At 50.5% G+C, this 244,275-nt stretch overlaps 4 protein-coding genes, 1 long non-coding RNA gene and 3 other non-coding genes across 10 annotated transcripts; 5 read left to right on the top strand and 3 right to left on the bottom strand.

Annotated features, from left to right (window-relative positions):
* The first annotated feature begins 11,228 nt into the window (after positions 1-11,228).
* Positions 11,229-29,137, top strand: Ddx27 (DEAD-box helicase 27). Its single transcript, XM_041670424.1, has 21 exons — positions 11,229-11,393; positions 12,574-12,720; positions 14,550-14,609; positions 14,822-14,981; positions 15,469-15,509; positions 15,617-15,703; positions 16,635-16,740; positions 18,948-19,121; positions 20,307-20,457; positions 21,687-21,786; positions 21,885-22,026; positions 22,263-22,416; positions 23,486-23,567; positions 23,658-23,835; positions 25,878-25,984; positions 26,091-26,193; positions 27,640-27,734; positions 27,811-27,934; positions 28,116-28,203; positions 28,823-28,894; positions 29,004-29,137. Exons 1-21 carry the CDS (start codon positions 11,301-11,303, stop codon positions 29,020-29,022), a joined length of 2,283 nt encoding a protein of 760 aa, XP_041526358.1. The 5' UTR covers positions 11,229-11,300; the 3' UTR covers positions 29,023-29,137.
* Positions 29,138-30,327: 1,190 nt separating this feature from the next.
* On the bottom strand, positions 30,328-62,634 carry Znfx1 (zinc finger NFX1-type containing 1). Its single transcript, XM_041670218.1, has 14 exons — positions 62,278-62,634; positions 59,801-59,906; positions 54,556-56,361; positions 46,532-46,663; positions 44,437-44,585; positions 43,063-43,212; positions 40,761-40,875; positions 39,123-39,370; positions 37,750-37,889; positions 37,061-37,215; positions 36,558-36,703; positions 35,112-35,222; positions 34,741-34,836; positions 30,328-33,689 (listed from the first exon to the last, which is right to left on the bottom strand). The coding sequence occupies exons 2-14, from the start codon at positions 59,859-59,861 to the stop codon at positions 31,248-31,250; spliced, it is 5,751 nt and encodes a 1,916-aa protein (XP_041526152.1). The 5' UTR covers positions 59,862-59,906; positions 62,278-62,634; the 3' UTR covers positions 30,328-31,247.
* On the top strand, positions 61,235-65,341 carry LOC121460078. Of its 2 annotated transcripts, none has more exons than XR_005976034.1 (5): positions 61,235-61,378; positions 63,316-63,428; positions 64,482-64,540; positions 64,786-64,848; positions 65,150-65,341. It is a non-coding gene; the product is annotated as an uncharacterized LOC121460078 (long non-coding RNA). The 2 variants fall into 2 exon arrangements; XR_005976033.1 differs by lacking the exon at positions 61,235-61,378 and adding an exon at positions 62,574-62,980.
* LOC121460593 lies at positions 63,158-63,249 on the top strand. Its single transcript, XR_005976083.1, has one exon. It is a non-coding gene; the product is annotated as a small nucleolar SNORD12/SNORD106 (small nucleolar RNA).
* LOC121460594 lies at positions 64,322-64,409 on the top strand. The gene has a single exon (XR_005976084.1). It is a non-coding gene; the product is annotated as a small nucleolar SNORD12/SNORD106 (small nucleolar RNA).
* LOC121460592 lies at positions 64,622-64,710 on the top strand. Its single transcript, XR_005976082.1, has one exon. It is a non-coding gene; the product is annotated as a small nucleolar SNORD12/SNORD106 (small nucleolar RNA).
* Positions 65,342-87,953: 22,612 nt separating the features above from the next.
* Kcnb1 (potassium voltage-gated channel subfamily B member 1) lies at positions 87,954-176,187 on the bottom strand. Of its 2 annotated transcripts, none has more exons than XM_041670929.1 (3): positions 176,123-176,187; positions 174,360-175,088; positions 87,954-98,233 (listed from the first exon to the last, which is right to left on the bottom strand). In XM_041670929.1, exons 2-3 carry the CDS (start codon positions 174,924-174,926, stop codon positions 96,227-96,229), a joined length of 2,574 nt encoding a protein of 857 aa, XP_041526863.1. In that variant the 5' UTR covers positions 174,927-175,088; positions 176,123-176,187; the 3' UTR covers positions 87,954-96,226. The 2 variants fall into 2 exon arrangements, with proteins under 2 accessions (XP_041526863.1, XP_041526864.1); XM_041670930.1 differs by lacking the exon at positions 176,123-176,187 and adding an exon at positions 175,619-175,635.
* Positions 176,188-187,297: 11,110 nt separating this feature from the next.
* On the bottom strand, positions 187,298-222,542 carry Ptgis (prostaglandin I2 synthase). Its single transcript, XM_041670539.1, has 10 exons — positions 222,393-222,542; positions 211,045-211,168; positions 209,328-209,506; positions 207,880-208,023; positions 205,386-205,537; positions 199,621-199,802; positions 194,668-194,836; positions 193,536-193,717; positions 193,119-193,270; positions 187,298-190,442 (listed from the first exon to the last, which is right to left on the bottom strand). The coding sequence occupies exons 1-10, from the start codon at positions 222,467-222,469 to the stop codon at positions 190,298-190,300; spliced, it is 1,506 nt and encodes a 501-aa protein (XP_041526473.1). The 5' UTR covers positions 222,470-222,542; the 3' UTR covers positions 187,298-190,297.
* Positions 222,543-244,275: the final 21,733 nt, after the last annotated feature.

The raw sequence follows: 244,275 nt of genomic DNA, 5'->3' as shown, positions 1-244,275 counted from the left end.
GCCCTCTTCTGACCTTCAGGCAGACCTGCAGGCAGAACACTGTATACATAATAAATAGATAAAGCTTAAAAAAAAAAAAGCTGGGTGGTAGAGACAGGCAGATCTCTGAGTTCGAGGCCAGCCTGGTCTACAGAGTGAATTCCAGGGCAGGTGCCAAAGCTACAGAGAAACACTGTTAAAAAAAAACAAAACAATAGCCGGGCAATGGTGGCGCACGCCTTTAATCCCAGCACTCGGGAGGCAGAGGCAGGCGGATCTCTGTGAGTTCGAGACCAGCCTGGTCTACAGAGCTAGTTCCAGGACAGGCTCCAAAGCCACAGAGAAACCCTGTCTCGAAAAACCAAAACAAACAAACAAACAAAAAAAACAATAACAACAACAACAATTTAAATAAATTAATTTTTAAAAATTGCCAATATTCAATGATTTCTACCTACAGCAAGAGATTTCAATGGTTCATCTTAATGCATGGGAGTGGATTTTAAATTACTGGATTAAGCAGGGCAGTGGTGACACATGCCTTTAAGCCCAGCACTTGGGAAACAGAGGCAGGCAGATCTCTATGAGTTTGAGGCCAGCTTGGTCTACAAAGGGAGTTCTAGAACAGCCAAGGCTAGAGAAATCCTGTCTTAAAAAACAAAATAAAAATAAAATTGCTGGACTGAGACTGCCTGGGACAGTCCAGTAATCAAGAGAATGTGTTTTATTTTGTTTTTCAAGACAGGAATTCTCTGTATAGTCCTTGATGTCCTGAAACTCACTATAGACCAGGCTGGCCCCAAATTCACAGACATCCTCCTGCCTCACACTCTCAAGTGCTGGAATGAAAGGCATGTGCCACTGCAAATGCCCTGATTATCACGTGACAAAACTTTTCCTGGGGCAACACAACACACATGTCCACTCGCCCCAGATAAGGAATCTGCCACAGAGCTAAGTTAAGATACCACCAAAGCCAACTTGGTGAACCAATGAATTTTATTGGGGTCACTTACAGGAGCAGAGATGACTTGAACGCAGCTCCACAGCATGGGCGACAACTCACAAAAGCTGGGAACCTGGCACACACTGCATAGGTTGGAGAGTCTTCTTTCCAGGTGCCTCCGTTGGTCTAAACCTCTCCCAGCAACTGGACTGGTTTTTGCTTCTTTCCGGCAGCTGTTCTGTCAGGTTTCAGTCTTTGTAGCTTTTACTGATTATTTTGGCAAGGTGGGGCCTAGTAGATCTTCTCAGGTTCAGGGGCTTCCTGAACCTATTTTGAGTTCCTTACCTTCCTGCCTAAGGAGCTCCCTGCAGGATAGAATGTTTCAACCTCAAAAGAAACTGTTGCACAATACTGAACAAGAGAATATAATACCTGGGGCTGGAGAGATGACTCAGCAGTTAAGAGCATTGCCTGCTCTTCCAAAGGCCCTGAGTTCAAGTCCCAGCAACCACATGGTGGCTCACAACCATCTGTAATGAGGTCTGGTGCCCTCTTCTGGCCTGCAAGCATACATGTAGACAGAATATTGTATACATAATAAATAAATACTTTTTTAAAAAGAATATAATACCTGTAATGACTGAAAATGCCCTGTTGTGTCCCCAACTTCCTTCAAGGGCCTGGGAAAAGAGTGTCTTCATAAAGACATAGCAAACTACTGCTGTGGGATATTTGTACACTGGGTGAAGATGCATTGCTGTGATTGGTGTGATAAAGAGCTGAATAGCCATTAGATAGGAAGGAGGTATAGGTGGAACTTCCAGCGACAGAGAGGACTCTGGGAAGAAGAAAGGGGGAGATGCCAGGAGACAGAACAAGAATGTGCAGGAAGAGAGGTCACAGCCACCAGCCATGTGGCAGGATGTAGATTAATATAAATGGGTTAATTTAAATTGTAAGTGATGTGGGATGCCCTTCTGTATGCTGCGAATATGTGTTGCTTTTATTGGTTGATGAATAAGGCTGCTTTGGCCTATGACAAGGTAGAATAGAGCTAGGTCAGAAAGGCAAACTGAATAAAGGGAGAAAGAAGGCAGAATCTGGGAGACACCAGCAGCTACAGGAGAAGTAAGATGTGAAGTAACAAACCACAAATCTCGTGGTAAAATATAGAATAATAGAAATGTATTCATTTAAGTTATGAGAGCTAGTTGATAAGATTGAGCTAATAGGCCAGTTTGTAATTAATATTAGGCCTCTGAATGCTTATTTGGAAACCGGTGGGTGGAAGAGAGACTTCCAGTTACATTTAGGAGCTAGTGGGACAAGCCTAAGCTATAGGCCAAGCTTTCATAGTAAGTCTCATGTCATTATTTTGGAGCAGGCAGGATAGAGAAAGACTTGTTACAAAGTGCCAAGAATAAAGAATAAACTTTGTATCTAAGAATAAACTCCTCTTCGGCCCACTGCATTGATGTGGATTCCCCTCTGTATGCTGGGAATATCTTTGGTTAATAAAGAAGCTGTTTGGGGCCTATTGCAGTGCAGAATAGGGCAAGGCAGGAATTCCAGGCAGATAGATGTAAAGAGAGAGCAGGTGGAGTAAAAAAAGAAGTCACATAGCCGCCACAGGAGACCGACTGCAGGACGTTGGAAAGAAGCATACTGGTAGGCCACAACCACATGGTGATTCACAGATTAATAGAAATGGGTTAATTTGGTCCAAATCAGGAGCGGAAGGAGAGGGAGCACGAGCAAGGTACTCAGGACCGCGAGGGGTGCACCCACACACTGAGACAATGGGGATGTTCTATCGGGAACTCACCAAGGCCAGCTGGCCTGGGTCTGAAAAAGCCTGGGATAAAACCGGACTCACTGAACATAGTAGATAATGAGGACTACTGAGAACTCAAGAACAATGGCAATGGGTTTTTGATCCTACTGCACCTACTGGCTTTGGGGGAGCCTAGGCAGTTTGGATGCTCACCTTACTAGACCTGGATGGAGGTGGGCGGTCCTTGGACTTCCCACAGGTCAGGAAACCCTGATTGCTCTTCGAGTTGATGAGGGAGGGGGACTTGAGTGGGGGAGGGGGGAGGGGAATGGGAGGCGGTGGTGGGGAGGAGGCAGAAATCCTTAATAAATAAATAAATTAAAAAAAAAGAAATGGGTTAATTTAAGATGTAAGAACTAGCCAATAAGAAACGAGAGCTAATGGGCCAAGCAGTGTTATAATAATAAAGTTTTTGTTTGAATGTTTTGGGTCTGGGTGGGCAGGGAATGAGCACTCTCCACTTACACTGCTTGGGGCCCATCTGTTCATCAAGTTGGCTACACTTAGTTGCCCAATGTGTTTGTCCTAACTCCCACTATGAAATCCCAGAATAAAATGGGAAACTCGCTTAAAAGATTAAAAACAAGTAACCTGTAAAGATGTTTTCTGTTGTTATTGTTGATGATGGTAATGACAATGTTGTAAAACTCTTTCTTTCTTTCTTTCTTTCTTTCTAGACAAAGTTTCTCTTTAGCTTTGGTGCCTGTCCTAGAAATAGCTCTTGTAGACCAGGCTGGCCTCAAATTCACAGAGATCAGCCTGCCTCTGCCTCTTTTTAAAAAAATATTTATTTGGGGGCTGGAGAGATGGCTCAGTGGTTAAGAGCACTGCCTGCTCTTCCAAAGGTCCTGAGTTCGATTCCTGGGAACCACATGGTGGCTCACAACCATCTGTAATGAGGTCTGGTGCCCTCTTCTGACCTGCAGACACACACACAGACAGAATATTGTATGTCTCTGCCTCTTGAATACTGGAATTAAATGTGTGTGCACACACTGACCAGCATAAAATTCTATTTCTTTGTTGTTTGTTGTTGTTGTTTGTTTGTTTGGGTTTTTGTTTTGTCCTTTTGAGACCAGAGTCCAGGCTGAACACAGAAACAAAACTGTTTCTAGTATCAGCAGGCCAAATAAGCAGGTCACACATGGGCAATCCTGTTGCAAAAACCTGGGGGATGTAGAAATGCTGACTCCGCTCCAAGCAGCAGATTATAGGCTGTGGGCCACAATCTGAACCCTTGGTTGATATTCAGAGCAGGGGAGGAAGGGGTACCACTGACATTATTAGTGGGTAGAAAATGCTCCAAGCACCTCACAAGAGACAGGCTCCCACCAGCCACAAATGTCAAAGGTGCTAAGATGGAGAAAAATCTTCGTTGTAATTATTTTTGGTTATTTTATGGGTATGAATGTTTTGCCCGCAGGTGCATATGTGCACCATGCACATGCTTTGTGTCCTCGGAGTTCAGAAGAGGGTGTCAGATCCCCTCGAGCTGACATTACAGATGATTGTGATCCAGGTCTGGGTACTGGGAACCAAACCCAGTCCTTTGCAAGAGCAGATAGTGCTTACAGCTGCTAAGCCTTGTCACCAAATCCTACTCTGTATGTATGTATTTATTTACTCTTGGTTTTTGGAGACAGTGTTTTTAAACAGGGCTGTGCAGCCCTGGCTGTCCTGAAACTAGCTCCATAGACCAGGCTGGCCTTCAACTCATAGAGACCTGTCTGCCTCTGCCTCTTGGGTGATGGGATTAAAGGCGTGCGCTACCATGACCTGGCATATTATTTATTTTTGTTGTGGGGTGTGTGTGTGTATGTGTGTGTGTTTCTTTAAGTATATCTTTGGGTGTTCACCCATGCACGGGTGTGTGAAGAAAAGACTCTTATTCCATTGCTCTCCACCTATTTTTTGCAGCATGAACTCTCACAGCGTTTACTGACTGACTAGACCAGATGGATGGCCAGTGAGCTCCACTCATCCACCTTTCTCTGCCTGGCTTCCCTCCTCCCGGCATGTGGTTACAGCCACATACCCCCACTCCATCTCTAGCCTGTCCTTTCTGTGGAGGCTGCCTCATAGCCCACATATAACATTAGTATACAAGTACTCGGAGGACAGCACCCCAAGGAGGCATCATGGGAACAGAGCCTTTGCCATGAAAAGGAGCCAGCCCTGTATTAAACATGGGAAACAGTATTTTAGACAGAGGGAACAGACCATGCAAAGGCTTTGGGAATAATAAGACTGGTTTGTGTGAGGGTAGGGGGCACACATGAGAGACAGAACTTAAAGCTGGAGGGGCGGGTGGGTAAAGCCTGCTGCCTGAATTGGGATTATGTTCTATGTGTAGTGTGTTTAAGCAGGGGCCATGGCAGTAGTCAGTGTTTTTCTTTCATTTATTTGGTTAATTGTATGCATGTGTAGCGTGTGTGTGTGTGTGTGTGTATACATGTGCATTTGTTTATGCACATTAACATGGATGTGGGCGTGTCTTAGGATTTCTACAGCAACTATTTTTTTTTTTTTTGGTTTTTCGAGACAGGGTTTCTCTGTGGCTTTGGAGCCTGTCCTGGAACTCACTCTGTAGACCAGGCTGGCCTCGAACTCACAGAGATCCACCTGCCTCTGCTTCCTAAGTGCTGGGATTAAAGGCATGCGCCACCACCGCCCTGCTCATCAACTCCTATAAAGGAAAACATTTCAAGCCGGGAGGTGGTGGCGCACGCCTTTAATCCCAGCACTCGGGAGGCAGAGGCAGGCGGATCTCTGTGAGTTTGAGACCAGCCTGGTCTACAAGAGCTAGTTCCAGGACAGGCTCCAAAACCACAGAGAAACCCTGTCTCGACAAAGCCAAAAAAAAAAAAAAAAGGAAAACATTTCATTGTGGTGGCCCGCTGACAATTCAGGGGTTTAGTCCATTATCATCACAGTGAGACATGGCAACATGCAAGCAGATAAGGTGCTGGAGCTGAGATTCCTGCATTTTGAATGACAGGCAACAGGAAATTAACTAAAACAGTGGGTGTGGCTTGAGCATATATGAGACCTCAAAGCCCACCTCCACAGTGACACACTTCCTCCAACAAAGCCACACCTTCTAATAGTGCTACTCCCTAGGAGCTTATCGGGACCAATTAAATTCAAACTACCACATCACTGTTCTGTTGCTGTGAAGAGACATTAGGAACAGGGCAGCTCTTATAAAAGAAAGCCTTTAGCTGGGCGGTGGTGGCACACGCCTTTATTCCCACCCAGCACTTGTGGGGCAGAGGGATCTCTGTGAGTTCACCTGGTCTACAGAGCAAGTTCCAGGACAGGTTCCAAAGCTTACAGCTTCAGAGGTTTAGTCCATTGTCATAGTGTGAAGCAAGGCAGCATGCACGAAGTCATGGTGCTAGAGAAGGAACTGAGAATTCTACATCTTGATCCATTGGCAGCAGAAGGAGATGGATTTTGTGGTTGGCTTGAGTCCTTTAAACCTCAAAGCCCACCCCCAGTGACGTACTTCCTCCAATAGGCCACACCTCCTAAACCTTTAAAATTGGGCCAACTCTTGGTGATCAGGCATTCAAGGCTATGAGCCTATGAGAGCCAATTCTATTCAAACCGCCATAGGGGTCCACGTGTGTAAAGGACACAGGTTGACACTGGGTGTCACCTTGTATATTGAGGCAGTCTCACACAAAACCTAGACCTCTCTGACTCTGGCTAGTTTAGTTGACTAGCTTGGACTCAGGATCATGTGTTTCTGTCTCTCAAGTGTTGAGACTACAGGTGACAGGTTTTTTTGTGGTTTTTCAAGTCAGAGTTTCTCTGTGTGTGCTTCTGGCTGTCCTGGAACTCACTCTGTAGAGCAGGCTGGCTTCAAACTCAGACATCTGTCTGCCTCTGCCTCCTGAGTGTTGGAATGAAAGGTGTGTGCCACCACTGCCCAACTACAGGTGACTTTTATGCCTGCTCAAATTCTACATGGATTCTGTCCTTCATTCTTGAGGGAGGAATGAAAAACCAGGACTTTCCCTACTGAACCATCCCCTGAGCCCAGGTCATGCTGTTGTTTAGCTATGGTCCCCTAAAGCCCATTCTGGCTTTGAATTCCAAAGGATAGCCTTGAACTTCCTATCCTCTCGTCTTGTTGCCTTACCTCTTAAATGTTGGAATTGCAGGTGTGCACTAATGTAATCGGAGGTTTCTCTCCCACCCAGCAGTTCCCAAATATCCACTCAGAGGCCTAATATTGTTATAATTTTAAAAAGTGGCGGGAAGAGAAGTCATGTCATATAACAGGACTCACACGGGAGGGTTACTGGAAGAGGAGAGATAAGGGGAATAGAGGGGAGCAGATATCGGTCTGGGGACAAGAGTGGCTGAAGAGAGAGGGGGAGGTGAGCAAGGCCTGCCTTTTATAAGGGAACGTAGCAAATGTGCACAGGGAGTGCTCTTAGTGGCTGCAGCTGAGGATGTATCATGTCAGGACCCCAAGGGCAGACCTGTGTAGATGCCTGAATACTAACAATCCTCCCATTTGCTTATCATAAAAAGGTGAGGAGTTAGAAAGGGGTAGCAGGTGAGGCAGGGATGAGAATGCTGTGTTCTCAAGACTGCTTCCTGCTGTCCTGGGGGCAGTGACTATCTTTGGGGGAGCTTGAGAAAGCTGAGGTGCTGGCCATGTCATGAGGTAGCTGGTTGTTTCAATTTGCTGTCCATGCTATGTGGGGCCGTTCGGTGCCTCTTGGACCTGTTTGAGGTGGATCCAATTGACTCCCCGGAGCTCACAGGAACTTAAAGCATCTCTCCCATTCCCATTACTACAGCATCACCTGGACTCTTTCTCTCCGATTCACCAGGAGACGCAGGTGGTTGCTTACTGAGGACATTCAATAGTAAAAAGTGAAACAGAACAAATTTGTATCACACTGGTAAGGCTGTCTCCTGAGAAGACAAGGAAAAGCAATGGGAAAGATCACCAGGGTCAAATGGAAACAGGAATTGAGTTAAAAAAAGGGGGGTCCGGGCGGTGGTGGCGCACACCTTTAATCCCAGCACTCGGGAGGCCGAGGCAGGTGGATCTCTGTGAGTTCGAGGCCAGCCTGGTCTACAGAGCTAGTTCCAGGACAGGCTCCAAAGCCACAGAGAAACCCTGTCTCGAAAAACCAAAAAAAAAAAAAAAAAAGGGGGGGGGTGGTGGTGGAGGGAGAACCAGTGTGTGCTGAGCAACAGGAAGCTGGCTTATCCATCTGACCCACACATTGCAGCAAACAGACAGGATTTAGAGAAAGAGAGCAGACAGACACAAGCAGGTTTGGAACAATGAAAAAGAAAGAAAATTGAGAATTCTTTCTTGGTCCCATGACTGTTTGGTCCAAGGAATACTGAGATCAGATTTAATTTGAAATGAGTGGTCAGTGTTCTCCAAAAGACACTCCAATGGGAACGAGGAGATATAGGCGATGACACAGTACCCATGAGTGAGGCAGAAAAGTGAGACCCAAGGGTCTGCAATCTTTAGCATCCTGGGAATTCAGAGAGGATCAGATTAAGTAGGCACAGGCTGTCCCGTGCATCATCATACAAGACTGGGGGCGGAGGGCTCTGAGCCCAAGAGAGATGTAGAAGCCTGGTACCAGGACTTCAAGAAAAGCCAGAAGGTGAGGAGAGGACTGTGCTCAAGAAATGAAGCCTCACATTCAGGGGACTGGTCAGAGGTGGGTAGCCCAGCAAGAGACCCAATTACCAGTACTGAATGGAAGGCAGAGCTGCCAGTGAACAAGAAAGCAGATTTGTTGCAGGTAGAAGAGAGCAGATCTTTTGAGGGTGGAGCAGGTGGGTAGGGTCCTGGCGCAGTGATTGTCTTTCAGTGGGTTGTGCCACTAAGCAAACATACAGCACACAACAGAGTTAGTATAAGAGGTTTATTGGGGGAGGGGGAAGCAGAAGAGTGAAAGGGCGATACCTCCTTCCATCTTTCAGATCATTGGGAGAATGTTGCAAAGTCCCGTAAAATATCAGGATATAGGGTGCCGAGAAGTAGCCATTTTGATTGACATCTAAGGAGTATTAAGACCATGTCTGACTACAAAGGTGGTTGCAGTTCCCATACGTGAGGCAGAAAAGTGAGACCCAAGAGTCTGCAATTCCTAGTGTCCCAGGAATTCAGGGAGAATCGGATTAAGTAGACACAGGCTATCCTGATTGTCGTCATGTAAAGAACAGGGGCCAAGGGCTCTGAGCCCAAGAGAGCCTGGTACCAGTACTTGATGAAGCCAAAAGGCGAGAAACCATGCTCGAGAGACGAGCCTTCACTCGTGGGAAATGGCCAGAGGTGGAGAAGGGGGGACTTACCAATCATGCTGATGTTGGATGGAGGGACCATGATCCTTTAGTTGGAGAAGTAAGGCTGTCATATGTAGACCTAGTTCCAGGGTCCTGGCATGCCTCTGGCAGGCAAGAGGAAGCACCAGGAGGGCCTCCAGAGTCTTCTGGCACCAATGCTACAATTTATTTAAAAACTGGTAGAAATAGAGGGGGGTGTCTGACCTGGCTTAGCGCTGTAGTCAAATTGATGACTATCTTTTTGGGGGAGGGGGCTGAGAAAGGTTTCTCTGTAGTTTTTGGTGCCTGTCCTGGAACCAGCTCTTGTATACCAGGCTGGCCTCGAACTCACAAAGATCTGGCTTTGATGACTATCTTAAATGTCACCATAGATCCTTCATCCAGCAACTGATGGAAGCAGAAGCAGAGATCCACAGAGGAGCCACCATCTGGCTAAGATTTTTAAAAAGAATGAACTAAAGGTATCAGGGTTTGTTGATGCATGCCTTTAATCCCAGTACTCAGGAGGCAGAGGTGAATTTCTGTGAGTTCTTGGCCAGCCTGATCCAGGATAGCCTAGTTTATGTAGAGAAACCAAACAAACAAAAAACCAAACCAAACCAAAAACCCAAAAACCAACCAACCAAACAACAACAAAAACCCAAAACGACAACAATGACAAAAAAACCCAAAACAAAAAGTAAATGGTACCTGGCTGGGCTTGGTGGTATATAGGCCTTTAATCAAATTAAAAGTAGAGGAAGGAGGATCTCTGTGAGTTCCAGGGTAGCCTGGTCTATGTAGCAAGCTACAGGCTACATAGTGTAACCCTGTCTCAAAACAACAACAACAACAAAATTCATAAAGTATTTTGTTTTTATTTCCAGCACTCTGGAGGTAGAGACAGATGCATCTCTGTGAGTTAGTTCGAGGCCAGCTTGGTCTACATAGCCAATTTCAAGGCTACACAGAGAAATCTTGTCTCATAAAACAAAACAAAAACAAACAAAAAGTATGTGATTGAAAACAATCACAAAAAACCCAATGCGTTTATTGTTGTGGGAAAATAAACTAAGAACTTAAGAAAATAAAAATTCCTTACAATTCAACCACTCCAAGACAATTATTTGTTCCTGTGTTTTCTGTGGCAATTATTTTAAAAATTTAAAATACAGCAGGGTGGTGGTGGTGCAGGTTTTTAATTTAACACTTAGGAGGCAGAAGCCGACAATCTCTGGGAGTTCGAGGCCAGCCTGGTCTACAGAGTGTATTCCAGTATAACCAGAGCTACACAGAGAAACCCTGTCTCAAATACCAAAAAAAAGTTTTTAAAAAGATATTATCTATTATTTACATTTTTATGTGTACAGGTATTTTTGTCTGCATGTCTATGTACCACGTGCATTTAGCGTCCACAGAGGCCTGAAGAGGACATTAGATTTGGGATTACAGATGGCTGTGAGTCCCCATGTGAGTGCTGGCAATCGAACCTTTGCAAGAGTAGCCAGGAAGCCGGGCGGTGGTGGCGCACGCCTTTAATCCCAGCACTCGGGAGGCAGAGGCAGGCGGATCTCTGTGAGTTCGAGACCAGCCTGGTCTACAGAGCTAGTTCCAGGACAGGCTCCAAAGCCACAGAGAAACCCTGTCTCGAAAAAACCAAAAAAAAAAAAAAAAAAAAAAAAAGAGTAGCCAGGATTCTTAACTTCCGAACCAGCCCTCTATGTCTCTAGCTCCCTGTTTATTACTATTATTGTGCGTGTAGAGGGGCGTGTTCTCTTGGACAGGATGCATAGTTCTGAGGACAACTCTGTGGACTCGCTCTTCTTCCACATTGTAGGTATCGGAGATTGAACTCGGGTCCTCAGCATAACGTGGCAAATGCCTTTACCATTCCGAGGCATCGGGAGGCCTTTGCCACCATTTCTTGTGGTTATTGTTTTGGTCCCAAACGTACGCATACTTCTAATTTTTCCCTCAGCCTTGCACACGCTCTCAGGCTTCATTTTTTTCCCGAAATTTGACTGTGTAGTATTCTAATTTAAAAGAGACCCATCCATTTATATTTACCATCTGAAACCACGCCCCCAAGCGGCGACGGCGTTCTGGGAAGGCTTCCTTAGAACGGAAGTGACGTAAAGTGCATGCGCGTGACGGTAAGGCGAGCGCCGAAAAGGCCGGTGCGGCCGGAGGACTGCACTCGCTTCCGGAAGTGGCTGCTTCCTCAGCATGCTGGCCGAGCTCGGATTCATCGGGACCATTGGCGAAGATGACGAGGTGCCGGTGGAGCCCGAATCGGACTCCGGGGACGACGAGGAGGAGGTTGGAGCCGGCGGACGGATTCGCGGGGGAGGGAGCCGTGAGCGGGAGCGGCCGGGAAGGAGCTGTGGGCGCCAGGCCGTCCTCAGCGTGCTAAGGTGTCCCCAGGCAGGCTGTTTGACCCAGGCTGTGCAGAGGCGACCTCCGCCCCTGAAGTCAGTCTTGCTTCCTGCCCATTCGGTGATGTTGTGTTCCCATCTGTCCATCCAGCCTCCCAGGCGGCTGTCGTGGCTTTGGGCGGTGGGGATGTAGTCTTGAGCGAGTGGCGAGAAAAGAAAACAAAACGACGTGCCTCACGCTGTCATCTGCCTGCCTGACATGGCCCTTCGGATGGCCCACGACCTCTGCGGTCGACTTCCGAGAAAGCAACAAATACTCTAAGGCTCCGCTCTTTGCCCCTCACGATGGAGCGGTGCGGTCGTTTTTGACCGTTTGCCCTCCGACCATCCGCACTATTCTCTGTGCCGAGTCACACCTGGCTACCTGCAGCCCTCTCTTCGTTTGCAGTTTGGTCAATGGTCCCCTTCTAGTCCTCTCCTCACCTGGCAGCAGAGTGGGCTTCCCATGACGCGGTCCCGTTGGACCTGCCCCTTCCTCCCAACCCAGCAGCTGCTTCCTCCCGTGGCTTTCAGAGTAGGTCAGGCTCTGTCCTTTCTGCCATTGCACGCACAAGCCCTCTTCACGACAGTCCATTCTGCATGCCCCCCTCCCGGTGTGTGTGTGTGTGTGTGTGTGTGTCCGTGCTTGAAGGTATATATGCACCTGCAGGTGCAGTGTGTGTTTGTGGGGGTGGGGTGGGTACGGACACTGTTGGCAGGCCAAGGGTTAATGCACACCGAGTGTCATTCCTCAGGAGCTGTCCACCTCGTTTCTACAGACGCTTCTCCCCCTGGAACCTAGAGCACCAGTTAGGCTAGGCTAGACTACACCGACAGGTGTGTTAAAAACCTCCCAGGACAGTTGTAAGCTGGACACTTCCTTATCATCTGCCCGTGTTTGCCTTACGTTGCTTTTTTATCCTGCCTGTTGATTTGAACCAGGGCTTCATACACGCTAGGCAGGCTCTCCCCGCTGATCTGGGCTCCCAGCTGTGGGTTTCTCCTGGTAGGCCTCCTCCCTTCCTTCCCTCTTCCTGTTCTGTTCCTCTGTCTCAGCCTGTTACTTTTCCCTCTCCTCTTTTCAGGGGCCCATTGTGCTGGGCCGCAAGCAGAAAGCCCTTCAGAAGAGCCGTAGTGCTGATTTCAACCCTGACTTCATTTTCACTGAGAAGGAGGGCATGTATGACGGCAGCTGGGCCCTGGCTGATGTCATGAGCCAGCTCAAGAAGAAGGTGAGACTGACGGAGATGTGTTTTGGGTGATGGACAGTAAGTGGGTATGAGGACAGACCCTTATCTCACAGCCTTTTACCTTTATTTTATCTTCAGCAGCTTTTGGAACCCTTTGAAAATGGGTTGTGTATGTTTGATGGGGTAGGGAGAGGAGGCTCCAAGTACCCCACAGTTCTCATGAATTGCCAATAGTGGAGAGCACTGTAAAGTAAGTGGTCTTATTGTAGTTAATCATCAGAAATATATTAGTTTGTCTCCAGGTGGCATTTAGAATATCAGAGATAGCTTACTCTGTTTGATGACGGGGTGAGGGTACTTGTAACCTGCTGACCTAACTCTGATCCCTGGAACCCACGTGGTGGAAGGGGAGAACTGAGTTCCGCTGGTTGTTTGTTGACCTTCACATGCTCTATGGCTATTGTTTGCCACACCTGCTTCAATAAATAACTGAGCTTATTTTTCCTGTATTTATTAAATGCCCATACCTGCACATGGTGGCACATGCTGTAATCTTAGCACAACAGGTTGAAGTTTGTATGTAAGCGCACTCCATGCATGCAGTGCCCATCGAGTCTAGAAAGGGTGTCAGATCCCCTAGAACGGAAGATATATATTTGTGAGCTGCTGGGTGCTGGGAATAGAACCCCGGTCCTCCAGAAGGGCAGCAGTATTCTTTACTGAGCTGAACTATCTCTAACACTAGGATTGATTTTATTTTTGTGTGTATATGGGTTCCCACGGAGGCTAGAACAGGGAGCTGGATCCCTTGGAGCTGGAGTGGGCTGCCCAATATGGTTGTTGGAAATGGAATTCAAGCCCTATAATTTGAGTAGCAAGTGATCTTAACTGCTGACCTATCTCTCCAGCCTCTAAAATAGTCTTTAAAAAATATGTTTGTATTGGTTCTTAGTAATCTGGCTTTTTTTCCTTATTAAGCAATTATTTATTTATTTATTTATTTTGGTTCTTCAAGGCAAGGATTCTCTGTGTAGCCTTGGTTGTTATGGACCTCACTTTGTAGGCCAGGCTGGTCTTAAACTCATGGAGATCCTCCTGCCTCTGCCTCCGGAGTGCTGGAATGAAAGGCATATGCCTTTTCATTTTTCTTTTTTTTTTCTTTTTTTTGTTTTTTCGAGACAGGGTTTCTCTGTGGTTTTGGAGCCTGTCCTGGAACTAGCTCTTGTAGACCAGGCTGGTCTCGAACTCACAGAGATCCACCTGCCTCTGCTTCCCGATTAAAGGGATTAAAGGCGTGCGCCACCACCGCCCGGCTTTCATTTTTCAATAAAATATCTGATACCTTTTTTAAATTTAATGTTCATGTGCACATGTACTGTGTTTGGATTAAACCTCCTCTTTTAGTTATCAATAGTGTGCATATTGATTAAATTTTCCAAAATTAGATAAGCCTTAGGAATGTCTAGTAGGGTGACACTCTATAGGCCAGATTGGCCTGAAACTCACTATGTAGCCAAGGCTGGCTTTGACTTCATGACCTCTTGCTTTGGTATCCAAAGTGATAGATTACAGATGTGAGCCACCATGCATACCTACGTTGGACAATCAGACAACCCTTTTTAGTTTTTCGAGACAAGGTTTCTCTGTGTAGCCCTGACTGTCTTGGTACTCGCCCTGTAGACCAGGCTGGCCTCAAACTCACAGAGATCCACCTGCCTCTGCTTTCTAAGTGTTGGGATTAAAGGCGTGCGCCACCACCGCCTGGCCAGACAAGCCTTTTCTATCCTAACATTTGAGGCCTGGCCCTGTGACATCCTCGTCGGTGTCCTTCTACATATGTTTTCTTTTTCCTGTCTTGATTTTATCTGCAGAGGGCAGCCACCACCCTAGACGAGAAGATTGAGAAAGTACGGAAGAAAAGGAAAGCAGAGGTGAGAGTGAAACCCGGCTGGTGGTGGTTGTTGATGAACTCTGGGCTGTGTCTTTGGCCTCACTGAGAGTGGTGGATGGCAGGGACAGTCTGGGTGTTTATTACTCTTCATTGCCCAGCCACACAGCCTGTCCTGGCTATTGAACTCAGTATGGCTTCTCTTAGGTTCTGAATTTCCTGTAAAGTAGTCACCCCTACTTTATTTTTCCCCAGGAAAAGGAAGCCAAGTCTGGGAAGGTGGAGGAGAAAGAAGGCAGGGCGAGCAGTGACCCGAAGGGGCAGGAGGATCTGGGAGGGAATGAGGCAGACTCCAAGGATGAAGACTCTGAGACCGACTACTCCTCTGGGGATGAGGAGGTCCTCACCAAAGCAGGTAGGCTGATGTCGAGCATGCCCCATGGCTCTGTGGGAGCTGTACTGTCTCCCCACAGTGCCGGATGCCCCACCATTGGTTCTCTCTTCACTTGACACTGTCCGGTGCTTATCCTTTGCAGGCAGCTGCTCCTTTCCTTACCCTCAGCTCTGTGCAGTGCCGGTTCTCCTACAACTCACCCGCTTGGGGTGACTCAGGTGCACTGGGTCCAGCCATGTATTGGGGGTCAGTGAGCATTTTGGTAGAACTCACTAACGTGTCAGCCTTGTGTTGAGAGCCCACTGCTGTCTGTACTGTACTGGCCAGGCTAGGGTCTTGTCTGTTACAATGGAGTGGTTTTGCTACGTGACCACATGGTGTCCTTATCTGTGAAAGAAGGATGGGAGATCAGCCTCCCCAGATGTCTGTGGACAACACTGAAGCCATGGGAAGAAGAGGCAGGTGCAGGGTACCAAGGGCCATGCTCACTGCTGTGTTTTTCCCGCAGACACACTCAAAGTGAAGGAGAAGAAGAAGAAGAAGGGCCAGGTGAGCCTGGGTGTGAGGTCGTTGGGCAGTTCTCTTTCCCAGCCTGAAAGGACAGGCAGGCTCGGGTGGCTTTGCTAAGTCCTCTTCTGCTGTCTGATCTGGTGCAGGAAGCAGGAGGATTCTTTGAAGATGCATCTGAGTATGACAAAAGCCTCACCTTCCAGGACATGAATCTGTCCCGGCCCCTCCTGAAGGTAGTAGCTTTGGCAATGGGGGTTGATTCTTTTTTGATTGATTTAATTCTCTCTGTGTGCATGATGTGCTCATGTGAACTATCTGCATGTGTGTGTGCTGGTGCCTGTGGAAGTAAAGAGGTTCATTGGAATCCCTGAAGCTGGAGTTAACAAGTGATTGTGAGCTGCCGTAGGTGCTGGCAACCAACTTCAGATCTTCTCAAGAGCAGCAAGTGCTCTTAACTGCTGAGCATACATTTTAGATGCCCATTCATTTTGGACAGGGTTTCATAGTCCAGGCTTGCTATGAACTTACTGTGTAGCCAGGGTGGGCTTTGAACTCCTGATCCTCCTGCCTTCATCTCCCAAGGACTGGGATGCACAACCAGCTGATAATTATGGGTTGATTCTTGCAGTAGTCCCCATGTATGGTTCTCGTGTTCCTCTTTGACTTGGCTCCGCTGCAGAGAGCCCTCTGACGCAAATCCCACCAGCTCTTAGGGCCTTTCACTTGGGATCAAAGCCCAGGTGCTCATGCTGACGTACAGACTTGTTTCTCTTCTGATCCTTTTTGAGGACAGTTGTAGCACTCTTCTTTTTTGTACTTCCTGTTCCCTCTGTTTGGAAGATTCTTCCTCCAGAAGTCTTTTGGGGTATTCAGTCACCCCATTGGGGTCAGTGAATCATCCCTGTTGTGACTTGCACTTTTTCCTGCTTGTCTCCAGCTCCTATGTGACTGCTTTTATTAGTCTCTATAGAATGGGTGTTTGATTTTGGTCTGTTTCTTTTTGCTGGTTCCCAAAGCAAGGCTTTTCTTTCTGTCTCCTGCTGTCCTGGGTGCAGCTGGTGCCTTAGGCTCTGGAGGGAAGGTACCCAGGAAGTTGTGTCCCTTGCTGTTTGCTATGACTCCCTCCCTTTCCACCTACCCTGTCTGACTAACTTTTCTCCTCAGGCAATTACAGCCATGGGCTTCAAGCAGCCGACCCCAATCCAGAAGGCGTGCATCCCTGTGGGTCTGCTGGGAAAAGACATCTGTGCCTGTGCGGCCACCGGGACAGGTGACAGGGTAGGCGGGGCAGGAGGCCAGAACACACTTGGCTTTTTAAAGATTTATTTTATTTTAAACATGAGTGTTTTGCTTTCATGTATGCATATGTACTTTATGTGGAGGCCAGGAGAGGGTGTTGTATGCCCTGTAACTGGAGTAGTAGACTGTAAACCGTCATGTGGATGCTGGGAACCCAACCCAAGAGTACCAAGTCCTAACCACTGAGCCATCTCCCTCTGCTTGCCTTTTTGAACTATAGAAAAAGTTTATAAAGCCAAATATGGTGGTGGGCTATATAGAAAGACTATCTTAAGAAGAAAAAAATCGGGGCTGGAGAGGTGGCTCAGTGGTTAAGAGCATTGCCTGCTCTTCCAAAGGTCCTGAGTTCAATTCCCAGCAACCACATGGTGGCTCACAACCATCTGTAAAGAGGTCTGGCGCCCTCTTCTGGCCTTCAGGCATACACACAGAATATTGTATACATAATAAATAAATAAATATTTAAAAAAAAAAAAAAAAAAAAGAAGAAAAAAATCTGGCTGGTGTGGTGGTGGTGCACCTCTTCAGTCCCCATCACTCGGGAGGCAGAGGTAGGAGGATCTCTGAGTTTGAGGGCAGCTACACAGGGAAAGCCTGTTCCGAAAAACAAAAACAAACAAACAAACAAAAAAACAGAAAAAAGTCCGTAGAAATCTGTACTCAATTGGTGATTTGGTGGGGTGTTTTTTGTCAGGGGGATGACACAGGATTTTTCTGTGTAACAGTTCTGGCCGTCCTAGAACTCTGTAGACCGCCCTCACTGCCCACCTGGCTGTACCACCATTGCTTGGTGATTTTTTTTTTTTTATTGGGGGGGTTTCAAGACAGGGTTTCTCTGTGTAACAGCCCTAGCTGTCCTGGAACTAGCTCTTGTAGACCAGGCTGGCTTTGAACTTACAAAGATTCACCTGCTTCTGCCTCCCAAGTGCTGGGATTAAAGGCGTGCGCCACCACTGCCTGGCTTCTAGCTGGAGACTTTTGTTGTTAAAATTATTTTATTTTTAGCTGGTGTGGTGGAGCACATCTTTAATTCCAACCTTTGGAAGGCAGAGGCAGGTGGATCTCTGATTTGGAGCCCAGCCTGGTCCACAAAGCAAATTCCAGGACAGCTAGAGCTGTTACACAGAGATACCCTGTCTCCAAAAAAAAAAAAGAAAAAAAAGGAAAAATTTATTTTATTTTAAATTATGTGTATGTCTGTAGGTATGTGTTCATGTGGGTGCAGGTGCCCACAGCGTCCAGAAGAGAATGACAGGTCCCCTGAAGCCAGACTTAGCAGCAGTTGGGAGCTGCTGGCTTGGGTTCTGGGAACTGCGCTCCTCCTCTAGAACAGCAACATTCACTTTTAACTATGAGGCCAGCCCTTCAACTGGAGACCTTAGCAGCTTTTATAGCTATGGGATGCCAGTTTGTCTTCCTATGCTCATGCTGTAGAATGTTGAATTTTGGGACTGGAGAGGTGGCTCAGAATTGAAGAGCACTGGCTACTTTTGCAGACAACCAAAGTTTGGTTCCCAATACCCATTTGGCAGCTTAACAACCACCTATGACTACAGTGCCAGGGAATCAGACACCTGATCTCTACTGGTCTCCATGGTACCAGGCACATACATACAGGCAAAATTCTCATACATATATAAAATGTATAAACAAGTAAGTGTTGGGGTTGGTGAGAGAACTTAGTGGTTAAGAACAGGGGCTATTCTTCTAGGGGACCAGGTTCAATTCTCAACCCCCACATGGTAGTTTATAGCTGTCTCTAATTCCAGTTCCAGAGGATTCCATGCCCCTGTTTGGTCTCTGTGGGCACACATGTGGCATGCATTCACAGGCATATACATACATGTAGATAAACAGATCTCTAAAATAATAAATATCTCAAGTCTCTCAGAACGTTGAGCCTTGTTTCTGGCATCCACTGGTGTTGGGATGGGGGCAGGATGACAGTGGGTCCTTTGGAGAGCAACTAGCCTGGTAACAGCTGAGCCAGCTCTCCAGCCCAGTTACTCTTCATGTCCTTCTCTTTAAGTTTACATTGATACTGTTTGGCATCAGGAAAACACTTGCATGCATAAGGCATGTTCCCATAGGCAGAGATGTGGGTTCCTGTATTCAGGTGGAACCAAAGCATGGAAGGTGCTGAACCTGCTCTCTGCTCTCCTGTTGTCCTCCCTCTAGGCAAAACTGCAGCCTTTGCATTGCCTGTCTTGGAGCGTCTGATCTACAAGCCCCGCCAGGCTGCGGTCACTCGAGTGCTGGTGCTAGTCCCTACCAGAGAGCTGGGCATCCAGGTACACTCCGTCACCAAGCAGCTGGCCCAGTTCTGCAGCATCACTACCTGCCTGGCTGTGGGTAAGTGAGGGCCACTGTGAGACACAATGCGATGCATGGAGAATGAGGTGTGTTTTACCCCACCCCCAGTGTCAGGAAAAGACCCTTTTGTGGATTGGATCCACCTAAAAGTCAGTTGACATATTTTCATAGTGGATAGAGGCAGGGGAAGACATTTCATTAAGATTTAACTCTTTGTTTTGTTTTGTTTTGTTTTATATTTTTGAGGTAAGGTTTCATTCTGTAGCTCAGGTTGGCTTAAAACTGTGTAGCTCAGGTTGGCCTCAAACATAGCAGCCCTCCTGCCTAACCTTCCTGCTACTAGTGAGAGTCCAGGTATGAGCCACCACATTCAGCAGGACTTAGACTCTATAGTTTGTGGAGCTGGGGACAGAATCTAGGGCCTTTCGCATGATACTGCGTCACTGAACTGTTGAGTTGGTCTGGTGGTTCAGAACACTGAGTTTCAGTTCCCTGCCTCCACGTGGTAACTCACAGCTGTCTGTAACTTAAATTCCAAGGGATCTGACATTTTCTTCTGACCTCTGAGGGCATCAGCACCAGGCATGTATATGGTACACATAACACATACAGGCAAAAGACTCATACGTATAATACAGTGAAACAGACCTTTGAAAAAGCCTGGTGTGTGGTGCCCACCTTTAATCCCAGTACTCGGGAGGGAAAGGCAGGTAGATCTCTGTGAGTTGGAGGCCAGCCTGGTCTACAGAGGGAATTCCCCAGACAGCTGCACAGTAAGATCGTGTCCACAAATCCAAAGAAGACTTAACCTTGATAAATAGAATTCAGCATTGGGGATAGAGGTCCTCGGTAGAGGGCTTGTGTAGTTTCTACCAGTCTCTGGGATCCATTCCTAACACACGAACAGTATTATTTTCCATAAAATATGGTAATTCTCGTACTTGGGATGATGAGGTAGAGTCATTGCCAGCCTGGGCTACAGGGTGAGACTGTCTCAAACCAGGAAAAAAAAAAAAAAGAATGACGAGGCTTTAGACTTTTTCTTGTTACTTAACCTTATTGTGAATAATAGTGATTTGGGAGGACGTTCCCTGGTGAGGTCCCAGTGTTATCTAGTCTCAGACTGTCTTACTCCCTGTGTGTGCTGTACATTTGGCCTGAGCCCCAGCAGGTGACACTGATGACTGACTGACCAGGCCGTCCACTGGGGTCTGCTCTCTGCAGGTGGCCTGGATGTGAAGTCTCAGGAAGCTGCTCTCCGGGCAGCACCAGACATCCTCATTGCCACACCTGGCCGGCTCATCGACCACCTTCACAACTGCCCTTCCTTTCACCTGAGCAGCATTGAGGTGCTCATCCTGGATGAGGCTGACAGGTGGGCCTGAGGTGCAGGGCCTGGGGGTCCTGCACTGTCACCCTGTGGTACTCTAAGGCTCTTGGTCACCGGCATGTAACACCATTTAACTGTCCACACTGGATCTCTGTCCTCTTTAGGTCAGGTTTCCATGCGTATGCATGTGTGCTATCTCCCCACCCCTTCCTCCTTTCCCCCTCTCTGGAGTGAGCTGCTTAAGAGGTAAGAGAGGTCTTTCAGGAATAGTGCTGCATGCCTTTAATCCCAGCACTTCGGATGCTGAGGCAGGAAGTTTGAGCTAAGCTCAGGATATACAGTAAGTTCCAGACCAGCCTGGACACAGAGTGAGACCTTGTCTCAAAAAAAGGTTAAATAATGTGAGCTCTACCATTTCCCAATGTTGGAGAATGGGACTGAGATTCTTGGAACAAATCTTTTTCTTGTCTGTGCCTGGGAATAAGAATGGCATCCATGCAGGACACTACAGGGAGCAATGCAAGCAAGCCAGTATACCTTCCACAGGCCATCGCCAGGGCTGCTCCCTCCATGTGTTCGCCCCTCCACACCTCCAGCTTCTCTCTTGCTCCTTTGCTGGCTGACTCCTTCATGTCCCAATTGAACCAGTGATGGAGGTCAGTTGGGCAGATGGTTCACCCTCACTGTGAATCCTGGAAGAACTGAGCCGCGCCTTACATGTGCCTCTCCTCAGCTCAGCTGAAGGCAGTCCAGTCCTCCCAGCTGTTCAATTCTGTGTGTTTCACATCTGTGTTACACCCATTGGGAAATCCTTAGCACCCACCGTGGGGCTCTTCACAAAGCACTATCTCCTTAACCTGCTTCAAGCTCCTCTAAGTTCTTACCCAGCAGTCTTGTCCCGAGGATGGCTTATCAGTCGAGTCACTGGGACACAACCAGACAAATGCAGAGAGCAAGGCTGAGGGGATATTCTGGTTGGAGACCAAAGATGTGTGATCACCAACTGCAACACAGAAGTATTTGGGGAACAGTGAAGGAGATTCCGTCTTACCCAAACACTCAAATGTTTGACACTTTGGTTATATAGGAGCAGGTTAATCAGTAGTATATGCTGGGACATTTGGAATAAGTGATCATGATCTCAGTAACTTGCAGAATAGGAGGGTGGAGTAGCAGCGATGACAGGGTAAACATGAGTCGTTGGCCTATGTGATGCCGTGACCCTCATTCTTGACGGAAGAGCTGCTCTTCAGCCCATCTGTCCCCTCTTCCAGAATGCTGGATGAATATTTTGAGGAGCAGATGAAGGAGATCATTCGAATGTGTTCCCACCACCGCCAGACCATGCTCTTCTCAGCCACCATGACAGATGAGGTGGGTGTGCCTAGTGGCATGCAGAGGATCCCAGCTGGGCAAGCCCTCTTGTTCTCCCACCTTTCCAAGCTATGCAGCTCTGACCCTGTACTTGGCAGGTGAAAGATCTGGCTTCGGTCTCCTTAAAGAACCCTGTGCGGATATTTGTGAACAGCAACACAGATGTAGCTCCCTTTCTTCGGCAAGAGTTCATACGGATCCGGCCTAACAGGGAAGGGGACCGGGAAGCCATTGTGGCAGGTAAAGGCCCAGGGTAGGACTGAACAGGGTGGCCATCTGCACTCATGCTCTTCTCTTTGTCCTTCAGCCACCTCCATCCATTCTCCTGAGCTCAGACAGCAGCATTGCCTCTCACCCAGCCTGCTGCCTCCCATTTCCCCCACTCCATGATGTTGACCACATTTGAGAGTTGGCGTCTCTGTCTTTGTCTTGGCTTGTGCAGTCTGCCCAGTGCTGGCTCACTCTTCTCCCTTCAGCTCTACTGATGAGAACGTTCACCGACCATGTGATGCTCTTCACCCAGACTAAGAAGCAGGCCCACCGCATGCACATTCTTCTGGGGCTGCTGGGGCTGCAGGTGGGCGAGCTCCACGGCAACTTGTCACAGACACAGCGACTGGAGGCCCTCCGGTAATACTCAGGGTGCTGCTCTCTTGGGAAGGCCTGGGGAGCTCGTTATCAAGGGAATTGGACCCTGGGGATTGTGACAGGGAGCACAAACAGCACAGTGCCCCCACTTTAACAGGTGACTAGTGTCCGCCACCACACCTGTGGTCCCAGCTTCTTGGGAGACTGAGGTGGGAATCAATGTCTCAGTCCGCACACTCTAAGGTTGCATGTAATCAGAACTCTTCTGGCCTTTGAGCAGGGCACCCTCTGTGCTCTCCTGGGCACCTATAGCAGGAAACACATCCTCTGTGTGGCTTCCCCAGAGAGCTCACCTGTCAGTCGATTCCGACTCACACTCGGGCAACAGTCACTTCATGAGCTTCAGTGCTCCAGCAGTTTCCAGTTTGTCGCTGAGTCCTCAGCAGAGGGGAGCTCCAGGAAAGGGGCCCTTCAGAATGCCCCTCATTCCTAACTGTGTACGTGAAGCGAGGAAGCTCCACCCACTGAGGCCTTAGCGTCTGCTCTGTGCTGTAGTCCACATAGACTGTTTCCAGTCTTGAGTGTGATGGGAATTGCTGCCATTTAACTGTGTGCCCACAGGCTGGGGTGTGGCTCTGTTAGAAGGCTTGCTCAAGTCCCAGTGTTACATTCCCAGCTTTTTTTCCTTGTTCCATCCACACCATAAATTAAAATATATGATGAGCCACACACTGCTGCTTGGACTCTATGAGGATTTAATGGTAATTTTATTTTACTTTTTTTTTTTTTTTTTGGCTTTTCAAAACAGTGTTTCTTTGTGTAGCTCTGACTGTCCTAGAACTTGCTATGTAGACCAGGCTGGCCTCAAACCTGGAGCTCCACCTGCCTCTCCCTCCCGAGTGCTGGGATTAAAGGCGTGTACCACCACCGCAGAGCTCCAACTTTATTTTTTTTATTGTATTTTTATTTATTTGTGCTTGGGTGTGTGCCATGGTGTCAGGATTACTCGCAGGAGTCAGTCCTTAGGCTTAGAAGCAGGTACCTTACCTGCTGAGCCGTCTCATGGTGTTGGGCTCAGGCAGCTTACTGAATATCTCTGTGCTCTTTCTAGGCGCTTTAAGGATGAACAGATTGATATCCTGGTGGCCACAGATGTTGCTGCCCGTGGGCTTGACATCGAAGGTGTGAAAACAGTGAGTGCTATTTCTGCTGCTTACCTTTGGTAGGAGTCTTGCTGGCCTGCCCACCACCCACACCTCACTGATGTTTGCTCTGATCTGCAGGTGATCAACTTCACCATGCCCAACACTGTCAAACACTATGTGCACCGGGTGGGGCGAACTGCACGTGCTGGCAGGGCTGGACGCTCTGTCTCTCTTGTGGGAGAAGAGGAACGGAAGATGCTGAAGGAGATTGTGAAGGCTGCCAAGGCTCCAGTGAAGGCACGGCTCATCCCCCAAGGTGAGGAGCACAGGGTGCTGGGCTCAGGCAAAGGATGATGCCAAGAGCTCTGCAGTCGACACCTCCTGAGTCTCCTGGACAGGCTTCCTCCACACCTTGGGTGTCAGTATGTGTGCCAGGGAATGATAGATGGTAAATGTAGGGTCCAACTCGTCAGAACTTCCTTAGAAGTTAAGAGAGGCCTCTGTGTCATCAACGCCCCTTTCCTGTTGGTTGGTAGGCGGGAAGGTGAGGTTGGTACTCACTCCTTTTTGTTTTGGTTTTTGAGGTAGGATTTCTCTGTATAACAGCTCTGGCTGTCCTGGAAATCACTTTGTAGACCATGCTGACCTCAAACTCACAGAGATCCACCTGCCTCCGTCTCCTGGGTGCTAGGATTAGTGATGTATGCCACCATGCCTGACTTTGGCTTACCTGTAGTGATGCTGCAAACTTAAGTCCGCTTGTTGGAATCAGTGAGAATAATGAAATCTGTAATCCAGGAGCTCATCCCTGTCTGTATTGGGGCAGGGCCTTCAGTGTCTCCTCTATCTATGGATGCCTTTTTTTTCTAGTTTCTTTTTAATTTGCTTTGAGATTTTGTTTTTATTTTATGTGTATGGGTTTTTTGCTTTCATGTATGTCTAGGTAACACATGTATATGATGTTCTAGGAGGCCAGAGAGAACTACAGTTAGAGATGATTGTGAGCCACTTGTGGGTTTGGAAACCAGTTCAGGTCCTTGAAGATCAGCCAGTGCTCCTCCAGCCCCCTTTTTTCCCATTTCATTTTAGGTTGTCAGTCAGGAAATAGCTAACTGTGTGCTCAGTTTTAGTGCTGCTGTCCCAGTAGCCAGGAATTGAGCAGGGAACGGAACAGCTGGTGTGAGAGTCAGTGAGTTGATAATCAGTGTGGCTGAGGGTGACGGGAGGAGAGGGGCCTGTTTAGAAACGCTACTCAGAGCAGGGTGTGGAGTGATGCCCATACTCCCAGTGCTTGGGAGCTGTAGGCAGAAGATGAGTTCAAAGCTATTCTCAGCCACATAGCAATTAAGAGGCCAGTCTCAACTACATGATGCTCTCTTAAAAAACGACTGCTTAGCAAAGGCCTCTGAGCAGCTGGCTCTGAGCTAAGTCCAGGCTGACAAAGTAAGGTGGCCATGAGCCAGCCCTCTGAGGACTGGCTCCCTGACTGAGCAAGGGCAGCAGCTCTGGGCAGGAATAAACTTGGTGTGTGCGTGAAGGAAGGGAAGTCAGGGAACCAGGACACAGTGAGCTCAGGTAGATGAGGCCATTCTGAAACATTGGCAATTCATTCGAAGAGGAACAGGAAGCCATGGGGGTGGTTACAGGGTGGCTTTTGTTGTGGTTTTAATCTTTGTGTTTGTGGGTGGATGATATGTGTGTGTCGTGCATTCCTAGAGTCAGTGGACAACCTCAGGTCTTGGCTTCACTTTCTACCTATCTAAGACAGGTCTCCTGTACATGCCAAACTAGTTGGCCTTTAGCATCTGGCGACTCTGATTTTAGTTCCCATCTGGCTATAGGAGCAATTGGGATCACAGATGTGTGCTTTTGTACTTCACTTTATATGGGTTTGGAGATCTGAACTCGTGTCTTCATCCTCGTGTGGCGTCTCCCCAGCCCTTGTTAACTTTTGAGATGAGTTCTGGTTCTGTTGGGCTCGGCTGGCCCAGACTCCTGGGCCTAAGTAGGTCTCTCTGCTTCCTGAGTAACCAGGGATATAGGCCAGCATCACATGGCCTCGTTCTTAGTGGGAGGTATTCAGGAAGGAAGTTCTGTGTCAGTAGGTAGGCATCTGCATTATACTCACAAGCTGCCAAGTAATCACCCTCAGTTTTATTCTTTTTTGTTTTTCTTTTGGTTTTCTCAAGACAAGGTTTCTCTGTAGCTTTGGTGCCTGTCCTGGAACTAGCTATGTAGACAAGGCTGGCCTTGCACCCACAGAGATCCGCGTGCTTCTGACTCCCGAGTGCTGGGGTTAAAGACGTGTGCCACCATATCCCAGCTTCTCAGTTTTATTCTTTATTCGATTCTTGTAAGATGTTATCCTCAAATTCCGGGACAAGATTGAGAAAATGGAGAAGGATGTATATGCGGTGCTGCAGCTGGAGGCAGAGGAGAAAGAGATGCAGCATTCAGAGGCCCAGGTGAGGCCGGGTGGCCGTCTCCCTACCTGCTGCTCAGTGGCAGCTGCACCGCTAACCGGGCAGTGGCTGCTGCAGCTCTGCTAGTGTCCTCATGCCCACCCCACAGATAGACACAGCAAAGCGGCTCTTGGAGAAGGGGAAGGAGACAGCAGACCACGAGCCCGAGAGGAGCTGGTTCCAGACCAAAGAAGAGAGGAAGAAGGAGAAGAGTGAGTGCTGAACGTTAGTGGGGGAATTGCTCGCCATGCAAAAACCTAAGGACCTGAGGTTGAGTCTCTAGAACCTGCCTCACAGCTTTTAAAATTAAAATGGCAGCATGCTTCTTTATCATCTGAGTAGATTATGACGGGACTTTTCCCTGCTAAAGAATAGTGAAAGTTCTTCCAGTTTTTGCCATGAGGATGTCATGAGAAACTTTGAACATGTGCCCTCTAGTTCAGCAAGCTATTTGCTTTGTAGGATAAACTACTGCAGGTGAAGAAGAACTATGCATATTTCTAATTCTATGACAATTTCAAAACTATCTCCCATATAACTGTGCCAGCAGTTTCAGAAATCCTGCCCCTTTCTGATGGGCCAGGCAGGAAGGGTGAGTGTGTTAGCCTTCTATGGTGGAACTAGGGCTCTGTTAATTGGTGGAAGGTGCTGAGTACTGGGTAAAACCTGTCTTTGTCCTTTGTAGCAGGAGTTGAGACAGTGAGCACCTTCAGTGTAATGAGGCTCCTGGGGCTTAGTGAACTGGAGGTAACCAGCAGAGGAGTGTATGTGGAGGAGAGAGCAAACCTCGGCTGTCATTCTCCCAGTGTCATGTGTCAGGGCCTCTCATTGGCCTAGAAACTGAGCAGATAGGCTAGTCTGACTGGTCAGTGAGTCCTAGTCTCTGCTAACTAGTAGGATTACCAGCCCCCCCCCCCGCCCCCCTAGGGTTTCTCTGTTGCTTTGGGGCCTGTCCTGGAACTAGGTCTTGTAGACCAGGCTGGCCTCAAACTCACAGAGATCCGCCTGCCTCTGCCTCCCAAGTGCTGGGATTAAAGGTGTGCGCCACCACTGCCCAGCCCTTTTTTTTTTTCTTTGAGACAGGGTTTCTCTGGCTTTGGAGCCCTTTTTTTTTTTTTTTTTTTTTTTTAATGGGTTCTAGGTGCCTGGGTTTACCTTTAATCTACTTGTGGATGGATCTCTGTGAGTTTGAGTTTACACAGTGAGTTCCAGGAGGCTAGGGCTACATAGACCCTTTGTCAAAAAGCCAGTTTAAAAAAAAAAAAAAAGTTGGTTTTAGGTATTAAATTCAGGTCTATATTCTTTTAAATTCGTATTTATTCTGTCACATTTCATTGTATATATTTGGATCATACCCTCCTCTACTGTTCCCTTCTGCTTTGAGGTCTGCTTTTTGTGGCTGCTGCATTTAATTAGGTCATTGATTAGAGCATGGGTGGGGGCTATTCCCTTGGAACTGGGGCAGCTTGCCAGTGGCTGGCTGCACCACTGAGGAATCGGACTCCCCCTCTCAGCAACCATCAACTCACCAGCCCCTCTTCCTGTGCCATTCTTCTTACATGGTAGACACTTTTCTACATGGGTGTCAGGCTCCCTAGTTAGCTTTCATCTTAAGCTTTAAGGACATAATGAAACCCCACACTCTGTTCTCACTGCAGTTGCCAAGGCTCTGCAGGAGTTTGACTTGGCCTTAAGAGGAAAGAAGAAAAGAAAGAAGTTTATGAAGGATGCCAAGAAAAAGGGGGAGATGACGGTGAGTGGCCTCCCTCTGGAGTTAGGTACCATGCAGCACTGGTCTGTTCTGTGCTCATCCCTCACTCTGCCCCCAGCCAGAGGAGAGGTCCCAGTTTGAAATCCTCAAGGCACAGATGTTTGCAGAGCGGCTAGCCAAGAGGAACCGCAGAACCAAGCGAGCACGGGCAATGCCTGAGGAAGAGCCTGCAGCAGGTCCTGGTAAGAGATTCATTCTACCTGACATCCTCATCATGGCAGGAGGAGTCGGTGGGGATATGGTGATGGCCAAGCTTTGGAGAAAGTGGGATCTATTGGTGTATGTGGCCTTTCTCTGGCTTTGGAACCCTCACCTAGAGCTTCAGGGACTTAACAGCCTCCACACTCATTTTCCTCTGTGCAGCCAAGAAGCAAAAGCAGCAGAAGAAGTCTGTGTTTGATGAAGAACTCACCAACACGAGCAAGAAAGCCCTGAAACAGTATCGAGCTGGGTAGGGTTTTAAGTGTTCCTTAGCCCTTGGTATGCAACAAACTGAGGTGTCTGCATCCTTGCCCACTTCCAGCTCTCCTAGCTAGAGCTTTATAATGCCGTGAGTAGGGTGCTTCTCTGCCCCCAGGGCCTGATGTGCAGGAGCAGGAGAGGTATTCCTTGTGAGTTCCCTGATCTGGATGATCTCAGTCTAGGCTGGGTAGGGAAGGCCTCTTCCTGCTGATTTTTTTTTTTTCGTTTTTTTTTTTTTAATTAATTTATTATCTATAGAATATTCTGTCTGTGTATATGTCTGCAGGCCAGAAGAGGGCACCAGACATCATTACAGATGGTTGTGAGCCACCATGTGGCTGCCGGGAATCGAACTCAAGACCTTTGGAAGAGCAGGCAATGCTCTTAACCTCTGAGCCATCTCTCCAGCCCCTTCCTGCTGATCTTAAACTGGTGGCTGGCTTCCAGAAATGTGTATTGTTTTGTAGAAGACCATGGGACCTGACTCCGAGGCACTGAAACTCACATGGCTGCACCCATCCCACCTATGCTGCCCTTTCTGTGAAGCTGAGATAGGTGACGTCACTCACACGCTCCAGTCTGCTCATCTCACATTTCCTCTCTTACAGCCCTTCTTTTGAAGAGAGGAAACAGTTAGGTCTGTCTCGCCAGAGAAGAGGGAACTTCAAATCTAAGTCCAGGTAATGTTGCATTGTGGAGGGCAGAGGTCGTACCCATGGGGCTGGAGAAGCAAGCAAACGCAGAACTATTCCTCCCTTCTGGCTTTAATTTTGTTGTTTTTCTTTATAGGTATAAGAGAAAGAAGTAACCTAGTGGCATGAAGAAGTTGGTGGGACAATTTTATATCCCTTCCCTGTGGGAAGTCGTCTTGGTCTGTTTTTTTCCATTTGTAAAACAATAACAACAAAATCTCTTGAACAAGCTATTTGTGTATTTGGTGTTTTAAAGATGTTGGCTGAATTTCTATCTATCTATCTAGGAGCTATTTCCTAGTGTTTCATCCATGTCTCCTTTTTTAAATTTTGAGAGTGTCTCAACTGTGTATAGCCCAGGCTAGCTTGAAACCTACTATTCAGGCCTCATACACTGCCATGCCTGGCTGTGGATCCCTTTCTGATTAACTTTCCTGACATTTCAAATGCAAGATGTAATTTTGAGCTCACACTCCTTCCCTCAGTTTGGAAATGACCAGTTCTCCGGCTGCACATACCCTGAGCCCATGCATACTTGCCAATGTAGGGTTCTGTTTAGAAAATCAAGGCTTACACTGGGTGGTGGTGGCGGCGCATACCTTTAATCCCAGTACTCGAGAGGCAGAGGCAGGCGGATCTCTGAGTTCGAGGCAAGCCTGGTTTACAGAGTGAGTTCTACGACAGGCTCCAAAGCTACACAGAGAAATCCTGTCTTGAAAAACAAAACACACACACACACACACAAAAATCAAGGCTCACCTGGTCTGGTGCTGGGCTGTGGTTCAACCAGACTATGCCTTTGGCAGAAAGAGCTCCATGTTAAAATCTAGGTGCAGGGGCTGGGCAGTGGTGGCGCACGCCTTTAATCCCAGCACTCGGGAGGCAGAGGCAGGCGGATCTCTGGGAGTTCGAGGCCAGCCTGGTCTACAAGAGCTAGTTCCGGGACGGGCACCAAAGCTATAGAGAAACCCTGTCTCGAAAAACAGGTGAGAAGGCTTAGCCAGTAAAGGCAAGACTGATGACCTGATCTCCATCCTGGGGACCCACAATAGAAAAAAACCATCTCCTTCCAACATGCAGACCACCCAACCATAAACAATAAATGTGTTCTAAAGAGCAAAGTGCAGAACTCTATTAGGAATATCTACTAGTGTGTAGACTGAGTGAACTCATGAGACATCTGCTATATGCTGAAGAATGTCTTACCACCAGCTAAATGACCCCCACTACAGGAAGTGATACATGCTTCACCATAGACAGTATCCTACCCACAATTCTACGGCCACCCAAGTTGTTACTGAAAGTTAGGAAGATAGACAAGCCACTGGGGTGGTGGTGAAACACAGCTGAAGCCCTAGGTTCATCAGTTACCAGTACAGTAAAAACCAATCACAGATAGAGTCCACTGATTTTTTTTTCAATCATTGTTTTTATTAATTGGCATTATAGGATAAAGTGCATAGTAAAGACAAAAAAGGAAACACATACTTACGAAAGGGGCTTTTGTGATCAATATTAGAAAGGACCTGAGATGGCTAAATTTGTTCTAAGGAACACTGGACAGAGGTGCAGATGCAGGCCTGGGGCCGGAGCCTGCAGAAGCTGCTGGCATGCTAACCCTGCCCAGGCAAAGGCTGCAAGGGAGGATGCTGGGACAAAGACTCACAGGAGGTGCTGCTGACACTGAGTGTGCAGACAGCACCACCACCAAACCTCTCCTACAGAGGCCAAGGACACACATACCACCCTCGCTATTTGCCAGTTTCAGGAGGGTGCAGGGGCCACTCAGCCTATGCCTACTGTAGAAGCCCCACCCCCAAGGACCCCACCAGGGATGGAAACTATGTAACTGGGTCAAGGGGAGTTGAGTAGGTCACAGGCCTCCATCTCCAGAAGGGCAGGAGCCCAAGGAGTAGGGTGCCAGAATTCTTGTGCTCCTTGGATAAGTCGTTCCTAAAGCTCTGGGCTGCTGTTATAACAATGGAAATTAGTCTGCAAGTTAAGGCTTGGCCATGAGAAGCAGTGCACCCTGGGAGCACGCAGAAGGGCTGACCATGCCAAGACCCAGTTACCCTAACAGCCCCAGGTGGAGGCCAGATGTTCCCAGGAGTCCTGCTTGCTGCAGCAGAGGAGGTGAGAACTGTGGGCTCTGCTTAGAGCTGGAGGTAAAGTGCTTATTCTAGCGCAGGGGTTCATCTAGAATCACGTGTGGGCAAGCCCTAAAAGTGGATCCTTAAACAAGTGCGAAGACTAAAGGATACTAACAAACTGGTTCCTCCGCAGGGGAGCCAACCCGCCTGGCTCTGAGGTTGCAGGGCAAAAGGCATTGGGGTGCCATCTTCTACATCATCCTGCGGATCTCCTCAAAGTTCATCAGGTTGTTGGCTGTGTCTGACCAGGCAGGGTACTGGGCTCCATCCATCTCAGGAGCCAGCTGGTTGCTCCTCACCAGAGTATGATTTTCACCACCAATCACCTCCTGGCACTCAGGACAGGTGCCCCTCTGCATGGCTCCCCCACACTCAGTGATCACATAGATGTGGCCGTTGGGGCACTTGAACCAGTGGCCACGAGAAACACCCAAGGCAGTGACAATCTGCACCCGCTCTTCCTCTGAGATGCCCAGGCAAGAGCAGGGAAGTGTGCTTTTCAGAGCATCCATCTTTTTCTGCACAAGCTGTTCGTCTTCCTGGGTGAACTTACATGTTTTTTCCAAAATATTCCGGATGCTGGAGACCTCTTCTGCTATGCTGCCTTTCACCTTCTCCTCTGCCATCTTACAGCGTATCAGGAGGGTCACAAGATAAGTGAGCCTCTGGATTTCACTCTGGAGGTCGCTCAATTCCTGGCTGCTGAAGCTCAAGCGCTTCCTGGCCAGCCACTCATAGACCTGTTCGAGTCGAGTCCTCACTTTGTGACGTTCTGTGTAATGCACCTTTTCCAGGGACCCCTCCAGATTGGCCAAGTGGTCATAGAAGCTGATGGAATTTTCCACAAGGCCCAGGTCCTTCACTGACAGGTTTTTCTGGGCCAGCTTCTCTTGGAGCATCAGGAAATTTTCAGGATGCAGCTGGAGGAACAGAGTCTTGCTCTCCAGCAGGGCCTTAAGTTGTTCCTGGCTGGCTGCAATCTCCCCTGCAGAGCCCTGGATCTTTTCCTTGACAATTTCTATCTCTTCCAGACGCTGTTTGATGCTTTTTCCATACCTCAGATTTTTGCGGATGGGTACCTGGCAGATGGGGCAGACCTTCAGCCTGATGGCGACTTCATCATCCTGTTCATTCATGTAGCGGTCCAGGGCTTGCACCTCGAAGATGTGGCTGCAGTCTTCCAGTTGCACAAAGCGGGCATCGGGCTCATCCTCAGAGCCAAAAAAGATTTGGGTGACCTCATCCGGTTGGCAGACACGGCACTTCTTGGGACAAGGCTCCCCACAGAGACCAATGCAAGGGTGGCCGCAAGCCAGCATCTTTGAACAAGGCACGTAGCACGGGGGCCGGTCGCAGGGCTCTGAGCAGAGTCTGGTGCACTGGTAGTGCTGACAGCGCCAGACACAGGGCTCCACACAGGGGCTGCACAGCTCCCCACACTTCTTCTTGCACTGGCTATGGACACAGCGGTTCTGACATGTCCGCTGGCAGGGTGGGCACTCTCTAGTGCAGGGCTCCTGGCACTTGTGTGAGCAGATGAGCAGACGCTTGCAGGGCTGCTGACAGCGCTCATGGAAGCGCCCTTCAAAGCAACTGTTACAGGAGCCTGGGCAGGGATGGCCACAGTCTAGGACGGTGTCACACTTGGTGGTGCACTTGACTGGCAGACCGTATTTTATACATTCCACATCGCCACACTTCACCTGTTGGCTGTGCCCACACTTCAGTTTCACAGTGACCTTTTCTGGACATAGTCGCACACAATCCTCACCACACAGGTGACCACATCTGTGACCACATCTTAGGATCTTGGGGCAAGGCTCCTGGCAGCAATAATCTGACTCTGGCATTGAACAAGGGACCATCTGTTCGTGACCACACCGAACAATGATTTTGGGCACTTTTACCTGACAAGACTTGTGACACTTCTGGAAGCAAACAAGTGGGCACCGGTGCCCATCTGGGCAGATGACTTTCTGGCATGGCTTCATGCACTGGAACTCCTTGTGGGAGGAGTCATATGGGTGGCAGGCACGTGTGCACACATGCCCACAGGCCAACCGGAACTCACAGGGCAGGCTACAGCCTCCTTCTGGCACTTTTTGGAAATCAGAAGCTTTGGATACAAGGGTGTGGGTGTCAGGGTGATTCTGGCAACAGAGGCGGAGGGATGGGCCTATTTGGTTGTTCTCTCGAAGGGTATGGATGATCTTGCTCCACAAGGGCACCTTGGCAAGCATCTGCATGTTCCCAATGCAGTACATCCCCTTCTTGGCCCGGGACAAGGCTACACAGATGCGGTTTGGGATCTGGAGGAAGCCCACCTTCCCCTCTTGGTTGCTCCGCACTAATGAGAGGAGGATGATGTCATTCTCTTCCCCTTGGTACTTGTCCACCACATGAACCTTGATGCCAGCAAATGTCTTGGCAGGCATGAGTTTGCGCAAGCAGAAGAGCTGCCCAGTGTAGGTGGTGAGGATGGTGATCTGGGAGGGGCGATACTCCTGGCACAGGAAGTACCGGCACAGCTCCACCACAAAGTGTGCCTCGTGTTGGTTCTGATGGCTTTTGCCTTCTTGGATCTCCTGCTCAGGAAAGCAGTGCTCCACAAAGTAAAGGTTGGAGGAGACCCCCTGAGAAGCAAGGCGACAGACATGTCAGAGCGTCCTTGTGGTGCCTCCCCTTCCGTTCAGCACTGGGACTAAACTCAGGGCCTCACACATGTTGTACTCTGAGCTACACCCCAGCTCTTGGCACACGTCTCAAGGACACTGACCACTGGCCCTCAGAAGAGACTGCTTTCTGTGCCCTCTACCTCACAACCTTTACTTCTGACGTCAGTCACCAAGGCACGGAGCTGGAGAAGGAAAAAGCCTGTCTTAGTTTTCCAAGTATCTGATCACTTGCCATGGTGAAGGCAACAGGCAGCAGCGGTGATGAGGAAGGAGCTGATGCTCTGAGTGCTCATGTGCCGACTGTTGCACAGGCCCTTCCTCAGCACTGCTGGGGACAGGCAGGAGCCACTGTTCTTACCACAGAGAACACCTGCAGAGCGCGCTCTCACTCTCTCTCTCTCTGTTTTTTGAGACAGGGTTTCTCTGTGTAACAGCTCTGGCTGTCTTAAAACTAGCTCTGTAGACTAGGCTGGTCTTGAACTCAGAGATCTGCCTGAGTGCTGGAATTAAAAATGTGCACCACTATCGCCCAACTCAGATTCTATTTTTCCTTTTATTTGTGTGTGGGTATGAAGGGGTGGGTGCATGTGTACGTCCATATGTGGGTATGTACACTGATTGTGGATGCCCATGAAGACCAGAGGATGCAGAGAGGCCAAGAGATGATCAGTGTTGGATACCTGGGACTGGTATTGTGAGGTCCCCAGTGTGGGTGCTGGGAACTGAACTTGGGTCCTCTGGAAAAGCAGCACAGACTTTTTTAGACAGAGTCTCCTATTATGTAGCTCTTGCTGTCCTGGAACGTAGACCAGGCTGACCTCCAAGTCACAGATCCACCTGCCTCTGCCTCCCAAGTGCTAGGATTAAAGGCGTGCGCCACCACGCTCGCTTCAGGTCACACTCTTAAGCACCTGAGCCATCTCCAGCCCCTCTACTACTTTCCTTTCCAAGGAAAGGAAACTTCTAGGCTGCTGACACCATCAGAGATGACCAGGTAGGACAGACTGACCTTAATCTGCTCATACTTGAGAACAGAGGGATGGTTCTCCAGATCCTGGTAAATGTGGGGGGTCAAAAGGCGGGCGATTTCAGGACGCATGCGGTGCTGAAACGACAGATGTTGAGATCAGCAACAAGAGCAAGACAAAGGGCCGCATCTCTGGAGCTGCAGCACCAGCAGGAAACCTGCAGAGGGAACACTGAGGCGCACTGGGAGAAAGCATGATACAAGCGGCCGGGTCCTGCAAAGCAGGGGACCTTGTAGTGGCTGAAACCATCTTTCTGATGGGCAATTTCAGGTAAGCCAGCTCTAATTGCTGGCACGTGGCACAAATCAGAAACCTTCTAGACATCTGTAGCAACACAAACCCAGCCGCTCACCTGGTGATTCAGACGGACGAAGGGGATGTTCACTTTTACCAGCCGCTCAAACAGCGACACCTCAAGGTTGAAGTTCTTGGCCAGATCATACACGTTAGCACTGGGACGTAGCTGGGGAGAGAAACAGATGAGAATTCTCTGCTGGAACACACTGATCACCCGCAGCATGTGTCTGAAGCATAGTCTGTTGAAAGGTGGACACGAGTCTCCGTGCTGACAGGTCAAGGATTAATAGTGACGATGACTGGAAAACTCAGGTGATATAATGAAGAGCCAAGGGTGGAAATTCTTTAGCTTGGCCTCTCAACAGTGACATCTGAGTTGACAACAGCATGGAGGAAGCTGCCAGTCATTTATCCATTTGAAAAGCAAACCATGAAAAGGGACAGGAAGGACAGTGAATGGGAGCCCTGAGCAAACGAGGTGAGCCAGAGACACAGGACAACACCCACTCTTGATTTTGAGAAGGTCTTGCTAGGTTCAGCTTCTAGACCCAGGTGTGGTTGTGCATGATGCTGCAATCCCACACTTGAGAGTTGGGGGCAAGGGTCAGGAGTATAAAGCCATCCTCAGCTACAAATTGAATTCAAGGCTACCACGGGCTACATAAGACCATCTCAAAATCAAAGAAGCTTGATTTTTGACATCAAGAGCAGTGAAAAGCCCCTGGGGGGTGTAGGTAGAGAGTGACATGCTCTCATTTACAGGAATTGTGAGGTTTGGGCTCGTCTGAGGCAGGCGTATCAGTATGTAGCACAAGCTTGTGGCCAAGCCTGGCTAATTTACTTTTTGTTGTTTTTTTATATTTAATTCACTTTGGCTCCTTTTCAGGGGACAGACCAGCAGGTAGCAAAAATGGAAGTAAAAGACTAAAGAACTCTCTATGCAATTGTCCATGCAAAGGGCTGGAGAGATGGCTCTGTGGCTGGTTAGAGTACGGGCTATTCTTGCAGAGGATCCAAATTCAATTCCCAGCACCCAGGCAGCAGTCACAACTGACTGTAACTCCAGTCTATGGGAACCTGTCACCCTCTTCTGGCTCCACAGGCACTGCAGTATGTGCATGGTGACATACACGCAGGCAAGACACAAACATCCACCATACACATTAAAGAAAAAGGACACTGTTTAAATCTTTTTTTTTTTTAAATCTTTTTTAAAGGCATGATGAATTTGAACTAAGCAAGGTAGTACAGTTCTACAATCCCAGAAGCCTGAGGCAGGAGGATTACAAATTTGAGGCCAACCTAATCTGTATGGCTGGGGAGGGGCCCTGGGCACAATCTCTAGCAGTGGCGGTGTGCAGGAAAAGAACGTGGGATTCAAGGAAGAGCAGGCACAGGAAGTCACCAACAAGCTGGAGGACTGTTACACAGAGACGCCAGCGCCCCGTCCTATTTCCAGAGGACACCCCAACACCCCACCTTCTAAGAATCCTTGCTTTACCTGCTGGTGGTCCCCAATCAGAATGAGGTGCTGGCAAGCTTTGCTCAGCGTGGCAATGGTGTGGGCCTCAAGAACCTCGGCAGCCTCTTCTACAATGACGATCCGAGGCTCTACTTGCTGAAGGATCTGGCGGTACTTGGCAGCACCTCAAATCAGGAAAGATGAGAGAGGCTCCTTTGAGCTGGGGCACAGAACCCAGAGGGCTACTTCTTCTGTATCTTTCCTGGGCTGACAGATAACTAAGCCCTCTTTCTCATCTGGGGCTGAAGTGGCCACTAAGCAAGAGGATGGGCACTGAGTGAGAGGGTGGGCACTGTGTGGTCCTGAGCTTTATGCTTCTTGATTATTGTTTTGAGTTTTAAGCTCTGCAGCAACAAGTAGGAGACCATCACCAAGAGTTCCCAGGAAAGGATGGCTTCACCCCTCTGCAGTTTTCTTCATTTGATGGGATCTGAACACCACGGTGAACTCGGCTTCAACAGGTAAAGCCCCCATCTTCCTACCTGTGGTTGTCATGCCCACAACCTGGGCATCTTTAAGGATGTGCAGGTCTTCCTGGAGTCTCAGTTCAGCCATTCTGTCTGCTGATGTGCGGTACTGGCGTTCATAGCTGAGGATCCTCCGGCGAGTGTCAGCTTGGTACATCTGTAGCCACAGCCTGGAGAATGAAACCAGGGAAAGGAAGCCTTTCTTCTCTAAGTGTTTTTTGAGGAAATGATATACCAGTTTCTGAAGTGAATCCTAAAGCCCTACAGAGCTGACAGGCCAGGCAGGGAGAATGAGACTCAGAGTCATAGAAAACAAGAGTAAAATGGCCGGGTGGTGGTGGTGCACTCCTGTAATCCCATTATTTGGGAGGCAGAGGCAGGCGGATCTCTGTGAGTTCCAGGGCAGCCAGGGCTACATAGTGAAATTCTGTCTCAAAAAAAAAAAAAAACAGAAAAAGAAAAAAAAAAAAAAAAAGAAAGAGTCTAAAATGCCACATAAAAGATGTTCAGAGTCCTTGGGATAAGGAAGAAGCGCAGGCACAGGGTACAGACAGCTCTGCCGTCAAAGCTTCCCAGTGGCTTTCTACTTTTCACCTCAACTGTATGAGGTCCTGCCCAATCTGACACATTCCCCATTCTAGAACAGAAAAGGAATTCTGTGGGAAATGACACAGACTGACTAGGCTTGGGCACCATACCCGTACCTATAAAGCTGCCAGCGGGTGTTCAGGTCCAGTTGCCAGATGTCCTGGATGGCATTGGCCTCAGCCTCAGTCATGGTGTTCAATTTGCGAAGCTCAGCCTTCACTTTTCTCTTCATTTTCTTTTTCTGGGTACGCTGGGTCTGTAGATGTCAATACCAGGCCAGAGATTGAGCAGAGGCCCCAGCACAATAGTGAAGGAGTTACCACCCCAGCAGACATTGTCTCATTCTCTCAACAGCTACTCCAACATGAGAAGCTGATCAGAGGCTCTAGACCCTGCCTGGTTCCCAAGCCTATTTTGTCTTTTATCAGGCAGTGTGACCTAGGTGCTGGCTGTCGACTTGGCAACATGAAGAACCCTGGGAAGGACTTCCACTGGTCAGCAATGGCTGTCATTGGCTATCTTTACTTATGTTTGACCTTCTAATATCACACACAAAGTCTTCTATAGCGTCACAACATTTTCTAACAGGTGGGTTTGTGCCATACCTCCATCCTTCCCTTTCCCTGCTTCTCCTGCCTGATCTCGCCTGGACTATCACCTGTTTCTCTTTCTGAAGTGAAGTGGGTGTGTGTCATCAAAGCAGAGGGGATTGGGCTCTCGGTGGATGCTGCCTAAGAGCAGGTGTTTAGTTCTTGGCCTGCCACAGGCCGACTACAATGGCCCAATGCACTCACAATATCTTAGGAGAAAGCATTCCCTTCTGGATCTGTCACTGAATGAGGTTACAAGATTTTAGGAAGATTGGTGTGTGAAGCAGATGTCACTAAAGTCCCCACCCCCAAGTGACACAACAGAGAAAAGCACAATACACAGTTCTGAGAACTGGGCTCATATCTCTGCCCCACGCAATGCTGTTGACCCAAACCAGTAAGGTACAGAGAGAGCATCAGGTGAAAACTACTGCATCCAAATTGTCCTTCAGAGACCTTCATTCTTAGTAAGGGGTTCAAATTGGTATTTGGAGTAGCCAGTCTCCTGCTGTCACAGTAGCACAGAGTAAATGCTGCTAAGGGCCAGGTCCTAGACTTATTGAGGACGAAGCCTGCACTCCTGTCTTGCTTCCATCCTCTATGTCTACATTGGCTGCTCATGAACAAGAGAATGAGGCACTGTCAGTATGTACCACGTTCTCCTGAAAACGGCAGGGGAGCACCCTGGCACCTGTTTCTTGTCTAAGTTGCTAGTTCTTGCGGGTCCCCTCTGACTGACTGTAGCTTTTCTGTCCCCAGCTGTGAGGATGACCTGAATCCGCAGTCACAGGAGTGGTCCAGCCCTACAGTGTCTGCTTCAGTAGAACCTAACTCAAGCCTGCTTGGTAAACCTGAATCCTCTTCCCCATTCTAGGCCTTAGGGGAAGAAGTGAGTTTACCTCCCACTCTTCTGCAACTTGCTCCTGTCCAGCCGTAGTTCCACGCCCATACTGGTCTAGCCTCATGGCCAAAAGGATTTTAGCCAACTCCTGGTCCGCCCCATTCTCTTCCTTTTTTCTTCGCCGGGGTCTCACCACCTCTTCTTCTTCAATCACTCGGTCTGCTTCAATCAGGTCGGCTTCCTCAGCGATGTCAATCAGGGAAGCCTCCTCTTCCCCTTCCTCCTCCTTTTCCCCTTCTGCCTGGGCTAAGAGAGGAAGCAGGAGGAACAAGGACACCGATAAGAGCTCACACAGTTTCACGGCAACAAGCAGGGGAAGGGAAGTGAGAGGAATGTTAGGGACAGATACCTAACATTTTTTGTATGTTTGTGTTGTTACACTTTGTGATGGTTTAATAATCAGATAAAAAAAAATGCTTTTTTTTTTCCTTTGTTGAGACAGAGTCTCATTGTGTAATCCTGCTGTGTAATCCTGCTATGCTCTATGACGACCAGGCTGGCCTTGAGCTGTAAGAGATCTGCCTGCCTCTGGCCTCAAACTCACAGAGATTCATCTGCCTCTGCCTCCTGAATGCTGGGACTAAAGGCAAGTGCCACCACTGCCCAGCCAAAACTGTTTTTTTGTTTCTTTGTGAATTTTTGATTCAGGGTTTCTCCGTAGCTTTTGCTTCCTGTCCTGGAACTAGCTCTTGTAGACCAGGCTGGCCTCAAACTCACAGAGATCCTCCTGCCTCTGCCTCCCGAGTGCTGGGATTAAAGGCGTGCACCACCACCGCCTGGCTCCAAAACTGTTTTTTAAGAAAGGTTTTACTCTATCAAATATACAAATGAGGATAAGGAAAAATAAAATGTAAATGTGAAAATTACTTACTTTTAATGTGTATGAGTTTTTGCCTGCATGTATGTCTGTGCACCGCAAGTGTGCCTGATGTCGGTGTTGGATGCTCACAGGCTAGACGTTTGTGAGCTGCCATGTAGGTGCTGGGAACTAAACCCATGATCTTAACTGCTAAGCCCTCTCTCTAGCCTCTCACTCTGTACAGTTTCTGTTTCTTCTCTGAGTCAGTCTTGCCATATAGCCGAGGCTGGCCCCTGACTTCTGGATTGTAATTGTTCACAACCATATGTTAAGTTCTCTGGTTTTTTTTACACTGACTTTTATTATTGTCAATATGTGCATATGTGTGTTGAGAAAAATTCTCACATAGATCAAGCTGGCCTTGAAGTTGTTATACAGTTGGGTTTTTTGAGACAGGGTTTCTCAACAGTCCTGCCTGTCCTAGAACTCACTATGTAGTCAATATGATTTTGAACTCACAAAGATCTCCCTCTGCCTACCTAGAGTTGGGATTAAAGGCATATGTCACCATGCCCAGTTTCAGGGGTACAGAGGATGTGCATGAAGGCCAGCAATGTGCCGAGCTCTAACTCCCCAGGTCTAACAAGCACTTCCATGTCGTACTCAACAAGAGCACTCTGTCATTTCCACTGTGCCTGCTCGGTGTGCGCCTCGCTTCCCTGCAGTCTTCTGCTGACTGACTCAGACTTGTTAAGCACGGGCACCGCATTGAGTCATGTGGTTCTGGCTTTCACCACACTCCAGCTGAAGGTACGGTGGGTCACATGAACTTCTTACCTGTGCTCTCAGGTCCTGCTGGAGGAGCACTATGAGTGAAAGAACCCACACCAAGTCCCAGCCATTCAAGCATCATGGAATGCTTCGAGGGCTGGACACAGACCCAGTCAGCATCCTGTGAAGGAAGAATTGTCGGTCGTGAGACTTCTATGACAACCAGTTTGAAGACAGTGTCTTCTCAGGGAAGTTAAAATTCTTTCCTCTGGGCAGAAGTGGCATGCACACCTTTAATCTCAGCCAGGTCTAAGGAGTGAATTCCAGGACAGCCAGGGCTATACAGAGAGACCCCCTCTCAGGAAAAAAAAACAAAACACACACAACCAAAAAACAAAAAAACAAACAAAAAATTTCCTGAGGGCAAATCTCAAGAGCAGGTTCTTTCTTAATCTGTATGAAGTTCTGGATTCTAACCCAAGCACAGAAAATCTAAACCAAACCTTAAGGTTCAGAGGCTATTAGGTTGCTGATACATATCTGTGATCTTAACACTCAGGAGATGATGTAAAGGGGTCAGAGGTCTAAAGGCCAGCCTCAACTATATAGTGAGTTAGAGACCAGTATGGGCCACCTGTGCCCTCACCTTAAAATAAATAAATAAATAAAATAATAAATGAAATGGGGAGACTACAAAACTGGAACATTTAATACTATTTACACAAAATGTTAAAATCCAAATATCTAGTCTGTCCTGACAAAGTCAAGAGAACCCTAGCAACAAGAATCCTTTGTACCAAATGGCAGTGGGAAGCTGGAGCTGAGCTGTACCTTTCAGATGGCCACAGGCTTCTCTGTCCCACCGTTTCCCACCAGCCCAGTCAGACAAGGCCAGCTACCTTACAGAGTCGGTCTTCGTAACTCCTAGCAGGGCCCTCTGAAGGCTGGCAGTGTAATTGCTTACTTGGGATCACACTGGCACAAACGCCACAGTATATGCTCTACACCTGTCAACTCCCAAGTCCTTGAAATGAAAGGTTATGACTTCCATATGGTACTTATAACCGGGCACAATGTCATAAGCCTATAATTTCAGCATCTAGGAGATGAGGGCAGGAGGATCAGGAGTTCCAGGTCATCTTGGCTGTGGATTACATAATGAATGCAAAGACAACCGGAGATATAGGAGACTGTCTCAAAAACAGGCTAGAGAGACAGCTCAGCAGTGAAGAGCACTGGTAGACTTTCCAGGGGCCTGAGTTCAATTTCCAGCCAGCATCTACATGGTGTTCACAACTGTTTCTAACTTCAGATACAGGGCATAGTGCTTTCTTCTGGTCTGTGTGGGCACCAAGCATAAAAGTGGTGGACACACATACATGCAGGCAAAATACCCACCCATGCACATAAAAATAAAATTAAACAAAAGCAAAGCACACCTTTAATTACAGAACTTGAGAGGCAGAGGCAGGTGGATCTCTTAAGAGTTTGAGATCAGCCTGGTCTAGACAGTGAGACCCTATCTCAAACAAACAAACAAACAAACAAACAAACAAAAAAAACAGTTGGGCAATGGTGGCACACGCCTTTAATCTCACCACTAGGGAGGCAGAGACAGGCGGATCTCAGTGAGTTCTAGGCCAGCCTGGTCTACAAAGTGAGTTCCAGGACAGCCACACTGTTACACAGAGAAACCCTGTCTCAAAAAAACAAAAACAAAACCAATAAAATAAAATAATAAAAAAAACGAGTTCCAAAGAGAAACTCCAGAAACACTTGAGTTCTGAGGGTTACAGATATTAACTTGTTTGTCTATACAGTAATCCTCTAACAATGAAGTTGATCAGTAAAACATTTCCATTTTTGCTGGTTTTGGAGACAGCATTTCAAGGTGCATCCTTAGAACTCACTATGTTACTCCAGGCTGGTCTGGAGCCTGCAGCGATCTTCTTGTCTCTGCTGCCAGGAGCTAGGCATGTGCCACTGTATCTACTGAAATTGCCACATTTCTCTAAGCCAAATTTACAAGTGCTAGCAGCTTCACAGTGCTCAACTTAATGCTACTGTTTTTAGTGTGTGTGTGTGTGTGCACACACACTTGCAGGATCCTGCTCTCCAAACTCCAACATAACGTTAGCCTCATCTTGTAGCAGAATAATTTGGCATATAAAATCAAGTAGCTTGTCAAAAGCAAAGCCTATCCCAGCAGGTGTACTACAGAGCCTGGGTCCTGACAGGGCCCTCGACGGCCTCATCTCAAGAGGACACTCTTCACCAGCAGCATCAGACCTGCAGACAGATAAAGCTCTGGTCTGTGGCTTCTGCTGGAGTTGCCTCCATGTGCTGAGCATCCTCCGGGCAGCCCTACCTGCACAGGTCCATTCATGAGGCTGTCCCAGTGCTGGGGAGAGATGTACTTCTCCAGGTACTGCTCCCGAACGACACCATGCATAGTGCATTCCAGGGTCTTGGCCCCTTCAAGAAGTTCTTGCTCTGATTCTTTCATCCCTGTCACAATCTGCCAAGAACAGAAAGAAATACGATGAAGAAACATTCTCTCCCAATGCTAGCCTCTGCCCTGAGAAAAAATAAAGAGAAGAAAGAAAATGCAAGAATGAATAAGAAGCCGGGCGGTGGTGGCACACACATTTAAGCCCAGCACTGGGGAGGCAGAGGCAGGAGGATCTCTGTGAGTTTGAGGCCAGCTTGATTTACAGAGCAAATTACAGGACAGGCTCCAAAGCTACAAAGAAACCCTGTCTCGTAAAACCAAAAAGAAAGAAAGAAAGAAAGAAAGAAAGAAAGAAAGAAAGACAGACAGACTAATAAACACACCAGTGAGTCAACGACAGTTTCTCAAGTACATCATGCGGTCTTGAAACCCACGGACGAGGGTTCAATGGCTGCCCAGACAGTAAGCAGGGAAAGCAAAGGAGGGCCCAGTAGAAACAGGCCCCAAGGTGCTCTAGATCAGACTTCAAGCCTCACAGCCTCTTTTCCTCCTTGATAATAAGACCTGTTTTTTTTTTTCTCCACTTGTTTAAGAGACAGGTTCTTGCTACATTGCCCAGGCTGGTCACAAACTTCTGGTTTAACCAATACCTCCTGCCTCAATTATTTCCCTAATAGCTGGGAATAAAGGTTGATGTCACTGTACCCAATTTTTAAAAAATATTTATTTATTTACTATGTATACAATATTCTGTCAGTGTATATGCCTGCAGGCCAGAAGAGGGCACCAGACCCCATTACAGATGGTTGTGAGCCACCATGTGGTTGCTGGGAATTGAACTCAGGACCTTTGGAAGAGCAGGCATCTCTGAGCCATCTCTCCAGCCCCTCAGTTATGATTTTGATTGGGCACCCTGGTCAGATAAAAGACACATGCACCTTTAATCCCTGCATTTGAGAGGCAGAGGCAGGCAGATCTCTGCGTTTTGTGGCCAGCCTGGTCTACAGAATGAATTCTAGGATATCCAGGACTACACAGAGAAAACCTGTCTTGAAAAACAAAGACACTTCACAGTAGGCTGTATTGTAGATAATTGGGGGTAGCAGACGGAAGGTCCTGGTAGGGGCAAGAAAGGAACTTTTTCACCCTTTGACTTGAGCACCAAAAGATTAGCAGAATGAAATGCTAGAAGGAAGCTGGTCCTTCAGAGGGCTGAGAAGTTTGCCAGAAAGCAGCTGCTTTGTTAGGTGGGTCGCTTAGCCCCTCAGCTATTCCAGTGTCGGGACTTACGCTCATGTAGGCCCTTCGCAGGTGCATGGGGAGATTGCGGCGGAATTCCCGCTTGTTCCTCAGCTCCCTCAGGGTGAACTGCTTCAGGACTTCACTGTTGCTCCTTCCACCCACTCGCACAATGCTGGTCTTCTGACACCTATAAATGCCTGTGAAGAAATATGCAGTATTCCAGGGCTGAAAAGAGCAAGATACTGACCTGACCTGGTCCAGATGAGAGTTGTGTGTTCTAGGATCTTATCTCAATTGGTCCCTTAGGGAGCAAACCTGTGCTTACAGAATGTTCACTCCACTTGTGTGAGGAGGCTACAAATAAAGTGTGGGCTGCCAAGCAGAAAAGTGTAGCACTTAAGAGCATGATGACAGCCTGTCGGGAAGGAGTCAGATCTGTGTGATTATTTCGGGGGGGGGTTAAGCTAGCTGGGCAGCTGGAACAACAAGCAGCCAGCGCCTCCTGTTACAGAATGGCGCCCAACATGGGCTCCAGGCAGCCAGGGCTACACAAAGAAACTCTTTCTCAAACAAACAACAACAAAAGGTGTAAGGCCATGGACCTAAGACAAATGGAGAGAGCGCTCCGGCTTTAAGACTTAAGGCTGCAGAGCACAAGTGGATGGTCAGGCACTGAACTGGTGGCTGCTCTGTGTAAGACCAGAGACAGCAACAATGTCCCTGTGTGGCTACAGTCTGAGTAAGTAAGAGCCCATCTCTGCAGCTCTAGCACAGCAGCAGAAGCAAATGGCCAAGACCTGGGGCCCATTCCACACATGGAATGGCTGCTTATATGGAGACTCAGCTTTTGATCTGCTTTCCACTGCTCATTAAACCACTGATCCTAACACCCACAGCTCTACTGCTAAAGGACCTGCTGCTGGAAACGCCAGAGGATCTGAGCTGGCTGCTAGGCAGAGTCCACCAGGGCTTACATTGGTGGAAAAAGCACAGAGAAATACAGAGCAAGGTATTTCAAAAGGAAGGATACATACTTACTTATTCATTGGAGCAAATAGCACTAAAAAGATTTATTTTATCTTTATTTTGTCCCCTGGAGTTGTTACCACAGGTAGATTGGAAGGTGTTCAATGTGGGTGCTGGGAACTGAAGTCACGTCCTCTGGAAGAGCACGCAGCCATCTCTCTAGCTCCTAATGAGTACTGTCTTGAGTGACTAACATGTTGTGTAAGTACAGGAAGAATATTTATAGCCCTTAATGTTTAGAGTCCATAGCACAGACCAAAAGGGGAAAAAAAAAAAAAAAAAAGAACAAACTGGGTTGCTCTTCTAGAGGACCTGGGTTTGATTTCTAGCACCAACACAGCAGCTCACCACAACCGCTGTAACTCCAGTTTCAGGGCCCTGGATTCCCCTTTAGTGTCTGACAGCACTAGGCATTCACGTGCTATCACAGACATACATGCAGGCAAGCGCCCAAACACATGAAATAAAAATAAATTTTCTTCAAAAAATCAAAATTAAGGGCTGGAGATATGGCTCAGTGGTTAAGAGCACTGGCTGCTCTTCAAGAGGTCCTGAGTTCAATTCCATCTCACAGCCATCTTAATGCGACCTGATGCACTCTTCTGGCCTGCAGTTATACATGCGGGGCACTCATATATAAAATATAAACAAACAGATTTTTTAAAAATAAAAATAAAAAAATACAAAAAGAACAGAGAAAAGGGACATAACCTGGGGCAATGGGGCAAGTGTACTTGAGACCCGAGTTGGTACAACCTGGGTTGAATGCACTCAAGCTGAGTGGGGAAGGAAAAGGGGATAGCTAAAGGAGAAGAATCCTTGAGGACTGAAGGTGACTGAGGCCCCTGGGCTTGGGAAGCAGAAAAAAAAAAGACAGAGAGCTCACGGCCCAGTACAGGGAAGATCAGTCAGCCATGGGTCTCAGGGGAACTACTAGACAAAGACTAGAAAGCCACTAAGGTTGCTGACATGTCGAGTGTGCATGTGCCTTCCTATCTGTGCACGTGTGGTGCTAAGGATGGAGCCCAGGGTCTTGCGATGCACCAGGAAGTGCTCCTCCACCGGGCTGTATCTCCAGCCCCAGTAGAAAACAACTTTGCATGGAGACATTTATTACCTTCTAGAAACTGGTCCAAAGCATGATTAGTATAACATACAACCAAGATGGGGAACTTCTGGGCACTAATTTGCCAAACAGACTCGTTGAGCAAAAGGGCCTGAACAATTTTTAGACCCACGTAAGTTTTGCCTAGAAAAGAAAAAAAAAAGACAAGTTACAAAATGGACATTTTTTTCAGTTTAATATTTTTATTAACTTAAAAGGTGAACAACTATTTCAAATCTTGTTAAACATATTCATCTGAAATTTGCTTACATGGAGAAAAGACAGACAGAATTTCAAATACCAGTCCACTATCTGCTTCAAAACATTCTCATTACCCAGATATGTTGGCACAGACATGTAATCCCAACTCTTGAAACATAAGAGGCAGGAGGATTGCTGTGAACTCAAGGTCAACCTGGACTTCATAGTGAGACTCTTATAAAACAAAGAATTATTCCTCCTTTTTCCATGAGAATGCATTGGAAGGCAAAAGATTTTATAATGCTAGATGAGCCGGGCGGTGGTGGTGCACACTTTTAATTCCAACACTCAGGAGGCAGAGGCAAGTGGATCTCTGGGAGTTCAAGGCCAGCCTGGTCTGTAGAGCGAGTTCCAGGGCAGGCTCCAAAGCTACAGAGAAACCCTGTCTTGAAAAACAAAACAAAATAATCAGCTATAAAAACAAAAAACAAACCAACTTTCTCTTTCTTTGTTTCTTAAGACAGGATTTCTCTGTGGAATGGCCATGGCTGTCCTGGATCTGCCTGCCTCTGCCTTTCTTTTCCTTCCTTTCTTCCTTCCTCCCTCCCTCCTTCCTTTTTGAGACAGGCTTCTTGTAGTGTAACCTGAAATTTACCATATAGCAGAAGATGACCTTCTGCCCCTACTTTTCTAGAGCTAGGATTATAGATGTGAACCACTGCTTGATTATTTGGTGCTGGCTTCGTGCATGCCAGCCATACATGCAACCTGTCTAAATTACATGCCCAGCCTATATGAAAAATTCTGGTATCTTTCACTTTTAATTCTAATAATGAAGATAGAAGGCACAAGTGGTCATAATACAGTTAAATAACAATACTCCAGGAAGCCTTGATTTGTTTCCATAGTTACTCCAGACCATGCCTTCCCCTTTCCACATCCCTCTCCTTACAGGAGTCTTGGGCTGCTGACTCCTGTCTGTGTGCACACTTCACTGACTTACAAGATGGGGACTCTACAAATAACAACTGCCATCTTATCGTCCTGCCTTAGCCTCCCTGTCATCACAGGATGCCAGTCTCACAATTTAGACCCTGTAAAAGGACTAACAGATTACTTAGAATAAATTATTTATTTATGTCGGGACAGTGTCTATGCTGCCCAGGCTGATCCTCACCTCTGGAGCCCAGGTGATCCTCCTATCTTCCAAGTAGCTACTACAGCTGGTATATGCTCACTTATAAAATATATTTAAAAATCCATTTGTTGTTGTTTTGAGGCACCATGTGGCCTTGAACTCTTGTTCCTCCTTAGGCCACCTTCCAAATGGTAGATTCACAGATGGGTCACGACAATGGCTCAATTTTTTCCTCCCTCTCAAGACAGGGTTTCTCTGTATAGCCCTAGCTGTCCTGGAACTTTACTCTGTAGACCAAGCTGGCCTCACACTCAGAAATCTGCATACCTCTGCCTCATAAGTGCTGGGAGTTTAAAAAAAAAAAAAATCTCAGGGCTGGAAAAATGGCTCTGTGGTTAAGAGCACTGGCTGCTCTTCCAGAGGACCTGAGTTCAATTCCCAGCAACCACACGGAAGCTCACAACTGTCTGTAACTCCAGTTCCAGATCTGCCATCATCACACAGACACGCAGGCAAAACACCAATTCGTATAGAATAAAGACAGTTTAAAAAAAACTTAAAAAAATACATTGAGATGGTTTGAAATGTAAGTAGCACAGATGAGTCTGCTGGAGAGTCTTGGAGCCACATGGTCTTACTGGAGTAATCCACGTTAGGATCCCTGTGTCCCCAAGCCCATATACAGGGACAGGGAGCCTCCTTCCTTCCTTCCTTCCTCCCTCCCTCCCTCCCTCCTTCCTTCCTTTCCTCCTCTTTCTTCCAAGATTTATTTATATATGTATACGAGTACTCTGTCTTTCTGTACATCTGCACAACAGAAGAGGGCATCAGATCCATTACAGATGGTTCTGAGCCACCATGTGGGTACTGGGAATTAAGCTCAGGACCTCTGGACCTGTGCTCTTAACCATTGAGCCATCTCTCCAGTCCCTCTTTTATTTATTTATTTTTTTTTAAAAAAACATACAAATAGCTGGGCAATGGTGGCGCACGCCTTTAATCCCAGCACTCGGGAGGCAGAGGCAGGTGGACCTCTGTGAGTTCGAGACCAGCCTGGTCTACAAGAGCTAGTTCCAGGACAGGAACCAAAAGCTACAGAGAAACCTTGTCTCGAAAAAACAAAAAAACAAAAACAAAAACAAAAAACCCCATACAAATAACAGCAAACTCTTTTCAGTGTTTATTTGCTTTTTCCATCAATAAATGTTGAAGATAGTTTCCTGTTGGTACACAGAGACACATTCCACCTGCCTTTGAACAATTTTCAGTCAGCTCCCCCTTTTCTTTCTTTCTTTTTTCTTTTTTTCTTGGTTTTTTTTTTTTTTAAATGTTTATTTATTTATTATGTATACAATATTGTGTCTGTGTGTGTGTGTGTGCAGGCCAGAAGAGGGCACCAGACCTCATTACAGATGGTTGTGAGCCACCATGTGGTTGCCGGGAATTGAACTCAGGACCTTTGGAAGAGCAGGCAATGCTCTTAACCACTGAGCCATCTCTCCAGCCCTCTTGGTTTTTTTTGAGTTATGATTTCTCTATAGCTTTGGGGCCTGTCCTGGGACTAGCTCTTGTAGATCAGGCTGGCCCTGAACTCACAGAGATCTGCCAGCTACTGCCTCCCGAGTGCTGGGATTAAAGAAGTGCTCCACCACCGCCCAGCTTCTTTTCTCTTTTTAAAGACAAGGTCTCATGTAGCCTTGGCTAATCTCAAGTTTATTACATGGCTGAGTCTGGCTCTGAACTCCTGATTTTCCTGTCACTGGGCGCTGAGTACAGAGATGAGAGGAGTGTGCTGTCAACCCAAGCACCCATTGCCTGACGACATTCACATTGTTCCCTATCTTATCTGAAAGGATCTCACCAATATATCCCTGGCTGGCTTGGAACTCACTATGTAGAACAGGCTGACCTCATACTTAGAGATCCATCTGCTCCTGTCCCTCCTGGGATAACAGATTTATGTCACTATGCTTGGCTCTTATGTGGCAAATTCTTTTTTTTTTATTTTCTTATTTTATTGTGCATTGATGTTTTGCCTGTATATATGTCTGTGTGAGGGTGTCAGATCCCCTGGGAACTGAGTTACAGACAGGTGTGAGATGCCATGTGGGTGCTGGGAATCAAACCAGGCTCCTCTGAAAGAGCAGTCAGTGCTCTTAAACAGTACGCCATCTTTTCAGCTCCTATGGAAAACACCTTACATATGCTTTTTGTAGACTATGGTATACTTGAGTCTGTGATGAGGGAAAAATGCAAATACTTCATTATTAGACTCAATAAAGTCATTAGCAATTGGCCATAAATTAAGTCCAAACTTCTACACTGTGTCAGGCTAAAGTAGACAATGTCCTTAAAAGCTTCAAGCTGACTGAGGGAACAACAGGAAAATCATTTCAACATGGCACAGGGAGCAACTGATTCTTCCTTTTGTTTTCTTCAAATAGTACATACAGAGTCCTTTAGCAGACATCAGACCCATGAGATGCAACGTCAAGGGAAAGAAACAGGACTCCTACCTTCCTGGGCTGTCCACACTTATGGAGCAAAGATAACAGTCACACAAACCACTGTAAAATCTTGAGTGTGGCAAAGGAGAAATTTGAAACCAGAAAAACATGTTAGCTTCTGAACTCACTGAGGCTGGGTAGCCTTCTCCAGAAAGACAGGTAAAGAAACAGGGTGCCTGTACGGGCAGGCTGCCCCGTCTTATCAGTGAATGAAGGCCAAGGTCTTCTTCCAGCAGGACAGCTTAGATAAGTGGACAGCAGAGACATGTGGCAGAAAATGATTGAAAGTAGGTAAGGGCATTGCTGGGGGAGGAAGACAAGGTTAAGTCCTGGCTGCCTCTGTAGGCCTGTGACGGACAGGGAGACTCGGGAGGAGGGAGAATGTTGGAAATTCAGCATGCTTCATGCTTCCTCCCTCTTACAGGAGACACATGCTGGAATTTTTCACTGTGTCTGTGGCTAGTGTGTAAATTCTCTGGGTCTGAAACGATTACTAAAGTGCACTCATTCAAGTGACGGTGGGAGAAAACACTGCTTGCAGCACGTGGGTTCACAGTGCCCAAGTCACCGGGGAAGAGCACCAGAGATGGCAGAGAAGGAACATGAGGAGTCCCATACGTGCAGATGCGTACAGCTAGGAAATTAAAGACGGGGTATTTGGTAATTTTTGTTTTGTTGTTTTTGAAACAGGGTTTCTCTGTACAACAGCCCTGGTTGTCCTGGCACTCGCTCCCTCGACAGGCGGGCTCTTCTTTCTAAGACAGTGTCCTGCTCATGGTCTAAGCTGGATGAGAATTGACCACATAGCCAGGCTCACACCTCAAGCTCTAGGCAACGCTCACCTCAGCCTTCTCAGTGCAGAGGTTTACAGTTCTTGACATGCATCTTTTTTTTTTATATTTATTTATTTATTGTGTATACAATATTCTGTCTGTGTGTGTGTCTGCAAGCCAGAAGAGGGCACCAGACCTCATTACAGATGGTTGTGAGCCACCATGTGGTTGCCGGGAATTGAACTCAGGACCTTTGGAAGAGCAGGCAATGCTCTTAACCACTGAGCCATCTCTCCAGCCCGAGGTTTACAGTTCTTAGTCACTACTAATGTCATGGCTTTAATCATTTCTCTTCCCCCACACCCTTTTTTTTTAATTAATTAATTAATTTATTTATTTATTATGTATACAATATTCTGTCTGTGTGTATGCCTGCAGGCCAGAAGAGGGCACCAGATCCCATTACAGATGGTTGTGAGTCACCATGTGGTTGCTGGGAATTGAACTCAGGACCTCTAGGAAGAGAAGCAATGCTCTTAACCTCTGAGCCATCTCTCCAGCCCCCCCCCACCCCTTTTTAAGACAGGGTTTCAGGCCAAGCAGTGGTGGCACACACCTTTAATCCCAGCACTCAGGAGGCAGAGGCAGGCAGAGCTCTGATTTTGGGGACAGCCTGCTCTACAGAGCGAGTTTCAGGAAGGCTCCAAAGCTATAGAGAAACCCTGTCTCAAAAGACAAAACAAAACAAAAAACAAACAGACAGGGTCTCATGGTATACAGCCCTGACTGGCCTTAAACTCACAGAGTCACCTGCCTTTGCTTTCCAAGTGCTAGGATTAAAGGCATGTGCCACCTTGCCTAGCTTTTCTTAATTTTTTAAAATTCATTATTAAAGATTTATTTATGTGTGTCTGTGTAGAGACATTATATGAATGTACAGTCGATCTCAGAGGCCAAAAGAAGTAAGTCATTGGATCTTCTGGAACTGGAGTTATAGGCCAGCCTGGTCTATACTGTGAGATCTAAGACAATCAAGGCAATATAGTGAGTTCCTATCTTAAACAACAAAAACCAAAGCTGCCGGGCGGTGGTGGCACACGCCTTTAATCCTAGCACTCGGGAGGCAGAGGCAGACGGATCTCTGTGAGTTCGAGGCCAGCCTGGTTTACAAGAGCTAGTTCCAGCACAGGAACCAAAAGCTACGGAGAAACCCTGTCTCGAAAATCCAAAAAAAAAAAAAACCAAAGCAACAACAACAAAATTAAATTACAAATGTCTATTTTTCTTGATATAGCAACGGCTGTCTCTTCTGCACACACAGAGTGGAACCGTGTCACACAACTCATGATAAGCTGATACAACAGTCTATGAGTACTGTGCTGGAGTCTCCATGAACACAGCTCATACAGTAACAGGAAACATCTCCGTGACAACACGAACAGAGCTGACTACAGGAGAGTGTTACGGCAGGAAAACTGAACCCAAGTGTATGTCTGTGTGAAGACTCATAGGATAGTCCCTGGAAGGATACACAGGAAAATTGTTTATATCATTTGCTTAAGGAAGGGACTGGGGTGGCGGGAGCCAGGGACTTTTAAAAATATGAGCTGCTATTTCTTGAAAGGTAACACTAAAAATTAATAAGCCAGAAAACTTAACATCTCAAACGAACAAAAACCTGATACCATGTAGCTTGGCCTGAAAAGACTGACACCACCCAGAATCCACACTGGAAAGGAAGGACATCACAAATGAGCACCAACACTCCCCTTCCTACATCTGCACATGTTATTCCTTTAGAAAGAGACAGCTCTCTGCTGGGCAGTTACTCCCAGCACTAAGGAGGCAGAGGCAGGCGGATCTCTGTGCTTGAGGCCAATCTGGTCTACAGAGTGAGTTCCACAACAGCCAGGGCTGCACAGAGAAATGCTATCTTTAAAAGCCAAAAAAACAAAGAGAGAGAAAGCTTTCTATTCTGCTTCATGAATTTTTTGTTTTGGGGACGGGATGGAGTTCCAGCTGGCCTGGAACCTTATAGTGACAGGAAAGCCATAAAGTCCTAATCGCCTGTGGAGGCCCACAGAAGTGGATCCGCATCCGTTTCCACCTTGAACTAAAGGTCAGACAGTTCAGACCGTCTGACCTAAGGTGTAGCTACAGGATGTCTTACATAGATACAGTGTGGTTACTTAATGTTTAGGGTATTGAAGAGGTAATTACATTTATTTGTTCTTTGTATCATGGTAAAGGAGCCCTTTACCTCCCTCCCCTTTCAAATTTGGGTAGATAAGGACAGATTATTCACTGGATGCCCTCCCTATTCTATCTCTTGTCTATTTCTTTCTTCAATCCACACTCCCCTGCTCTGGAATGTGTACAGACCCGTGGGGCTGGACCCAACAGACGTCACCTCAACATGGGACAGACCCAACAGTCCTCTCGCTTCTACCTCAAGTAGAATGCTGGGATTGCCAGGCCCACTTCATGAGTTGTTTTTTAAGCAGTCCTGGCTGTCCGGGAACTCACTATGCAGACTAGGTTAACAGAGACTGAACTCACAGAGAGCAACCTGTTTCTGCCTCCTGAGTACTAGGATTAAAGTTGTGAGCTACCACACTTGGCCTCATTTTTTTTTTTTTTTTTTAAATCATGAACTGCCTTTTCTTGATTACTACGTTAAATACCTGCCTCTGCTTCCTTGGCTAGTTCTGAACATGTTTTTGGGAAGTTAATTTAGCAGTCTTTGCATATCCATTAGCATAAATATGCTCAAACAATATTACATACAAGTCAGTGTATACAAGCACAGTCTTATGTTTGTTAAATAAAAAATGTATACACGAACTCAGAAGTACAGATACAGGTCAAACGCATGGCTAAGCATAGCTACTACCCCAGAGCAGGATAGGAGTGTATGTGGGGGTCCTGTGTGAGTGCAGCAGAGAGGAGCCAGGACTCTCCATGTAAGCTACCCAAGTTCAAGTTCCAGTCTCAGGTCTGCTCACCTGTGTGATCTTCAAAACACCTCACAGCTCTTAAGAGGTAGTTTAACCGTTCTTTTACTTAGTTTTTCCACTGCAAGCTGATTTTATTTACCCAGTAGGACCGTTATGACGATGAACTAACATACGTCAAATGGTGCCTGGCACATCATGGTATAATAATCTATTCACTACTACTTAATTTAAAGCAGCATAAAGCCAACAAACTCTCTCTGACCCCAGCAGTCTTCCTGCGATATTGAGATTCTGGTCCATCACTACGCTTGCCTATGGTCTCCACTGGGAGTTACTACGAGTGGCCATGTCATGAACAATATTCATTGCATTTCAGGGGAAATATTTCTAAATGAGGCATTCTAGAAACCTAGAGCGACATTTCCCTTGCCTGATGTTCCAGGCTCTGCGAGCCTCTTACCTGTTCCAGGGGGTCCTTGAATGATAGCCAGCTCCCTTGTGAGAGCAAACTGTAAGGCTTCCATCTGGGAGTCATCCAGCTTCAGTGATTCTTTTGAGGGCCATTGGCCAAAGTCTAAGACATTAACTCTAGAATATCGCAAGACCTCAGCACCCCTCTGACGCTCCCCAATGGCTGAGGGGTTCTCCATTAGTTGGGTGAAATCATATCTGCCACCCATTAGCAAGTATCTTGGCTCCTTTACTTGGGAGTCACACTCCACAATGTTCCTCTGGAAGGGGACATCTTCCTCCTGTATCTCCTGTAGTCCTTCTAGGACATGTCTGTAAGCCTCAAAGTAGGCCGTTGTCTCTACCATGAGGAAGGAGTCTGAGGGATGGACGTCTGCGAGCAGTTGCTGGCTCTGCTCGTTGAAACACAGCTGGACAATCCCTCGGCAGAGATCTTCCTGCTCCCGGTTTGAAACAGTGGCAAAAAGAAACGTCTCAAAGTTGTCCTTGGACATGCACACTAATGACCCATATAGGAGTCGCTTGGAATTCTGCCACCGAACAAACTTCAATGGTTTTGTGTCAAACTGCACTTTGTACACAATGCCTGATGCTGAGCACATAGGGGTGATAATCCTAGCATCAAAGTAGATTCGGATGTCATCGAACTTCCTCTTCCTCAGACACTGGTCCTCAAAGCTTTGTAGAAGCTCCAAAATGCCTTCTCGAAGGGGTCTAACAAAATCCTCTCGCAGGAGGCGGAAGTGAGTGTCTAGGTAGACAGCGGTGCTCTCATATTTCCCAGAAATGATGTTGGGGCGAAGGAAGGGCCTCTCATCCAAGTGCACTTCGTTGTAGGTGGGGTAGATGGGCATGGCCCGGTAGCTCTCAACCTGGCCTTCTGCCTCAGACTGCACTAGAGTATAGGTGTCCACTTTCAAAGTGCCCTCTCGTCTCTTTTCCTGCAGATGTTCAATGATGATCTGCACCTTCTCTAGATTCTTCTCGGTCTCCTCTTCTATGTCAACCCCAGAGGCTCTCAAAGCATTAAGAGAAGCTGGCAGGAGAGAAATGAGCATAGAAGTTTCTTGCACGGAGCTGGCGGGAAAGACACTGACGAGGTCCTGGAGGAGGGAGATGATGTTGCTTAGGTGTTCTGGATACTGGTTTCGAACATCAGGGATGGGCTCAGTGATCATTCCCACCACATAAGCCGGCAGGCAGACTCTGAGGAACTTGGAGTTGTTCAAGATGCCCAGCACATGCAGGATGCTCTGACGGTCTATCTTGGAGCTGCAAGCCTTTCGGAGAACTTGGCAGATCAGCTGAAGGAAGCTGGGTTTCATGGAAGAATAAGAAAGCAGCTCCTTGAGTCCTACACTTGTGGCAAGTGTGATGGCCACTTCAGAGGGCTCTTTCTGCAGGAGACTCTCCAGAAACTTGTAGCCAAGTCTCTTCGTCTGCTGTGGCTGCTCTGCGGGCTTCTGCTGTGGGGTCCGCCACTGCTGGAAGTTGTCGCTGGACCATGGTGGTCTGTGGTTCCTACCCTCCTGGTTGTCATTTCTCCTCCTGGTATCATTCTGGCCTTGTCTCTGGTCTCTAGTTTCATCACTGGTGTGCCCCTCTTGGTTCCTTCTTCCCTGATGTGGGTTCCTGCCCATAGCCCTAAATCTCTCTTCCCTCAGTCTAAAAGGAACAGGAGGGTTGCTGGACCTGGGATGCCTTCCAGCATGGTTGGTTCCGCCTCGGAGTGCACTGGCTGCTGGGTTACTGGTTTGATTTCTAGCTCTTGGTGGTAATTCTCCATCTATAGGGCCTAAACACAATGGGGATGTTGGGTTAAGCACCAAGTCAAGAAGTGAGGAAGTCCAGTAAAACAACAAAGAACATACTTCCATCCTCCAGAACAAACAAGCAGCTCAGATTTTGCTCGGAGAGATTTAGAAAATTTCTTGGCAAGGACTGAGAAATGGGTGGCACAGCAGTTAACAGCACACACTGCTCTTCCCAAGTTCAGTTCCCAGCACCCACACCAGGTGGTACAAAACTACTGTAACTCCAGCTCCATGGGGATTCAATGCCTATGGCTTCTGCAAGCCCCTGCACACAGGTAGTATACATAGTCCAGATAGACAGACAGACTCTGTGTATGCTGAGCTAAAAAATAGTTAAGTCTTTGCTGTTGTTTTCTGAGACAGGGTCTCATTATTTAGCCCTGGCTGTCCTGGAACTCCCTTTGTAGACCAGGCTGGCCTCGAACTCCCAGAGATCCACCTGCCTCTGCCTCCCAAGTGCTGGGATTAAAGCTGTGTGCCACTCCACCCAGCTAAGTCTTCTTCTTTAAAAGTTTCTTGTCAAATTGCATAATAAATAAAAAACTATAGAGCCAAGTGTTATTCCCAGAGACTAAGGCGGAAGGATCAGGAGTTCAAGGCCAACTTGGACAACCCAGTTTCTTAGAAGCTAGCTTAAGCTACGTGGCAAGACTCTGGTAGGGGGGCTGGGGCTGTGGTGTATCGGCAGTGGTAGTACACTTGCCTTGAAGCCCTGAGTTCTATCCCAATTGCTACAAGAAAAGATGATTACTTTTGCAGTGTAGATTATGAAAACACTGTTTTCCTCAAAGAAACAAGAGAGAAACTGAATGAGCACCTGCTGAGTGCTTGCTACATGTTAGAGAGTAAATGAAATATTTTACTTGGTGTCTCATGCTGAGGCCTAACTTTCCGAGGGTTCTAGTCTTTGGCCAGCAAAAAACAAGTCAGCACACAACAGTCAAAGAGCAGCTTAGCTTGACCACTTCCTCATTGTGGAACCTTGTATAATTTCTAGGTTTCTCAGCATCTGACTGCTTTGGATAAAATGTTTATAAAATGTCAGATAAGGCTGGGCAGTGGTGGCTCACACCTTTAATCCCAGTCCTTGGCAGACACAGGCAGATCTCTGTGAGTTCGAGGCCAGTTTGGTCTACAAAGTAAGCCAGGGTTGTTACACCGAGAAACCATGTCTCAAAAAGCCAAAAAGAAAAAAAAAAATCAGGTAAGTACTGGAGTACTGGCTCAGTAATTAAGAGAACTGGCTGCTCTTCCTAAGGATTTGGGTTTGATTCCCAGTACCTACATGGCCGCTAACAACTGTCTATAACTCTAGTTCCAGGAGATCTGACACCCTCACAATGTATATCAATGCACATAAAATAAATAAATCTTAAAAATAATAAATAAAAGTAATTTAAAAATGTAAAGTAAATATTGCCAATGTATACCTCAATATTTCATGTAGACATAAACATGGGAAATTTATTTGAACACATATTTATAATATATGAACACATATATTATAAAATACTTGGAGCTGTTCTTAGGACTGTCCTATAGCTCCTGTGGCTACTCTACAAGGACAAGTGGAAACAGTGATGGAAACACTACCCGACCTTTGCCAGCACAGGAAATGCAACTTGAATTAAAAAGAGGAAGACAGCACTCCCTCTTCCAAGATGTTTTTTATTTTAATGCCTAACCAACAGACTGTAGAGAAAATGAAGTACGCACATCCAGTTTCCTTATAGGAAAATGAAACTTAAACTTTGATTCAGGAAACTGAAAAGCGAAACTCAGAACTCCGGTTGTGTGTTATCAGCCACTCTTCCCCTCCCCCATCTATTGCTGTTCTCACAAAGGAAGCCAGAGAGGGAGGGTGGTGTCCCACAGTGCCTGGGGCCTGGGAGCCAGCACCCTATGCAGGGGGCTACCTTTGCTAGACAAACTCACAATCCCTCTTTGCTCTAAGGCTGGTTCCAGAGATACTTACTTTAGCAGAGTGGTATGGAATTTACAAAACACTGGCTGTGCAAAATTTCACAGCTAGTTAGGAAAGCTACAAATACATGCAATACTTAAGATGATGGACCATCTCACTATATCAGATGCAGAACACACTTAGCTATTTTTTTGTGGTTTTTTTTTTTTTGTGGTTTTGTTTTTTGATACAGGGTCTCACTGTGTAATCCTGATTAGTCTGGAATTCACTACATAGAATAGACTGGCTTAAAATGCATACATAGAATTTGGTGCCTCTAACTCCCTACTGCTGAGATTAAAGAGATATACCACCATGCCTGGCTAGGTACTTTTTTTTTTCTGAAACAGGGTCTAACCCAAGCTGGCCTTTAAATTTTTTAAAATATATAATTTATATATATATGAATGTTTTGTCCCACATATGTCTATATGTGCATTAATTCTCATAAAATATTAATATTTAGGATATGATTAAAATAAGAAATAAGAGCATTATATTTATTAAGTTGGCATTAAATTAAAAAAAAGTCAAGGTCAGTGAGACATCTTTTTTTTTTTTTTTTTTTTTGTGGTTTTTCGAGACAGGGTTTCTCTGTGGTTTTGGAGCCTGTCTTGGAACTAGCTCTTGTAGACCAGGCTGGTCTCGAACTCACAGAGATCCGCCTGCCTCTGCTGGGATTAAAGGCGTGCGCCACCACCGCTCGGCTCAGTGAGACATCTTAATAGATAAGGGCACTCGCTACCAAGCCTGAAGATCTGAGTTTAGTTCTGAAGACCCACACGGCAGAAGGAAAAACTCTGACTTCCACAGAACGGGCACATATACACATAAACAAACAAATGTCGTAAGTTACTGACTGGTTTGCTTTTAAATTTCCTAATGATGCTATTAGAGATTACAAAGTAGTTTTTAGTGACCCCAAGTTTCTACTGGACAGCCCTGTTGCAAACCAGGGATCATGCTGTTTCCACATGCCATCACTTGTCTCTTCTCACACTCACAGTGCCAGGGACCACCCCCTGTGTGGCAGGGGGTGAGGCAAGCACTCCACCGCAGAGCTGAACCTCTCGACCCGGGTTTTTAAGACAAGGCTTCATTATGGAACTCTGGATGGCCTTGATCTCACTGTTCAGCTGGCCTCAATCCCTCAATGCTTCCATCTGATGGCATGGCAGGCCTCCCATCAGTACCCATTCACGGCTCTCAGAGGTAGGAAGTTTTATAGGTCATTTGTGCTGTAGCTAAGGTCTTGTTTGTTTGTCTGTTTGGTTTGAAGACAGGGTTTCTCTGTAGCCCTGGCTGTCCTGATACTCTGTTGACCAGGCTAGCCTTGAACTCAGAGATTAGCCTATCTCGGTCTCCCATGCCACCTCTGCCTGGTAAGATCCTTATTTGAAAAACACAGGCCATCCCCAGGTGGGCTTTTCCTTTCCACTGGGTAGAACCCTGCTTACCTCTGTGGTTAGCAGGGGGATTCCTGGGCCTGGCTTCCAGATGTGGTCTTCTGTCTTCCATGTCTGAGCCACCAGATCCTTCTACATTCACCTGACTTGAAGTTATCTGTAACAGCACAGGCTGAGAGTTACCAGTGCCCTTCAAACACAGCAAACGCCTAAACACCGTGAAGCCAGCCTTTCTGCCTGTGCATGTTAATGATTTATTAACTAAGAGTAAGTTAGTAAATGCAGATTTTAATCATAGGCACAAACACTCATCCTTGTGGATTCCCAACCATGATATAAACTAAGTTCACAATTTAGGCGATTCCAAGAGATCCAACAGTGCATTCCTGGGCTCTCCCTGTACCTGCTTATGGACAGAGTGTCATCAACTCCCAAACTACTGTTTGGTTTGCCTTCAGCAAAGTTACTTAATCCATTGCTTAGGTTTCGTTTCCTTTCTTACAAAATGATTGCTGGGCAAAAGGAGCCGTGTTTGTCAATTCCAGAGAGTGCACGCCCACCCTTTCATCTCAGCTCCTGGGAGGATCAGAAATTCAAAACCAGCCTCCACTGAATCTGAGTCCCACGTGGACTAGGAGACCCTGCTTCAACAAAGTACTAAAGTACCCACCACCCTACCTGGCATTCTTACGACACAGCAGTCTATAAATTCTTGCTCCCTACAGCTTGGAAACAAGGAAACATTGGTGCTATTTCCTGGGGACCAGTCAGAAGTCAGCAGTTCTCACCCTTCTTCCATCTCGATAATTTCTGACGCTGGGGGAAGAGGAAGCCCCTTCAGGGAACTTCTCAATATAACTCATGCATATCATGTGGGTGCAAGGGGGGGTGGGGTGGCGGTGACTCAGTTCCCAGCAAAAGGATTTTTCAGACTGTCCTCACAGTTTTAAAATATTCATAGTTGGAAACTGTGAATAGATTTGGCATTGTATGAGAGGTAGCTTTTATTCTTATCTGAAAAAGAGTCTCTTTTCTTCCCGCTGGGAATATTTTTGTGGTGTCTTTTCTTCTCAGCTTACCAAACCCTGTTCTCTCACTGCAGGCTCAATGGTTAGTGTCTGTTTTTAATTTTTCTGGGAAGAAAAATTTCTTCTTCTTCATTTTGAAAAACACTAAAATAGAATGCTAGCAGTTTGGGAGTGTAGAAGAAAAGTGCTAGAAAGGGAGGGGCACACAGAAGAGGGGACTGCTTTGTTTAGGGTTTTGAGGGGATCAAGGCAGGGAGGGCAGGAAGAAGATCCGCAATGGTTAAGCTGTTGCCAGGATAGAAATTAGGGAGCGGTAATTATGGGGTAAGATGAGAGAGGTGGAGCCAGAGGTGGCAGCTGGATTGTTTCAAGTCAGAGAAGTCACCACACCACTCATCCCTTAGCGCAAGCTGGAGAGATCTGGGGGCTTCTAGAAGTGGGCAGAGCTTAGGGCCTTCTGCAGATGCTAATGAATGCAAAAGGAATGAAGCCAGAGGCAGCGGATGGCTGTGGCAGAAGTGGGGACAGATAGGGATGAGAAACGGAGGTGGTGAGATCACCAGGATGGGGACTGTGGGGATGCGGTGGAGAGCTACTGCTGGTGAGTTCACGGGATGCTCAAGAAGTCTCCTAGGGGTGCCTGGGTGCTGAGATGAAGGGGCACTGGGGGGAGCAGGGTGGTGACCGGTGAGCTGAAGGGGGGGAGGGTGGCAATGGCAGTGGCTGGGACTCAGCAGGTGATGATGGGTGCTGGGGGAGGAGATAGAAACTCTTACAGAGCAGGGATTTAGGAGTAATGGGGCTGCTGATAACTGGTAACAATACTGAGGATTGAGGGGGATGGTGAAGCTAAGGAGGGGGAGCAGGACTCTTGGGGTGGTGAAGACAGTGGGAAAAAATTCTAGATGCTGAGGGTGCAATGAGAAAAAAGGACAGGTAATCCAGGGATGACGGAGAATTTAGGGAGCAGTCAGGGACTCCCGGGCTATAGGAGAACTGAGGGGGCAGTCTGGGACTCCCGGGCTATAGGAGAACTGAGGGGCAGTGAGGGACTCCGGGCTATTAGGAGAACTCAGGAAACAAACAGGACTCCGGGGGTTGTAGAGGAACTGAGGAAGCAGACAGGGACTTCAGGAGCTATAGGGGAACTGAGGGAGCAGACAAGGACTCCGGGGGTGATTGGGCGCTGAAGGAAGGGGACAGGGACTCTGGGGACTTAGAGGAACTTAGGGAAGGCGGCAGAGACTCCAGGGGCTATAGGGGAAGCGAGGCCAGCAGGGACCCTGGCGGGACTGTAGGGAGAATAGGGGGAAGGGGACAGGGACTCTCTGAGCTAAAAGGAAACTGAGGGAAGGGGACAAAAATTCCGGGGGTAATGGGGACGCTGAGCAGGGCAGTCAGGGACTTCAGGGCTAACCTGACACCGGCCCGAGGCAGAGTCGGGCACTGGTGATCGCGGCGCCGCAGGAGCAGGTGCGGGATGGGGCGGAGGCCACTCACCGGCTCTGGCGCGTCCTCCACCGGGGTAGCACTCAGCTCCGGGCCCTGGCAGGTCGCGGCCCCGCCCGATGCCGCGCACTTTCGGTTTCCAGTCCCCGCAGCCCCTGGGCGGGGCGAGGAGCTGGGTGGGCGGCCCGGAGGAGGAGGTGGAGGCCGCGCAGGACGAGGAGGCGGTGCCGCCGGCGCCAGCGAGAGGCCGGGCCGAGCTCGGCGGTGCCCCCGCCCTTGGGGCGGGCGGAAGGGCGGTGTCGCCTCAGCCCCCGCGGCGGCGGCTGGACTGGCGGCTGCCGTGGGCGCCGCAGACGGGAGGGCGCGGCGGGAGGCGGGCTGACTGCGCCCCGGGCGGCCGCAGGTCTCGGCTGGCCCCGGAGCAAGGGGGACGCGGCGGGCGGCTCGTGCGTGCCAAGCACGACATGTCGGGGAGGCTGAGCAGCCCCGGAGGCCCAGTGAGCATGGGGAGGGGCTAGACGAGGGAGGAACAACCATTAGCGAGCTGGGGGCCGGGCAGCTCGGGACTCTATTTCCCAGAGGGCGTAGCGGCCGCGACCGGAAGCGGCGCGCCTGAGGCCCAGTGCGCAGGCGCATGCTTTGCTTTGGTCTATATAAGGAAGGTCGGCTCTCATGCTCGTTCTTTCGTCCCTGAGATACTTCTTTCGCAGTGTTGTGCGTCATGTCTCGTCCTTGTTGGAGTAATGTTCAGATGGTGAGTTGAGGCCCCACGGTACAATTTTCTGTTAATCTTTTGCCAAGTTTATGCTGTGGTTGCTGTAATTGGTCATAATCTCACGGTGTGACCTGTCTAGCGCCAGCCCCAGCTTGACCTTTGGGGAAGTGATTTAGATGGAAAAGACGCCTTCTGGTTGGGCCTGAAAAGCACTTGGCTGGTGTAAATGATGACTTCACTTTTTTCCCCGTCATATCGACAATGCTGATTTCTTAAACATTTTTGCCAGTTAATCCTGATACGCCAGCCCCAAAGGCCTTAGTCGGCTTTGTTCAGACCGAGGCAAAATGGCGATTGACGCCTTTGTTTTGCAGGTTGGCATGGTTAAGCGGTGCAGAACAGGGGTTGGAGGGAGAGGAGACGTCACCTTTGGGCCTCCAGGGAGATGAGACTCCGTCTATGATCTTCGACTTCATAATTTCTTAAGGTGCGATTTGTCTTATGGTTTAATGTATGAAACACGTGCTTTTAAGAGCCTTTTTTTGGGCTGTGATACGGAATTCAAACGCAAGATTCAATGCTGGGAGTAATAGGTTTGGCCAGAGGGGATGGGCACGTGTCTTGCCTCTGAACTTTTCCTACTGGTAAATCCTAATGAATGGATAGATTTAAGAGAAACTTGTAGAATGCCTGTTTTCAATTTACATTCCTTCTATACCTCCATTTCTAGGGGATGTAACCTGTGCGTGCAGATCCCTGCCCTAGTTGGTTTATCTTTTGGTGGCTTGAGTCAAATGAGAGATGCCTAAGGAAAGGGAATCTCGGTTGAGAGAGAATGATCCCGTGAAATTGGTCTGTAGGCAGGCCTGTGGCACATTTTCTTTGTATTGAGATTTTCTAAGAATGTTATAGCTTGAGTTCACGTGCCTGTAATTTCAATGGAGCATTTTTCAAAGTGGTGTGATCGTAATTCTCACCCAATCTGTTTAGGTCGAATTTGTGCTCTGGGACAAGTGTCCTAGCATATGCTAAGTCACGGCACTGAGGAGGGAAGTAGGTCCAGGCCGATGACCAGCTTGAGGCCACTGCTGTCTGCCTTAGTGGGACAACACAGTGAACAGTGTACGGGTCGAGTCAGTTGTGCACTTAGGGTTAGTTAGGGTTATTGCTGCACTCGATGGCCCTTGAGCGTGTTACCCACCGGTACTGGGGAACAGCCAGCTTTCCTGAGGGACGTTCTCGTGTAGGTGAAAGATTCCTGGACAATGGAATGGAGAAGGACATTTCAGAAATTACAAACGTTGCATTTGCAACTGTCACTTGTAAGCGGGATCCTGTCCTACTGACTACCCACACGTGCAGGACTAGGCTCAGGGGTTTCCAGGCATGTGTGATGACAGAACTTTTTTCCCCATCAGATCGACCATGTTGATCACATCTTCTAAGCCAGTTTGCCTGACATGCCTGTATGAGCAGTGCCTGCTGCTGCTGCATCTCGTGGTCCAGGCAGCTGATGTGTTTTACCTGCATTTTGTCTCAGGTTTGCTGGTGGCTGGTAGGCATTGGATGGAGGATGAATTCTGGAGTGGGAAAGGACTGGTAAGTGGTTTACCCCTCCCCTGGGCATAGAAGCTCTAAGTCGTCTTTCAGTTCAGAGTTGTTTCTGTTGACATAAATTTGGCTGATGCAGCTGATGACATAACTTTTTTCCCCGTCAGATCGACCCTGTTGATCTCAAACTAATAGCCAGTTTTGTCTGATGCATTGGCCCTGGAAATAATTTCTTGTTTTGGCCTTGAGCTGTTTCGTTTATGATAATGGCTTCATCTATATACTTTATACAGGCCTGAGGTTGCCATGGATGCCAGTGTGTTCTGATCTTCCTTAATTTCAATGTCCTGAAACAGGTGAGATATCGCTTTTAATGGTTTTGAACCAATTCTGGAGATTTTAATAGGTGTGTGAACTCTTTTTGGACATCTTGATGTTCTGGATGCTGTTGAGGTTCCCAGTGGAGTTTTTCTTTGGCCTTTTGAGCTCGCATTAAGGGTGCATTCCATTCATTTGAACACCATGTTTGAAGGGGGGGTGTTTCAACAGAAATTTTGCCCCTGGTGTCTGATCTTAAATCAAAAAATGCGGGCTTCAAGCAGATGCAGTTCATATCAGGCAAGACTATCAACCTTTTGTTTTCTGTTTTCTTTTTAGGTACTTCTAGAAAACAGATCAGCAGTTTCCGGCTGGCCCAGTCCCATAAGGATTTTATACATTTGGTCCCAAGGGCTGTGTGTGACCCGAAAAGGACTTAATTTTTTAGGCTGGGATGTGGCGTGGTATGCACTGCTATTGAAAATACTGAATTGTACAGACCTATCTGTAGAAATAAAATCTGACCGGGTATCTGTTTGCATTTATTTGCTTCTGGGTGGGACCAGCAGCTGCTTCCTGTGAATATAACTTCAGTGTCAACCAAGTGGGACAGTACCCTGGAGTTAGGCCTATTAGTGGCCACCCTAATGCCAACTTTATTGGCGGTCAGCCTGGTTGTGGGTAACCTTTCGCAATGGCCTGGAGTGGGCTGAGTCCACTCCTAGTCATTGGTGATTTCACCTTGATTTGCCAGGGTGGCTTTTCATGTCAGCCCCATGCTTATTTCCAGGGTTCACTTTCATAGTGTCTTGCCCTCTTGTGCCCTAAGTGGGTTCTGCTTTCGGAGCTCTGCCGCATCCCCTTTTCTGCGTAGAATCCAACATTTCTCAGTTTGCTGTCCCTTTAATGTATCCGAGCATCTCAAGTTGCTTTCCAGGGTCATTCTGTGGTGCTTAGTAAAGAAAACCATGATTCCCTTTACAGCCATCAAACAGCTTTTGGGATCTCAGGACACTTCAGTTCACAGTGCTAAATCTAGACACCCTATGCTCCCAGTCCCAGGAAAGCTTCCTGTGAGCCAGGCTGATCTCTGAATTTCAGAAGACAGCCCTAGTTGATACTGAAATCTGTTTTGTGGAGTCCAAGGATCACACTTTGGCCGTTGTGTACATGTTTTGCCTGTGTGTGTGTGCCACTTAGCATAGTACTGCTAAGTACTGGGGCTAAGGTGCTGCCCCGGGGACTAATTTTTAACTGGTATCTTTTAAAATTAGAAGTGAGTATATTTTAGACAAATGGTGTTTCTGAAAATAAACCTGAGAGCAACTTTGGAGCTGAGTGGGCCATAGGCTTTTACAGGTGCAGCTGCCCTGTGAATTGGTTAGTGCAGCCCAGTTTTTCCCGATTTACATAATGACCACCATGCTGCTTTTTTAAAAAAGTTATCCGCCAGGCTCCATACCAGTGACTTGGTGACCTGGCAGAGTCCAGCTCCAGCTGGGGTTCTTGTGTCCAGGATAAAGAATGAAGAGTCTGGCCACCAGCTGGTCAGTCTTTCAAGGTGACCTCGTGCCATCTTCATGCCAGTTCTAGTGCATCCAAATGTGGGCAGTCATTTCTTAGTCGTTTTCCAAGAATCATTAACATTCATCTTAGTTTCTCTTGCCCACTTCCTCCGCATCATTGGCCTTTACTCCATATCAGGATTCAAGCTAAACGTTTATGTCTGGCTAGATATAGCTGGTTGCAAGCTTGTAGTTAAAAAGTAAGAGTTAAGCTCTGATTAGTTCTCACTGTGAAATCAGTATATTGTGCCTAGGATAATGCTTTTGTAAGTAGATTACAGTTATTTTTTACAGGTTCTGAAAATAGTAATGGTTAATACCTTTGACTGTTAACTAAATTTCTATACCTGGCAGTTTCTGCGTGAGCTTTCAAGGGAAGTGGGAGTTAATTCCTTTATTGATATATTGGGGGGATTAAGTGTTCTTCATGTTCTGGTGCCAGATATGTCTGACCTTTTATGGTCATATCTTTTCCTTACTTGTTTATGAGTTTTTGATGGCATCTTTTAAGATACTTCCCAAGTTCTTTGGGAGTATCACTTTTTGGAACTGGAATAAGCAATAATGAGAAACCAGTTTCAGTAACAGACCAGAGGAATTTTTAATTTTTCCGTAAAGACTTGTAAGCTCAGTAAGTAAGCTCAGGTATAATCATGACTAACCAGCAAAACTAAGAATTACCATAAGAATAACACAGAAGGGGGCTGGAGAGATGGCTCAGTGGTTAAGAGCATTGCCTGCTCTTCCAAAGGTCCTGAGTTCAATTTCCAGCAACCACATGGTGGCTCACAACCATCTGTAATGAGGTCTGGTGCCCTCTTCTGGCCTGCAGGCATACACACAGACTATTGTATACATAACATAAATAAATATTTAAAAATAACACTGAAGCCTGAAGCTCCATGAGTTCTCTAGCACATGAGTTTGCAGTGTTGCTTCCATTAGTCCCTGCCAAATGGATGGGTTTCTCCAGAGGGCCTTGCCCTCTAAAGAGCTCCATTTGCAAAACATTTATACACCGTTCCCAGGGGTGACAGCATGACTTCTGCTAATGACCCACCTTAGCTTTATGGATGAGGGAAGAGTTCTGTGTCTGGGGCAGGACACCTCTCCCCTCCCTCTCAGGAACATAACAAGGACAACTCACCCTGTGCCTTTTTGGGTTCCTAACTAGAGCTTCAGAGGGAGTGAGAGGGGTCAACCCTAGGCTCTGCCTGCCTCAAGCTACTCTACCTGCCCCCCTGGGAATAAAGGCAGAAGCCACAACACCTGGTTTTTCTTTTTTTAGGATTTTGTGGAGGCTGCAGAGATGGCTCAGATTAAGAGCACTTAATAAGAGCCTTTCCTGAGGTCATGAGTTCAATTCCCAGCAACAATGTGGTGGCTCACAATCATGAGATCTGGTGCCCTCTTTGGCGTGCAGGCATACATGTAGCCAGAACACTACAATAACATCTTAAAAAGATTTTCTTTTTCTTTTGGGGTGTGTGGGGAGCTTGTTTCAAGACAGGGTTTCTCTACGCCAGGCTGTCCTGGAACTCTGAAGAGATTGCCTGCCTCTGGAGTGCTGGTATTAAAGGCGTGCACTACCAACCTCGCCTGATGTTTTTTGTTTTTGTTTTTTTATAAATTGTATGTATATATGTAGGTATGCTCACATGAGTGCAGCTGCCCACAGTTGCTGTTGGAGCCCCTAGAACTGGAGTAACGGGTGGTTGTGAACTGTCTAATGTGGATGCTGGGAATAGACTCAGGTCTGCCAGAGGAGTGCACACTCTTAACCACTGGGCTACTTTCATGGCCCCTATGATTCTCCTGTGGGACTCTGGTCATTTCCCATGTGGCCCCTGCAGATACAGGGGTCCCTTGCTGTTTCCAGTTGCAAGCTTTGTACTGGCCCCGTGTCTTTCTGGAATTCTCTTCCGTGGGGCCATTCACTGTTTATAAACCTTAGAGGTAGGCAGGCATAAGATTAAAAACCCAGACTCAAATAGCTTCTGCCTGCTGCTTCCTGAGGCAACTTGCTGGTTGCTCCTGCCTGTTCTCTATCTCCATCCTGATTTTTAATGCTTCCCCACAATGCAGGGAGTGTTGCCTGGAACTAGTTCTGTAGGTGTAGATCAGGCTGGCTTCAAACTCACAGAGATCCACCTGCCTCCTGAGTACCAGGGTTGAATGCATGCACCACCCAGGCCCAAGACTTTTTTTTTGGTTTTTCAAGACAGGGTTTCTCTGGTTTTGGAGCCTGTCCTGGAACTAGCTCTTGTAGACCAGGCTGGTCTCGAACTCACAGATATCCGCCTGCCTCTGCCTCCCGAGTGCTGGGATTAAAGGCATGCGCCACCATTGCCCAGCCGGCCCAAGACATTTTTAAAAAATAATTTTTTTATTTCATGTGCATTCATGTTTTGCCTGCCTGTGCATGTGTGTGCAGGTGTTAGATCTGAAACTGGAGTTACAGGCATATGAGCTACCATGTAGGCGCTGGGAATGGAGCTGGGGTCCTCTAGGAAGAGCAGCCTTAACCACTAAGCCTTCTCTCCAGTCCCAAGCCCAAGGCATTTTTGACAGATACCCAGTATGTTTCATTTGCTGGAGAACTTTTCTCAGGCCTATCTTCCAGGGTGCTGACCCGCCCCACTTTCGTGCTCTGCCTAGGAGGAGTGCTGAGCTGGAATGTCAGCGTCACAGAGAAAGGGAAGCATCAGGCTTTACCCTGAACTGCACCATTCACAGGCGGAGCCAGGCCAACACGTGGCAGGAACAGCCGGCGTTGCATCCTGGGTTGCACAGTGCAGCCAAACAGTTGAGGAAAGGTCCCTTGTGCCTGACACTCCTCTTTTTTTTCTTTGAGTACACTTGGTTACACAGAAAGTCAGGATACTTTATTGTCCTCTGAGTTAAAAAAAAAAAAAAAACCAATAGCTTGTTTGTCTTTTTTTGTTTCGTTTTTGAGATATGGTCTCCCATAGCCCAGGCTGACCCCCAGCTCACTAGGTTGTACTAAGGATGACCTTGACCTTCTGAGTCTTCTGCTTCTACTTTCCAAGTGCTGGGATTGCAGGCCTCTGTCCCCACACCTGACTTCTGTGGTGCTGGAGAACCCGGCACTTCCTGTCTACTAAGCAAGCACCAACTGAACCTGATTCCTCACCTTGCTGCTGCATTCCTAACATCCTGGGGTGGGGTGGGTGTCACGCTGTCTGCACAACAAGGGTCAAACTAGGTTACCCTTGAGGTTTGTGTGGGCTGGTGGGAGGCCATTCCCTTAAAAGGCTCTTGGTGCTATTAGTGAGGGCAGAGAGAGCAGTTACTGACTGAAGTAGGTTCCTCCCTCAGCCGCCAGGGAGCTAAGATTTAGGACAAGGGTAGGAGAAACCAAAGAGCACAGGTGGCCCACACTCCAACAGAAGCTCCATCTGTCCTCAGCTCCACGACACACTGGAGAGGACTGTTTACCTGAGCCTTGGACCTCAGCTTGTTCTGAAGTCATCCGGGAGCCACGTCTCAGAGCAGTCAGGCATGCATCCAGAGATGTCCACTCCTCTGCCCACGGACGTGGATAGAGACAGACCCAGCAGGTTAATTACCCAGATGGAAGCTGACAGGGGATGCCCTGCTGGGCAGAGATCAACAGCTCTATTCCTTTCTCGGCAAGCATCCAGGTTGGCCTGGAGTACAGAGCCAAGGTAGCTATCGGGAAGCCCTTGTTCTGAGGGTGCACATTTGCCATGATCTCAAGATGAAAAATCACTTCTGGAGACCACTGGCTCCAGTCCAGGAGGGGATTTTGTTTGGCAGGATGACCTGGTCAGGTTGCCGATGTGGCAGGCTTCCTGAGCATTGGACTGAAGCCTGGGGACAGAAACTGTATACACACTTAAGTGGAACGTGCTTGTTGGGCCTGTGAGGCCATTCAGTGGTTAAGAGCTGCAGCTGGCCAAGCCTGCAAACCTGAATTCAATCCTCAGGGCCCACGTGGTGGAAGGATGCCTCAATCTCCCATGAGTTATCGGCATGTTTGCTGTGCATCACCTCAGATACATAATGCAGTGTGCTGGGCGGTGGTGGCGCACGCTTTTAATCCCAGCACTCGGGAGGCAGAGGCCAGCCTGATCTACCAGAGCTAGTTCCAGGACAGGCTCCAAAGCTACAGAGAAACCCTGTCTCGAAAAACCAAAACAAACAAACAATCAACAACAAAAATAAATAATGCAATTTAACAATGGAAGAAAAGGTTGTTGTAGACCTCATCCACCCCATAATGCATTTAAATCATATTCACCCTCCCTACCTGTATCCCCACTTGCCCCTCCCACTAACCCCTTTCCCCGTCTAAATGGCTCCATCATCTACTTTTGCGTCTTTTATGTGTGACCCATTGCGCCACTAGTCTGTTTACAGGAAGGAACATGGGTACCTTGAGAATACTACACCATTGAAGGGATTACTGGCTGTGATGGTTAAATATTGGCAAGCTGACAGGATCTAGGTTCTCCTAGCAGGCAAGCCCCCAGGCATGCCTGTGAGAATTTGTCTAGATCAAGTTGACCTAACCGAAAGACCCATCCCACGGGCAGGGGTCACAGACTGAGTGAAAAAGACAAAGGGAGCAGAACATGTTTTTTTGCTTCCTGACTTCAGAGGCGATGCGACCGGCGCATTCCGCCCCTTGTTGCGAAGATTCTCTGGCCACGGTGGGCTGTACCCTCGAACCGTGGTCCAAAAGTTATTTCTGTCACAACAAAGATACATGTAACTAACACATTGCCGTGATAGATGTTTGGGGATAAGACCCCTACCAAGCTGATGGGAGATGCCCCTCTCTGCTCTCCGTATCTCTTTTCAGGCCTTATCCTAAGCAGCTGTCCCTGTAGTAGCCAGAAAGGCTATAATGGGGACGTCTCAGGGATACACACACACACACCACAAAGGCTATAATGGGGACGTCTCAGGGATACACACACACACACACCACAAAGGCTATAATGGGGACGTCTCAGGGATACACACACACACACACACACACGCTACAAAGGCTATAATGGGGACGTCTCAGGGATACACACACACACGCCACAAAGGCTATAATGGGGACGTCTCAGGGATATACACACACACACACACACACACACACACGCCACAAATCCTTTTCTCCAGTCCCAGAGAATCATTTTCAGGGAGACCCTTAATTGGCGCGCACACACACACACACACACGCCACAAATCCTTTTCTCCAGTCCCAGAGAATCATTTTCAGGGAGACCCTTAATTGGCGCAGGTTCATCCCTGAGCCAATCACCGAGGCCAGGAAGATAGGGAGCCCTGATTGGTCCGCTCTGGCGTCGGGCGTGGCTACTGGATCAGGCACCTTTGGAGGTCCGCCTTTGGGGCTTCATGCAAGAACCAGGAGTCCCCTACCAGTTAACTCTAATAGACAGAGCCCTCAAGAAGTCAACTCTTCCCAGCAACGCGGGCTGTTAGAAGGCACAGAGGGGCAGAATAGGTGGGGCCAGGCAGCTTTGAGCCATGTCTGGAAGAAGCCTATCTGTGCCTTCATGCTGCCCATCGGTACGGCCACCAGGGGGCAGCATCCCCTCGTGGTCACCACTCTCCTCAAGCAAGAGGCTCTTTCCAGCAGGGGGCGCTGCTTATCTCCTTGTTCTCTGGGATAGAGGCGGCCGGACAGGGTCGGGGGCGGGAAGGCAAGAGGTGAGGGGCAGATCCGTCTTACTTCAGATACCTTGGAATGAGGAACTTTGAAATTTCCTTTTTGAGACAGGGTCTCACCTAGCCAAGGTTAGTTTCAACTCACTAGCTGGGCAAGCCTGACTTTGAACTTTGATCCTCCTGCCTTTACTTTATGCATGCTGGGTAAGCACTGGGAGAGTCGTCTTTAACGACTATTGTGGCACTTTTCTATAAATTAGTATCCTTTGCAAAATACAACGGCGAACTTTCAAACCTCCCTTTTCCATTTGACTCTACAGGATGCCCCCCCCCCCTTTTTTTTTTTTTTTTTTTTTTTTTGGTTTTTCGAGACAGGGTTTCTCTGTGGCTTTGGAGCCTGTCCTGGAACTAGCTCTGTAGACCAGGCTGGTCTCGAACTCACAGAGATCCGCCTGCCTCTGCCTCCCGAGTGAGGATGCCCCATTTTTATTTTTATCAGCTGTGTGACTTTCGCTTCTTGGTTTCTTGTAGTCTGGGGTGACACCTGCCTTGCAGGCTTTCCCCACCCCATCCGATGAGGTGATTTGTTCAGCAAATCTTATGGAGTTGGGTGCTGTCTGAGGATTGAACACAGAGGCTAAGAAACGGAGGCTGGGGGATGGCTGTGTTGGTCAAGGGCTTGCTCTGCAAGCAGGGGCAGTTGAGTTTGGGACAAGCAGAAAAGACTTGTGTGTGTGCTGGTGCCTGGTAAGCATGTCACAGGTCTCCCCATTCAGGCCTTTTGAGACCAGGGCTGCTCATTTTGGTTTTATTATTTGAGATTGTGACCTGTGTAACCCAGGCTGGCCTCTAGCTGACTGTTACCAAGTGTGACCTTGAACTCTTGACTTGATCCTTCTGTAACCAGCTCCTGAGTCCTGGGATCACAGGCGTGTGCCACTGTGCTCATATTTAAATATTTATTTTTTTTCTCTCTCTCTCTCTATATATATGTATGTATGTATGTATGTATGCGTGTGTGTGGGTGTATGTATGGTGTTTTACTTGCTTGTATGTCTTTGTACCATGTGTGTGCCTGATGCCCTTGGAGACTAGAAGAGGATGTTGGCTCTCCTGGAGCTGGGTTACAGATTGTTGAACAATCTGTAGGTGTAGGTGCTGGGAATTTAACCCAGTTCATCTGCAAGAGCAGCGAATGCTCTCAACCACTGAGCAATCTCTCCAGTCCACCCCCCTCCCCTAGAACTCAGTATATAGACCAGGCTATGCAGATCTCTGCTTCCCAAGTGCTGGGATTAAAGGCTTGTGCCACCATGCCCAGACAGGCATCTGGTTTTTCTTTTTCTTTCTTTTTTTTTTTTTTGTAGCTTTGGAGCCTGTTCTGGAACTAACTCTTGTTTGTTTGTTTGTTTTTTTTTTAGTTTTTCGAGACAGGGTTTCTCTGTAGCTTTGGAGCCTGTCCTGGAACTAGCTCTTGTAGACCAGGCTAGCCTCGAACTCACAGAGATCCGCCTGCCTCTGCCTCCCGAGTGCTGGGATTAAAGGCATGCGCCACCACCGCCCGGCTGGAACTAACTCTTGTAGACCATGCTGGCCTTGAACTCACAGAGATCACAGAGATCCACCTTCCTCTGCCTCCCAAGTGCTGGGATTAAAGGCATTTGCGCCACCACTGCCCAGCTGAGACAGTTTTACTATGTAGCCCAGGCTAGTCGGATTCTTGATCCTTCTGACTCCATCTTCCCAGTTCTGGGATTCCATGCCCATCTTACCTTTGAAGATGTGGGTGATGTTTACAGGATGTTAGCTAAAACATAAATGAACAAGTGTTTGGGAAGGAGACACACCCCATCCAGACCAAAGCCTGGCCAGCCCTTAGTGGTCTTGCTGTCTCTCCCACCTCTGCACAGAGAAGGCCAGTCTGCCTTCCTAAATCCACGGCTCAGGCTCCTTCACCAATTCCTAAACATTGGGCACAGCGTCATTTGATATAACTGAGATAAAGCAGACCGTGTCCTTGGGCATACTGTTCCTCCTTTTGCTTACATGGAGTTGGCCAGGCGGATCTCTGTGGGGTGTGTGTGTGTGTGTATATGTGCATGTGTGTTAGCTAGCATCTACGTGTGCATGCTTCTGCATGTTCTTGTGAACATGTTGCATGCACAGGTGTGCACACCTGGAGGTCAGAAGACAAATTTCAGGAGTCAGTTTGCTTCTTCCTCTCTGGCTTCTGGGGATCAAACCCAGACCATCAGACATGAGCTGCAAGTCCTTTACTTGCCGAATTACCTTGTCAACCCCAAATAAATTTATTTTAAAAGGAAACTTACATTGCAGGATGAACTGTATACTTTGACTGCAGAACCTAGAAAGGCTGTTGCTATGGTTTGCCTAACATACCATGATTATTGGCTTTTTGTTTTGTTTTTGTTTTTTGAGACATGGTTTCTCAGTTGCTTTGGAGACTGTCCTGAAATTCTCTCTGTAGACCAGGCTGGCCTCAAACTCACAGAGACCCTCCTGCCTCTGTCTCAAAAAACCAACCCCCTCCCCCCCAAAAAAACCCAAGACATTTTCCTGTTCTAAATATCTGAAGTCTTGTGCCTACCAAGTTACATCCCTAGCTCAACAAAATGATCATCTTTAAGAAATTGTCAGATGTATTTTTTTTTCGAGACAGGGTTTCTCTGTAACTTTGGAGCCTGTCCTGGAACTAGCTCTTGTAGACCAGGCTGGCCTCAAATTCACAGAGATCCGCCTGCCTCTGCCTCCAGAGTGCTGGGATTAAAGGTGTGTGCCACCACTGCCCGGTATCAAGATAGCTTTTCACAGGCATGCCCAGAGGCCCACCTCCCACGTGACTGTAGGTGTCACCAAGCTGACAATTGAGATTATCACAAAGGTTGTGCTCAGCAAGTTTGAGGTCAGTTTGGGCTACCTAAGACCCTGCCTCAAAACCAAACAAGGATACCGTTACAAGTACAGCCAGACATTTGGCTTCTCAAGATGCTGAGTATGAAGCCTCCTCTTTGTCCAGCAGAAAGGCAGTGAGTATTGGATTAGATGACCAGGATCTACCAGACGCTGGGGAGGCTTTGGCTCCAGAGGACCACAAAGCCATGAGAGGCTGCAGACAGCAAGAGAGCTCTCTGTTCTTGGGAGTCAGTGGCGTGGTGTCAGCCTCACTGAGGTCTCACGCAGGCACGTACCACACTGCCCACCCAGGAACTAGCACCACCTAGCCCTCCCTGCATACCAACCAACTCTGTAACCACCACTAGAACTACATTAGTCACTGTTGCTGTGAAGAGACACAAGGCAATTTATAAAAGAAAGCATTTGATGGGGGATGGCTTACAGTTTCAGAGGGCGAGTCCACGACCATCATGGCAGGGAGGAGGGCAACACTGGAGCAATAATTGAGAGCTTACATATTATCTGCAGGCAGCAGAGAGGAGAGAAAGAGAGAGAGAGACAGAGACAGGGCCCAGCAGGGGCTTTTGAAATCTCAAAGCCAACTCTGGTTGCAGTGCGCCACGCCCATCGCGCTCTATGCGCTGCCAAACAGTTCATGAACCGGGCAAGGGGCTGGAGATTGAAACACACAGAGACACACAGACAGAGACACGAATCATCCTTGAAACAGGAATGCCCCAAGAATGCCCCCTTTATGGTGTACCAGAGCCGCTTATATAGAGATTCTTAACTGATAGCCACGCCCCAGACACGCACCAGAAACCACTCTCCTGCCATCAGGAACTCCTGAGGATCTCGTGCTCAGAGCAGCTGCAGGCTGTCTCAGAGCAGAGGAAAACAAGTTGTTTACAAGAAATTCAGGATCTGGGGGTTCATAGCTCCCAACATCTAGTGACGTACCTTCCCCAACAAGGTCACACTTCCTAATCCTTCCTAAACATTTTCACCAAACCATCAAATATATGAGTCTTTAGGGGGCTTTTTTTTTTTTTCAAGGCAGTTTCTTCATGTAGCTCCGGCTGTCCTGGAACTCGCTCTGTAGACTAGGCTGGCCTGGAACTCACAGAGATCCGCCTGCTTCCACCTCCAAGTGCTGGGATTAAAGGCGTGTGTCACCACAGCCTGGCTCTTTGGGGGATGTTCTTATTCAAACCACAAGAACACCATTGTGAAACAGCTTCGCTCCCAAAAGAAACCCTGTCCCTGTTGGAATCACCCTCCCTCAGATCTCTGACCTTGTCATTCTTAAATGATAAATCTGCCAATTCCAGCCATTTTGTAAAAGTGGAACCATATGTTGCGCGGTGGCGCACGACTTTAATCCCAGCACTTGGGAAGCAGAGTCAGGCGGAACTCTGTGAGTTCAAGACCAGCCTGGTCTACAGAGTGAGTTCCAGGACAGCCTGGGCTACACAGAAAATCCTGTTTCAAGAAACAAAGAAACCAAACAAATAAACGGAACCATGACATTTGGCCTTTTCTGACTGGCTTCTCTGACTTAGTGAGATGTTTGTGGGGTTCACTCTGGGGCTCACTTACTGCATACTCTGCCCTGGACCTCTGTTGAGCCCCCTCACATCACAGCCCCAGTTCAGGGCCTCTGGTGGGAGTGGGGGGGGGTCAAGGTTCTGTCGGGTCGCCTGAGATGATAGCAAGGGGGCACGTCCAGCTGTCCTTGGCTGGTCAGGAAGGGCTTTGAGTTGCTGCTACTTGATCCTGCCTGAGTCAGGACCCACGGCTGTTCCTGCTCTGGCAGTGAGTCACCACATGGGCATCTCCTCTGCACCTGTGTGCCAGTCTGGGGTCAGGGGCTGGGGCTGGAGGGACAGGACAATGCACCACCAGGGGCCAGCAGTGATGCTAGTCGCATCCTGGTGGTGGCAGAGGTGGCTACCAGCAGCCCTAGGTCTCGTTCCTTCCAGTGGAAAGCGCAGGATGAGGGCAAAAGTGAAAGCCCCAGCGTTATTGCTTCAGCTTTCTGAACCAGTGGGGTAGGGGAAGGAATGTGCTGCTCTGATTGGTTAGGACTGAGCCAGGTGTGTGCCCTTGACACGCAGGAGGGGACAGTTTTGCTTGAACTACACAACCTGAGAGTGGGGAAAGCTGGACTGTGAGTAGGAACTCAGGGTCCTGAAACCAGAGGCGGAGGTGGATGGACAGACAGGTTCCAGGCAATGGAGTCTTTATGGACAGCAGAAGGGCTGCCACCCAATCCGCCCATCACGTGTGTGCACATGATCCGGAGTGCTTCCTTTCCCTGAGCCTCAGTTTCCCCATCAGAACAGAGACAGTTCAGAGCTCTCCTAGCTCTAAACTGGGAAGGTCAAATTACCATGAAAATCCAGCAGCCTGGCAGCCCAGGGTGGCATATCTGAGCTGGGGGCTGGGACTGTGTGGCTTTCAGGGGACACTGGGGATGAGCCTGGGGCCTACAGCTGGCCTCCAGTCTCTGCCCAGCCCACAGGGAACAGCCTGTGATGAGGAAGGAGGTTTCTGAGGAGGGCTTCGCACATCCCTAGCATTCTTTAGCTATAATCGCCTCCAAATGGTATGATCTCATCCCTGAGCAGGAAAGGCTGGGGGGGGGGGTGGACGAGCTGGCTGCCAGCAGCTGACACAGTTTGTGACTAAAACCGCTTCCCTCTGGGAGGCAGGGAGAGATGGCCACGTTCTCGAAGACAATGTAAAGTTTGGGGGGGGGGGGGGAATGTTGACATAAAGAACAGTGGAGGTTCCTCCTTTTCCAGCTTTGGGGAGGCCCATGGTGTCTCCCCAGGGGGTCCAAGCCAGGTGTGTCCTGACCAATGCTTACAGTGAACTCAACCCGGCGTAGGCCACGGACACCCCCCAAATGTTGAGGTGGAAGCCTGGCAGCCCCTCAAGTGGCCCGTCCCTTCTGGATTCCTGGGCTCATTTAAATGCCCATACATTCATTTGGAAAGATAGACTTGCGGGAAGCCTGTCACGGCACCATCTGCTAGGCGTTTGTCACGGCCGCGTTACATAATAGGAAAGACATTTTTTCAGGAATCAGCGCTGCCGCATTTAGTAATTGGATCGCCGGAGAGCAGCCAGGCCCGGGCATTTGGCACCGCAATTCAAAGATGCCACAGGCTTCTCTCCGGGGCGTGGCCTCCCCAGATTCCAGGCCGTCTTGGCAGACACCTGAGTGCAGCCCGGGGCTGGGAAGCAGACCCGGCCTCAGCTCTCCTAGGTTTTCCCACTCTCCCTTTCTTCCCTGGTTACGTCCCTGGTTGCTCTCGCCAGTATCGGCAAGAACCAACTGACTTCTCTACAGCCCCAATTTCCATGACCCAGGCCACCAGCCTAGATGCTCTCTATCTGAGCAAGGGACAATGGAGCCCTGGTTCCTTCATCTAACAGTAAGGGTCATTCAGTTCCTGGGGCACAAGGTTTCTCATAATACTGCGTGAGGGTGATGGGTGAGAGTCAGGGGCTTGGCTCCCGGGCCTGTGGGGAGTGAGGGACAAGAGCTAGCTGTTTTGTAAAGCCTGTCTGATCCCAAACAGGTACCAGGCTTGTGTTCTTTTTCCTCTCCCTTCTATTAGACTCAGCAAGTAGAGAGGAAGTGGCCTTGACAACCGGTCAGCCCACAGCTTCCTGCGTCACCAAGGACGCAGGTTTGCTGCAAGACTGGGACGTGAGGAACTGGGAGGGGTGCTGGCAGAAGGGGGGGGCAAGCACCCATTGTGATGCAGGATATTCTCATTTTTCAGTTTTCCTAGAGCTGGAAGAGCCTGGTGTTACCACATGGTGTGTGCGTGTGTGTGTGTGTGTGTGTGTGTGTGTGTGTGCGTGTGCATGCATGCGTGTTGGGGGCAGGTCTGTGTGGAGCCAGGGTACCTCGATGTCAGCTTGACTACTCCTTGAGCAGGTGACTTAACCTCTCTGTCCCTTAGTCCCCTCACACATAAGACACGGATGGCTCATGTGGGGACACCATGGCACTGGAATGCGGTTTGCATTGTGTCTCCTGTGTTTGTTTGTTTATTTATTTATTTTGTTTTTCGAGACAGGGTTTCTCTGTGGTTTTGGAGCCTGTCCTGGAACTAGCTCTTGTAGACCAGGCTGGTCTCGAACTCACAGAGATCCATCTGCCTCTGCCTCCCGAGTGCTGGGATTAAAGGCGTGCGCCACCACCGCCCGGCTCCTGTGTTTATTTTATTTTTATTTTTGGAGGCAGAATTTCACTAAGCAACTCAGGCTGACCTTAAACTCTCCATCCTCTAGCCTTGACCTCTGGAGTACTTGATGTTCCAGGTCTGTATTGCCATGCCTCACCCTATTCTTCAGTTCTTTATGTAGGGGTGGGCAGACGTGTGTGTGTGTGTGTAATTAGGTTTATCTATTTTATGTTTATGAATGTTTTTGCCTACATGTATGTGTGCACCGCATGCTTGGTACCCACAGAGGCCAGAAGCAGGCATCATCCCCTGGAACCGGAGTTGCAGATGGTGGTGAGCCACCATGTGGGTGCTGGGAGTCAAACCCAGGTCATCTGCAAGAGTAGCCGGTGCTCCTAACCACAGAGCCGCTGCCCTCAGCCTCCACCTTCATTTGTGAGGCGGAGCCTCTCACTGGGCTCACTGATTGGCGTTCAAGCTTCCTTGGGATCTTCTTGTCTGCTTCCCTAGCATTGGACTTACACAAGGCTTTCTTATGTGGATGCTGGAGATTCAAACTCGGGTCCTCACACTTGTACAGCAGGTACTCTCTAGCTGAGATGCCTCCTCTGGCCTTGTTCTTTACTTCTTGAGATGGACTTGCATTTGTTTTGAAGCTATCTTCCTACTAGGGTCGTGGGGTGCTCTCACCCCAATTTCTCTTATTCCTTCAACAACTATCAACTGAATACCTACTGTGTGCCTGGCACAGTCTCAGAGGCTGGCATGCAATGGGTAAAGTCAGCCAAAAGCCCTGTCCAGGTAGGTAGACATTAAAAGTGACCGAAGGGAGAGTCCGTATCATACCGTGTCAGACCGCATTCAGATGAGGAATGGGGCTGGGGTGACAGCTATGCTTAGGAGTGCTGATGAGTGCAGAGATTTTAGACAATGCTAGGGATGCCAGTGTGTGAAGGGAGACTCCCCTGAGCAAGTAGGAGTTGTACCAAATTTGCAGGAGGTGAAGGAGAAAGTTATTAGTTATTTGGGGCAAGAAATTCCCACCTCCTTCCAGGCAGAGGGAACAGAAAGTGTGAAGGGCTGGAGGCAGGAACATGAACTTAAAACTGCATTGTTTTTCCCTTAAAGATGAAGATTTTTGGCCAGGCAGTGGTGGCGCATGCCTTTAATCCCAGCACTCGGGAGGCAGAGGCAGGCAGATCTCTGTGAGTTGGAGGCCAGCCTGGTCTACAAGAGCTAGTTCCAAGACAGGCTCCAAAGCTACAGAGAAACCCTGTCTCGAAAAAACAAAAACAAACAAACAAACAAAAAAAAGAATATTTTTCTTTTTTTTTTCCTTTTTCTTTTACTTTTTTTTTTTTTTTTTTTTTTTTTTTGAGGCAGAGTCTCTCTATGTAGCTCTGACTGTCCTGGAACTCGCTCTGTAGATCAAGCTGGCCTTGAACTCACAGAGATCTACCTGCCTCTACTTCCCAAGTGCTGGGATTAAAGGCAGACACTACCACACGCAGTTTAAAGAAGATTTCTTTTATTTTTAATTGTATGTTAGTGTGTCTGTGTGTGGGTTTGTGCACGTGAGTGCAGTGCCCACAGGCACCAGAAGAGGGCACCAGATCCCTGGGAACTGTAATTACAGGTGATTGTGACTCATTCAATAATGTGGCTCCTCTACAAAAGAATGTACTGTTAACTGTGGAGCCATCTCTCAGCCGTTCTATTTCTGTGTCTGCGTGTGTGACATCATATGGCACATGGTGGCTATGGGTTGACACATGGGTAGTAAAATACATATGTCTATACTTGTGACTCAGGGGTGTCACGCAGCTTGCAATGCAGGGGGACTTCCTGAATCCAGACAACACAGTGCCCTGAGTGCATCTGCAAGTGAGCAGCCAGACACGCCTGCGACCCCCCCCCCCACCTGTGTGTATTTGGGATCTTTTGGATATTGCTGGCATGCAAATGCACATATATGGATATTTAAGCTGTTGGGCATGGAGGAGCATGTCTAATCCTAGCACTTGGGTGGCAGAGACAGGGGGACTAGGAACTCAAGGTTTGAAGCCAGCGTCGGCAACTTGAGACACTGTCACAAACCAACAAATAAAACACAAAAAACAGAACTGGGGAAATTAAGAGCACTGGCTGTTCTTCCAGAAGACCCAGGTTCAATTCCCAGCACTCATCTGTAACTCCAGTTCCAGGGGATCTGATGCCCTTCTCTGACTTCCACAGGCATACTTGGGGTGCACAGATATTTATGCAGGCAAGCCACCATGCACCTAAAAATACATAAAATTAAAAAAACAATATAAAATGATTTTAATGTTAATGAACTCATTTATTGCAGGCTGGGCAGGTTTCAAATGGTGGCATTTCTATTGGTCCTTCAGCTCCTACAGTCTTCTGATGGCCGACTTCACCGTGACAGCAGAAGTGGTGTTGTAGGTCCAGGCCCTGCCAGGCAGTGTTTTCATGCAAGAACCATCATGCCAATGCTCATCTCCATTATCGGTTTTTATATATGTGTGTGTGTGTGTGTGTGTGTGTGCTTGTGTGAGTTCATGTGCCCCACATGTGTGCAGGCACCTTCTCAACAGAGAACACCAGCTGCCCTAGAACTGGAGTTAGAAGCAGGTGTGAGCCACTTGATGTGGGTGCTGAGAATCAAACCCTGAATCTCTAGAAGAGCGCTCAGTGTTTCTAACTACTGATCCATCTCTCCAGCTCCTGAAGACAGGGTCTTCTGAAGCTCCGGCTGGCCTTGAACTTTCTATGTAGTTGAGGGTGACCCTGAACATCTGATTGTCTTGTTTCCATCCTCCCAATGCTGGGATTCCAGACACGCAGGGGATACAAGCCAGAGCTTCATGCATGCTAAATGTTCCTCTCTCGGCTGGTGTTGATGCTTCATTCTCCAAAGATTTTCGTGCTGGCACTGATGATTCTGAAAGTGGCATTGACATCAGTGATCTGGATTCGCTGGGTCTTCGCTGCATTTGCTCATGGATCAGAGGCAGACACGCCACTCTTGTTGCATTGGCCGAGTACTGGGAGGGAAGCATGGCTGCTTCCAGTGCCTGAGCACATCAGCATGCGACCACAATCCACGTGTCTGAGTGTATTCTGTTCCCTTAGATAAGATTTAGCCCAGCTCAGGGAACCCTGATTGCTCTTGGGGCTGATGAGGGAGGGGGACTTGACTGGGGGAGGGGGAAGGAAATGGGAGGCGGTGGCGGGGAGGAGGCAGAAATCTTTAATAAATAAATAAATTAATTAAAAAAAAAGATTTAGCCCAGCTGTGGTGGCGCACGCCTTTAATCACAGCATTCAGGAGGCAGAGGCAGGCGGATCTCTGTGAGTTCGAGGCCAGCCGGGTCTACAAAACTAGTTCTAGTATATAGCCAGGGATACACAGAGAAACCCTGTCTCAAAACAAACAAACAACCTTAAAAAGACCAAATGTAGTGATATCTCATTTGTAGCTTAATAAATAAAGCAGTCACACTAGTCAGCCATACAGGTGAGGCAGTGGTGGCACACACCTTTAACCCTAGCAGCCACAGTTAGCCATAGAGTCCGGGCTGTGGTGGTGCACGCCTTCAATCCCAGCACTAGAGAGGAATATAAGGCAGGATGAGACAGCAACTTTCTTCAAAGAGGTAAGAGCTCTCTAGAAGCTCGGCTGCTTTACTTTTTCCGATTTTCAGATTGAACCTGAGTATGTATCTTTGGATTTTTATTACTCATGCTACAACCAAAACCAAACCAGAACAAACAACAGGCAAGACTTTGAGGAAGGTGTTGTAGCTCCTGCCTGGAATCATCACCCTTGGAAGCAGAGGCAGGAAGATCAAGAGTTCAAGCTATATGATGAGTTTGAGGTCTGCCTTGGCTACATGGGACCCTGTTTCAAAACAAAACCAGAAATAGGAACCCAAACTAAACCAAACCAAACCCCTAAACCAAACCAAAACAACCCAGGGACTGGGATGTGGCTCAGGGGCAGAGCATTGCCAACACACACGAGGCCCTGGGTTCTGTCTCCAGCACCATGAGCGATAAAGAAACAGACAAGGGGCAGGCTGACTGCATGCCAGGACTCTGCCTGCCTCTCTGATTTCATGTTTTCCTTAAAGCCGTTCCAACGGGAGATATCTGCTGTTTCAAACAATGACGTGTGTGTGTGTGTGTGTGTGTGTGTGTGTGTGTCTCCATGGTCTTGCTGTGTGACCTCAGCAGGCGCTCCTCCAATACAAGCCTCAGTTTCCCCACCTGCAAATGATGGCATGGTGTTGCCTGCCCACAGGGTGAAATGAGGTAGTGGGTAGAAATGGGGTTCTCAGAACGGGCCTGGTAAGGGGTGATGAATGGGAGCTGTTATCATGGCTCTGTTTCTGAGGGAAGGAGGGGGTCGGGGCTCCCAGCAGCCCTTGGCGACACCTTCATCCGTCTTCTGCCAGACGCCAGGCCTTGGTGCTCCTATCCAGGCAGCACTTAAGGAGTCGCTCCCAAGTTTCTCTTTTAATTTTCATTATGTAAATTCCACATTTCCTGGAATAGGGATCTTGACTGTCTGCACTCATTCGGAAATTGAGTCAGCAAAGGCCCTCATTTATATTAATGGGGCCTAGAGTCTGCTTCGAGGGGAGCCCAGTCAAGGATGGATGGTGGCGGCTGCCCTCCCAGCCACCCAGGCGGGACTCGCGCTGGCAGGGGAGCAGCTGCCTCTGGCTGGAGGCTGCAGTCAGGATGAAGGGACTCCTCGCCTGGCCTCGTTCCAGCCGTTGCTGCTCACTGTGAGGACAGAGCGGTAGGCAGTTCACCTTGTCAAGAGGTGGCATCACCCGTTCCCCGGCCCCTCCTATCTTCTACCCCCACCCTCTCCTTCACCCATCTCTCCAGTTATCTTGAATCACAGGGTTGAACTGAGGCTGGGAATCTTTCCATAGCCCACCGCTCCCATTCAACAGCCTCTGGCTGCCCGGCACAGGGGTCATTGCCCGAGAGTCAGACAACGGGATTTGTTCCTTTACCTCACCAGTCTTGGGAGCCTTTTGCCATTCCGGGGTTCCTCTCCCAGCCTGTCAGCAGCTGGATCTGAATGAGAGAACGGCATGCAGGTGTGCACAGAAAGCATAGGCAAGCCTGCCAGGCCCTGCTTCCTCTGGTGTTCCGTGGCGGCAGGGGCGCGGGGACAGGAGGACAATTTTAATCAGCCCCAGGCAACTCCAGGCTCAGCAAGCTGACTCTGCACAAATGCTCTGCACATAGCTGCTGGAGGCCAGCAGCTGACAGGAGAACCCTGTCTCTAAACTGGCCCTGAGCTCATGCCGTGGGCATGGGCGTTCCCACTCCTGGACTGAGTAGGGAGGCTAGGCAGTCATGACAATGGGACCTTTATTATGGAGGACTTAAGTGTGTTCTTGGGAAAATGCAGGAGGAGGGACAGGGGTCAGACCCTGGTGGGGTCTCAGAGAGGGACAAGCTGCTTCCAGATATCTGTGGGCTGGCTAGGACTAAATTGGGCCCTTTGCCCCTACGCTGTCATTTCTTAGATTTTGCTTTGTTCTGTTTTTGAGGCAGGGTTTCTCCGTGTAACTCTGGCTGTCCTGGAACTCTCTCTGTAGACCAGGCTGGCCTCAAACTCAGAGATCCTCCTGCCTCTGCTTCCCAAGTGCTGGGATGGAAGGTGTGTGCCGCCAGACTACATTTCTTTTAACCTTGATTTGCAGGAAGAGGGATGGTTTCCATCCATTCTCTCTCTCTCTCTTTCTCTCTCTCTCTCTCTCTCTCTCTCTCTCTCTCTCTCTCACACACACACACACACACACACACATGCACACAACGCACACACATCAATGAGAATTTCATAAGTCTCACTTCCTAATTCTGAGTGCCGTAATGCTGGCTTCAATGCCACTCTCTAGTCTGTCTGTTTTATTCCTTATGCTATACTGGACTTTACTCCTAAGAAGGAGCAGTTAGGGACTGAGCTTAACAGCGAATACTGCTCTCGACAAGGACCTGATTGATTCCCAGACTCCACATGCATTATAGGGTAGTCCACAAATGTCTGCAAACGTCGCTCCAGGGGATCTGATCTATGTGCCCATACCCACGCACAGATACACACATATACATGCAATTAGAAAATAAAATAAATCCTTGGAAAAAAACTGAACGTGTTGGGAGCTGATGGATGCTATACTGAGAAGGCACAGTGTGTGTGTGTGCACGTGTGTGTGTGTGCATGTATGTGTATGCATGTGTTGTCAGATCAAAGGGTTATTGACAAGTTGACACCCGAAAGAAGCCAGGGCGATAAGCCAGTCACATTTTCAGGCCCTTCCTCTTCCAAGCAAAGTGAAGCTACCAGCATGGCCCCTCCAGGTCCTCAGACTCTGAGATTCACATGGCTCGCCTGGAAACATTCTCCCATGCAGAAGGGACAGCCAGAGCAAAGGCCCTGAGGTAGACACGTACTTCATGGACCAGAAAACTGACAGAGGGCTAGTGTGTTTGGCAGTGAAGGAGGGAGAAGACAGGAGATACAGAGGGCAGAAGTGCCCTCTGAGGGGGAACAGGGTGGCAGCATTTGGTGAGTGAGGTGGGCATGTCTGAGAAGCAGGAAGGAGATGACAGGAGGCTCTTGGTGAGTGCAGAGGCAGGAGATGAAGGCCTGGCAGGACTTACCAAGGACTTGGGCTTTGTGCCACATGTGATTGGGGGCCTTGGGAGCTTTCTGAGGATACGGTGACATGTCCAGATTGACAGCTTGACAGGAAACCCTCTGGCCACTGTGCTAAGGAGAGCCTGGAAGAGATGCAGGGCAGAACTGAGGAGCCTGGCTGGGGGCGCTGAAATCATCAAGCCACGAGGAGTGTGGCTGGGGAGGTGGTGTTGGAGTGGAAGGCAGATCCCAGCTCTGTGGAAAGCTGAGCCCAGAGGAAGCACCCACCAGCCATTTACTTCAGCATGGCTTGTTACAGGGGAAGTCAGGGCAACTACAATGCCTGGCTGTAGGAGACCAGCCATTACATAGCCTCGTGGGAGGACTCGTGAGTCTCTTATGGGATGAGGCCCACGATGCACCCAGTGAGAATGTGAGGGGCAGAGAGGGCTGGCCACCCCCATATGTTTGTGTGTGCGCAAGCACATGTATGTGTCATGACCCTCTCCACGAAAAACTAGAGCTGTAGACAAGGATTGCATTGGAAATGGAGGCCTGAGGCAGGAGGGAGATTTTGACTTTGATGTTTGATCCTTTTCTAGTGGGCCTCAACTGGAGGTAATTTTGCCTTCCCTCCCATTCTGCACCTCGCCCCCACCAAATCCTCAGCTGGAGATGTAACTGCGGGAGGGTGCTCTTGGCATCCCAGGATGCTGGGATGCAGTGTGAGCCATCATACCTAGTCTGTGGAATGCTGGGGCTAGAATCTGCATGTGAGGCCAGCACTCTACGGATGGAACCACATCGCCAGCTAGGAGGAGAGCTTCTGAGCTCAGCTTCCAGTCCCAGGGGAGAAGATGTCTGCAGTCGAGGCACTGTGACCTTTGTCACCCCGTACATCTGCTCCTGCCTTTTGGGACCATAAACCCACAGGAAAGCAAGTGCTCCAAGTTGCTAGGCACTGGGGTAATCTGGTTCATCGCGGCTGGAAACAAATGGATAGTCTCCATCTTGGTACTCACGGCAGAGAGCCCAATACCAGTGGCTGTTTCTGGTCCATAGTTCTGTTCAACCTATAAGCTGTGTCTGGACAAAGACTGTGGTCAGTCTGTGGCTGTCTGTGGCTGTGGTCAGCCTCTGGCTGTGACTGGCCTGTGGCTGTGGTCAGCCTGTGGTTAGTTTGTGGCTGTAGTCAGCCTGTGTCTCTCTGTGGCTGTGGCTGTGGTCAGCCTGTGGTTAGCTTGTGGCTGTGGCCAGCCAGTGGTGTGGTTGGCCTGCACACGTACCTCTACTGGCCAGTACATGTAAAGGAACTAGAATTCATCATCAACACTTAAAAGCTGACATCTCTTGTAAAATACACAGCTTTCTGATTCCTTTTCATCATTATTATTTACTTATCTATTTGTATGTATGTGAGAGAGAGGGGGTCATGCTACAGCATGCCTGTGGAGAGAAATCAGAACACAACTCTCCTTCCACCATGTGAGCCTAGTGGTCAAATTCCGGCCCCCAGGCTTGGCAGCAAGTACTTTTACTCTCTGAGCCTTTTTGCCAGCTCCCTATTTCTGGTTCTTGTAAGATGTGGCAGGGCTATCCTACATCCCTAGGAGATAAGAACCAGCTGGACAGCGTGGTGGCTGTGTCCTCCAGCTGGCCACGCCCACCGTGTCCCTTATTCCTGGAATCCAGGTGGCTTTGCACATCTGCCACCTTCTTGGCCCTGGGGGTTAACGGCCGCTACCATCTTTGGCTTTTGTTTTGTTTTGGGTCTGTCTCCCGGAGCGCAGTTGCCTGGAGCTCTGAAACTCCGGCTTCCACTCCCAGGAGTGCTGGGCGACAGGCGCCACCTTGCCTGGTCTACGGGAAAGCATTTTTATGGGAAAAAGGTGCCTAGGTAGAGCAGACATGAGAGCCACGTGGCTCTAGGTTTTGATTCACGGGTACAGTCCAAGAGCTTGTGTACTGGGGATGATAAATCAGTTGCATTTTCGTGCTCTTTCTTCCAGGGAAAGTGAAGCTCCCAGCACGAACCTTCCAGGTCCTCAGACCCTCAGTCTTTCTTACACCGGAACCTCCTCCCTCTCCCACAAATAAGCCAAACACCACCAGGCTTGTTTTCTCCGGATCTTTTATTGAACGCTGCAGACTTCATTAAGGGACCATTTGCTTGGAAATTCTTAAACATGTGAACGTTTTTTTTTACAAGACAGGACAGCAGCCGGAGGTCACACAAGGGTCACAAGTCCATTTCACCACATGCAGAAGACAACACTGGGGTTTGGTTGGTTTTATTGTGTGCACACTCATGTGCATGTATGGGCACATGCACACCAATGTACATTGTCACATGTACAGGAAGGACTAGAGCCTTCCACTGGTGAAGGTTCAACAGGACCCATGAACACAACCGGAAGAAAAGTGGCTGAGGACCCTGGTGGATTATGGCTAATATGATTGGCTTGGCCCCCTTGGAGAGTGGGGCAATCAGAATGGCTTTGCTGGCAGAAGAACCCCAGCCTTACGCTATAGGGTCCTGGGAGGGGCAGAGGGTCTGAGCTGATGGGATTGGCATGCTTGTCAATGTAAGCGAGCCTTTGGGGCTCAGTTAAAAGGAGAGACCATTGGTTCTTACAACTCAGGAAATGAGATCTGGTTACAGACACTGGCTCCCATCTTCCTGCCCTTGCTAAGTCCCAGGCTGCTTCCTACCTTGGACCCTTGGCTTGAACTACTGGATATCTACCGTGGTCTCTGTGGGACCTCCCTGTGAACTGAAGTAGAGCAAGCAGGAAGGCAGCAGGTGCTGGCCAGTCTCAGGGCAAGAGGCTCTGAGTAGACCATGGCCCCCATCAGTTCAAGGCTACCAACCTCAAATGTGTGCTTTGCTGTGACTCCAGACACAGTCATAGAAGACATGGGATCAGCAGGGGCAGTGCAGAGAGAAAGGAAGTCCCACTCTTTTCTTCCCAGTTAGCAATCCCCGAGCCAGGTGAGGCTCCTTTTTACTACGCCCCCATCCACTTCCCACTCCCACATCCATGTTCCCCAAAACAGAAGCCGAATGATCATCGTGTGCCACAAGCTTCTGGTGCAGAAAAGGGGGGCTCCCTGACCTTTAGCTTAGACCCAAACCGAACAGACCTAGAGAGAAAGAGGATAGCTCCCCTGTACTCCCTACAGTTAAATCTGGCTCATGGATGTCGCTGGTCTCAGAAGTCTCAAACTCCGGGGAAGCCCAGAGGCTGGGAGCTGCACAGTTGAGCTGGACCCTTAGGGTCCCTTATGTGCAACCCTGTCTACCCAGAGCTTTGCCTAGGGAGGCAGGAAGTACGTGAGCTCTGTGTGTGTGGCTTGGAGCACATGTAAGTGGGACAGAATAGGGGTTCCTTACTTTCCCCCCAATTGCACTGTAACTGCAGCTGAGTGTCTTGGGCAACACCTCTGTGGGCTGAGATTTTGGAAACTGGTTTCTGTTTAATTCAGTTTTAGAAGAAAGTGATTCAGCCAACCTTGGCCTACTGGTCTATCTTGCCTTTCAAAACCACTGAGACCACCTGGGCTTGGATTCACTAGGAAGTTCACATGCCACCTCCTCCATACCCATCATGCCCAGCGAGGAAGAGCTCACCAGCTCTGTGTTGAGTGAAGGTGAATGGCAGGAGGCAGGTCCTTTGGGGATGGATGTGGGGAGCAGCCTCTCTTCTTGGAAGCAGCTGGAGCTTTGTTTCTTGAAAGCGGAAATTACGGCTACCTCAATCTTTTTTATTTTTCTGAATTTGTTTTGCGGGTAGAGATCTTTGAAAATCTTGATTAGGTTCAATATTTTATTTAACAGGGAAACAAAAAGCCCTTTTTGGAATGGCGTCTTTTGGAATTGCCTGGGCAGTGGGTGGCTGGCTTGTGGGGTGATCACTGCGTCTTTTTGGTGGGCACAGGATCTAGGGGAGGGGGCTGAAGCACCATGCGGTGACCAATCACAGGTAGGACTTTGTGGATTGACCCTTTGCTGGCCAGGGAAAGGGCCAGGTGAATGACTGACAGGGTCAGGCTTGTGAGTTGAGTCCCCTGCTGCAACCTTCTTGTTTTGGTGCCTCCTGGGATGGCCCCGATCCTATAACCTTAGGTCCCACTAGCTGTGCTCCAAGACCTTGTCTATGTGGCCTGAACCTGGGCCCTGAATGTTCAAGACACCTATGCGGATACCGACATATGCACATAAGGCCATGGACAGCAGCATGCGCGCGCACATGCGTGCACGCGCGCGCGCACACACACACACACACACACACACACACACACACACACCAAGAAAGAATTGCTTTGAATTTCCAGTCCAGTTTTGCGATTATGCCAGGGCCCATTTGTGTATTATCTAGACTCCCTGTGAACACCTGCAATACAGTGGGTAGTCAGGAGCTCCTTACCCAGCATGCATTGCATTCTATGAGCAGATCAGCTGACTTATGAGAAAGGGCTCACTGGCTTTAAGTGGAAATTGACCAACTCACGTTAAATGGCTACTCTCTTGGGCCAACTCCCTGCCCATGTTCTCCTGCTAGCTTTTAGATTTCTTCAGGACCTTGGCTGAGGGGGACAGAGGTAGGGCTAGACGTGGAGAGGAGAGCTCACTTGACTAACAGCCCCTTCCAAATTCCATTCAAATTGCCGTTTGGAAATTTCTAGAGAAATTCTACGGCAAGGAAAGAGGATCAGAGCATACCCCCTCTTTCTTGGGAAGACAGCCAGTGCTTACTTATCTGGGTAGGAAACCTGGGAAATAACAGGACAGTACTTTTTAATTTTGTTCTTATGCAAAAGTTACACACACACACACACTCACACACACACAAAAACAAAATCTTGTCTGTTTTATTTGGCTCTGGAACAAACCAGACTACCAGGAATTTTAGGGTTGGGGAAACTGATTAGAATCACATTCCAAAATAATACATTCAGGAACTGGATATAGCTCAGGGGTCAGGCGCTTGTCCGACACAGCCAAGGCCCTAGTTAGATTCCAAACACCACAAAACAGAACAAAACCAAAGGGAAGAAAAGAAAATCCAACCACCAGGATAATGAATTGTGTTTGGGTTAGCATCCTCTTGGGGTTCTTTCAGTTGGGGACATCATCACTGTTAGAGATGGAGAAGGTCCTGGCTCGATCCAAATCTCTGATGCTGGTGAAGCAGAGGCAGGCAGGTGACCTGTTGAGCACGGGAGGCAGTCTGGTTGGCTTTCTTTGCTGTCCCAAGTAGGTGACTGGTGGAAGAACCCCTTGATTCCACGTGGTGTCTGCCCATCACCTGCCCCCAGGCTCAAAATCGCCTCACACATGAATGTTCAGAACTGACCAAGGACTAGAGGCTTGGAAAAACGGAAGCTGGAAAAATACTCACACTTGGCTCTGCTGGGAAGGGCTGGGCCGGACGATCGCAGCTTTGGGCTGTCACGCCTCAGTTTTTGGCTAGAAGGCTGTCTGGTCACTGGTTTTTGGTGAGACTGTGAGAAATGGATCAGAGATGCAGCACATTCATTCTCTGAGGTTTGCCAGAGCCTGCACAGCTCTGGTCCCTGGATCCAGCTGGTGGCCCTGGGAAGCAGGATGGTGGAGATGGGGGCAGCCTGGCCAAGAGGATCAGGAGTGTTCCAGAGCTCAGTGATGCTCGGAAGCAAGTTTGTTTGCAGGAGGGTCTTGGTTCCAGCATTTTGGGGAACCAGAAAGCTCGGTCCTTTAAGATCCTGGGAGGGTAAGGCCTGAGGTCCTGGCAACCCAGGTCCCAACTACACCTCTGCTTCACCTGGCTTGCTCCTGAACACCTGGATTCTTAAGAGTGACAGCCAGGGGGACACAGACCTAATGAAGAAAGACACAATGCCCCCCCCCCCCCACTGAGGGGGTCAGGAACTCAGGGGGATACAGATCTGATGAGGAAAAACACAGATCCTCCCCACCCCCCGGGGCCAGGAACTCAGTCTTCTAGGATGTCAAACCTCAGTCTTTCCTCACCTCCAGACAACCAGAATCCAACAGAAGAAAAGAAAAAAACAGCCCAACGGACAGTGGGAAGGAATAATGGGGAGCAGAAAGGACCAGCTATGCAAATGAGCAATGATAAAACCCCCAAATATTACTGTTACAAAAGAAATTAGACTAAATTGTCCTATTATAAATATACTAAAAATACATATTATATATATATTTTATCTGAACAAAAAAATAGACTACTCTGAGATGTGTGGACGTCCTAGGATATAGATGCTTCTAGAGCCAGAAACAATGGCAACAGAAAATGCAGAGGTAACTCTTATTTCCAGGTGTGCCCAGGGCTGGTTTGGGTGGCCCTGACCTGGTGACATGAAAGCATTTGAGTGTTGTCATAGAAACAGTAATAGGTTAGGAAATGCCTGGGGCTGGAGTGTTCCAATGTCCTTCTGGCGACCTGGGAGTCCCCCTTGTTCTTCTGCCAACTTCTCAGCTACACACGCACAAAGCACATCTCCAAAGAAGCATGTTCTAGAAGCTTGCCTGTGCAATCTTTGATTCAGCGCAACCTGTGGTTTCTTTCCTTGAGAAAAGTTGGCAGAGAAATAAGGAAGAGATATTTCTGTATCTATATCTATGTGTCTATCTAGCTATATAGAGGAACCTGGCTTTAGGGACCCTTGTCTGGGATGAATTTTAAATATGCTCTTGCTCATGGACTAGATACATTCCAGCCATGACCAGAGTCAGACAAACGCATAATAATTACAAAAGTCGACAGTACATTACAGTTGTATAGACGAGGATGCTGTTGTGTCTTGTGTGGTTTTTTTTCTTCCTTCTTAAAAACGTGGATCTTCTCAGGAGAAGGGACCGAGATGAGGCTGCAGCTATGGAACACAGAGGAGGTGGACCAGAAGGCGAGGCTCAACTGTTGGGAGCGAGCAGAGTGGCTCAAGGATGGCTTCCATTTCCTCTCTCCTCGATGACCACCGTTCTCTCCTTTCTCTCTTTCTCCTCTCAATGTGCTTAAGATGGAATCCCAGAGAGAAATCCGCGGCCCAAGACCTGTTGTTTTGGGGCCATCAATGATGGAAGGGTGAGAGCACTGATCTGTCCTCCCCTCTGGGTGCGCACAGATGCCCGATGCCCTTTCTGATGATGGGATGGATCCCGGAACTCGAGTTCCTCTGGGTTCTTGACAGTCCTGTTGGCTTCACAACCGGACCATAAGTGAATCTCCACCTCCAGCCCTTGATGTTATTCAGGGCACCTCACTTCCTTTTGCTCTGGTTGGCTCAGGACAGGTGGAAATGGATCAACAAGTTCAGGGGCTTCTGCCTCCACACCCTGGCTTCCCTTTTCATGACTGAGAACCATCTGTCAGATTCAACATCATCTTGGTGACCCTTCTCCAGCTTCCCCAGTGCATGTAAACGCAGGTACCCATGTTGGGTGTGTGTGGAATGAAACTCGGTTCCTTTTTAGCAGGCAGAGGGCTGGTAGGAAAATTTACAGTACTAACTTGAGTCACACGTGGAGGAAAAGCTGTATTCCCACGGCACACATACGTGAGTGGGGAAGAACAGAAACAACAACAACAACAAAACAAACCAGCAAAATCCAAAACAAAGCTGAAAACATTTACGCATAGTTTACTCTGAGTTGAATTTCTATAGGAACTCAGTCGGACTCTGTTTATTCAGCTGGGAAGGGGTACTCTGAATTCGTCCTTCATTGACTCTGTAAAATGCTACTTTAAGGTCAGACAAAACGCAGGAGGAAGGGACAGCCAGGTTCTGCACGACACCAGGCAGAAGGGGCCTTTGGTTACAAGGAGAAGTCGCACCAAGTGTTTCTTAAAAAGAAAGAAGTCATTTCTCTTCTGTACACCTGCCTTCGGCTTAACCCACCAATGAAATGCCTTGATTTGAAGAAGGGGGCGGTAACTTCCTTCTGGCTATATATGGCTATGTTAAGACATGTTTACTTCCTGATATGTAAAATAGACTCTATCATCAGTAGGAGTTTTTACAGATAGCTCTAAAAATATCTGAATCGGAAATCACAACGATTTACTTTTTATCAAAAAGCATTTGTTTTGTTTTCCCTGAATTTTCACATCTGTGCTGCTGGGTGACATCTAGGGTGACGGAAAAACAAAGAGACATGAGCGATGGTGAGCAGAACGGACCCGACCCGTGGTCACAGCAACAGGCCCCCAGCACCAGGCCGAGCTCGTCTCCAGGGCACTGCTGGACAGGGTGACCTTCACTGTCTACCCCTTCGCTTCTGCTTTGAGAAAGCTCTGGAGGCCCGTGAGACAGCTGAAGTCTCAGTCTTCTCCAACCACAGCAAATGCACCCTCCGGAGGGAGAGCACTCTGGTCCCCGGAGATGCTGAGAACTGTCACAAACTGGAGAAGACACTTTGTTTAAGGTTGATGTAATAACCCTTGAGCGGTCTACCTGTGACAGGTGGCCTGACCTCAGCCATGGGAATGGGAGGCAGAACATTGGGATGTAAGTGTGCTGATGGGTGGATCATGCCATTAAACTGTTGGGCAGACCAGCCATAAATCATACTGGGGACAGGTGATCAATACCATGTCATTGCTCCATCCGGAAGACACACGCCTGTCACTGTTCTGAGGACTGAAAGGAGGACACTACAGCCTCTGGGACATTACCCACTACCACTATAGTAAGAAAACCACATTGCTCCGTGTACTACCGACAGGCTGACCGATAACACCATCTTTACTGATAGACAAGCCATAGCTACAGCATCGTGCGGACTGGTGTCACTGAGGAAGGGCCAACAACACTGTGCCACTGGGTTACAAGTAGGCAGGACAACGCCAGGTCAACACGCGAGGACAGGAAGACTGACACCAGGAAGTACATCAGAACCTCTAGGGATACACACGGGTACTTATTGCTTTTGGCTGTGCCGTCTGCCTAGATGACTGCGGGAAGGAGCGTCAGGCTTCCAGGACAGACAGGGACACAGAACACACAATGGCTGGTTGACAAGAAAGAACAGTACAATACCCAACCCCCAGTTGCTGCGCCCTTCTGAGACATGTGTGTCTCTTTCACATGGGATTTTAAGAGAGCCCTGCCCCGAGGGCTGAGGACCCCTTCTGACCCATGAGGGATGAGGGGTGATCCTGAGGGGCCATGGAGGAGCCCCGGACTCTAATGCGGTGACAGTGAGACCCAGTGTGGCCAGAAAGGGGCACAAGTAACACCCCAAGTGCAGGGCCACCATGTGGCCCATGGGAAATAGTGCTTGTTTTAAAGTGCAAGATCTTGACACTGTCCCTGGTAGAACCTATTAGAAAAACATAAAGTGCTTTTATTAACTTATTATTATTTTTTAGTTTGAATACCACAGGAAACAAACAAAAGAACAAAAACAAAACAAAACAAAAAAAGAACTTCTCTCATGGTAGGTATATCCCTATGTTCCCCGCCACAACGAAAAGTCGTCAAAAGCCTGCACAGGGCAGTTCAGGGAGGGCTCTGGTTTTTTTCTTTTTCTTTTCTTTTTTTTTTCATGTAGAAAATGAAATTTATTATTTTTTAATGCCGTTCTTCAGCCACACAGTCTCTTTGAACAATCTATCTTGTTTGCATATTTGACGCTCACCTATCTTTTGAGTTCAGGCTAGTGCTGTCTGGAACGCTCATTCCTGTGACAGCCCTAAAAGTGGTGGTCTGGTTTATCCCCCTGGCTGCATGCCAACCGTCTGAACCCTTCCTCGGTTGCCAGGTGGGCAGAAAGAATGGAGTCCGAATTGTCAGCTCACCCTGACAGCGTCCTAGAATAAAGCCCTGGGTGCCACAGAATACTGACTCATTCAAGCCGCCTGCCTGGTTACGGGTCATGCGCTGGGACCATGGCCGATAGAGCGGAGGATTCCTCACGATCAAAGTGTCCCCTGTACTCTTCTAACAGCGCGGTCTTGCCACGGAGGGCAGGTGTTCTTGGAGGTGGCTAGGCAACACCAGTACTACTTGGTCAACCCACTCTATTGCTAGCAGCGCCTTGCTCCAATGTCCTCATCCAGCTGAAGCCACCAGAGATGGAGATGGCACACTCAGAGGTTGGGAGAGCCTCAAGAGGGAACTAGGAAGTGGGTGGCCTAGGCTAGGTCTTAGTGGCTGTGATCTCTGCTCATTTCATCTCTGGAAGGTGCTGTTAGGAGGTATGGTCCCCGTGACTCGGCTGGTTATATGTCCCATAGACCTGTCATGGCTCTCAGGGTCTCTCCTGTTGTTGGAGCTCTGCGGGGGGCCTTGTGTCTCCGAGGTCATGTAGAACTCAGCGGCAGCAAGCCAAGCATCCCCCCTCCTTGATTTCTCCTGCAAACTCCCTTCTGTGGTGGGCAGCTCAGAGGCTCTGATCCCGAGTGCTCCCGTGTGCTCCTCCCCCAGGCAGCATGTGTACATCGGGGGAGGTGTGGTTCTCCAGCTTGCACTTCTCTTGAGCTCCGGGGCCTTTCCCAGTCAGCCCTTCTGAGGAGTAGACACAGTTCGGCCTTAGGAACTTAGGGGAGGTGGGCAAGGGGGAGCTTTCGAAATGATTCTTCTCTGTTCTAGTTCCGATGCTGAACTTGGGGCTGGTGCTCCCGTGGATACTCTTGGGAGGACTGGAGTCCACGCTGTAGAGCGGCTGCCCCTCATCGTCTGTGTCTGTGTCTATGTACTGGTGGACGCCCGCCTCAAAGTTGAATGCTATTGCTGTGTGTTTCTCGGGGGAGAGAGGGGGTGTCCTGGCACTTGCTGTGGTGTAGATGGAGGACTCTGGGCTCAGCACAGGCTTGTCTAAGAGTGAGGCGCACTCCAGTCCTGCGACGGCAGCTGCTGCACCCCCTCTGTTCCTAAGAGGATCGTGGTACATCCCCAGAGAGGGCAGCAGCGGGCTGGGATCGCCCTCCATGAAGTTGACCTTGAGCGCTCGGAGCTTCATGGGGTTGTTGGTCTTCATAGAACTCCTGGGGCTCTCAACGAAGAAGCCAGAGCGGCTGGCCTCAGGAGTGGGGTTGGCCTCGATGATTCTCCCACCACTGGCACCCAGAGCCCCCCGCCAGCCTACCTCTGGAGCTGTGCTGCCCCCAGCCTTGCTGGGGAGGGAAGCCAGAGGACTGTGGGAGAATCTGGTGGCTTCAGGGAAGTCCGTAGCACAGCTGATGAAGCTGTCGATGCTGGACATGCTCCGCATGTCGATGACGCCTTCTGTGCGTGTGGGCAGAGGGGCCACGGGGCTGGGCATACTTTCCATCTCCAGCTCTTCCTTCGGCATACTCTGCGGTGCCATCTCCTTGGTATTGAGGATGGGTTGGGACTGCGTCTTGGCCATCTTATTGTACATGTCTTCCAACTGCTGGACATTCAGGTGCTGAGGACTAGAAGACGATCTGGCCTTCTCAGGGGACCCCTGCTCCTTGGTTTCAAAGGACTTGCTTGAGCTGGTCTCAGATAGTGCCCTCTTGGTCCATTTCCACTTGTTGGGAGACAGGTGGTTATCCTGCACTTTGTCCTTCTTAGCCATGCTCTCTCCGTTTTTCTCCACCACGATGTCCATCATCTCGATGCTCCGGGCGAAGGCATCCTTCATGTTCATGGACACGATGCTGCCATTCCTCTTGGCTCTCTCCAGAGCCTCTCTCCGCTTGATGGCTTTCTCCTGCCGCTTCTGCTCCTTGTAGAATTCCGAGAAGTTATTGACGATGATGGGAATGGGAAGGGCGATCACCAGGACCCCAGCGATGCAGCAGAGGCCGCCCACGATTTTCCCCAGGAGAGTCTTAGGGTAGATGTCTCCATACCCAACGGTTGTCATGGTGATAGTGGCCCACCAGAAGGAGGCAGGGATGCTTTTGAACTTGGTGTCATCCTCATCCTTCTCGGCAAAGAAGACCAAGCTGGAGAAGATCATGATGCCCATGGCGAGAAAGAGGATGAGCAAGCCCAGCTCGTTGTAGCTCCTGCGCAGTGTGAACCCCAGGGACTGGAGGCCGGTGGAGTGGCGGGCCAGCTTCAGGATGCGAAGGATGCGCATGATGCGGAAGATCTGGACCACGCGGCGCACATTCTGGAACTGCAGCACGCTCTTGTTGGATTCCGTGAGGAAGATGGTGACATAGTAGGGCAGGATGGCCAATAAGTCAATGGCATTGAGAGGGCCCTTAAAAAACTTCCATTTCTTGGGCGAGGACAGGAACCTCAGCAAGTACTCCATGGTGAACCACGCAATGCATACCGCTTCCACGTGTGCCAGCTGTGGGTTATCCGTGCTCTGGCCAAACTCGTCCAGGCTCTGTAGCTCGGGCAGTGTGTTGAGAGACAGGGCAATGGTGGAGAGGACGATGAACATGATGGAGATGATGGCCAGGATCTGCAGGGAGAAGAGAGAGCTTAGTCAGCACCCAGCAACTCCCTGTGGGGAGAGGAGAGGGCTCGGTCAGCACCCAGCAACTCCCTGTGGGGAGAGGAGAGGGCTCGGTCAGCACCCAGCAACTCCCTGTGGGGAGAGGAGAGGGCTCAGTTAGCACCCAGCAACTCCCTGTGGGGAGAGGAGAGGGCTCAGTTAGCACCCAGCAACTCCCTGTGGGGAGAGGAGAGGGCTCAGTCAGCTCCCAGCAACTCCCTGTGAGGACAGGAGAGGGCTCAGTCAGCTCCCAGCAACTCCCTGTGAGGACAGGAGAGGGCTCAGTCGGCACCCAGCAACTCCCAGTGAGGAGAGGAGAGGCTCGGCCAGTGCCCAGCAAAGCATGACCTTCACACATGGTCACTGCAGCATCCGAGGGCGTCTCCATATCTCGCCAGTTACTTCATGGTTGACCGACTTTAAAAAGACAATTTCTGCAGACCCATTTATGACATAGATGTGAAAACTGAGGCTAGAAAATGAAAACAATTTCAAGGTAAAATCTCGTGGCTGGTGCATCATGTTGCAACCATGCAGCTTTGTGGAGGGAGCAGCCTGGACAGAAATGAGACGGAACGAACATGGCTGCCTCTCAATGCAGTGCGATTTATAAGAATGTCAGGGGGCCGAGGGCGACTGTGGGCATAGTTCTGGGGTGCAGTGCTGGTTGCCCAGGGCTGAGTATGGAGCCAAGCACTTTCTATGGTTTACCTCGTTGTTGTTGTTTTTGCTGACAGGGTCCCACTTGTTACCTTGTTCCTGGGGCTTCTCCCTTCCAGGATTCCCATCTCTGCCTCCCGAGCCCTGGGATGATGGGTAATACCAGCAAGCACAGTCCTATCTCACTGCACTAACGTCAGCCCATTAAGTGTTATTCACTCCACTGAACCTAGACGTGGAGACATGCTCTTGTAAGCCCAGCACTTGTGAGGGTCAGGAATTCAGGGCCAGCCTGGGCTTTATGAGACCCCATCCAGCTCTGCTGAACTGTGAGACTTGACACATGAGGGGCTGAGGAGATGGCTCAGTGGTTAAGAGCACTGGCTGCTCTTCTAGAGGATGGGGTTCCATTCCCAGTGTTTCTAACTGTAACTTTTTTTAGGGGGAACCAGTGCCCTCTTCTGGGCTCTGTGAGTACTGCACACATGTGCATGTGCACAGACATACATGTACGCAAAACACCCAAACACATAAAATAAATGAATAAAATTACAAAATATAGGATATGGCAGAGCCAGGATTTGGACCCAGGTCCCTCTGATTCCTCAGCACGAGAGCATGTTGAAAGTCACATGATCAGGGGTGGGTGGGTGACGGGACAGCTCAGTGGTTTAGCGTACTTGTTGATTTTCCAGAGGATCTGAGTTTGAGTCTCATTATCTTAACCATCTGTAACTCTAGTTCCAGGGGATCTGATGCCCATGGCCTCTGATAGCAATGCCCTCATGCAGATATACCTACCACGTGTGCGCGGGCGCGTGCGCAAGAGCACACACACACACACACACACACACACACCTGATAGCAATGCCCTCATGTACATATACCCACAGACTCAGATACACCTACACATAACTAAAAATAAGAAATATAAATGTCAGAAGAATGCTAAGGATCATTTGATAACAACAGAAAACCCAAGATCTTGCAGCTCACTTTCCTACGGGCACAGATGTCCTAGATGTGTCTAAGGATTGGAGGGGAATATGAACTTTGGGGCCTCGGTCCTCTGCTTTACCATACAGTCCCTGGGTCAGGAAGAGAGCTCAAGGGCTGTTGACAGGGAAGTGGGCGAAGGCCCTACAAATCTGGGGACCTGAGTTTGATTCCTGGCACCCACATAAGGGTGGAAAGAGAGAACAGACTCCATGAAGCTGTCCTCTGACCTCCACACACACACTGTGGCACATGAGCTCTCTCTCTCTCTCTTACACATACACACACACACACACACACACACACACACACACACAGTAGAAGAGGGATTGCCCAAGAGAAGAGGCTTGATGAACAATGAATCCATCTGCGAGTAGATATAATGAATGACTTCGGGAGTCTTTCTATAAAAATATAAATCTAGAGACATTAATTTCCACTTAATACATTTCCCAGACTTCTCAATGCAAAACTGAAACCCTTAGCCTGTCTGTCACAATTGCCTGCATCTTCTCATTGGCCACCTGTCCCTCTGCCTGAGGATGGGGTGGCTCACAGGTTTATATTCTTGCCTGTTGCTGACTGGATTTGTGGTAGACAGAAAATTCAGGCCCAGTCAGCTCACCCTGGGGAATCTGTGCTCAGGGATCCAGGAAGAGAACGGCTTGGGGGCGGGGGAGAACTAAATGGTCACAGGTGCCTCCACTAAGCTGTAGTTGAGAGGCCAGAAAAGATCAGAGAGGAGGTCAGGGTGGGGACTTCGTTGTCAGAGTGTTGGCCTAGCACGATTGTGAACACACCCAGAACCCCAGCATCCTGGAGCTGGGGCAGGAGGGGCAGGAGTTCAAGGTCATTCCTGGCCACATAGTGAATTTGAGGTCAACCTGGGTTATATGAGACCCTCTCTCTCTCTCTCTCTCTCTCTCTCTCTCTCTCTCTCTCTCTCTCACACACACACACACACACACACACATCAATACATAAAATAAAACCAACCAACCTCTCACTCTCCTGAAGCAAAACAGCAAATGGAAAACAGGCAAACAGGCCTGTGTGGCCCCCTTCCCTTCTCTGACATCATCCCTGCTTTCCCTAGATACAAGGGCATCTCCATTGTCAGATCTCTGCACCATACTGCTGTACCTTGGGGATACTGACATCTCGTTCCAGTCGTGTGTGGGTGTGTGTATGTATGTGTAAGTGTATGTTTATGCGTGTCTCTATGTCTGAGTGTGTTTGTGTGTGTGTGTCTGTGTGTGTGTGCGTGCACGTGCAGATGTGCCCATTGCTGCCCATAATCTGTAAGTGCTGGGGAAGAGGACTGACCCTCAGTCTTCTCTGCATACCCTGCTGCAGCTCAGGGCGTGGCATCAAGACACAACAAGCTGAGTGCCTGCGACTGGCAGAGGATTGGCACACACTGGCCAAGGGAGGAGTGGGAGCTCACCCTGCCCCCTCTTTGCTGCGCTGTGAACCTGAGCAACGGGCCACAGACGGGGTGTCACCCTCTTCCCGTGACTTGGCTTTTCTGCAGCTGTCGGCACATCAGGACTCCCAAACAAAGCCTGTTTCTCTCAGCCTGACGCCAAACGCTGCGTGTTCCCGTTACCTGTACTCCTCTGTGAAAAACTCACACTGCCTACTTAATTCCAGCCACATTTTACAAAATGGCATGCAAACCTTCCCGTTTTGCCTGCCTAATGACAGATGTATTAAACAGCCAAGATAAATATGTCACCACTCCCCAAGAGCAGCTGTGCCCAGCTCTGCCACCCTTGGCCTAGGGCGCTGGCAGTGTCCTTGTTTGTACAAGGCTACTTCCTAGGGGGTCTTTCCCTAGGGGACACTTAGCAATTTTTCGGAAGCATCTGGTTGCTATGGCCCATGAGAGAGGTGTGACTGGCATCAGAGAGGCAGAAGCCAAGACCATTACTCCACAATGGCCCCTAGGAACAGAGCATCATCCAGGTCAATAGTGCTGAGGGGGTAAAACTCTGGGACACGTCAATGGTAGCCCCAGAGTGGAACCTGTGACATCGCTAGTCCAGGCTAGGGACACAGTGGTCTTGAGGTTGGGCAGTATAGGCACAGGCCTTAGGCTGAATCCTCCTGGCACCTGCTCCCATCTCTGGAACGGATGTTGGGGGTCTGTCCCTTTAAGAGCTGGGAGATTCTCTTTGCTCAGTGGCTGGCAGGGGAAGCCTTTTCCTATTTCCAGCCCCAGAGAGCTCTGGGCAGACTCGGCTTAGAGAAGGCCTTTGACAGGGGTGACTATTGACCTGGCTATTGTGCACCCACAGTTTGTTGCTCCAAGGCTGAGTCCCTGTGCATCAGAGGCAAGGTCTCCGAGCCCTAGTCCCAGAGAGGGGCATTCACCCCTGGGGGGGTCTGCTGTGGTGGGAGGAGGGGCATTCACCCCTGGGGGGGTCTGCTGCTGTGGTGGGAGGAGGGGCATTCACCCCTGGGGGTGGTCTGCTGTGGTGGGAGGAGGGGCATTCACCCCTGGGGGGTTCTGCTGCTGTGGTGGGAGGAGGGGGGCATTCACCCCTGGTGGGGGTCTGCTGTGGTGGGAGTGGGGAGCCCAGGTCCCAGCCTCCGTGTGCCTACACTGACGCCATCAGCACACACGTGTCCAGGCAACCCAAGTGTCCCTAATCTCACCGACAAGGTTGGGTTCTTCCACCAAAGCCATTAGACTCAGAGCCACCCTCATGCCTGGGGAACTTCCTAATGTTAGTTAAGTCCTCTGTGCCTGGTTTCCTACCTTGGCAGGATGACCATCTCTGCAAGGCTGAGGTAGAACCCACCGAAGGCCCCTAGATCAGTGGGTGGCACAGTCGCTCTTAACTGTTACTGCTTTGGTTTCTCCACAGCTCTGTATTCCTTTGTAAGAGGCTGGGGACTCGGGTTCAAGCCTCAGTGATTTTATTCTTCAGCTGCGTGTCCTCGGACAAGGTACTTTCCGTCTCTGAGCCTCCAGTTCCTTGTTGAGTGGGGTGGAAGTAACTGAGCCCTCGCCCACAGCAGTCACTAAATCCTTCTTTGCCATTAGGTCACCATCCAGGTAATCTCTTACCAACCCCTGCAAGCGTCATATGAACACAAACGTACAGGTCCTGGAGTGGAGGGCCAGCCACCACACAAGGTCCTCCTGGTCCTGGGAGCTGGGACCTCACTGGCTCAGAGCCGGACTCTAGGTTCCAGATTTGGAGGAAGGGGCCAACCTGGGGGGAGGACTGTGCTCACATTCTCTTCCCACGAGGAAGTCCCAGGCCTTGGGGTGCCCTGGGTGTGCCAAGCAGGAGAGGGATGTAGGGGGGACTCAGGGCTGCTTGGATCAGGTTTTCTTCAACTGTTTCAGCCTGGTGACTGTTCCCACTGTTGCTGCCACCTCCCTGCCCTTCCTTTACCCTTCCAATATGGGAGATGAGATGGCATCGAGTGTCCAAACAGCCTAGGGCTCAACCCTTCTGTATGAGGAGACTCCGGAGAGAAAGGAGAGGCCACATCCATAGTCACTTGGCCACCATGGTCAGCAGAGACACAAGTGTCCCCGGCAAATTACTTAGGGCATTTGGGGCTCATCAGTTGCTTCTTCTATGTGTGTGCGTGCATGCATGTGTACATATGTGTGTGCATGCGTGCTTGTGTGTGTATCTAATAACTGTTCCTAAGGGCAGTGTCTATAAACTCATGACCAGACCAACCAAAGATGGACTATCCAGCTATCGGAATGGCCCTGAGCAAGCTCCTTAGATCACGCCCTCAAAAGGCTCCGGAAACTGAGAGACACGAGACAGCGGAGGTGCCACTCTCCGTACATCATCCGTCCATGCCTGCCCAAGGCCACACAGGACCAGCCCTAATCAGTCAAAGAAACGAAAGGGACACGTGGGGCCCAGCCTTTACCTCTGAACTACTGAACACAGATAGGTCCTGGGAGAAGATTCTGGGGGAATTGTCTTCAGTTGTGAGCCTGCTGCTGAACCCAGCTGGCTCCGAGAGACGGCTCCAAGCCCACAGTCACACAGACAGCCTGACTTAATCTTGGTGGGTCCCAGAACTAAACAGACAGGGACGTGAGAGAGATGTGCGGGGTGGGTGGGGTGAGAGGGAGGTGGGGAAGGGCAGTGGTCAGGGTTTAAGGTGAGCATATGTGGAGATATTAACAAGTGATAATTTAAAAAGTTAAAAACAATCATCGAATTGTACATGAGAAGCAGATAAACTGTGATATGTAAAACAAGCTTTAATAAAATAAGACAGTGTCATTTTCTGGCTGGGAGATGTTTGGTGCACACCTTTAATCTCAGCACTCATGAGGCAGAAGTAAGCAGATCTTGCTCTGTAAGTTCGAGGCCAGTCTGGTCTATGGAGTGAGTTCCAGGGCAGTCAGGGCAACACAGAGAAACTCTGTCTCAGAAAAATAAAAGTCATTTTCTGCAAAGGCTATCTGTTGCTTTTAGTCCCCATGACCTCAGGGGTGTCAGGGAAGCAGGGCCTCTGTAGATGTGATCTCAGGCTGTGGGGCTCCCCAAGAAGTGCTCAAGGACACAGGAAGTGGCTCCTTTTATGGCCCTTCCGCTTCCCTGGCTTTAAGCGGGGTAGGGGGTGAGGGCTGTAGAGGGGGATTACATCAGGGAGTTTTAATTGGAAGGGTCACTGGAGCAAATCCGATTAAAGGGATTGGGAGCAGCCTGAGGGGCTGTCCCCTCCCTGCCTGCTGCAGGGTTGGGGAGGGCTGGAGCAGCAGGAGATGCTGGAGGGTGGGCATGTGAGCCTTGGCAAGAGAAGCAGTCGCAAGTTGTGTGTGTGTCTGTCTGTCTGTCTGTCTGTCTGTCTGTCGTCTGTCTGTCTGAGACAGGATCTCACTGTGTAGCTTTGGCTAGCCTGGGACTCAGTATCAAGCTGGCCTTGAACTTGAGATCCTCCAGAGTTCTGGGATCACAGGCATGCACCACCACATCTGGTTAAATTGGGAGATTTCACATAAAAATCCAGATAAATATCACATAAAATTCCCTCAGCAAATCAGAGGCACTCCACTGACCTGCATTTCCAGTCGTAGCCACTAGGTGGTGCTAAGGAGCAGTCACCCCTTCTGAGGGGCAGGCTCCCACCCAGTGCCTCAGGATCTTTGCATCTACCTCACTGTAGGCCTCTGCAGTCATAAGCTCTTGCATTCCTGGGCCTACCTTGTGCCATGACAATGATAATAGCTATTAGCAGACCTGCTACTGTGTGCAAAGAATGTTCCAGAGATCTGCATGGATTTACAGAGGTAGAAACAGGGCAGCGTGTGTGTGTGTGTGTGTGTGTGCGCGCGCGCGCGCGCGCTGGTGTCCCACCACCCTGCCTCAGTTTGCCCCATATTCACATTTGGCCAATTCCTGTTCACAGACATCTCCAGACTCGAGCTCTCCTGGGCACCAGGACCACCCTGCCCCGAACTACCATCCACCCCTATCGGTACCACTGCAGACAGATGATGTCTCTCCTGCCCCCTCAAAGCCACTGTAAAGTCCACACACCCCAGTGTCTATTCCTTCCTTTTTCCACTGCTGGGCATGGACCATCTGAGATAAAGACTGCATTTCCCAGCTTCCCTTGTAGCTAGGTGAGGTCCTGTGAATAGATTTGGAATTGGAGTGGACCCTTCTCCTTTCTCTCTTGCTGGCTGGGAGACAGGAGATATTCCGAGAGCAACTATCTTGGATGTGAACTCCAGCACCAGGCTGACCTTTTACAGAGAAGCCTGTCAGAGCTTGGTCTGTGTGGGTTAAGCCATGGTGTCTGGGATCTCACCATCCTAGGAGCGTGGTCTGTAGACCCGGCAGGCAGCATCTGTCTGATATGCCCTCTGCTCTTTCACCTCAGGCTTCCTGGGCCCCTCACTGTCTCTGTGATCCTGTGATCCTCCCTGCCTCAGGGCCTTTGCCCATGCCCTTGCTTGTGCCTGGGATATTTTCCCTTCTGTTTTGCTAGCTAACTGCTTCTGCTCTGTGATTCAGCTGGAGGTCACCTCCTCAGGGAAGTCACCCTGGATGTCCCCAGAGACACGGGCTTCCCTTCTCTCAGAAGTGTCTACAGGGTATTCCAGCAATGAGATCTTCCACAGACACTTTCCAGTTTGTGGATATGGGCTGGGTCTTCAGGGTCCACGGCAGAGCTCAGCAAAGTCGCAGAGAACCAAGACGGGCTTGGCGGCATATAGTGCCATCCCCGCACTCAGCCTAACAGAGGAGCATGGCTAGTTTCAGGGCAGCCTGGGCTACACAACAAGACCCCGTCTCAGTGAATGAATGAATGAATGAGTGAGTGAATGAATAAATAGCTTGGATGTGGCCCAGTGGCGGCATGCACAAATCCCAGGTGTGGCAGGCTACTTTGTCACCCTAGTTCTTGGGAAGTGATAAGGAAGGTGAATCAGGAGTTCAAAGTCAGCCGGGGGTGGTGGTGCATGCCTTTAATCCCAACACTCTGGAGGCAAGCATGCATACGCACACTGCGACACACACATACACACAATGCACACTGGCCCGCACACAGGCACATGAACGCACACAATCAAATATAATTTAAAATCTGTAGCATAGACGTATGAAAGGCAGAGGCTGCCCTGTGGAGGTCAGGGCTGGGGACCGTCACCCCTCTGGTCTCCTGAGCGACCGACCTTGTGAGAGGACAAGAGAGGTCAACTCTGGTCTGCATGGGGAGGAGGTGTTCCAAAGGTTCCTTTCTGAAAGGGAAAGCCAGGGACTCTGCCCTTCCGGTTGGGTGACTGCCAGTTCCCTAGACCTGCTGAGGACATGGGCAGTCAGGGGGACTATCAGTCAGCATTGACTAATGGCTCAGGCTGTCCCTGCTGGAGAGAGCCGCACTGAGAATAAAATGAAGAGGTATGTGGCTGGCTCTAGAGAGCCTCAAACTGGTGCCTTTGTCTCCTGGTATGGAGGGACAGGAGACAGAGCATTGTCCCTGAGAGTCCAACCACGGTGACTCACGGCTGGAAGTGAACCCCGTGTGTCAGGAGAGATGATGGAGCAGGGGACCACGGGGCTAGCGAATAAAGCTGCAGCCAGGGCTTTAGGAGAGCCGTTCTTCACGGCCACATTGGCCGCTGGAGCAATACGGCTTTCTCACGCCACTGTCCCGTCTCACTACAGAGTCACTGACACAAAATTGGACAGGTAAGCCTTGCCTTCTAATTCCAACTGGACAACCTCTGTTGAGTGTCTTCATGTCTCTGGCCTAGAGAGCCTTGTGGGTCTCCTGCACTGCTCCCTTCCCTGGTGACTCGGAATCTAGTGAGATCTCACGCCAGTGTGCAGCCTTCACCTATACCACAGGACGTGACGGGACAGGAGGAGATGTCAGTAGACTAAGACGTCCAGGCTGGCCTTGAACTTATGATCCTCCTGCCTCAGTCTCCAGATTGGCTGGGAGATGCTGGCCTGACCTCTGTCTTCCTTCATGCATTTAAAGCACGAAGGTGGACCAACCACTCCCAGCATTGCTGGAGACCAAATCCAGGGCATCTGGAATGGATGGTGAGCCACGCCCAGCAGGAGGGAGACAGTGAGCGGGTTGGTTAAGAACTTGAACTGGGCTGGGATGTGGCTCAGCTGGTGGTACTTGCCTGGTGGGCATGATGACTGTCACCTCAAAGAGTGGCTCAGGTGTCTCTATGATGATCCATTGAGTCTTTCACTCATTCATGACTCGCTCACTCATTCACATGCCAGGTCTCTGAGTCCTAGAGACCCACCAATGAGCAGCGGGAAAACTTGAGTGTTGTCGACCAATAACAAAACAGATTGATGTGGTCTGATAGTTTCTATGGAGGGTGAAGTAGGCCTGTGGGAGAGAGGTGACTACCAGGTGGTTGGCTTTGGCTGGGGTGGCCCGGCGGGGGGGAGGGGAGGGCAGTTCAGGCCTGGGATGAGGAGAAGCTGGGATGAGGAGAAGCTGGCCTGAGGGAAGCATTCCAGGTGAAGGGGTGGCAGATGCAAAGGCCCTGGGGTGGGAAGCTGCTGGGCAAGTGTGTTTGAGGTGGAGGGAGGGGAGGAGGGAGGAAGAGGTGAGGAGCAGACACGAGAGGGTCCCCCCTATACTAAGTGCAGCGCAGGCCGCGATAACAAGCAGTCTAAGGAGACAATCCAGAGAGTGCCGCCATATTTGTCCTCTGAGAGATGCTGTCCATGTTCAGCTGTGCCCAGGAGACACTGGGCAGCAGAGTGCAAACCTGAACCTTAAAGGGGGGGCGGGGCTTAGTCAGGAGCCTGGAGCGGCTGCTTTGCTGATCAAGGAAAGGGGAAGAAGCTGCGGTGAATCTTGCCATAGGGCTCTGAGCTCGGGCCTCTGTCCTAGGAACCCTCTTAGGGCCTCTTCTATCCCTGATTCACTGAGTCCCAGTAGTAAACTCCCTGTGCGTCCAGGGCCACTCAAGGAAAGGCACATGCTGCCAACAGCATGTCCCCCAGGTCTTATTCTTTCATACCAACAGAACCCCGGTTTTCAAACGCCTAACACAGATTCTTGGCTTAAAGATTCCATCTCCCAGCCTTCCTTGCTGCTAGATGGGTGAAGTGTTGTGTGGGCATTCAGACATCTCTTTAAAGCAGAGAACACTGCCTCCTCTTTCGAGATCTTTCCTCATCCTGCTGCCAGGGACGATGATGTGATGGCTGGAACTACAGCAGCCACGTGGTACCACCATGCTGAAAGCTACACTCTTCAGGAAGGGGTGAGCAGGAAGATGGGGAGAGCTGGGGCCATGACAACCTTCTAGAGCCACCACCCTACCTCCTTGGCTGTTGATGTCCAAATGAGTGGGAAAAATACGCCTTTCTTCTCAGAAGAATCATCGCAGCAATGGTCAGCCCAGCAACACCCCAGTAAATGGAGACTTTGGAGAGCTACTCACGCAGGGGACTGCCCGCCTCTCTGACTGGTGGTACCACTGAGGCAGTAGGTACCCAGTTGCTCAGAGACCTCAGGCAAACCACTTGGAGCCCTCTGCTGTGAACACACCTCCAGTCCACAGGGCCAAGCAGTGTTTGTGGCTTTCACCTGCTCTTCCCATCCTTTCCTGGGCCCCACTGGCTTCGCTTTTTCCTGTAGCAAAGGGGAAGTAAGGAGGCTTACTTACTTACCCCTCTCTGTCTGCTGTCCCCTGGCCTGGCCCAGGAGTTCTTTCCCCTGCAGTTCACCCTGGAGGAAATGTCTCCTCTAGAAAGTCTGAAGTGAAATCACAGACACTTCCTGCGGGGTCCAGAGCTTACTATCCCACCACGATGGTCCCAGCACGTACAAACCAGGTCCTGGCACGCCTAGAGGCCCGTGGTGGCTTCCTGCTGCACTCAGATACAGTGCAAAGCCATTGAGGCTTATGTAGCCTGCCCGCGCTGGCTGGTCGGCCTCTCAGATCCCTCTACCAGCTTCTTTGTCCCCGTGTGCCCAGCACACAGTAGGTGCTTTGTAACTATCGAGGAACCAAAATTTCCAAATAAGTAAGTGAGTACCATAGGGTCAGGGCAAAGGACTGAGGGACATGGTAACAAGTACACAGCAGGCGTTCAATAACTACAGACAAAGAATTCAGGGCTGTGCTCACAGCCCTGGGTCCAGCGTCTGGAGGGTGCTGAGGCCACTCCAGGATAAAGAGCCTGGAGTCAGAGTGTGCCTGTCACACATGCTCTGGTCCCTCTTGGGCACGGTGTCTGCATTAATCCCACTAAAGACTTGATATGTCAGGGAGCATTATCCAGACTGAGCAGATGTCCTGCTGGCTTTAGCCTCACCTTGACTGGAGATCCTTACCACAGCTGAGACCCTCTCTACCCCTGCGCCTCTGCCCACCACAGCCGAGATCCTCTCCATCCCTGCACCTCTGCCCACCACATCCGAGACCCTCTTCATCCCTGCACCTCTGCCCACCACAGCCGAGACCCTCTCTACCCCTGCACCTCTGCCCACCACAGCCAAGACCCTCTCTACTCCCACACCTCTGCCCATCAGAGAGACCCTCTCCACCCCTGCACCTTTGCTCACCACAGCCGAGACCCTCTCTACTCCCTACACCTCTGCCCACCACAGCCAAGACCCTCTTCATCCCTGCACCTCTGCCCACCACAGCAGAGACCCTCTCTACTCCCTACACCTCTGCCCACCACAGCCGAGACCCTCTTCACCCCTACACCTCTGCTCACCACAGCTGAGACCCTCTCCATCCCTGCACCTCTGCCCACCACAGCTGAGACCCTCTCCATCCCTGTCTATCTGCCCAGGGTCCTCCCTACTGGGCATCAAGCTGTGCACAGTTTCAGGAAGGCATCAGGCCACCCAACCATTCACTCACTCACTGACCCCTTCAGCAAATAATTATGGAACCCATACCATGTTCCAGGTGCCATCCCACAGCCGGACACAACAGTGACCAGAAACAGACCTGTCTTGTCTTTGTGTGTGTGTGTGTGTGTGTGTGTGTGTGTGTGCGCGCGTGTGCGTGTGCATGTGACATCTTGGGCAGAAGCAGGCATGCCACACAGGAGCAACCACTCACATATCACTTCAGGAGCTACAAATGCAAGATAATGGGTGACGGGCGGTGGGGGGCGGAGGGAGCTATGATTGAGTGAGCGGGCTGCTCACTGTGTTGGCCAGGAGCTGGTATGGGCTGGGTGCCCTCCACAGACTTCACATGAAGACATGGCTCTCAGTGTGGCAGTGTTGAGGGGAGGGTATCTTCAAGGGGGGTGTCTGGTGGAGTCTTAGGTTTTGGGTCTCTTGAATTAGCCCTGGGGAGAGGATTGTTTTAGCCCTTGGGTCCCTCCCCAGCCTCCACTCTCCTCTCCCCAAGCCTTTGGCCCCCCCTAACTTCTAGACCCAGAGGGCCATTGATCTCCCCTCTTACTCAGCCGCCAGCCACGCAGTGCCACCTGCCAGGAAGCCTTGCAGCCAAGAGGCCCTCACCGGAGCCTGCTCTATGCTGCTCCGACTTCCAACCTGTTTCACGGTGAGCTAAATAAAGCTCCTTGCTTCGGGGATTTCATTACAGTCTTGAAAAACAGACTAATAGCGGAGCAGCTGTCTGAAGTAGGAGCGTAGAGCCGTCTGCAGCCCGGGAGAGGAACATCCAGGCAAGGCGGTGGGGTGGGGGTGGGGTTCCCAGCACCCATCACACGTCACATGAGTTGGTGCTGTGACTTCCATTCTGTAGACAGCAGAAATAATAATGTTTACCGAGCACCCACTCACTGCGTGCCACGCTCTGTTCTGAGCATTTTACATACAACAAACTACGTCACATTCTGGTGCCGAGAAGGTGGCTCAGCAGCTCCTGTTCCAGGGCATCCGGTGCCCTCTTCTGCCCTCCTTGCCTCACCTTCGATTCTTTCTAGCAATTTCTTACTGATCTTTCGAGCTCTGAGGCCCCGTGTCAGCTGCTGTAAGATGATTACCAGTTCCTCTGAGACAGAGCACATCTGGACCAGTGAAGTGGTCCCCATTTCCTGTCCCCAACCTCTCCTGAACCCTGCAGAGGACCCCAGTCTCATCTGGACATACGTGGTCCAGCTCTGGCTTCTGCAAGGCTCTCTTATATTTTTTGGTTGTGAACCTAGCCTTTAGTGGCTGTGCCATCTCTCTGGCCCCATCAGGACTCAGATGGGCAATGCTGTATCCTCAGCTGGCCCTGGCCTCTGCCTTCCGAAGACGTGGTGCTGGGCCGTCCAGGTTAGAGAGAAAGTACACATCCTGCCTTAAACGCTGCTAGGCTCTGTGATAACCAAAGGCACAGATAAGGTGCCTACTGTGTGCTGGCCTAACAGGGGGGAATGAAAAAGAACGACTTAGGTTTCCGGCCACAAGGCTCCTTCTCAGTCCACACTTTCGCTATGGCTTCTGCAGCTTGAGGCTGGGAGTCGGCCAAGGGGAAGAATCGTCAAGGCGCTCAAGAGGTCAGGCCCGGAGCTGGGGTCTGAGGACACACATCCTGTCAGGCTCTGGCCTTCTTGGGCAATAGAGAGAGAATTAGGCTGGCCCCTGATTCCTGCAGCCTTCTTCCCAGGCACGTGAGTACTTCCTGGCTCTCACAAGGCTAGGGCTGGGAGGCAGAATGCTTGACACACAGGGGTGAGGACCCTGGGTTCCATCCCTAGACGGACCTCACTGCCAGGGTGGAGACCTCCTGAGTCTTCAAGTCCTTTTGCCCTGGACAGGACAGACCCCAGCGGTTTCCTGTCATATTTCTTTCCAGAAGCCAGAGTGGGGACTGTCCTTTCTCTCTTCTGCCAGAGGGCCTGACCTCTCTGCTCTGCTGGGACCAAGAGGGAAGTACACAGGGCTGAGCTAGGTTGGGTGTGGAACACCAGCAAGGGTGGGCGGCCCTCAGTGGCTCCACAAGGGTGTGGAGGTGTCTCCAGGCTGGCCTGATTTCCATGCTTCTCAATAGAAGTCAACAAAGAAGGCTATTATAAATAAAAATAATATAAATATAAGCATATATAAGTATTCAGACACATATATATGGTGTGTGTGTGTGTGTGTGTGTGTGTGTGTGTGTGTGAGAGAGAGAGAGAGAGAGCGAGAGCACGTCAGTAAATTAAATTACGTGAACGAAGCCAGGTCTGAGGAAGTGACCCCAGCACTGAGGAAGTTGAGGCAGGAGGACTGTAAGATGGAGGCCAGTTTGAGCAAATGTCGTTCAGCGGAAGCCCTCATATTCAGGAGTGAGGTCTTTCTCCTTCTCTCACGGCACCTTCAAGGTGCAAGCTGGCTGTCTCTCCCTCCCCCGAAGATGACAAGCAAAGTAAGGTTCCCCGAGGGCTCATTGTTTCTGAGCATATAACAATGACAACACCAGCCGGGCGATGGTGGCGCACGCCTTTAATCCCAGCACTCGGGAGGCAGAGGCAGGCAGATCTCTGTGAGTTCGAGACCAGCCTGGTCTACAGAGCTAGTTCCAGGACAGGCTCCAAAGCCACAGAGAAACCCTGTCTCGAAAAAGAAAAAAAAAAAAAAAACAATGACAACACCAGCAATCACCAGAAGCGAGGAGGGGAAGGAGCGTGCCATAGGATGGAAGATGATACTAAAGTCACCCCTGCAGATAGATATTAGGAGGAAAACATAGGGCTCAGAGAGGTTAATCACTTGCCCAAGGTCACACAGCTAAGTGACAAATTGGTTTTGTGCCCAAGCTGTGTGACTCAAAAGACTATGATCTAGCCTAGTGACGGTAGCACTGTTTCTGGGAGGCATTTTAGAAACATGGGGAGGGCAGGTACATCTGGTTGCCATGGTACTGATGTTGGGGGGGGGGTCAGAGTGGCTTTCAGTGGGTGCAAACCAGGAATAAGACCCATCCTGGGATATACAAGTAGCCTCGAGTCATGAAGTCACACCCTGGTCCCTATGCCAACAGCGCCCCAGGTTTCTCTTTCCCACGGTGGTATCCACAGCTGGGTGCTGGCTGAATCCCAGTGGGGTGGGCACCGCCGGCACCCAATCTTATAGATGGGGACACTGCAGATCAAAGAGGAGGGGCCACAACAAGCTGGCAGGTGGCAGCTGGGTTGGAACTGGAGTTAAGGGCACAGATTCTGGGGAAATGTCCCCAACCTCAGTTCAGGATGGAGCAATGCCCTGAGAGGCTGTAATGTCGGAAGTCACAACTGTATTGATACAACTACCAGACTTCCCTGCAGAGCCCAGCTGCTTCCTAGCGCACCCATGGTGACGTTGGGCATCCCGCCAGAGTGTCCTCATCTTTTCTCACCCCTTCCTTCCTTGGGGTTCAATAACCCAGATCTTCACACACGCCAGGCAAGCATGCTACCAGTGACAGGCACCTCCAGTCCTCAAGAAAAGGCTTCTTTAATGGTCTCACTAAACTACTCAGGCTGGCCTTTGACTGGGGATCCTCCTGTCTCCCACCTCCAAATAGCTGGGGTCATGGGCCTCTGTCACTAGGACCGGCCTAGTCCAGATCACTGACTGTTAAGCTACACCACACACCCCTACACCTGGAGTGCAGGGCAGGGATGGGAAATCAAGATTCAAGACTCTAAGTACGGTGTCCGCTGAATGAGTCACAGTCACCCACTGTCAACCATCACACAAATCCAAATGTCTTAAGTCAAGTCATTCCCAACCAAAAAATGCTCGAACTAGTTTAAAGGCGATTTCTTTGTTTTGGAGATAAGGTCTCAGTACTTAACTCAGGTTGACTTAAACGTCTTAAGTTTCCTGATTCAGCCTCCCAAGTGCTGGGATTTCAGGTGTATTCCATGGTGCTTGGTGCAATATTAAAACAGAAAAAAAAGGTTCTTGGGTCACACAGCTCAGTTGTTGGGTTGTGAGAAGTCCTGGGTTCAGTTTCCAGCGCCACATACATTGGGTGTGGCAGCCTGTGCCTGAAATCCCAGCACTTGGGAGATGGATACAAAAGAACCAGCCTTGGCTGCATAGCAAATTCCAGGCCAGCTTGGGTTACATGAGGTCCTGTCTTCAAATAAGACTTAGCACTGAATACAGGGGGGTTGGATCAGTAGTACAAGGCCCACCTAGTATGTGAGAGGCCTAGGGTTTGGTCTCCACACATTACACACACACACACACACACACACACACACACACACACACACGTGCATACACACACACATGCACACACGTGTGTGTGTGTCATTGGAACAATCTACAATGAATAAAATACCCTAATTAAAAACCAGAGTCTGAGAAAAGTGGGAAATGAACACTGATCTTGTGTACGGGGCGAGTCCCTCCATCTACGCATGAGCAGCAGGCACTCTCTCTCTCTCTTTTAATATAAAGTTTTTTATTTGTTTTTTTTAAAAAAAGATTCTGTTTCCTCCTGGAATCTGTGTGGGTACATTGTCTCTGCATTTTATTGGAACTAGGGATGGGATAGGTAACAGATATAGTTTGTTTATTCCTTAGATGGTAACAATGACGCTTCTTTGGGGGGAAAGGTAACAGTTTGTTTATTCCTTAGATGGTAACAATGACGCTTCTTTGGGGGGAATGTGTGTTATTTTATAGGTTGTCATAAAACAGACTGCTGAATGTGATGGAGAAACAGAAAATCTGAAACAGATATTAAAGAATTATACAGCTGAGTTCTCCCCTGACCATGTGTCACGAGAGCAAGCTGCCGGCCTGCCTTCATTACAGGTATGTCTGGTTCATTCCCGTAGACTCTTGCTTTATCCTTGGGGCCGAGAATCTTCTGTAGTATGACAGTGTTGTGCCTGACATCCACTTTCCAGCTAAAACTATTTCCTTTCCATTCTTATTTCATGAAATAGTGGTTCTGTGGCATCGTTAATATATCATATGGCCCTGGCCGACACTCTCTTCTGGACCAGCACCTGCCCCGCTCCCTGGGCCTGGTGAGATGTGGAGAGTCCAGTCCCCTTTCAGATCTTGGTTAAATACAGGCTGCTGCCAGCACTGGTCTGTAACAAAGAGGTAGACAGGCCTGATATCAGTGTGGGGCAGCCGGCAACTGGCTGGTATGAAACTCTACACCCCGAGTTTCAAACAAATGCTGCTGTTTCCACCATGCTGGCTCTATGCCTTGCTTTCCAAAAACCTTTTTTGAAAATTCCTTGCTTGAAAATGGCACAGACAGCTATTTCTGCCCCAAGAGCGAGAAAATGAGTTCACGGTGGGGTCCCAAGCCCCAGCCCTGGCTCTCACTGCTGTGTGGCCTTGGGTAAGTCAGGGCACTCTCTGAGCCTGCTTTCATATCCCAGTGGCAGGGGAGGTTAGAAACAGTACATAGCCACATGGTCATCGGTTTAGTTCAATAAACAAAGAGTACAAGAAAAAAATTAAGAATATCTCTCTAAGTGTGCCCTGTGAGGCCAGAAGGAAGCCTTGGTGATCCCTAGGACCCGGAGCCACAGGTGGTTATGAACTGCCCATGTGGGTGGTGGGAACCAAACCAGGGTCCTCTGGAAGAGCAGCCAGAGCTCTTAACCACTGAGCCACCTCTCCAGCCCCCAGAAGGAAGGTCTGTTACTCAGTTTTGAAAGTGAAATCCCGAGGACACAGGACCCAGATGGAAATTGTTAAGAACCAACAATTCTGTTTCGTTTTTTTTCCCTTCTTCTTGACACAGGGTCTCACCATTTAGCCCATGCTGACCTTGAACTAATTATGTGACCCAGGCTGGCCTTGAATTAATTTTATAGCCCAGGCTTTCCATCCTTTTGCATAAGCTGCCCAGGTGCTGGGCACACCCTATTTCAAAGCCAACAATAACGAGCTTCCTTTTCCATGTGGCCTCCTTCCCTGAGGCAGGAGAGCAAAAGGCTCCTGCAGGGTCAGAGGGTGTACCATGGAAGAAGGAAGAAAGAAAAGGGGTTTTAGTGTCTTTTCCTTTTCCAGCGTGAGGAAATCGAATCTCAGAAACTAGATTCTCGATGGCACAGTGCTCCCAAGAATGGCCCTTGTCACCTGCCGCTGCCGTCACCACACACACCTGGGAGCAGCCATGTCCCCTACCTGGCTAGTGCACACAGTGCTGCTGAGACACACACAGTGGGTTGTGACAGGGCTGCTGATCTCTCTGGAGTCTTCTCTGGTGCTTTCGAGACCTCTGGACTTCTGGGACTAATTAACTGAGGATATTCGGGGATGGAAAAGGGACCCTGACAGTGGTTCTGTAGAAAAACTATCAGTCAGCTACCAGCTGCTACCAGCCAAGAGATCCACACAGGGCTCGCTGTCACTCGGGTTGGGTCCAGGATTCCAGCTAAACATTCTGGAAGTCTGAGGATGCTCCATGATGGCAGAGGATGTCACGGGCAGGAGGGAGCAGCTGCTGGGGCTCCAGGTGATCTGGAGACACCAGATGGACCTGATCCTCAGAGAAAGCCTATTCCCTTGTGTTGATGGTGACAGGTCCTCCAGGCGGTGACAACTTAGGTCACATTTCTCAAGCCTAGATTCTGAGATTTCACTTTAGTTCTTGTCTTTTTGAGACAGGGTCTCACGTAGCCCAGGCTGTCTTTGAACTCCCTCTATAGCTGAGGATAGTCTTAAATTTCTGACCCTCTTGCCTCCCCGGTGCTGGGATTACAAGCGTGCTGGGTGTGAGACCCAGGTGCTCTGCCCACTGAGCCATACCTCCAGCCCTGCTGGGGTTTTCATCTTCGTTGAACTTCCCAGAAAAGGCACTGACCCAAGGAAGAAGGGGATCAGAACTGCTTTTCCTTTGGTTCAGACTTCACACGCTGGAACGGTGGTGTCTCTGTGTTTCTGTCCCTGTCACACTCTCTCTGTAGAGTGTGAGCACCTGGCAGCTCTGCAGCCTTTTCTGGTGTCATTGTTGTGAGAAGACATTTGCATATGCAAATGAGCAAATGCACATCATCTCCATGCAATTCCCTGTTTCATGAAGTTAGGAATTATGTATATATATATATATATATATATATATATATATATATGGTTACATGTGTAGAAAATACATTTTGTTTTTGTGTTTTTTTTTGAGATAGTCTCCTTATCTGTGATCCTCCTCCCTCTGGAGTGCCAGGATTACAGGTATAGTAGAGTACAAGATTATAGGTATAGTAGACCTATTATATATAGATTCATTGTCTGATGACCACTGAGAGGATGGATTAAAAAGTCTCCACAGATGGAGGGACCTGGGGCTGGGTGTGGGGAGCCACTGGGCCTCTGTGCCCTGATCCTTCCAGGCTCCAACCCCACCCGTGGCTAGGTGACACCTCATCTGAATTTTCACAGTATCTGTCCTTGCTCGTTGCTTTGTGCTCCAGATACCATAGGCTGCTTCTGTCTCTCTTCCAGCCTGCAGCCCAGTGACTTCTGAAATCAGCACACTTGTGCACACACACACATGCACACACAAGAACACATGCACACACACGCAGACACAAGAACACGCATACATGAACGCACGCACACACACATAAAAGCATGCGTGCGCACACAGGTGCATACACAAGAACACGCATACACACACACACACACACACACGAATGCTCTTTTCTGTCTTGCTCAGGTTTGAGAATTCACAGCATCATTTTGACATAACATTCCAGAAAACACATTCTGCTAAAGCACATTTTTCTGTGACAGAGACATGCCACCTTCCCAGCATTGCAGCATGTTCAATGACAGCCAATGTTGTCACTCAGAGATGAACCGAGAGCGAGTGAGCAAGGGGGGGGGGGGAGGAGAGAGCGAGAGCGAGAGCGAGAGAGAGAGAGAGAGAGAGAGAGAATTAGTGGGAAAGAAAGCAGTATTCAAATTGCCTATGTTCCTTGTTGATTTTCGTTCCCTTACACTGCTGGGTGGACGGCCATGGACAGCTGCCCTCTCTCAGCGATATTAACAAATAAAGTAACTTCACTGCGAGAAATGCCAGTGCTGGAGGGGGCAGCAAACAGGGCAGGGCATGGCCCCTGTGATTCGCTCACTCCTTTCATCAACATTTAGGGAGACAATGGCTTCCCAGACTAAGGATGCTTCCTGCCTCTCTTGCAGCTAGAAACACCATGTGGCTCTGTTCTGCCTGTAGGACAGGAGTAGGAGTGAGTAGATGGGTGGGGTTGGTGTTTGTTCTGAATACTGTGCTGTCCAGTTTCCTCTCTTCCTCTCTTTAAGACTTCTGCATATTTTGTTTGTTTGCTTTAGTCTTTGAGACAAGGCTCATATATCCCAGGCTAGCCTCAAACATGCTACAGAGCCAAGGGTGTCCTTGAATTTCTGATCTTCCTGCTTCTACTTCCCAGGTGCTGTGATTATAGGTGTGTGCCACTATGCTCAGTTCAATGGGGTCCTGGGAATTGACCTCAGGGCTTTTTGTATGCTATGTAAGCATTCTATGAACTGAGTTATTCCTCAGTCCTTCTTATCCCTCTTTTCTTGATTGATCCATTTATCTGCTCATCCACTCACCCATCTATCCACCGGTCCCATCCACCAGAGAGCCTGTGCCACATTCTGAGAATGCAGAAATTGAACAAACTCTACCTGTCCCTCAAGGAGCCCTGAGTCTTTTATGGAGAGAGAGAGAGAGAGAGAGAGAGAGAGAGAGAGAGAGGAGAGAGAGAGGAGAGAACCCAAGTGGCTTTATACAACAGCACAGGAGACAAAGAGTCTGACACTGTCACTTTTCTTATATGACTTTATGATTGTATTAATAAAGAAATAAAGGCATGTGTCACCAAAACAAACAAAACAGAAATCTAAAAAAGAAAAAAAAAAAAACACAAGACAAAGATAACCAAAGTCAAAAGCCAGGAAGGAAAAGCGCTCTTGGGAGCGCAAGGACAGCAGAGACTCACAATCCAGTTGCAGCTATTCTAAGTGGACACTGGGGAAGTTGCTCAGAGGGCCCAAGGCCTGACACAGGAGCTGATGAAGCTAGGTTTGTGTGAGCAGAAGTGTGGACGACAGGGAGAGCATGGGTGAGTGCTGTCACTGTGAGGCCGAGGCTGAGGTGTGGGGAAGCAGGGCTCTACCTCAGAGCACCTGCCCAGAGCCTCCCAGACAGCCACAGCAGGAAGAACTGCACCATGAGAGGTAATATCAGCAGGCGCAGTCTTGGGAACTCGCCCCTGACCCCTGTCCCCAGCACATGGCTGCTCCCATGGACCTCTGATCTTTGGTTGTCCAGGCATACTGCACAAATCCTTCCATAGAGTGCCCATGTCCTGACTACGTTCCCATAACCAAGCCACCCATGTGTCCCACAGAGACTGTCTCTCACTGGTGTCCCTGTGTCCCCTTCATCTCCACAGGCTACACTCTCCTCAGACCCAGCTTTGTAACATAAACCCTAACCTGTTCAAAAGTCCCCGTGCTGCCTTCCCCCCCACTTTCCCGGGACAAAAGCCCCTGGCCCCTCACAGCCCTCAAGACCTTGGCACTGAGACCTCTGCCCACCCTCATACTATTTTACCCACCTGGACTCTCCCCCAGCCTCCCATGCTCCACCTGGCCCCGCCCCAGGGCCTTTGCACTGGAATTCTATCCCACCACGGCTCAGTCCCACCCATAAGTCTCTTCTCCCCCAGCCTCAGGTTTCAGCTCAATGACACCCCTATGGAGGACCCCTCAGTGGCACTCCTAGAGAGGACTCCTGGCTGCATCCTGGGTGCTGGGGATGTGACCCTGTTGGCAGAGTGCTGTCTAGATATAGGACACCCCCAGTTTCATCCCAAGCATTGCATAAACACTCCCCACCCATTCCGGCACCCAAGAGACGGAGACGGGTGCATCAGATGTTTAGGGTCAACCTTGGCTACATGGAGAATCCAAAGACAGCCTGGGCTATGAGACCCTGTCTCAATAATAAATAAATAATAAAGCCACTTAACCCTCATATATCCTGAGAGTCTCTAAGGCTGTCAAAGCTCTTGCTCAATTCTTCGACGACAAACGGACTGCCTCTCATACTTGCATGTGGGGTTCCTGAGAGGTAGGGACACTCGACAAACCCACCAAGCAGTCCCAGCATGCTGGTAGCAGGTACACGCTCACTGGGTGAGTGAATACACAAGCCTTGCCCCCGTGGTAAAGGTGAACTGCCTCAGACTTGACTTGGGGACGCCTCCAGGACGCTTTCAGAATGTGTGAATGGAGCAGTTGACTGCTAAGGAAACTCAGAGGGGCCACACCCATCGCACAGCGGTAAAGCTGAGACCCAGAAGGGGAGGAATAGATTCAGCCATGGAGCCCAGTCAGCAGTCAAAGCCATGCCACGGTGGCCCTGCCATAGCTGTCCCCAGGTGGGACCTGAGCCTCCCACCTCTCCTACAGACACTTGTCCTTCTTCAGAAATGACACTCCTGGTCTTCCAACAGTCCCCCTCAGGGCCCTGCTCAGTCTCTGTCCTCACCTCTGCCCCCGCTCCACTGATACACTTCTGGAGGAGGGGAGGAAAATCCTCCATCTTCCACTCTGGGCTTCAGGAGTGTCCTGTCAAGAGCTGAGTCTCCTGCTGTTCCAGGTCAGGGTGACTCAGTCCAGAGGTTCCTCTGTCCCAGCTTCCCCAGGTCGCCCCTGGTAGCTGGGATGAGTCCCAAGGGATAGGCTCTCTCTGAGAATGGCTCCCTGGTTACAATAGGATTGTCTTAGGGTTTTTATTGCTGTGAAGAGACACCATGACCACGACAACTCTTACAAGGGAAAAGCATTTCATTGCGGTGGCTTGCTTACAGTTTCAGAGGTTTAGTTCCTTATCATCATGGTGGGAGCATGGTGGTGTGCAGGCAGATGTGGTAGCTGAGAGTCTTACATCTTGCAGGAAATTGACTGAGACCCCGGGCAGTATCCTGAGCATAGGAAACCTCAAAGTCCATCCCTACAGTGACACACTTGCTTCAACAAGGCCTACTCCAATATCTCCTAATAGTGCCAGTTACTATTCAAACTACCCTAGGGATGGGGGCCACGGCACCACAATAGGGATGGGATGCCACCACAGGATGGCACCCCCAGGACATAGGAAATCTCTTCTTGCTGCTGCTAACTATCTGCAGTCACAGCTTAAGCACCTACTGTATGCATTTTCCAAAGTGTTTCTGTGTTTTCTGGACCAGAGAGCAAGGTGTGATTTACACGTTCTGTCCTCACCAAAGGCTGGAACCCACTGAATCGATTTATGACCTTCATCGTTAGCTCACCCCGTCTCTGCAAACTCTACCAGAGAAACTCTCCACATACAGAGGAGAGGTTCCTCTTGGGGCACAGTGATGGGATCTTTCTATCACCATGCCCCTCCGGCTGCTTCCTGTTCTAGGCCCTGGCAACTCCTCTTCTGCTTTCTCTAAGCAAGATGTCAGGTTAAAGAAACAGACTCCAGCCTTTAATGAAAATCACGAGCTGTGTCAGAGCAAGGGCGCTGGCGCCAGCGTGGCAGAGGATGAATTATTGCTGGGCCTGGGGTCGGGGAGGACAGCAGGGTGGACACCGGTGACAGAGGCTGTGGGAGGCAACACAGGGCAAGAGAGAAAGGCAAAGCTGGACAGAGAAGAAAGATGGAGGAGAAGGGGGAAAGGGAAAGAAAGAAGTGGGGAGGGAGAGGGAGGAGGAAGAAGAGGGAGGAATAAAGGAGGAAAGAGAAGAAAGAGAGAAAGGAGAAAGGGGGAGAGACGAAGGGGAGGAAGAGGGGAGGTAGAGGAGATGGCAAGTCACTACTGTTTCCATTAGGCCTTGTTCTGGCCTCCTCTGACCTCGCTTTTCAGAGAGCCCTAGAAATCTCTCTCCAACATTTAAATCTTGCCAGGGTCTGCTATGGAGCCTTCTAAGGCTCAGGAGCCTGCAGATAAATGAGATGCACCTCCTTCTTGTGACAGGCTCAGGGAGAATCTGACTCCTGTCAACTCCTCCTCTTTCCCATCCTCCTCCATTTCTTCCCTGGGCTGTGCCCAGCCAGCTCTTCCTGCTGAGTGAACCTCACCCCTGCCTGCCTCCAGTATCTGGAGTAGGGGGCTAGTAGGACCCAGAGGCTAGGACGGGAAAGTAGGGAGACCATCTCAGGTGATTCCCCAGCTAATGTAGAAAATCAAGATAAAGACACCAAACCCTGAGTCTCTGGAGTCCCCAGTGCTGGGAAGCACTGAGCACTGGCCCAGGGCTTCTAGGGAGCAGCTACTGCCCCTAAGCCGAGGCTAGAACCACCAGGACTAGCGATGGGGTGGGGGTGGGAGTGGGTGGCAGAAGAGGAGACAACTCAACAGTTGGGCATCTAAAGCAACCCTCCAGCATCCGTATAAAGACAGAGGGACAGAAAGAGGCAGCATCCTTAGGAGAAAAGGGGAGGGACAGAGCAGCATGGGAGATTCTGGGTCCCAGGAGTCTCCACTCTTCCTGGTTCAGGTTGCCAGGGCAGGCCAGAACCAAGAGCACTGAAACCTGGGGGGCGGGGCTGGGGGAAGAAGGGTGCATCTGAGGTCTGTAGCAGGGCAGAGTCGCTTCCTCCTTGGGCAGGCACTGAAGAAATGTCTAGAAAAGCAGCAGGAGAAGGCCTCCAGTGTTCCTAGCAACAAGAAGGTAGGCACAGATCGCAAGTGTCTCTTGAAATACCACAGCGTCATACATCATATGGGTGGCTTCTGTGGCCCACCTGTCTCCAGCCTGTCTATCTCACCTCTTTCCCAGAGCCCCTCCCCCCGGTTCCATGGCAGCTTTGGTGGCCTTTGGCATTGGAGCTACCTCTACTGAGAATTATCCCCCTCCATTCTTTGATGGCATCAGGCAAGCCTCCGTTTCCAGAAAGGAACAGAGGCAATGGAAGGGCACACCACACTTTCCAGCCAGACCAGAACCCATAAGGGTATTAAACAAGGGTTTTCCTAACAGGTTGTTCACGTCAGCGTTACATATCTGGTCAAAGAGTTTGGAAATAGGCTCTCTGCTCATTCATGATGGGTGAAGTTCAAGCTCGCAATGGAATACGATGAGGCTGGAAAAGAGAAGGGTCTCCTGCATGAACGGGGGCACGCTCCCAGCTGGACGGCTGGCACACAAAATCAGGTGAGCATTATAAAAACACAGGCTCCTACCTCGGCAAAAAAGGAAGAAAAATATGCATGCATGTGGGCTTGCTAACACACGAACGTCCTATTTCTGGAAGGATTCATAAACTGGTGTGAGTGCCTGCGTCTAAGGAGGACTGGGTGCCTGGAGTTGGGGCGAAAGAGCATTTCCCCATGAACTCTTAAAACACCCTGACTTTCCGACAGGGAACTATATTCACCGTTCAAAACCCAACACTGTAATATTTTTAGAGTTTTGACCTTATCTCTAAATGGGCCGCGGCTGTGTATACAAACAGCGGCAGAGCGATGGTGCGTAAAAAACGCTCCTGTATCCATCACCGAGTCACTCCCAGAGACCAGCGCGGCACAGACCCAGAATCCTCGCAGTCTGTCTTGTGGTCTCCTCTCCCACGGCCTGACATTTGCGCAGACGGGTTCGACCTAGCATTTCAAATGCACCAACCTGAGGGGTGTTTTCTTGTTTCTACGTTGGTCCAGGGGTTACAGAAAATAGAAGCGTCCCAGGCCTCCGTCCCGAGGGACCCTGCCCCTGTTTTCCTCAGGGAGGTGGAAGGCCTAGTTCTCAGGAGGCATGGCAACCACATGCCCACATTTAGCCTCCCCCAGGGGGACAGTGATAAATTTGTCAAGGGCACAGGGCTGTGGGGCCTGCTCCTGGGAATTCAGTTCTGACTGAATGTGGGGGAAAGGGTACACTGGGGGCATCTGTGGCGCCTGCTACCTCTTCTGGAGAAGGTCCCCATCCCCAGCATTCAGCCAGGGGCTCCATCTAGCCCTGGGTCCAGAGTCCAGGTATTTCATCCTCCATGTCAAAGTGAGAGACACTGACCTGACGGTGACTTTGGGCTGACTGAGTCAAGGTGAAACTTTCTGCTAGCCAGAATGATGGCAGAGGTGTCAGAATGACATTTTGAAAACAAATGTGTTACACACTTGACAGCATCGCCTAACCCCTCTTTCTCCACTAAACCTACCTAAACCTAAACTTGACCTTCATCGCTCCCAACCACCAGGGAAAGTGGTGGCTGCAGGCTGGCTTCTTAATGTCCAGACATCCTGCTTAGGGACGGGACTCACTTGGGCTCCCTGAGCTGAAGAATGGCTTCAGCAGTATTTCCAAAGAGCCTTTCCTTAGGCAAGCTGTGGGCCCTGGCAGAAGCTGCTGGTCCAGGCCTTGGAAGCAGGAGCCAGACACAGAGAGTGCCTGGGAAAGTTATCTGACGTTGACCTCTGGCCTCCACACACATATGTCCATGCGTGTGCACAGGCACACACACACAAGGTAAACAGATTCTGGACTCAATGTCTGGTGTCTCGTGGTTTCCCTCTCTCCCTTTCCCCTCCACCCTCCCCCTCTGAGTGGACCCCATGGATCTGCTGTCCACGCGTCCAGGTGACTTCAGAGGTGACGCTCCTTAATTAGAGTACTTCATGGCTGGAGATAAAAACCACCATTCTCTGTCAAAGTGAGAGCCACTGGGACCCAAGGCTTTCAGGGAAGCAGGAGAAAGGCAGAGGCTATGCCTCTGTAAATCACAAGGGAGGCTTCCCCAAGGCTGCATCCCCCTTGCAGGAAAGTCTCAACCCTCTATCACGTGGGAAATAACCATCCACAGCAATAATGGTGGTGTTCAATGGGCCAGTTATGACAGGCATGGTGCTGGGTGGAGCACACTGTGTGCCTTCTTATTTAAACCTCAAATATCTCCAAATACTATCCCTGCTTGTCAGGAAAGGACACCGAGGCTCAGAGAGGTGAGGTGCCTTCCCCAATGTTCCACAGACTGAAAAAGGAGACCTCAGCTTGGAAACATCCTCACCTTCATGATTTGGTTAAAGCCAGAGCCCTGGGGCAGCCCATGTGCACAATGCCCTGTGGAATCACGTGGCCCTCACTAAGGAGACACAGCTGAGGCTGGCAAGAAGAGCTTGGATTCTACATGTTCAGCCTCCTGGGGGACACAGCAAAGACGATGACCAGTGGCCGAGAGCAGAAAACCTTGGGTTGCATTCTCCTCAGCCCACCAGGCAAAGTCGACTTAGTTCTAGCAATCTTTAGCCAACACAGAGTGTTGAGGCTTGCCCAGTTCCTGGACAGCCTGTGGTCTCTCTTAGTTCTATGCAGGGTGGTCCTTCCAAACCTGAATCCTTCCTCGACATGAACTTGGAATCACAAGAGTCTCAGAATGTCACCCCTATTGTCTCTGAGGTGATGTTCTGTCTTCCCTTGATTCTGGCTCAGAAACTGAGGCTTACACAGGCGGCGTCTATAGGATGCTGCTAACATGAGCTGTCCAGGAACAGCACTGTAAAGATTCAGGATAGACCACTGGTCACTTGCACAAGGGCAGGGAAGCAGGACAGAAGGCATACTGACATGAGGTTCCTTCAGGAATGTTCTCAAGTTAGATTGTGGCAGTGGCTGCTCAGATCTATAAACTTACCAAAATTCATTGACGCATAGACTCAAAATGAATGAATCGTGCACATATGAGTTATACTCTAGCTGGGTGTGGTGGTGCACACCTGTAATCCCAGCTGCTTGGTCTGGATGACTAAATTCAAAGCCCATTTGGGCTAGAACGGGTTCAAGGTTTTAGTGAGACCCTGTCTCAAAATAAATGGTAAAGGGAGAGATGGGGTGTAGCTCAGTGGAAGAACACTAGCCTAGCACACACAAAGTTCAACATCAAGTAACCTTCTGAAAGAACCAAGGATGGAAAAGGGGATGGAGGATGGAGGCTGGGGCTATGGATGCCTCGCTGGGACATGTTAGGCTGACAGGTGTATGCTGGCTGGAAAGGATTAGGGCTATGACATACAAGCCATTCAAGAGGAGAGGAATAAGGATAACGTGATGGCTAGTAAAGGGTTGATCCTGCCCCCGGCATCCTGCAGAAGTGGCTTACATCCAAGATGCATGTGCCTGCTCAGAGCCCTTGTCCAGGAGGTGACGGGGGACAGCTTTTGTGGATTTCCCAAAGTCTATGTGTCTACTGAGCCTCCGCTGGGATGTCTGGTTACCAAGCAGCCGGAGAAGACAGAGCCAGCATTTCCTCTGGGACCACTGAGAGGGCATCGTTGCTCCTGCCAGTAGCATGAAAGTAATGTCTACCAGGGCAAAGGCTAGCCAGGCTTGCAGGAGACATCCTGAAAGGGGGGCTCCTAAGCCTGGGGAGCCACAGCTGTGTGTGCTATGGCTTTGACTGGAATGCAAGGACAAAGAAAATCAATACGAAGATCCTGCGCCTTTCAGACTGATCAGAGAAGTCCTTTATCTCTCACCCAGAAGGCTCTGGTCTTCCACCAGTCGGCGGAAGCCTGCCACGGGTCAACTCAGCAGCTGTGTGTAAGCTGGGTTCTCAAGATCTATGCCTGTCAATCCACACCAAAGGCCCACCCTGCAGATGATTGCTCTGAAGCCCAGAAAGTTCAAGCTTCTTATCCAAGATCACATCTTAGCTAGGTGGCTGGAGGAAACTCTCAGTTGGTCAAGTGTTTGCTTTGGGAACATGAGGACCCGAGTTCGGATCCCCAGAGCCACTGTGAAAAATCTGAGGGTGGTGGCATATGTCTATAATCCCAGTACCGGGGAGGCAGAAACACATAGGTCATTAGAACTCTCTGATCAGCTAGTGACTCCAACTTGTGAGCTCTGGGTTTGGCTAGTGACCCTGTATCAAAATATAAAATGAAGGCCTGGTAAGATGGCTTATTGGGTAAAATGGCTTGCTGCCAGGGCGGTGATCTGAGTTCAATTATCAGGACCCACGTGGTAGAGAGACAGAGTGGACTCCTGCAAGTTGACCTTTGACTTCCACACTCGTGCCACGGCACACATGACCCTCCGCCCACACAATAAATAAATATGAAATAAAACATCTGTTAAAAACAAGGCGGAGAGTGATTGAGAAAGACACTCGACATCCATGTCTGGTCTTCACTCAAACATGCACACATGAGCTTGTTCACTTGATGCATTTGAACGAACACACACACACACACACACACACACACACACACACACACACAGAGAGAGAGAGAGAGAAAGCAGTAGCAGATTTGGGGCCAAGCTTCAGGCAGACTGGGAGAGGCAAGAACTCTAAGCAGGGATGGGAGCAGCTAAGAACAGCAGCATCTTAAAGGCCTTAGTGGTACCCAGAAGGTCTCACCTCAGCCTCCCAACTCCTGCCCCCACCCCAGAGGCCACCTGTCCCCACATCCGGCTGCTGGGTTTGAGCAGCCAATTTGGGATGACCGTGATATATTTAACGGTGAGTCACGCTCTCCCCCGGCAATCAGCAGTGGTTGGGGAGGATGCAAGAGCATCTCTGGGAATCCGTGCCCGAGGGTCGCCATGGCAACCCCACCCGAGTTGCTTGCCAGCAGCTGGGATGCCAGTACCTAACGAAGGCAGAAATAGTCTGCGAGGCTGAGTGCGGCCAAGGATAGGCGCCACCCGCTGCAGCATCCTATGGGGGGGACAGGAGGTGACTGGGAGTGGAGGGACTGGGTGGTTAGAAGTCTCATGGACACCTTGTCCAGTCCGGGGTCCTGATGGTAGCTTGGAGTGCCTGGTTTGCTGGGATGGACATAGGGCTGTGAGGGCTATTGAGTGAGCGCCATTGCTTCTGCCCTTGGTATACCCAGACTGTTTTCTTGTTCATCACTGCCTGACTCTCACGGAGACCCCTCTCCACATGTGGAGAAAACAAGTGCCACACAACCCCTAAAGACTGGCAGCCACCCGCGAGTCACCTTCTAGAAGCCTCCAGAACCTAGGAGGCATCAGGCACACCCACATACCCCGTCACATATGAATGTTCCTGTGAAAGCAGTTTGGAGTCCGTCCGTCCATCCATCCATCCATCCATCCCTCCTTCCTTCCATCCTTCCACCCATCTACCCATCCATCCATCCATCCATCCACCCACTAACCCTTACAGTTGTCCATTCTAAATTCAAAGCAGGCTCTATGGGGCTGTAACTTTACCCTCATTTCCGTCCACTCTCCCTGCACTAAAACCCGACAGCCTAATTGCTGCTCCTCAGACAGATAGGTACCGGACTGCCTCGGGTCCTTGGCATAGTCTCAACTATCTGGAAAGCGCTCTCCTCAGATAACCACAACCTGACTCTCTCACTTTAGGTCCACATTCCACTTCACACTCTAGAGATGCCGCCAAGACTACCATAGAAAGCAGTTAGCCATCCAGCCTCAGGGGTATAGCCAGTATACATACAAAACACAATACATATGTGCCATAGTTTCCCCAACTGTAGCATGGTGGCCTGGGATCTGAGTCTGTTCCCACGAGTATGCTCTGCTTTGTCTAAGCAGTGTCTCAAAAACCTTAGACTAGCACTCGCTGCTACCATAACTAAGATTCTTACGTTAACGTAATTAACACAACGAACATCCATAGCTGCTAACATTCACATATTTAGGAGATTACATTTTTAAATTCTTAGTTTTTCTACTTTAAATTCTGAAAGAGTGAGCTATGGGTAGATTTCGTTCCAGTGTGCCAAAGGCCCCATGTGGTCTTCCTCCTTCATTCATGGGACCCGTCCAGCCTCCAGGAGGGACTACTCTCCATCCGATTCTCGGGTCTGAGTGGGTGGAGGGTACTGGCTGGAGACAATGAAGAATACGGTGGCTCAGGACTGAGGGATGGGGGCGCGACCTTGCCCACTTGCAGCACACAGCCTGTGGTTTCCAATCCCAAAGACTAAGTTTCAAATTGAGTGGCCATCTGAATGGTAAGGCATGCTGCGGAAGTCTGGCGAGCAGGACATAGCAGTCACAAACTAGGAAAGAAGGTGAACTTTCCGGCCTCGGGGATAGTGCGTCACTTGGCTTGGCTCACCAAGGAGGAAGGAAGGGCTCTTTACTGAGGCAGGAAAGACTTCGGGCCAACCTTGCAGTTCCCATTTCTGAATCTCAGGAAAGACAACTGGCCCTGAAGACAGGCTCCACCCAAGGGAGTATCTCCACGCTTCCCCAAGACCTCCACCCCAATGACGCATCTCAGCGCAGCCCCAGCTACAGGCACTGTATGGACGCCTGGTGTTTTCCAGCATCTCCTCACCCTTTGCGGTTGGTGTCTCCAGGAAACGGCTCCCGATTATGTGGACTCCACCTTCCTGGGAGGTCAGAACCTTCATGGGGTTGACATAGAGGTTCATGCTGCCCCCAGTCCCAGGCAGTGCTGTGGCAGAGTCACTGGCGCCCACTGAGGTCGTCATTGGACACTAGCCTGGGACTGCAGAGAGCCGTCCCACTGGCCTTTGACAGTGAAGCCAAGGCAAAGGAGACAAGGGACAAAGTCGGGGACATGGAAACACCACAATGGAATTCGAAAGCCTGAATTTCAACCATGTCCATGGGCTTTTAGCTCTTTAAGCCAACCATTCTCCTTGCCCTTCCCCCTTTCCTTCAATGAGCTAGAAGTAATTTTATAGATAAAGGTAGATTTTTAGGTGGTGGCCTTGGGTGACAATGGTCTAGAGGCATGGGCACGAGGGAAGCATTCTAAGGGTGTTAATGAGCAGCTGGAATGGAAAGGTGCGGGCTATGTCACATGACATTAGGACCCACAGGGGCTTGAGTGGTTTACTGGATCATCTCAACTCTATCCAGGGGTATTCCACAGAAGATTCTGGGGGACGTGAGGGGACAGAACCAGAATTGGAAGCGGTGTGAAATCTGGCTCAGGGTTCTCTCAGGGTCACACCTCCCCGCTGGGGTGCACATAGTGTGGGGGGTGCTGTCTTCCACCAGCACTCAGCTCCCAGAGCCCCACCCTAGCTGGTTCATAATAACAGTGTTTGCAGTAGAGACATCCTAGGTCCCCTGCCGTGGAGCACTCAGCTACCCTCCCAAGGAGAAAACAGAAAGCCGTGGGTTTCATGCACTATTTTGGGATCTGCCCACATCTTTGTTCTTTGTGAGTACACTCCCAGGGTGCCCTGCTCAGCTGCGGCCCAACCCAGGTGTAGATCACCAGCCTAGTTTTGTTGTAGCCCGGTTCGCAGATGTCAGATGGTTGCCACGAACCCCACAGGGGTGAGGATGCTGTCAGGAGGTGCCAAAGCAGGCGGTGGTGACCAGGTATCTTATCCTAGATAACCAGGTATCTTATCCTAGGTCGCAGGCCCACCCGTCCCCACGTCTGCCTGATCCATCCGCTCTGGAAGCACCGCCCACATCCGAGGATGCCACATGGAAGGGGGTGGCCGGCACTGTGTTTGACCCCTGTGCCCTTTCAACCAGCAGGCTGGCAGAAGGGAGGATTCTCCCGAGTCTTCATGGGTCTAGCCTAGACTTACAGGTGGTACAGCTGAGGCAGGAAGAGAACGCCAGTTGGGTCAGGATGACAGAGCACTGGTCACAGCTATGTCTGAAGTCAGACCTCAGACGTATTTCTCCATCTGCTCTGGCTGCCTCGTCCTGACTGTGCTGAATGCACAGGAGACAAATGAACAAGACCTCCACTGCTCTGTCTGGCTTCCATCTGCATGGAAACACCCAGAGAGGGCTAGCTGCCCACTTAAGATCACACTGTCTGACAAAGGTAGAGAGAGGCTGAAGGCTTGGGGCATTTCTTAGAGGCTTCGGCTAGAAGAGGAGTGTCTGGAAATGCCTACCTGTGAGGCGGGAGTCCCGATTCACAAGGATCACTCAGAACTGAATTATACTGCAAAGGGAGAGGACCGAGGAGACCCAAACCAGCAGGTATATAAAATGATACAGTTTCCATGCAGTCCAGTGACCCACTGCTAAGTATAGATGCAGGAAAATGGAGACACCAAGAGATATATCAGTGGATCAGGAGGTCCATCCCCCCACCCACCCACTCACCTACCCACCACCCATCAGTCCACCCACCCACTCACTTATCCACCACCAATCAGTCTATCCACCGATCCACCCACTTATCTCAGCTATCCACTCTCCTATCTACCCACCCATCAATTCATCCGTTCACACACCCTTTCATCTACCTATCATCCACCTATCCAAGCATCCACTCAACACCAATCTATTCACACACACCCATCCATCACCCACCCACCCACCCACCCACCCACCCACGTGTCCACCCATCCACGCGTCCACCCATCCACCTAACCACCTATCTGTGGAATCGTCTGTCAGCCATCTATCCACCCACGCGTCCACCCACCCACCACGCGTCTACCCACCCACCCACGCGTCCACCCACCCACCCACCCACGCATCCACCCATCCACGCGTCCACCCACCCACACGTCCACCCATCCACCTAACCACCTATCTGTGGAATCGTCTGTCAGCCATCTATCCACCCATGCGTCCACCCACCCAACCATGCGTCCACCCATCCACGCGTTCACCCACGCATCCACCCATCCACCTATTTACTATCATCCAATCATATATTCGCTTACTCTTCCATCCGCCCATACCATCCATTCATTCATACATTTCTCATTTGATCCATGCACTGAAGGACAATCATTAATGAAAGCCTGCTCTGCACTGGTGTTGCCTCTGGGAAGAAAGGATAAAGGAGGTGTTTGTCACCAGATGCTCACAATCTAGTGGGAAACAGGCCTTAGCACCTACATACAGGTATTTCTGTGAACTGATGCCACTAGAGAAAAGTCAGAATAACACGGGGACCAAATGTCCACTGTGATATGGGGAGGGCTTGGTGAGGAAGGAGACACAAGATGAAATGGAAATATGACTTATGACATATCAGTCAGGAAAGATTTTGATTTACAGGTCTAGCAGTGAGGGAAAGGTTCATCTACAGGGGGTCAACTGCCCTGACTCTGCTCCAGGCTGCCTTACCTCATGGACCCAGCATGGCCGCCACTGACATCATGGGAAGAGATGCTTTGCTTGAGGGAATGAAACAAGGAGTTTCTCCTTCTCCCGCCCCAGAACCCCCCACAGCCCTGACTGTGGTATCACAGGGTCACGCACAGATCACAGCTGGCTGTCACATATCCTCCGACAGTTCTCACTCATGGAGGATGTGTCCTTCAGACACATTTGAAGGGATTTTTTTTAACCCTTGTGTTTGTGTGTGTATATATGTATATATGTGTGTGTATAGGTATACATATGTGTGTCTGTGTGTATATATGTGTATGTGTGTCTCTGTGTGTATGTATGTTTGTTTATATGTGTGTATGTGTGTCTGTGTGTATGTATGTCTGTGTGTTTATGTGTGTATGTGTGTCTCTATGTGTATGTGTGTCTACATGTGTATGTGTGTGTATATGTGTATGCATGTGTGTCTCTGTGTGTCTGTGTGTTGCTGTTGGCATCTGGTGGGAGGAGTCAGGCTGTGCCGACACTTCCTTTAACACAGAGCTATTCTCCACAGAGAATGTCCAGCCGTAGATAATAGGAAGATTGAGATTTTTGCTTTACATTGGCTATAGTTAGATCCTGGGAGTGAGGTGCCAGCAAAGGCATGGGGGGAGGCAGCCCTAGTTACGCCCTTCCAGGCCATGAAGCATGACTGCTGACATGGACAAGTCCAGCACCTTCTCTGTCTCTTCTAGGCCAATGAGCCCCAACAGAGGCAGGAACCTCCCAAGATATTCTTCGATCCCCATCCCTAGCTGGTGACAGTCACCAAAGTTCCTCAACACATTGTCAAAGGGACTGAGATGGGACCCACTCTTGATGAGGTACTAACTCCAAAGCTTCACAGCAAGTCACGCAGGGAATGCTGGGGACAAAGATGCTGAATGAACTGACGAGAATGACAGTTTCTGGACAGGGGTGGTGCATGCTTCTAATCCCAGCACTCTGGAGGCAGAGGCAGGCAGATCTCTGAGTTCGAGGCCAGCCTGGTCTACAAGAGTGAGTTACAGGACGGCCAAAGCTCACAGAGAAATCTTGTCTCAAAAAAAAAAAAAAAAAAAAACCACCCAAGAGATACAGATACACACACACACATGGGGTGGAGGGGAGAGAATATGACAGTTATGAGAAAGATCCCACCCAGAAATCACTGTACAAATGGGGAAACTGAGGCACAGAGGAGATTCTAGCTCAGAGCAACAAGCAGAGGCAAGTAAGTACAGGTTGGATCCAAGTGGCCCCTTCCTAACCTATGGCCAGGATTTGCTGTTACATCTGTGTGTGCACACGCACGTGTGTGTGTGTGTGTGTGTGTGTGTGTGTGTGTGTGTGTATGCAGCCGCCAGAAGACAAACCTCCTTGGGTGTCATTTCTCAGGTACCAGGTGCCATCCATCTTGGTGAGTTTTTTTGTTTGTTTGTTTTGTTTTTGAGACAGGATTCCCCCCCCCCCCCGCCCACCATGGTGATCTGGGGTTCACTGATTAGCCTGGCTGCCAGCAAACCCCAGGGATCCTCCTGTGTCTGCCTCTCCAGTGTTAGAATTACAGGGGTGTCCCACAACACACCGCTTTTCACCTGGGTTCTGGAGATCAAATTCAGATCCTGGTACTTGCAATGGAAGCACCTCACTAGCTGAAGCTTTTTGCTTTATCTTGTTTTTCCTTCAGACAGTGTCTCATTCTGTAGCCCAGGCTGGCTAGAACCCACCCAGGAACACAGGCGGGCTGTAAATGCCACCTGTGGGTGGGGCTCCAGGCATGTGCCACCACACCTGCTCCAATGGCAGAGCCCCAGGCATCAGTGAGACCCTGGATGCAATGAGCCTGGTTTGTTTCTGATCCCAAGTCTTTTGGGGAACGGGGCTACTTCCCACCTCCCCTCCCCGCACAAAGCCATCTTCTCGTTCATTTCCTCCAGGACCCCTGGGATGCAGGGGTGGCCATCTGTGAATGCCATACTCTGACGAGCTTACAGAACAGTGACTGGACCGACCAGCCCCAAGTGCCAACCCACAGCCACACTCTGTCTGGCCACATGGCTCTTAGAACAATTCTTGTCTGGGTTCTTTGGCAGCAGTGGTGTGCCCATAACCACACTGCCCAACTCTGAGGCAGTCAGAGGTTGGCAGCGCTGAGTCCATTTTTCTGCATGTCACTAACTGACTGGAGCCAGACAGCAGTCAGATGCAAGCACCTAGCCGCCCCCGGCTCGTTTCTCATGTCCGGCTCTTCTGGGCCCCAGGAGGCCCCACAGCTGACAGGAATGGCATGGGTGGGTGAGGCCACTCCAGGACCCCAGGCAGGACATTCTCTTCTCTAGGGAGGAAGGAAGTGCTTCAGTTGCTGTGGCAACCGATGCTGTTTATACAACATTTACCTGAAGCCCATTCCTCAGTCAGGCAGTGGCTGTTCCTGGCACCCCAAACCCAGAGAGCACGAAGGAGGAGTGTGATATGTATTCTCCAATCTGGGCCCCAAAAGCAGACACCCCACACACCTCCGTTTGTTCAGTAGACCCAGGGCTGGGGTGTTGGGGTGGCTGGCTTAGATTCCACCTTATATAAAAACACTAGAACATTTTTGACTAGAGATGGAGGAAGGCGTGGGTGTCTGAGATGGGGCTCTGTTTTTGGGGCACATACGCACTCCTGACACCTCCCTTCCCTCCTCTTCCCCAGACAGACCCTAGGGCACCCTAGTAGTTGCACTTCTCTCTGCAGGCTTCCAGCCTGCCTGACACTCTGGACCCCCTCAGTTCAGGGGGTGGGGGACTCTTTTAGATTGCCGTCAGAACGAGAAAGAAGCGAAATAAGAAGGACGGGCAGGTGCAATGCTTTCCTTTGAAGCTCAGAGGCAGAAGCAGAGGCAGCAGCCACCAGCAGCCTCATTGAGAAAGGAGGCACAAGAAAAGGATGCCAATTAACACCCAGGTCCCCTCCGGAGTGCCAGTCATAAATATTAATGACCCTAATCACCCGGCATTAGAACTAATGCTTTGTAAATTAAGGGCATTTTCTTAGGAGTAAATAGTTACATTAGTGGCAGCAAAAGGTGACAGCAGGTGACAGCATCCTTACCAACAGCAGACTGGGCAGAGTCTGCCCAGGATGGATGAGTCACCAGGGCAGGACCAAGGTGCAGCATGGTTAGTGGATGCAGGGGTAGAGATGGGGGGGTGCATGGCTGTTGTCAGAATGGACGTAATAGCGTTCCCTTTGAGGCGTCTGGGGAGGAGGAAGTGCAGGTTGCAGAGGAAGGACAGGCCATAGCAGGGACAGATTTTGGGGCTCAGGCATTGGGGCTCAACCTATGGGGCGCTGCTTTGAGCCAGGGTCTCATTCTGTAGCCCAGGTTAACCTCAAGCTGACTAGTAGCCCAGGATGGCCTGTGGTAAGCCTACTGCCTCAGCCTCCCAAGAGCTGTGAATTCATATGTACACCACCAGGTCTGGCATCATCATTTTATCTTTTTTATATAAGTGTGTCGTGTACGTTCACATGTGAGAGGGTGGTGTGTGTGTGTGTGTGTTTGTCCTCGGTTTCCAGCCTTGTTTGAGACAGGGTCTCTTGTTCATTGCTATGTATCCCAGACAACCTGAGCTTTGAGTTTCTGGAGATTCTCTTGCCTCTGCCTCCAGTGTCAGCACTGGGATGCTGGGATTACAGACACATGCTATTGAGACTGACTTTAAGTTAGTTCTGGAGATCTGAACTCAGGTCCTTAAGTTTGCATGACAAGTGTTTTACCCACTAAGCTGTCTCCTGGTCCCTGTTTGTTGTTCCATTGTTTGTTTGAGACAAGGTCTCTCACTACGCACTTCAGTATGGCCTCAGATCGCCATCTTCCTGCCTCAGCTCCCCAGTGTTGGCATGCATCACCCTGCCTGGCTCCTCCCATCGTCATGATGGGACCAGCCTCTCCCTCCTCCCTTTTCTCCTGCCTCCTCCAAGGCTGACTTCACCAACCCTGGGGCTCACACGACTTCCTGGTTTTAACTACAAATTTCAGGCTGAAGAAAATGCTGTCATCCGTCACATGGTTTGATCCTGACACCTAAGCAGCCACAGGCAGCAGGGTTGATGATTGTTATGAAAGAAGTCAAGAGTGCAGAGCGCTCACACTTTCACCTCTGGCCCTTCTGCCCATCCCCTCTTCCATCTCTCCCTTCCCTCCTCACTCATGGAACCTTCAGCAATTAGCTTTGCTACCATTCCCAGAAAAGACATTTCATTCCTTGCGACATGTGTTGACCAGGGGACACCACACTGAACACTTACAAATGACCTCGGGGACCCTAAGCAGGGAGCCGCTGGGCGGCTCACACCCTCCCCTTCCAGGATGCAGGCCTCTCTAAATGATTCACCTGGCCCCATCCCTTCACCAAGCTCTCCGGGGAAGGATGACCCTCGCAGTGACGCTCCAGAACTGGCTGGAATAAATCAGACAGCGCCTCTGAATTTCCTCTGAAAGACAGTGGCCATAGGACCTACTAGTGGGGCCACCTGCGCCCTGTCGGCCAGGGTAGACTGCACACAAGACGGTGGGTCCTTGTTCAAGCTGAGGACTTCTAGATGACAGCAGAGATTCAAACAAAATGAGGGCTTTCCCCAGAGTGCGCCCAGAGTCAGTTCAAGGTGAGGGTGAGTGTTCCCCTCTCCGCTCTTTCTCTCTCTCTCTCCCTCCAAGTTCAGCCAGAAAGAAGACCCCGCCTCCAATTTATGCTGGGCATGAGCACACACATCCAACTTCAAAAAGCAGACCAAAGATAAAAATAAAATAAAAAAGAGTTAACAGGCACTTGGGGGTGCTGACCTCACCACCGCGTGTCCCAGTCCACCTTGGCTCTCAGGTGAGTGCTAACATTATCTTCATGGGGAAAATGGGGAAACAGAGGCATGGAGCACCATCATTTGTGTCTGTCCAACGATGAGGAAGTAGGTAGAGTTGGGACTTTATGGGGCTGGAGTGGGGTTACAACAGGAAAAGGTTTGGGGGTGTCAAGCCATCTGGGTAGTTCAAGTTTCCAGGCAGGACCTTCTGGACCAACAAGAGCCGTGTCTCCTGGGGCAGGACAGGTTGATCAGAACATCCAAGGACATGGATGCAACCTGAGACTCCAGGGATTGGCCTGAGCTCTGGGCTCTGCCTCCAGCTGCTCCCAACACACACCAGCACCATCTCCTGCATCTCCTTTTGCAGCCCCCACGAGCACCGTGGTTCTAGAACCTTCTCTGGGCATTCCCACCCCAGGGCCTTCGCACTGCCGTTCTTACCTCTACTCTCATGGGAAGCATAACCATTACGTTTATGTAGTGTGGGGGGGGGGGTGGGCACGTGTGTGCTACTGCACGTGTGGGAGGTCAGAGGACAACTTGCAGAGGTCAGTGCCCTCTTTCCACTGTGTGGGTTCTGCCATCAAACTCAGGTCGCCAGCCTTGCAGGAGCCGTAATTACCTGCTGAGCCATCTTGTCATCCTTACTCTGATCAAAGAGCAAGATGCGGAGGGAGGGAGGGTGAGATCTTCCTTCCTGGAGGGAGACCTCGGATAATCCTGCCTACCTGTGTACACCAAGTTCAAGAACTGACTGCCACAACTACAGATTCGTGCCCTCAACTGTCACTCTGAACCCCTCCTCTTCCTGAGGCTTTAGGGAGCCTTAGGCTGTGGCCAGTGTCCACACTGCAGGTGCAGCTCTGACAGGAAAGGTCTCTGCTCAGTCACGATGAGTCTCAGACAGGTGCAGCAGGGTGAACACTGGGTCTCTGCAAGGAGATGCCACTGATGGGTGCCTGGGGCCAGGGAGCAACTCTGACATCCCTTTTCCTTTGTGCACAAAGGAGGTATGGGCAGCCCCTGCAATGGGGCACGGAGCAAACCTCTGCCAGGCTGGGAGGGAGGGCGAAGCCTGGGCCACAAAGCCGGCAGCAGCTGCAGATCAACTAACTACCAGGCTTGGCTGAGGGTGGTGTGGTGTAGAGGCCAAGATGGCTTTCTGCACACATCCTGAGCAGAGAGGGCTTACCATGGCCTGACCCAGGACACCAACCAGCCTCAGAGGCCTCCTAAGACTTCCAAAGCTCTAGTCACACTGACCCTGAGTGGGCCTTCCAGTCCAGCACACTTTAGCAGGGCATAGTCATGACTAGCCAGCAGGAGAACATGCAAATCAACACTACAGTGAACAATGCTGGGTGGTGGCGTACACCTTTAATCCCAGCACTCAGGAGGCAGAGGCAGGCAGATCTCTGTGAGTTTGAGGCCAGCCTGGTCTATATAGTGAGTTCCAGAAATACATAGTGAAATCCTGTCTCAAAACAAACAACAACAAAACAGCCGCAGTGAACGAGCTTCCGAAGGAGGGAAGCAACCAATAGTCCTACCACGCTGTGACTTTTGGGAGCCATAAGAGTGAGCAGCGTGGTACTGTAAGCCCAAGGGTGCAGCAATGCCATACAAGGTTTAGCATCAACAGCTCTCCAGTCAGACTGAAGACTCACTTAACAAGAAGGAAGATCACGCCCAGTCCTGGAAACCTAGGCAACTACCCAGGGCTACTGCAGTCATGAATTTTGGAAGAAAACCCGCAGCCACCACTTTACCAAGCCAGCATAGGAACTAACTATATTCTAAGTCTTTGTCCTGTACCCACAGATAAGTATAGTTCTCACGCCTCATCAAATAAACAGACAGAGAACAAAACCACAACCAATCAAAACACAACTCCGGCACCTAAGGCTGAGGGATCATAGCAAATGAGGGGGTGGAAAGATTGTCAGAGCCAGGGGAACAGGAAGTTTGCTGGGAGACTGTGTCTCTTGGAAATGCCAGAGAAGATCCACCCATTAAGTCTCTCAACATGGCTGCCTAAACATGACCCGAACAAGGATCACCCCAATGGGAATGCTAACATAGAAGCCAAAGGAACCCTTTCCTCCTCAAGTTGCTTTTAGTTAGCATTTCCCACAGCAATAGAGAAGCAAATGAGGAAAAGAGATGGCTGCTAAGGGGGACACAGATAGGAACGGGGGGAGGGACTGCTTTAGAGGGTGGGTAGAGGTCCTGGGGTCTAGGGAGGTCACTCTGAAGAGGTGACATTTGGAGAGGGACGTCGGAATGGAAAGAAGGAGCTACAGGTGCCCAGGAGAATGTGTGTGTGCGCGCATGCAATGGCCCTGTGGTAGCAGTGATGGGCTGACCAGGATGAAACAGGAAGAGTCAGAAGGAGTTGAGGCTGGGGAATAATGGGGCTGGTAGACCCTAGCGAGAACAGTAGTTTTATTCTGAGTGAAGTGGGAGTCACGGGAGGGTTTTGGCTCCGACTTGGGTTTTCAGAGTCTTGCTGGGAGGTGGAGCTGGGCAGATGGAAAGCAGACACCACTAAGAAGCCTCCTGAAGTAGACCAGGGGAGAGATGCTAGGGCTCACAGCAGATGGGGTACCCAGGTCTGAGGTGCTCACGGCTGGGCCTGATGGAGCCATTTGTACACGTTCTCACCCAGACTCCCACACCCTTGAGGATGTCAGCGATTTTTGTCATCATTGAACTTGAACCAGATGTCAGCTGGGGTTCCCCAGGAAGCAGACGGTCCGTGAACCCCCTCATCCCACAGATCATTTCTGGGTCCACAGTCCCTCCACGGAGCTCCAGAAGCACCCGCAGATTGGCAGATTCATGACCCCTGCCACTTTTGTCTCCCGTGTCATGTCTTGACCGCAGCTAGGTGGTGCCTTAGTCTCCACCCACCCACAGTGACATCCTGATGGCTTCTTCCTCCAGATGGAGGACACACACAAGGACCACTCGTGAAAGCATCATCAGGAGTAAAGAGAGAACCAAGGCAGAAACATCCCAGCTCTGATTACAGCGCAGCCATGCTCAGTGCCCAGGGATACGTGGGAGGCCACACCCTTTCTGGAAAGCTTCAGCTCGCCCACCCCCATCCCACAGACGTTCTCATTTTATGAGCCACGGAGAAGCCATCTTCCCAGCACCACTGGGACTGCAGAGGGATTCTGCAGCTGGGAAGAGGGCCTGCTCTCATTTCATCCTTCCCCTGGGAAATCAGAAAACCCTGGAAGATAAAAGATCCAGTCTAGGTCATGAGATCCAAGTGCGGTCTGAAGCACTGTGTCCACATCTGGTCAAGAAGTCCCGTGCTAACTTAAGGAGAGCCGTGTTATTGGGTGTCTCTTGTGCTTTAGACAGAGTCTGCACTGCCTCTTTAAGGGCTGCATTTATATATAAATTGTGCTTTTAAAAAATTCTTTGAGCCGGGCGGTGGTGGCGCACGCCTTTAATCCCAGCACTTGGGAGGCAGAGGCAGGCGGATCTCTGTGAGTTCGAGACCAGCCTGGTCTACAAGAGCTAGTTCCAGGACAGGCTCCAAAACCACAGAGAAACCCTATCTTGAAAAACAACAAAAAAAAATTCTTTGGATGCTTTTTAAATGAAATTTATTTCTGTTTATATATGACCGTTTGTACATGTGTACTGTGTGCATGCAGCACCCACAGAGGTCAGAAAAGGGCACTGGATCCCTTGGAACTGGAGTTATAAATGTGGGTGCTAGGAACCGAGCCCAGGTTCTCTGCAGGAGCAGACACTGCTCTTAACCACTGAGCCATCTCTCTGGCCTTTGCTATGTTTTGAAAGGAAATACACGCATAGGCTTGAAACAAATAAAAGCAGGTATAGAGTTAGAAGGGATGTCCTTCCTCATCCCACCCAACCTGAAAGCTGCACTGTCCCCTGCTGCTCTGCAGAACTCTGAAGCAAAGGGCTATGCATGGCAAACTCTTTTTTACTGAATCCCACTTTTATTCAGACGGCGAGATGTCCAGACAGAAAATATTCATGCTCCCAGACTCCCTTGCAGCTAGAGCAGTAGTCATGTGACTCAGGGAGAGCATTCTTTCCCACTATCGGCCAAAGTCAAAGTGGTCTTGGGCCACTGAGAACAGAGCAGCAGGAAGGCCTGGAGCTAGGTTCCTTGATCTGTACAGCTACTCATCTCCCCGAGAGATAGGTTGTGGTAGAGCATATATTTGCATTTTCCCCACAGACACTGCATGCAGCGCGCCCCTCACTGGCCCTTCAGGATGGTTCATCTTCACTTAGTGAAAGATGCTGGAGGTTCCCAGGCATCATCAGCTCTCTGTGTGTGTATGTGTGCGCGCGCACCTGCATGTGTGAGTGTGAGTGCACATGTGTGCAGGTGCATATGGAGGCCAGAGACCCAAGGGGTGCCTCCTCCTTTTCTCTCCACCTTCTTTAAGGCAGAGTCTCTTTCTTAGCCTGAAGCTCAGATTCAGCCAGGCCAACTAGTCAGTGAGCCCCAGGCGTCTGTCTCCTCCTCCCCAGCTGGGGCCACACCAGCTGGCTACCCCAAGTTTTAATGATTGTGTCACAGGCCTGAGCTGATGTCTCATTGAGTCTTCAGCTGGTCCTAAGGTGCTGCCCCCTGCAGAGATGTGTGACCTGCTTGCATTGTACCAGCTATGCAGGTGTCACCACACTGTCTCTGACCGCTTCACTTTGTTGAGACCCAGGAACTTGGATGTGGACTGTCCAAGGTTATTGAGTAGGGAGGGTGGCATGGGTTTTGACCTGGGGCTAAGGTGATGTCCAAGCCGGGCCTGCAAAGGCTCAGCTTCCCAGCAGGCTAGGATATGAGGCTCTCATATTCCAGATAAATCTGGCATGAAAGAAGCAGATGGGGTAGCCTCTGGGGGCCGGGTTTGTTCAGGGCAGGATGGTGGTCCTGCTCCATTTGGAGGGGACCCGTGCTCAGCTTCCCCTTCTGTCAAGTGTAGGGCTTGGAGCTCTTGATCTCTAACTTCCCTAAACTCAGCATCTTCACAACCCACGTCCCAGGGTCTCCTGGGAACTGCTTTTTAGACCCCAAAATGGAAACAATCTTTGAAGGGAAACTTCCTCCATTCCCAACAGAGCGAGTTTGGCGGCGGTGTCTGGGGTTCTATTTCCATCTTCGTGCTGAGGTCACACTCCCTAGGGGAGGATGGGCTATGGGAGGGAAGTCTGGGGCAACCTCTGACAGCTCCCTCCACTCTCCAACACTGACTCCAAGCCCAGTTCTGCCGCCAATCACAGCTTCAGCGATCCCTTACCTCACGTGCAAGAGGGACAACCCTATTTCACAGACAAGGAAATGGGTATAGAGAGGTGACAAACTGGTGCTTGGCCCCAGGAAGTCTAGAACCAGGGTTCTGCACTAGTCATCCAACAACCCCGCTTTTTGTCACAAATGGGGGGACCATTTGGTTTTAGGGTCATCCTAAGCAATGTGGGGCATTGGGTGACATCTGTGGCTCCTCCTGGGTATTCTCCAGCTCAGGTATGATAACATCTCGGACCTTACTAAGAGTCCTCTGTAATCAAAATCACCCCCTTCTCCCTACGGAGAACCACTATCTTAGCACAGCTCTCAGGGGAGGGATTCTGGATCCATCTGGGGACCATGATCCTCTTGAGCTCCGCTCTGAGGTGACACTAACCAAGGGCATGATGACAAAGTCACAGGAACCTTCTTTGAAGTTGGCAATGGAGGTGCTTCAGTGAGGCACAACAGTGGGCAGTTGGCAAGGACTCGGGTTGCCTGTGTGATGTCACACAAGCGTCTTAAGCCCTCTGAGATGTGATCTCCTCAGCCAAATGAGCAACAACTCCTGGAGAATTGAAATGAGATGCGTATCAAAGGGGTCACATTCATGGATGAAAGAAAATGAAACTGGAAACAGCCCCACCGAAGTGTCTAGCAAAGTCAGTAGAAGCATGGAGTCTCCCCAGCAGGGAAGGTATGACTTTTGGTTAAAGTTGGATCCCTGAAGTGGATTTACTAGTGAGCAGTTAAACCAAAGCACAGAATGTTATAATGACGACATCCCACGAGTATTCAGAATTGGGGGCGGGGGGGGGGAATGAACCTTCAGCATCTTCTTACTTAGGACCTACTATGAGCCGGATGCTATTCTAAGCAGCCAGTGACAGATAAAACAAACAAAAGTCACCATTTCTGCAGGCTGGTCGGACGTGACTATGAACAGGTCTATAAAGGCGCACAAGGAGATGCTGGGCTGGGTGTATCCTCACAGTTCAAGTTGGTATTGCGGGGAGTGCAGGGTGGGGAGTTCATTGGAAGTGTCAGACTCCAAAAGACTTATAAGCCTCAGAAGGAAGGCAGAGAGCAGGACTTGGCTCAGAGGGACAGCTACTGGTATGGCTGTTACCTGTCTGTTGATTTTCTGAGCACTTACCCTGTGCTGGGTGCTGGGGACACTGCTGAGCAGGGGAGACAGCTATGGCGTGGCAGAGATGTTGGGAAGTCGCCAGCATTATTGTGATGACCGAAATATACCAGAAAGGAGACCTGCACTCTGGGGAACTGGCCAGCAGTCGGACCCTGGCTCCACTCTGCCCCCATGACTTCTGCCTGTTTACAAGGTACGGCCTGGACAGCAGGGGAACAGCTGACGTTCCTTGAACACTGCCAGCACTTCTTACATATGAGCTCTGGTCAGCTCTCCTATGACTCTACAGGAATTCTTCTTAGTCTGCCTCTTGTCGATGAGAAAGCTGAGGCCCAGAGAGTTTGGGTAAACTGTCCCAGGTCACACAGCTAGCAAGTAGCAGATCCCAAATTCAAGTCCAGGCCTCCTGCATGAACACCCCCTCACTCTTGGCAGATCTTCCTGGCTCCTGGCCTCAGAGGGTGTCTGGCTTTGCTCTGGAGCCTGGGAGGTGGAGAAATAAGGTGAAGAGGAGCCATCTAGGTGCACATAAGTGCACACCATTTTTCTGCCCACGGTCCTACAGGGAGGCATCGTGGGATTTCTCTCAGAACTTAGATAGCCCCATGGAACCCCAAAAAGGGACACAAGCCCCTGCTCAGTGATTCCCAAAACTCTGACTCTGGTCACACAGTCAGTCAAAAACTGAGTTTGAATGCAGACTGAGCCATGATCCCTGTCAAGAGTCAGCCTTACCACTGAGTCCTGATCCTAGTTGTACCCAAGTCCCTAGCCTTGACCACTGATGATCCACGACGGGGGCAGCCAGATCTGATGACCCACTTATTTCCAGCTCCCCAAACACCCTGGAGACAGATCAACAGTCTATCTATCAGCCAGAAGGACGGACATGGGGATAGGTGACTTACATTTTCACATGACACCAAGCAGACAGACCCAGTCACCCATTGATTTTCTGAGCACTTACCCTGCTTGAACCCCACTGCTGCTTGGCTTGTGACAAAGCTGGTCATTGAGATAGAATGGACAGAGCCAATAACCAGACACTGGAGGGTGTTAGGAGACGGACACACAGACGGACACATGGTCCCGTACCCACAGACGCCCTCAGAGGAGCTTCCTAGAAGAGGAGGAGGGAATGGGGGGAAGAGAGAGGAGGGAGGGGAAGGGGACGAGGAGGGGCAGGAGAGAAGGAAAAAGGAAGAGCAGCAGTCTGGGATGCCCAGCTGCTTTTCTATAACTCTGCCCTCTATTAGCTGGGGAACAGTGCCCTCACATCGGACCCAACTTCTGTGTCGTCACTAGGTCCCCCCCCCCCCCGCCCACAAGGAGGCACCCTCTAATTCTTGGATGCGTCCAGCCTCCTTCCACAGGCCACAGGAAAACTGAGGGGCAGCCAGCTCTGTGGATACGCGCACGCGTGTGCATGTGAATGTGTGTACCCGTGTGCCCACGTGCACATGAATTTGGAGTTGGTGGGTAGAGTCCTTGCTCAGTCTTTCCTGTCCCCAGCTCTGCCAAGCCTACCCCCCTGCTTCATGGGGGTGGGGAGCCGTCCCTCCCAGCTGTAGGTGTGGGGGGCGATGTATACAACCCTCCCTCCTGGCTGCGTGGTATGGGGTGGGCAGCCTTCCCTCCCAGCTGTGTGGTGTGGGGATGGGCAACCCTCCCTCCTTGTTGTGTACTTTGGGGGGTGGGGAGCCCCCCTCTATGCTGAATGGCGTGGGGGCGGAGAGCTCTCCCTCCCTGCTACACAGGGTGGGGGTGGGGAGCCCTCCCTTCCTGTTGCATGGTGGGGGGAGAGTCATCCTTCCCTGCTGCGTGCTGTGGGGGTAGGGAGCCCTCCCGCCACTTCCCGTTTTGGGAATCAGGCTAAGAACTATGCATGAGACAGAAATAATTCCTTTTTCGAGCCTGGCCAGGGCTGCAGCAGCTCAAACACTGGCTGGCACAAGCCCAGTGCTGGGGAAGGGCCCAAGAGGGGGTAGCGGGGGTAGGACTGAGCCCTGGGTCCCTGAGAGACAAAGGCCTGGTACGTGTCGTGCACCTCCTCATCCCGGGGCCAGGAAGATTCCAGACTCCTAGTGTGAGGCTGCCAGGCTAGAAAGGGCTGGAGGTGGGGAGAGGCGGGGAAGAGGCAAATTACAGAGAACGCAAGAGACAAATCTGCTCAAGATAACAGACCATGCCCGAAGGCCCAGAGGGGCCCTTGGGTCCCCCTAGAGAATGTACCCCATGATCTATGCGTGCCTCCACAGAAATGGGATTGGGAAGCACCCACATATAGTAGTTGCACACTAAACCCAGGGGTCCTGGGAGGTGTGCAGAGGCAAGCTCACAGCCTCCTGGGTCAGTCACCTTAGCACTGCAGAACAGAGTCATCAATAGAAGCCTCTCTGCAGGTGGCCAAAGGATTAACCGGTTAAGCAGCAGGTGTGTCAAACATGCTAGTCTTTCCTTCCTTGTCAATCATTAGTAGCCCCCCCCCCCCGCCCCAGGGTCCCTAGCCACCCAAAGGCAGCCTAGTCTTTACTCTCTGGGTAACACCATGTGCCTCCTCTCCGAGCTTTGGCGTCCAAAATGACTGTCCCAAACAGGTGCAATCCTGAGAACACAGCCTCCTGGACTCCCCTATAATGTGGACTGCTGTCACTCGTGGGTACTAGTCTCCTTCCTGACCCTCCCCTACACTCCCGGGGTCCCTAAGGACTCCCAGGAATAAGCACCAGGCTGGCTAGGGATGCTGGGACTGAGTCCTCGTTCCCTCTGACCCCGTGTAGTGCAAGAAGAGCTGCAGTCTTTGGGCCCCAAAGCGAAACTGACAGGCCAGAGCAGCACAAAACAGACACCTGGGGACCCCTCCCCAATCCAACCAACACTGCCCTGTGGGGTGGGGTGGGAGGGACACCGCTGTCGTCACCAGCATCATGTGGCTTCTCGCTTCTAGAACGCAAATGTATCCACACAAGCCACCCCGCACCAGCTGAAGTCCCCACCCTGACCATCACAGAGAAGCCGCTGTTTCTCCTTTTTATGAATAAGGAGACAGATGGTCTGTCCCAAAAGCATAGAGCCCCAAAGTGTCCACACCAGGATTTGAACTTGGTGTCCTATGCTCGTCTAATGGTGTGACATCACCTTCTCTATTTCTGGGCAAGTGAGTGAGAGAAAAGTAGTGAGAAACCACCAAACCCCAGCAACCACCAGCCTGAAAGTGACTGATCAAACAAGCCTAGAGATACTTAGAAAACAGGGGCTGGGGAGAAGCCCTGAGGACCCGGGGTTGGAGCCACTGTGGGGAAGTTCTCAGCCTTTCTGGGGGCTTCCTTCTGGTGACACACCTCCCCACACGTCTGGAGAATGAGTTCTTCTAGTCCCTTCTCCAAGATCCGTCATGAGGTGTAGGTGAGAGCCCGGTCCACCTCCCTTTCCACGCTTGGCCAATCAGAACTCTGCATTTAGAGAATGTGCCAACAGTGATTGGCTCAGTTTGGACATGTGATAGGGAAGCCAGATTGACTTCCAGATTAGGGCAAAGCTGGCTGTGGTGGCCAGGTGCAGTTCAGGAACCTGCTTGGTTCTCATGGGCTTCATCTTCTTCTGTCTCGGGTGGCAGCCCTGCCTGGTTTGCCTGGATCACTCAGATTTTAAATTCAAAGGTCACAGCCAAGAGTCACTGTAGTCCCTGGTATTCAAGGCAGGGATAGTTGGTCGCTATGAGTATCGATAGTTGGGTGCAGGCTTTAGTAATAGCAGGTTCCTTCTTAAATCAACGTGGACATTTAAAAAGTGAGTTGGGATCAGGGGATGAGTCAGTAGTTAAAACACCTGCCCCGCAAGCCCTAGGACCTGTGTCCACAGAAATGCTGGGTGGACATGGTGGTAGGCCTGGAATCCCAGTCTCTGAAAGTGGAGGTCAGGACGGAGGTCTCCTGAGCAAGCTGGAGAGCAGGACTAGCTACATCAGTGAGTTCTGGGCTCAACTGAGAGCCCCTGCCTCAGCGAATAAGGAAGAAAAATGAATGATGATTTCGCACATTAACATCAGGCCTCAACATGTGTCCACACGCATGCAAAGCATGCACATATACCCCCCCCCACACACACACACAAAAGGGGGAAAAGGAGCTAATTTACATCCTTGGTGAGAAAAAAATGGCTCTGGAATCATTAAAGTTGCGTGTGTGTATGTGTGTGTGTGTGTGCTCCTAAGCAATGGGAAACACACAATGGCCTGAAATCTACGCTCTGTATCTGAGTCACTGGCTGTTTTGAGCCTGGACATGACCATTATCTTCAAGGCTCCGCATCCTTCCTGGATCACTGGCCAATCAAAGAAGTCAGAAGCAGGAGGACTCTGCTCACATTCCCTAACCAGACTGTCTCTTCAAAGCGTAACCTGGGGCTGGAGGATTGAGTCGGCTGTTAAGGGCACCGCTCTTCCTGAGGACCTGGGTTCAATTCCCAACACCCACATGGTGGCTCACAACCATCTATAACTCAACTCCCAGGGAATCCAGTGCTCAATTCTGGCATTCACGGGCACCAGGCGAGCATATGGTGAGCATATGCACAGGTACGCAAACACTCATAACACATAAAATCATTTTTAAAAATTATCAAAGTGTAACCTCTCCTCTGGGGCAAACCCCAGAGCCAACAGCAGTGATGGTTTTCCCAGGCTCCTGGGGAAGGCTGTCATTCCCTACCCTCAACTGCTGTGTGCGTGCCCAATGGGGCCTTGTCTGCCCATTAGCCACCATTCAGTAGAGACACCCTTTAGAGATGCTAATTGCCTGGTACCCAGGCTTCCTTAACCCTCCTGGCACAGGCGGCTGGCTGTCGATCCCCTGCCATTATCTTCTGATACCAGTATTTGAGTTGTCTGCAGAGACCAGAGGCCCTGCCTGGCGCTGCTGGGGCCTCACTACTGGGCAGGGCCACACAGAGTGCAGCTATTAACCCTCGCTAACGGAGTACTAGATGCCAGCAGACATCTGTGCAGTGTCTGTGGCCACACACACTTCCAGGCCTCTGAGGTTGTATGTGTAAACCATTCACATATCCACTTAGAGGCAGCCTCTGACGCTCAAATGTAAGATCTTGTGCACACTGGTCTGGCACTCAAGTGAGTCTTTAGTAAGGTTTGGTATATGCATAATAGAACGGACATGTTTGTGAGTTCTTTGCAATGCCCCCTTCTCTCTCTCTCTCTCTCTCTCTCTCTCTCTCTCTCTCTCTCTCTGTGTGTGTGTGTGTGTGTGTGTGTGTGTGTGTGTATGTGTGTGTTGGCCTATGCTACACCAGCACCGGGATCACAGTTGTGCTACCACACCCGGCCTTTTACATGGACCCTGAGGACTTGAGTCAGGTCCTCATGCTTGACCAGCCGGCACTTTACAGCATCGCCTCAGTCCTGGGAATGCTTCTAAATAAACAAATATGCCTGGGCCTCCTCAGCCCCTAGTGAGGGAGGAGAAGGCTCCCAACAAAGGCCCCACTGCTCCAGGCTCTCGCCAGCTTCAATTCCGCCTCCTTGAACCTCATGTGCACGGAATCCCATGGAGCATCCTTCTCCGGGGTGATGAGGCATGCTCAGGTACAAACATGTAAGGCCACACGCTTGTACACACATGCATAGACGTCGACCAAGCTTGGGATGGGACACACTTGCACTACAAATCCCTTTACTTTTTGGTCTCAGGGAGCCTCACGATGAGGCAGGGACTGTCCTAAGGGTTGTACAAGCCCTAATTTATCGTGTGTCCCTAGCAACCCCATAGCTGTTATCAGGCCAAGGAGCCTGAAGCACAAAGACATCCAGTGGCTTGTCCAAGGTCACACAGTTAGAAGATGACATGGCTGGGATTCGAACCCAGAACAGCTCAATGTTCTCCCCATGGATAGACTATGGGGTTGTTGACAATATTTATGTCCCGGAAGACAGGAGGTGCTTAATTTAATATGTCAGAAGTGGCTACTTCCAAAACCACTATGCCTACTGCCTCACAGATGTCTTCTAGTAACCCCATTTACATATGAAGAGATGAACCTCAGTTAAGTGACTGAGGCCACGGAGTGGGTCTGAGCAAAAGGACAGGCTAAGAAGTGCTGGTGAGGGGCCAGGGGATGGGAGCATGTGTTACTGCCACTGGGAATGCCAGCTCGTTCAGTCGCCATAAAGAACAGTACTGAGGCCTCTTGACTTAAAAAACAGAAGAACCATGTGGGGCGGTGGTGGTGGCGCACGCCTTTAATCCCCGCACTCCGCAGGCAGAGGCAGGAGGAGCTCTGTGAGTTCAAAGCCAGCTTGGTCTGCAGAGCAAGTTCCAGGACAGCTAGAGCTATTACACAGAGAAATCCTCTCTCAAAACCCATAAATAAATAATAAATAAATAAATAAGCACTGAGGGTTGGTGAGATAGCGCAGGGCTAATAGCACTGTTTCAGGGGACCTGGGTTCGATTCCCAGCACCCTCAGGGCAGCTCACAAGCAGCTGTAACTCCAGTTCCACGGGACCTGACATGCTCTTCTGGCTTCTCCAGCCACCAGACATCCACAGTACACAGACATACTTGTAGGCAAAACACCTATACCCATAAAATAAAAATAATAAAATAAATAAAATAGAATATTGAACATTATAGCAATCCCAATGCTGCAACTGTTTCCAAAGGGAATGGACTCAGGTTGGCCAAGAAACGTCTGTGCCGGCATGTTTATCACAGCCCTGTTCACGAGAGTTGAGCTACGGCCTCAGCTCAAGTGCCTATTAATGAATGAATAAAAAAATGTGTATATGCACAGTGTACGATTATTTAGCCACAGAAAGGTGAGATCTTGCTGTTTGCAACATGGAGGAACCAGAAAAACCTACATCATGCCAAGTGAAACAAGTCAGGCACAGAAGGGCGAGCATTTAATAGTCCACTCCGATGCAGAATCCGAAACAGTCATCTCTCAGAAGCAGAGACTGAAAGAGAGAGACTGGGGACTGTTGGGGCTGGACGATTGCTACAGGCTACAGTTAGGAGGTGTTCTTTTGTGCAGTGGGGTCACTAGAATTAATAATATAATGTGTCTTTCAGATTTGGGGGAAGGGAGGAGATGATAGAGCTAACTGCCAATGTGACAGAATCACCGGGGACATGGGTCTCTGGGCACATCTGCGGGGTTATCGTGAGTGTGTTAACTGAGCTGGTAGGGTGTGCCCACTATGGGCGGTACCATTCCCTGGTTGGGGTCCTGCCTTGTACAAGTAAAGAATGGGAACTGGGCAGCATGCGTTCATCACTCTGCTCTCTGGTTGTGGATATCATGTACCCGGATGCCTCCAGCTCCTGTGCCTCGATTTCCCTGCTGCGATGGACTGCAACCGGAGCTGTAAGCCAGAATAAACTCTTTCTCCTTTGAGTTGATTTTTTAGAGTGGTCTATCCCAGCAACAGCAAGGAAGCAAAGACAGAGGGTTTCGAATGCTCTTACCACAAAGAGATGATAAATGTTTGAGGCGGCGGGCGCACGTGCATGCGTGCGTGTGTGCGCGCGCGCACACGCTTATCCACCTGCTTGGATCAACATTCCATACTTTACCCCATGACTGTGTGTGACTGTTATGTGATTAACATCTGAAAAATAAAGACGTGGCCTGTGGATCAAAGAGATGGCTCGGTTTACCTTGCAAGCACCAGGACCCAGTTTGAGCCCCAGAATCTGCATTTTAAAAGCCTGGCTTTTTAAAATCCCAGTGCTGAGGAGGTAGAGAGGATCCCCAGAGTTCCCTGGCCAGCCAACCCAGCCTGACTGGTGAGCTACAGGCCAGTAAGAGATCCTGCAAAGGCGGTGGAAGGCTGCTGAAGGACATCCCTTTGACCTCCAGATGCATGCACCTGTGTGCACACACACAGAAACACACATGCATATATACGTTTGGTAAAAAAAAAAAATGTAAGTCAGAAAGTTAAAGTTAGTGTCAAACCCCTAGGTTTTCTGACTCTAAAACCCACCCTTTTCCCATCCACACTAGGGACTTTTATTCCACAAGACAGGACTCTGTCTTCTTTTGTCTCAGGAACCTAGGAGAGTGCCTGGCATACACGTGGTGGTCAATGGATGTGTTTCCAATGTTTGGGTGCAGCAGGGAGCTGGGGGGATCCCTTGGCCCCTGGATTTCCTTCCATAGCTGAGGGACCCAGAAAGGGTATGTGCGACTTGTTGAAGGTCCCACAGTGTCTCTGAACCACTGACCTCTCGCTTCCTTTCTGCTTACCTTCTCTGTTTCCCAGCCTGGGTGGGCGGGAAGGTTCTGGAACACCGAGGGACTTTAAAAGCTGAGCTAATGTGGAGCTGGCACCAGGCCCCTCCCAGCTTCATCAAGTAGTCCAGGGTCGGCAACGCTGCCAAGTCAAACCTCAGGAACGCCACCAGCAAAGGAAACAAGGCCCAACTGGCCAGAGCACTTGCTGGAGACGGGGGAGGCTGCGTTCTGGCAGACAAGGTGGAAAGGGGACCCGGCCAGCCTTTAAAAGCCCTTCGCAAACAAGCGCTTGGCCTGCGTCCCTTCTGGCCAGGGTCGACACCAACTCAGCAGAAAAGACCAAACCTCTCAGGCCAGTGGGGACAGTGAGCCAGCCCTGAAAACAAAGGCAGGGAGAAGCTAGGGAGGGGACATGCTCCTCACCCCTCAGGGACAGGGGTTCAGAGCAGGGCAGGGGTTCTGCTGAGGCCAGGCCTCAGTTGAAACCTGGTCTTGACCTTGACCTGACCACACAGGAGCTCTGGGCACTCTGGAAGCACAGTGTAGTCCACCTGGAAGAGGATCAAGCTCTCCTGTACCCGACTCAGGGCTGCTGGGTGTGACGGGAGAGCCAGGGCACATGGGAACCCCCCAAGGAGTCAAGAGCAAGCATGCAGTGCTGCTTGCAGTCAGTGTGGCTGGACAACCTGCCCATGGGATGCTAGGGGAACCCTCTGGCATCCCATCCCCACTGCCCACTCTTTGTCCAAGTGCCAGCTCAGGGACACCTCAGAAGCAGCTGCCCCCAGCCCCCAGCATAGGCCACTGAACATAGCCTAGGACCTCAGAGGTCATCGCTCACACACTCGGGTTGGTAGCACACCAATGTACTAATAATGTCCATCTAATGTACGCGACTCCAGAATTGATGTGTCAGAGAGGAGTGGAGTTTCCGGGCTGGGAACCCATGTGTCTGCTCAGGACCAGCCAGAGAACACACTGGGCAAATGAAGCCACACTGATGGGAAAAAAAAAAAGACAAGGGAGCTGGTCTGGGTCTAGAAGGGCCCAGACCACAGAGGAGAGAAGACATGTACTTGAACCAGAAAGACAGAGAGGGATAAGATAAGGACCTATGGCACCTACAGCCTCCACCCCAGGTGGCAAGGACTCACAACCACAATGTCCTGATCCGAGACCATGCTATAACCCTCACTTGGGCACCTAACTCTACAGTGAGCACCCAGCCTACAGTTCAACACCTTTAAGCGGGTGTACTGAAATCAAGTTCTGCCCCTGGGGACAGAGGCCTCAAGAACCGTGCTTAGAACATGCATTAACCAACAGCAATCAAAGGTTTACCGTGTGCCAGGTATGGACTCACAGGACAAATCAGCACACCACCAAATGTCCCTGCCTCACCCCTTAAAAGTTCAGGTGTGCTGAACAAGGGCCCAGGAGGAGGCTACTACTGCTCCCGTAAAAACACGCAGTCGGGGAAAAAGGCGAGGTGGACACCGCTCCGTGGAAGCAGACGGCGAGAGGACTCACAATCTACCAAGGAGATCTTTGAAGACAAGCCTGGAAGGGAAGTAGCCACGCAGGCCAATAAAAGCAAGGACAGCCTGTGCCAAGGTCCTGAGGCAGCTTCACAATGGAGATGGGGGCAGGGGTCAGAAGGGACATGTGGAGGAATGATCCTACAGGGCCTTCCAGGCACTGTAAACAACTGGCTTTTACTTGGAGCAATGAGGTTTTGAGTGGCAGGCCCCATGGTATGACGTGAGTTCTCCCAGGACAGCCTTGGCTGTGGTGGGGAGAATAGACTTAGGAAGGCAGGTGTCCAGGGAGGAGTGGTCCAGGTGACAGGTGACAGTAAGCGTGTCTCCGGGCTCTACCCCAGCACATTCGGCTTGTAGGATTAGAACATTCAAGTGAGTGCAAGGGCCAACCTAGGAGCTTCCTGGCTGTCGTTCCTCAGTGGTGTCTCGGTTCGTTCTCTGTCCAGGAAATGCTGTGTGTGGATTCACCTCACTGGGCACCAGAACCATGTCCAGACATCAGCAAATGACCTCGGGGTCAAGGGTCAACCAATTACAGCTGTTAGAGGAAATACAGCTGGATGCCAGTTTCCCACAAAATGACCTCAGTGCTGAGTGTCATTGTACACCTGGAATTACAGCACTTGGGAGGCTGACACGGGAGAATCTCCAGTCTCTGCTTGGGCTAAACAAGAACTGGACCCAAAGTCCAAACCAACAAGAAAGACATGAAAAGAAATACGCAATGGAGACAGCCCTCCTAGATTTAAATGGTTCCGTTTTAAGCGATTTTTATAACAGCCCTGACTTTGCCTCTTGGCCCACAGATTGGAAGTGTTTATTGTGAGGTTCCTTAAGAAGCTGCCACTGCTCCTGGCCGGAGATGTTAACGGGGTGGTGAAAAGGCTGCAGACAGCTTGGGGAGCTGGGCCCTGGAGTCAGTGCAGAGACCAGCACTGCACAAGTGGAAAGCACACGGTCCAGCCCTCAGCTTTCAACCTCTATACCTGAATTAGATGCTATATGGGGGAATCCCCTCAGAGGTAGACGTGGAGTGGTAGGGATTTCGCTTAGGGCATGTATCATTGACGCCCGTCTTGTACAAAGACAGGAAAAGCCCTGACCTCAGAGTTAGCGTGTTCATGGAACTCCAGTCAGGCCTGGCCGCACTCCTTGCAGACCCTGGGCAAAGGATGAGGGTTCTCTGGGCCCCGGTGTCTACCAGGAAGGCTGTTGCAGGAAGGCTGAAGCACATGGCTGGGCTTCTGCATAGGGGCTTTTATAAAGAGCCCAAGACACTGACAATGTGCTCAGGTGTCCTGAGAACTACACAAGGACTGTAACTAGATCTGGGGACACTGACCTGTGGTCTGGGGAGAGACTTGGCTACCCCAGCTATCTGGGGTTCGGGAACTGCCCTACCCTAGGAACAGAAGTTCAGTTAAAGCCGGGCAGTGGTGGCACATGCCTTTAATCCCAGCACTCGGGAGGCAGAGGCAGGTGGATCTCTGTGAGTTCGAGGCCAGCCTGGTCTACAAGAGCTAGTGCCAGGACAGGCTCCAAAGCTACAGAGAAACCCTGTTTCGAAAAACTAAAAAAAAAAAAAAAAAGAAGTTCAGTTAAGGGGCCTATGGGCTTTCCCTGCTCAGCGATTCTCAAAGACCCCAGAGTAAGGATAACCTGAAGATATCCTAGGTCAGTGATGTATCCTTGGTCATGATGCCAAACTTGGTTGTCAACTTGACCACATCTGGAATCAACTAAAACCCAAGCAGCTGGGGACACCTATGAGGGATTTTCTTGATTGGATCGTTTGAGGTAGGAAGACCCACCCTGAATCTGGGCCACTCCTTCTGGTGGCAGCCACAGAAAGGGTTTGGAAGGAGGAAGCGTTTGCTCTTTGCCTGCTTGCCCTCACTCTCGCTGGCTAGTTCTTCTGTCCTGCGGGTGAGACATGCGTTCGCTGGTGTTCGAACCCACCTATTCTGGATCCCAGTGCAGACTGAAGATCAGGGTGCCTTAGGAATCCTCTGGGACTCCAGCACCAGATTGAGACTGATGAGACATCCAGCCTCATGGACCGAACAACGGAACAGCTACCGGATTCTTGGCCTTTCTGAACATGAATATGAATATACCATCACCACACTTTGGCATTCCTGCCAGACACAGGAGCCTGGTGCCTCCTCTTTGGGATAAAGGGGCCATCTGTGTGTGAGCGAGGCATCCAAATCCCTGTTGCCTCCTTCTGGGCTGTTTCCAGCAGGGAGGCGGACACTCTGACGAGAACCAGAGAGGGTGGTCCCTTCTTTGGGGACCGGGGACCAGGGACCAGTGTTTGTTTCTGGGCAGCTAATTTGATCTGGCCCACATGGGAGATTCTTCTGAGAATGCCTGTTAGAATCATTTAATCTGAAGCTCAGAGATGAGGATGGGACCCAGGCACTGGTAAAGTGGTTCCCAAGATGACCTTTTCAGGCCCACTGTAGGTGGTGTGTCCCATTTTGGCACAGGATATGACAAACCCTGGGGCTGCAGGAAGGGATTGCCCTAGGTTGGTCAGGGTGGTGTTACACACACACACGAGAGAGAGAGAGAGAGAGAGAGAGAGAGAGAGAGAGAGAGAACCTGTGTCGGTTCCAGTCCCAGAAGTGTTCAATTCCCAGGATGAAATTCAACTCTCACCTCCTTCCTCCCCACCTGTCCGGACCCAACTCCTATTACCCGAGCCAGCTGGTAGCTGTTTGTCTCTCCATCAGGGGCTCTAGCCATTAGTCTGCATGTGGCCTCTGGCAAGCTGCTGGTCAAGTCAATTCCCCAATCATCCACTTGATTTCCTTAACATAAACAAGCTGGAACAGAAACTGAAGAGAGCCCCACACTGGGCACCTCCAGATTTCACAGTGGCCTGAGACCTAAGCTGATCCTCTGTCCCCTTTGTTCCCAGCGGACTGTGTCTCCAGAGTGTCCGACAGGAGCCAGTCCTGGGCTTTTGCTGAGAAAGCCAGGAAACAAGGCTCCTTGTTAGACTCTATGCTGGGACATTGGGAGTCTGGAAGAGAATCAGAGGGGAAATGACCTGTAGGCTGTCGGCTGTAGGCTGTAGGCTCCGGCAGTGACCCTGTAATTACAGCCCGGCCATCATCTTCAACACCTGTGCGCATAAGTGACTGGAACAGAGCTAGGTTCTGTGCGAAACGATTGGGGGATCCCTGAAGGAGCAACAGTCATTTATTCATTCTTCATTCACTCACAAATATTTATTTTGTGACTATTTTTCATTGGACAAAGTTTGGGCAGTTTAGGGGAAACTGAGTAAAGTCTGCTAGGGCCCTCTAGAGTAGGCATGCTGACGTAGAAGGATGAGACAGACAGGAGACAGAGAGACCTCAAAGACTGGCCTATGAGAGAGTTAGGCATGCAGCACAGGGGGTGTGGTATGGTGAGCTTAACGATGGACCTGGAGAGCGCAGGCCGGTGTTCCCACCAGCCCCTTCCAGCAGTGTTCCCACCAGCCCCTTCCAGCGGTGTTCCTACCAGCCCCTTCCCAAGGTGTTCCCACCAGCCCCTTCCAGCGGTGTTCCTACCACCCCTTCCAGCGGTGTTCCTACCAGCCCCTTCCCAAGGTGTTCCTACCAGCCCCTTCCAGCGGTGTTCCTACCAGCCCCTTCCCGTGGTGTTCCTACCAGCCCCTTCCCACGGTGTTCCCACCAGCCCCTTCCCAAGGTGTTCCTACCACCCCTTCCAGTGGTGTTCCTACCACCCCTTCCAGCGGTGTTCCTACCAGCGCCTTCCAGCGGTGTTCCTACCAGCCCCTTCCAACGGTGTTCCCACCAGCCCCTTCCAGCGGTGTTCCTACCACCCCTTCCAGCGGTGTTCCTACCACCCCTTCCAGCGGTGTTCCTACCACCCCTTCCAGCGGTGTTCCCACCAGCCCCTTCCAGCGGTGTTCCTACCACCCCTTCCAGCGGTGTTCCTACCAGCCCCTTCCAGCAGCACCTGCCACTTCTATGCTGTAAACATATTTTCAAGATGGTCTCTCAGTGGCCCTCACTCCACCATGGGGGAAGTGCTCTCAGTTGGCACCACAGGGCATTTACAGTGACCACAGCAAAACAGCAAACGAGTCCACGTTCCCATCTGCCTCTGCTTGTCACGCCTCCCCACACTGCGTTGCCACAAGCCTTTGGCATACCTTGTAACCCTTGTTTGACACTGTTCTCCCTTCTCTGGATGACAGCACGGGAGGTCGTCCAGGGCCCCCCGAGAGGCCCCAGCATTGCACGGAGATGACAACATTACTCCAGGGACTGTGGTGGGTTGGCCAGGAGTGCTAGGCTTCCACGGCTCACTGAGGGACGGAAGAGCCTGCTGGCTAAGTGGAGGCTTGGGAACCTTCTGTGGTTTCCATTTCTTCAGGACTGCTGCCAGGAGGATGTGATGGAGTCTTAGAGGCATGCGGAGGGGGAGTAGGGGCACGCTGGGATGAGCAGAGCTCATCTGCACGTACCTGCCAGAGTTCTGACCTTGAACCTCAGAATTCCAACTCTGGATGTGAGTTCCAACCCAGAACATCAGCCGTCTGACCTTGCCTGCTGGTTTCTATCACACAGAACGATACTCTGGCAATACTTCCCGCGTCCAGTTATGGATCTGAGGGTTCTGACCAAGGGTGACAGTGACCTTGAATTTGAATGCACACATGATCTTTTAGCCTGAGTGCCTGGATTCCAATGCAGAAACTCAAACCCCAGGCACCCTAATCCCCCCGGAAAATCTCTGAATGCCCAGATCCCTCTGCCTGAAACAGAGCTGGTGTTTCTCCATAAGGATGCGACAGTGAATGCCTCCTTCCAGGGTGGGATGTGGATCAGCAGGTCAAATCTTGCCCAGAATGCAAAGCTCGGGGCCCCATCCCTAAGCACCTCATAAGTCAGATATGGTGGTGCACACCCTGTGGAGACAGGAGGATCAGAAGTTCAGGGTCATCTGCCTGCTGGAAAGCCACCAAGTGCTCGGATGATGAGCAAGGAGGAGGACGGAGGAAGAAGTGGCTTACACTGCTACATGCCACGCTGCCCCTGCTTTATCTCCTTCTGGCCCCTTGACAGCCCTGAGGACTTTATTACCCTCATGCTACAGATGAAGGACCTGAGCTTGGATCAGTTCGGCTGACAGTCCCAACATCTGGGGTTTGCCTGCTTTGGCTTCTGCCAAACCCTTCGTTTGGATCTGGTCAGAGGCACGGTGAAGGACTCAGAAGTTACTGCTTAGTAGGTTTAAGATATTTTCCCATGAATTGCCCTGACTGGTGTTGGCGTCTGCCAGGTCTGGGAAGCCAAGGCCCACCTGGGTGGAAGTCATTAAATTTAGTAATTCCTTGCCACCTTGGGCTGTGTTGATGACAAGAATAGAAAGATGAAGCAGAGGACTGCGGTTGTTGCTGAGGCTGTGGCTGAGGCTATGATTGTGGTTGTGGCTGAGGGTGAGGTTGTGGTTGTGGCTGAGACACTGTGGTTGTGGTTGTGGCTGTGCAGTATAGTGTCTGCTTGGAACATACACACCAATAAGGGGCTAGGACCCTGGCTCAACAGTACAGCGCTCGCCTAGAAACCCCAGAAAGGATTGGGGCTGTGGTCAGCAGTAGAGCACTGGCCTAGACTCCACCAATGAGAAGCTGCACCATAGCTCAGCAGTAATGTATATTCTCCTAAAATCCCCTAGGGAGGGGCTGGGATGTGGCTCAGAGGCAGGGCACTTGCTTAGCACGCGCAAGGCCCTGGGTTCCATCCTTATACCACAAGAAATAAAGGATGGTTAGCATGGCATATGCCAGGCTAGTGTGCCACAGGGTGGCCAGAGGAAGCATTCTGGGTGTGTCTACCAGCCTGTTTCAGGGTGATGTTGGCATTTGAGCTGGGAACTCCTCAGGCTTGAGCATGACAAGAGGTCAGGGGGCTCTGGTATGGCAGCTCAGAGGGTGAAGTTTTGTCTAGCATATGTGAGCCTGGACCACAGAAACCAGGGCATCAGGGCACATGCCTGCAATCTCAGCACTTGGGGTGGAGACGGCGACAGGAGGATAAGGGGTTCAAAGTCATCCTTGGTTCACAGAGAGTTGGAAGCTAGCCTGGGCTACATGAGACCCTGTCTCAAAACACCCTCCACCTAAAATTGTAGGTTGTAAAGTGTCTGTGGCAGCTGCACGCGTGTGCAATAGGCCCACGGTCTCTACACTTCACTGTCTCTTTTTCACGCTGCACTCAGGATAGCTCACGTGACATGTCACTTTCCCTGCTGACTAGGGCCCAGTCATCTCTCAAATGCAATGTCCAACCTCCACAGCCTGTACCCAGGTCTGCTGCAGCCCACACTTGGCCCTCCCACCCACCTCTGGAGAAGGTGGGCTGACAGGCAGCTACCTGGGACCTGGCCCTGAGTCCTTCCTTCCAGGTGCTTCCTGCCGGTGCCGCCCTCCCTGGTAGTCTTCCCATCCCCAAACAAAGGGCTTGAGTGGACGGTTCTAAGGAGTCTCAGGTCATTCCACATGATGAGTGGCACCGGCTTTAGAGGCACCTTAGGGGGGCTGCCCAGCCATGCAGGGCCCAACGTTTCCAAAACTCTACTCTAGGGCTGGGGAGTTGGTCAAGTGCTTGCTGCTCAAACACAAGGACTCAAGTTCAATCCCCAGAGCCCACACAAAAGCCAGACATGATGTGGGCCTCAACATAGACCATGTGTGATCACACCACGCCAACACATACAAAATAGAAAGAAAATCTCTCTTCTTGAAACAAATTCAGGTGCCCAAGGATGGTTAGAGTTATTTTTTGTTTTTGTTTGGTTTGGTTTTGAGGGATCTCTGTGTAGCCCTTGCTGTCCTAGAACTCACCCTGTGTAGACCAAGCTGGCCTTAAACTCAGACATCCCCCTGCCTCTGCCTCCGGAGTGCTGGGATTAAAGGCCTGCACCACCACTGTCTGTTATGTCTTGAGGTCTTTGTTCCCACCCGACATCATTTTGAAGAAGGATACCCCATTTTCATCTTGGCCGTACCTCATAAATGTGTAGCTGGCCTTACCAATGTGTGTCTCAGGACTTAGGCGCTCCTAACCCTCACCTGCTCTGTTCCCAGGGCTGTTCACTCATCTGGCACGCCCGAGTAAGGAGCATTTTCCCAGCCCAGAGCCAACAAGAGCTCAAATGCTTACACTTCCAGGGGTGCCACCTGCTGAAGGCGGGACAGGGAACCTTCCACGAGTCAGGCTTTCAGAACTCTGTGAAGTGGAGAAGCTATCTGTACCCATCAAGAATGGGGTGACTGTGGGGGCCTCTCCCTTCCCACTCCTGTCACTCCTTGCAGTCACTGTGTGAGGTAAAGCAGGTCACGAGGTCACTGGTGCGGCTAAGCAGGGTTGGGCACAGAGTGGCACCATGCCTGAAATGCTTGACTCCCAACACTGGGGGCCACCATGCCCATTTCTCAGCTGGGGATATAGGCTGAGAAATGCAGAGGTGAGCAAGGGTCAGATACTTCACACAGCAAACATGGAGATTAAGAATGCCCTCCATCTCCTCCCAACTTATGTGGGTCCTCTTCTCTTGGTCGGAGTGTTTCCGGTTCCCTTGGGGGAGCCTCCTCCTTCCTGTTCTCAGGCCATCTCGGCACCAGCCATTGATGACCCAGACACAGCTAAGTGATTGGCTCAGACATGGGCCAATGAAAACCAGCTTTGAGTTTTTGCTGACTTAGTTGGCACACAGGAAGGACGCCTGGGGTGCCAGAGGCCACGGTGAAGAAGCTTGGCTTTCCACTGAGAAGGTCAAGGTAAGAACTGAGCTTAGAGCTGGAGAAAGCCAAGTCCTGATGACATCTGTAAGCTCTAGATGCCGACATGCCTGAAGGCTCACCTAACAAAACCTTTGAGCTGCAGTTTGCTTGCGATCCTCTGAGCTGCACTTCCGTCACCTGTAGCCAGTGTCCTGACACTTGCCTCCTCGGCACCCAGCACAATGCCAAGCATATGGTAACACACACCAAATGGCTATTATCACAATTAGGTGGCATCCAGGCGCGCGCGCGCACACACACACACACACACACACACACACTTAACCCAAGGACTGGCAGCTCTGGAGCTTACGGGACTAACCCCAGGCTGGGAGGGAGGACTAAGACACATTTCAGCCGCTACTTTAAGGATCCCCCAAGGACGAAGAGGCACATTTACTGCGGGGACAGGTAAGAGATTCCATGCAGACACAGGTCCGTGTGTGGGTCAACGATGGGAGGCCTGCTGCTCGTCTTACTGCCTTGGACTGTCTCCTCAGGTGCCTCTGCCAATCAAGCCTATCTCTGTGAACAGCAGGTCTACCTAGGCTCTGAGGGGTAGGGCCAGCCTGGCCACGTCAGGCTGGGTCCTGGCCGCTATTGTAGAGTATGACTGTCTACTTTTAGAAGCTTCGCGATCCACTCGCACCTAGCAGGTGTGAGTGAAAGATAGCATGGGGCTGACAATAAACCTGGTTCTCACAAAGCCTGCTCCTGCCTGCCAGGCCGCAGGGGCCAGTGATGGTGGAGGCCAATGCCACTGCCAAATAAAACAGAAGCAGTGGGGATGTTAGGAGACCTCAAGGGTCCCACAATGTCTTGTCTCCGTAAATGCAGGCAAAAGGCCACTTCTCTCGGCCTATTCCACAGTCCTCACTCCACCATACCTCAACATCCAATACTGATGTGAAAGCCAGGCATAGCATGGCATCATGTGATCAAGCCTGGCATTGATCAACAGGAGCAGGTCAGAAGATCAGGAGTTTAAAGTCATCTTTAGCTATATTGTGAGTTTTAGGCCAGCCTAGGATACATGAGACTTTATCTCAAAAAAACCAGAAAGAGGCATGTATTCCATCATGGGACATGTTTTATGTGTCCTGAACAGATAAAGACACTAACAATGGCCACAGTGGCATCACTAGAGGCAGTGGTCCCTCCGCACTGACATCACCGGTCCAGTGAGCATCCATCTCTGCTGACTGTCTCCCAATTGCTGTGTGGTTGCCATGGCCCCAGCAGTGTCTGTATTTGTCTCACCCTCCCTCCCTCTGGAAGGCCAGGGCTAAGGGACCAGTGTCTTTGTTTTCCTCTCTGCAGGGCCCTGACACCCAGCACAGTGCTAGGCATACAGCAAGAGCCCAATAAAACCTGACTGGACGGGCATGGCCAGGCCTCATAGCAACAACCTAGGACTCTCTGTTTATGGTTTTGGCTCATTACAGCCTTCCCATCACTGCCCTTACAGCTTACTTACAAGTCAGGGCTGCAGTTAGCGCCACTGTACAGTGGGGGAAACTGAGGCAATCCAACCCAGGCTAACACTGACCAGTGCCCAAGACTCCCACAGACAGACTGGATATCTGTGCCCACTAGGCAGTGGCTCCCTTGGGTTGCCTCATGATCTCACAGACACTGCGGATTCAGGATCCAGCCACACACTCAGCGCTAGGCCTCCTAAAATCCACCGTCACCTCCTGTGAGCAGGATTTACCCCTTGCCTTGATGATGCCCACTCTCCATAGGGCATTCAGCACTCTGCAATGCACCATGGGCACACAGTCAACTATGCATCCCAGGTCCGTTCCCAGAGAGGAGCAAGGCTGAGGATGAGGAGCTGGGGTGTGTAGGTGAGGCTGAGGGCATGGAGCTGGGTGTGCGAGGCTCCAGACTGGTTCTTTGGGGAAAGGCAGCAGATGTGACTGACGGTCATACTGCTAGCCACGTGCCAGTAAGGATAGCAACGGTCCCCCATACATCAATTCCCTCTTTTCCAATTAGTAGGAATTTTCAGCCAGCTCTGTGACACCTCATCCACCCATTCATTCATTCACTCACTCATTCATTCACCATACAGGTCTTGACGTTTTATTCTGTGGCAGCCATTGCTTCAGGCATTGAGCAGGCAGCTTTAACTTAACCAGGTAAAGTCCCGTCCTTTAAAACCACATCCAAGGGACTGGGTAAGGAACCCACAATTCAGGGGTAGCACACTGTGTGTGTTGTGTGTGTGTGTGTGTTTGAAAGGAGCCAGTAGAAGGGCACGGACAGAGCTGGGGACAGCCCCTAATACAGAGTGGTCCCAACCACAGGTTGCCTGAACCGCTGATATCTGAACACAGTGAGGTTGGGGGTGAATCATGTGGCTGTCTCCAGGAGGACTGACCCCCCTCAAGTCAAGAGCTAGTGTAAGGGTCTGAGCTGGGAAAGTGCCTGGTTTGTATGATAGAGAGATGTATAAGGAGAACTGGTACGGAGGAGGACCGGCGGGGGAGGAGGGTGCAGGGCATGGAGACAGGAGAGCTGGGCCCTGTCAGATTTATTGCTTTTTTGAGTCTCATGTACCAGGTTGGCTTAGGACTCACTGGATAGTGGAGGATGATCTTAAACTTCTGATCCCTCTGCCCCCAGCGTCTGGGTGCTGGGTTATCATGTGCACCACCACGCTCCATCTAGGCAGCACTGGTTGCAGAATCCAGAGCTTCCTGCATGCTAGACCAGCTTGCTATGGATAGCTGAGGCCTCAGTCTGCATGAGGGTTCTGAACAAAGGAACCAGTCACTGGGTGTCTGTTATCCCACAGCAAGGACAGATGCCCCTGACCCAGACGGCCACACTAGACCTTTCTAGAGCTTCTAGAATGTGGGGGCCCAATGAGCATCAGCACTTTGCTCCCAAGCCATCCGCTGCACCTGCATGCCACTTCCTGTCACTCAGAGTCACCTAGGCAAACAGACAGCATAGCCACAGGAAAGATACTCCTCAGATTACATCACCACAGCAAATGGTCAAATGTGAGACCGAGAACCTGGGGCTGGACCACACGCGAGCACAGGGAAAGGTAGCAAAAACTAATGTTGGGCTGAGGATATGGCTGTTAGCAGATGCTTGCCTAGCATGCTCAAGTCCTGGGTTTGATTCCCAGTGCGGTACTTGGAAGGTGGAGGCAGGAGGATCAGAAGGTCAGGGTCATCCTAAGATGCACGGTGAGCTCAAAGCCAAGCTGGGATACACAAGGCCTTGCCTGAGAAGCGGATGAACCGTACTTCATCAGCGTTAAAAGAGCTGTGCTGTGAACGTCAGCGTCAGCCGAGCGAGCACACCCACGGGACGGGGGAAGGCAGCTGCAAACGACACAGCTGATAAAAAATGGATGTCCTGAATATATAAAGAGTTTTAAAGGCTGGGAGATGGCTTGCTCCGTGGGTCACCTGCTTCCTGCGTGAGCATTAGGACCGGAATCCAACCACCAGAACTCATGGGGAAAGGCGGGTGTGGGTGTGCTATGGGTTGGAGACGGGGGGGGGGGGATCCCCAGGTGTGGGAGGGCTAGAGGTCGGAGACAGGAGGATCCCCTGGGTGTGGTGGTGCTGGAGGTCAAAGACGGGGGGATCCCTCAGGTGTGGTGGTGCTGGAGGTCAGAGACAGGGGATCCTCTGGGTGTGGTGATGCTGGAGGTCGGAGACAGGAGGATCCCCTGGGTGTGGTGGGCTGGAGGTTGGAGAATAGGATAATTTTACCTGAGCAGAGGGTCCAAGTGTGAGAGACTCCGCCTCCCCAGTGTTAGGGAGGTGCAAAGCCCCAGGCAGAGGTAGGCTCATCTGGATGGCTACTGTACACAAGCAAAAAGAGCCAGTGCACAGATGGTCTGGGGATGCACACCTGGAATCCCAGCGCTGGGGAGGCTGAGGCAGGAGAATATCTAGCTTGAAACTTTTTGTTTTTTTAAAGTGGGATAGTCCTGGTGGCATACATCTGTGATTGCAGCACTCGGGAGGCAGAGGCAGCCAGATCTCCGAGTCTGAGGCCAGCCTGGTCTAAGAGTGAGTTCCAGTTCCAGGACAGCCAGGGTACACAGTGAGATCCTGTCTCCAAAAAAACACAAAAGTGGGAAGCTGGCACGGTGCCATGAAGATGAAGTTACATCCTTTCGCTTTGTTGGTGGGATGGAGAATGAATGATAGAGCTGGCACAGAAACAGCTTCTTAAAAACTTCACCATGAAGCTAGGGAGATGGCGCCATGAGGAAAACCACACAAGCAATGGCTAGCACCCATGTGAAAGCCGGGCATCAGGGTGCATCCATGATCCCAGTGACTGGGAAGCAGGGAGACTCCCAAAGCTCACAGGCTGGCTAGCTTTATCCAGAGACTAGGAGGACCACCACATGTGTGCTGTCACACCCAAACTCACACACGCAAGTATGTCTGTGCACACACACACACATGGGGGCAGGGCAATAATGGATCCTCTTCTGGGTACAGACTGGAAAGAACTGAAAGTCAGATTCACAGCTTTGTACCCTCATTCCCAGCGGCCAAAGGGTGAGGGCACTGAAGTGTCCATCAACAGAGGAAGCTAGAAACAGAATGTAGGCTATCCACACGAAGGAACAGTGTTCAGTCTTAAAAGGAATGAAACTGTGACAGTCTACGTGCAGATAAACCCCGAGGACATTACGCTACACAAAAGAAGTCAGGCACCAAGGACAAGCGATGTATGACTCCTGTGTATAGCTTCCTGTAAGAATCAAATTCAGAGACAAGAAGTCCAAGTGCGTTACCAGGGGTGGGGGTGGGAGCTGTCTGAATGGAGCAGTGGCTCAGTTTTGGTAACAGACATTTCTGAGGCTGGCTGCATGGCAACTGGAGTGCATCAAGAAAACGGTGCACACTAGAAAACAGTGAAGGTGGAAAACCTTCCATTATGTGGATTTTACAAATTTTAAAAATCACCTGGGGCGTATTCCCATCATGGGTCCTGGTCACCAGAGCTCCAATGACCCCAGGTTCCTGTCATTTTCCAATCCCAGCAAGGCGAGGAGCTTCTAGGGCACCCACAACCTGGAAGTCCAGAGGGTGGGACTGAATCCAGGACACACGCCAGCCTGGAGGAGATGCTCACATGACAACATTTATGTCACTAACAGAAACACATGAGAACTGGCATCTCGGACATTCATCTGTGGAGTCTGGCTCCTGCCCTTCCCCCAACTTGAAACTGGAGTGGCCTTCCTATTTATTACAAGTCCTACCTCGTCACACCTAAGTCTACCAGAGACAGCCAAAGCAAGAACGCCCACCTTGGGAGAAGAGAGGAACTCCTCTGTGTAGATTATCTTATAGATAACAGTAAATGCCATTCTTGTATCTCTGGGACCAAGTGGTCTACAAGGATGCCCTTCGGGACTCCCTAGTGGGGCAGAAGATGTTGGACACATTTCTTCGCTCCGAGCACTTCCAGTAAGAAAAGTGACTTGGGGTGGGGGGGGCATCCCCGGGACTCCTCAGTACTACTGAAGGTCGTTCCCACTGCAAAGACAGACTCAGCAGTCAGAGTGTCCTGGGTGGGCTCTGTCTAAGCTTCCTATTTGCTGGGCGGCTCTGGGCCCACCTCTCTGGACCTCAGTTTCCACAGCTGTAAGAGAAGAACAGACCAATGGGGCTGTTGGAGCCCCCTTGGTGTGTGTTTGCGTGGGGGGTACGTGTGTGCTGCAGTGTGTGTGGAGGTCAGAGGTTGACCTCGGGTGCCGTTCCACCTTGCCTGACATCAGATCTCTTTGTTATTTGCCACTATGCATGCCAGGCTGGCTGCCCACCAGCTTCTGGTAATTTTCCTGTGCCCCCATCCCATCTTGCCTTTGAAGCAGTGGGGTACAGTTGTGTGGTCTGGGCCCGGCTTTATGTAGGTTCTAATGATTTGTACGTGGGTCTTTACACTCGCACCTCACCGAGACCTCTTTCCCAGCCTTTGCCCTGGGCCAGCGCCAACAGGGACGGCCACCACTGCTGCTGCTATTCCTATTTTAACCCAAGACATGAAGGCAAAACTGAGCGTGTGCAGCCAGCCTGGGATCGTGCTGCTGAGACCACCTTGGCTAGGGGGTCTGTTGTGAGATGCCCATCTAATCCACAGCACAACCCAGGACATCCCAAGTGAGATTCCCAGTGACCAAGCTTTGGTGATTTCTTCCCGAATTGAATCTTAGGCACACGTGGTGCGAAGTGGAAGGTGACCTCCCCCCGAAAAGTGGCGAGCAAGCAAACACCCCCGGGGACTCAGGGCCTTGGTTCCACCCTGAAGAGGAGCTGAGAACCAGCCAGGAGCAAGGCAGCTGCAACCGCCATGGTTCTGCCTTTCCAACAGTCAGTGGTTGAGGGTAGCTCTTGCTGGGGTGCTGTGTCCCTGACTTTCCCGGGCCAGTGGCCAGAGAAAAAAGTTTGGAGACTTGCAGCAAGCATGTGGCATTCACTCAGAATTATGTTTTGAAAGGGGTTTATTCATTCTACAGTAAGACCTTAAACCCTCCAGGCCCCGGGGGCCCCTTACGTAGGTGAACATTGACTTCTGGGGGCAATTATGTTGTAGAACTCACATGGCTGTCACCTGAAGGAACCATGAGACACACAGTTAAGAGGGTGAGGAGCCAGGCAGCCCAACTCCACAAAGAGGTTTCCGTCCAGGCCACAGGGCTACTGAATATGGGGGGAGGGGAGTGTCACGGAGCTAGGCTTGGAGTAAGTACCTAAGCATGAGTGTTTTCCCCTACTCCCGCACTCCCTCGGCCAGCACTCTGACTTCCTAAGGGCCCTTCTTCCAATTCCCAGTCCTGTCACCCCTCCTCTGGGGTGAGGACCAGAGATCCTGGATCACAGGTGAGGCAGCAAAGACCTGGGAATGGCCCCGATCTTGGTGTGACTAGGTTAGCTAAAGGGGCATTCCGGCTTCCCCTTTCCCCAGTGAGGAGCCTTGATTCGTCAAGCGCGACGTCAGTGCTGTTCATGTATGATCATATTTCACCCTCCCACGGTCCCAAGGGGCGGGTTTATAGCCCTCTCATTTACACAGTGGGAAGCAAGGCCAGGAATGGTCCAGAGTCCACAGCCAGGAGAAGGCAGGACCCACACCCAGTTCTAGAACAGAACCTCCAGCTGGGATTCTGGGTCTCGGGGCACGCGATCCCTGTAAGTCAAACAGGCCTCCGGCATGCCACCTGGTTCAGCTGGGCAGCACAGAGCACAGGGCCCTGGGCTCCTCACACAAATCCCTCAAGCTCACGTGGGGTGCTACCCCCAGCACCACAACAGGGCATGTAGCTAGGAAGGGGGACTCTGGGGGACTACCAGTAACTGGTGTGGCCATTCGCCAAGTGCTGCCTCATACCAGGACAGATCCCATCCTGGGCCTGCATGGCAGCCTCCTCCTAATTCCCATTTCCTACACAGGACTCCCTGGAGCAAAGGGGTTCACCACAGATTAGTCCTCAGACATGATGAAAAAGAAACCCACAGGCACTGCACCCAGTCAGCGGGGGCAAAATTCTAGCCTGTCCCCAGCTAAAGGCCACTCCCCTCTTCGATATAATATAATAACATTTATCTTTCTTATGTTATGTGTGTGTGTATATGTGTAGGTGAATGAGGGGTGTGTGTGGAGGACAGAAGACAAACGAGCCATTCCTCAGTCACTCACTACTTTGTGTTTTGAAACAAGGTCTCTCACTAGGACCTGCGGCTGGCCAGTTAGGAGGGATCCTCCTGTCTACACTTCCTGGGTATTGTGGAAATTACAACCATGTGCCACTGTGCCTGACTTCTTTAGACGGGTGCTGGGATTGAACTCAGATCCTCACACTGGCAAGGCAAGCACCTCACCAACTAACCCATCTTCCAGCCCCCGGATTTTACCCTTATAATTACTTTTTTCTCTTTTTTCTTTTTGTTTTTTTTTTTCATCACAAGGTTTCTCTGTGTAACAGTACTGGCTGGCCTGGAACTCGCTCTGACGACCAGACTGGCCTTGAACTCAGATAACGGCCTGCCTCTGCCTCCCAAGTGCTGGGATTAAAGACTTGGGCCACCCATCACTCCCGGCTTTACCCTTATACTTTCTATTTTCAAACTACACTCACATCTGAAATCCCTTGACTCATTAGAATATCCCCGAGGGTGGGTGTGGCCACTGTCCCCATTGGGTAGACAAACCCACTCAGATGGTGTAACTGGTCCATCCAAGCTAGAGACGAATCTAGCTCTAGACCTTGATGTTCTTTGAATGAGTGCCCCCCCCCACCCTGTTGGCTCAAACATTCAAATGCTTGGTCCCTGGTTGGAGGAAGTATTTGGGAAGGATTAGGAGGCGTGGCCTTCTTGGAGGAGGTGTGTCACTGGAGGAGGGACTGGAGGTTTCCAAAGCTCAGGCCAAGCCTAGTCTGCCCACAGATCTCAGCTATGCCTGTCTGCTGTCACGCTCCCTGCTACGATGGTCACGGCCTAACCTTCTGAAGCTGTAAACAAACCCCAAATTAAATGCTTTCTTTTAAAATTAGCTACAGCAATTAAGACACAACTCTACCATTTCCACTCCTTTAACACATGGTTACCAATCCTTTTAGCCTAGGCTTAGGTGAAGCAAGTCACTCCAGGGAGTCTTTCTTCTACTGGGAAAATCTTGTTTTCACTTGTCAAACACATGCCCTGAACCATCTGAAAACCCCAACCACTTGCTTTCCCAGATTCCCTTACCCTAAAATATAAGTATACGACCAATGGCTAACACCGTCAAAACCATCTGCTAGGGGACTCCTGGGAGAGGCTGTCCTCAAAGGAAAACACAATTGAGCAGATTGTGGAGCACAGGAGGAAATACTCCTCTTTGCAGGGTAGACACCACCATGCCTACATTTGAGGGTTGGGACCTGATGGTCACCTTTTGACATGAGGCATCACGCATAAGTTCCAAGTCCTTTTCAGGGTCTAGAGAAGCAGAGAGATGGACAGAATCTTGAATCCTGGCGCAGTGGAGGACCTCACTTGCCACCAGGCCCTATGACCAGAGTTCAAATCCCAGTACCCACATGGTAGTAGGAGAGAACCAACGCTCACCGCCCACAGTGGTTCCCTCCACAACAATACTACACAGGCACACACAAAATAAATAAAAAGTAAATAAATGTAACTAAGTACACATAGTTCAAAACAACAACATTTAAAACCAGCAAGGTGGCTCAGCAGGTAAGGACCCTTTGCACCAAGCCTGAGTCATATGGTGGAAGAAGAGAACTGACACCCCCCGCCCCCCACCAGCAACTGGCCTCCATACATGCTCTCACACACATACAAAGCAGCAAATAAATGTAATTAAACACACACACACATACATGCACATGCCCACACACAATCTAGAATCCTGGCAGGATTACCAAACCATCAACTCAACCCAAACCTCTGCTGTCCCAGAATAACAAGAAACAATGTGCTGTGATGCATCTTCCTTCTTACTGAAGCTGCTTTGAGTTTTCTGCTTTGTCACTTACAACCCCGAGAAGCCCTAGTGGGCACCCCACTGCCCAGGAAGGCTGCAGAAGCAATGTCTGGATCACACCAGCTAGAGAGACCACTGATCTGTGCCCAGTGCAATAAACACTCTGGCAATTTGGAAGCTGTCTTGGAGCTTTAATCCAGAGACTCTGGCCTCACACATTAGCTCGCCTCACACCCCACTGAGAAGCCTGAGACTGTTCCAGGAGAGCAGAGCCTCAGAGGAGGCCATGCCAGTGCTGCCTCCCTGACAGGGCTGACCCTAGCTCCCAAACATTCCCCGATGGAACATCCGGGTCCCTTACTTGGCAGCCCATCAATTATTCACCGCATCTCTCAGTCTCCCCAGGACGCTATCAGGAGGAAAGTGATTGCTGCCCACCCTGCCCAGAGAAAGGACACAGCAACTCAGCACGGATAACAACAGCGCCCTCCTACTAGTGCTAAGCACTAAGCTAAGTTGTCACAAACACAACTTCACTGTAAAGTGGCCTTCAATCTTCATCTCAGTGATGGGAGGCAGGGAAGTGGGGGGTGTGAACAGCTTCAGGCCAGAGAGCAGCGAGGACTCAGCTGGTCCTACAGCCCGGGTCGGTCGGTCCTTTCTCCGGACTATGGGAGAGGTGTCCATTTCTGTACCTCACAGACACCTTGAAATGATCCCACATTTGACCCTCAGCCTGTGTGTTTTCTGAGGGCCCTCCCCTCCCCCAAGCCTCGTTGTGCTGACAGGCTTGGCTTTGGAGCTTGTCAGATGGAGCGGGCCAGGTGCAGATGATGAGATGGTGGAAACTGAGCCACAGGAAGGCTGTGAGAAAGAAGTGACCGACAGGACCCAGGACCCTGAGATAGTCAGTGCCTGACTGCTTGTTTGATATATCCACCCATCCATCCACCCAGCCATCAATCCACCTCTCCATTTATCAATCTATCCATCCACCAATCTATAAATCCATCCACCCATCCATCATCTACCCACCCACTCACATACCCATCCATCTGCTCACCATCCACCTGTCCACCAGTCCACACATCCATCTACCTATCTACCCACCAATCCATCCATTATCCACTCATCCACCCAGCCGTTCGTCCACCTAGCCACTCATTCCATACACCCATCCATACATCCACCAATTCATTGATTCATCCGCCCACCAATCCATCCATCCATCCATCCATCCATCCATCCACACACACCCTGAAGCTCTCTGAACCAGGCACCGTGATGCGTGCTGGGAACGCAGCAGTGTATATGATACATCCTTATGGGTGTAAAACAGAAATATGTGGACCAAATACCATTTCAAATAGTATTTAAAGCTCACACAGGAAAGATACTGCATGAGTACGGGGAGGCGACAGGAGTCAGGGAGGTCTCCTGGGGAAAACAGTGGGGTAGGGACCATAGCAAACGCGGACGTGGAGAGAAGGGGCCCATGGAACGATCACGGCAATGTCAGCAGCCAGAAAAGTAAGCGCGAAAGGTCCTGGGGCAGAACAGACCATAAGGAAGTCAGCAGGACTGGGACCACACGAACCAGAAGAGAACAGGGAGGTGAGCCCAAAGAGCTCAAAGGGCCAGAATTTAGACCTCAGGCGCATGGTGGCACAGGGATTTCATGCTGAATGTGACAGAAACCTCCGTGGGTTACAAGAGATGAATAATGCAATCTGACTTGCACCTTGGGCTGCTGGGGAAAGGACTGTGGGAAGCAAAGTGAGAGAAGGCTCCAGGGAGGCATTTGTGGCCCCCAGTCACCACAGAAAGAACAGGGTGTTCCAAATGTCACTAGGGGGTACGTTTCTGGCTACTTCTAGACATTCTAGGCTACTTTGTGACCTTAGGCAAATTACTTCACCTCTCTGAGCCTTGTATTTGTTAGGTATTGGATGCGTGGCTATCAGAGTTTCCATACTGACAGCCAGTGAACCTTCTCGTTTCAGCTCTGGCTGCAGAAACTGCCAGAGTGTGAGCTGACAGCCCAGCCTGGGATCACAGTGAGGTCGTGATGCTGTCCGGGTGAGCCGACCAAGCGGTGAAAGAGGAGAGACCGCTCATTCCCACACACAGCCTCTTGCGAGACTTCCGCCTGTGCCCTGCAGCCAGAAGCCAGTTCAAACACGGCCCTTTGCCTGTTTCTTCTTGGGGAGCGCAAATCCCCACTTCCTGTCCCTGGATCTAGAGTCTTAAGGACGGAGTAGGTGAGGAAGGAGGGGCCTGCCTGGGACCTCACTGGGCTGAGCAGTGGGGGAACCTGTGTCAGGCCTAGAAATAGCAAAATAAGTCTGTTGATCCTAAGCAGGCTAAGGCTCCCAGCTTAGAGGGAGGCTTTCTGGACACGGAAACTGGGGGAGGATTATGGTCAGAATCTTCTAGGAGGCGGACCAGGCCCAGGAGCCTCCTCAGAGCCCAGTGGGGAGAGAAAATGACTGTGGGTGCTTCCTCTCATCCCAGCAGACAGCCCTTCCTGTGTCTACTGCAGCCTTCTTGAGCAAGTCAGTTCTCTGCAAATAACCCCAGAGTTCCTTCAGAGAAGGGATCAGTGAGGGGCCGGCCAGCTGGGCCACCAAGACTCCACACTGAGAGGCCAGGCTGGCCAAGAGCCAGGCCTTGCTACTAAACTATGGTTGGCCGAACAGACAATCTCAGTTGCTTGCCTCTGGTCGTCTTTCCTGGGCTCTGCTCTCAGAGACATTCTAGTCTCTTTCCGAACTTGATCTCTCTGGATTCTCACACATCGCTTTTCTGGGCCCCTTCCCAACCTCCCTTGCAGCCCTGAACACACTGCGCTGTCATTTACTCCTGGCACCCAACACGCAGGCCACGTGAAGCAGCCCTCACCCTCCAGACACTCCCTGGTGCCAGCCTGACTCAGAGGAATCGCACCTGCCCCGCTCCTCACCCCAAGCCCCTCCTGGCCCCCCAAGGCTTCCACTTTGCCCCACAGCCCACCCTGACTGATCTCATTCACTCCTGCCTCATTCTCTAGGCTTCTACTCTGCTTTGATTCGGGAATCCACATCCTCCTCCACCAGCCACCGAAACTGCACCACACTTCAAGTCCATAAACAAGGAACCAGGAAGGGCTGCTCACACACAGTCTGAGCCTTTGGGCAGGCCTGTCCTTGCCACTAGCCTTCCCCTGTCTTCTGTAATCTCTTAAAATACCCACGGGTGCCTCAGCCTCCACCAAGCATGCCTGTGGGCTGCATTTATACCCTTCCTTGGTGGCGGAGTGGGGTTATAGTACGGCTGAATACCACAGCAGCAGGGCTGGCTGCTCTGGCCTGGATTTAGGGCCTACAGGGCAGGACACCAGACTGTACTGAGCAAAGCCAGCCTGTTCTCACTGCAGTTGTAGCATTTTAGAGTCTTACAAACCCATCTCCATCCAACAAAGTGGGGGTAGACAGCACTGAATCATCCAAGGGGGGGTGTCTTATGACACATGGGAAGGGTACAAGAGCGGTGGCCCTTGGAGAACTTGCTTGGAGTCCCTGCCTTTTACTAGTTCTCATCGTGAGGAGCCGGGAGCCGCGGCATAGGCCTCCAGGAGGGAAGCAGATCCCAGACTCACCTTGGCGGCCACCGATGAATTGGGCTTCTCCAGCAGGTCCCAGAGTTTCTTCCTCTTCTCGGCGCAGCACGTGTTGTCGAACTCCTCGCCCTCCCGCTCCCGCAGAGTCTCAGCCTCGCGCTTCAGCTCCTCGTTCATCTGCTCCTTCTTCTGGTGGTAGCGGGCCTGACAGCAGGACTCCAGGTAGATCTCATCGATGCCCCAGTAGTCCAGCTCCTGGCTGAAGCTCAGCGCGCACATCTCCTCCATCATGTGTAGGCGGCCCGTGCGGTAGAAATTGAGAATGGAGGTAAAGGCGCCTGGGTGGCGGTCGAAGAAGTACTCATTGTCCTCAAGGCTGTAGTCGTCGCACACCTGGAGCAGCGAGTCGTGCGTGTTGCAGTCCCGGAGCTTGCCCAGCCGCGTGCGGGGCAGGCGGTCCAGAGTGCGCCACAGCACCTCGTGCGCCAGTCCCCCGACGTTGAGGCGCACCCGGCGTGAGCACGCCTTGCTGCGTACGATCTCCATGGGCTCGGGCGGCAGCGAGCTGGTGGAGCGCGAGCCATGCTTCGTCATGCCCGCCGGCATCGCTGGTCCGGCCGTCCCCGCCCCCCCTGCCCCCCAGGCCGCTGTCACTCGACGGCAAGGCCCGCTGCCGCGGGGGCGGGGGGCGGGGAGCGCTGCGGGCCGCTGCGGTGCAAGGGTACTAGGGCGGGCGTCACGGCTGCCGTCTCACCTCCATCCCGACGGCTGCGAGGCGGAAAGCGAAAGCGGACGCAGGTCAGCGAACACCCTGCGAGGATCCTCCCCCAGGGTCCCCACCGGCCTTGACCTTCCCGAGGCTTAAGCGGCTCAGGGGGGGTGGGGGTGGGGGTGGGGGACTGATGGCCGCTGTCCCTCCCGCCGGTGCTGAAGTCAGCCCCACCCCTGGACGGAAGGAGGGGTGGCTCTCCCGGTGGGAGAGGCCCCCAGGAGGCGCCCAGGAAGCCCCACCCCCGCCCTGGCGCAATCCGGCCGCCCGGGGCGCTGTCCGCCCCGTCGAGTGCTGAAACTCCCTGCTCTGCAGGTCTTGGGATGTAATGCCCAACCTGGCCCCGCAATGGGGAGGCAGGAAGAGGCAGGGAGAACTTTCTTTCTCTTTTTAGTGAGTTCTCATCTCCTCCCACCCAAGATAGTCAGGATTTGGGGTGGGAGCATAACGATGGCATTGGACTTGCTTTTTCTAAATCTTAAAAGATTTTGGGTCGAGTGGGGATTGTGGAGTCTAAACAGATGCCCACCTGTCGGAGGTCACCAGGCAACCCTGACCTGGGGCGACCCCACTCCTCACAACATCAGGACCTGAGGTCGCTCCCGAGACTAGGTGAGGGTCGAAGGAACCAAGCCAGCGGGGTCTGCACCTCCCTATGTGCCCCCCACCTTAGCGCAGGAGGGTGCGGAGTCCTCCGGATCCGCCTGCTCGATGCTCCCCTCCCGCCCCCCTCCCCCTTCTTTCTCCTCCTCCCCCTCCTCCCGTTCCTCCTCCTCCTCCTCCTCCTCCTCCTCCTCGCTCCTCCCGGCTATGGCTTTTTATAACTCCGGGTTCTGCGCCTTTGCCCGGGCTCGGGAGGGAAGGGGTGGGGGAGGTGGGAGGCGGAGAAACCAGCGGAATCTTCTGGCCTTTCGGAGCGTGCCCTCCTCCCGCCACGCACCGGTGATTTCGGGGGTTCCCGGGGCCCACAGCACGCCGGGCGCAACCCGCCCCCCGCCCCGGGGTGGGCCCGCGCCGCCCCCGCCACACTCACCCCCAGGGCGGCCGCCTCCCGGGGCCGCGCCGCGCGCATCTCGCCGGCCGCCCGCGCCCCCGCCCGCGGCAGCGGCGGTCCCGGGGCCGGGCTGGGCCTACCCCGGCCGGGCGGGCGGGCGGGCGGCACCGGCACCGGTGCTGCGGGGCGCGGGCGGGGCGCTCTGCGGGGCGCGGAGACTGCGCGGCCCGGGCGATCGGCGGCGCCTCCGCCTCCACCTCGGGCTCCGGCTCGGCTCGGCGGCGGCCGCGGCTGCCTGCGCGAGATCAACAAGTCGGGCTGAGCTTCGGCTCTGCGCTCGCTGCGATTCTGTCCCGCACTTCGGAGCGCGGCGAGTGGCACCGAGGCGGGACGGCGCCACCTGCGGGTCGGAAGCGCGCGCGGCTTAACCCCTCCGTGCCCGGCCCTGGCCCAGGCCCAGGCCGCGGGGCCCACCCGGGAGGGCTGTCTGCGTCCGGCCACCACGAGGCTGAACGCCTACTGCATGCAGGCTCTGCACGTAGATACACCTGCGAAGGCAACAAGCCTCCGGGTCGCGGGGCTGCCGGGAGAGCGACTGTAAACAGAAGTAGGGGACTATGTCAGACAGGCAAGATGCTGGGAGGATGGGAGAGCTGGAGAAGGCAGGTGGCAATTTTAAATAGCCCTTGCCTCGATTCCATTCCAGATTCTAAAATCAAATTCTAGGTTCTAGAGGAAGGTGGACAGTCTACCTACTAACAAATAAATCTGCAAATCGAGTGGGCAGGTGGGTGGTTGCTGCTGAGGAGAGACGTAAGGCCAAGGCAGCCAAGACTCAGAGCTTGCATGGTCCCATCAGTCGCTCACCCATTCATGCTAGCTAGGACGGCTGCTTCTGTGGAGCTAAGCGTTATACTGAACCAAGGGATGCACTGCCCCCCGCCTCACTCTGCAGTGGGGCGTGCAGACTATATCAGGCCATCTCCAGTGCTGTGGGATGGCAAGGTTTGCATGCAGAAGGGTCCAGGCTTCCCTCCAATCGGCCACACTTAGGCTCTGCCTGGTCTTTGCTGGTTTGTTCTCTCGCATCCATATCAGTGGTGTGGTATGAGGGTGGCAGAGATGCAGAAGAGAGAAAACCTTGTCCCTGAGGGGGAGAGGGGGCAGAGATGCAGCAAAGAGCCTTGTCCCGGAGTGGGGAAATCTTAATGAGACTTAGTGCCCTGAGATAAGTCCCTTCCCCTCTCCACTCTTGGTCTCATTGCCTTTGCATCACACAGAGCTGTTTGGAAAGATCTGTCTCATCAGTTCCCTCATCATGACGCAGCCTAAGCTGCTTCTGCCTTCTCTCCCTGTGACCTCTGCTCTGAGCTCCCCGTCCCTTCTCTGCCTCCCACAGGTCAGATAGCCACGCCTGTCAGAGTGAATGTTCCATTGCCTGAACTGAATGCTGTTGTCACAGTAGTGAAGCCTTGCCCGGGTTTTCCTTGCTCTAGCTGATAGATCTGGTTCAGTCCCTCCCTCTTCTCTGCTTGCCCAACGTGGAAGCAAGACAATCAACTAAACATATTTTTATTTTTTAATGAGAGGGTCTCAGCCAATGACGAGTGCTAACAGGAAATCAGGAGTGCGATGGGAAGGGATGGGTTATACTGAGAGCTTTACCCAGGTGCTCAGGGAGGGCCTCTTAGAGGCGGAAGACAGACTCCACAGGTAAGAAGGGAGTCAGCTATGGGGAACTATGAGGTGTTCCAGGTAGTGTGTCCAGGTCAGAGGTCAAGGGCAATTGAGGAACAAGTGCCTCCCTGGCTACTACAATATCAACATAGAAAACACAAGACTTGCTTCCCTTCCTTATTGTGCCGCATGTGTGTGAACTTACCACAAATTAAAATCACCTGAGCAGGGAGCCGCATCTAAGGCATTGTCTTAATTGATGTACAAGAACCTACCCAAATGTGGGCAGCGCTTACTGGTAGGAGCCCAGATTAAAGGGCTTGGAAAAAGGAAGATTGCTCCCTTTTGCTGGCTTGGCCTTGCCTTTTGCTGCGGAGTTTGGTTGATGCTGCTGCTGTTGCTGACAGTGACGGTTATGATGATGATATAATGACGACAGCAATGATTATGACAATGATGATGCTGATAACGACGATGATGATGATGCTCGTTCCTTCACTGATATCAGAACCAGCAGTTTTAGACTTCCAGTTTTAGACTAAGGACCTTCAATTCTCCAGGAACCTACAGATTTTCAGTGCCGACTTGGGACAGCTGAGGCACCTCAAGGACTGAGAAACTACCAGATTCCTGGCCTCATGGTGCTTGGATCATTTCAGAGTAAGCTGACTAAATACATTTTTAACATATTTGATATATAAAATGTCTTCTATTTTAACATGTAAAATGTGCGTTCTATTGGTCCTGTTTCTCTAGAAAACCCCAGCTCATACAAGGTGCATGTGTGTGTGTCCGTGTCTGTGTGTGCGTGCATGCATGTGCATGTGTGCATATGGAGGCCAGAGGTCAACTTTGGGTATGCTCCTTAGGTGGCATCCATCTTTTTAGTTTTATTTATTTGTTTAGAGATAGCTTCTCATTGGCTGGGAACTCGCCAGCCTAGACAGGCTGACTGGTCCATGAGCCCCGGGGATCCGCTTGTCTCTGCCACCCCTGCCTTGGGATTGTAAACACACACTGCAATGCCCGGGTTTTGTTTTTTGTTTTGTTTTGTTTTGTTTGTTTGTTTACAAGGGTTCTGGAGATTGAACTCAGGTCCTAGTACTTGTGAGGCAAGCACAGTACTGGCAGCCACTCCTCAGTCCCCATCATTTCTTCATCCCTTACCCACCCACTTCCCCTGAGATTGCTCCCTACCTCACGGTCAGCACTTGTTACCTGTTCAGTGGATTTTATATTTTTTTTTTTTGCGTTTCTTTTTTCTATGTGAGATTTTGAAAAAGTGGTGTTTTGTGTGTATGTCTCAACTCATACTTTCTTGTTGTTATTTGTTTTGTTTTACCTTTTGCCCCCCCCCCCCCGAAAATAGTTCAGTATGTAGCCCAGGCTGGATTTGAACTCACCATGCTCTGTTTTATCCTCCTGAGTGGTATGGGATTGCAGATCTACCTGCCTGCACCGCCGTGCCTGCTCTGTCCTGGGACTCTAATGTTGTGTCTTATCTTCAGACCTGCTCGTACTGATGTGGGTTCACCAGTTCACCGGGCCTCACAATGCATGTCCCTTCCTCCCTGTTGACTCCCTCAACGTCACTTGTCCTAGTACTCAGCAGACTCACCTTGAACTCGGCTACGTAGCCAAGGATGCGTTTGGATCTCTGATTCTTCTGCCTTCTCCTCCTAAGTGCTGAGATTATAGGCATGCTCCACCGCACCTGATGTACACAGCACTCGAGCTGAGCTCAGGGCTCTGTGCATGCTAGGCCAGGGCTCTACCAGCTGAGCTTTGTCCCCAGCCCTGACTTTGTAAACCTGCTTCCTGAAGCTTTGGAACAATGTGTCCAGGGTGTGTACACTCTTGACTAAGTGTACCCAGACTCCACTGCCTCTGGTGGCGTATCCTCCAAAGTGCCAGGAGTTCTTCGGCCTCCATTAGCTTTTATCCAGAGAGAGGAGCGCTGAACATCCAGTGTGTGCCAGGAGACAGCTCAGTGTATCGAAATTAATGAATCTCAGGTTTGCTTCATACACAACAGAATTTGTGTGTGTGTTTGAGCTATTGTCGTGGTGATGGTGGCTGTTGTGGTGGCTGTTGTTTTGAGTATAGTTATGATTGTTGTAGTAGTGGCTGCTGTTATAGTTGTAGTGGTGGTATCTACAATTATAACTGTAGTTGTAGTTGTTATCATTGGGGGCTCTTGCTATAGGTGTTATGATTGTGGTTGTTGTTATGGTTGTTTGGTGGTTGTTGCTGTGGTTGTTACAATTGTGATTGTTGTAGTGGTAGTGACTGTTGTGGTTGTGTTGGTGATGGCTGTTGTTTTATTTTTGGTTATAGTTGTTATGGCTGAAAGCTTGTTATGATTGTGGTTGTTGTTTTAATTGTGGTTGCTGGTTGTTGCTGTGGTTGCTGTTATGGTTGTGGTTGTTATGGTTGATGATTATTGTGATTGTGATTGTTGTTATAATTATAGTTGTTATTATGGTTATTGGTTGTTGCCGTGGTTGCTGTTATGGTTGTAGTTCTTATTATGGTTGATGATTGTTGCTGTTTTTGTTTGTTGTTTTGTTGCTGTTTTGTTTGCTGTTGATGTTTGTTGTTATGTTTTTCATGTTATTATGGTTGGTGATTATTGCTGTGTTTGTTGTTATGTTTGTGGCTATATTATGACTGGGATTGTTGCCATGGTTGCTGTTATGGTTGTGGTTGGTTAGTGCCTATTGTCATGCTTGTTATTATAGTTGTTGGTTTACAGGATTCCTTTATGATCTAGCTGCTAAACCCCTTGATGATTTTGAATGTTGTAAACATCTATCTGTCATCTGTGCATTATTTTTTTTGCTCTTGATATCTTTTGTTTCCAGCATATTTTTGAGGGGTCTGTGAGATGGCTCAGTAGTGCTTATCCCCAAATCTGACAACCATCCTCCTGCCTCAGACTCCTGATTAGCTGGGATGACAGGCCTGAGCCTCCAGTCCTGGTTGTGGGTGGTTTTCTGGGGCAAGCCACTTTCCTGCACTGGTCTGAGGGGTTGCCTTTGCCATCTGTAACCCCTCAGTCTCATCGCCTACCTGTCTTTGTGTCCTCCTGCCCACATGACCCTCATCAAGTAGCATGGGATTCTGCATGCTGAGTCCTTGAGGCCTCTCTCTCTGCTCTTCTGTTTTAGGGTGAGTTTATCTACTGTCCTCTTTAGTGAGGGACGAATCATGTCCCTAAAGGGACAATCATGCCACCCTGGTTGTCATTTTGTATTCCCAAGCACCAGGCTGTCACCAGCTCCTACCCAGAGCTCCCATCTGCCCAGGGAACCCTTGAAAACAGCAGTCTCTAGGAAGAAACTTGACTTGAAAGCCCAGGGAAGTACTTCTCCCTACCACCCACGCCCCCGCAAAGAAGGCCGATGTTTCATCGTTCATCCCAGAGGACATGCGATAACATCCACACAGGGGTTTGGTTATCACAACTCTGGGGAAGGGGGCATCTTCCTGGTGTCTGTTTGGTGAAGGCAAGGGGATGTCGCCAAACACTAGAGTCACACAGAGAATGGTTCCCACGGTGATAATAAAGGTAGCTGCTGCCCTGCAAGTCAATAGTGTCAAGTCTGATAAATCCCACTTGAGTCTCTCGGAAGGCAAAGGTGTTTCCCAGCCTAGAACTGCTCTTCTCTCAGTCAGCAGTGAGCGGCTTCTTTGTGACACACGGAAGATTCAGGGCAGGAGAAACAGACGTCACTCAGTGCCTCATTCAGCTGTAAGAAGTACAGCGAGGAAAAGCAACCAGAAGGGAGCAAGGCGCATGCCTGATGGAGGCATCAGCAGTGGTGGATGAGGTGGTCCAGGGAGGCTTCCTAGGGAGGCAGTCACAGAGAGACATCAACCTTGTGCGTGCAGAGGAAGGAGGTACATCACGGGAGTCCCAAGAGCCCAAGCCCTGAGTATGCGATGTTCTAGAACATCTGGATTCAGTGCCTTTTATTTTCCAGAGGGAAGGAGCCTGAGTTTCCTTGTGTTGGGGAGCCCTGGAAGTTTTTCGCAGAGGGATCCCAGGCATTCAGGCCTGTTTCCAAGCAACCCCTCCATCAAAGAGGGTGCCAGGGAGACCTGAGCAATGCAAGGTGGTCTCAGGAGACCCATAAGAAGGCTCCGGCAATTGTCCAGACCAAACGAAGTAAGCTCTAAACCAGGTGGTGGGCAATTCACCAACCATGGGCCTCTGCAGAGATTCTTCTGCAAGTCCATGGCCATGGCCTAAGACCCTGTGTGGTTAGATCGCTGCCTCACCTATAAAGGCCCACTGGCAACTTAAGTGCAGGCAGCAGGGCTGGCTCCATCAGCTCCATCCAGCCCTGTGGTGTCTGCGTGTTTACTCAGCAAGGAGTTGCGGAGAGTTCCTTCAGGTGGAGGCCATCTCATGGCAAAAAGAGAGGGCTCCGGGGCAGAACAACTGGTTCGGCATGGCTCTGGACAAGTGAGCCTCTCTAAACCGCAATGTTCCCATCTCTAAAATGAGTAGCCATAGAGATGGTGTCTGCTTTATTAGGTTATGAGGGATTTTTTTAAAAACATATTTATTTATTATGTATACAATATTAATATTCTGCCTGCATGCATGGCTACATACCAGAAGAGGACACCAAATCTCATTATAGATGGTTGTCCCATGTGGCTCCTGGTAATTGAACTGAGGAACTCTCAAAGATCAGCCAGTGCTCTTAACCTTCTGAGCCATCTCTCCAATCCCCAGAAAAAAATATTTAACTTTCTGTGTGTGGGTGTTTTGCCTGCACATATGTCTGAGTACCTTGTGCGTGGGTTTCCTGAGCTGGAGTTACAGGCAGTCGTGAACCACCATGTAGGTGCTGGGAATAGAACCCGGATCCTCCAGAAGAGCACTCTTAACAGCTGAGCCATCCTTCCAGCCCCTGTGAGGAGCTTTTTAAAGCCTTTTACCACCAGGGGTAAAGCCTGTGGGTTGCTCAGGGAGGGGCTTATGTGTCAAGCTCATCCTAAGTAACCAGAATGCTTAGCTGGTGGGTAAGGGGATGGCTCTGTCAGTAAAATGTTTGAGCACAAGCATCAGGACCTGAGTTCAGATCCCCAGGATGCAGATAAAAGTGCCAGTGGTGTCAGTGTGCACACCTGTAATCCCAGGGCCAGGGAAGCAGAGACAGGGCTTCCTGGAGCTCACTGGCCATCTGGCCTAGCAGAATCAGTCAGCTCCAGGTTTCAGTGAGAGACACTGTTTGACCCTGTGTGGAGTGTGATGGAGGACGATGCCTGGCATCAGTCTCTGACATCCACATGCACATACATGTGAACATATATGAACATGTACCTGATGTGGGATTCCCCTCTGTATGCTGTGAATATCATTGGTTAATAAACTGTCTTGGGCCTGTGAAGAGCAGAATAGAGCTAGGCGGGGAAAACTAAACTTTATGCTGGGAGAAAGGACACAGAGTCAAAGAGAAGCCATGGAGCTGCCACCAGAGACAGACTCCGGAACTTTGCTGGTAAGCCACTGCCACGTGGCAAGACACAGATTAATGGAGATGGATTAAATTAATATGTAAGAGTTAGCCAATAAGAAGCTAGAGCTAATGGGCCAAGCAGTGACTTAATTAATTCAGTTTCTGTGTGGTTATTTTGGGAGCCTGAGTAGCCAGGAAATAAACAAGCGGCCTTCCTACAACATATACCAAACAGACTGCATACACAGATAGATAATGAAATAACTAAGTAAATGGTTTTTTAAAAATATTTATTTATTTATTTATTATGTATACAATATTGTCTGTGTGTATGCCTGCAGACCAGAAGAGGGCACCAGACCTCATTACAGATGGTTGTGAGCCACCATGTGGTTGCTGGGAATTGAACTCAGGACCTCTGGAATAGCAGGCAATGCTCTTAACCGCTGAGCCATCTCTCCAGTCCTAAGTAAATGTTTTTAAAATGCTTAACTAATCCATGTAGAAGGTTGGGGAACTTAGGGGGGAGGTGCTCCCACCATTTTGCTTTGCCTTCTTTAGTATAGAGACTCTTTGTTCCCAGGTGTGGTGTCTGATCATTACAAAAGGGTCACTTCTGGGCCAGGCATCAGCTTTCATGAAAACATATTTGAAGTAAGGTGACCAGTATTGGGGAGAAAGCTTCTTGTCCTCCCCACCCAAGTCTACCTGGAAATAAAGTCATTATAGGGGAAGAGGGACCTGAACAGGGTCTACCATTAGGGATCCTGATCCAGCCACACCTGAAGCCAGTGCCCTGGATTCCCAGTTATGTGTGCTGTGAAATTACTCCTTTTTTCCTGCCAGCTGTCAGTCTGTCATCCACATCCAAAAGATCTTAACCAGTGGCAGTCCTTTCTCCATAGACCAGACATTTTGTTAGCTCGAGGAGAATTTAGACATCTAAGAAATAGAAAGGGGGGGTAGAGAGGTGTGGAGAGGTGGTTACTCTTATAGGGGACCCGATTTCCATGCTCAGCACCCAAATCGGACAGCTTTACAACCCGGTTAACTCCAGCTCTAGGGATCTGACACCTCTGCCCTCCTTGGGACACCTGCACTTATATGCACACACACAGACACATAATTAAAAATAAAATAAATATTTAAAAAGAAAACATAACAGAGGCCAGGAGAAACCTGGTATGATGGTCCACACCTGTATTCCCACCACTCAGGAGACAGAAGCAGGAGGATCACTGTAACTCCATTTCCAGGGAATCTGATGCCCTCTTCTGACCCTGTGCACACCAGGCATGTATGCGGTGTACAGACATACATGCAGGTAAATCACCCACACACATTTAATTAATTAAAAGTTCAAAGTCATCTTTGCTTAAATAGTTAGTTCAAGGCCATCCTGGGCTATGTGAGATCCTGGCTCAAACCCAGTTAAACTCCCTGGAAGAAGGGAGGGAAGGAGGGAGGGAGGGAGGGAGGGAGGGAGGGAGGGAGGGAGGGAAGAAGGAAAGCTGAGCTATAACTGTGATCTTTCTGTAAAGAAGGGATGCTGCATAAACCTCTGATTAAAGGACAAGCCACAACACTTATGCAGGGGATGGTATCCCAGTGCAGCCAAGTTCCAACCTCAGACCATCTGATTCTGGTCACTGCTCTCTCAAGACTTGTCTGCTGGGGCCTCAGCCCAACATCTTGCTAGGAGGAGCTGAGGTCCACCCACGCCACTCGCTCTGACCGCGCTGGCTAGAGGCTCCTCTGTTGGAAGTCCGGCCTTCCGTGGATTCGATACCATCCTTCATTTGTGTCCCACTGGGCAGCCGGCTCAGGTTTCTTTGAGTTTCGGGTAGAGTAAGGCTAATTAATACCATACGCCCTTGCCCCCACCTTGTCCTAGCTGGTTCTGTGTGTCAGCTTGACACAAGCTAGAGTCATCAGAGAGGAAGGAGCCTCTGCTGAGGAAATGTCTCCATGAGATTCAGCTTTAAGGCATCTTCTCAATTAGTGATCAGTGGGGGAGGGCCCAGACTATTGTGGGTGGAGCCATCCCTGGGATGGTAGTTCTGGGTTCTTTAAGAAAGCAGGATGAGCAAACCATAATGAGCAAGCCAGTAAGCAGCACCCTCCATGGCCTCTGCATCAGCTCCTGCCTCCAGGCTTCTGCCCTTCTTAAGTTCCTTTCCTGACTTCCTTCTGTGATGAACAGCAATGTGGAAGTGAAAGCCAAATAAACCCTTTCCTCCTCAACTTGCCTTTTGGTCATAGTGTTTTATTGCAGTAATAGAAACCCTAACTAAGATACTCCCGCCCCCCCCCCAAACACACGCACACGCACACACACACAGGTGCACATGGTAGAGAAAAGTGACTTGATGGAAGTGGAGAGACCCTGAGAGACTCGGGACATGCGCGCATCATTCCATATCAGAGTGCATGTTGCATGGGACCCCGGCTGCCCCAGGGATCAGCCCATCAGCTGCCCAGGTCCTGGGAGCACGGATGAGGTGATAGATGATGCACTATGCATCCAACCTAACTCTGGGAAGTACTCACTGGCACAATAACCACAATAACGACAAGACTGGTTGACCATGTACTATATATTAGAGCTGTGGGCAGGGGGAGGTGTCTGTGTGTGTTGCTCTATTGATTTTATTTCCCCCTTGCACTAGACACTGAGGACAATATGAGACCATTAAACTGTTGGAGGACCCCAAGTGACCCAGTGTCTGAGTCTAGTTCCTCTACATAGCCCAGGCTGGCTCACACTCGCCATCCTCCTACCTTAGCTGTGTGAGTAGGTGGGATCCCGGCTTTGCACCACCAGACTCAGCTCCAATGACTGCCTTTTTTAATTTCAGAGTCTGCTTGTATTTATCAAGCCCTGGGTTTCCTGGCCTAAATGAACAAAACTTGTTTTCTGGCCAACCCAATGTTTATTTGTTCCTCCGTCTCTTAGTGTGTCACCTGTCCTGGAGCCTCACCATCTTCCTTCCGTGTTCTCAGGCGCCAAGTCCCACTTAGCCATCTACCCACTCTCTCCACCACACACTTGCCAACTCACTTCTGTCTGTCTCGTCTTCTTTCAATCGTGTGCCCCACACGGTCCACCTTCCTCCCCATTCACCCAACCTCTTGCCCATCTATCTTTTACCAATATGTCACTTACCTTTAAACACGTCCATCTACCTGCCGTTCACCCACGCATCTATCCTTCCATCCACCCCCCCCCCCACTTCTCACCCATCCACCACCATCTGGTACTCATCTACCTACAAACCCAACCCCTCATCCGCCACAGATACTCATGCATCGCTCCATCCATCCATCTACCCGCTACCCATCCATCCACCCCTCCACCTAGGCATCCTTGAACCTTCCCATCCACCACCTCACAATGGCCCAGGCCTTTGTGTGTTATAATGCTTTGTGCAGGCTGTACTCTGTGAGACCCCAGCACGGTCTCCTGGGTTCTCTTCCAGGCTAGACATATGGGTGCCACCAGAGAGTCCCCACAGAGGAAGCCTTTCCGTGGCCAGGACTTTGAAAGCCATCGACTTCCAGGGTGTGGGGCCAAAAGATGATGAAATACAGAACAACTAAGACGCAGGCTTCCAGCAGAGCAATTAAAGGTAAGCTAATCTCTCTCCCCTTCGAAGGAGCCAGGGAACTCCAAGACACAGAAGAGGAGTCAGCAAAAGAAGAAACCAAAGCTGCAGAGGTGAAGGGCTAGCAAGCAGATGCTCCTGGTATAGTATCTTCCTGAGAGCTCAGCTTCCCTGTCCTGCAGGCTTGGTGTCTGTCCCACCTCCTCTCCTCTTTACTGTCCCTTGCCTAATGCTTCCCGCCACCCAGCCACCCACCTCCCTTCCCATCGCTCTTCTTGATAATCCACCCTCCAAGCTCCCCTATTTATAGCCCTTCCCCTCTTATTATTTACAATAAAGAACGACCTCCCAGGATGAGACCTGGTGGCATAGTGCTTCCTGTTTACCTCCCAGCAGACCGCCTCACCCCCAGACCCAGAAGCTCCCTCTTCTGAATCACACAGAGGCAGTTGGTGAGCAAGGCCACTTTAATAGGCGCGCGTCCATCTGACGGTATGACAGGAAGCTTGAGCGCTGTGTTGAAACGGCAAGGCGTCACCACCGTGACGCTCACAAAATACACCGTGACGCTGTATTTATTAAAAACAACAAAAGCATCAAAACCAAAGCCCAGGAGAGAGCTCATTGTAGGCTTCTCTATCCGGAGACTGGGCCCCCAGCCCCTGCCATGAGCCCTTCACCCCTCTTTTGGACCCCTTACCCACAGTGGGTCCGCCAATGAGAAACTTGAGGAGAGACATGAGATAGGCCTCAGACAGCCAGCACGCTGGCTCATCTAACCCCGGCACACAGGCTCTGGGGCCCAGAGTCTTGACCTCCACTGTCCAGGGCCAGTTTATTCTTGACAGATCTGTGGGGTACACTTGATACCGGCTCACTCCTGGCAGCATAGGGCAAACAAGCGAATCTGCTTAAAGGAGAAGGTTTGATGTCCAGCACATAGCAGCAGACACACAATGAGGTGGCCCAGGAAATGCGCCACAGATCGACCTGAAGACACCAGCACACATCCTGCCACCCAGCCCACAGCCAGGAGTGGAGAGCAGAGGGCCTGCCCACGCAGGTGGCTAATGCGTCTCTCCTCTCTAAGCTGCTGACTCCTCCTTCCTTCAGACAATCTTGTGTTGCCCAAGCTGACTTCAAACTCACTGTGTAGCCAAGTATGGCTTTTGAACCCCTGATCCTCCTGCCTTCACCTTGCTGGGATTACAGGCGTGCCTCACCATAACCCAGTTTATGCAGAACTGGAGATGACTTTGTGTGTGCAAGTCAACCACTCTGCCAACTGAGCTAAATTCCCAGAATTTAAAGAAGGGAAGAAATGGAAAGGGGGAGGAAATGAAATGAGGGCAGGCATGAGTCCTCTGGGTGCTGCTTCAGCACCTCAGGTCCCCGCCAGAGCTGCCTGGCCTTAACCATCTTCCTCATACTTGACTTCCCTCATGATTGTGGCTGAGGAGACACCACCTTGAAAGGGAACTAGCCCTTCGCTGAGCCAGGTGAGCATCTTGGGACCAGTCCAGCCGGATTCAATTAGGATGGGGCTCTGAAGGGCTTCCCTCTAGCACACCAGAACTGAAGCCTGTGAGACCTTCAGCAGCTATTTCTGCCACTTTCTTCCTCCCCTTCCAGCCGTGAGGAGGCAACTGGGGGTTGCCATGGAAACTGGCTCATCCTCCCACAGGAGGCTTGCCAGCTCTGATTTCCTGCAAAGATAAGAAGCAGGCAGCAGTGGGGGGTCACCCAAGCATGAAGATGGGTTTCCCTGGGGATGCCCAGACTCCTGCCAATCACACTGTCTATCCGGGAATCCTGAGGGTGCCTGGAGACCCAGGGCCAGGGAAGCTCCAAGAGGTGAACCCTGGACCACACAGGCGCAGGGCTTTTTCTGTCTTTCCACCTAAAAGGACCGCATCACAGATGTGCCTGTGTCTCATAAACTGCACCACGCTTGGGTGTTTCCGGCTGTCAGCTCTCCAATGCCAAACAGAAGTGTCCCACTGCCACCCCTAGAGCCCTAGGAATGAAGCACACACTGCTCACCTGACATCTGCTTCTAGGGGAGGTGCATAGTCTGAGCTCTACTGGCAAGAGTTGTGTGACCCCAGGGAAGTCACTTAACCTCTCTGAGCTGGCTCTCTCATCTGGAAAGCTGGCATAACACCCTATCTTCTCCACGATGCTGTGAGGAATGAAAATACAGGTCTGCTGTGCCTGTTTCAGCACTAAAGGCACTTAGGATGCAGGGTGCCGTGGCACACATTTTTATCCCAGCACTCGGGAGGCAGAGGCAGGCGGATCTTGGGAGTCCAAGACAAGCCTGGTCTACACAGTGAGTTACAGGACAGTCAAGACTACACAGAGAAACCCTGTTTCCAAAAAAAAAAAAAGACACTTGAGAAACAAGACCTAACAGTGAGTGAGCATGTCGGCAGTTACAGGGAGGTTTGCGAGCCATAGCCCTTGCTCCCTTGCTCCTAAAATAGACAAAGGTGAGTTTGCACCAGACTTCATACAAAGGCTGGGGCGCTCAGAGTAGGGTGTGCAGCGTGGCCTGAGGACAAGCTAGCTGGTTCCTGTCACTGCATCCACCTGTGCCCCCAAGAGCCAGAACAGGGGTTCAGACTCCAGTGCTTTCAGAACCAGAAGGAACTATGGGTGTTGATGCTGACTCGGCCAAAACCTTGCCCTAGGAAGGGGAGCGCTGGGGATCCCTGGCAGAGCTACTCTTGGGACCGTGGCCCAGTGTGGCCAGGGCATGTGCAGCCCTGGCTATCCTGGAACTCAGATCTGCGTGCCTGTCTCTGCCTCACAGCCCCCATGCCTCGCTGTGTTGATATTTAAAGTGCAAGCTGGCCAAAGCCGTTATGCCGGCTTGTGCACATCGTAGCTGGGGCTTGTACGTTGAGGTGCAGGGATAGTCCTTAGACTGGCTCTCCAAACACCTCACAGGGCCAGGTCTCTCCAGGTCACACTCCACCCCAGTCTTAGCAGAAGGAAAGCCCTGCTACCTACTTCCTGTGACTCAAGGACAGAGGACCTTATCCCTCAGAGTACAGCCTGCATCTTCCCAGGCATCCATGTGAATAGAGGGAGGGCCATGTCTCTTTAATAATCTAGGGACAGAACTTAAAACACATTGACAAATCTTCATGGATCCTCCCAGGACCCATTTCTGCCATGCTGGCCAAGGCCTGGACTACAACGGCTGATGAAGGTAAGGAGGGTGACTGCTGGGAGTCAGGGACATGGTGTTGGGGACTGTGGGTACCACAGGACAGGGGGTTTGGAAGCAAGTCTTCACAGAGGGATGTAGAGTTTTCATTGGCTTTTCCTGCTTTCTATGACTTCTATGGCCCCTCCTCTGGACACATCATTCTAGGAGAGCAACAGGGGGGCAATGACGAAGGCACGGGAAGTCAGGAGGCCCCAGGGGAGTGAGGTGTCTGCTGCACAGGTCACAGCCTGATACGGTAACGAATGGGCACGTCCTCTTCTGGCTGCATCAGGCCAAAGCCGTATCTGCTGAGGTCAAACTCAGGGACCTCTGTGTCCTCGCTGCCCAGCTCCAGGTCAAAGTGAGTCAGCAGGAGAACCACAAATCTGCAGGGAGAAAGAAAGGGTGCTTCAGTCTGCGTGCTGCTCTGGGCTTGGTAGAGCCCGGGAAGGTGAGGACAGCTCAGAGCCGAGTGGGGCTGAGTGGCTGTGTCTGTGGCAGTCATCTCCTCATCGTGTATGAGCCAGAGTGTGGTTCCCCTGCTCTCCTGCCTGAGGGAGGGCCCCGGCCACGAGTCTCTAACCCTACACCCACAGCCACCTGGAGAACCCTAAGTCCCAGGTGCATCACAGTGCTCATGGCGACAAGACTGTCTCTTCCAGCCTCTGAGCAAGCCTGTACCCCCTTTTCCTAAGCTTAAAACTCTTATAGTTAGCCTTGGTCTGTAAAATTAAAACCTGCACCACTCCCTCAAGACTTCTTATATGTGACGCAACTGTCACCAAGGGCCATCTTTGCAAGGCAGCACTGTCTACCGCCACCTACTGGAGACACATAAAGCTGTCATGTCTGGGATGCCATCATTGCCTCAAAGACACAATGACGGGCTCTGCCTTATGACTCACTGCTGTCCATGTGATCCTAATGTCCCATGCCTCATCACTGTCCCCCACCTCAATTCAGGGGCCTGAAACCACGATGCGCACACAGCAAGGACTTTCTCCTCTCACTGAAAGAGGAGCAGGTAAATGGATAAGCTGAGGGAAAGTGGCCCACAAGACTTAAGGGGAAGCGACCCTCACCAGGGTCCCGCTTCGGGCTTGGTTCTCCTGTGAGGTCAAAGGGAGTAAAGACAAGCTGACTCTCCCAGCTCTGGAGGGAGAGTTTCTCTGAGATAAGTTTTACTACCTGTATCCCCAGTGGGTGGAGCTGTCACAACCACCACTGGCTGAGAGCTTCCTATCAGGGGATCACAATGACGGTGGTCACAACAAATTCACTCATTTTTTGAGACGCCATGATCCCGGTGCCATGCTAAACACCTAGAGCCCTCTTTTGTCTGCCTAAACCGGATGAAGCAGGAACTGCAAGGTTCTATCATAGTTATTGATTTGAATGAGACAATCTGTCCTGGTGTGATTGATACATTAGGGCACAAATATGAGCAGAAAGCAAACCTCAATTGGCTCTCTTGCTGTCTCATGTTTCAGATGCAGGGGTGAATGCCGAGCCTACAGTAGCTGAGCATGCACGCATGAAGATCCGCTGACCGCCCTGTTCATCAGACTTTGTGCCTTTTAAAAAAAGCTTTGTTTTTTATTATGTGTGTGTATGGTCAGGGAGGGATATGTGCACATGAATGCAGTACCCAAAGGGGCCAGAAGAGGGCACCAGATCCCCTGGAGCAAGAGTTACAGGCAGTTGTGAGCTGTCCAAATAGAGTGTTGGGAACCAAACTCGGGTCCTGTGCAGTAACTTAATACTGAGCCAGCTCTCTACCTCTTGTACATTCTGTAAGCACGTGTAAAGCTGCATGACCACCTAGCATTTGGCAACAATCTTCCTCGTGTGTCACTGATGACATATTCAATGTGAGGCTTCAGATTCCCTTTGCCTATAACCTATGGTTTCATTTTTTGAGGTTCACTCTGTTTTGTGATGCTGATGCTGATGCTCAGGACTCGTGCGTGCTAGGCAAGAGCCCCACATCGAGATCCAGCCTCAACTCTCTCGTTATTCTTAATTTGGAGATAAGAGCTCACGAAGTGGCCGAAGCAGGCTCTGAACTCACCATCCTCCTGCCTTAGCCTGCCCCATAGCTGGCATGATTGGCCTGTGTGCCCAAGCCCGATACCTGCTGTTTCTACTTTCTGATTATGCATGACAAGGTGGTTTTGGGGAAGGTATAGCAAGCATCAGGGCAGAACCGACTCTGTCATTATTTCCACTTTACTGTTGAGAAAAGTGAGATCAAAAGGCTAATGTGACTTGCTGTCCCCTGGCACGGTGCCTGCATGCTAATCACGTGACTAATACAGACTCTGGCTAACATCTCTCAGAGCCTGGGATGAGTCAGGTGATGGAATGGGCACTTAGGAAGCTCCATTCTAACCCATTTTGGAGCTGAAATAAGTACCCACATTTTATAGCTGGGGAGACAGGCTCAGGTTACAGGAGCTGTGTAGAACCATGGCAGAGAGCACAGCCCCTGACCCGGGCAGTCTGTGATCCTGGAAACTGAGGCTCGGGGAATCCCAGGAGGAGAACATAGGAGCTTCTTTAATCTCTCAGGAGTTACAACAGCCAAGGGGGGACCCTGAAGTTCAGCCAGGTTCTGCCACAGAGGTCTGAACCTGCTTTGGCAGCCCCAGATGGACAGCCACGGCCAGCTGGACTCAGCAGCCAGCGTTTGGTGTTCCCACGCCACCCTCAGAGGGAGAACCCTGCTGCCAGATCTGATCATTGTGTAAGAAATCAGAGATGTGAACTTTTTTTGGGGCGGAGAATGCTTCTGATTTTTAAAAGAGCCCACATTTTAAAAACACAAACAGATTAGCGGACAAGAGTTGACTCTCTGCCAGTTTGGGATCTAATCCTATAACCATTAGCCTGAGGCCATTAGTCAAAGCCACAGAGGCATCAGGTGTCACCGCACCTTGGTTACCTCCTGGGCCACATCCAAGCTCTGCCCTGGTCACACCCCACCAATGGGCTCCTTCCCTGCTGGGCCATGCACTGCTGCCTCCACACCCTGCCACCCCCATGCCCTGCCACCCGCTCACTGTTTGATGCTGTTGATGGCATAGTTCTTCCCCAGGCACTGATTGTGCCCTGCTCCCCACGGCATGTTGTAATTCTTCAGTCGTTTCCCATCTTTGTAAAAATCTTTCTTCTCCGACCCGTCGGGGTTCAAGAATCGGTTGTATTTAAATACCTGAAACAAGAAGGTGATGTCACCCCACATAAGCCTGCACCAGGACGAAGGATTGGGGAGCTCGTGCAGACTTGTCACAACTGAGCATGATGGGAAGTGACTGGACAGGGGCTGGCTTTAAGGACCGTAGAGATGACAATTCCCAGGCGGCAGAGGGAGTGAAGATCACAGCAGGCTGCCACGCCCAGGATGGCTGATGACCCAGTCTCTCGCTTCCCCCACTCCCACAGTCCCTGAGATGTCCAACTCTGCCCCTGCTACTGACCTCAGGCTCCGTGTAGATTTCCGGGTCCTTTTGGGGACTCAGGAAAGGAAAGAGAAGGAGGCGGTCACCGCGTCGAAGAGAGAATTCCCTCCCATCTGCCATAGGCAAGGCCAGGTCTGCCATGACCTCGCGAGTGATGAAGGGGGCAGCCGTGAGCCGGAGGGTCTCATTTAGCACGCTGTCTGCAAGCGCGAGGCAGGAAGGGTTAGCAAGCTGCCCTCTGGCCCGCTGGACAAACAGAGCAACGGGCAGAGGGTTCACCTTGCACAGTCACACAGCAAGGTGGGAAAAGCCAGGTGACCAAGTGTGCACTCTGTGGTCCCTGAGAAACCTTGGATGTGAGGGGCCATGGGAGAGTGGGAGCCACAGGGCTATCTGACACCTGTGGGGGAGAGTTTAGAGCCTCAGTGTCTGCTTCTACCTGCAGTGTACATTCTCTTGTGGAAACAGTCCCCTGACCTTCATCTAGGGACCATACCCCTGTTTCCAGAAATTGGGCAGTTGTTCTACTACTATTATTATTATTATTATGTTTACAGTGTTCTGTCTGCATATATTCCTGCTGGCCATTATAGATGGTTGTGAGCCACCATGTGGTTGCTGGGAATTGAACTCAGGACCTCTGGAAGAGCAGTCAGTGCTCTTAACCTCTGAGTCATCTCTCCAACCCAATTGACCTACTCTTAGCTGGTAGGTTTAAGTTTTCATTGGCCAATTGGCCTACCTCTCTGGGCCCCATGTTTGGTTCTGGGTGGGCATATAACCCGAAAGGCCGATGAACACATTCCTGGGATTTAAGATGGGAATGCTGGATGAGAGGCTCCGCCTCCAGTTGCTGGCAGCCGGCCAGCCTCCATAGTCCAAGGGCACCCCAGTAGAAAATGGGGCTGAAGGAGGAAGAGCAACATTGTTCAAGCCCCTGGCTTCACCTGAGCCTGAAGCTATAGAGCTCAAGGCTCTCAGTTGCGTGACTCGGATTGAACCTCTTTTTCATCACAGCTCCTTCTGGTTCTCTGTCACTTAACACCACAAATCTCTTGAGGCCAGGAGGAGCTTTGGGTAGTGATACTGGGCATGGAGGACACTGAGGGACCCTTGGAGGTACCCAGGTTAGCAGGCTTGATAATCCTACCTAGCACAGGCAGGCTGTCGAGAACCTTCTGTGGGAGGGTGCTCATCTCCGAAACAGGCTGCTCCGCTTGCCAGACAATGCGCTTCAGCTCCTCACGGACCGCCTCAAGGGCCTCAGGATTCTTGAGGAGGTAGAGAAGGAGCCAGAAGGCCGCGGGACCCATATTCCCCTGCAACAAGGAGAAGCCTGTCACTCACCAAATGACCACAAGGGCTCCTTGAACAAAGCCATGGTGCAGCGCTCAGCATGCCCGGTTCCCACACTGGCCCATCAACAGTCAGTCACTTCAGCCCCAGACTGCAGCCAAATACGCTTGGAGTTTTGTTTGGTTGAGACTGGTACTGACTTGAAGAACACACCTGCCAGCCTGACCTCGAGGGAAGCCCTCGGTCTGCGGTCACTTGGGGAAGCCTCCTTCAGCAGAACAAATTGCACGGCAAGAACACTAAGAATGTTTGGGGGTGACTTCACTTGGGGCTTGCCATGTTCCTCGATAGTTTGCACAGAAGAGGCATCTCCCTGCCCTTGAACTTGAGCTCAGCCATGAACTTGCTTTGACTAACAAGTAGCATAAAGTGGAAGTAATGGATAGTAGATCTAAGCCCTGGCCTTCAGAGACCATGTTTGTGTCCCCTCCCTTTGACTGAGCCTTTGGATCCAGGATAAAGGCACACAGGGCACAGCTACATTGCCCCAGCTGGGCCAGTCTAGACCAGTCAGATCCACAGACCTGTGAGCTCACGTCTATCAGCACAGGCTGCCGGGTTTAACCAGCTGATAACAATAGCTATTCATAGTTTAGAAGACGAAATTTCCTTCCATGCTCCTTCTGTTCTGGTTAATCTCCCAAAGGAAGAGCAGAAGGGCAGTTAAAGGCCGTTAGCTTCTTAACAAAACCTTCCTAAAGAGAAACTAGGGAAATCAATGCCACGGTGTGCTCCAAACCAGAGCGGACCTGCCTAAACCTCTTCACCCAGCTCCTCGGCACCTCCCAATGACGCAGATATAGATCCCGAGCAACCTCAAGCTGCAGGGAGGTTTTCTCTGCCCTAAATGCGGCTGTAGTCAGAGACCCAAGCAGCCCCTTTAGACATCATCATTCCCAATAAGGTCTTGCAAACATAACTGCACCAGGCAGAGGATACGAGTTGCAGCCCTAACTCAGCACTCCCAAATCGGAAATAAGCTGACACCAGTGGGAATGATGGCCTACCATGTGGTAAGTTGTTTTAAAAAACAACAAACCACCACCACCACCAACAACAACAACAAAATCCCCGTTCCTTTAGGTCTGAAAGACACACAGGAGCAGGCAGGCTCCAAGCAGGGCTCGTCTGAGCCACTGTGTGTGTCTGAAGAGGGGCCATGCGAGGGCACAGACCGTCTTTAGGAGACGCAGGACCCCTCCCTGAGGTCACCTGTGGGACAGAGGCTGGGGGCTGGGAGGGTGAAGTGGCTGATTGACTTTCTGTTTGTGGGGCGGTCCACGTGCAGGTGTGTTCACATGTGGAGGCCAGAGGGCAACCTCTGCTGCAGGTCCTCGGGTGTTGCCCGCCTTGTCTTAAGACAGGCTGTCTCAGTAGGCTAGGCCAGCTAGTGAGCTTCAGGGATGTGGCTGTCTCGTCACCCCAGTGCTGTGACCACAGATGTGAGCCTTCACGCCTGGCGTATTTTCCTTTGTAACATGGGTTCTGGGACTGTCACCTGGGTCTTTATGTTTGCAGGGCGAGCCTGTTACAAATGGAGTCATCTCCCCGCCATGCCCCCAGCCCCAGATTTTCTTCGCATACACGTATCTGCTCAACCTGCTTGAATTTCTTTTATTGTTGTTTTAATCTTCTTTTATTTTTTGAACTTAAACTATAATGACATCATTTTTTCCCTTCTCTTTCCTCCCTCAAACCTGCCTTCTCGTACACTTCTTGCTCTCTGTTAAATATATGGCCTTTTTTTTTTCTTTTACATTTCTTTTTAAAGACAGAGTCTCTCTACATAGCCCTGGCTAACTTAGAACTTAGTATGTAGACCAGGCTGGCGTTAAACCCATAGATGCACCTGCCTCTCCCCTCAGAGTGCTGGCATTAAAGGTGTGAATTCACACCTGGCCCCAGTTGAATTTTCTATTAGACGTACTGCTTCTAATGGATGCACTGTGGTATGTGTCCTGCACGGTTTATGGTGGTCTGCCATGTTGTGAGGGTTGTCCACGTTAGGATGTGAAATCAAATAGAAAACTGGAGAGAGACAGGTGCATGGCTTTAGCAGGCTTCTGCCAACTGCACAGTGTGTGTGTGTGTATACACATATGTGCACCCTGGCTTTCTCCCATGGGGTCTAGCCTCTGTGAGCTTATGAAGGGCTTTCTGGTCTAACCTTATCTTGTGGTCAGGCTGAAGGCGGAGGCAGTGGTGAAACAGGAGGAGGATGTGGAAAGGAGGCTGGGCTGAGGGGGTGATGCCAATCAGTTTCCTATCACCAGGATCCCCAGAGTGGTGGTTGCCTGAGGTTGGAGCCAGCCTGTGCCAGCTCCAGACACCACCCCCAACCCAGCCCAGCCTGGACCTTAGATCTCCGTTTTCAGGAGCTGCCTCCTCCCAGGCCTTGGGATGCTGGGCTGTGTGCTACCTCCCCCAGCAGTCTCCTCCTGGCCTTGGGGCCCCAGTTTCACCCAGCTTTGAGAGGATCCGGATGATGTCTGCAGCATGTTCAATGCGACGGTCGGCCCACAGGACAGCTCAGACTCACAGTCTCCGATCCGCAATAGCCTCCGCAGCTACGGTTCCTCCACCTCAGCAGATTCCTCGGGCTCCTCACCCTCCCTCTCAAACAGCTATTTGTACGGGTATCCCCACCTCCTCAGCCCCGCCCCCATGCCTCCTTGGCTGGCTCCCTGACTTTCCCACCCTTCCATCTGAAGAGCCCTTGGGTTGGGACCCTGCTTCTTTCCCCTTATCCCCAGTGCCACCTGTCCACCTCTGGGTCCTACATGTCTGTCTTGGGCCCTACATCCTAACCCTGAGCATCTAGACCAGCCGCATCTCATGTGACCAAACCCCAAGCCTCTGACTTGATTGCTCCCCCCACCATCTTCCCTGGCCATTAACAGTCCTTTCTCCCTCCTGGGCTCAGACCCAAACTCGACTGGATGCTTACTGATCCTGGCTCCCAGGGTTGCACCTACCACGGGGAACCTCAGAGCCCGCCACCTCTCCCCTGCTCTCCACTCCACTTTCTCTGACCTAGAGACTGTGGTCCCCGGCTTCCTCTTCCCCTCTAAAGCCCAACAGGCCACAATCTGCTGCTACACAGTCTTTAGGTGACCCACTTCGCCTGGAATAAAGCTCCCTCATACCCACGAGGTCTGGAGGGGCTCTGTGACACCTGCTGCCTCTCCACGACCTTTGCGCCTACTCTCTCTGCCTGAAACTCTCATCCCAGAGACCTCCACGGTGGCTCACGCCAAACCTCTGCTCAGATGCCACCTGCCCACTGAGGTCTCTCTAGTGACCTCGCTGACTCCTCCATCCATTGACTGTGCTCTTCCCTGCCAGAGGCTTGCTCCACAGATGAGAACTTTCACCTGCCCTTCCCACCACTCCATACGCAGTTTCTAGAATGAGGCCACGCATGTGTGAAGCCTGATGCATTTCTGTTGCCAATGTTTTGTTTGGTTGGCTTTGGAAACAAGGTCTCATGTATCCCAGGCTAGCCTGAAACTCACTGTGTAGAAGAGGGTGACCCTGAGCTTCTAATCCTCCTGTCTACAGCTCCCAAGTACCAAGTGCACAGGGGTACACTCTAGGCCCATTTTTACAGATCTCTGTGGAAATACCTGATAAGCCTTTGCCACTGCTGGGGTGGATCTAAAAGCTCCCTTCACTGTCACAGCTAACCCTGAGGAAGGGGCTGCAGAGTTATTGTACTGATGGGTAAACCGAGGCACTGCAGGGTGCGGTGACTGACTTGCTAGAAAGGGAAAGCCATACCCAGGCCCCACAGCTGGCGTTCAGACTGTTGGACAATACAGCCTCCTGCCCTGCTGTCCCGATTCAGAATCCTTTGGACCCCTCTGCTGGGAAGACCTGTCCCTACTCTTAGCCCTGCCGGAGGCCACTCCCTGGGATCTGGCTCTCGAGTGCCTGGCCAACTTCCTACTCTGTGGGCGGAGGTCATTTCCACGGGGGCTCTGAGGACACTTTGGAGCACCCTGTCCTTCTAGCCCATAAATATGTTATCAGGCCTGCATAGGGCCAACTGCTGATTAAGCCCTGGCCGGCCCCCGCCAGCCTTCGCCTGCAGGACAGTTAATAGCTCTGAGGACAACTAAAAATAAGTTGCCGGTCGATGGAGAGGAACCACCCAGGGACATCAGCCTGTCCGACAGTCACTGCCAAGTGGGGCCTAGAGAAGGTAAGGGGCTGGGCGGGGTGAGAGCAGAGACCAGGCCTCAGACTCACTGCGTTCAAGAGACTACGCCTTTCTCAAACGTTAGCCTTTGCTGCAGGGTCCTACGTCACTGACTGCAGTCTTGGTTCCTGCATCTGTCTGACTCTCCTGCTGTGTGATGTTTCCATTGCATTCTGACAAATAAAGCTTGCTTGGAGTCAGAGGGCAGAGCCAGCCACTAGCTGACCATAGAGGTTTGGAGGACTATAGAGAGAGGTCAGGAAGCGGTAAGGCGGGGCTGAGACAGGATCTTGGTCTTTTGGATAAAGGAACGGGAGAGGTGGGAAGGGCCTGTGGCTACACAGGAAGTTTGAGGCAAGCCTGGGCTACATGAAACCCACTTTTCTATCAGTCTGCCATTTTTCCATATGTTACCTATCATACGGACTGCCTGGTTACAAAGCTGCTGGACAGGACAAAGTCGCCAGCAGGCTGTGTGCTTACACCCTCGTGTGCTCACACCACCAGACGCATGTGAATTCCACACCTATACACCCATATACCCACCTGTGTGGCCCAGAGCTGCAGCACCAGGGCCCGGGCCTGCATTTCCTCCGACACCCCCATCTCTTCCAAATGCCTCACATAACTCTGCAGCCAGCTGCTCCGGTCAACCCTGGTGGCTAGCTGGGCTGGGGACAGCAGCTTCCACAGGCGGCCTTTGACACTGCATGCATGGTCTTTATCCCCTGCAGGGACAGAACACAGAAGAGGAAGGTTTTAGAGTCACCTGTAGGACAGGGCCACCCAGCCTCAGCTTTTCACAAAGTTGCACACTTGATACTCTGGGTGTCACTGGTGGGAAGGCTTGGGGTGAAGCCTTGTGAGACACCTTGTTTAGGACCCATGGTGCTTAGGAAAGGCATAAGGGCCTGTCCCTGCAAGAGAGAACTCTCCGTAGCAAGAAATCAATCGAGATTTAACAAATGTGTGGGGATCTCGGGGCCGCATAAGAGGATCACACTCTAGGCAACAGCCTCCCTCCCTGGCAAGATCAGGGCCTCAGCATACCAGAAAGAGCCGCACTGGCCATTGGTGGGGACACAGACCTGGGCTTTCCACTCAACTTCCTCTAGAGCAGACAGGTAAGGTCAGCAAAGGAAGAGACCCCAAGGAAGCCATGTAGACCTGAAGAAAGGGGAGACCTCTTGGTCGCTGCAACCCACCCCCCAGCATGGTGGAGCAAGTGGCTCCACCCAGGAAGACTCGGTGTTTTCTAAAGAAGCCAATGACCCAGGTGTTGTGGAAACACATGTGTCTCTCTCTCTCTGTCTGTCTACTGTTCCTGCTGCTGGGGATGGAACTCGGGCCCTTGCGTATCTGAGTTGCACCCTGGCCTCCTTGCATTTGTGACAGTGGCACTGAAGTCAGCACAGGCCGTAAAAGTATCTCAGACTATCTGAAGGTCAGCTTTGCTTCAAGGACACCAGCCTGGACGTGAAGCAGGGATAGGAGAGAACCTCTGTCTACACAGGTGGTCCACCAGGGAGGGCAGTGTGTTTGAAACCAAGCCAGGCACCGAGGGTCTGTGTGGAACAACACCGCTGGCTTGCAGTCTGTGAGCTACCAGGCAAGGCTGGGTTGTTGACATGAATGCTGTACAGTGTCCCATCTATTACATCCCTCAGTGACACCACAGTGGTTGCCCATCTGGACCAGGGGACATGCCGGGCAATGCTTTTTGGGGAACTAGTCTCATCTTTACACCCCATCTCAGAGCATACACACAAACATGATGTTCACTGGTCTCCAAAGTTATCCCAGGGAAGCTGGGCACCTCCTGGGGCTGCTGGAAGCTCTCTCACTGTGTGCCAGGTGCAGATCTGGCAGCCTCAAATCCCAGGAGTTTGTGAGGATGGAACACATGGCTAAGCATAGGCTTATGAGTGTGCATGTGTTGAGGGTGCGTGCATAGGCTTCCTAGTATGCACATGTTGAGGGTGTATGCATTGGGTTACAAGTGTGCACGTGTTGAGGAGGGCATATGTGTATAGGTTTTCTAGTGTTGGGGGAGCATGCGTGCAAAGGCTTTCTAGTGTGCATGTGTTGAGGGAGGCATGCATGCAAAGGCTTCCTAGTGTGCACATATCGAGGGTGCATGCATAGGCTCACTATGCATGTATTGAGTGGGCATGCATAGACTTACTAGTGTACATGTGTTGAGGGTGCATGCATAGGGTTACAAGTGTGCACATGTCAAGGAGGGCATGTGTGCATAGGCTTACTGTGTGCACATGTTGAAAGGGACATGCATGCATGTGTATATGGAAGTTAAAGCTCAGTATTGGTCCCTCTCCACCTCCTTTCAGAGGCACTGTATCTGTCACTGAAGCCGAGCTTGCAGATGTGGTATACTGGCTGGCCAGCAAGTCCCGGGGATCCCACTGGAAAAGCTGTCAACCCAGTGCTGCCGTAGCCCGCTTTTATGTGGGCTCTGGGATCGGAACTCAGGTCCTCATGTCTGTGTGGTCAGCACTCTGCAGACTGAGCCATCTTCCAGCCTGGCCTTACTGTTTTTAAAGTCGGTTGGCAATTGTTTCAGACAATGGGTTCAGCTTCTTTATACCATTTTGGGCGGTGCAACAGTCCAGATTTAAACAGTGAGACCATGCGCTCATCTGAAGCACATAGCTTTCCAGCATCTCCCACTGCGCTGGGTTCTTGAGTGCTCCCAATGTCCTGGGAGCCCAGGCTCCTGCCAGGCTGACTGTGTGAATCCCCAGGTGAGATCAACATAGGGAGGATTTTGCAAAGGGCCGTCTGACCAGATAGCCAGAAAAGAGGCAAAGAGCTCAACACAAACACAGAAATGTCTGCTGCCCCCGAGGACCAACCTGACACTTTCAGTCCCTCGTGTAGTCTGTGGCTTTGTGTGTGCGTGCGTGTGCACATGTGTAGGCGGGCACACTCACATCTGTGTGCATGTGGAGACCAGAGATCGATGTTGGGAGCCTCCCTCTAGATCAGTGTTCTCAACCTTCCTAATGCCCCAGCCCTTTAATACAGTGCTGTGCTCACCCCCAACCGTAAAACTGCTGGTCGCTACTTCATAACTGTAATTTTGCTACTGCTATGAATTGTAATGTAAATATCTCTGTTTTCCAATAGTCTTAGGCAATGCCTGTGAAAGCGTTATTTGACCCAAAGGGGTCACGACCCACAGGTTGAGAACCATTTCTCTACTGCTCTCCACCTTACTTTTTGAGACAGGGTTTCTCGCTGAACCTCCAACTTGTCTTTTTAGCCACACCTCACTGGCACATCTGGATCGAGGTGAAAAGTTCACCAGCTGTCATGGGTTTCATCCCCTTCTATTTCACAGATTTGGGGTCTGCTATCATATGATGCCTTATGTATTTAATCAGCCCCTACTCTGGTCCGGCTGATTTCTAGCTCCTGCTGTCAAAGGCAACATGGCCATGAGTATCTTTCTTTGTACCATGTGTGTGTATTTCTGGAGGATTACTTCCTGGGAGAGGGAGCACAGGAGAAAAAAAATCTACATTTGATATTTTGGTGGACTTTGCCCAGTTGGTCTCCAGTGAACGCGCGCGCCACTCAAAAGGTCCGTGAAATACTTGTTTTCACCCGAGGGCAACTGTCCAACACTGCCACCTGCTGCTCACACTAGGAAGTGCAGCCATGAAAGGCTAGGCTCCCATGGAAGAACGGACAATGAAGAAATGCTAACATTTTCTGTAGAAGCAACTGGTGCCGGGATGGGACACATGTTTAACACACTGTATTTTCCGACAAGACAAAGTGCGCATGCTACCTACTCTGCCACCTACCTGCTGCATCTATGACAAGTGATGTCACCCATGTGAGCCTCAGTCTTTCTGTCTGCAAAGGGGGTTCTGTGACATCAGCCCCAGGGACCGCGTTAGAACATGAACATTCTCTATAAAGACGATTGTGTGGACGGCTCACAGAAAAGGCACGCGGAAGCCAGAGAAGCAGCACGATGCCTCAGCACGGCAGGTGGGGAGGTGAGCAGGACGCCAGTGCCCTTCCTGCCCTCCAGATTGGCAAGAACTTAAAGACTGATGGCTGCGTTCTGATAAAACTGTGAGGATATGCAAGTGGCAGCATCTACCCAGCAGACGGGCAAACCAACAGAAAGACAGGCCCTAGGCCTTATCTTCTGGGCAAGTGTTTAAATTGCTCCATGGCTGTGGGCACCTGTAATCCTAGCTCTTGGGAGGCTGAGGTAGGAGGATCCTAAATTTAAGACCAGCCTGCTCTGTAGAGTGACCTGGTTTAAAAAAAAAAAATCAAAATGAAGCAGAAAGAAAACATATTTTTAAAAAAATACAAAGATGTGCTGAGTGGTGGTGGTGCACACCTTTAATCCCAGCACTTGGGAGGCAGAGGCAAGCGGATCTCTGTGAGTTCAAGGCTAGCCTGGTCTACAGAGTGAGTTCTAGGACAGCCAGGGCTATTCAGAGAAACATGTCTAGAAAAAACACAAACAAACAAACATAAGATGTATCTCAGATGTGACCACACTCAGCCTGGTTGATGATCAGAACAAAAGATCTCAGCAAGTGATGCTGCTACAACCTCAGCCAACCCTAACTGCCACCTTCTCAGATGGTGCCACCCTCCCCATCTGACACATTGAGATCACAGAGACATGGGGAGGTGAAGTCCAGAGTCTGTCTCCTCCCCTCCTTTCTGCTGTGCTACACCACCACAGCAGGGGACAGAGAGAAGTGGCTGGCTCAAAGCCACTAGCAGAGGAGAGATTCTGGAAGACATGGCTCTTCCGAGCCTCCTCGTGGCTCCCATCAAATGTGCACTTGGCTTGGTCTCCTTGAGATCTCTGAATCCAAATGGACCACCATGGTGTGCTGTGGGACAATGGTTTTACCCTGTAAAGATTTGTTTTTTGTACTTGTTTAGTAAAATGCTGATTGGCCAGTAGCCAGGTAGAAAGTATAGGTGGTGCAACCAGGCAGGAAGCAGAGACGGGACAAGAACAGGAGAATCCTGGGAAGAGGAAAGGCTCAGTCTGCAGTCGTCACCCAGACGCAGAGGAAGCAAGATGAGAATGCCTCGTTGATGAAAGGTACCAAGCCATGTGGGTAACATAGACAAGAATAATGGGCTAATTTACAATGTAAGAATTAATTAATAAGAAGCCTGAGCTACTAGGCCAACCAGTTTATAATGAATGTAGACCTCTGTTTCTTTGGGACTGAATGGTTGCAGGACCAGGCGGGACAGAAACCTCTGTCAACAATGGTCGGATATGAAATGTGTCTCCAACACGCTCATGTGCTGAAGGTTTGGTCCCCAGCTGGTGGCATTAAGGAGAGAGCGCTGGACTGTGGGGACACTGGCCTGATGGATGGGTTAATGCCCGACGAAGTTCCCAGCTAGAAAGGGCCAGTGGGAGCGGGGACCTGGAGGCAGCAGGTCATAGGATGTGCCTTTAAAGGGGGTGCCTTTTTCCCCAGACCCTTCTTCCTCCTCCAGCTTTCCCCACTTCCTGGCTGCCATGAGGCAATGCTGCTGCCCCCATCATGTTCAGCCACACCTCAGGCCAACAACAATGGAGCCATGTGGCTGTGGATTGAAACCTTAGGAAACCAGGAGCCAAAATACACCCTTCCAGCTTTAAGATGTTTTCCTTAGATACTTCATCACAGCTTCTTTTATAGTAACTAATTAATTAGTTAATTGTTTTAATTTTTGGCTGTTTGAGGCAGGGTCTGACTATGCAGCCTCGTCTGTCCTAGACCTTGCTCCGTAGACCAGGCTGGCCTCGAACTCACAGAGAACTTCTTGCCTCTGTCTCCCAAGTGCTGGGACTAAAGGCATGTACCACCATGCCTGGCTCTTGTTGCTTCTTGAGGGAAATACCATCCAGTCTTTGCATGAAATCTGTAGCGGTTTGAAAGAAAATGGCCCCCAAAGTGAGTGGCACTATTAGGAGGTGTGGCCTTGTTGGAGTGGGTGTGGTCTTGTTGGAGGAAGTGTGTCACTGTGGAGGCGGGCTAGAGGTGTTCAAGTCATACCCAGTAATACAGACCACTTCCTGTTACCTGTGAGTCAAGATGGAATACTCAGCTACTTCTCTAGCACTGTGTCTGCCTTCAGGCTGCCATGACACACCATGATGATAATGGATCAAACCTCTGAAGATGTCAGTCACCCCAGCGTTTTTCCTTCACCAGAGTTGCTGTGGTCATGGTGACTCTTCACAGCAATGAAAACCCTGTGACATGGATCACTACCCATTTCTGATGTGACCTCACAGTGCTTACCCCCTGACAAGGAGCCTCGGGCCAGTTTGGGGAGCAGTAGATCCAGCTGGCGGAAAGTGTGAAAGACATCAGCTGAGTGGACACGATCCTGCGCTTGGCTCTCAGGGGTGCGGGGCGAGGCCTCCACTCCATACAGGGTCAGGTATCCGGCTCTGGGGATGATGGCAACAAGTCAGATTCCTATCTTTAGTTCCTACCTCAGGCTCCTGTCTTTAGTTCCTACCTCAGGCTCCTGTCTTTAGTTCCTGCCCTGCCTCAGGCTCCCGTCTTTAGTTCCTGCCTCAGGCTCCTGTCTTTAGTTCCTTCCCTGCTTCAGGTTCCTGTCTTCATAAAATAAGCCCTTTCTTCGCCAAGTTTCTTCTACTCAGAGTGTCTTTCCACAGCAACAGAATAAAGCAGACCACCACTCTACCTCTTGAACTCCCCCAGTCATGGGTCTCCCAGAAGAAGATCTTCCAAGCAGGAAGATGGGGGGAAACAGAATGAGGGAAGATGAGAATGAGAGAACCATGCCTAGTCCCCAACCTTCACTTCCCCCACACAGTGCATGCAGCAGTAGGCCTGCAGTGAGTGTTGGGTCAGTGGGGAGTGGTAGGTAGGCTGATGGAGGAATGAGTGAGTGGGTGGATGGACATGGATGTGTGGGGCTAATACACAGATGGGTGAGTGGATGGATGGATGGATGTGGATGGGTGGGCGGATACACAGATGGAGGAGTGGATAGATGGACGGGACTAGGTAGGAGGTGAAGGGGTGAGTGAAGGATGGATGTGGGTGGCCAGATGGGTGGATGGGTGGACGGGTGGCAGGATGGCTGGACAGATGGGTAGATAAATAGAGCACCCTGCTGAGCGCTGTGGTGACAGGCTATCACAGTCTGTCTGACAACAGCCATCCAGGTCACCAGCATTCCCTGTGTGCACTCCGCTTCTCTTCCCAGTCCAGCCTAGCGTCTGTCCCTGGGGACAAGTCCTCAGGGCAGGGGACCGGCACCTGCTCTTTCCTCTGGGCTAACAAGAAGCCTACTTCCCCCTAGGAACTTCTAGGAATCAGAGGTCAGCTCAACCTTCCCACACCTCAGCCTCACCCTGGAAGTTTCTTTTCGTCCCATTTCTTGAATAGCCTCTGGGTAGCTGGTGAAACAGCCCAGAATAGCTCACTAACGTAAGTGGATCAAGAAGGCCACTAGGTGGCGCCTGGTGCCGTAAACCGTCAGAGACTGTTCCGCTGAAGATCAGCTCTGCATCCTGAAGGACCGGCAGTGGGCACCGTGTAGGACAGTGCAGGCCTGCTCCCTGCGCAAATAGTGCACAGCAGGAGAAGGAAGGAGTGCCCCGCTGCGGGTGTGGCCGAGAGCGGTCACCTGTGACCCTGACGGGGACTCTAGTGAGTCCCCAGGTCTCAGTTTTCCATCTGGCAAGTGGGGTTTGTAAGTTACCACCTTGCAGAAAATGAAGCGAGTTTACCCATCCAGCCACCCAGACCTGATATCACCTGTGTGTGCCCGTGTGTCAACAAACAGCTGCCTTTTTATCAGAAGCACACATGCTGCTCTGAACTTCTGGGGATAATTAAAATATCTTTTTTTTTTTAATGGTGCTATCAACGATTGAGAGAGAAACAGTCTCTCAACCCTCCCCACCTTTTAAAAGCCTTCAGTGGACTGTGTCAACCACGTGTTCTTGTTCTCTCCCAAGTACAGGCTTCCACTGGGACCCACCTGGGAGACTACACACATCCCACTGGGTCCCTCTGTCTGGTTCTCACCTACAGATGTCCCCTACACAGGAGCATAAAGCGTATGAATGAGACTGCATCGGGCCCCTTTGTCAGTCCCTAAAGGACCACCACCGCCACCCGGCTGAATCTATTTTCCAAGATCTTCCTCCAGGTTGCGAGCCTGGCTTCTGCAGACCTCTCCACCTGGTCTCCCCTCTTCCACTTGTCCCCTTTGCTCTAGCCGCACTGGCCCCTTCACCCAGCCTCTTCCCACCCCAGGACCTTTGCATTCGCTGTTTCCTCGCCAGGGTCTTGGCACAGCAGGTGCTTCTCAGTCCCACGGTTAGAGCTCATCAGTGAGGCCGGAGACACCCCCAGACGTCCTATCTCGGGATCTATGCCTTCCCAGGCATAAGGAATGCATTTGCTCTGTCCCCTGCTTTGCCCCATGGGACCATTGAGGACCCAGCACAGCTGAAGGAGTTGCGCTTGGCTGTACTGTTTTCACTACAGTCATGAGGTCTGGCTTCCGGACAAGCTGAGCATCCTCTCTGTTAGCTTCTGAGAGCCAGAGTCTAGACCCCAGGCCAGATGCTCTGTGATGCCCGGCTCGGTGACTCCTGCTCCAGAGAACGCTGGGGGCCCTTGTGCAGCTAGCGTCTGCTTTGCTGCCCAAGTTGTTTGAGGTAAATTTTGGTTCCCACCTAAACCACCTCCCTACTACACTCTGCTCTGAGCTTCTCCCACGGTGCCCATGATGAGGTCGTGGGCTCACCTCAAGAGGGAGCTGTAGGAGAGATCGAGGAGGCCTGTCGCATGCCAGCCACTGGCCGCTTCTGTGGAGTCCCCCAGCAGCACCGTGCGGAGGTTGGTGTACATAGCTTCCGTGAGCGCCTGCAGGTCTCTGTGCATCAGCAGCCTGAGACCAGCAACACAAGTTAGCTACTCACCCTTACTGTACTCAGAAAAAAGACTGTGTGTGTTAAAATGATGGTCACCACCGAGACACTGTTTTTACGGTGGAGGAACTCAGGCATGCGGAACAGCATCAGGACAAGGCCACGCAGCCAGGGAGTGGTAAAACTGGGGCTAAACCCTAGTCGGCCCCACTCCACATTATGAGAGCTCTTGGCCAGGACAATCTGTCCTTGCCTGGTGTACAAACTCGGACAAGGGACCCATGGGCTTCCCACCGGCTTCTGGACATGGAGGGCCCAGGAAACTGGCTCCTCCCCTGGGAAATCCAGCAGAGGGCTGCTAATGGTCTCCTCATGTGGATCTGAGTGACACAGACTAGGGGGGCATGAGGCAAGAGTGAGGGGGGCCTGGGCCTCATTCATGCTGAGCAGAGCCTGGGGAGCGGCTATGCAAAGCCAAGGTGAGATGCCGGCTGTCTACATGTCAGGCTCCACCTAAGCCACAATTGGCAGCAACTGGCTGGAGTGTCCAGGGGACAGGGCTACCTGCGGAATCTATTGGTGGCAACAAGAACCAGCAGGTGTGGGCCAGACTGGGATTCCGGTTGCATTTGTTTTCTAACTGTCGCTCCTGGACAGTGGCTTCAGGGCTGTGCAACTAATCTTAGGTCAACTTGGCACAGGCTAGAGTTACCTGAGAGGAGGGACCTTCAGTTGAGAAAATAACCCCGTAATATTTGGCTGTAGGCAAACCTGCAGGACTTTTTCTTAGTTAGTGATTGATGGGGGAGGGCTCAGCCCATTGTGGGTGGTACCATCCCTGGATAGTGGGCCTGGGTCCTATAAGAAAACAGGCTGAGGGCTGGAGAGATGGCTCAGAGGTTAAGAGCATTGCCTGCTCTTCCAAAGGTCCTGAGTTCAATTCCCAGCAACCACATGGTGGCTCACAACCATCTGTAATAGGGTCTGGTGCCCTCTTCTGGCCTGCAGGTATGCACACAGACAGAATATTGTATACATAATAAACAAATAAATAAATATAAAAAAAAAAAAGAAAACAGGCTGAGCAAGTCCTATTGAGCAAACCAGTAAGTAGCACCCCCATGCCCTGATTGGGTTCCTGCCCTGACTTCCTTCAGTGACGGACTATGATGGTGTGGAAGTGGAAGCCAAATAAACCCTTTCCTCCCCAAGCTGCTTTGGTCATGATGTTTCGTCATGGCAGACAAGGCCAAGCACAACCCATCTGGAATGTAGGGTTGAAGCCCCAGCCCAGGCCCACCCACAAGCCCGTCTCTGCACTCACGGCTTCATCCTGGCCTTTTCCTCGCTGAGGTTGAAATTTGGAAGCTGCAGGTCAAAAATCCTCTCCATGAGGAAGATGGCATAGGGGTGGAAGTCCAGCCGCGTACGCGACTCCCATACCACTGCATCGTAGGAGTGTGGGTCCAGGAGAACGGTGACATACCTGCCTCCCACCAGCACCTGTTGGAGGAGTGTGGGGAGGAGTGATGGTGGACTCTGCATTCAGGCATCTGTGGGCAAGCACTGGCCCCACAGGCACCGGGCAGCAGTGTTCTTGCTTGTCCCACCAATCGTGTGAGCTAGGGACTGCCACTCACCTGTCTAGGCTGGGAGAAGGGACACTGTGCCTAAGATCTCCATGCTGAAAAGCAGCAGAGCTAAGACCAGCCAAAGCCTTCTAGAAGGAAAGGGTGTAGCCAGGACCATAGAGGCTGAGGCAGGAGAATCCCAAGTTCAAGGCCTGACTGGATTAGAGTGCATTCAAGGCCAACCCAGGTAATAGTAAGACCCTGTTTCCAAATGAAGAGGGAGAAAGGGGCTGGGGCATGAAGATGAAAAATGGTATGGGATTTCCTCATGTGCATGAGGTCCTGAGTTCAACTCCCGGTACCACACAAAGGGAATGGGTGAGTGGATGAATGGACATTGCTGGGTAAAATCCAGCAGACTAACTGTAGAAGAGCGGGTGGGTGGGTGGTGGATAAGTGAGTGGATGACTGGAAGGGTGGGTGGGTGGGTGAATGCATGGGTGGTTGGGTGGGTAGGTAGACGGGTGGGTGGGTGGATGCATGGGTAGGTGGATGGGTGGGTAGGTGGATGGGTGGGTAGACAGATGGGTGGGTGGGTAGGTGGGTAGATAGGAGGGTGGGTGGATGAAATACAAAAGTACTTGTGCAGAGAGGAGACCGAGTCAGGGGCTGAACGGGTAGATGGTGAGCACTGGGTGGGCTGTGGTCGGTGGAGAAAGAGGTGGGGAGATGAATAGAGGGAGGTCAGAGGAAACAGACCCTAGAGACGGAGGCTGGGTGGGGGTTGGTGAATGAGTGGAAGGATGCTGGGTGAATTTTGAGAGGTAGGCAGAGGCTGGAGAGCAGTTAGAGCCCTGGCTGGATTCCAGAGGACCTGAGTTCAGCTCCAGTACAAACATCTGTAACTCCTGCTCCAGGAGATCTTACACTTTCCTCTGGCCTTTGTAGCCACCCAAACAGATGTTATACACACACACACACACACACACACACACACACACACACACACACGGAGAGAGAGAGAGAGAGAGAGAGAGAGAGAGAGAGATACATTAATAAAAATTAATCTTAAAAACAATAGACTAGATAGATGATAGACAGACAGACAGACAGGTAAACAGATAGATAGATGAGAGCTGATAGACAAATTTGGTGAGTATACAGAAAGATGGATTAATGGATGGGGAAGTGTAATATTTAATCTTAATTCCCAACCTGATTGCATTGAGAAGCACCTTAAACACGGAAGCCCATCCCTGGGTGTGCCTGTGAGAGCAGTTATAGGCACCCTAGGGCCCAACACTCTGCTGATGACTGATACATGGTATGCACAGTTGGACAGAGGGACGGATAATCAGCCCCACCCCCGCGGGTGACAGATGCATGGGTCAGTGTGTGGGTGGATGTTGAAGGAGTCGATGACCCCAGTGATGAACCAGCCACTCACTCCTTTCCCCTAGTGACACTTACAGTAAATATGTCGCCATGCTTCTCCTTCATCCTGGTGAGGAAGCTGGCAGCATCTCTCCCAAACTCCAAGGCATGGCCCAGCCAGGGGATGTTGCCCAAGTCCAAGGGAGGCTCGCCGGGTCGCCTACAGAAACCACAGCACTTAGCCCCATGTGATAAGAGAGAACAGAGAGTAGAGGCCATGGAGAAGTCATAGGAGGCACTCAACAGACAGCTGGAGGCGTTCCAGCAGGAGGAACAGCAGGAGCAAAGGTCCTGGGGTTGTACGACGGGCTCAGAGAACAGTGTGGGAGCCTAAAGAATAAGGACAAGGGTGTGTAGCTGTAGCCAGAGCTGGAGAGACTCTGGGTGAGGCCCTATGGGCTTGTGGGTAGTCGGACTGTGGCTTAGTCTCCGAGTGAGGTGGGGTTCCTGGGAGGGTGTGTGCTGAGGACGACCAGTGCCATGAAGTTCTGGAGACCCATTGGCCTCTGGGTAGAGAATGGGCTCAAAGGTGCGGGTAGAGGCTGGGGGCTAGGCATAGGCAGCTCCCTGTGGGAGGAAGCTTCCAGCACCCAGCAGAAAAGCAGAGTTTTCTGAGCCAGTCTGGGCTTGGGTCATCTCACACTCCCTCAGCTGCCCACAGGAAGGGAGTAGTGCCAGTGACAGATTGGCAGGACGCAGGCTCCGCTTCGCTCCGCTCAGTGGTTCCAACCCTGAGAGCCCTCCACGGCAAGAGCCAGGCCATGGCCTGGGGGAAAGACAAGGATATAGGCTGTCTCCTTCCCACAAAGGCCTTATTTTGTACCCACTCTCTAGCGGCTGCAGGGCTTTTCCATTTTTAAGTTAAAAGAAAAATAAGAGTTTGCAAGTATGTGAAGGAACTGTAACATGCAGGGCGGTGATGGTGTGCACCTTTAATCCCAGCACTTGGGAGGCAGAGGCAGGCAGATCTCTGTGAGTTCGAGGCCAGCCTGGTCTACAGAGTGAGTTCCGGGACAGCCAAAGCTACACAGAAAAACCCCGTGTTGAAAAAACAAACGAATGAATGAATGAATGAATGAATGAATAAATAAGAAACTGGAATACACGGTGTCCACGGACACAGCTACTTTAGAAACCAGGCTGGCAGCTCCTTAACCTTTACGCATGCTACACAATGAAGCAATCTATCCCCGAGAAATAGAAGCATGCTCACAGGTAAGCAGGCATGCTGTTGCCGATGGTAGCATTGCTCATAACAGCTGGGGAGCAGAAACAGCTTTGTGTGAGCTCAACTGCACGTGGCGTGTCCCGTGCTACAGAATACCATTCAGCCTCGAAGAATGAATGAAGCAGTGCTGAGCCTTACAGGCACGGTGCAAAGTGGAAGCCAGACCCAGAGTCGGGAAATCCACTGGGCTAGGCGTAGATTACAGGGTGTCTGGGGAACAAGCATGGAGAATGGCTGCCGACAGATTCAAGGTTTCGGTTCAGCGAGAAAATGTTCTGGAATTAGGGGTGACGGCCGTCCAGCTTCGTGATGATACTAAAACCCTGAGTTACAGTTTTAAGTGTTGAATTTTATAATATGTGAGTTGTATCTCATTGAATAAAAAGTTCAGAACAATGACCAGGACAATGGAAGCCTGGATGGAAGAAGAAGGTGATGGAGGAGGATGTCCCCATGGCCAGAGGGTGAAAAGACTGTGGGAGGAGGGAAGAAGAAGCTGCAGGGAGAGGGAATGGTGAGTGCAAAGGTCCTGGGGTGGAAGTGTGCGGGATGGGGCTTTCTAGAGTGGTGTGGCCCAAGTGGACAATGTACAGACGTTAGGTAAGTAAGGGTGTTAGAGATGACTTTGAAGACCTTGAGGGCCTGAAGGTCAGGAGAGAGTCTGGCTTCTACATCACATATATTGAGGATCCTGCGGAGCGGTTGAAGCAGGAATTTCTTGGTGACCTGTTTTTTATATATGGTAGCAGTAAGGCAGAGCAAGAGGAAGGAGGACAGGGCCGGGGATTCTGGTGACTGTCCAAGAGGAAAGGCCTGGCATCAGTTTCTCCATTTGGTTCACATCCAGCAATTCAGGGGAGCGCAGGCTTTCCGCAGCCTTTCTCCCTCTGCTTCCTGCATCTCCATTGGGTTGTCCCTAGAGAGTGGGGGTCAGAAGCAGGCAGGACAAGATGGCCAAGGCTGGGGAAGACCGCAGCATACCAGGAGACAATGTTGGGGGCCTCAGGAAGGGCCTCACTCTTCAGCACCTCACCCCCCGCCCCCACTGGACAGCTTCTGAATCATTGGCAAACTCAGCCTCTCTGAGCTCAGAGAAGCCCAACAAAACCAGCATGTCTCTGCTTCCAGGGGCTCCAGGGGCTGCAGGGGCCTTCACCTTCCCAATCCCTTTGTAGCCCTGGGCTAGAGGGCTCTTCTGTCATGCCGGGTGCCCAGTAGCTAGTGTGCACCTGCCCCTACCAACCCAGGCCCAAGTGTGGGATCAAGACCCAGAAAAGTGGGTTGTGCAAGGGTGGCCAGATGGCCAGTGGTTACCACCCAGACTTGGACGCCGGTCTTCCTGGGCTCAAATCCAGCTGGACTTCCAGCCAGTTTATAACTTAGGTGCTCTCTGCCTCCATTTCCTGGCCTATAAAATGGGAAGAGCTGCGTTATGAACAGTGTCCATCCAACAAGAGTAAAAAGAATGTCTAGGAGATCCCCTGACACTGGCAGCCAGGAGCAACTAGGAGAAAGACCCAGAAGCCTCCTGGGTGTCCTTTACTGAGCTACAGCTCCACGGGAGCTGCCACTCAGAACATCAGTGTTTGCCTTCCTGAGTAGTTGCAGTTGGTGTTTAGAGCCCATAACTCGGTGGCTCTTCCCCTGACTCATTGGCTCCTCCCATAACCCCGTGACTCCTCCCCTGATACTCAGTAGACGGCAGGCTCTACTTTTACAGTGAAGAAAATAGTCATGGGGAGACTGAGGCCCTTGCCTGGAGGTTCCCCATAGAAGTGCTGGGTTTCCAGTGGTCACCCCCTAGTGAGCATTTGTACCCCCACTTTACAGATGAGGAAACAGTCACCTGTGATTGTCCCTAGGCCATCTTCGGGGCCGGAGGGGCCTCTTCCTCCAGGCTTGAACCAGGTGTTATTTCTGGCTATGCCCTTCTTCTCACAGAGAAACCCAAGAAGGCCCAGACAAAGGCAGGAAGCTGGAGCCTGGGCGCCCAGCCCCTCAGGCAGCCAGCGGTTCCCCTGCACTGGACCCCAAGCCAATCCGAGTCAGTCCCGGCCACATTCCAGAGTGAGTCAGCCTGTGGACAGCTGGGGCTAAGGAGACTCTATTTCAGGGCCTGTGGCCTTCCAGGGCTAATTGACACTCTCACTCTTTTGAGGCTCTGCCAGGCCAGACATTGGGGGAGGGAAATACTTGAGGCTTGGCCCTCCTCTCCTGGGTTCCACGTTCAGACACCAAGACGTCCCTGTGGCCTCTCCTAGAATGCTGATCCCACCAGGCAGGAGCCTCTGATGGGTCCTCACTAATGGACCCCAGAGCCAGATCTGCCGCAGCCTTTGTGAGGCAGGGAAGGGAGCCTGTGGTAGCTCCCTCTGAGGGAACCCCGACTTGAGGATGGTGTCTTCACTGGGTGGTATATCCCAAGACTCAAACTCTGGGAACTGCATGGAACCTGCTAGGTGCTTAAAGAACATACGTCACATGACCGCATTGTGCACGTAGTCAGACTCAGCGAGCAGGCTCGCCTACCAGAGCTGCTGAGAGGATCAAGGCAGGTGAAGAAGCTGGCGTGCAGTCTGGGTTCCGAAACGCTCAGCTCAGAGGCTGGCTTCATTGGCTGTGCATTGCTAGCAGGCTGCCTAACCTCTCTGTGCGAACTTCAATTCAGAGTAGAGGAGGAGCTCCAGGAGGGTTTTCTGGGAAATGGAGCAGGGCTCAGTTCTCCTCTGCGGGTTGGGGAGCTGAGTTTCTCTCCAATTCTCTTAACCTACTTAGCCCAGCCTTTCTCCAGAATGCATCCACAGGCCTCCGGGGGTTCCTATTTTCACTAAGACAGATGCTCCTAAAGCTATTCCACGTTGCTTCCCCCTCTGCCATTGCCTGTTAGAAAAAGCAGATGGCGGAGAGTGAGTGGGCTGTGGCTCCATAGGTAGAAGGCTTGCAAGCACGCGTGGATTCATCCTCAGCATGAGTAAACTGGACATGGTTGCAAACCCGGGACCCCAGCACACATGAAGTGGGGCAGGAGGGTTGGGAGTTTAAGGTCATACTCAAGGCCAAGGCCAGCCCAAGGTACGGGAGCCTGTCTCAAAAAAAAAAAAAAAAAAAAGGAAGGAAGGAAGGAAGGAAGAAAAGGAGGGTTTTCAGATGTTAACCTCCACCAGGCTCAGTGAAAGACTGCCTCACAAAATAAGGAAGAGAGCAACTGAGGACAATACCATGTATCTACCTCCGGCCTCCTCCACAGCACACACACAAACATGTGTACACACAAGGAGGGGCCAGCGAGATGGTCATTCAGGGTAGAGTCATTTGCCGCCAAGCCTGGCCACCCAAATTCACTGCCCAGAACCCACAAGTGGGAGTTAAGAAGCAGCTCCCCCAACTTGTCCTCTGACCTCCACATTCACACGTGTGCCACAGCCCACAGCCCCACACAATGCACACACAAGCATAAATACAGGTAGCCAAATCCTTAGAGACAGCATTGGTAGCGGCGCACGGCCTGCTCGGGGCAGGTTCTTAGTCTGGACTTGGCTTTTGAGGCAGACAGAGAGTCCAGTTTCTTATTACATCTGGCTCCCCACAGCACAGCAGAGGGTCCTGTGACAGACAGACCAGCAGTGGGCTGGAGTGGCAGCAGTAGGAGGCAGGGTCTGTGCTGAGGCTTAGAGGGAGCTGCAGCACCAAACCCAAGGAAGTGTGGCTGTGTTTTCCCAGTTCCACGTGAAGCTGGAGGACTAGATTTTTGTATATGAAGCCCTCCACCCACCCCCACTTGTTACCGGAAGGAACTAACCCCCTAGTAGGACCATTTAGTGACCTCTGTCTTACGCTTGTTAAAAACGACATCTATTCCTACATAGAAACCTCGCCTCCTTCCCAGCCCAGGCTACACCTTCCTCAATAACACCGAGGACCCCCTCTAATCCCTCGGTCAAGGACCCCCACTCATGAGACTTCTCTCAACAGCCAGGCCACACTCCGCTGGGAAAGCGGCTAGGGACGAAGCACACACAAGCGACCTCAGATTACCAGTGGGGAAACTTGACTGGGTCGGTGGGCTGTGGCGCATGCGTGGAGGTCAGAGGACAAGTTGGGGGAGTCGGTTCTCAACTTCCACTTGTGGGTTCTGGGCAGTGAATTTGGGAGGCCAGGCTTGACGGCAAATGACTCTGCCCTGACTGACCATCTTCTCACTAAGGCCCAGAAAGCAGAAAGAACGTTGCTGGTAACTACTTGGCAAGTCACTATGCACAATGGGCCCACACAGGAGATTGCTAACTCCACCCCCTACAGCCGTCGTCATCTACACTGTCCCCAGAGAGAACAGTCATAGATGTTAAACAAGGCTTTAAAGTCCTGTCAACAGTCACAGAAATCTGTATCTGGACGGGGACAAGCAGGCCAGTAAGACCCGTGTTTCACCAGGACAAGATCATGGAATTAAGACTCTCCCTTTTTGATACATGGTCTGGAACGTTTGGGAGTACAGCATCATAACATTTTTATGTGATATTTTAAAACAAACACGGGAAAGGGGGTCTTGGATCACTCATCTCAGACATCCTCTGTGTGTACAAAGTTTATGACATTTAGCACGGTGTGGAGATCTGGGGACTCACATGGGACGTGGGAGAGCCAGTTCACTTCTGCTGTCTTTCCTATGACCGAGCTTTGCTTCTTTAAACGTAAAAGAACACCACAAAACACGTGGGAACGTAAGAGTCCCAGGAAAGAGATGGTTTTCGTGTTCCCTTGGTCCTCATTACTAATTTGGACTCCAGGACCGAGGAGAGTCTTAGGTGACAGGAACCGACTCACACCCTGCTAAATTATTGTAATTATGACCTGCTTCCCTAACGCTGTGTAGTAAGCCTCTTCTTCTGAAAACAATGCTCTTATTTAAAAACAAAATTGAGGGTTTGTTTTTTGGGGTGTTTTTTGGAAATGCTGGAGGGCGGATAGTCACCCACCCACCGGCATAGTCTAATTTTGCTGGGACAAGCAGGAACTTGGGGAATTGAAGGATAGATATGGCACGTACTTTCTGTGCAGCCTGTCAAACCTCAGTAGTGTGATGGGGTGGTAGAAGTCACCCCAGGTTTGGTCAGGAGAAAGGAATGGGGCAGGGTGGAGAAGAGCCTTGCGTATTTCCACCCAAACTTTGGGTCCCGCCTATGTGCTTGTCTTCCAATGTTGCCTATCTTTTCCTTCCATGGGATTGTTTGGTTCGGAGCCGTGGATCTTATCGTCTGGGATTTTTGAGTGGTCAGATCAGCCAAGCAACAGAGGGAAAATGAAAGGAGTCGTTCCAGGGAATGAAAAAGGCCTGCAGCCCGAGTCTTAATCAGGGCAGAACTTCTAACAGGTTATAGGGCTTCCCTGAGCCTCTGTGTCCCCCTCTACAAAGAGGGTAACCAAAGCTGGAGAGATGGCTCAGTGGTTACAATCACTGGTGATTCTTTCAGAGGTCCCAGATTCCATTCCCGGCACCCACAATGAAGGGCTCACGGCCCTCTATAACTCCAGTTCCAGAGGATCTGACATTGCCTTCTGAGAACTACATGCATATGGTTTAGAGACATACATTCAAGCCAAAAAACTCACACATATAAAATTAAATATATATATATATATGTATATATATATATATTAATAGGAATAACCAGAGTGCTTTTAGGCAGGTGAGCAGGGTCCTACTGTCGGCCCCAGTGGCCAGGATCTCCCACGCCCATGTCTTCCCAAACCTTCTCAATTACTTTCCCAGGTGCCATGTGAGGAATGTTTTTGGTTTGGTTTTTTCTATTAAAAAAAAAACTGGCTAGGCCACCAAGAGCCAATATTCCATAAATCTCCCCCACCTTGTAAAACGTTTATGGACCTCTTTTCATCTCCTCCCCTGGCTGAGGCCACATCATCCCCAGAACTCAGTGACTGGCGCAGCTGATCCACCCCACCAGTCCCTCATTTCCTTTGCGTAGATTCACTTAAAACCACAGGACGCTAAAAGACAGACTGAGAAACTGGACCCCAGCCATGGAGAAACACAGTCACGACGTGCGCTAAGACAGACACGAAGTGACCTTGCCCTGGCATGCCCACTAGCCCGGTTTGGGTCACGGCACACACTTTTTACGAAAAAGAAACTCCCTTGCCTAGTTACTTTGACATTGTTGGTGTGTTCCTTTGTGCGGCATCAAGATTATTCTCTTCTGGCGATTTTAAGGTTCATCCTGGATTTCAAATCCACTTGGATCCTTTCGCTTGGGGGAGACACATCCCATGGCCCATTGCTGGGGTCCACAGGGGCTGGGACAAATGAAACTCTTTCTGATCAGTAACAATACCAGAATGAAAAATTTCCAGCAGTTCAGGGAAGGGCCCAGGAAAATATTACATGAATGGACTCTGTATTTTGATACAAAAATCGGGGCTTGATCTCTAAGGATTGGGATGTAAAATAATCAGGTCAAAAATATAAAAGAAAAAGAAAGGAAATAGAAACCAACTCCTCTGGCCAGCCCACAGGTTCCCATTCAACGTTCTCTTCCTTTTCCACCAAAGGAGAGACTGAACAATGCAAGAGACCTCAAAACTCTACGTGTGATTTCCTATCTCCCTTTTATGGGCGTGGGTCCCTTTCCGACCAGTTCCTTCCGAGAGCCCAGGAGACTTTGGAGAAAGGGACAAGAGACATCCACTCTGTGTGGTCAGGTCCAACACTGTCTGGGACCACATGGTTCCAGGCAGCTGCTTTTCTGACTGGGTAAAAACACCACACACAGCTGCAAAGGTTTTAAATCAGGATTAACTATTTTAACAAGTTGGTTTCTCAATGACTTAAATTCCTACCAATGGCGGCTAAAGAGACAGCTCAGTGGTTAAGAGCGCTTGTTGCTTTCAAAGGACCCAGGTTCAGTTCCCAGCACCCACTTAATGGCTCACAACCACCTGTAACTGTAGTTCCAGGGTATCTGGTGCCCCCTTCTGGCCTCTCTGGGCACCAGACACATACATGGCATATAGGCATGCATGTGAGGAAAACATACAGACACATAAAATTAAAAAGAAAACCAACCCCTGCCAGTCCCAGGCCGTGCCATGCTCAGGTGTGATAGAATGGCACCAAGGTCACTTTTTCCAGGCCAGTTTCTTCCTAGGCTTCCTGAGAAATGGTGCCCTCCTACAGGCACTGGGCACGCTCCCCTTTCACTCCATTTCCTTCATGGACTCCCAGCCCAGCAAGAGACTGGACCTCAGAACCCAGGGGACATTAAAACACCTGGACGCTGTTGTTTGTCTCCCAGTATAATTTGTGGTAAGCTACAGGGACTCCCTCCTTGGATTGGGACAACAGAATTGCTTCCTCTGCTTCTTCAGTTTGCTGGTAACTTCCGCTGCTCTATCCTAATGCTAATCAGACTCAGATGCTCATTTGAAAAATTAAGAGGGTGACAGTCCACCCTGAGCCCATGAACTACACAGATCCCACAAGAATGTCTGTCCAGTGTGGGTGGGCTCATTTCACCATAGAGCTGAGCCCATAGGAAACACAAAGTAACCCTGCGGCTTGTTCCCATCTTGTCTGGTGACCTCATCAAGATGGAGGCAACAGTGTGCCTTGGTTGCCGTCTTGACAGGTGACAACATCAAGATGGTGAAGACCGTGAACCAACCACATGACATGAGCCAAGATGGCAGCACCCCTAAAGTTTCCTGGTACCACTGAGTCCTTGAGGGGGCCACTGCACCCATAGAATTTCCTATACCACAGGCATTTGGTCCCAGGTCCCAATCCTTCTCTGGTTTTGGTTCTTCACCTTGCTGGATGTCTGATGTGGTCGTGGAAATGGGAGCTCCAGAGAGATGCCAACATTGGCTCTATTGCCAGTGAGAAGGTCAACGCATTTTATGTCAAACTAAGGAAGTGATACCAGTTCACCGTGGTGGATTTTTTGAATGTTTGACACACTGTTTTGTAGGATGTTCTTAACAGGTTTTCAGAGGGGACCTAGAGTTTTCCCAGCCATGAACTCCAGCACCAGTAACACATCATCAGGAAATGACTGAGGTGGCCAGACCTGGGAGGCTCATGTGAATTTACAGCACGTGAGGGCTGTGTCTTGGAAATGGACAGACGGTTGGAACCAAAAGACAGATGGCCAGACAAGCTGTTGCGAGCCTGGCTTGGGTCATGGTGTAGCCCTTTTGGAAAAAGAAATTGCCCTGCTGGGTTCCTTCTGCTTTTTCCCCATGGTTCTTTGTGCCGCACTAAGAATCTTTGCTAATGCCCAGAGGCATAAAAACCACAGATAAAGGAGCTTTCAAATCGTCAGACCACAAGAATCTGCACCACTGGAAGGTTGCATCCCCCACCCCCACCCCAGGACACTGTTATCATCGTCATCGTCGTCATCATCATCATCATCATCGTCATCATCGTCATCATCATCACTTTAACCACAGAACTGGGGCAGAGGACATTCACTTGCCCCACAGACTGGGGACATCCTGCTGGGAGAATGGCCAGAACCTGGATGTCCACCCTTCCTAGATGTCCTACCTGCCCCAAGGCATAGCACAGGTCACACACCCCTGCAGGCAAACCAGAGCGCCATACATGAGATGCGGAAAGCTATAGAAACAGGATCAGCGAGATGGCTCGGTGGGTAAAGGTGGTTACCACCAAGTCTACTGACCTGAGCTGGATCCCCAGGACCCACACGGTGAGAGAACTGTTGCCTCCAACTTATCCTCTGACCTCCACATGTGTGTTGTGGTGTGTGTGCTCATGCACATGCGCACACACAAACACACACACACACGCACGCACACACACAAATAAATAAGTAAAAGTAATTTGTTTAAAAAGAAATCTCTCACAACAACCAAAAAGTCCACAGACAAAAACATGGACAGAAAGGCTAAAGAGGCGCACAGGTGACCGGGACGGAAGCATGAACAGATGTCTAACATCTGGTGTGAGGAAAGAAACTCTGGAAGCTGAAACCACAGACAGATCTGGTGCAGACCGAGCCAGCAGCTGAGGACACCCAGCTATTCCTTACAGAAACGGCTTTTGAATTTTCCTTCCCTCCTTTTGGGGCAGATAAGCAAACACATAGTTTAAATTTCACCTGGAAAAGTGCCTGGAATGAGCTGACTGTTGGAAATCTCAACTCACACAGTCTGCAATGTGAGGTTCTCAGTGTTTCTGAGATTTTAAGGTGCTGCGATGTAAACTCGGGAGAGCTGGAGCCACAGAGGGAGCAATTGCTGAACCAGCTGAGGATGCAGGGTGGGACTACTCCAGGCGACCCTGGCAGCTGACTGAGAAGGCTGATGGACTCCCACAGTCTGAAACTCAGCGACCAGCCGTGGACCAGGGCTGGCTTTTAAACAAACATCCCACAAGAATGTCGGATGTGATCCCTGAGCTGCTGCAGCAGTAGCCGAAGGAAGTGCGATAACACTTGCCACTTCTCCCTAACTTCCAAACTGGTCTGAAAGAGTGTGTATGTGGCTGGGCTTTGTTTGTTTGTTTTTGTTTGTTTGTTTTGATTTTTACGTTTCTTTTTTTTTTCTTTTTCTTTTCTTTAAAAAAAAAAATCTGGAAAGTTCCTCCCAAACTGAGCAACAGGAAAGGCCTGGAGAAAGGAGGAGAGTCAGGACGAGGAGGGCCCTTGGTTTAAGTCAAATGTATTCTGGTCCTGAGCGATTCAAATTAACTTTAAAATACTTTATACAAAGACTTACTGCCAGCTGAACTCTCCCGCATGAAGAGAAGTGTTTAGTTTTTCTCCAAAAGGCAGTGTCTCCAAGGGCACTAAACTTTAAGGACCAGGGATCTGGTTCGACCTTACCCAGTCTGTGGGACTGGAGGGCCTCAGTTTCTCCTCTGGTGTGTGTGTCGTGAATCATGGGACCGTCTTCCATGAGTGGGAAGCCCTCAGGATCAGTGTGTCCCTAGCAAACCCTCGAGTCCAGCCTCAGCATTCCCACCCGGGTCGAGCTACAGTGGGTCTAGAGATAAGTGGGCACGGGACACCGTGGAGGTTGCAGCGTGGGTAATGGCAACTCAGTCCCCGCCTCACACCTCCAACCCTCGGCCTCACCTGGCTTCTCTTCCCCACCCTGTCCCGGGGACACTCACCGCGCGCGCCGGCGGCTCAGCAGCAACAGCAACAGCAGTAGCACGGCCATGAGGCCGAGCAGAGCGACCCAAGACATGGCTCGAGGGTGTGCGGCTGCAGGGTGGCAACAGGTCACCGCCACCAACACCAGACCACAGGAGCCCCAGTCCAGCCAGCCCCGAAGGCCCCCACTCTAAGGGCCGGGCTGGAAAACGTGGGATGGAGAGGGAGGAGCGGGAAGGGAGGGGTTGCCGGGGCTGCTGCTGAGGGGAGGAGAGGGGGATTCGGGAGGCGGGCTCCCGGTGGTGATGGGAGGGGGCAGAGAGGAGGAAACTGAATCAGAGCGACCAGGGGAGCCTTTCCTACACATTCGTGCAAACCACACTTCCCAGCCCATCCCCCGCCCGTCCTGACCTGCGTTTCCGTGTGAGCTGGGGAACTGTCCACCTCACCCGGACCAGGGCCACTCAGGACCGCCCCAAGCCTACAGTCCTGACTGTGGTGGGGATCACAGCAGGGCCTCAGGATCCTGTGGTCACATTACTTTGAGAGTCAGCCCCGCGCCGTTTTACTCTGTCTCTCTGTCCGTCTCCGACCCGTCCCATCCCGTCCCGTCCCGCCCCCCGCCCCCCCCAGGAGGGCTTGACTCCAAGCCTAGAGGGCAGTTTCTTTTGAAGACCATTGATCAGGGTTCTACTTACCTAAGAGTGACTGATGTGTCTGTCAAGAAAGGAAGATCACGGCCTGAAGAGATAGCTCAATGGTTTGGGTTCAGTTCCCAGCACTCACATGGTGGCTCACAACCACCTGTGACCCCAGTTCTAGGGGATCTAATGCCCTCTTCTGACCTCCACAAACACCAGGCACACATGTGACAAACAGATATACATACAGACAAAACATTCATACACACGCTAAATAAATAAATAAAATATTTTTTTAAAAAAGATCACAGACTTTCTCTCAAGTGCCATAAAAAAGGGGACCCAGGGGGCTGGAGAGATGGCCCAGAGGTTAAGAGCATTGTCTGCTCTTCCAAAGGTCCTGAGTTCAATTCCCAGCAACCACATGGTGGCTCGCAACCATCTGTAATGGGGTCTGGTGCCCTCTTCTGGCCTGAAGGCATACACACAGACAGAATATTGTATACATAATAAATAAATAAATATTTTAAAAAAATGGGGACCCAGGTGGAGCTGGACCCTCCTTCCCACACGTACACCCCAGTCACACACTCCGGAGTCCTGGCATTTGTGCCCCCCCCGCCCCGTACCTCCTCATTTGCTCCTACCGTCTCCCAAGGTGTTGCCCCACCTGGCCCTCTGGCTTCCATGCTCATTTTTGGTTGTCAGTCCTACCCTGCCTACCAGGCCCGCAATCCCTAACACTTAGAAGGTGGGGGTGGGAGGATCAGGAGTTCAAGGCCAGCTTTGGCTTTGTAGTGAGTTGGAAACCAGTCTGAGCTTCACACACATGCACACACACGCACACATGCATGTGTGCACATGCACAGAGCACACTTACAACACACGTTCATGCACACATGTGCACACACCTATGCACACGCACAGGCACACATACAGAGCACACAGATACACCCTACCAGAACCCACCCTGGCTCCTTGTCACTCAGAGCACAGCCACATCCCTACATGGCCCCCCAGGAACAAGTGTATCTGCTGAGCCCACCCTCACTACCAGACCTTGTCCTCTGCTCTGGTCACACGGTTATTCTTGTCCCTGCCCCAGAGAACCAAGCTTCTTACCTGACACTCAGGCCCAGTGGATCTATATATGGTTTAGCCAAACGGGGTAGACGTAATCCCTCTCATCACAGCTTTGGCAATCTTAAACTTTATAGACACCCATGAGACCGAGGCCAGAAGGTGAGGAGGGGGTAGATCCAGCTGTGGTATTTCGTCAGTCCTCCTCAGGAGGATAACGAGGGCCACAGGTTGACTCCATTACCTGGGCTGTCAGCACGGGGTCTGTTAAATGTTCACAAGACAGCTGACAGCTTCCACAAACACTTTCTTCAACCATTTCCCCAGTCTGTCATCTGTTGGACCAGTGTGAACATGTCTGCGCTATGTCCCTATCAGAAAGCACTGCCAGGAGCCCAATACTTTGAGGAAACAGCCAGCCCAGTGAGTGGGAAGGGTGCTTGCTTCTGCCCAAGCTCCTCTGCGTTGGGAAGGGCTAGCACAAACCAGAACCAGCCTGCTCTTTGCTGGTGTCTTTGTGGCCCAGGTTGGTTTGGCCTCTAACCCTGTATTATTTTGGTTTTAGTTTCCTCCCTTGTCTGGTACAGTTTCTGAACACATTGTTGCTTATTCGCTCCTCATTGTAGGGTCTTTACACTTGGTCTACTATGATCCTACAAGGAGGAGACGGGGCAGGCATGGACCTAAGCCTGAAGCCTACCTTCTTGACCAAAATTAAGCATCTGAGGAATCTGACCTGGTTGATCAGGCTGTTTACCTGGAATCTATTCGTACTTTTAAAAAGTGTGCCTATGTATGTTTCTGTTTGTGGGTATGTGCATGTGAGTACAGTACCTGTGGATGTCATAAGAGGGCATCAGATCCATAGAAGCCACCATGCATGGATGCTGGGAACTGAACTTGAGTCCTCTCAAGAGCTCTGTCTCAAAGCCCAGCCAAGCTCCTTCTTTGACAAGTTGTTCAGGGGAAGCTTCTCCCTGTTTTACTGAGATCACTTTTACATTGGGCTTCCAGTAGTGACAAGTTGGCAGGCTAAACTTCTGATTTAGAGTCATTTCTGCTGCTGGGGTAAAACACTCTGACAAAACAAGCAAACAAACAAACAAAATCACACTAAGAGGGAAAGGGGGCTTACTTCCATTTCCAGCTTGAGGCACAGTCCATTACAGTGGGGACGTCAAGACAGGAACTTAGAACAGCTGGTCACAACACACCCACAATCAAGAGCAGAGAGAAACAAAGGCATGCATGCTCACCAGCTTGTTTGAGCCCAGCTCTATTCCTCCGCCTGTCTTAGATAGGGTTCTATTGCTGTGAAGAGACGCCATGATGATGATTTCTATTAGTCATTACATCATGGCAGGAAACATGACGTCACACAGGCAGACTTGGTGCTGGAGAAGAGACCGAGAGTCTTACATCAGGATAGGCAGGCATTGAAAAGAGAGGGTGAGCCACTGGCGCTGGCCTGAGCTTCCAAAACCTCAAAGCCCACCCCAGTGACTCGCTTTCCTCACAAGGCCACACCTACTCCAACAAGGTCACATGTCCGAATCCTTCCTTTAAGTCAATGGGGGCCATTTTCATTCAAACCACCACACCACTATTTTTTTTCTCTGAGACAGGGTTTCTCTGTGTAGCTTTGGAGCCTGTCCTGGAACAAACTCTGTAGACCAGACTGGCCTAGAACTCACAGAGATCCGCCTTCCTCTGCCTCCCCAGAGCTGGGATTAAAGGTGTGCACCACCACCGCCCAACAACCACCATACCATTCTTACATACTTTAGGATTCCCCTGCCTGGGAATGGGGCCTGGGTCTTCCCACACCAATTAGTTAAGGCAATCTCTCATAGACACAGCCACAGGCTAACCCAATATAGACGCCCCTCATTGGGTCTCTTCCCAGGTTGTATCAAATTGGCACAGTAACCATCACACCCTGTAATTGACAGAAGTTTGTGTTTTAGGATTGTAGCCAAAGTATCAACAAATACAAAGTTTCAAAAAAGGACATCAAAACAACCGAAGAAGAAGGCTGAGGACTTCAGGCTTGCACTAGGACTCCTTCTGTGATCAATGTTTCACCCTCTACGCTGTTAGAACAGTAGTATGCTTGGGATGGGAGTACTTAGGCACATCTAATTTAGCTGTGCTTAAAAATGAAGATGACGGCCTTGCATGGTGTTGCATGCCTTTAATCTCAGCACCTGAGAGGCAGAAACAAGTGGATCTGAGTTGGAAACCAGCCCGCTGGTCTACAGAGAGTTCCAGGCCAGCCAAGGCTACACAGAGAGACCATGTCTCAAACAAACAAACATAAAAACAAAAACAAAAAAAAAAAAATGAAGACAATGGGTCAGCAAGATACATATGATGGAAGGAGAGAAGCAACTCCTAAAAGTGTTCTCTGACCTTCACACACACACACACAGCACAAACACACAGCACACACAGCACACACCACACACACACACACACACACACACACACACCACATGTGGACCCCCACATGCCCTTCAGTTTCTTGCAGCCATGTAAATCAATGGTTCTCAACCTGTGGGTTGAGATCCCTTTGGTCAAACAACCCTTTCAGAGGGGTCGCATATCAGATATTCTGCATCAGGTATTTACATTACAATTCACAACAGTAGCAAAACTATGATTATGAAGTAGCAACACAGTATTTTTGTGATGGGGGTCACCACAGCCTGAGGAACTGTATTAAAGGGTCACGGCAGCGTTAGGAAGGTTGAGAATCACTAATCTAACCCTCTGGAGTTCTAAATTCTTCACATTGCTAGAAGAGGGTATTATCCCAGCGATCCGAAGCCCTGGATGTTTTCGATCCTTTTTCTGTCGCTGTGATAAAAATGCCCCAACAGAAACAGCTTAAGGGAGAAAGGGATCGTTGTGGCTTACAGGTCAAGGGTGCAGTCCATCACGGAGGTCACAACAAGAGCTCAAAGTGGCTGGCCACATCTCTCCCACCATCAGGACACAGTGGTGAGCGCATGCTGCCACTCCGTGCTCCTATCCATTTGCATCCACTGTAGAGGCCAGGATCCTAGCCAGGGAATGGTGCCACCCACAGTGGGCGGGTCTTCCCGCTTCAGCTAATACCAACTGTCCAGGGCTCATCAACCAGGTGAGTCTATGTTCCGTCCAGTTGCCGGTCAGTGTCGGCCATCTCACCCCTGCTGTGCCTTATCACTCTTAAGTCATTGGTTCTTCTTTTCAAAAACTTGGCTCAGAGTAAGAAAAAAGACCGAAAAGAATTAGATACTTTGTCTTGCTTTGTTTCAGTTGATTTTGGAGACAGGGCTTCTCTATATAGTCCTGGCTGTCCCAGAACTCACTCTGTAGACCAGGCTGACCTCAAACTCAGAGATTTGCCTATATCAGCCTCCTGAGTGCTAGGATTAATAGTCTGCACCACCACTGCCTGGCAGAGCTAGATTTATTATTATTATTATTATTATTATTATTATTATGTATACAGTGTTCTGCCTGCATGTATCCCTGCAAGCCAGAAGAAGGCACCAGATCTCATTGCAGAAGGTTGTGAGTCACCCTTTGGTTGTTGGGAATTGAACTCAGGACCTCTGCAAGAGCAGCCAGTACTCTTAACCACTGAGTCATCTCTCCAGTCCCAGAATTATATCTTTCGAGCATAAGAATGTGGGTATTTGGGCCAGCGAGTTGGCTCGGCTGCTAAAGGCACTTGTGGCTAAGTTTGATGACCTGAATTCAACCCCAGGATCCACTTAATGAAGGAAGGAGAGAAGCAACTGGTGTGAGCTATTCTTTGAGCTCCACACGAGTACGGCGGCACGAGTGTGCCAGCACGCACACTTCCCACGTGCACTCATAACCAATTAAATACAAATGAGAAAACGGTGACTTCTGATGTTATGTACCAAACTCTCTAGAATTTCACCTCACGGCTAAACTCAGCAAGTGGCCCTCTTGACAGCTTCACAGATGTTACTCGGCTAATTAACGTGTGTTGGCTCACACTACCACTCCAGACAGACGGCCTGGCAGGAAAAGTCTAAGGGTTTATTTGGTTTTGGTTTTCTGTTTTGTCTCTGAATCTTTTTTATGAGAATGTGTGTGTGTGTGTTCATGCGCAGGCACACACATATGTGGCGGTCAGAGGACAATATTATGTATCATACCTCAGACAACATCTACCTTGAATTTGAGACAGAGCCACTCACTTGCCTGGAACTTGTGTAGTCTCGGCTGCCTGGCTGGAGAACCCCTGTCTCCACTTCTCCAGATGGGATTATAAGCATGCCACTAAGTCCAGCTTGTTTTTAAAGTTTTAATTTTTATTTTAAATTATGAGTATATGTGTGTGAGAGTGTGAATTTTGCACACAAGTGCAGTACCAAGATGGCCAGGAGAGAACGCTAGATCTCCTGGGGGTGTCACAGGCAGTTGTGAGCCACCCAAAGTGGGTGTGCCTGGAACCTCTCTACAAAAGCATACATGTTCTTAACCACTAGGCTCTCTTCCACTTACACACACGTATATACACACCTCATACACACAAAAATAAAAATGTGTAATAAAAAGACTCTTAACAAACATATACATCTATGATCATTTCTTATTCATGTGTTTGTGTCTTTGCATGTGAGTTCAGTGCCCACAGAAGCCAGAAGAGGGCGTAGGATATTCTGGAGCTGGAGTTACAGGGAGCTGTGAGGGTCCCATGTGGGTACTAGGAACCCAACTTGGGTCACCTGCAAGAGCCACAGTCTCTCTTAACCTCTAAGCAATATCTTTTGCCCAACATTCTTTTCTCTTAAGCGACAGAATGCATATGCATCTCAGAGGATAACTTGCAGGAGCTGGTTCTCCCCTTCAACCACGTGGGTCCCTGGAATTGAACTCAGGTCTTCATCATTAGGGACAAGTACCTTAACCTGAGGAGCCATTTTGCCAGCCCAAACCCCCTGTGATCTTGCATGTAATCTTTTCTAAAATCCCCTATTTAACTAACAATTGCAATCCTGAAAATAAGCCCCCAGCAATAACACAATAAAAACGTTGAGGAACATCACTTAGAGGAACTTGATCTCATCTTCACAATTATGTATCAAACTATTTATACATCTAAGCAAGCTCATGTGTGGCAGCCTCCACGAATCAAGAAAATGTCATAACGCAATTGCATTTGGATTCCTCCAATGTATTTCAAATAATGTATTTTAACATAAAATATTTTTTTATCCTCTTGATTTTTTGTGTCCCTTGGTTACTCAGTAAGAAAATCAATGTAAATTTAATTTCTTTTTCAGAATCTAGTTTAGAAAAAACTTCTTATCCAGATCTTTATCACCAATACATAAATTTTAACGTTAAACTTTCATCTTGCAGGTGGCATGGCTCAGGTGGTAAACGCGCTTGCTATCAGCCTAAGGCTTGGAGTTCAGTCCCTGGAACCTGCATGGTGGGAGCAGAGAACTGACCCCCACATTGTCCTCTGACCTCTTCATGTCCTCAGGGGCTTGTGAGTTCCCCAATATAACATAAATGGTTTTAAAATGGTGTTCAAGGGGGCTGGAGAGATGGCTCAGAGGTTAAGAGGATTGCCTCCTCTTCCAAAGGTCCTGAGTTCAATTCCCAGCAACCACATGGTGGCTCACAACCATCTGTAATGGGGTCTGGTGCCCTCTTCTGGCCTGCAGCATACACACAGACAGAATATTGTATACATAATAAATAAATAGATATTCTTAAAAAAAATAAAAATAAAAATAAAAAAATAAAAAATAAAATGGTGTTCAAATTAAAATTTAAATAGACAGGTTTGCTGGGAAGTTTAGCTTTCTGGATCTTTATCCAACATCAGTGGTACCCCAAAATTAAGCAACATTGCCACCTGCACCTCAGACAGTTGATGTGGTGAGCTGCCCAAACCATCTCCCCTCCTCAAATGCAGAAATAAAGATTAAAACAGAATTGGAGCTGGATGCGTTGGCATACACCTTTAATCCCGGCACTCAGGAGGCAGCGGCAGGAGGATCTCTGTGAGTTTGAAGCCAGCCTGGTCTACAGAGCAAGTTCCAGGACAGCCAGCGCTACACAGTGACACTCTGTCTCCAAGGTGGGGAGCAGGGATAAGATTAAACAGAATAAAGAAAGAAATAACTCAATCGGCTGGTGGTGGCACACGCCTTTAATCCCAGCACTTGGGAAGCAGAGGCAGGCAGATCTCTGTGAGTTCGAGACCAGCCTGGTCTACAAGAGCTAGTTCCAGGACAGGCTCCAAAGCCACAGAGAAACCCTGTCTCAAAAAACCAAAAAAAAAAAAAAAAAAAAAAAAAAAAAAAAAGAAAAAGAAAGAAAGAACTCCCACTCTGGACAGACAGATGCCACTTTGGGCACTGTGGATGAGAAAACCCAGATGGACAAGCCAGGCCGGTACACTAAAGGTGCCAGCTGAGCCCACAGATGTCCTCACAGACCAAGTAAAGCAACTTGCAAACAAAAGCTGAGCTCCCTTGTCATATAGCCAAGCGACTCTTAGGTCCAGGCCTCAGTGACAGGCGTCTCCAAGGCCCCTGGCTTGTCTCAAAACATCTTTACAGAACGGTGCCAAGACAAAACAAAACCAGGTCCTGACCCCAGGCATTTACCAGGGACATTCCAGATCGTAACAGCAATCAGTGTGCTTCCAAAATAAGACCACAGCAGGATCCAAAGTTCTGTCCTCTGTCACTGGTGCAGCACCCATGCAGCTCCCATGCAGCTCCCATGCAGCACCCATGCAGCGCCCATGCAGCGCCCATGCAGCACCCTGCAGCACCCGTGTAGCACCCATGCAGTGCCCATGCAGCACCCATGCAGCACCCTGCAGCTCCCATGCAGCGCCCATGCAGCGCCCATGCAGCGCCCCGCGTAGCATCCATGCAGCACCCGCGTAGCACCCATGCAGCACCCTACAGCCCCCGTGTAGCGCCCATGCAGCACCCATGCAGCTCCCATGCAGCGCCCATGCAGTGCCCATGCAGCACCCTGCAGCACCCGTGTAGCACCCATGCAGCGCCCATGCAGCACCCATGCAGCGCCCATGCAGCGCCCATGCAGCGCCCATGCAGCACCCTGCAGCACCCGTGTAGCACCCATGCAGCGCCCATGCAGCACCCATGCAGCGCCCATGCAGCGCCCGTGCGGCACCCATGCGGCACCCTACAGCCCCCGTGTAGCGCCCATGCAGCACCCGTGTAGCACCCATGCAGCGCCCATGCAGCGCCCATGCAGTGCCCATGCAGCACCCTACAGCACCCGTGTAGCACCCATGCAGTGCCCATGCAGCACCCTGCAGCACCCATGTAGCACCCATGCAGCACCCTGCAGCGCCCATGCAGCACCCATGCAGCGCCCATGCAGCGCCCATGCAGCGCCCATGCAGTTGAACTCTTGCTTAGCCACCCTCCTCTGTGTGGAGAGCAAAACTGTTACCAGACATTGAGGTCTGTAGCCTCAGCTTCCCCATGTTCTAGCAGAAATCAGGAAACAAAAGGATTTAAGAAGTTAATTTCTCTCCATTGTGCCCAGGGCAATCTTATAACATACAGAAGCCCATGAGGCAAAGGCCAGAAGCTGTGTAGACTTAGCTGTGACCCTGTTCTGGCTGGTTTTGTGTGACAACTTGACACAAGCTAGAGTCATCAGAGAGGAAGGAGCCTCAGTTGAGGAAATGCCTCCCTGAGATCCAGTTACAGGGCATTTTCTCAATTAGTGATCAATGGAGTAAGTACCAGCCATTGTGGGTGGTTCTATCCTGGGCTGTTGGTCCTGGGTTCTGTAAGAAAGCAGGCTTAGCAATCCAGCAAGCAGTTCCCCTCTGTGGCTCTATGGCTTCTGCATTAGCTCCTGCCTCCAGGTTCCTGCCATGTGTGAGTTCCTGTCCTAACTTCCTTCAGTGATGAACAGCAATGTGGGAGTGAAAGCTGAATAAACCCTTTCCTCCCCAACTTGCCCATCGGTCACGGTGCAGCGGGTGCTTTGTCGCAGCAGTGGAAGCCCCAATGACGACGACAGACCTGTCAGGCTGGTCCTTGCGTCTATGGGATTCGCCCAGCTTCGCTTCCTGGAGTCACTAGGTGGCATGGAGAGCCTGTGGCACTTTACAAATTTCCCTGTTAGAACCTCACAGGGCCTTTGCTAGCTAACCCCCATCTCCAGAAATTCTCCTTGAGAGACTCTCACAGCTCCCTCCTATGCTCATGTTCCCGTGTCTCTGCACAGCTGTCCCTTCTGCCTGGTTCATTCTGTTGCTGTGACGAAAAGAAAAGAACATCCCTAAGAAACCTTTAGCAGGCAGATCTCTGTGAGTTCAAGTTCAGCCTGCTCTATATAGAAAGTTCCAGTAAGGACAAGAATACACAGTGAGACCCTGTCTCAAAACAAAAACCAAAAATCATCCTGACAAAAGTCAGTCAGAGAGAAGGGGTCTCTTTCAGCTCACAACTCCATTACAGCAGGAAGTCGGGGCAGGAGGTGAGTCTGCTCATTACATCCACAGTCAAGGGCAGAGAGAAATGAATGCATTTGAGCTCACTGCTCAGCTAGCTTCCTCTACTTATACAGTTCAAGACCCATAGGTGAGGAATGATGCCTACTGCTTTCAAGGTGCCTCTTTAGTTAAGGCCATAAAGGCACCTCCCACCTCTGGTAGGCACAGGCCAGCCTGATCTAGACAGTCCTTCACTGAGACGTTCTTCCTGGTTGGTTCTAGATAGTGTCAAGTTAAAAGCAACCATCTCGGTGACTTTAATCTGCCGCTGCTACTCTGTACTTCCTTTGCCTTCCACGTGGCTGCTTCTGGGGGTCTCTTCCACAAACTCAGTCATATTAGGGACTCGCTTGCCTGCCTGCCTCATGTTGGCCTCCAAGACAGCTGCACGGATCTTAAGTGAGCTCAAGAGATTCAGAACAGCAAGAGACGTTTCCAGAACCTCTTGTTTATGTATGTTGCCCAGCTGGGGAGAATGGAGAGAGACCCTCATGAGATTGCGGTTGAAGGACAGACACCCAGAGTCCCTGACAGAGACTGAGCACCCATACCAGTCAATCACAGTACATCAATCATAACACCACTTATTCCAGTTGAGCCGCTCCGTGTCTGACCAGGGTTTCAGTTTTCTTATCTAAGCAATGGGACATGCCTGTCCTTCTTCCCAAATCTCTGTGGACTAGCGGACAAAGAATGATATCCGCCAGCCTGAGGCTAGGTTCACTGTCCGTGCTCAATAAATGTTAGGTCTTTCTTCCCGCAGAGACTCGGCCTGAATCCCTCCAAGAGCCCTCTTCCCTCTCACCCCAGAGAGCCCCTGCTCACGCACCAGGGGAGTGGATATGTGGTTCCAATGAGAATGGCTCCCATATTTGAACGCTTGGTCTCCTGTTGGTGGAACTGTTTGGGAAGGATTAGGAGGTGTGGCCTTGTTGGAGGAGGTGTGTCACTGGCATAGAGGGGCTTTGAGGTTTCAAAGCTTAATCCATTCTCAGCCTCTCTCTCTCTCTCTCTCTCTCTCTCTCTCTCTCTCTCTCTGCCTCCTGCTCCTGAATTAGGTGTGAGTGCTCAGCTACCTCTCTGGCTCCTCTGGCTCCTGCCTGCTGCCGTGCTCCCTACCGTGATGGCCATGGACTCTACCCCTCTGGAATGAGTCCCCAAATTGAATTCTCTCTTTTATAAGTTGCCTTGGTTACGGGGTTTCATCATGATAATAGAGTAATAAAGTGGGTGTGTGTTTACTTCTCTCCCCTTCACTGGAGGAACTGAGTGAACTGGGGCCCCGTTTGACCCTTCCCAGAAAGTATGGGAACCCCTCATTGTGGGACCTTAGTCGAGAGGTTGGATTCTTCTGGATGCTTCTTGGGACTGCTGGAAACTAAACTGTCTTCCCTCTTCTCTGCTTCCTCTTCTTTGGGGGTGGCTGGGTGGGGACGGGGCAAGGCGGGCAACCAGTACCCTGAAATTGTGAAGTCATCAGGCCTGGAGTGCCTGTCTCTAGACTTTAGCTCAGTGCATCAAGATAAGATAGCAGATCACTCAGTCACCACTGTAGCCGAGCATGTCTGAGTGACCTTTCCCTGACAACAGGGCGCTTGGAGCCATAGGAAACCGCTAGGGGTGCTCACCCGTAGAGCCCAGAGCCACTGCCTGGCCAGTTGCCTCATTTGGGGGTTGTTTTGTTTTTTGGTTTCTCGAGACAGGTTTCTCTGTATAGCCTTGGCTATACTGGAACTCGCGTTGTTGACCAGGCTGGCCTCGAACTCACAGAGATCCCTGGGCTCCAGAGTGCTGGGATTAAAGGCATGTGCTGTTGCCACTGCTGCCACCACCGCTGCTGCCGCCCCCCACCCCGCTGGTCGCCTCATTTTTACCACACCAAGGGCTGTGGTACACCTTCCATAAGAGGATCTAGAAACTCCTCAGGTTCCAGTTGGGGAAACTTGGAAGGGCACACCAGTATGCATGGTGGCACATGCCTGTAATCCCAGCGCTTCAGAGGATGGGGATTCTGAAGTCGTTGTGGGTTTGGGCTAGCCTGCACAACTTAAGAGTCTATCTCAGGGTTGAGGAGATGACCCATCAGTGAAAAGCCTTTATTGTTCTTGAAAGGGACTTGGGTTCCATTCCCCATACTCATTACTGCTCACAACCATCTCTAACTCCAGTTCCTGGGGATCCAGTACCCTCTTCTGGCCTCCATGGGCACCACGAATGCACTTGGTGCACATGCATGTATGCAGGCAAAACACCACCACTGCCGGGCGGTGGTGGTGCACGCCTTTAATCCCAGCACTCGGGAGGCAGAGGCAGGCGGATCTCTGTGAGTTCGAGACCAGCCTGGTCTACAGAGCTAGTTCCAGGACAGGCTCCAAAACCACAGAGAAACCCTGTCTCGAAAAACCAAAAAAAAAAAAAACACCACCACATAGAAAATAAGATAAAAATGTTAAAACACTCAGAAAACCAAACCCTCCATGCCTCTCAAAATTCACCCCACACCCGTCACCCCTACTCCCTCACCCCAAGCCTTTCACTCCCACATCCCTCACCCCATCCCTTCACTCTACACCCCTGAACACCATACCCCTCAACCTACACTCCCTCACATCCACACTCCTGAACACACACACCCCTTACCTACACCTCTTACCCCACTGAGGATTAGTTAAAAGGATTTGCTGAGGGCCTGAGGGATGGACTGGGCTAATGTTGCCTCAAACAGGAAGAAGAATGAGGCTGCCCAGAAGGTGACCCCAGTCCTCAGCTGCCCAGAGGTGTGTGACTGGGACTGGAACAGAAGAGGATTTCAGCAAAGTTCTAAGCCTGGCATGGGGCAAGTGGGGCTGCTCGGTGCCACGAAGCCTGAAGACCCAAGTCCAGTCCTCAGAACTCATGTGGTGGAAGGCGAGGATTGGCTTCTACACATTCCCTGACGGTGATCATGGCGTGTGCACACAAACACACAATAAATAAATGAAATACGATAATTTAAAAATAAAGCCTGCCAACCCTGGAGTGGAATCCCCCCCCCCCGCCCCGGGAACTGAGGCCGCGTGCCCAGCATTTCCTTGGAGAAGCCTCTGTGTCCAGATGTCCCCCGTCTGCAGCAGGCTGACAGATGGGTGAATCTCCATTCAACCTCTGCTCTCCTTCCTGAGGCCACAAGATCAGAGGACAGTGTTAGGACACAGCCTCGGAACCGGGGCTTGGCCTGGGAACATGCGGCCCTTTTCTCCTCCTCCTGCTTGCTCCCCTCAGGATTCCGGCTGCTTCGTGTCTGTGATGGAAAGACTGCAAACTGTCCAGAAGAGGAAACACCATGCATTGCTCTCTTTGAAACTGAGAATGAGGCCATCAGAGAAGCCTTGGCTTCTGCGGGGGACTTACAGCATCTGGATCTTTTTCTTAACTCATCTAATGCCCACACGGACCCTCTAAAGTAGGTACTGTAGCTGTCCCCGATCTTAGGAAGGTGAGCTCAAAACTCAGAGAGCATCAGTAACTTGCCCAAGGCCACATAGCACTTCCTGTGCTAGGCCTGGATAGGGATTGTGATCTCCTCTGTGTCCATGCCCACTTGGCTCTGCTAAGAACACAGAGGCCTCTGACCTCCATCCCCTGCTTGTGCTGCTGGCTGCCTGGATGCCTTCTCTTCCACTTTTTGTGGGTGATATGTGCCAGCTATGGGGACAGGTGCTTGATGAGAGCCCTCATCAGTTGGGACAGAAAGAGGGCGCCATGCCCTGGAGGACCTCATGGCTTCAGAGGTGTCGGCCTGGCTAGCTTTTGTGACAACGGGTCTGCGGTGAGCAGAGCACTGTGGTGGGGACTTGTGGCTGACAGGGTCTGCTCACAGCACTCGAGAAGCAGAGGGGTGGGAGGTTAGGGGACACAGTGGTCCACCCCCTCCAGCCAGACCCCACTTTCCAGTTCCTACCACTTCCAAGAGTCCATCAGTGAATGAATCTATTGATGAGGTCCTCAGTCACCTCTGAACCCCACATGGGGGACCACGTTTCAGGGCATAAGCCTTTGTGGTGCTCTCACCTCCAAACTAGGCTAGAATGTACTTGAGAGGAAGCTGGGGGAGGTTGGGAGAATGGGGAGAGAGAGAGAGAGAGGGAAGGGGAGGGCAGGGGAGGGCAGAATGGAAAGGAAGGAGGAGGAGAAGGGAGGGGGCTGCGGGGAGTGTCAGGAAGCCAGAGAACTCCCACCTCTCTCATTGAGCACCAGGAAACATAACTAACACCCAGTGCAAAGGGGGAGCCTTGGTCTCAGCACATGAGGCCCCAACTAGGGAGCCCCGAGAAACCCTTGGGAGCTGTGCCCGGTGTCCCTCCTATCTCCTCGGTGCAAAAGTGGCACACTCCACTCACAAGTGCTAAACAATGAAATGAAATGCCCCGACTGCCAGAAAAGACAGAGCCCCCCAACTGTCAGAAAAGACAGAGCCCCCAATTGTCAGAAAAGACAGAGCCCCCCGACTGCCAGAAAAGACAGAGCCCCCAATTGTCAGAAAAGACAGAGCCCCCCAACTGTCAGAAAAGACAGAACCCCCCCCCCAACAGCCAAGTCTCTGCTGTTTCATGCTCCTGAGAGAAACAGGGGTTCTGCCTCCCAGCAAATGTTGCTAACGAATGGTGCAAGCCTGCACGCCAGAGAAAGTGCGGGAGAGGGTGAGGACCGTGGAAAACTGGAGGGTGATTTCCCATCCCAAACCACCCCAGCCTCTCAGTTCCAGCCAGACAGGCCCTCATGGCCAGGTCTCCTGACTGAAGAGAGGCCAGAAATAGCGGCTCAAATTCTTTCAAAACACAGGACAGCCAACAACATATATCTGTCTCTTAGTTTGATCCCCGGAGTCCAGCTGTGCCAAGGGCCTGCGCTTTGAAACAATCTGTAGTTGTCTGAGAATCAGCCCCAAGGTACTGCAAGACTAAAGAGAGAGGCAGACAGACCCCGGATGGCAGAGTGAGACCTATAGGACCTCAGCTGAGGACACTTAGCAACAGCGAAACCAGGTGGTTTGGCTGCAAAGTCCTGGTAGGGTTCTCTCTCTCTCTCTCTCTCTCTCTCTCTCTGGCTTTTCCTTCTGCTGAGAAACTACAAAAAGTAGCAAAGGTCTCTCGGGCTCAGTCACAGAGACCAGGACTCTGGTGGCGACGACCCTAGGACTTAATTAAGTTCATGTCTCCCCGTGAAGTAGCTGGGCAGGTCAAAGAGCGTGTGCACAAACCCGACAACCCGAGTTCAATCCCTGGATCTCACAGTGGAAGGAGAAAGCTGACTCCCAAAGTTGTCTCCTGACTCCCACGTGGCCATGTGGGTCACACACACCCCACTCCACATAAAATAGAAAAGACAAAGGATAATAATTCATAAGTGCCCACACACACCAGGTACTTAAGTCCTCAGCATATGCCAGCCTCTCTGCTGGGAATTTAAAGGAGAAAAAAAGAGTCACCTCCTTTTAGACATAAAGTGAAGGAAAACCGCCTACAATTCACAAACCCCAGAGAACCTAATGCCTAAGAGAGACATACATGGATCTAAACTACATGGGACGTAGAAAAAGACAAGATCTCCTGAGTAAATTGGGAGCATGGGGACCATGGGAGAGGGTAGAAGGGGAGGAGAGAGGAAGGAAGGGGAGCAGAGCAAAATAAAAAAATAAATTAATTAAAAAAAAGAGCCACCTCACTTCAAGTTTCTGTGCAGTAGATGACGCGTGTCTAGGTCAGAAGCCAAAGCAAAAAACAACTTCCCCTCAAACCCAGGCCTTTCTGCTCTCAGTTGCAGCAGCCTCCCCAGGGAGAGCCCAATTAGGTGGAGAATGCAGCCAGAACAGATCTGGGACCCAGGGCAGCCCATATAAACACAGTGCTGGCTGGCTGGTGGTCTCTGCTCTTTGCCAGGCTAATCCCACCTGGGCCTCAGCTGGGGCTGGGAGACGGCGTCACTGTGTCTCCTTCTACCTCTGAGTGCCCAGGACTGGGGTCCAGGCAGCTGTATTGCTCCTCACCAGTCCCTTCAGCAGTCTGGAGTAGGGACATGATGCAGCCAGGTCTCAACCTTCTTAACTCCTGCTGTCCTGCCAAGAGCCAGACCGACTGGGAGGACAGAGAAGAGGAGCCACTGCTCCATCCCCTGTCCTCCACGCGCCCCAGAACTGGCTCATTCTTCTGCCACTTGAAAGCCTCCCCTGCCCCAGCCTGGGAACCTGCCTTCCTCTGTGGAAAATGAGGACCAGTCATGGCCGTTCTGTGTCCAGAGTTGCTAGAGGGACCCAATAAGATGGTGGGGGACAGGGATGGGGATGCCCAGCAACACTCTCCTTTCCTCTGTACCAGAGCATCAAAGAATAGAGAAGCAAACAAAAGCAGCAGAGGAGGGAGTCCATGGACTTTAGTGTGTGGGTGATGATTCCCCAAAGCAGCTGAGAGAGGAGGAGTCACATGGGGTGGAAGGTTGGGGGCAAGGGAGGGGGTTAGTGGTGACACCTCAGGAAGCTTTAGCAAAACATTTGCAGGGGCAGATGCATGCCTTTACTCCCAACAGATACAGCTAGATCTTTGTGAATCTGAGGCCAGCCTGGTCTACATAGCAAGTTCCAGGCCAGCCTGGTCTACATAGTGAGAACCTATCTCAAAACAAAATAAACACTTCTTAGGAAGAAGCATTTCCTTCTGTTAGAGAAGGAGGGGAGCTAGGAATGGTACTGGGTGCCTATCGTCCTCGTATTGGGGAGGCTGAGGCTGAAAGATTGTGAGTTTAAGGCCAGCCTTACACAGCAAGACCATGTCTCAAACAAATAAAACAGACCAGTATCCAAGTCATGTTGACATGAAATGTGGGTCGTGTGTGTGTTGCTGTACTGAAGCAGGATATTGATATGTATTCTAGATTGGCCTCAAATTTAGATGTGGGGAGAATCCTCCTGCCTCAGCCTCCCCAGTGCTGGGATCACCATGCCTAGCTGGAAAACCAATCTTAAAGATTTTAAAACCTTTAAAAACAATCAAGTGACAATTGCATCCGGGAGGGAGCAGAGCAAAAGAGAAGTTTGTGAGCTCAGAGGGAACTTGATAATGGAAAGGTCAAATGAGCACAAGATGGTCACAACAGGATGGGAGGGACGGGTGATGGGCAGGAGGGACGGGTGATGGACAGGAGGGAAGGGTGATGATGGGACAGGAGGGACGGGCTGCATGCTCGTGAACCCTGCCTTTCAGAGACACACTGCACGTTGAGGAAGGAGACAGAGAGCATGGGTGTGGCTGCAGCTCAGCATGTATACACACTGTCCTGATGGCCTGGAGGGGCTAAGAGGGCAGAAATAGCTAGATTCAGTGTTTAAGAAGTACCTAAGGAGCCGGGCGGTGGTGGCGCACGCCTTTAATCCCAGCACTCGGGAGGCAGAGCCAGGCGGATCTCTGTGAGTTCGAGACCAGCCTGGTCTACAAGAGCTAGATCCAGGACAGGCTCCAAAACCACAGAGAAACCCTGTCTCGAAAAACCAAAAAAAAAAAAAAAAAAAAAAAAAAAAAAAAAAAAAAAAAAAAAAAAAAAAAAGAAGTACCTAAGGGAGCCGGGCGGTGGTGGCGCATGCCTTTAATCCCAGCACTCGGGAGGCAGAGGCAGGAGGATCTCTGTGAGTTCGAGGCCAGCCTGGTCTACAGAGCTAGTTCCAGGACAGGCTCCAAAACCACAGAGAAACCCTGTCTCGAAAAACAAAACAAAACAAACAAACAAACAAAAAAGAAGTACCTAAGGGGTTGGAGAGATGGCTCACAGGTTAAAAACCCGGACTGCTCTTGCAGAGGACTCAAGTTCCTTTCCCAGGATCTACATAGGGTGACTCGCAACTACCTGGAACTCCAGCTTCAGAGCATCTGATGCCCTTTTCTGGCTTCTGCAGGTACTTGCAGGCACATGGTGCATAGACATACACACAGGCAAACACATGTACATAAAAATAGTTATAGCTGTTGTTGTTGTTGTATTTCAAGACAGGGTTTCTCCACGCATCTCTGGTTGTCCTGGTCATTTTGCAGACCAGGATAGCCTCGACCTTAGAGATCCTCCTGAGTGCAGCCTGAAAAAAGGCTGAGTCCAGACATCCAGGGAACAGGGCAGAGTGCAAGGGATGATCGGGAGAGGGGCACACACTCACAAGTCTCAGCCACGTGACTGAGCACGTGACAGGAGAGGCAAGCCTGAGCGCAGGAATGGCTGACCGCCTCTGTCCTTCCTTCCCCAATAAAGCCAGCTGGCTGGAGATGAGAGAGAGGCAGTTTTTAGGGCGTTGGCCTGCTGCCTTCTCCGAGAGCTGGCTCGGTGAGTGAGGCACAGCTCGAAGACTTGATTCCTGCCTCTACTTGGCCATCGGCCTCTGAGGTGACAGGCAGTGAAGGCCCTGGTTACAATCACACGCTGGAAAGACCGCCATGGAGGACATGAGAGGAATGAAGACAAATTGTAGTGTGGTGGCTCGTGCTGCAACCATAGCGCTTAGGAGGTTGAGGCAGGAGGATGGTTGTGAGTTTGAGGCTAACCTGAGGTACATGGTGAGTGCCAGGCCAGCCTGGGCTATAGAATGAGACCTTGTCTCAAACAAACAAGTAGAGGACAAATTTGGAAGGAGCCTAAATCGGTTCTGCAGGAAATACCGTGATGGAAATAGTCATGGGAACGAGAAGAGAAAAATAAGCAGCTGGAGGTAAGAGAGCATTCGCTAGACCAGCAGAATTGGTAAGGGCAGAAATGGGGCAGATGGCAAGAGATGCACAGCTTGGGTCCTCAAGGAAGCCCGAGACGACTGAAAAGATGGACTACACAGAGGCACGCACAGTGCACATAACCGCAGTTCCACCCCCACACACAGAAAAAAAATTAGATTAACTCTCTAGGAACAAACTTAGCAAGGGATGTAACACACTTGACGTGACTGCTGAGGGACACTGGGAGAGATGGAAGGGTTTACCATGGTCATGGACAGAAAGGCTCATCGCTACACAATGTCTATCACCCTCTGGTGATTCATTGCTAACGGAATAGAAGCACCAGCAGCCTTTCCACTCCAATTTTAAAAGTAATAATAAAAAATTGCATGAGCAAAAATATCCAGCAAATTCTTTGGAATGAGAACAAGGGTCCCAATAAGCTCCATGGGCCACTAGGGCTCCACCAGGAACTGTAAAGTTGATAATTTAAACTCTTTTACACTGGTATATCAATAGACTAATGGGGGGAAACAGCCTAAGAATAAACCCAAGTCTATTCAGAAATTTCTATACAGTAAAAATCAATGTGGCAGATTGTATTTTTAAGATGTATTTGATTTTTAATACATATACACATCTATATATGTGGCAGGGGCACAGGTGTGTACAGGTGAGCACAATGGAACAGTTAACACCAAAAACCACTGACAAAAAGATGTGTTACTCTGTAAGTGGTGTTGGGGCAGCTGAGATATTCTCCAAAATGATTAACGCAAGACGCATGCTTCACACTTCTGTTGGAAACACATGTTTTCAGAGTCCCACACAGAAACACGGGAACAAAGCAGAAATAACCCAGCAAGACAATTTCTTTTTCACAAAAAGGGTACTACTTCATGACCCAAACCAGGCTCGCTGGCAGGCTGGGTCAGGAGGGCCACGCGGTTTTTATTCTAACATGGTGGTGACTGTGTCTTTTCCCCATTGGCTGGGGTCCAACCTACAGTCCTTCACGGCTGGGGTAATAGAATCTGAACAGAGGAAAAGCGGCAAAGCAGAGGGAGGGTGGGCTGCTCTGGGAGCACAGCAGGGCCTCTGGGGAAGCAAGTTTCAGCAGGTGAGGAAACGGGAAGACTGGGAAGGAGTCAGGCAGCAGTGGTACACACCTTTAATTCCAGCAGGAGGCAGAAACAGGCAGATCTCTGAGTTCAACACAGAGAAACTCTTTCTGGGAGAGGGGGGGAACTGGCACAAAAGTTTCCAAAATGATGAGATTTAGGGACTATTGGCCCTTGGGGTCAGGGACTAGCTAGATAGAAACTAGGGCAGCTGGGGGTGGTGGCCATACCTATAATCACAGCCTTTATGAAGCTGAGGTAGGTGCATTGTTACTTACCTCGAAGCCAGTCAAATTAAATTAAATTGGATTGGATTAGATTAGATTAGATTAAACTAGATTAATGTCAGAATAAAAAGAGAAGTGCTAGGAATTGTGGCAAACACATTTAATCCCACACTCCGGAGGTAGAGGCAGGCGGATCTCTGTGAGTTGGGGACCAGCCTGGTCTACATAGAGAGTTCCAGGACAGTCTTGTAAGACTTTGTCTCAAAGACACAAAACAATAAATAATAGCAGATAATAACAGAAACCTTCCTAGAGCCATGTACAGTGGCATGAGCCTGTCACCGCAGACTCAGGAGGTGAGACAGGGGTTTAGGACTTCAAGGTCAACTTCAGCTGCACAGCAGGCTTGAGGCTGTGCAGTAAGAACCTACTTCACAGAAATCAAAACTGGTAAAAGGGAAGCCTTCTCCATGACCTTGAAAAGGGGCCCCACAAACTCCGTCACTAGTCTTGATCCAAGCAGTCGCTCCACTGTCCAGCTGAGGAAGCGGAGACTCAGAACGGGGACTCAGGAGCTCACGAGCTCCACGTGACCTAAGCTCCCGTCCTCCTGGGCCAGCACCTGGGTGACCCTGACCTCTGCACAGTCTACACGGCCCAGGCTGTTTAACACATCTGACATTTAAATAGACGTCACCCTGGCGGTGGGAGAGCATTCGGGCTTGGGGGAGCACCAGAAACCAACAGGGGCTCACTGGAAGGAAAAGTCAACCAGAAAACTTAAAAGACACAGGAACTGCTGCTCCGGGCAGGGAGAAACAGACCAAGACACCTCCACCCCAACTCCCACCCTGCTCCACAAACACTTCCAGATCAGCTGTTTTCTTTGCTGTCATTGGCTCCCCTGGAGGACCAAGTCTCCCGAGAGAGTCAGGTTGACTGATCTTGGGTTGTATGACACACCCACCCATCAACCCTGATGAACGGCCAAACAAGGAAGAGGTTCAGGAGGGTGTGTGCCCATTTCACAGATGGGAAACACGGAGGCCAGAGAAGCCCAGGCCTTGGCAAGGTGGCCACAGAACTGAGATGTGGGGTCTGGTGTGTACGGAGGCCTGGTCGCCCCTCACAGACAAGGGCTGGTGGAATAAGACACCTCACCCTCCCTGCAGGATCAAGTCAGTGGCTGGGTCTGTCCAGAAGAGGCTGCCAGGCAGGGCACAGAAAACCCGCCACAGAGTGGCCTCATCCCAGCTGGGGCCTCAGCGGTGAACTGACTCCCTTAAAGCTCTCAGCCCAGCCCTATGGTTTTATAAAGAGACTGTGGCCAGGGGCGATGCCTGTTTTCCCAAGTGCATGTTTCCAACACGTACACACAGTGCTAAGCAAACTAAATATGCCCAGACCTGGAGGCGGCCCAGGCATTGCTAGTTCATGAGCCCTGGAATGTTCCTCTGTGCACAGAAAAATGAAGGCCCTATTTATACAGCTTTGCTGAGGAAGGGGGGCGGGCAGGCTTGGGTAACAGAGTCCCCAAGTTCAGTCCCGCCACCAGAGTCCCTGCAGAAACTAGCG

Source organism: Microtus oregoni, unplaced genomic scaffold (assembly GCF_018167655.1).
Source record: "Microtus oregoni isolate MIOR12 unplaced genomic scaffold, Mior012 000020F_ref0000438, whole genome shotgun sequence".
In the NCBI taxonomy this organism is placed as follows: Eukaryota; Metazoa; Chordata; class Mammalia; order Rodentia; family Cricetidae; genus Microtus; species Microtus oregoni.
The sequence above is the reverse complement of the archived record's forward strand: the minus strand, read 5'-3'. Positions and strand labels throughout refer to the sequence as shown.

What these genes read in the sequence shown, in the direction of transcription:
- Znfx1 (XM_041670218.1), bottom strand. Translation starts at nt 59,861, where the DNA reads ATGGAAGACAGAAGACCACATCTGGAAGCCAGGCCCAGGAATCCCCCT. An exon ending in TCAAGGACCCCCTGGAACAG is followed by an intron (nt 46,664 to 54,555) that starts GTAAGAGGCTCG and finishes TTTCTTTTCTAG; the next exon opens with GCAAAACTTACGTGGGTCTA. An exon ending in TGCGAAGGGCCTACATGAGC is followed by an intron (nt 43,213 to 44,436) that starts GTAAGTCCCGAC and finishes TGTTCTTGGCAG; the next exon opens with ATTGTGACAGGGATGAAAGA.
- Ddx27 (XM_041670424.1), top strand. Translation starts at nt 11,301, where the DNA reads ATGCTGGCCGAGCTCGGATTCATCGGGACCATTGGCGAAGATGACGAG. An exon ending in GGAGGTCCTCACCAAAGCAG is followed by an intron (nt 14,982 to 15,468) that starts GTAGGCTGATGT and finishes TTTTTCCCGCAG; the next exon opens with ACACACTCAAAGTGAAGGAG. An exon ending in AGAGCCTGCAGCAGGTCCTG is followed by an intron (nt 27,935 to 28,115) that starts GTAAGAGATTCA and finishes TCCTCTGTGCAG; the next exon opens with CCAAGAAGCAAAAGCAGCAG.
- Ptgis (XM_041670539.1), bottom strand. Translation starts at nt 222,469, where the DNA reads ATGTCTTGGGTCGCTCTGCTCGGCCTCATGGCCGTGCTACTGCTGTTG. An exon ending in TGCAGCTCTGGGCCACACAG is followed by an intron (nt 194,837 to 199,620) that starts GTGGGTATATGG and finishes TCCTTGTTGCAG; the next exon opens with GGGAATATGGGTCCCGCGGC. An exon ending in CGACAGCCTGCCTGTGCTAG is followed by an intron (nt 193,718 to 194,667) that starts GTAGGATTATCA and finishes TCGCGCTTGCAG; the next exon opens with ACAGCGTGCTAAATGAGACC.
- Kcnb1 (XM_041670929.1), bottom strand. Translation starts at nt 174,926, where the DNA reads ATGCCGGCGGGCATGACGAAGCATGGCTCGCGCTCCACCAGCTCGCTG. An exon ending in ATTCATCGGTGGCCGCCAAG is followed by an intron (nt 98,234 to 174,359) that starts GTGAGTCTGGGA and finishes TTCTCCCTGCAG; the next exon opens with ATCCTGGCCATCATCTCCAT.